The sequence below is a fragment of the Lichenostomus cassidix genome, chromosome 2, assembly GCF_008360975.1.
Source record: "Lichenostomus cassidix isolate B80296 chromosome 2, HeHo_3.0, whole genome shotgun sequence".
Taxonomy (NCBI): Eukaryota; Metazoa; Chordata; class Aves; order Passeriformes; family Meliphagidae; genus Lichenostomus; species Lichenostomus cassidix.
The window spans coordinates 41012535-41279861 of NC_139482.1; the positions used below are offsets into that span (position 1 = coordinate 41012535).

At 38.8% G+C, this 267327-nt stretch overlaps 3 protein-coding genes and 1 long non-coding RNA gene across 8 annotated transcripts; 2 read left to right on the forward strand and 2 right to left on the reverse strand.

Annotated features, from left to right (window-relative positions):
• Positions 1 to 22939: 22939 nt before the first annotated feature.
• LOC146441199 (uncharacterized) lies at positions 22940 to 39795 on the reverse strand. Of its 3 annotated transcripts, XR_014849813.1 has the most exons (4): positions 38970 to 39424; positions 29123 to 29326; positions 26223 to 26350; positions 22940 to 23768 (listed from the first exon to the last, which is right to left on the reverse strand). It is a non-coding gene; the product is annotated as an uncharacterized LOC146441199 (long non-coding RNA). The 3 variants fall into 3 exon arrangements; XR_014849811.1 differs by lacking the exons at positions 29123 to 29326; positions 38970 to 39424 and adding an exon at positions 39592 to 39795; XR_014849812.1 differs by lacking the exon at positions 29123 to 29326 and having other exon boundaries at positions 38970 to 39417.
• A 156-nt stretch (positions 39796 to 39951) lies between these two features.
• Positions 39952 to 96921, forward strand: STT3B (STT3 oligosaccharyltransferase complex catalytic subunit B). Its single transcript, XM_085051177.1, has 16 exons — positions 39952 to 40433; positions 68205 to 68313; positions 69915 to 70202; positions 71909 to 71974; positions 75515 to 75614; positions 80116 to 80214; positions 81831 to 81977; positions 83883 to 83931; positions 85526 to 85680; positions 87326 to 87537; positions 87628 to 87815; positions 88306 to 88477; positions 90832 to 91005; positions 91984 to 92097; positions 93104 to 93316; positions 95276 to 96921. The coding sequence occupies exons 1-16, from the start codon at positions 40201 to 40203 to the stop codon at positions 95354 to 95356; spliced, it is 2400 nt and encodes a 799-aa protein (XP_084907303.1). The 5' UTR covers positions 39952 to 40200; the 3' UTR covers positions 95357 to 96921.
• Positions 96922 to 98973: 2052 nt separating this feature from the next.
• OSBPL10 (oxysterol binding protein like 10) lies at positions 98974 to 213139 on the reverse strand. 2 transcript variants are annotated; one of them, XM_085051174.1, is made up of 12 exons: positions 212445 to 213139; positions 181556 to 181737; positions 179718 to 179797; positions 168141 to 168332; positions 148066 to 148276; positions 139498 to 139652; positions 121679 to 121825; positions 114749 to 115232; positions 105970 to 106156; positions 104366 to 104548; positions 102446 to 102599; positions 98974 to 101726 (listed from the first exon to the last, which is right to left on the reverse strand). In XM_085051174.1, exons 1-12 carry the CDS (start codon positions 213122 to 213124, stop codon positions 101682 to 101684), a joined length of 2700 nt encoding a protein of 899 aa, XP_084907300.1. In that variant the 5' UTR covers positions 213125 to 213139; the 3' UTR covers positions 98974 to 101681. The 2 variants fall into 2 exon arrangements, with proteins under 2 accessions (XP_084907300.1, XP_084907301.1); XM_085051175.1 differs by having other exon boundaries at positions 139498 to 139649; positions 212445 to 212849.
• A 23648-nt stretch (positions 213140 to 236787) lies between these two features.
• Positions 236788 to 262490, forward strand: GPD1L (glycerol-3-phosphate dehydrogenase 1 like). Of its 2 annotated transcripts, XM_085051178.1 has the most exons (9): positions 236788 to 236946; positions 241519 to 241696; positions 242435 to 242575; positions 246333 to 246471; positions 247640 to 247752; positions 255835 to 256068; positions 256467 to 256573; positions 259467 to 259559; positions 260318 to 262490. In XM_085051178.1, exons 1-9 carry the CDS (start codon positions 236894 to 236896, stop codon positions 260322 to 260324), a joined length of 1065 nt encoding a protein of 354 aa, XP_084907304.1. In that variant the 5' UTR covers positions 236788 to 236893; the 3' UTR covers positions 260325 to 262490. The 2 variants fall into 2 exon arrangements, with proteins under 2 accessions (XP_084907304.1, XP_084907305.1); XM_085051179.1 differs by having other exon boundaries at positions 259467 to 262490.
• The last annotated feature ends 4837 nt before the right edge of the window (positions 262491 to 267327 follow it).

Consider the following 267327-nt stretch of genomic DNA (forward strand, 5'->3'; position numbering starts at 1 on the left):
ATTATTTTTTACTATGTTTTCTTTTTCGCTCAAACCACCTGAAATAATATGTGAGCTGTTAGTACAGCACCTCCAGTTGTGGTTGTTCTCTGTCTGCATAATTCTAAATCTAAAAATAGGACTTAAATAATCCTTCCTTAATGACATGTCACAGTGAAAGAGCAGGCAAAAGAATGAGTAGGTATTACCATATACTACTGCTGTGGCTGGTAGCAGTACAGTAATTAAAAATTGTTAATGGTTCTATTATAAGTGTCTAATTCATAGATTTTATCATTTACCCTTAAAAGATAATGCCTTCATTTTACTTCATTTACTTGAGTGAGTAATCCTGACTTGTGAAAGGAGTCCTGTTAATGAGTCACATCAATAAAGAATTGGTCCCAAAACGAGAATAACTTTTATAGTGTAAACTTTAGCTGAAAGCTACATTTCTTTCTTTTTCCCCCTCTCCTTCTAAACAAAAAAGAACAGCATCATCTGAAACAAAATGAAAGCATGTAGATGCTTGCAGTTAACCCTGGATCTGTTTTCAGAATAAAACAGGAAATTTATCAAGGGAGCAGTCATTATAGAGTTATGATTTCTTTTGAAACAACCCTTTGAAATGTAGTTCAGGTGTTTATCTTTGCTCAGGATCAGTGGTCATTGCTCCTCTAAAGCAAAATCCAAAAGATCTGATTGCTAATCTTGCATTAGATGCTGAGTTTATACTCACTTTACACAAAATACAACCCCATACTCACTTCAAATCCTAATTAGTCACATCCAAAATAAATTATTGTTCCCAGATAATGCCTACATAACACAATTTCTTGTTTGCAAATATGAGGCTTTTACACTTGCTATGAATGTCAATTTGATCATCTAAGACCTAATCTTTTTCACAACTCTCAGACCCTCTGAGTACAAAAAAATAATCAGTCATTTTGGTGGAGATCTTACCTGCATTTTTATGCTATGGGATTTCCCTGATCCTTGAGGTACCCCTTGGACTTAAAACTGCACGTTCTGTAACACTGTATTTTTCCCCACAATATTATTATTTTAGTCACCATGTCACTGTGCACGCCAGTGCATCAACAGAGGCCTTGTGTCACTTAGCATGCCTCCACATGGAAGTGCTAAATCACAGTGAAGAATGATGCTTCTTTGAGGGACGTGAACTCCAGGCCACTGAGACAAATAAAACAGTTACTTCTGCTAAGGTGAACGAGAGATGTGAAAGTATACTGTATGATGCATAAGGAAAAAGTTTATGCATCAATTCTGGTGACAGAAGGGAGCAACATTCAAGGTACTGCCAGTGCCACAGGGCTAATGCAAAGGCAGCCAAGCCAATAAGGATTCTGATGATTTACCTTTCTTTGAGCTGCTTATTTTAATGGGGATATTGAACTCATAAAACTAAAACAGGGTTTGTAAAGGCAAAGTTTGAGCCTGATGAGCTAAATTCCTGCCATGATAAGCCAGTCCCCCAGCTCAGTCCTTTAAGCAATGCAGGAAGCTGCTCTTATCCACACATCAATTTCAGACCACAAAGAACTTACAGCACAGAAGTTAAACGTTAAAAAAGCACAAGAAACCACAGATAACACTTCAGTGGTAGCATACAACAGAAAACAACATGAAGGAAAGTTTGACTCAGAGCTCAGTGGAAAAGGCCAAGACGAGAATAAGCAAAAGTGCTGAGGTGTGCTAGCAGCTAAAGAGTTGCTCAAGACAGCAGACATGGATACATGGATTTTAAAAAAGTAGGTTAGGCATGTCTTTGAAAAGCTTACCTACCGTTTAAATTCCAACCAGTGACTAAAAAAAATTAAAAATCAGGAGGCCTTTGCCTGATACTCACAGGAATTGAGGAATTAATTTTATTTATATATGTGTATACATATATATATATATATATTTATATATATGCACTGAGAAACTAAGAGGCTTTGACAAAAAGTTAAAGTGTGTTGGCTTGAATTATTGGAAATTATTCCTGGTGCAAAGATTTTCCTCTAAGTCTTCAATTACAAAGGAACTGGCTGAAATGCTCCCAGAACTACCACATGATGAGAGAACGCACCAGTGCAGTAGATCCTTTGGAAAAACCTTGAAAGTCCCCAAGGTTAGCAGCTTCCCAGATTTGTGACATAGGGTGAAAAACAAGATGTATAGATCCAAAATTAAATTAGTGCTTCCTCAGGCTACAGAAGGGGCACTGATTTTGACCTGGAGGCAAAGCTGGATATTGGTAATTCAAGTGCAGGATGGTACTCACAGAGGAGGTAGAAATAAAACTCCAGGGGCTTTCTATAACATCTACCCATTTCCAGGCTGGTATTCTGAAAGACTTAGCACATGCATTCATATCAAAATATTTTTAATAAATATCTCAAATTGTCATATGAACAGGTAGCAGCAATTACTGAGGTTGTATTTATGAAGCAGTGAGACAGAAAAAGTCAGTTACTGCACTATTTGGACTTCAGTGGAACACAGTGCTTTCAAACAGATGATGCTGATAGACAGAAATAAATACAAAATGAGTTCAAGGGCAAATAAGTGCAGACTAAACTTGACAGCATTCTTTTTTTTTAAGAGAGATGGCTTTAAAAGAAAATCTTTAGATGTCCTCTGTCCAGACTACAGTAAAACAGCTAATACATGACTATGTGGAAAATTAATAAATAATGCTAGAGAAGAAAGAGGTAAAAGAGGAACTATTATATGGAAAGGAAAAATAGAAATATAGTGTTGGATAGTTGACAGTTTGAAAGGGGCACTTTGACAGTGGAGAGAGCTTAATGGTACTAACTCAAGGATCAGTTCTGGGGTGAGTTCTTTCTAAATTTTCTTTCAAGATCATGGCATATAAATAAGCGGTATGATGACTCAAATAAAGAAGCATTATCAATACAAAACAAAATCAAGTCACTGCAGATTAAAATTGAAATTATCTGAGGACAGGAGTATTGGAAAGAAGAGCTTGGACTAAAACACTATTTACTTGAGGAACTAATTGCAAGTCTTTCTGCAGTAAATTTAAGAAATTACTAGTGAAAAATAACTGAAGAAAAGAACTTATCTTGGCTATGAGGCACAGATTTACTAGGAAAGTAGAATATCCTTCCTCTCTTGCACCACCATTTATCTAAGGAAAAATGTACAAGTACAGCACACATACTCCCACTGCATGTGATAAAATTTCAGATTTTCAGCTGACTAGACCCCAGTCTGTGACAAGAATGAAGGCAAAATCAGGATGTATTTTTGAGGTATTTTCTGTGGACACAGAGAACAATGTGTGCCATTATAGAAGGCGTTGGTAACCAGTGAAATTCTGTATTGCCATTAAATAAAAGGAAGATCAAGTGAACAGAGGCTACAAGCAAAAGAGTCTACCAGGAAACATTATGGTTGGTGTAATTGCAGAGCTCAGAAGCTGAAGTTGCAGATCTTGGCCAATCAATTTTCCCTGGGCTGAAACTGGCAGCCTTTGTTAGCCTGTCTCTATTGGAAGCAAAGTGACTTCCAAATTAGAAGTAAAATCTTGTGGCATGGTTTTGCTTTTTTGTTTGTTTTGTCTGGTTGGTTGATTGGTTGGTTTTTGTTTGGGGTTTTGCTTGTTGGTTTTTTGTTTTGTTTGTCTGTTTGGTTTGGTTTGTTTATTGTCTTAGAGCACAAATATCTTAGCACAGATATCTTAACAGGCTTTTTCAGAAAAGCTTTGCATTTATATTTACAGGTTTATGCAGCTCTATTTCAGACATAGAATAGATATTAACAAAGTAACCACTCTCTTTGCATGGTTTATATTTCATGCCCCTGTCTAAGGGAGCATTGTACCATTGTACACTCAAAGCAAGAACCAGTAACTTCCAAATAGCTCACTGCTGCATTTTTACTGTTTTTACTGGTTTACTGGTTTAAACTTTTTGCATTCTATCAGACTAACAGTTTGTTGAATCTGTTACCCTGTCCTCCATAGTAGCCATGGGCAGATAATTAATGCAACAATTTAAACTTTTTCCTTGATAAGGAACTGCTTGATACCATACTGATGCATAAAGTTCCTTCCTCACCTCTGGTAGGTAGAAGTTAGATTACAACCTGAAAACTTAGATCCCAGAAATAGCCATTCTTTGAATATTTCTAATACAAGCTACATTACTATTGTCACACACTAAATGTCCCTGTAAACTGGGAATACTCAGCTAGAACTATAGGCTACATATGACTTTTCAAAACACCTGATCAATTCTGTCTACTCTCCTACCATTCCAGAGGCACAAGTGAGGAGGGAGCTGCCAGCCACCTGAACAGCTCTATACCCAGACTTCTTTTCCATCAGCCCAGCAGGCAGTAGTCACAGAAAAATGAAAAAATGTCAGCGAAAGGCTCTTGTGAAAGCAAGCAGCAGGTATTGGGGTAGGTCAATGATTCTGAAGGTGGCAATGAAAAACAGCCAAAGCTTTCTTTGATAGATTTGGACAAACATATGCTGCATAGAGAATCAGCAATAGTTCCATTGCTTCAGGGAAGCACCACCTCTCGCAAGTATACTCAACCTCATTGATTTGGGCATGTTCAGTAAGCCCAGTTCCACTAGGACTAATCAAATTTAAGTGCAAATCCTCTGGTCAGTCCATTAAGTGCTGGACACATTACAATGGAAAGCACCATGACACATGACCCAAGTGCTTTCATAAGAAGCTGTGCAGCCAGCTGTGTCAGAACAACTGCGCATCAGCAACATCAATAAATAATGGCAAAAAAAGATTGCCCACCCATTAAAGTACCAATCTAAAATTCAGTTTTGCTCTACATAGGATTCTGTCTGTGGTCCAAGGCAAATCATCTAGTATTCCTCAGTGCCAATTCTGTTCACTAGGTTAGTGGCATGATAATACTTCTCTCCATTAGAAGCCTTTTGTAAGGATTAGAACATTAAGGATTCTTAAATATTCAGATCAAATGTTATTGGATGATTAACCAAGTTAGCAAGAAATGTCAGACCCTTTTATTAATCCCATGAAGTTCATTGCCTCAGATCTTGAGAGAGTGATGCCACATTTGTGTAAAAAAGATTTTCTGCTATCAGTTTAAAACTGAAAGGCTCTGATTTTATTGTGAACCCTTTGTTCTTGAGTTCTGAGACAGTTAAATCGGTGCACCTCCTTGACCTTCTCTAAACCATTAATAATTTATACACCTCTTTCATTTCACCTCTTATTCATCTCTGTTGTTACATAAATACCCTAATCTTTTTAATCTCTGCATGTATGGAACTCTATCCATGTCTCTAATCCTTCTCATTGCTATTCTCTATCTCCAATTTAATTTATTGCCTAAGTGAAATAAAGTGACCAAAATAAATGGTTATGACCAAATGGAAGGTTACTATTGTTTCATGTAAGATGTCTGTAACACATTTTACTTATTTCAGGATATTTTCGTTTTTTTCCCCTTATGTATGTAGGTGTTTTCAATAGGAAGGTGACAGTAACAGCATAGTCTTTTCTCTGAATATAGCTGCTGATCATTTGGGATTTCTCAGGCTGAACAAGCAGGTCTAATAACTTTTTTCCACTGTCCACTAATCTTTTCTCACTTTATCAACTGCTGTTGGAGTGCAGGCTTCCAGACTGTAGCTCCCTGCATTCTGCATCCTGGTGTTCTCTCCATTTTGCTCTTACTTTATTTGTTCTCTCTCTCCTGTGTCAACACAGCTTTTTCCTAAGCTTTGCTCAAAAATCCTGGGTTTTCTTCAATTTTATTTGTTACTCAAATATTTAGTATCCCACTACATCTTGTATTGCTGCCTCATGCCATTGTTCTGCATAAATCCAAACCTGACCATCTGGGCACATTGAGAAGACTTCCTCTCATCCATTTCATTGTTCTGTGTTTAGCTTTGCATTCCCTTATCTACTCCCGTGGAACCTCTTGCTTATCTGCTGAGATCTTTTCCTGTCGGCCTTCCTTTCTGTTTTGCATTAAATCAACAGTCTCCTGCCCGTCTGTACAGCACACCAACTGTGCTGTACCATCATTTTGTGTTACCCATGAGAAGGTGCCCTTGTGCTCCAAGCCCTGTTGATGCCAATTTAGTTAAATCCAGCTGCAGCACAGTGTGGACTATTGTCTGAGTACAATAATATCAGGCCAAATACACACTTTGCAAAACATCCCTGGGGCTCCCTAGTCAGAGCTCTTGCCTTCATGTCCTTCATCAGGCACTTCCCAGAAATGTGTCTTGTCTTATGGGTGACTGTTAACAGAAGTAAAATCTGTTCTCACCTTCTGCCAGAACTCACATGGGTAAAGACTGCATTGCATATTGTCTTTGAATTCATCATCCAGTCACACACATGCCCTCAATTAGATATTTATGTCTGCCAAGCAGGCAGGCTCTCTGACCAGACTTAGTGATGTCTCTCATTTCATATATGAAGTGCTGTCCATATGCCAACTCCTAAGATTATGACTCAATTCTTCATAAACAAGATGTCCCAACCACAAAGCTCACCCATCATCTCTTGTAAGAAATAGCTTCATGCATTACATGATCCTCACAACCTAGTCAATGCCAGAGTATAAACTCTTTTACTCATTAATCCCCACTTAGAGTACAGAGTTATGTTGAGAGAGAGAAAGAGCACATACACATCTCAAGAAAAGAAGCAAATGTAATAATGAAATCCATTGCTGGAATCCCTCTCACAGAGATGTGTACATTGTGTTCAGGAAAGCCAGTTCAGTGTCAGCTACTAGCAGTGGCTCTTGCTCCATGCTATATAGTTCTGCAGTCTTCACAACACCCAATTTGGAATGCAGCTTTTCTGATGGGATGCTCACAGTGCTGGTAGGGAGGTGAGCTGGTGGAAATGTTTGTTTGCAAAAAGCTTGGTCCATGACTCTTTCTTAAGGCCATTTTTTGGTGTGTCTTGATGCTTTCTAGCAAATTCTGCAAGTTAATGCCTTTAGCAACCACAGAATCTTTGCTTTCCAGCAGGACAAGTACTTTAGGCAAATACTTTGGCTATAGTACTTTTATTCTTCAAATGTTTGTTCTTGCACCCATGACTCTTCTTACGCTGGACCACTACTTGTCAAAACCTGCATCAAAGGCTATTTGTAAGAGCATGCAGCATATAGGAAGACATTCATTCATCCTCATTGCCTCCCCTCATATACATCAATCTCACATATTCCTAAAAGCATCTCAAGGCCTGACCATAATTTCCTAGAAATCTACAGAGCTCAGTTCCTTTCACCTTCTCCTTGACCATGTTTTCATTAATATACTTTGCACAGTACTTGCTCATAAATGGTTGAACCTTCATATTAAAGACCCGTGTTGCTTGTTCCCTGATGCATCATTTACCTTCAAGAATGTCATCAGTACTGTTCTTAGGACATTTTCTAGTGCATACTTCAATTGACATTAGAACTCCTTCGAAGACAGACAGATACTTGAAGCTACTTGTGGCCAGCCCAATGCTAACAGTAAAGGTATTTGCCTCACCTTATTATACCAAAACATGTACTTAATTTCACCTAAAATGGTATTTTTATCCTAAAGCAGATCCTGCATCCACAGTCTCTGGATAAGGCTAATGACTAACTTTAGTGGGACTTCAGTCCAGGTTCTGATATTATGTGACTATTACCTCCCTTATTTCTTGTGGAGCTACATTACCACTGTAGTCTGCTGTAAATAATTACTGTACACAGTGTGGTAGTTGGTATGTTTGCCAATTCCTTTCTATGGGGAGTTTAAAAACATTTCATTGTCTCATATAGCAAACATGGGAATATACTTCTAAAACAACACTGCACTGTAGGTGTCCTTTTCTTTGAAATACATTTGCATGCTGCTAGACAATTTCTATTTCTCTTTTCCATCAAGGACTTCATCACTGTTCAACAGTGGGAGGCACAGTCCCATTTGGACTACTAGAAATTCTAACAAATAGCTTATCACTGGGTATAAGCCACAAGGATGGGTGTTTATGAACGACATGTACTCACTTCACTGACTTCAGAAAGGTTTTACTATCTTTGATCACTTCATAGACACCCTTCCTAAATCTAATCACTTATCAGTCTCACCTATCAGCTGGTATTATGTATCTTCAAACATTATTTGACATGAATACCTACATACACATATATATCAGTTTGGGGATCACTTATACGTGGCAGACATCTCTTCAATAGGCTTCTTTCATTACCCATACTGCCGCTCGCCACTACGATGTTAGTTTCCGGTTTGGAATAAGAAGCATTTCTACTCCTTATCCTAGCCACAGACTGGGCACGTTTTTTTCCTGCCTTTTATGCTGCTTTCTGATGTCTGCCCTAAACCACAGTATCAGCCTCAATGTCTCCTAATTCCTCATTTTTTTCATTGTGACACAGTAGATTGGTTTGGGTTTTTTCCTAGGAGCCACTATAACTTTGATACCTTCCCAAGAGAATGCAACAGTCGTGGTTAGTGGAAGTGATGCTGTGGCACTGGATATATGTCTCTTGACAGTCTTTCCTGCAAGAAACCTGTCTGCCACATACAAATCTGTCATTCACAAGGAATATTTAAGGCTTCCAGAGTTTCCTGGGCTACAAGAGTTCTCTGCTCTTGTTATAATTATTTCCACTTCTGCTTGGCTTTAAGTAGAAAATAACAAAATCAGCACAACAGCCTCTTGTCCATGATCTCCTTCTGTGGGGTCACATTACTCAGTAAGCACTTTTATCTGTCATCCCAGTGTTTCATACACAACAGCATCTTATTTGCTTCTTTTCCATCTTTTCCCAGAAGGATAGGAAAGAAAACCTTCACTGTCATTTTCCCATCTTTATTCCTTTGTGCATATGCTCAATTACTTTTTCAACCCCTTCCTCTTTTGTGTAGGTTATTTTGTCTGGAAATCCACCATCAAATTTTTAAAAGTTACTCCAGGCCACCTGTTTATTCCTAGCTTTATTCTACATTTAATAATATTTGAAGGGGAAGGTGTGTCTCTCTGCAATTATTACTGCTGACATGTTTCTGCACCATGTACTGGACAACAGTAACAGAAGATTCAATGTTTATAACACTAACCTGGCTTTTTAAGAAACTATTGACACAGATGCTGAGACTGCAATTAACAGCAAAGCCACATGCATGCAGATTAGCTTATGTGTGGTCTTTCAGACCTCCTGCAACCCATGTTCTTCCCCCTGGTTTCACACAGATTACTGCACTCAGTTATCTTTATTTACTTTCCCAGCCTAAGGAATTGTACGTGATTTCACAGCAGCTAGAGAAGTGAGATGCTGAGCACTTATCAGCAATGGTGGCAGCTGTTAGACCAATAAATCTTTTCCAGCTTGGCTTTATATTTAGGTGCTCACTTAAGCAAGACTGAAGCTATGTTAAACAGAATTTCTTTCAAACAAGGCAATTTTAAGTTTTAGCTCTCACAACTTCATTTGTTTCCTAGGAAAGTGAATTTTCAAAATTTTGTGCCCATGTTGCATTTAGAGTACAAACACCCACAGATCAAATCAGTGATTTTAAGAACTTATGAGCTTTACTGGAATCCATCACTGTCCTAGCAGATCTTATCTCACTTGAACTGTATCAACCACAGGGACATCCAAAAAGACTGTGCCTAATAAAGCAGTATATTATGCGGATAGAAGAACCTTTAGCATACTGAAATTTACTCTTTGATCATAGACTATGATGGTATTGCCAAGAAAAGGATAAAAGGCACATTTAAAATTACTTTAGGTTAAATATTTATACATTACTATTTCTAAATTGAAATGCATATAGAGATGTTCTAAAACATATGACCTACTAAAAATAAACTCTAAGCTCTTCCTCCAGTTTTTGATTCAAGCAGCTAAACATAGCAAAATATATCACAATATTTTGATAGAACCTTAAAACATGACCATTAAAATGTGTTTTATACTGTGCAGGGCTCTTTAGTTATTAATCTAGAAACATCCTGTAATAATTCAGGCCAATCTAAAATAATATGGCATTTTAGACCTTGTGCTCAAAGGATTGTGTTCTTTAGTGTAAGCCAGCAATTAAAGATTCATTTCACATTTACAGCTGTAAATGCATGATACAGCACCAATTACAAAATGAAAACTGTATTGTCTTTAAGAAAATCCAGCTGTTTTTCATTCACCCAAGTATGTTCAAGCTTACTTTAAAATGAATATCTACTTAAGGGCATATTGCATTTTTCCAGGAGAAGAGACATAGTATGTTTCCTTACTTCACACTGCAGAAGAAGGGGCCACATCTGCTTACCTCAGAAAGCATATGGATGTTCAAACACTGTATCAAGGTATATATTTCAAGGAGAAAATTTAACTGCCTGGGTGTCACGCTTTAATTCAATATAGCTGAAGCAAGAAGATGAGAATTTTAAAAAATTTTCTAAGTTAATTGATTGATGAATAACAGCTTCCAAGAGCAGACCTTTATTCATCTCATTTCATATACCCTGATCTGAAATTCACTCAGATTACCTCAGGTCATAAAAAAAAGATAACTAAGGACACACTGAAGTGTGCACTGCACACTGCATCCTTGCATTTTCTATTTTCTGGCATTTTTCTGGGATTTTAATTTACTGGAGATACATGACCAGACTACCTATTTCCATAAAACTGCTTCTAGAGCTGAGTCAAGAAATATTAGGAGTAAGTATTTTCCAGCAGTGTTTCTGTGAAGGGCAGTAATGACTTGGTACCATTTCCCTCTCTCAGGGGAGAGAAACTTTTTACAACTCTCTGACATAAACAAATGTAAAAGCTTCTCAGTTCCAATGGTAAACATTTTGATAAATATTGTTATTGATGCAAATATTTCCATTTTTTCTGCCAGATTAGCTTTCCTGCCCAACAGCTTATACAATTGAAGAGGTGTTTGCTAAAATGATAGCTATATGGGTAGAAACAACTTAGCAATAAGAGAGCACCAGCATGAAGTCTGAAACATAAAATCTATACATATCATAAGTTATTGTGGATCTATCCAATTTTATCACTGCTGAATGGTTTTAAAACATTGAATTCCTTTCATTTGTGCAACTCCAGCAAGCATATAAATGTCAACTCTTTCAATTATAGATATCTAATAGCAGGCAGCCAAATTGTCTAAATAGTAAAAGGGAAATTTAGGAGATTTGGGCTTTGAAATAGCAAGAGTCAATTAGAAACATAATAAAAAGCATAAAGTTTTGGAACACAGTTCAAAATATATCTTCTTAAAGAATGATCTACTATGCATCATATTCAGCAGCTCCATAGCTTGCAGTACACCTCGTTTGAACTGGGCAGAGTCCTGTACAGAACAGACATGATTTTCACAGGGACACACATGTTCTACACTGTATGGGCACGACACACACTGCCTACACTCAGCCCTTCACTGGGAAATGAATGGAAAACAAAGATAAACAGATTCCTAGTCTCCCAGACTGAGTGAATGAACAAATATTCAATCTGTGAATAACTAGAGGAAAAATTAAAATTCACAGAGAACTGAGGGTTGCTTGTTTAGCATAATCCTAAAATGTGTTCTGTTCACAAATTTTTTTATGAAAAAAGGAAAATTTGTTCTTAAAAAATAAACAAATTCTTTGCAACAGAACTCCATCATCTCTGATACTGATCACAGTGGTTTTCTTTTGTCATGAGAGTGAAGGAATATGCACAGCTTTAAGCAGGCCATATCACATAATTATTATCAACATCCACATATATTAAATTGGACAGATAATTTTTTTTCTTACTGATTTTAGCTTCCATCAGCTCTATGCATAGACCTTCTTTTTTGTCTTCTGGACTGTCCATAATACTATTGGAAAATTGATTTCTAAATTTTAAACTAGGCAGGAACTTTTCTCATAAATAGTGGGTTTTAAAACCTCAGGGTTTTGGAAGTCAGTTTCTAACATGAATGTGAACTGTCATGGCAAGGGGGTTGTTGGGCACAGCCAGAGCAAAGAGGACGAGCAAAGCACATAACAATAACACAATATAAAAGAACTTTATTGAACAACAGAGATAAAATGGAATGCCAAAAAAGTTATGCTGTGAAGAATCAGAAGGTTTAAGAAAATATGAGCTTCAAAATTATTGTTTTACTTATAGCTTGGCGCTGAGAATAAGTTGTCAGCTAACTGATATCATCTAAACAACCATGTAGAAATATCCTAAAGCTCAGACTCAAGCTGCATTAGTCACTCCTTCACAGTACTTTCCTGCTAAAGCCTACTCAAGGGTCAGCTCTACAGCAACCCAACTAGTGCATCTGGCAGAGAAACCCTGTGTACTTTTGAGAGCACATAAGCTTTCTACAGGGATGTGCTGCAGGATACTGTGACTGTTTTGCCCTCAGGATGCGTCATGTCAAGGAGGTTGGCAAAATGAGCTTGTCCTTCTGAGACCCACTGAGTCCTACTGCTGGGGGATTGTGTCAGCTCAAGCTCCAGCTCAAAGAAAATTGCTTCTAACAGAGACATACAATTTCAACGCTTCAAAGCATTCTGGGGCCATGCAGCTCACCTGAAATGTGTAGGTACAGCCAGAGGCTATCAACAATAGTAATATCTTTGTATCTATCTGCTAAGTTATATAAGTTATATAAGAAGGTTACATGGCCAAATATCACTCCACTTGCTCTGGTAACTGTTACCCACACATTTATCCTTCCTTAGCTTGTTGCTTTCCTTTATGGCCTGAAGTTGTGTCACAAGAAGTTTAGGTTGAATAGTAGGAAAAGGTTTCTCCCAGAGCATGGTTGGGCACTGTAACAGGCTTCCCAGGGAAGTGGTCACAGCACCAGCCTGACAGAGCTCAAGAAGCATTTGGATAAACTCTCAGGCACATGGTGTGATTCTTGTGATGGTGCTTTGCTGGGCCAAGAGTTGGACTTGATGATCCTTGTGGGTCTCTTCCAACTCAATTTATTCTGTGATTAAGGATGAGTTTCAAAAAATAATTCAAAGGCCTTATTATGAGGATGCTATTAAATACTGAAGACCTTACATTCAAAACTGTTTGAAAAAGTCACTGACTTGTGATACAGGTCTGGTAATGTCCAAGGTTTTGGGGAATTAAAGTTTGCTCTAATTAAAAACAAACAACATCAACAAAAAAGCAACACAAAACCAGTAGGTTACAGTATCTACAAAAGATTTCTTCCACATATCAAACTGGTGAGATTATTTAAAATTAGCTATTCTGTAGCTCTGGCCCTTATTCTTTTCCTTTTTTCTGTTTTCTTCTTTGGTGTTGGGAAGGTAGTCAGAAATGAGCTCTTGCCCATTTTAATCACATCTTCACTACAGAATCAACCAACACAGTCAGCACCATTGGCAAAGAAAAGAATATAGCATTTCAAGAGAGAGCAAGCTTACTTGCAAACCCTCATCAATTTAATTTCTATTTCATTATTTTTCTGGAAAAAATACTCTTATGTCACCACTATATCCTTGCAACCATTATCATCTTCAGGTGTCTTTGTAAACTAGTGCTTTTTATTAATACATAAACATGGGATTGAATAAAAAATGCTGGCAAAGCTAGCCAAAAAAACAAAAAAAGCCTTTGAAGCAAAAGTATTCTGGTGATCATTATCCTTAGACACCATATTAAAGGTTTTCTCCTTTATTCATTTTAACACTGTAGACAAGAGGTAACTGCTTCCTGAGAGCTGTGGAATGAAGGTGCCACAATATTAGCAGTATCACAGCAAGTAGCAGACAGGCTCTGGTGTGACAGAATAATAATAGAAAATACATCCATTTCAGGAAGGAAATATACTAATTTATAGTCAACTCCACTCGTGGAGAGATACTGAAAACAATTCCTTAAACTTGCTTCCTAAGAAAGATGGTAGGTTATTAGCTTACTGCCTCTTTCTCAAGAGACACAAACAAGTCCATTACACAGAAGACTGACAAATGCTATTTTTGAAAAAAGGTAGTTAACTACATCTTCTAATACTAATACCACTTGACTTTTCATCTCACCTTCATCTCACAACATTTTGGGAAAGCTGCATTTTATAGTCCCTTTCAGCAAGGGAATTCAAAACTAAAGCTTTTGTCAAAGTGGAGATGCCTCTGAGGAACCACCAAAGGAGGAAAAAGAATGCCCAAAGTGCTTCTCTTCCTGACAAGAAGATTGATTTCCTTGTCCTCATTCTTCCAAGCACACATCTGGAGTAGGTTGCATACCTGAGTTATAAGGAGAAGGGTAAAGGCAAGCAGATTGACTGAAAGGAAGCAGTGAGGGGGAAATAAGGATCAGTAAAACCTTGGAGGAAGTCTAGTTTGATAGAACAGCATGTGGAAAGCTTGCACAGTTGAGAGGGCCTAGACCCAGAGGTAAAGATAGGTCATGAACATTTAGCTTGCCTGTCAGCCACCTGTGGAAGGAGACCACAGATATGACAACCCAGCACTGCACTACCAAGTCACTTCTAGTGGAGAATGTGCATCTGTTGCACAATGAGTAACATTCCACCACAACCTAGGCAACAAAATAAAGAAGCACCTAACTGAAAGCAAGGAAATTTAGTAGTAAACAGCTAATTCCCAGCCATGAAAACTGGGGATTTCTTTTCCCACAACTGCTAAATGAGAAAAGGCTCTATTAGGCTCCCAGCTAGTGAAAGGCAGTTGTGGTCCACCTGTTTATATACAGAAGTGTATTTCTTTCTCTTATGTCATTACTCTTCCATAGAGGTTAAGGAATGTAAGAAAAACTCTCTGCTGTGCAATTCACTAGAGCAGAATACTGAGTTCCTCTTCCAAAAATCTTTTAAGCAATGCTTTTGCTAGTAGAGTCTATAATCTACCATATGGAGCTCACAGTAGACACTGCATTGGCTCAACTTCAGCAATTATCTGAAAAACACTTTTTCAGCCACTAAATCAACTTTGAAAACAGCCAAATAATTCTCAGTAGTAAGCCTCTGCACTCCTCAGTGTTTAGGCCTCATGGAAACAGTGATTGCATCTGTCACCCCAAAAATCCTACTCGCTCTTAGACAGCTCTTCACTGTCCCTAGAGTCAGAGTTCACACTTAAAATTCATCCCTCTGGATTTAGGCACGATTTTAAATATGGAACAGTGCCCAGTTGTTGCTTATTTGGTTCAGAACTCCTGTGAACCATAAATTACAGGGTTTGATACAGAACTGTTCATGAATCTGTATCATTCATGAATTCTAAGCTTGACCACAGACTTCCATACTGCTGCTATCATATGTTTCATGGAAACCCTTCCAATACAATTTAATTTCTTGGCTACCACTTCCTTCACACCAAGGGAAAAAAGTGAAAAAGCTGAAAAAACCGGTAGGTACCCTAGCAGTGCAATTTTCAGATAATCCCTCTGTTTAAATGAACAACAATGACAAAAACATTTCTTTCCAAGATCTTTAAGCTGAGCCACACTTGAGACTTTCAAAACAAATTTCACACTAGAAAAAAGGCAAAAGACAGTAGATCAGTTCATCTTTTGTATAGTAAATCTCTATTCTATGCAATACTCCTGCCTGTTTAGTAACATGGGAAAGACTGCAATTTGTGTTTTTCTAATCCAAATAAATGCAAGTCCCTGCTAAGAACTGCAAGTCTCCTTTAAGAATCCCTGTATCATACATGCCCTTTAGAGAAATGGTGTGCAAGAGGCTTGAAGGGTTTAGTTACTACCTAGCCACATAGAACATAGCACATAACTTTGAAAACAGTTGTCTTTTCACAAGACATTAATTCTATCACCTCATATTAATTCAATCACCATATATTTAACTCTACCTGGACGGAGTCCCCTATGTCTTATGCCTGTGCAAGTATTTGTACTTATTCTGTTTTGAAATAAAAAGCACATAAGGTGGCCATCCAACACTGAGGGACATAGAACATCTTCTTTCTAATAGCAGAAAGTCCTCTGCATCAAAGAGGACTTGTGCTATTAGAAAGGAGATGTTACATGTCTTTAATATCAGTAAATTATTCTTTAATATTAGTAAACTACCACATAGACAATTTGATTAAAATGTATAGCCAAAAACCTACCTCGAGACAAAGATTTTTGTCCTAGCACGTTGCAAATTTAATCTGGAAGAAGTATAAAGCTCATTGCTAAAAATAATCTCTCCAGAACAAACATAAATATTCAAGTAAACTTCTGTTTAATTTTACTATTGTTTGATCACTGTTGTCACCAAGAGCCATAGTCATGGGCCATGAAGTCACATCACCTTAACTATTGAAAAATTAATATTTACTACATAATTGAGCTTACTTGTACACTGTCAAAGGTAAATATTAAAGGCTTCAGGGCAGACAACTGAACATTTGATGCCATGAAAAACGAGATAAATGTCTGGTGTCTGCCCATAATACAGTAAAATCCAGTGGCATACTTCCACAGATAACAATATTATGAAAAAAACAAACCATATTTGCCATAGAATTATGCTATGTATCCCATAACATCACTTCTTGTCTTGTTTGCACCCTTCTATTGCCTGGTATAAATACACCATCTCTACGTTTTCATTTTTCTAAGGAGAATGCACTGGGGGGTTTTGCTTCCACACCAAACCTGAACTGTGTTTTATTTGGTAAAGACACATGTGTGAAAAAAAATGCAAAAAGAAAAGCCTCTACATTATTCAACAGCGTTTGACATGACTGCAGAACTGGGAAAAAAGCATTTCTTTAAATTGCATGTGCTATCATACTGTGACATTATATTACCAGGTGGTGATAAAACATGACTCCATGGGAAATGATGATACACCTTTGTCATAGAGAATGTTAGGTGCTTTGGAACAGTATCACTTGCTGTTTTGAGAAAGAAAAATTCTAAGTTATCAGGAAACTTACAGGATGGCTGCATCCAACACTGAAGAAAATTACTTGAAAATAGTTTCAACTTCACTGCCCAGAGCATACATTAAATGCATTATCTGTATTGAGCTCTGCTGCAGCTCTAAATTTAGTGAAATGTGGTTTTCACTGAGGCTAATGAAACTGGTAATCCCTATGGAGAGTGAAATTTCAGCCTTTTCCTTATTCAGTGGCTTCTCATTTTCCAGCCAGACCACCTCAGGCTATGATTTATCAGAGCTCAGAACCTCTGAAGGCCCTTTTAAATATGTGGATAGGAAACCTTTTTGGAAAACTTGGTGCTGAAGGAAGAAACTATGATACTATTATAAACTTTATAAACTCAGAACTAGTAGGTATCTAGTCTCTGAAATTGCCTTCTTCTGACCAAGATCTAAAATACAAGTGTCATTAGCAGAAGACTTCCAAAAGATTATTGGGGTGTTGGGTTTTTTGTGGCTTTTTTCCCCTCAAGAGGAAATGTCTGTACTCCTATTTCAGTGATCTCTAAAATTGGTGTGATACAGACCATCCATAGGCAATTGGCATAAAGTCATCAGAAGCAAACCTAGTCTACCAAAAATTTTCAGAGAAGTCTAACCTACCAATGTGGAGGATGTTGTTTTGTCCCATCCATGGGTGGTTTCCACCCAAGACTAAGAGCTCTAATGTGGGATTTACTGTATCATCATGTTAGTGTTTGTACACAGATCCAAAGATCAAAAAGCCCTGGTTGATGCTTAGTAAAAAGTTATGAGGACAGGACTTACCTCTAGATTAAGGCATCTAAAAATCAGGTTCTACATGTGAGCTAGATGTTCTCACTCCTCCTGTAGCTAGTGGAGAACTGGTCAATGTAGTTGACAGAATCCAAAAGCAATTCAGCTCAAAAGTCTGTTGTGAATTTGGCAGCTCATAAAGCCAGAATAGTTAAGAGCACTGTTTCTGTGGCCAATTTTATACAAATGAATGATGCATCTGTCCACCCACTTCATTACCTCAGCTACTCAACCCAAATGACCAAGGCTGCATGCTGTCGTGGTGGAATCTCAGTCAGCAACTTAGCCACTTGTTCATTCCCCCCTTGGTTGGATGGGGGAGAAAATCAGAAGCGCAAAAATGAGAAAATTCGAATTGAGATAGAGACAGATCTTTAACGGTAAAGCAAAAGGCACACATGCAAGGAGAGAAAAACAAGCAATCAATTCACTTCTTCTCATAGATAGGCAGGTGTTCCAGCATCTTCAGGGGAACAGGGCTCCATCACATCTAATGGTAACTTGGGAAGACAAACACCATCAGCCCAAATGTCTCCCCCTTCCCTCTTTCCTCAGCTTTATATGCAGAGCATGACTCCATGTGGTATGAAATATGCCTTTGGTCAGTGGGGGTCAGCTGTCCTAGCTGTGTCTCCCCAGCTCCCTGTGCACCCCACCCCACCCACTGGCAGGGCAGTACAAGAGGCAGAAAAGGCCTTGACTCTGTACAAGGCCTTCTCAGCAATAACCAAAACGTCTCTATGTTATCAACTCTGTTTTCATTGGGAATCCAAAGCAGAGCCCCACAAGAGCCCCTGTGAAGACAATTAACCCTACCTCAGCCCAAACCAGCCCACATGCATAGCAGGATCAACCATATAGTTTTGTCACAAGGCAAAAATTCACATCTCTACATCCCATAAGCATTACTCTGCTTCCACAGTGTCATCACTATCCATACCCGTACTCATCTCTGTGTCTTTACTTCAAAGCTCCACTATAAAGCAAACAAAAGACAAGCATAGCAGTTCAGATTCGGTTTTAAAACACAGCTCAAATGGTCTAATTTCCTATCAGCATTAAGTCCTTTTGGAGAAATATATAATGCCATAATTTTTGCAAAATACCTAAAATTATCTAAATGCCTCAGCTGCCTGCTGAAAATATACTGATCCTATATATCCTCAATGCAGCCCTTGCTGACTGACACCTACGAAATCCAGTATGGAATTTAAACCACCCCCTACACAGACTTCTCCAGCTCTGTCCAACAATTACACCTCAGCACTACAGCAAGGTTCAAGCATCCTCTCAAGCATGACATTTAACTGAAAGTGGTTCACCCCTCAGGGAAAGTCTGGATGAAGATGCTAAAGATATCCCCTGCAGATCAGCTTAAAAGCTTTTTAGCTTGGCTAATAGATGGAAGTCTCATTGTATTAGTATCAGCTAATTGATTTTTGGGAACAAAACCCTCTTGCCTTAGGTTTAGCCTGCCTTACAACTGCCCTATAGTTTGTTGGTAAAGCTGAACAGTCAGAGAAGAGTCTTACCAGATGCAGCAGAGATTGGAAATTGGATGTTTTCCAGTACAGCAATTGGTATAGACACTATCTGGATTATGCAGTCCCTTATTAAGTAGTGTCAAGGATTAGTCAGAACTAAAAACACTTGTGGGATTAGGGATTTATTTATATGAGGACAATCAGGAAAGTGAATTAACTAAAAATGTTACTTTAAAGAGAAGCTGTAAAACTACATTAAATCCTAATGTGGATGTTCTCCTTTAGAAACTACATTTGGATGATCTAACTTCACTGATGAAGTAAATTAAATTAAATTAGGACCACTTGAATTCTGGATAAGAAGGCCCTTAGGGGTTTTAATGACGTTTAACTGATCTATTTCTAAGTCACATCTTTAGTTGACTCACATTAATTTTCAGGAATTGCTCCGTGTAGATAAGTCTCAAGTTCTGAAATGAGGAAAGCCCATAAAAAGAAAAGTGACTGCTAAATTAATGGCAACAAAACATTCCTAAAAGCAGTTGCAACACAGCTTCTTCATCTGCAAAGGCAAAAGTAATCACAATGACTCTGGATCTGCATACTGAAGGACAAGATTTAATAACAAGCTCTCAAATAAGTCTTCTTGTGACAATGCCCAACTGAGGCTTCTTCTGTACTTCTCAGATAGAAAACTGATTGCCCTGCAATTGTGGTTTAGCCAGTCCTAAAACAAGATTTTAGATTTTAGGAAACTAAGCATTTTGGAAGCCATTTAGGCCAAAGTTAAGATTTATAATTAAAGAGCTGTAAACTATTGATGTGTCAAGATAATACCTTTTTTATTTTTTTTCATTCCAAGTTCAACTGCTGGAGGCAAAACAAACAAATAAAAAATCCCTCATAACCCTGTTCTTTTTTTTTTCTACTTCTGTAATCTATGCAATCCATGGTTGTCAACTCGTAACCAATCTATTTCTTGTATTGTATCAGAAGGCTAATGGGACAAATGGCATTACCGACTTTTCTGGTTTTTGTTCAATATCCTATTTCCAGAGAGGAAGGAACTATGTAGTTCTATAATATTACTGTTATTTGAGTCAAATTGTGCAACAATTTCTTTGTTGTAAATTCAGCTAATAAATCAGTGTTATCCTTCTATTGTGTATCTAGACATCCTTCTGAGATTTTTCTGTCTATAGAACAATTGCTATTACAGATACCCATACTCAGGCTGTACATAAAACTTCATTCCCTCATACAAGGTTTCCTTTTCCTCAAGAGGGGTAATATAAGAATATGCATTTCAATTTTATTACCAGGCATCATAAATAGCTTTTCCTTACAAAGAGATAGTTTCTCGAATCCCTCTCATGACACATGCAGTAATGAGCATCTAAAGACTGTAGGTGGGTTGTAGTTATTGCTGTTTAGAGAGTATATCTATACATAAAGGGGGAAAAAAGGCTGGAAACATGCTGAAATATGCTGAACCATTGGTTCAATTTCTTTTGTTTTCACCACTGTCAGTAAGTAAAGGTAAAAGCACCCATATTATGCCTCAAAAAAAAAACCAACTCGCAGATTTTCCTTGGGCAGAGAACAATCTGTGAAGGCCTAACCTTTGTAGCTGATAGCAAACACATGTTTAGATTAAAATGCAGGTCTTAAAATATCCTGCTCTTGAAAACATGGACTTACAAGGACGTTATGTCTAATTTTGGCCTTTTGGAAGGCTAACTATTTTCAGAACCCATTTTATTGAAGTATTAGGATACTTGCAGAAATAGAGTACTACATGTTGATTCAGTCGAAATCATGTTTGAAAAACCAAGATTCATCTGGTGTTTTCTCCTCACTTAAAAAGAATGAAAGAAAAAGATACTTTGCACCAAAAGCCAAAGACATTACATTATTTTCATTAATTATGGTCTGAAAAAACATTCAGAGATGTTATAGGAGCAAAAGACCTAAAAAGCTATGGAAGAGCTTAGTTTGACCTCTTTAATTTTTGTATTATGGAATGAGGACTTCAGCATTTTCATGAATAATTCCTGCTGTTTTGCCCATGACATCATCATTTTCAATAGAAAGGAAACATAACCTGCTTATTTCAGAGCACTGAACAAACCAATAATACTGGGGAAGGGGTTGCATTTACAAACAAGGTAAAAAAAGCAATTTGTCTCTGGACTTTCTGGAAAACGCAAGGGGCTAAAACCAGAGAAGTTAAGGGGAGGAAAGTTTGCCAGTTTTAAAACTAAAGAGGAAGCCAATTTAACCTTGACTTAGTGTTTGTGAACCCCTTGCAGCCATGCAGACCTTTAAATGAAAAAAACAACCCTGCTTCTCAATTACTCTGGGGTGATAGCGACTGCAGAAATTCTGTGGTTTTGGTATAAAAGTATCCTGATTTTATTTTCCATCAGAAAAGACAAATTGTTTCATTCTCAGGTTTTGAACTAGTAACGGCTTAAGCACACAAGTAATCCTTCTGATTTCTGAAATACCATATGTTTTTCAAGACTGTGATTGTTTGTTTGTGTTTCTACACACTTTCCCATGACAAATATAACAAGTAAAATTGCAAAATCCTGCTTAGTACAACAAAAAACCACCCTGGTTTCTGCTTATTTAATGGGACAAATCCAGTCATGAGTGGTTGAAGTAACAGTGGCTGTAAAAAAAGAAGTTGGACCTTGGGGTCCTTCCAAAAAGAAATAAGGGAGAGTGGAAGGAGGGGATAAAAGAATCTGAAATGCTCCTTTCAGAAGTATCAAACTATCAGATGAGCTCAGAGATCTCATCCCTTTGCAGGTTTAAAGACCGAAGTATGACATCTGAAAACAAGTAAGCCTCTCTGCCCTTTTCTATTCCCTTGCTTCCCTGGGGTACAGTTCTGCTAAAAAGAGCTGTTTGGTCTTATAAGAAGAAGAAACATGTCTTTTTAATTGATGTTCAAGCATTTCTAGCATCTCCAGTGCACTGAACACAAATAGGGAAAGACCCGCCTACTCAATAATAACTGAAATGCTTTGTCATGCCAGTCAAGAGTATTGAGTCTCCTGACAAGACATTTCTATATGGTTTAGCAAAAGCAAAGGGTTTTTGCTGTAAAAATTAAAATAATTTCTTTTCAATTTCCATTCTCTCAAAAACCAGCTTGTGCTGTTAAACTTGAATCCTTTCCAAGTACCATTTTTTGACTACACATCACACTTCAAAATGTAAAAGAGAAAAGTTTTCCTTTATGAAAGTCAATATTAAAAGCTTTTAATAAAAAATTGGTTTACAACTCTAACCATAAAATTGTTAGTGGAAGACTATATTGTCAAGATGGAAAACATTTTGGAGGAAAGAAACAGAAATTTATTTGGATACTACTGTAAATAATTATCAACATGTACTGGCAGACTTTGCTGGAATGCACAAAATGCAGTAAAGGAAAAATGTTGCCCTTTTCTATCTATATTTAAATTAGACCTTTGTTCAAAAGCCCATTTCAGATCTGATTTTTTTTTTTTTTTTGCTTAAACCAACACTGGAAGAGGTGAACTATTTAAAAAAAGAAATCCCCCCAAATGAAAAAGAGGATAATCCAATTTTATTTTCTGCCCAGTTTTGATGAAACCTCAGTGATAAAAACCCTCATACGGTATCCTACATAATACATTGATACATAAGCAGCATGTGCAAAAATCCTAAAAATACAAGAAACTTTTAATGCATATTAAATATAACATACCAAAGTCACCAGCCCTACACTATGAAATAATACAAGCAGAGGGACCACAAAGTCCCACAGGACAGCCTTTCATGCTTTCTTCTGCTCTTTTCCTGGACTAGAAATACTCTCATGGCAGGTACTTTTACGAAATTTACCATAAACAGATTAAATTGATGATATTTTCATTCCGAATGTTACATCTACAGACCCCCAAATATACCAGTAGTTTTGTTTAAGCAGCTAAATCTTATTATTGATTGGAGAAAGGAAAACAGATGTGTTTGTGAGTGTGTGTAGGAAATGTAAGTGTAGGAGGGAAGGAAAGCAGAACCAAATGTGAACTCCTGCATACAAAAGATAGTGGTAGCAAGTGTGGGGTGTAACATATGTTGGAACACTGTTCTTAATTTTAGTATTCTTTTGGATGGGTAAACTCATTGCAATTATGCCACTAAGATTCTTCAGCCATTTGCAAGCAAGCATAGGAATGTAAGAACAGAAGAATGGTAGGAAGGGACTACAATTAGAGGGAATACCTGGCTAAATCAGCAGATAATATACAGGAATATTTAGATGATTGGTGGACAGAAAGTGAGAAGGAAAAGTACTGTGACTAGAGACTCTCTAGAGTCTCCAGAGACTGAGGTTTGCCTGCTGAGCTCTGAAGCAGTGGGTCTGTGGCTGCAAGATGGGTGGAGCATATGCTGGGTATGATATGGAACCGCTGGAGACCGAAGGAGAGAGTGCATATAAGAGGAAATGCCATCTTACTCAAATGCAGACACATTGTCAATTATCCTCCTTGGTTCCTCTTTTTTAGTTTATTCCCTTGATGAAGGTAACAGAAGAGGCCAGGAACCTTTGGAAATTAGAGTTATATAAACAAGAATTCAGTGAGAGACAATTGTGAATACTTTCCAAAGGGTAGCTGTTAAAGATCTTCTGTTGCAGATTATTTCTGAGAGGGAGATAAAATATCTAGCTAGTTTACCCAAGATACTGAGCTGTTGGCAGCAAAGCTCTTTTAAATACATGGGGTACTATAAGTATTAAGTATTATTATCATTACTACTATTAAGAAAAAAACAGTAAAATATGGTATTGAACAAAGGGCAACACACTGCTATATTGTTACATCCTGTTATAAAATACATATATGTCTATCACTGCTAATAAAAATATACTATAAAATGGAAACTTGTAAAAATAAATCTCAGACAAGTAATCTAAGGAGGGTGGGAGTGATACAACAAATTGGCATTGGTTTGCATGACTGCTTTTATGCTAAATGACATGGGGATTGGGCTGAATACTCTAGACTGTAATATTCTCCGTTAAGGTTGATTTGTTCAAATCCATTACTCTTGTCAGAGTGTGGTCATTTATGCATCTACTGGGGAGAGAAATCAAATATTATAAACACTCAAGGCAATGATGTAACTCCTGCACTGTATTTTTTTCAGTTTGAAGCTACTGCATACCACTTAGATGTTGCAAATCCCTTTATTCCCTCCACAGGAGTCTGAACACACTGACCTTTCTTTACCCTACGCTACTTTCAGTGGAATAAAGAATATGCTGGTTTGACACTAGGCAGGGTAGCTTGGATGTACATATCCAAGCTGACTTAACTAACCTATTTAGTGACTGACAAAAGTCCATCCCAAGGCAGGATGAGTTTTAGTACAGAGTGTTAAAGCCTAAATACATCAAACAGCCTAAACGAAACTCCAGGCCCCTGTCTGGCTACACTGTGCAGGGTACCCACAGGAGCAGTTTTCAAGCCAGCTCAGGTGTATCCTGAGGAGCTATAACTGCATTGCTAGACTGGAGTGTAGATATATGATATGAGAGATGACTGCAGATATTCATCAGCTTTGAAAATTAAAAATTGCCCAGGATAAGAGCAGTAAAGAGACAAAGACAAATTTGTAAGGGAAATAAGATTTTACTTTCTGGAAATTGGATTTAGACATAAAGTCTGATTAATGAAAATTTAGTAACTTTTTAGCATCTAATCACATTTACTCAGGGTGGTTTGAGTTCTCACCAGTGCTGGTCATCCAGTAAATTCATAATCAATTAAATAAGTTATGTTTCCTCAGTTATTTGAAGCTTTAGTAGAAAGATTTCTCACAAGAAACTGATCCCAGTCCAAAAGGTTCCTCACAGGAATGCAGAAATTCTGAAGATTGTTTTTTTGACTACCTGGGCAACAAGCTTGCCCATTTGTTTACTTTGCTCATCAATTTCAACAACCAAAGGTCACAAAAGCCTTCTCAGATGGAAGCACTATTCCCTTATAGATTCATTTCTACCTCATTTTTGGCTTTATTTTGAGCAAAATATCTCTCCCTTTTTCGTAAGTATAAAGCTAAAATCCTTGGAAAAGAATGAATACAAAAGTCAAATACAACTTATTTAAAATTCATTAAGTACTTTAAACATTTTAGCATGCACGTAAGTCCCAACAACATTTTTGGGAAAGGAGGGCAGCAGATCTGCTTCTTAAGAACTTGACCATTTTTGAGGGAAAATAGCAGAAACTTGCTGTATGAAATCAAGGGATGAAGGCAATAGGAATTTCCGATCCTTTTTTTGGTTATGAACTGATCTACAGCTATGTAATCAAACATGTGATTTCATTAAGATACAATTTGTTAAGGAACTTAGGCCTGCCAAATTGTAACCATGACTATTACCAAGACTAAAAATATTAGAAGACCTTTATCTATTTGGATTCTAGCTATTCAGAAAATGAATAAAACTATTATTTAAAACCTTTAAATATTAAAGATACATATAAATTTTAAATTGGAGAATGCTATCTTTATTTTGATATAAACTGTTTTATCAAGCAATTTTTAGGCTTATTTTCTTCAACTGACCTGTTTTCTGCCCTAAAATTCCTATTAATCATCCCCTTGTTGTACAGTCTTCCACACTAAGTCATTGTTATCACATAAGTTTTCCCAAAGAGATGACAAATCATTATATTTCTGGACAAACAGATGTGCTACAAAAACACTTCTAGCACAAGCAGTTACAGTTTGATTAAAAGGGAAACAAAATGAAAGTGAACACTAGCTTTTTGTGCCTCTATAATGTTTTTCTTTACTTGATCTTTAATCTTTTAGAGAGATTAAAAGAAGAAGACCTGTGCAATTTGTTTCAACAATAACATTATTAGTTCAGAAGAAATGCCTATAAAGATCTGCAGTGTCTGACAGCAAGAATTATTAAGGACAGTAGCAAAGATGTAGTCATGAATTTAAAATATAGAGATATAATTTACAAATCTCATTTTGCTTACCTGTCATTGCAATTAGCAGCACACTAAATGGCTGTGAGAAGTAGTCATGGTAATAGGAGACCCTTTATTTGCATTTGAAACAATTTTTTTCAATAGTATATCCTGTCTCACTCTTCAGGGGTCTCTTACTGCAACAAAATAGATATGAAAACATAATTACAAAACCTCAGCTTTTGCTAAGGCATTGGGTATCTACAGCATTGGACCGGAAAAAACTTTTTTTTCTCTGTCTAGCCCAGAAAATATCAGATAACAAATTGCTGTCTTTTAAAAGATACCTATATCCATCTAACTATCTATATATGTATGCTAAATATAAAGTAAAATGTAATGAAATCATTTTGGGGGGGGGGGAAAAGATGTTCAATGATTTACCTAGAGAAGCAGTGAAAATCCTGTTATTTGCAGAGGTATTTAAAACTAAATTACCCAAAGCACTGGAAAAGTTTATAGTAGAGAACCATTTCGCTGGGGAAGGCAATAGACTACATAAAGTAATAAGTCTTTCCCATGTCTATATTTCATGATTCACATAGTAAATGAAGATGACCATTTTTTTTTAAACCAATAAAAACAAAACCAGCAACTTTTGAAAACTCTGTAGTATAGTTTTATACCACAGATAGTAAGGTTAAAAAGTCTGACAAGTCCACCAATGATTCTAAAATTGCAACAAAATAAATCAATTATTTAGAATTAAGCACCATTTCACAAGTACTGTTTCATACTTATGCTTCTAAAACGACTCTGATACATTTACATTTGATCATGGTCCAACACAACTTGCTGTCTATGCCCAGAGCAAAGTGAAAGAAGCAAAGACACACGGGTAAACAAAGGGTACACAACAGGTATTTAGGCCCAATTTGAGCTGTAAATCTACTGGTCAATTTAGAAAAAGAAACCTATTGATAAAATCAGTGAGAATTCCTGAAATGATACAGTGGCCTGGAGTCTTTCCAGCCTCTCTTGGGATATTCACCAAAATACCTGCACTTAACATTGTCACCTGGAGCTCCACCTACAGCCATTTCTGAGAGAGCTGCTCTGCCATTCCTTTCTGGCTACCTACAACCCAAAGAAAAACAGACTGAACAGGGAGCCTCAGTTACTGATCCCTGTCCCAAAAGGGAGTGCAGTCTGAAAGACTCCTGGGAACCCAGTTTCAAATTTATGGAATTGCTAGCAGACACTGCTCTGCATGACCCCAGCTACCCAGCAATTACAGCAGAGAGCTGTCATATGGAGACCCAGCTATTGCTTCCTCCTCTCTGCAGGGAATGGAAGGGTCATGTCCTGGAACCATACAGAGTTTCCTATCGGACAGAAAGACTAATAACTGGGCTTTGCACTAGCCATGCCTATCAGCCACTCTTTATTACAGTTTGGTGAGCCTTGAGTAACCTTGGGTTCCTCACAAACTCACCTCTCTCAGGATATATCCCATGCACCCTCTTGAGAGCATATATACCCCAGTCACCAAAAATAAAAATCTAAGATCCACTCCTGTGGGCTGATTCTTCCTAAACAAATTAAGAATAACTCATACTGACAATGGTGGTTTAATCCTGTTTCCAGAATGATAATAGTTTCTTGAGCATAATGATCAATATTATATTGGATTGGTGTAGGAGAGTAAGTGGTCTTGCACTCTCTCTGTGCTTATGGAACAGTGCACAAAAGTACATTATAACTGTCCAAAATTTTATAAATTCTTTATAAAATAGTAACATCAATATATAGCACAATACACTTGCCAAATGCAATTTCAGGGGAGGGAGGGAAGGAGTGAGAGAAGGGCAAGATATTTATGGCATGTTTCTTGCATCTGGATTGCTGAACAGCAGAATTATATTCAAACTGCATTCAAGGGAAACTTATAATAAGAAGTATATACAGAAAGCAGAAAAATTTCTACCAAACCTGGGAACAATGCTCATATATTTAGGTATGTTTTTCTTTGCATGTATGAAACTCTCTAGGGACTTGATTCAGCAAAACACTTCACTGTAAGATTAGCTCTGTGCACTTTAATGGGGTTATTCATGTGCTTAAAGAGAAATACTGGCTTAAGTGCTGAACTTAAGAATTACGCATTTTAACAACTTTAAAATTACAGTCTTCAAATAAAACATGTCAAAATAGATTTTATAAAAACAGATCTTACAAAAATATTCCCAACTCGCCAGCAACTTTTCCCAATCATCCGAAAGCTGCAGTTATCCTCACCTCATCCATCGCTAAAGAGAATCCTCACATCTGTCTCTTTTGTTATACCCAGATAAATAACCCAAATACAAATGTCCAAGACCTCCCGATCTCTAGAGGAAGCACAGCAATTTTTTTTCACAGCTCATCAGTTAACTACCCTAGGGGAAAAAAAAAGATATTTGAAATATATACCTAGAAAACTGCCAAGAAAGATGGTTTCTTGATCCAATAACTAAACCAAAGTGCTTCTGCAAGAGGCTATCACTCTGATCCTGACTAATAGTCAGTAGCAGCAGCATCTTCCTAGCTTGTAGGAAGCACATGACATAAAAGACACAAGTCCAATAGATACATCACCATATGTGTGCTCTGGCAACATTTCACTGCACCTAGACAGAAAGCCTTGTAGGTAAATCTACCGATTTTTCTTGTTTCACAGTCCCAGTTCTTTTCTCATGGATTCAGTCTGATCAGAATCCAAGCAACTCCATCTTCAAAAGAATTTGAAAACTCACAGCAAGAAATGCTTAACTCTGCTACTGTAGGCAAGTTCTTAGATTAACCATGTAACTAAGCACCAAGAATGCTGCTGATTATGATTGCATATGTGCTCCTTAAGGCACAGGCATTTTTCTTTTCCCTCCACCACAAGCATAGGTTAAAAGTTTTGGTTTAAAAATGTTTCTTACATTTCTCTAACACTGAAGTAAAATCTTCCACAACTACCATCATAGTTTTTTCCTTTTCAGTCTCAGACATCACAATCAATTCTCTTGCAACAAAGCTGAAGTGCAGGAAATTTAGGTCTACTTAGTATTAACAGTGTAAGAATAGAATTTCATCTTCCATCAGATCAAAACACCTGCCAATCTGCACTACTCTTCTGCAGAGCCCTAAGAAACATGGATTTTATTAGGTTTCAGGATAGACATTTAACACAGTCTAAAAAGCAGAATACACTACCACACCTTTACAGTTCTTTTACTCTATGTGTAAATTATATTCATCAGCTGACATGACTGGGGTAGCTCCTTGCTCCCAGTAGGATACCCTGCACTAGACCAAGAGCATAAACATAGCAACAGAAAACTGTCTTCAGTTCTTTTCAGTTTTTGTTTTCCAGTGAAGAGCAGATTCTCCAGTCAATCTAAGGTCACTGGCAGTGGATATTTGGCAAACTCTTTGTAGGCAGCCATTATGAGGGTCCACTGACTAAACTGAAAACTGTAAACAGCGTTGTTACCAAAAGAATTGGCCTCTGTGACCATATTCCTCCAGTGGGAAAAGGCTCCGCCACAGGTAAGTTGAGTCTCAGAAACTGTATTTTTCCTAAAATTCAGAGTTGGCTAGATATATCAAAATGTAGAAATGCAGTGTTTGTTTGTTCATGACATACATACACTGATAAGCTTGTTCTGAACACTTAGCATCCCAACTCTGCTACCAGTGTATTATTTATAACTCCAGAGCATTTCCCAATCCTTGCAGATGCCTGAAAATAAGGACAACGTAAGCATAGGAAAAGAGGCAATGCCAGTAACTATGTACTAAGAGGCTCAGAAGAGCCATAATACCATTCTGGCCAGTTTAAATATTCATCCTTTTCTTGTTAACATAAAGCCTCTCCAAGTTCAGTTTCTCACTTAAACAGGAGGTGAAGTGGTTTACACAGCAGTGCTTTAGTGAGATAGAATCTGATTACACTTCATCTCCCAATACACAAAAGTGTGGCTTCCCAAGAGTTAATAGAAAGTGATAGTTAGAAATTATGAGAGTACTATTTCCAAAATGAACTTAAGATCAAGCACAAGAATGTCTAATTACCAAATTAAAAACCTGCATTGAGAGGTATTCATTTCTCAAGCATGGATGGGTGGAACAAGCTATGATTATATCTCTCATCCTTCAGCATATGCATTTCTTACAGACCTACCTTGCACTAGTGCTAAGATGATTGCTTCTGCTTCATTATCAAAACTAGGTGCCATAATGTTGGGTGTATGAGTAAAAAGACAGTAATACCATATGGAGGCAGAGGAAGTAAAATATTGATATTTCATTTTTTCATCCTACTGGGGATCTGTTATTCTTTAGATTGTTCTAATATGTAACAGACAGAAAAAACTTTTTGTGATCATAAATTTACATGAATCAGGTTTGTCTGCCTAAAAGCACTCAGGGTTTGACCTTGCATTTCTGAATTTTCAGGAGTCTCTACAGGACTCCAAAACAAAATTGTATTATGTAAGTATATTGTATTATAATTGTACTATATATAAGCTGACAGACAGAGCTTTTAATACTCTGGAGGATCTGGCTGATCTTCAGAAACATACCTCATTCTCAAATAAAACAGAAAATTAAGTAAAAGATGGTAAGTCTTTGTACTTAGTATTCCCAGCTTTTCTAGTTTCTAGTTGTGAGAACCAGTGATCACTGTATTCATAAAAAAATTCTCCTATCACATTAGCAGAAACCACATACAACTTTTACTTGAAGGTCCAGTTTAGGACAGTGCACACTAAGCTACAGGTCACAGTAGAATGGTGGGACTATGGTGAAATGACACTGCATTTTTTCCAAGCCTGGCAGAAGTACTCTACTGCTTTTGAAAGAGCATTTGAACACTGTCTTCTCCTTGTTATGAACTACCATAATGAGTTAATGAAGAAAACAAAAAAGTCACAAACACAAGTCACGTTTCTCTCCAGAAGAGGGCTAATTGTTGTAGAAATAAGAAAATATTAGCATTATTGAATACTAATAATTCAAATGCCAGTAATTAACAGCCCAATAAAAATTGTCTAGGATTTCAACACAAATCTTACCATCTGCCTGCAATAAAAATCATGAAGCGTATCTCTGCTTCAAGTGGAAGTCACATGAAGGAGATGTAAGTAGCACCTATTCAGCAAATTAAAGTCTGGATAATGGGGGTACTTTCTCTAAAAAAAAGAGGCCCATTATCTTAGAAATTCCTGAATTTATTCTCAATATTAAGAAATAGGATCCTCTCAAAAGCTGCGTGACTCCATAAATACATACAGCCCCCAAACACAATATTTAATATGTGACATAGTATAAACAAGAACAGTATGTAACAAAAAGACCTTTGAGTAAAGTAAAAAAAACTTGGTAACCAGCAAAAAGATACCGTGATGCAGATAGCTTGGTCACATTCCGTATACAGGGAACAGACATGCTTATGTGGACTTGGAAACCTGTGGGAAGAGGTCAGGGACTGCCCTATGCTAGACACTAATGGCTCCAGGCAGCTTTACAGTGGATCCACTGCAGGTCAAGGCTGAACCCAACAGCCGAGTTGAAACACGTCCAAGAAATACAAGAAGACATCAGATAGAGAGAGGAGGAGGAAGAGTTGGGAAAGAGTTAGAAACAACAGAGGGAACACCACAGACCAAGGAGAAGGAGGAGGAAGGGGAACAAGTGCCCCAAGACAGATATCCCTGCAACCCATGGAACACTTACTTTATATTGCACACTTGAAAGACAGAAACTACACTCACAAAATACATCTCTCTCAAATTAAAGTTGATAAGCTCTTTATGACATTGTGTTAGGTATGTCTACTTGATGACAGCAGATGAGAGCAAGCACAGAAGCTGCAATACAGTTTGGATGCTGATGCTGTCCTAGTGTGTCCACCCTTTCACCTCTACTCCCCCTTAACAGTGCCTGTGTGAGACAGTGGGTTATGGGACTGGAAAGGCTCTCAGGATGAATCTTGAATACTCTACATAATGGTCCACAGTTTAGGCATCTGCTAGGAAACAGCTGGAAGATTTGTCCAATCTCTCACCCTTATAATTTTGAAGGTCAATAATTTGGCACAAAATCCATGGCACAAAGAAGCTAAAACAATACTGAAGGTAGTGCTTTGTGCAAAACCAAAGTGCATCTGTTCTAGCTCAGAAAGGAGAAATATCAAGATTAGGCTTATTATACTGGTTTTGGCAATTTTGGATAATCTCAAGATACACTGGCTCCATGTAAAAATGAAGCAGAATATCGAACAAGGTAGGAGAAGGAAGAGGCCAGGGAGGCTGTTAGCATGTGTCAGGGTAGCAGAGTTATTAAATCAGCGTTCATAAGGCAATTTTGTATCTCTGTGTTAAAGACATGCAGCCCCTCCTCTCTCAACTGTCTCTAAATGCAGAAGTACAAAGAGCACAAGAGGAGAAAATAAGATAAAAATTTAGAGGACAGAATTCACACCCAAAAATAACAAAGAGGCTTTTAGAAGTTGTGACATAGCTTGTTACGTTGTGTGTTACTTGCTGATTGCCATGTCAAAGAAGGAGAATGAAATGGTTGAATAAGCTGCCCAATATGCCCTGCCTTGAAGAGTGGCTTGGCTGCTTTGGCAGAAGAGTCCTCTGGTCCTGTTTTTCCAGCAGCACTTCTGCTATGGTCAAATAAGAAAAGGATCTTTATTTTTGCATCAGATTTATGTGGCTGCTTTCCTTTAGCAATTCGAAATTCATTTCAAAGAAATTAAGTTGAAATACTAACTCGATTGTTATGTCTGGGAGCATGTATCAATAACAAACTGGGAGGATGTGTCAGTAAATGACACAGAGTACCAATACAGATTACAGTATTCTAAGATGTATAAAGTGGAACAAATATTTAAAAGAGGAAAGCATAAGAAGAGAGTTTAGCAGTAAGGTTTAATTACTATGAGGTTGGTTTCCTCAGGATAGGATTTTAAACATCAAGATTCATTGTTTCAAAACGCATATGATAAGAAAAAGAAAAGAAAAAAACCCCAGAAATTCAACTGGATAAAAATAAATCTGGAATCCAGGCACTACAGGCATTTGCCAAAAGAGATTGCTGGGATAAGAACCGAAGACCTACAGATTAGATAACACAGAATATGGTGTCTCAGTTCATATGTGGACAGAAGGCAATAAAAGCCTCTCAGTAATTTTACCTCAATACACTGGTTTTTCACTTCTGTAGCCTCTAATCATTTGATGCCACTGCAGAAGCCAATAATATTCAAGTCATATAAAGTCAAAGTAGTCATTGCTGAATTCTCTTCTTGACAATGATGGAGTCCTCACTTCAGATCTACATGCAAGGATGGTTTGAAATTACACTATCCCAAAGCACCCATAAGCTCCTGTTTTGTATTGCAGAGTGCATTTTGGCACAGTTTATTCCACAATAATGTGACTTAAATTCTTTTGCAATTCTAATGCAGTTATTCATGCAGCAGTCGACCAGAAAAATACCTACAAGTAGTCTAGAAAACAGCAAGAAGACAATTAGTCTGAATTGCTAGCAAGAGAAAAGCACTAGAAACAAGCTTTTGTAAAATTCTCTTTCCTCAAGGCTGTACACATTTAGACTACAAACCCAATTATAGAAAAATACTGCACAATACTTAGAGTGAAATTTCCAGGCATGGGGAATTCTTTGCTGATATTTTATTACACAATCTTCTTTTTTTTTTCCTACTGAATTAGTTAATTAGAAGTATTTTTTGATACTGCAGAAGAATTTTCCAACTTAAATCACTTGCTCAAACTTATCAGCAAAACTAAAATCAGAAGAGTCAAGCTTTGATGAATTGTGGCAACAGTTTACAGACAATATGTAAACAAAATCTTTTCCCCTTCCCCTACATTTAATTGCTACCAAAAACTATGTGGAATATTCTGGTGAGGGAAGCAATGAAAAAAAATACAACTCAAGGATAATCAACATCCTACCACGAAAAAGCTCCCACCGATTTCAACAGGCTTTAAGCAACATAAAAATAATTTTCTTTCCTCTCTGCCCCTCTGTTCTCTGCTGTTTCCACACATCTTACCCTGATGCTGTAACAGCAGCTGGTGTTACAGCAAACAGCAGAGTGTTTTTCCTGTATTCTGCTCTCCCCTCTCACTTCAGAAAAATTCACCTTAGTTGCAACTAAGCAGTGAGAATTCTCATATACTTAAAATGAATATAGTTTTCACTCCACTCCCAGAGGTTGGCTTTACCCTGCAGCTGGTTCCCTGAGCAGCTTTGCTGCTCCAACAAAACATTTTAATAAGACCCACTATCTACAACAGCTAGGTATCTAGCATTTACATGTTAAACATTGTTCTTCAGATGGGCCATTTAGTGATGTCCCTGAAGAAAATGGCTTTTATTAAAACTTAATTTTTGTTTTGTTGATCATCCCCAAGGCTGTACTTCCCTTCTTACCAGAAAGAATAAAATGAAAGTTTTGCAAAAACACTTGACTGCAGCATTTGCCAAGAACAACCAAGTTCTGGCTAAGGTGCTTGCAAACACTACAGACAACAAAACATGCTTCAAGACACATATTTCAGAGGTCCACAGGTTTAAATGTTGCACAGCACTTATGTGTGTGGGTTAGAAAATACACATGTAGAACATTGAATATGGCATTTTTTTGTGTATTTAAAGAAAGGCCCAGTGTGTACCTTTCTCTCAGTTTATTTAACAAGAGATGATGATTTAGCAGGACTGGCACCAGCCCACCAGATGGAAAAGCCCCATTTCTTCACAAGAAGTGAAGGCAGGTTGATGCAAAAGGTTATGGTGGCAGCAGACTATGTCAGAGGTTGGCTAGGGAGAGGAAAAAGCAGGTCTGTGCATGCAGACTGCAGTGATTTTTACCACTGCACAGGTCATGGGAAAGGCAAATTAAGCAGGATAATTAAGACAGAAAAAGCAGAAGAGCAATATCAATGCATGTTTAAACTATTGGAAAAGAAGAGGAAGAACCACCAGCAGAATGCTGTAAGGTTTATATCAAGTTTCTCCTGTTACTAAATTAAACGCCAGAAGGCCTTGTCTAAACACACCAGTTGTGCAATTTCTACTCAAATCAATTACAAACCTCATTATAGTTACACAGGTGCAAAACTCTTTGCAGACCATCTTGTATCACTGCTTAAGTGATTTACACATATCCACAAAGGGTCACAGCTGCTGAATTAAACCCATTTTACAATTATATTAAACTCATGTCATTTTTGTCTATATGGAGACTAACAGATGGTGATTTTTTAAGTGTATCAAACTTCAGATTCCCAAAGATAATTACGGGCAATAGTGTTATGTTTTCTCTCATTTGAACATTTTTAAACAATGATCATCTGAGTACATAGAAATCAAGCATCCTCCACCACATCAAGTCATGCTTGACTGTGCTACTTTAATAATCTTCAGTTCAGGAAGTATTGTATCAATAATTTCTAAAGCCATCCTCAAAAAATCTTAACACCAAGCTTAACAACTTGTTCAGCTGCAGGAGCACAAAGTTCGAAAGACTGAGTAAGAGACTTGTTTATTCACTTCAAACCTGAACTGCTCTTCAGATGGCTTTCTAAACTAAGGTGTCTACTGCTGTTAATAAACACTGCTGGATTGTTGCTAATGAAGTTTGGTGAGAAGTATGCACCGAAAGTTTGTACTTCGGACTAATAATTTATTTCCTGGATGTGTCCATGTGCAGTTTTTTCTGTAGCAATTTTGTTTGCCATTCTTTCAGCAGCAGTGACACATGGTAGCTCTGTTGAGGAATGAGGAGCTCTCATTTGACATTTTCCTATATGCAGCTCCACAGCTTTCAAGATTTTCTAGTTTGTACAACTATAATATGAATTCTGCATTTGGCATTATCCCCTGAATAATTCTATTATTAAGGAAGCTTGGAAATGAAAGATTTTTTTTCTTTCCTTAATGCATTTGGCCATTATTTTACATGCTCAGAATAGGAAACTGATTTTCTATACACAAAATTGGTCATAATCACTATGCAAGTCAACTCCTTCAGTTACTAATGTGGACATTTTTGCCAGGTTTTGTGTTCAAAGAATGCACCACCACAAACAGTGGAACAAATCAAACCAAATTACCTTGAAACAAATCAAAGAACACAAGACGATGGGGGGGGGGACAGACTAAAATAAAATAAAATAAAATGAAAATATGTTTCCCTATCAAGCTGTTAGTATGGGTTGAATGCAGTTTCCAGTAGGTACATTTTGCATCTCCTCCACAGAAATGTGCTTTCCTTTGCTGTCATGGCAGTACAGTACCAAACCAACTGAATCCTTCCATCTACCTATATTTCCACCTGTGTGTATTTGTTTGATCGATTTTATCTTAGGACTATCAAGTCTTATTTCAATTCAAACAATGTATTTACAGAAACATTAATAAATGCTTTAACCAAAACTGTGCTTTTGCTGCCACTAAATTTCATTGGCCAAGCTCCAAGGTACCAAGAGTACAGACTTTTGAACAGTTTGAAAATGAATAGGCAACAATACAATTTGTTACCAGTGACAAAGAAACACTTTACCATTAGTCAGCATTCAAATAAATCACATTGTCTGGGCTTGTCTATGCTCAAAAAATTGTCTGATCTAACTCTGACAGTATAGTCAGAATGATATAACCTCCCTGTTGCAAGTAAAAGTTACAGCACTGAAATTTAAAGTAAACACCATATAACCTTATCCACACCATGATCTGTAATAATTTTTTCAATAAATCAGATTCCAAATCAAGGAAAGTTAACACTGGTAGTAAATTTTACATTAAAAAAAGGTCTGATATAGACTTTTTCCCCCAGCTAATATGAATCATCAGTGCTTTTTGGCTACTTAACATCTAGAAAAATGGTCAGGGAGGGAAGAAAATACAAAGGTATTCTCTCAGTATATAACACTGCCATTTAAAACAGCTCCTCAGCTGCATCATTAAGCCTGAACTGCTGTTTCCAAAAACAAGATGCCAACTGAAAGAATGGAAATTCAGAAAAGTAGACCAGGACCGAGCCTCTTGTAAAATCAGCCAGTACCTTTTACAAAATACTTGATAGTTGCAAATTTCTGCTCATATTTGCTTTGCCTTCATGAGCCAATTAAAAAAAATCCTTCACTTGAAATGCCAGTTGGTCAGCTCATTAAAAAAGCCTCACTGACAACACTAGAAAAGGGGCAAATGTCTGACTTAGTCTATCTTGAACATATTATTGACCTATTTAAACAAGAAAAAGAAAGAACATAGTATTTAAAAAAGCAACAACAAAGTCACAACCAACACAAACAAAAAATCCCCCACCAAACAAAAATGTAATCTTTTAAAAGTCAGATTCAGCAAAGCTGAACCTCAAAATCTTCCGGAAGTTTTCATAAGCCTCATTCTAAAAACATGTCTGAAATTGAGTCCTTTAGGAGCACCAGTGTATCAAAACATATACACACACCTTACCATACAGTTACTCTGCTTTCAAGTACAGTGACCAAGTCACAGCTGTTGGCTAAAGCAGGGATTGCAGAAGGATAATTACATTCTCTACAGATTGTTGAACAGAGCTTTCCACTAAAGGAACAACTTTCAATGGTGGGCTGCATCCAGCTCTGGGGTCTCCAGCATAGGAATGCCATGGACCTGCTGGAATGAGTCCAGAGGAGGGCTGCAGAAATAATCACAGGGCTGGAATACCTCTCCTATAGATACAGGCAGAAAGATTTGGGGTCATTCAGCCAGAGAAGTCTCCAGGGAGACCTCAGAGCACCTTTCTGAACCTAAAGGGACCCTAGAAGAGAGCTGGAGAAGGACTTTTTACAAGCACAGGTATTGACAGGACAAGGGAAAACTGCATTTAACTGAGAGGGAATAGGTCTAGATTGGGTATTAGGAAGAAATTCTTTACTGTGAGGGTGGTGAGGCATTGGCACAGGTCGCCCAGAGAAATTGTGGATGAGAGAAATCCCTGGAATTGTTCAAGGCCATGTTGGATGGGGCTTTGAGTGACCTGGTCTAGTGGAAGATGCCTCTGTTCATAGAAGGGGGGTTGGAACTAGATGACCCTTAAGGTCCCTTCCAACCCAAACCATTCCATGATTCTGTAACAGTCAGGTTTTCACTGTGCAGAAAAAGAAACACACTGTTTTCTTCCTCGGCCAAACAAAATAAAACTAGAGATAACTGCAAGGACTAATTAGAATTTTATTAGTCAACTAAGGCCCAGTATAGTCCCCATCCACGTTAGTGAAATTGAACTGCAAGTCTTCAGGACTTTTGAAGTGCCTTGGGTTTGCTCATCCAAAGCAATGCCCAGGGCTCAGACAACAAACGTCAAGCGATTTCATTTCAAAACTGAAGCCCTACACGAATGCCAGAAAATGTTGTCCATGTGAACAGTGCAAAGAGCCATGTACTCTTTTATTCTGCCTGTGCTTAGTGTCATACCTTTTCTAAAAGCAGGCTGTCCCCTGCCATCGCAGGGCACAATAAAAGGCCAGCACAACCACTCAACAGCATTGACTGTGCAACCTAGGAAGCCTTCAGTTTTCTTCACCTTCTCCTAATAACCACAGGTTTCACAAAATATTTGAGGACTTTACAAGGCTCCCAAATAGCATTTCAATGGGAAAACTCTTAAAAGACAATTAAAAAAAAAAACACAAAAAACCCAAAACAAAACAATCTCACTCCCCCCCAAAAAAGCCAAGATCCATTTGCAGATCTCTGCACCTGGCCGAGGTGGTGGAGTCACCATCCCTGGAGGTGTTTAAAGGAAAGCCTGGATGTGGCACTTAGCCATGGTCGAGTTGACCTGGTGTTCGGCCACAGGTTGGACTCGATGATCTCAAAGGCCTCTTCCAACCTAACTGCTGCACTGTAAAAGTGCTCCCAGCTGAAGCAAGTGGCACAGGCAGGGCTTTCCCTGACCTTGCCCCAGCTACTCCTCTCAGCTGCCCGAGGGCGAAGCTCTCCCACGCCCCTCAGCGCGGCCAACGCAGCTTGCACCGGGACAAATCAACATTCCTGGCAAACGGAGTTAGCCGCCACACGCTCAGGGGCTCACCGCGCCCCCGCCCCCAGGACTACAACTCCCGGCACGCTCCGCGCCGCGCCGCCGCAGAGCACCCCGGGAGCGGCACCTCCCCGCCGGCCCACACGCACCGCAGCGCCCTGGCGCGGCGCCGGGGGGCGCCGGAGGGCGCTCACGTGACACGCACGCCGCGCTCCGATTGGAGGAAACCGCTGCCAATCGATTGCCCCAACGTCTGGCAACGGGCGCGACGTCCCCGTGCGCGCGCTGCCGTTCCGCTCCGATTGGCTGCTCGGGGCTGGCCCCGCCCCTTTTAAATACCTGTCGCTCCGTGACAGGCCGTCACCGGAGTTCCTGTCAGGAGGGCGCTACCGGAGGGGATCGGTCCCGCCCCTCGCCTTCTCCCGGGAGCCCCGCCCTCCCCCCGTAGCTCCTCCCGCCCCGGAGGGGCGGCAATGTCAAACGGCCTGCTGGCGAGGGCGGGAGGAAGGGAGACGCGATCCGCCCCGTCCCCGCCCGCCCCGATCCCACCCGCAGCGCCCTCCCGGCAGAGCCCCCTGCCCCCGGCGCTGCCCCGCGGAGCCGCGCGCGCCCCGGGCCGCCTCGAGCCCCGCCCCTCCGGCTCCCTGCCCCGCCCCTCGCCCTGTCGCTGGCCCCGCCCCCCGGGCTCGCGCGCGCCGCGCCGGGTTCCCCCCCGCCCCGGGGGACGGTGACGGCGGCGGGAGGAGGAGGCAGCGGCAGAGCCCGGGTGCGCCAGGAGGCGGCGGGGAGTCAGCGAGAGCGCCGAGCTAGAAAGGGCGGGCTCCGCCCCGCCCCTCGCCGAGCCCCCCGCCCACTGCCCTTCCTCCCTCCTCTCTTCCCCTCCTCCGCCTCCTCCTCCCCGCACGCGCCGGGCGGAGGGAGAGGCTGCGAGGGAGCCCCGGGTACAACATGGCGGAGCACTCGGCCCCCGACCACAAGCACAGACCCGCCGCTAACTCCGCGGCGCCGCTCCACAGCCGCGCCGGGGCGGGCGGCGGCCTGTCGGGGGGCCTATCGCAGCCGGCGGGCTGGCAGTCCCTGCTCTCCTTCACCATCCTCTTCCTGGCCTGGCTGGCTGGATTCAGCTCCCGGCTCTTCGCCGTCATCCGCTTCGAGAGCATCATCCACGAGTTCGACCCCTGGTGAGTCGCCGCCGCCGGGCGGGACGGGGAGGCGGGAAAGCTGCGCGCCATGAGCCGCGGCGGAGGAGACCCGCGGGTTCCCTCTGCCGTGGCCGCGGGGTCCGAGGGAGGGCCCCGCCGCCCGCCCCCCGCTCCGCCACTCCGCCAAGTTGCGCCCCTGCCTGTTCCCCGGAGGGAGCCGGCAAACGCGGCCGCCCGGGAGCCGAGGAGGGAGGGAGGGAGGGAGGCGGTGCGGACGGGACACGCTGTGGCAGGTCGGAGGGAGCGTGAGGGGTCGCCGCCGCGGCGCGGGAGAAGGGAAGCGCGGGGAGCGAGCAGCGGTGCCGGGCGCTGGGGTGTCCCCCCTGGCGGAGACCTGGGGACCGGGGCGGCGGCGGTTCCCCTGCATCCCTTGGAGTTGTGGCAGGACTCTCCGACGGGCACGGGGAAAGTTGTGGCGCTGGCAGGGAATGGGGAGTCGGGCAAGGATCAGGGGCTGGTAGCGAAGCAGTTGTGCCAGGCGTGACCCGCGCCCCGGTCCGGGTCCCGCTGTCGCGGCGCCGGTCCCGTATGTGCGGTGCGGCTTCCCGAAGTGCTCTTTACTAGAGTCCTTGTCGGCCGGGGAGGGAGCAGCGTGAGGAATGCACTGCAGGAAGTAATCTTCATAAAAGTGACTTGAGGGATTACAGCGAAATGGGTGACATTGATTTACTGCCAGGTGTTTCGAAGCTGCGTTTCTGAGCCCAAGGACTTTTGCTGTTTCCCACACACCTTGATTTCTTCCAAAGATTGCTTTCCCTCCTGTAGAAGCCGTCTGTTCTTTTTCCCTGTTGGAGGGGACTGAAACCATTTTATGCATGAGATCCAGAAATGCTGCGCTCGGTCCTTGCAGCAAGGCGAAGTGAAAGATGACAAGACTTGTGGGGAAGGGTTTTTTTAATGCAAAAACGTGACGATGAATTTTTATACTACTGATTACTTCATCCCGGGAATCCGTGGGGTTTTTAGAACTTCAGGTAGGGTAGGCGACAGATGACTTTAGAATAATGAATTGTCAGATTTTAATTTAAAATTTTATGTCTTGGGTCTCACTGTTAATTGCACGAAGGAGGGAGATGCTGCGTTTTGAAATGCACGGTAGATATCCTGTGTTAAGCTTCATCTGAAATTGTTGCTGAAATTGTACTTCTCTGCAAAGCATGCACTCCGCTTTGATAGTTTCAAAAGCACAACTTCCTCTTTTCAAGTTGGCTTTCCCCCCTCACTTCTCTCCCCCCCACCCACAAATGTAATCCATTCACAAATCGTGTCTCAGAATAGGGGATAGAGAACAAGGAATTGCTTTGTTTTTAAATGCTGTGTGAAGTAATAAACCGTTGTGATGTGAAAGCCAAGTATCTCAAAATATCTTCAAAATGTCAAGTAATTGCCATGATTCAAGTGTTTTTCTGCAAACACAAATGAATGGAAGAAGAGCAGTCTTCCAATTAATAAAGTTAAGAATGAGGGGAAGCTTAGTTTATGCACATCTACACTGAGACTATGAACCTGAGGTTGCATCCTGTTAAGTAGTTCTCTTCTAATCTAAATTTAAGCATAAAGGCTTTCCTTTCTATTATGGAGGAAACTTTTAAGCATGCAACCTACATTTTTGTGCAAATTTTATCCTCTTTTTATAATCAAACCTCATCCTTGTGGGATAAATGAAAATTTTACAGTGCTGAGTTGCGTAACTTTTGTTATTAAGCCCTGAAGGACACTAAAATGGTGCTATGGGAGTTAAGTTCATAGTCATGATATGGCTATAAAGATAAACTCCTGTTTAAAGCAGTGTGTAAATTGGTGCAAAGTCATCTTCCTGAGTACACAAACAGAAGGCATTGCTGCCTGTGCTGCTGGATGTACCTTTGTTAATTAGGGAATAGATGAAGTTGACAAAACTCATTGATTTTAATGCAGGTCTGTGAGAAGCAGTTGAAATGTCAAGAATCATGCCAGTGTCGTGTTGCTGCATGCCAGAAATGGTAGAGGCAAATGCACTTAAGTTAATTAGTAGGAAAGAGAACCTAAAATGGTAGAAACTGAGGGAAAACAAAGGGCTTTCTCTATTGCAGCAGCAGAATTGTTGGAAAGAGTAAAAAATGATGTTGCTTTCTTAAACAGTGTTGAGTAGCTGGGTAGAAATGGTTTTTCAGGGTTGCAAGGGTCTTGCAAGTCTGAAAGTAATAGGGGAAAGGAGCTTATGAAAAGAGACTAGTAGCAGTGCTCTATTTTTAATATTTTTTAACCACTTCTTTAGCAGCTTCTCCAGGTAAAATGGATTTTTTTTTTCAGGACAGTAGCTGTGAATTTTCCTGTGGAATAGTTTGATATTTTTCTCAATTCTTTTGGCTTTTTCTGTCAAGCTTGTGTAGGATATCTTGCAGTCTGTTGATAAGTCAGTCACCTATTCTCTAGTATTTGTTTTGTGCTCCAGAGAGGAAGCTGAGGTATATCTGATAAAATGAAGAGCATTAGGCAAATCTTTTTTTGTTTTTTGAATGGATAAATATTTTTGCCTCTAAGGTGTAGTAAGCTTTCCCGTTTACTTAGGAATCCGGTTTTCTGGTATAAACATATGAAACCATCAAGGATGGGAAGAAAGGCAAATTGCTTTGGCTTTTCTACATATTAATTGAATCAAATACCACTTTATTTTTCCTAACATCCCTTCCAAACTGCCTTTCTGACAGTAAAATTAGGTTCTGATTTGGGGTAGAAGGAAGATTTTCTTGTTTTGTAAAATCAGTCACTGAGACTCACTCATGTTGGCATTTCTTCCAGAAATGACCCAAATGTAGTACGATAGGCCAAGGCAGTAGAGAGAGGACTCTGCTGAAATACAATGCCTGTGCAAGGTAAAACCAAAGTGGTATTTTGAGGTCACCATGCTGACACTTAAGAACTTGTGACCTGTTCATTATGACTAGGTTTACTGGGTTTTTGTTCCACACTGACTACCTCTTCTGTGTAGTATTTCCACTTTTTGATTTATTTCTCATGTCGTGTTGACTTTCCATACTTGAGCTGGTCCAGAGACTTTGAAAAATGTATGTACTTCTTGGCAGCTTCTAGGTCAGGTGAGCTGATACATGAAGTCAGGCAGCACTGACATTAAGATGTGCCGTTGACAGGCCTCCAGCATTTAATTTCAGGATTTGATGATAACGCCAAGAACTTGAAAAATGGATAATGATGGTACATTGGAATGGACAGGTTTCATGCCTGAAATTTGGTTCATCTGTTGGCTGGTTTGGCAGCTGGGTGGACTAAGGGCTTAATTTCAGTCCTGTGTACACACAAGTGCAGAATGAAAGCTGTTCTTGTAAGTATAACAGCAGGTTTAACTCCGTTGTCAAGCGAGAGCATTCTTACTGTCAGATGTTGCCTTAAATGCCAGCAGGGCTGCTGAACCAAGGCAACCAAAATTACGGAGCACTTGAACAGGGGCTACTTTCTATGCACTGGTTTTCTAAAGTACAGCTCCAGCATGCCATGTGCTATTTCTTTTGGCTGCTTGCGTCACGTGTGTGTGTGTGTGTGTGTGTGTGTGTATGTATATAAAATAATTTCTGTGTGTGCATATGTATACATTTAAGATAGACAGATAGATGGATCTAGCAAGACTGTTGCATTCTGATACTGCTACCAAGTGAAATGGGAACAACTTTTGGTGCATCAGTAGTTGTCAGGGAGTACTGTCAAAGTAGTACATTCATTCTGTTTGTACTGTTCTTACCATTAAGTCACACGTGTGAGAACTGTATCTGGATCATTAATCATATCCCATGACATTAGATCAAACTTCTTTCCCCTGAGAATTTTAACATCTTGCTAAAAGCCAGATTAATAGCAGTTACGTTAGTGAAAGCTTTCTCAAGCTGGAATACCAAAGCTCATGTGTGTGAGCATGAGACCCTCTCTATACTGGTTTGCACATGCAGGATGGTGCACCAGTGCAGGCTTTGTCAGCCCTGTTTGCCTGCCTTTTCCTGACAGGAATGTTGTCTCCTACATCCCTGCCAGCTCTTGGTACTGAAGAACATTACCACAATCTCATATACATCTTTGCCTCTTACAAACCAGCAGCATTGATCGCTCAAACCACCAGCTTTTTACCTGCCATTAGGGGTGACCATTGTTTATTGTACCTCACTCGGAGGTAATATAATTGTCCTAGTAGTGAAAATGGCTTATAGACATGATAGCAATGCACATTCTCATCACTGATACCATCGTTTAACGTTAGTGGGGTTTGGTGAATGGGGATGAAAAAAAAATGTAAGGTCAGTGTCTTGGCTTGCATATCAGAGGCAGACAGATTAAAGGAAGTTAAAACCTCAACTCGGACACTGTCAAAAATACAGATTTTGGTATGTTTAAATCACGTTTGCCAGATGGATTCTGTTACGATCTTCTTTCATTAATGAAAACATAATTTGCCACCTATAAATATGACATGAAAGCTTCCTGAAAATTCGAAGTGTGACTGAAGTGAACATTAAAAGTGGGGTATGGAATTGATCAATCACTGCAGATTGTGGGTTTGTGTTGTAGTTACCTGATCTGGTAAATGACTTCTGGAGTAGTTCTCTACTGTCACCCACTGTGCAGTCTTTTCTTTGGGCTTGCTATAAATCAGTCATAGTAAGGTGATTCAATGAGGTAAATTGTTAAAGTAATGTAACATTTTCATTTCCTGAGCTGTTTTACCACCAGTTTTTATATTACAGTTTAGTCTCTTATTTTTGAGGAAAAATACAAACGTAGGGAGGGAATGTAAATAGTGACTGATGTTAGAGGATAAACTGGGGTTGAGTGACCGAGGGAAGACGTATACAAATAAAACCAGAGTGTGTTAAGACACTGGAGCAACAGAGCAATGAAAGAAGAGGTGAATAAGAGCACATTAAGTTGGTGTTCTTAAGGAGAGGGGGGGAAAAAAATCGTGTAAGAGGATGACAGTGTAACAGTATCAATTAACAGTGCCCACCCAGGTAATTCTGGCCACTGCTGCCCTGCTAGTGACTCCTCTTGCTGGGAAAACACACAGCAGATTGTGTAGTAAATGTCTTCTTGACAGTTGACAGCCACTTTTGTCTCCAAACTGGATCTGTCTTTCTGGAGTCTTTCAACCCATTACACAGTCCTGTTAAAGTGGAGTGCGTGAATGTGGATCTGTTTAAGAAACATTTCTCACAGACTTTAGGATTCTTTCCCAAAACAATTCCTTTTGTTTATAATCTCAGACAACTTCCAGACCTTAGGAAAGCATTTGATTCCAATTCAGTTTGAATATAATCACTTTGAATTGATTTTGAGATGTTGCACGTTTCATGAGATTCAAATTAAAAACTTACTACGTCTTCATTCACAAGTGTTTTGAATCTGTGAAGTGAGAAGTATTCTGTTACTATTTTATTGAAATATATTTTTTAAGATATTTGCTGTTAATATTTGAATTATTTTTATACTCTAGTAATACTAATAATGTTAGCAGAATTTCAAGTAGCCCAAACTAGTTTCTGCCACTTTATTATGATAGAAAAAATATTCTAGCATAGTGTCCAGATTAGATGCACTGGGGCTTGAGTGTTCATGAAAGGAAAAGTTAGAGATTTTTATGTGAGAAGAGTCTTCAGGCTTCACCATCCCGTTACCACCTATCCTTTAATAAGGAGGATCCAAATCAGGCATCTTTTTTGATCACTTCTATTGCAGTATGAAATGGGTTGAGAAACTCTGTTAGTACAGGTTGGTCTGGCTTTGAGGGTTTCTCAATTGTAAGGTATTGTTGACCTACTTGGAAGGAGCTGTTTTGAAGCCAAGTCAATTCTTCTGTAAGGTTGATACAGTGGTAACAGTCAAGATGATGTGCACTTGACTGTACTGAACTTCTCTACTGCTTGTGAAATTGCAAAAATAGGTAAATACTAGAAATGTAATGGAAGGAGGGTAATTTGGAAAAAAAACATCGGATGGAGTTGAAGGCATAGCAGAAACTGCTTTGTGAGTGGGGAGACCTCAGGCTAGATTTGTTCAGTTAGAGTGATGCAGCTGAAAAGCAGTTCATTGTGTGGCCTCATAAAATAGCAGTCATGTAAGAATCAAATCCCTGCTCTTTATCTTCTGTTGTCTTCTACCAACTTTTCTTAACAGGTAGTGTTTCTTTCCTCACTTGCACTACTTGTGATTGGGGTGAAAACCTCATCAGATTTCATGTGGGTGCAGTAATGGGGTTATGCATGATAGGTAGAAGGGGCATTGTTCATAAAACATGTGCAGAGTAGGGTTGAGTGCAGGGACTCCCTACAGACTTCTTTTGGAAAACATACGAGGTGAGACAGAATGCTTGCAAAGTGTTGACCCTTTTATTGATTTATGGATAGCAGAATGAAACATGAAAAGGAAAACATATCCAAATGTTTTTTGTAGGCTGGGTCGACTGAACCATCAAGTTTAGTTTTTAATGGCATGATTTTTTTTTTTTAATGGTTTTCAGCAAACACTCACAAACACTTGACTAACTAGAGCAAATGCTACAATGAATATCCTTGAATGGACTTTTTTTTTGCAGATATCCTATTATTTGAACAGCTTAATATGTTCTGCTTTTAAAATAGAAATTGGATTTGATTACATGGGGTTAGAGTGCTTTATAAAGGTTATCTTTTGTTTCCTGTCATGACTATCTCTAATAGTCTCTAGTTTTGGTAGCCTGTAATCCTAATACTCATGTTTTTAAATCTGTCTTATGTTGAACTGGTGGGGGAGAGAAGAATAAAAATTCTGGCCAGTATAGTTAGCAAAAAAATTCAAAATCCTGTAGGAACTAATAGGTTTCAAATGGATTGAGAATACACTAAGTTCAGGGAAGTGTCTTTGCTGTTCCACAAGAATCTCTTCTAATTTAGTCAGGTTATTTTCTATTTAATGTCTAACTGCATGTGTTGCAGAGTTTCCTCCTGAATTTTTGGAAATTGCATTGTTGCAAGCCCTTTGAGGTACATTTGTACCGACATTTAGGGCTATTCCTGAGGGCTTCTTTCTACTTAGCAAAGCCATTAAAGCTGCTACTTTTGGGCCCTGTGGAGCCTGGACCCTGTGGCAGGATGTGTGACAATGTTTTTATTATTATTAACTCCGTTAGCAAAACTTCTTTAAGCGGTCAGTCTTGCTACTTACTTGGAGAACAAAGTGAACTTAGAACACATATTGCTATAGTCTTTTTATGGTATGTCCAGCACACAGACTTTGTTTCCGGCCCCGTGGCTGAGCAAAATTTGTGGTCTTCGTCTGAGCTGTTGCTGGGAATCAAACTGAGGTGTTTTTAATGTGGGTAGCTGCTAGGACTGGGCTGGAGAGGTACCGTGAAATTGACCCTAATGTTGCACCACACCTTACGTAAGTTGAAGCAGCCTGGGGAATGATTTTAAGGATACAGATACAAACAAAATAGATGAGCTTCTGTATTTTCCAACTTACTGCTGCTTTCCTAGGGTAAAAGCTCCTTTGACATATTAGAAAATTAAATACTTCCTATGCTTCAAAAGTTCTTGCTATTATGTGAGGCAATATTCCTGTACTTTGGAAAAAGAAATGGTCTGTTTTAAGGAAGGAATAACTGACTGTCCGTACATGAGTGCTTTAAGAGCAGGAAATGGTATTTAAAATATCTGTCTGCTACAGGGGACCCAAGTCCAGCATCAAATGTTACTTTTTCAGAGCCCATTTAACATAAATAACTAAATGAAAATTTTTTCTGGGTGTTACAATGCTTATCATATAATTTTCTGTGACAGTTAATTTATATGGGTGTGTTGGTTTGAAAACAAACCAGTGGGAGATCACAAGTCAAGATTGAAATTAAAAATAAGTGAAATAATACAAGGAAAAGCACTGACAAAGTCAGATACAACCTAACACCCTGTTAGGGTGGTAGTAGCAGTCCAACTGAAGTAGTCTAGTTGAAGCAGTGATCCTGTGAAGGTCTAGTCTCTAGCTGAAGATCCAGTAGTAGCTCTGGTCTTCTGGGAACCCAGTAGACAGGGCTAGCTCAGGCAGTTCCAAGGCCAGGTTATATCCAGGTGGGAGCACCTGGCTCCTCCCTCCTCGGCAGAGCATCTCACAATGGGATGAGATAAGTCCATGAGTCACACGGTGGGTCCTGATGGCCCATTGCCTGTCATGCGGGGTGGGTCATTAGCAAGTGATAATAGCTAACAGATGGCCCATTGCCTGTCATCCGGAGTGGGTGATAGCAGCTAATGGCCCACAGCTGGTGGTAATAGAATACTTAACTACATCAATATTGCAACTTAGGACATTATCCACCCCTTATTCTATTACCATCTACACAGTTCTCACTTAAGATAAGGTCTCCTTGTGGGACACAACGGGTTTCTCCATCTGCCTGCATCACCCACCAAGTACAACCAGGTCCTTGGGCAAAAACCACTCCACGGATGGGTTTGCCTTTCCCTGAGGTGGGACTAATCCAAACAGTCTTTCCTAAAAAACTTCTTACGTGTACCACAGGGACTTTATCTCCATCCACTGTGTGCAAAGGTTCGGACTCGGCAGGACCGGCTCGATTGATAGAACCCCTTGTGTTAACCATCCAGGTGGCCTTTGCTAAGTTCAGTTCCCAATTTTTGAAGGTTCCCCCGCCAAGTGCCTTCAAAGTTGTCTTAAGTAGTCCGTTGCACCGTTCAACTTTCCCGGCAGCTGGTGCATGATAGGGGATGTGGTATATTCATTCAATTCCGTGTTCTCTAGCCCAGGTGCTTATGAGGCCATTCTTGAAATGGGTTCCATTGTCAGACTCGATTTTGGGGTTGTTTTGGTTGTTTTGGTGGTGTTTGGGGTGTGGGGGGTGGTTTTTGTGGTTGTTTTGGTGTGGTTTTTGGGGTTTGGGGGTGTGTGTGTTTGTTTTTGTTTTGTGTTTGGGTTGTTGGTGTTTGTTGGGTTGTGTGGTGTGTGGTGTTGTTGGTGTTTGGTGGTGTTGTGTTTTTTGTGTGGGTTGGGTGGTGTTTTTTTGTGTGTGTTGTTGTGTTTTTGGGTGGTTGTGTTGTTGTGTTTTTGGTTTGGTTTGTGTTGTGTGTTTGTGTTTTTGGGGGGGTGTTGTTGGGGTGGGTTTTTTGGTGTGTTGTTTTGGTTTGTGTTGGTTGGTTGTTTGGGTGGGTTGTGTGTTGGGGTGGTGTTTTTTGGGGTTTGGGTGGGGTGTTGGTGTTGGGTGTGTTTGTTGGGTGGGTTGGACTTCTACCTTGGCAGCTCGGTCCACCTGCTCGTTGTTACGATGCTCTTCATTAGCCCGACTCTTAGGTATATGTGCATCTACGTGTCGAACTTTCACAGTCAGCTTTTCTGCCCGGGCGGCGATGTCCTGCCAAATCTCAGCGGCCCAGATGGGTTTTCCTCTGCGCTGCTAGTTAGCCTTTCTCCAGCGATCTAACCATCCCCACAGTGCATTGGCTACCATCCAAGAGTCGGTGTAGAGATAAAGCCTTGACCATTTCTCTCGTTCGGCAATATCCAAAGCCAGTTGGATGGCTTTAAGCTCTGCGACCTGACTCGATCCACCTTGTCCCTCAGTAGCCTGTACAGCTTGTCGTGTGGGGCTCTATACTGCAGCTTTCCATTTCCGATCTGCGCCTACAATTCGGCAGGAACCATCGGTGAAGAGGGCATAGCGTCTTTCACTCTTTGGCAGTTCATTATACGGGGGTGCTTCCTCGGCACGTGCTACTTGCTCCTCTGCATCTTCTGAAGATAATTTAAAAGTCTCACTTTTAGGCCAGTTTGTTATAATTTCCAGAATCCCAGGGCGATTCGGGTTTCCAATACGGGCGCGCTGTGTGATGAGGGCAATCCATTTGCTCCACGTGGCATCAGTGGCATGGTGGGTAGAGGGAACCCTTCCCTTGAACATCCACTCCAGCACTGGCAGTCGGGGTGCAAGGAGAAGTTGTGTTTCTGTGCCGATCACCTCTGAGGCAGCTTGGACTCCTTCGTAAGCTGCCAAGATTTCTTTCTCGGTGGGAGTGTAGTTGACTTCAGACTCTCTGTAACTTCGACTCTAGAATCTCAGTGGTTGACCTCGGGTCTCGCCAGGCACTTTCTGCCAAAGGCTCCAGGACAGACCATGGCTCCCGGCTGCCGAGTAAAGCACATTCTTTACCTCTGGTCCTGTCCTGACTGGTCCCAGGGCTACCGCATGAGCGATCTCCTGTTTGATTTGGGTGAAGGCTTGCTGCTGTTCAGGGCCCCAGTGGAAATCGTTCTTCTTGCGGGTTATGAGGTAGAGAGGACTCACGATCTGGCTGTACTCAGGGATGTGCATTCTCCAAAAGCCTATGGCGCCTAGGAAAGCTTGCGTCTCCTTCTTGTTGGTTGGTGGAGACATCGCGATGATCTTATTGATGACCTCAGAAGGAATCTGACGCCGTCCGTCTTGCCACTTTACTCCCAGGAACTGGATCTCTCGGGCAGGTCCCTTGACTTTGCTCTTCTTGATGGCGAAACCGGCTTCTAGGAGAATTTTGATGATTTTCTCTCCTTTCCCAAATACTTCCGTTGCTGTGTCCCCCCACACAATGATGTCATCAATATACTGCAGATGTTCTGGAGCCTCACCCTTTTCCAGTGCAGCCTGGATCAGTCCGTGGCAGATGGTGGGACTGTGCTTCCACCCCTGGGGCAGTCGGTTCCATGTGTACTGCACACCTCTCCAGGTGAAAGCAAACTGAGGCCTGCACTCTGCTGCCAGAGGAATGGAGAAAAAGGCATTGGCAATATCAATGGTTGCATACCACTTTGCTGCCTTGGATTCCAGCTCGTACTGAAGTTCCAACATGTCCGGTACAGCAGCACTCAGTGGTGGTGTGACTTCATTCAGGCCACGGTAATCCACCGTCAGTCTCCATTCTTTACTGGACTTACGCACCGGCCATATAGGGCTGTTAAAGGGTGAGTGAGCCTTGCTGACCACCCCTTGGCTCTCCAGATCCCGAATCATCTTATGGATGGGGGCTACAGAGTCTCTGTCAGTGCGGTATTGCCGGCGATGCACTGTTGCTGTAGCAATTGGTACCCGCTGTTCTTCAATTCTCAGTAGTCCTACAGCAGATGGGTTATCTGAGAGACCAGGCAGGCTATTCAGTTGTCTTATGTCTTCTGTCTCTACGGCTGCTATCCCAAAAGCCCAGCGATGTCCCTTCGGGTCCTTGAAATATCCACTCCTGAGATAATCTATGCCGAGGATGCATGGGGCGTCTGGACCAGTCACAATGGGGTGTTTCTGCCACTCATTCCCAGTTAAACTCACTTCAGCTTCCAGTACAGTCAGCTGCTGGGATCCTCCTGTCACCCCAGAAATAGAAATGGATTCGGTCCCCACATACCTCGATGGCATCAGGGTGCACTGAGCGCCGGTGTCAACCAAAGCCGTGTATCTTTGTGGGTCAGACGTGCCAGGCCATCGGATCCACACAGTCCAATAGATCCGATTATCCTTTTCCTCTACCTGGCTAGAGGCAGGGCTCCTCTAATCCTGTTTTTGGTGCACGATGTTCTTCTGTAAATGTGTTCCTGAGGTTCCTTCAAGAGGATCAGTCATATTATCATTTCCATTCTGTCGGGGGTTTTGTCCACAAGAGACTGGGGCAGTGTTGTACCTAGATGAGCTTCTTGAGGTGGATGTTTCTGTTTTCAATTCACGTACCCGGGCTGCTAAGGTGGAGGTGGGTTTCCTATCCCACTTCCTCATGTCTTCCCCATGCTCTTGAAGGAAAAACCAGAGGTCACGTCGTGGAGTTTGTTTTCTTTCCCTGACTGGAGTACGTCTGCTCCTGATGGCAGAGACTCGGGTTGGTTTTGGTGTGGCATGGAAAAATCTTTCTGTGAGCTCTTTCCTTAGTTTCTGGGGGCTCTCTTCAATCAATCTCCGGACTTGCTCGGCCAGGTTTGTTTCTACCGATGAGACCTGGGTGCGTAGTGGGGCGGTGACAGTGTCCTCATAAATTCTCAGTTTGTTTGCTAACACACCCACCTGGTCTTCGCCTTCCCTCCACTGCAATGTTGCCAGGTAACGAGAGTATATCTCTGGTCCGAGCCACGCGAATCTTAGCCACATTTGTGAAGTGCACCGGACATTATCTGGGCTCTTGGGGAATCTCTCGTTGTCTGAGAAAATGATCTCTAGCACGGCCAATTCCCTCAGGCATCGGATACCTTGTTCTATTGTGTTCCATTTTCTTTGGTGCATCTGGAGGTCTTCTTTGCAGAGGTATCTGTCCCGTACACTCGCCAGCAATCGCCGCCAGAGGCTGAGAGTTTCCTGGGTTTTCCCAATCCCCTGGTCAATGACCACATCCTGAGACAGGGATCCCAGTTGTCTGGCCTCACTTCCATCCAGAATAGTGTCATTAGCTGCGGCGTCCCAGATACGGAGCAGCCAGGTCAAGATGGACTCATTCGCCTGCCGGGTGAATTCCCTCCGTAGGTCACGCAGCTCGCCCAGGGATAGAGAGCGAGTGATGATCTCCGGCTCTGTCTCTTCTGCTGGGTGAGATGGTCCTGCCGCATCCTCATCAGTCGCTGTGCGGACTGACTTGCTCTTGGATTTCTTTTTCTGGACGGGGGCAACTGCTACCGGCTTCAACTGTTCTGATTTGGTGATGGTCTGTGTTGAGATGTCGACTGCTCCTTTGGTTCTTTTCCTCTTGCCTGCTGATTTGCTTCGTTTCTCCTCCTCAAGAAGACAAAGTATTGTTCTGTTCTTCAGCATGAGGTACACGGTGCTGGTCGCAGAGAAAAAAGAAAACAGAACTGACAGGAAGATTATGCCATCCTTAGCATCCAGGGAGAACTCAATATTGTCAAGGACGGCTGTGCCTGACCTGAAATGTTGGAAGAAACCGCTCTCTCCCCCTAGCCCCAGAGGCTGGGTGCGATTGCTGAGGAGGTCCCAGACAAAGCAGCTCAGGTTAGGCCAGGCAGACAAAGTCGAGTATATATAACGAATGGTGTTCATCGCCTCACAGGTAACCATGCCATAGGCATAATAAACCAATAGAGCAATTCTCATGCCATTCCCTGGTCGCAACAGGAGCAATATGACGGGCAGATAGTATCCCATTTGAGGAAAAATATAGAGAGCGAGATACAGTACCCATATAGATAAGCTGAGCATCATGGTGATAGGATTTCTGAGTTTCCCCTGGTCGTGCCCCACGTTGGGCGCCAAAATATGTGTTGGTTTGAAAACAAACCAGTGGGAGATCACAAGTCAAGATTGAAATTAAAAATAAGTGAAATAATACAAGGAAAAGCACTGACAAAGTCAGATACAACCTAACACCCTGTTAGGGTGGTAGTAGCAGTCCAACTGAAGTAGTCTAGTTGAAGCAGTGATCCTGTGAAGGTCTAGTCTCTAGCTGAAGATCCAGTAGTAGCTCTGGTCTTCTGGGAACCCAGTAGACAGGGCTAGCTCAGGCAGTTCCAAGGCCAGGTTATATCCAGGTGGGAGCACCTGGCTCCTCCCTCCTCGGCAGAGCATCTCACAATGGGATGAGATAAGTCCATGAGTCACACGGTGGGTCCCTGATGGCCCATTGCCTGTCATGCGGGGTGGGTCATTAGCAAGTGATAATAGCTAACAGATGGCCCATTGCCTGTCATCCGGAGTGGGTGATAGCAGCTAATGGCCCACAGCTGGTGGTAATAGAATACTTAACTACATCAATATTGCAACCTAGGACAATGGGTTATATTAGTTTGTTAGGTAAAAGGGCATGTTCCAGTTCTCTTCAGCTGATAATCCATGAAGAATTGTAAAACACCTTTTCAAAACTTCCCTCACTTAAACAAAATCCTTGGGAAACTACATTGCTATGGAGGATGTGAGTTTGGCTTCATTATTGATTTTTGGTGGTGTTCCTAATGGGATTGCTATTTCCTTCTAGACTGTTTTACGCTGTATTATTTACATTTATTTTAAATAGTGGCTCCCTGTATGAATGGGCACTCTATATCCTGTTTTAATATGGATTCTGCAGAAAGGAAAAATAACATGTTATTATGTAATTTTAACCGGTTCTAGCACATGTGGCTGGGTAGCCTACACTTTCTGAGTTTTTGGCTTTATTTTTGCAGGCCCTCTATTCTCTTTTTGTGATTATTATGCGGTAAATAATAGCCAACTTCTTTAAATCCAAGAAGTGTGATTTTATTTATTTTCATTTCTATCTTCACAATAGATTGATACATTAAGAAAGTCTAGGTATGGAAAGTACCTATTCGAGGATGCAGCTGATTGCCAGAGGATTTGAAAATAGAGCAATGCAGAAGCAAAACGTAACAAAACAAGTCTTCTTGTCCTGGGTACTTTTCTGTGTTTATCCAGCCTTTTTTAAATTTATATATAGGCTATTGCATACATTGAATGTGCTTCCTCCTTATTCCAAACTTATCCCAAGCAGCATTTGGAAGTTTGGTTAGATAACTTAGAATTTCATAAATCTTGTTTGAAACTTTTATCTCAAAAAAGGCATTTGCATCCTCATCGTTGAAATGTTTGATCATTTGGATACTAAAGGTCTTTAAAATGTCTTTAATTCTTTCTCTGGCAATAGATAAAATGCCTTAAAGTTGCAATTCTTCTAATTTAGAAAGTCAGCAAAACAAAATTGGAGCTTTGGGGTTGTATCAATGGTAACAATGACAGTAAATGGACGTCTCTGGCTCATTTTATTGTAGAATGAAAGTCATGAAAGCCAATGCAGTGTCTGAGTTTTCCAAGAAGCTGTGTAATGCTACTGTGTTTTGACTTTATCTTACTCAGGTGACTAGAATGATTCATCTGTTGTCAAATGTCTGAAGTAACATGTGAAAAGCTATTGCATATGTCTCACAATTAATTTTACTCTGTAACAGTTTTAGTCTTTCATTTGCCAAATAGAAAATGGATCTTGACACTAGAGAGACTGCCTTAAACATTAGCAACAGTATCTTAATTTGTGATGTCTCAGGTCAGCTAGTAATGACAACCGTAATTATTCTCCTATGGCTAAGCAGGAGCCAAGGAATTGTCAGTGCTTTAATTTTGTATTCCACCACTACTTCACCAGCATTCGCCCCACCCTCCCACCATAAAGCCCAGTTTTTGCTTGGCACAAGACTGGATGATGTGTTTTGTGTGAGATATGTCATGCTTGTAATTGTTCCATCACTGAATTTTATTTTCTGGCTTTTGCTTTCGTAAGTCAGCTTCAGGGTCCTTTTTTCCTTATGCTTCCATTGCACTCTACTTTCAACAAAACGTTCTTAGCTATGCACATCGTGGTTTTGCTGTGTGAGAGTGTGTTCCACACGGTGCCATCTGCTGTCTTCTTTCAGGGCTACCTTCAGGAAGAAAAAGCCGCAGAACAGTGCCTTTGTGTAGAGAGAGTTGAGAGGGCATATGGTCTGGTGGGGATTGAAGCGTGAAAGGTCCTGGAACAGACCAGCCTAATTCATGTTTGGAGAGCAAGGAGAGAGGAGATTTAGGATTATGTGGCCTAAGAACTGTCCCTTGAGAACTTCTGCCAGGTTCTTCCCAGCAATTCTCACATACCCCTGCAGTACCTGACTTTTCAACTCCACATGAATAGAAACCGAACCTCTTGCTTTAGTATCCTCCTTTCTCCATTTTCATGGGCAACCAGACCTTCATTTTATGTCACAGTGGGGCAGCAGGGAAAGGGTGCACCTGTGATTTAATAAAATGGCTTTAGAAATGAAATTCATCCTTTGACTGTTACAAGAAGACAGAGGGGCTGTAGCTACCAAACTGTAAATACCAGTGTAGCTGGCTGGTCAGAGAGGTGGTTTCCTTTTGAAAGGGCATGTTCCTGGACGTAGGATAGAGGAGGCAATGGTGGGTGTAGTCTGTGAATATTTCTGTAATAACATTTGTGACAGCTTCAAAGCATATGTGTGTAATAGTAAGCCTAGCTCATCTTAACAGTGTTTTCCCCCACCGTCACATTTTAAGGTCATTTCTAAGAATTAATTGGATTTTACTAAAATGACAGAGGAGCACAGTGATATAGCTCAATATCTGCAATACAGTAAGACTGAGCACTACTAGAAATTTTATCATGTAATGAGAAAATAAACATGTAATTTCAATTTTACATTGTACATGGCAGGAATTTAATATTAATTATAAATACTGTCTTAAATGCTGAGCACTGCAGTCATCAAAGTACTTAATCTTTAGCATTTCTGTGAAAATACCTAAAAAGCAAATAACATTTTGTTATTACACTTGTTTTTCCTGTGCATAGTCTTTAAAGAAACACTGGTAACCATTAAGTACAATTCTTACCAGGTTAAATTAAAATCAGTGAAAATTTAATGTTTCTTTTTCATTTAGACTTACTTGAAACAGTATGAAAGAAATAAAATAAAAGTAGTTGATAACTGATTTTAAATTCTGCTTGCCATGCTTATTTGAGACTAAATTAGACACTGGAAGTGTCTGAATGCAAAGTATGGATAGAAAGATAAACTCCACTCTGTGTATTGAGAGGAAAGATGAAGGCCATGTTCGGTTTTCAGCAACTTGCTATTTGTTTATTTTATTGCTGACATCGTATTCCCACATTAATTTTCTCCAGTGTGAGAATATACAGTCACTTTGCAAACAGCTGGGACTCTTTTTTGCCCTTAGTTAGGGGCACCATCCCTTCTGTTGGACTGTATTAATACATCATGTGGATACTTTTAATCTGCTTCAGAATAAAATCAGTTGAAATAGTTGAGGTCATAGAATCATTTAGGCTGAAAAAGACCTCTGAGATCATTGAGTCCAACTGTTAACCCAGCACTGCCATGTACCTAAGTGCCACATCTATACCTCTTTTAAACACTTCAAGGGTTGGTGAGTCAACCACTTCCCTGGGCAGCCTGTTCCAGTGCTTAACAAACCTTTCAGTGAAGAAATTTTTCCAAATACCGAATAATTTAAATCTCTTCTGGTACAACTTGACATTTCCTCTTGTCCTGTTACTTGTTACCTGGGAGAAGAGGCCGACCCCTACCTGGCTACACCCTTCTTTCAGGCAGCTGTAGAGAGCAGTAAGGCCCTGAGCTTTCTTTTCTCCAGAGTGAACAATCCCAGCTCTTTCAGGTGCTCCTCATGGCACTTTTTCTCCAGGCCCTTCGCCAGCTCCATTGCCCTTCACTGGACTTGCTCCAGCACCTCAATGTCCTTCTTGGAGTGAGAAGCCCAGAACTGAACACAGGGTTTGAGTTGTGACCTCACCAGTGCTGAATACAGGGGGACAATCACTGCCCTGGTCCTGCTGGCCACACTATTGCTGGTACAGGCCATGACATCATTGGCCATCTTGACCACCTGGGCACATGCTGGCTCATGTCTGCTAGGTAGCTTTCCAGCCACTCTTCCCCCAGCCTGCAGTAGTCAATGGGGTTGTTGTGACCCAAGTGCAGGACCCAGCAGTTCACCTTGTTGAACCTCATACGATTGGCCTCAGCCCATCGTTCCAGCCTGTCCAGATCCCTCTGTAGAGCCTCCCTACCCTTCAGCAGATCAGCACTCCTGCCCAACATGATGGCATCTGCAAACTGAGTGAGGGTGCTCTCGATCCCCTCATCCCAGATCGTTGATAGAGATAATAAACAGGACTGGCCCCAGCACTGATCCCTGGGGATCCAGTTGCCAACTGGATGCAACTCCATTCACCACCTTTCTCTGGGTCTGGCCATCCAGATGGGTTTAACCCAATGAAAATGCATGCATCCAAGCCATGAGCAGTTTCTCCTGGAAAATGCTGTGGGAAATGGTGTCAAAGGCTTCAGTAAAGTCTAGGTAAACAGCACCCACAGTCTTTCCCTCATCCACTGAGTGTGTCACCTTGTCATAGAAAATCAGCGTGGTCAAGAGGTACCTGCCTCTCATACACCCACCCTGACTGGGCCTGATGCCCTGGTTGTCCTGTATGTGCTGCATGAATGTGCTCAAGACGATCTGCTTTGTAACCTTCCCTGGCACTGAGGTCAGACTAACAGGCCTCTAGTTTCCTGGGTCCTCCTTCAGACCCTTCTTGTAGGTATGCATCATATTTTCTGTCTTCAGTCAGCTGGGATCTCTCTGGTTAGTCAGGACTGCTGGGAAATGATTGAAAATGGCTTGGTGAATATTTCTGCCAGCTCCCTCAGTGCCTTTGGATGGACCCCATGAAGCCTCATAGCTTTGTGTGTGTTTGAGTGGTGCAGTAGGTTGCTGACCATTTCTCTTTGGTTTATAGGAGCTTCATTATGCTTCCCATCCCAGTTTTCCAGCTCAGGAAGCTGGGTACCCAAACAACAGCTGGTCTTAAGAAGCATTAGGTACCTCATCCTTTGTCACTGTTTCCTTCCACATCCAGCAAAGGATGGAGGTTCTCCTTAGCCCTCCCTTTGTTGTGGATGTATTTATAGAAGCATTTTTTGTTGTCTTTTATGGTGTCTTTAGAGTGGTTTGCTTTTTAGCTGTGATTGAAGCTAATTTGTCCGACTTGCACACAGAAGCGGATTAGGAGCGCTTCTGCTCTCCTTTTAGCTAGCAAAGGTTAGTTGAAGGATAACTGCCACAGTTGAATTTGCATGTGTAATTCAGTAGAAGGCATCCTGGAGTTGGGAATACTTTTTTTTTCCCCCTTGCCCTTTGGCACTTTGGGCTTTATTCATGCCTTTTTCTTTTCAGCTTTATTTGTTTAGGGCATCATTAGATCTGTCTCAAGGTTCCTGTAAACCCTGTTTGTTGTCTGGTGTGTTCTGCAGGATGTTCTGTCTATAAACATACATACCCATGGGTAGAAATTGTCTGATTCCTTCTACAGTCCTTGTGAATGCAATATTTGTGTCTTTTTATGCCAGGTTACTGAGAGGTTAAGCATAGTTTGAGCAGACATATTTAAGTTAGATAAAATTAGGTCTTTAACCTGGTGTTAATCACAGGATAGAAATTTTTCAAGTTGGACTGTGCCTGTTCTTCTCTGATGATGCTTTGTATTATCTACTTGGAAACAACTTTTATTTTCTCAGCAGTCATTGTATTCAAAAGTCAGTCGATATTGCAACAGATGGAGTTCAACAGGCACACTGTGAGAGATCCAGCTTCTTGGACTAAACATGATCTACATACAGAGAGACCTATGGAAAGAAAGTATAGTTGTAGAATTCAGGCATGGGCAACTGACCTAGATGCAGGAGGAAGAATGGCAGGTGCATTAAGAAATGTACTAAAGAGCAAATATATAAGGATTTTTTGGATGAAATGCTACCTTTTTTTAACTTGATAAACTGACTTAGACATGCAACCACAACACCGTAGATGCCTTTAATTCCTGTGAGCTGAAGAACCTTATGTTGCCATGATTTGTACTGAGTGGTTTGATATCTAATGTCTGATTATGGCTGGATTTACCCTTTGTCATGTTACACAAAAGTTCAAGTAACAGACTCTTGCCTATTGGGGAGTGTACAAAATAACTTCTGCTAAAGCTCTTCTATGGTGCTATAACTGTTTAAATGTTCTGCCAGAAATGAGATTGTCACTGCCTAAATATCATCTCTGATGTGGGGAATCTGGAGCCTTTCTAAGAGTCCTGTTTACTTTTTACCAGGTCTTATATTTTACAGGGTAGAAGCCATCTGCCAGACCATCCAGACCGATTTCTTAAATTTCACTTAATGGGAAGTCAAGTGAAGTTGGTTCAACTGCATTTTGGTGTAGCTGGTACTTCCTCGGTTGCCACTGCAGTGTAACATATAGGTGACTTCATTATGTAATAGAGATGAAGGCTGTGCCACAGACTCCCAAGTAGTTAAAATATAACTAAAGTACCTGCAATTAATAATAAATTTCCTTTATTGTACTCTGTATTTCAGACTGTTACAAAAGTTAGTATTCTCTTCTGGGCACATTTTAGATCTTGCTACAAGATAGCTGGTATTTTTGGGATCAGTTTAATAGGGTTACTGGTACTTCTTGTGAAGCAGTCATGTTCACCTTACTGATTTTTAGTATCAGATTCTTCACAGAAAGAATATTTTGCTCTTAAAATATATTGTTCAGCTAATGGCCTGTTAATTCCTTCCTGCCAAGCAGATCCTTATGTAGCAGCATTTAACTTAGAAGACCTTGGAGTTAAGCTGCATCCATCGTGTTAAAAACAAGTACAGCACAAATCTGTTTCGTCTGGATGAAACACCCTCTTGAACATACTCTTGAATTCTGTACAAAGCCTTCAGAGTTGCAGCATATGTGGCTTATTGTACCACAGAGTAGCCCAAGAGCATTCAGAGGGTAACAGGCATACCACTATACGGTTTTTTGAGTTTGTGGTAGTTAATACTTTATTGAGCAGAGAATTGATGCCTCTCAAGAATTGATGCTGTCAAAAGATACAGAACCAATATTGTCATCAATCTGGATGCCAGTTGTAGTGTAGCAGCTGGGGTAAAGTGTATGTCCGTAGAAAAGAAAACAAGCAATCAGTTTTTGCCTGTGAGAATTCCAGAATAATTCTGTTTCTGTCTTATCTTTGAAACCTCTTGGGAATTTTGACTGTCCCAAGAAAAATGTCATCATCACTTTCTTCTTAGGTCTAAAATGTTGTTACATGTTATGAATGGCAGAATTCACTAGCAACATATGCCTTTTAATATTGATAAAACCAGTGCTTTTAATAATAATTTGCCTTGAGATATGGAGTAGTTCAAAAGCAAGACAGAGAAAAAGTAATGAAAAAGCCTAATAGGCATCAGGGGAAGTGTCTGAAGTTGTAGACAGATGTACGCCCACTACAGTGGTGATGGGAAGCATATCGTGGCTTCAGATGGTGGTATATTGTGTGAAAAGTATAAATTGTGATCATGGAGTGCTCTCAAAAGCTCACAGTTTTTTAGCAGAAATATTGGAGATACCCTGGGTTCTCTGAAGAAGCTGAGTGACTGTATGCTCCTTGTAGAATTTTGAATCATTAAGCTACTGGCAGCCTGAAGTTCCTGATTTTAGCACTTGCTAAGCGTAACATCTTATTGCAGGCAGTGAAAATACCATGCCAAGTAGTGGCAGTAGGAATGCTGTAATCCTCCTTAAACACACTGGGGACATTCTGATATTCTTAATGGTAATTCTTAATGGTTATTCTATAAACATTCTGGTATTCTTCAGGATTTCCATTGAGCTTAGTTGAATGTTGGAAGAAAAAATGAATGTTGCAGAAAAAATGGGTGCCCTGCTGATTGTGTCATCCACCTCTTTTTTTTTTTCTGCTTTGGCTTTGTACTGGTTTACCCTCAGGGATCAGTCTAAAGATACTACAAAAAGGAGGAGTTTTGTTTCCCAGCTGGGTTCCAAGAGCAGAAATTTCTTCCTTCTTTGACTCAATTTCCATCATTTCTCAAAGTTAGGTGGCTACATCACTGCATTTTGATACTTCATTGTTCTTACTAATTTCAGTATAACAAGGGAGCCTTAGGCACATTTTTGAGTGGGTGGGTTTGCCCAGAGGTATGAAATCTGAAATCAAAAGCAGGTCCATGACCAATTTTGAACCTGAGGAAGCTCAGAATGGCAGTAGTGCTGCCAATTCTTTTATCAAACATTAGGCTTGTGATTGACAGCCAGCTTGCAGGATGTGTATTTCTCTTTTCAAATGGCCCTACTAGCACCAAAAACCCCTATAGATCAGTCAAAGCTTTTATTTTTTCTTTCTGGTGGACTTATCTTAATAATCATCTTTCAGTCAAGTTTTGCAAGGACTGTGCAAACATGTTCTGTGTCCCTTGTGAAAGATGGGATAGAGTTAATGTGCTCTTGACTCCCTGAGTGTTTGTTGTCCAGGGAGGTGCAGAAGTTCTGCTTGAGGGGGCAAAGTGGTAACAGCTTCCTTATAAAACCATGATAGGTAACTATCCAGAAAAATTCTAGGAAAAAAAAGGGTTTGTGGCTACATAAGGACTTCAAATATATATAAATGTGCTAATTAGGGACAATTTGTTTCGTGTATGTTTGTATTAGACTTAACACCCAGTAAAACCATTCCACTGACATGAATGTAAGTTAAAAATAAAGGAATGTGGGATTTTTCCAAAATAAAAGTGCCTGGTTGTTCTTCCGTTTTGCAGAGTTATGTCAGTTTTGGTTCAGATAAATAGGACCACCTCTCATGGGTTCTGCTACAGGTAGAGCTTGTTGTATGTTTTCTCCATTCTTACTGTGAGGTCTAGCACCTTGTGTTTGGGTTGTGGGCACTAGGAAAGGCTGTTTACCATAAGTAAGTTTGTCTGTGTAGGTTGCTGCTCCAGAATTCTGATCTTATTTGAAAATGGCTTAAGTGTCCATATACACTTACCAAAATCTTTACTTGTAAGGTAAGGAAACACAAGTAAAGATTTTCCTGATGAGAAAGACTTCCATAGTGCCTTGAATTCATTATGTGATTGATGTGTGCTATACTTGCATTTTAAAAACATTATGCAGATCTCATAGTGTTAATTGCTTATTTGCAGATACGGAGCTCAGAATGAGGCTTGCAGGATGTTGTGCTTGTAGTATAGTATGTGGGCAAGCAGGTGTTTTAAAATTTAATATGTAATACTGTATATATGTTTCTTCGTTTCAGTGGAAGTTACTGAAGTTTCTCATTAGATTTTCCATAAAGTGTTACTGAATATATTCTTCCTTTGGATGCAAAGAATATGTCGGATATGGAGTCAATCTGCAACTATCTTTTTCAAGAATCTAGGCTTGCCATCTCTAATTAGATGCTGTATGGCCGAATTGATTCTGTAATCTACATTTGCATTAAAAACTGACTCGTAGAATTACTCGGATAGCTTGTAATGTTCACAGTTTGTATCTTGTCATTTTTCTGAGTTTGCAGATGTGAAAATTTTGTGCATCTGCAGCTTCTTACAGCACAGAAGCCTTTATAATTGCAGGCTTAGAAAATTTTCAACAGATTCTGCTTGTAAGGAGATTACATATTCTCAGATGGCTATAAAATGCTGGATAAAAAGTCTAGATGATGGGGCAATAATAGCATGAAGTTGATTGGGGTTTAGACAGTCACCATTCCCACAAGAAGCAACACACTGATCTTGCACTCCATTGGAATGGAGGGGTCAAATGAATTCCATCACTGTCAGTGTAATTTGCCTTAAGTGTTGTTAAGATCTGTATGAAGTAATCGCACTGCTGTATGTGTGCTCTTCTTTTCTATATGTTCATATTTTCTTAGCAGTCTGAATTTTTTTAATACTCACCTTAAGTAGTAGTTTGTCAAGGAAATACTAAACCTAGGTACGTCAAAGACATCTCTTTATAAATATAGCAGTAATTGTTGCTGTGAAGTGATGGAGAATTCTGTAGCTCCTGGATAGAGAGTGATTGCTGTGACTAGCATTAAGTAATCATCTTACAGTAGTACCATGTGTCATCAAAAAGGCAGTTCATAGCAAGGAATAAAAATCAAACCTAAGCATGAACAGATAGTTAAGATTATGTATTAACAGTGCATAATATATAAGTGAAAACTTTACAGGCTTTGGTTTGCAAGTTGCCTAGTTAAGCTTTCTAAATTAATGTTGCTACTAAAAAAAATATGCCTCTGTTTCAGTTATTTTGCTGTTGCTGCTTATACTCTATGTTAAAATACGTATTGAAAATAAGCACCATGTCTTTATTAACTTATCTTCAGTTGTCTACTGAACCAGCTGTAATGTAGGTATCTCCAATTGTGCCACAAAATTAATGGTACTGTACACAGAGCACTCAGGTGATCATTAGAACATCCCCCAAAGGTTCAAACTACAATACCAGCCTAATTTTGGTGGTTGGGACTTTGAATTCTGAAATTTGCAAAGGCTTAGGATTCTTTAAAGCAGCGCATGGAAGAGGAGACAGTTCAAACTATAGACCTGACAGAAAGAGGCAAGGAGAACAGCAGAGCATCACTTTTACTCCTAGAACGTCAGCTAAAATAAGAAGTCAGTGCTTACTGGTGTCAGGCCCTTAGCTGAATATTAGCAAGTGTGTATCTTCTTTACAGCATGGACTGAGAACCTGAGTATTTGTCTTAGTCTTTCTAGCAAAGCATTTAATTAACATGTGCTTCACATAATTTTGTTCTTTATTCTTCTCTGTTCTGTTTCAAATTGACTTGCCTCTGGGGGGTGAGGGAGGATAAGAAGGAATCTTAGGAAACCAGTAAACTGTTCCCATACCTCAAGATCAGATGGGTATGACAGTTGAGGGTGGCAGAAAAGGGATCCTTTCCTTTGCTCTGATTCTGTCACATGGTGCTGCATACTATTTAGTCAGTGTAACTAGCAGTGTACTGCAGTTCCAGTGTCTCCGTGGATAAGGTGTAGTAGGTCAGAAGGAGGGAGCTGGATAAAAACCCTAAATATTATCTCTTCTTGCTGCTGCTGCAGGTGGAAGAACTGGGGCAGGCAGTGACCCCCAAACCTGAATTGCAGCCTCTGAATCTCCCAGATGCAGGTGTAGGCAAAGATGGCAGTTTCTCTAGTATTTTCCAGGGCTGTTTTACACCCCTGTGAAACCTATAGATAGTTGCAGATACTGGGATAGCATTGCAGTAGAAATACGATACCACTGTGCTGCATTTCAAGCACAGTTTGAAAAGTACCAAGATAGTACGAAGGTGTGACTGTGGTTTGTGGTGCTTGCTGTTTGTTAGCAGCTCCCTCCATTCTGGATAAAAGGGAAACAGTTTCACAAGGTTCAGGTTTGTCCATAAAGGAGAAGAGTGCTATGAAGGGATAAGTGGTATCAGAGCATAATACTGGCATCATCATATGATTGCAAGACTGTACTTTTGTTTGGTGCACTGCCCATTGCTGCCAGTTTGTCCATGCCTGAAGCTGGCTTTGGTATGCAGCAGCATCACAACCTTTTCCTGATGTGTGCATATGTTTATGTTGGTATTGAATTTACTTTCGTTTGCAGGTTACCTAGGGGGAGATGAAGTGGGCACTTTTTTTAAGTGATGTGCTGAATTAAGCTTCTAAATTTTTTTTTTTAGTTTTTTGTTGTGATTTGGGTTTTGGGTGGGTTTTTTTTTTTCTCAGGGTTTGTTTTGTTGGCATTTTTTTGTTGTTGTTGTTGTTGTTGTTTGGTTGTTTTGATTTGGTTTTGTGTCCAGAAGGTTGTTTCTTGTTCTCACAGGTCTTCTCACAGTGAAAAATTAATGTATCTGTAGTATTGCCAGTAATTTCTGCTGTAAAGACAGGCCCAACTGTCGCTGCATGCTTTCATTTGTGGCAAAAGAATCGATCACTTTTTGAATGAAGGGTTAATAGATTTGTCTGTCTAAAAGTATATTAGGAGGGAAGATTAAATTCTTACCTCTGAAGTGGTAAAAGGAAAATGCTGTTACATTGCATTTCAATTTTGAGTGGTAATTCATTCTTATTAAAGACTTAATGGGATTCTGCCAAAGCACAAGACAGTTGTTCGCATCCTTCTGAAGTCAGTTATGAAGCTTTGCTGTTTGGAAACATGAGGAGAATGTCAATATGTAATTCTTCTTGCCTATTTAATTTGTTTAACTAATCTTTGAATGCTTTAAAAGTAAACATTAGTCATACTTTTGTAGCCTCTGTGAGTTTGAGTCATGATTAAAAAATTTGAAAGTAATCCGTTTTAGTAAACATCTTTCTTGTTCCATTTTTAAAGTTCTAGGATAACAATATTGGCTGAGTTTTCAATGGTTTCAGTCCAGTCCGTAGCTGGGTGGGTTCTGTGTGTCCTGTGCAATATGAAACTCCTGATTTCATACCATACTGCAGGCACTTGGCACTAAACAAATTAACAACAGACCTTGCTATACTAAGATAAGAGACTAATTTTACAGGTACAGCATTTCATAAATCACATTATAGTTGACAGTTCAGAACTGGAGAATTAATTAATATTTAGAAATCTAGTCAAATGGGACTAGTTGTAGGCTTATTAGAAACCAGTGTCACACTGCTGTTTGAATCAAAGATTTCTAGGTCAGAATGACGGATGTTCATGTGAATTTTCTTATATAAATATGACTAATGACTTTTGAAAGTCCACAGCTTTATCAGTTAATGTGTCCTACATAAATGCTTGTTTAAGAGATGCAAAAGAGTGTTCCTGAAAACTCTTTACTCTTTATTATTTACTTATTTTTAATATCATTTGACTGATGCTGTGATAGTTCAGTCAATTGAAACATGCAAATTTGCTGACATCTGAACCTGAATTTCAGTTCTTTTTGTTCTTCCACAGATGAAGAGATCTGCTCATGACCTCAGTGTGGTTTTACCTCAGATATTAGACTTGTACTGATTAAACAATTAGGAACTTGATGGTTTTTGCAGTCTTAAATGGCATTAGCTTTATTCCGTTGAAATGAGTTGGTTCAAAGTAAACCTGTGATATTTTGGGAATCCTAGATATGCAAAAGAATTTAAAGTAGTTGAAAATTTTGTGTTGGAAGTGATGCATATTTCTGATAAAAAGGATACTTCCATAAAATAGACAAAATAAAAAACACACACAAGCTTTTCTAGGCTTGAATTCTAGCAGTGTCTTTGGAAGCCTTTCATGGTGGTTTGCCCATCTATCTTGTTGTCTGTTGTGGTTTTCCATTTAGTCACCTGAACTTCTACTTAACCAATGAATAAAATCTTTAATGCTTCTTTAACCAATGAATTTCACATGGTTAACTAAATTTCAATTAGAAATATCTATTAGAAAGGTTGGCTTTGTGAATCTTGCTTGTTTTAGAAGTTATGTTCACCCAGGCTTTTCTCTGCCTAAAGTTCCTCTACAAAGCTTCACGTACTCAATGTGTGTAGACTTTTTAGTTTGGCCTTTGGAAGAATGGTCATGAAAGAGTTGCCATTCTGGGATAACATTCACTGTAGTTCTTCTTGCAGCCTGATACCTAATTTCAAGAACTAACGGACATTTTCACAGTTTAAAAGTTTTGTTATCAGAAGTTTGAGATATTTTGTGCCAGGGAGGTAGAAGATGAATGCCTTAATGGCAGTCTGTTGATGTGTTTTAATGGTTTGTAGAATGTCTGGAAGACTGAGCTGAAGGTGTGCATGGGAGACCTTTTGTTCTACAAGAAATTCTCTGCAGCAGAGGATGTACAAACTCTGAAGATCAAACTTAATCTGCAGAGATTCTCCATTGTATAGATTCTTACTGATTGAAGGAACATCATTAGTTTGATAGTGCGAACAAATGGACTGATTCCTGTTGCTTATTACTGCATGAGTCACCTTTCAATTTTACGTGAAGTAGAGCAGCAGAAAATGCACTGTGTGGCTAGCCTGTCTCAGAATGGAAGTCTTGCGTTGACTGGATGTGACAGACTATATTTGAAAACTAGCAGCTTTAGAAAGGAATAAAAAAAAAAAATGGAGTTTTTACCAGAGTGATAGAAAATCTTTTCATGTTTATACACAAAAGGGAGCCCACCGAAAATTGTAACCTATCATCTGTATATGCACTGGCTGTAGAAATGAAGAAAATACAGTGTTTAGTAGCTGAGAACTTAGTAATGTACTTCAAAATTCTGTAGATTTAGAGAGGACCATTGTACTTACATAGTAAATGAGATGCTGAAGTTCTTGATTTTTATCTTAACAGGTTCTTGATTTTTACCTTACCCTTCTTCTGTTTCTTTCTAGGTTTAACTATAGATCAACACATCATCTTGCATCTCATGGGTTTTATGAATTTTTAAATTGGTTTGATGAAAGAGCATGGTATCCACTAGGAAGAATAGTAGGCGGAACTGTAAGTATTGTAATAACTTAAAGATGACTTTGTAGGAAGTTTTCTGAACTTTCAGTACAAATTTGACATTCCTAGAAGGAGAATCTTAGTAAAATACACTTTTAATTGTCAAATTGCTGCAGAGGGAATACCGAGATGTTTTTAATTTTTAGCTGCAGAAATGAAGTAAGTCAGTATGCCTCAGTCTTTATCCAACAGCATCTTGTGACCAAGAAATACAGAACTTCCTTACATATGAAATTCTAATAGTAATAAATCAAGGCATTATGATTCCTGTAATTCTGGTACACAAAATCAAAAAAGGGAAAACACATTTAAAAAAAAAAATTCTCAAAATAGTTTCCTAAATCTCTTAAGGTACAAGTTTTAATCCAGTGTTGTATGTTGAGTAGACTTGATGTATGTATGGAGAAAAGTTAGGGTTTCAGTTGGAAAAAGACGTTGTGAAATTAGATCAGTGTGGCGCCTGTATGAAGCATCAGGACTAGTTAAGATTGGTATCAATGCAAGTTACAACACAGGAAAGGTGTACAAAACAATGTTATCAAATCAGAATGCAAATATTGTTCATTGGAATAGCTTTAGTAACACTCAAGTAATGCAGCCGTGTGTTTCTTAGTGTGTGAAAGTTCATTAAAGCTTTTTAATTATAGTATAATACCACTTAAAGGCATTTACAAGTTTTTTGTAGCAGTTAAATTGCCATTTGTTTTAGTATCTTAGAGATACTGGGGAATCTTTATGTAACATATAAGTGCATGTTTTCCATACCTGTCTTATACAAAATAAAACCTCTTAGAAAAAAGAATTGAAATATGCAGGGGAATGTTCAGTCATCTGCAAATTTAATTTAGTACAATGCCCTTCTTAGGTTTTGAAAGAAACTAAGGCAGCTTGAGTACGTATTAACTTTTCTAGTATGTATTGGGTTTTTTAATGTTGATAAATGTGGGAGGGTAGAATTCCTATTAAGAATATTCTAAAGTTCTCCAGTATTTTATGATGGGTTCAATAGTTTTGTGTAAGTCTATGCTACCTTTCCTGGAGCACATCTTAATTCAATTTTACAGGACTTTATTTTAATCTTTCATATCCAAAGATGTCTACAGACGTCTTGCAAATATACAACACTCAATTGACTCTCCATTGGCTTTTCAACTTTAAACAATTAAGTCTTGTCGACGCGTATTTTCTTTCCCCATTGATACCAAGAAGTGAAAGAATGGCATAGTATATTTTAAAGGAAAATGGATATGGCTGGGAAATTTTGAGTTTCTTCTTGATGTCTTAGGCTTTTGGGGCTTGATCTTTTTCCTCAAAACTGTTAGCTGGCTTGACATTCTCTTGCAAATTTTAGTTTCTGCTTGCACACTTTAATGACATTCCTTTCATTATATGATAAATGTCAAACAAGATGAGATATTATCTGTAGTATTAAAAGTAGTATTAAAATAATTCTGTGAGTTTATGCTGATACTTACTTCTTATATCAGCTTAAAGAATTACTGTTTCATTGCAAGTTTTATATAAACAAACCTACTATGATAGTTTTCTGTAATAACCTAGTGTTTCGGTTTGTTTTGGTTTTTCTCTCCATGTAGGTATACCCAGGACTCATGGTGACAGCAGGCCTTATACATTGGATTTTAAATATGCTTAATGTGACAGTCCATATAAGAGATGTATGTGTGTTTCTAGCACCAGTTTTTAGCGGCCTTACAGCTATTTCTACTTTCCTGCTCACCAGAGAACTGTGGAACCAGGGAGCAGGGCTTTTAGCTGCCTGTTTTATTGCCATAGTTCCAGGTTACATATCCCGATCAGTAGCAGGATCGTTTGACAATGAAGGCATAGCTATTTTTGCACTGCAGTTCACATACTATTTATGGGTAAGTAATTGCTGAGTCTTTTGCTTTGGAAAGGTTTTTTTGGTTCCTCCTCCAACCAAATGAATGATTTTTCTTAGAATCCATTGAATTCTTATTTTCCTTCCTCTCATCCCTCTTCCCCTTGGCTCTTGACTAGGCAAGTACTGAGAAGTCACATGATCTGAACCACTCCATAATCATGCTCTTTATTTTGCTGTGTAAAGGCACTGTTCCACTGAAGTATGTGTGTCCTATAGTAGTAATAAAAATGATGATGAGCTCATATATGTAAAGCAAACAGAGGGGTTGTTTGTTTTTCAATCTGGAGGTATTAGTTTTATGTGTGCATCAAATTTTACCCTCCTTATATAGCTGGCAAAAAGTGGTAGACTCTGAATATGAAATGCTTTAAATTGTCTTCTGGAAAGCTTTTGACTGTATGGAGGGTCTGGGCTTTGACTTAAGTATCCAAATTAAATACTCAAAGGTGTTTAGAGTCAGATATTAGTGTTACTTGTGTGCTTAGAAAAATAGTCTTATGTCTTTTAATTAGCCTGCTTGCTTAAGCAGCATGTCTGTCACTCCTTAATCTGTGTAGGATTTCATCTGTAATGGAGTTTTGCATGAAGGATTTTTGGGAAGCTGGAGTTTTTCTGGACTGTTGAACCTGCTTTGGAAATAACACAAATAGCATAACTATATTGTTAATTCAGCACTGACACTGTAGGGTACTGTCCCTTGTGTGTTCCTGGCATGCCTGTACTTTTCATTTAGAGTGACTCCACATAAGTACATGGTCACTATGGCTTTCTCCTGTAGTTTTGTCAAGAGTTGTGGTTTTCTTAAGCAGATGCATATTCACAAATGTTTTAGCTTTAGAATGTTTCAAACTTGAAATATAGTTGGTAGGAATATAATGGAAGGGAATTGAAATTTTTCATGAGTGAGCGACTGGTGTTACTTAAATGAAGTTTTTTTAAAATCTGGTTTTAGAATAAGCTGCAGCTGGAAAGGTGTACTGTGTTTGATAACAATAATAGAATCAACCGATGTTGTTACTTTACAGTAACTGAGATATGATAGCAGTTATCTGTTCTCATGGAATTCATATTTAGCTAAACTGCAGAGTGAAATGTTCGCATGAACTCTTGCAGAATTATGTGTGAATCAAATATATTTTGTAGGCAACTTTCTAGCTTTATTTAATTCTGTTCTTCATTCCTGTTTTCCCTCACCGCAGTCACCCCTATCAGTTTCATAAAAATTCACATTCCTGGGGCAGTTTCTGGATCTTGCTAAACCTTTAGTAGTATCTGGATACTCTCATTAACCTTAAGTGAGTTTTTTGAAGTTACAGAATAGCTCTTTTGTCTATAATTGCAGAGTTGGGTCAGATGTCAGAGGAGGTGAGGTATGGAGATAGTCGTCGCTTAGAATTATAAAGTGCTCTGACATGTCAGAGAAAGCAGCACAAAGGCATTGCAACTACCCTTCTACATCAGATCATAAAGCAGAGTTGGATTCTATGCTTTTGCTAGAGAAATAGATCTAACCTCCTTTTGTGTGTGAAAGAATTGCATTTGTGTTATGATTTTATGGACATCACTTCCGAAGCATAACATTTAACTTGATGTGGGCTAAATAAGTTCTCTCGACTTTGTTTTGGAATGAAACCTTTGAATATTGTCCACTATTTGTCTTTCATAAATACTTGGTTATTTTTCCAGGTGAAGTCTGTGAAAACTGGGTCAGTCTTTTGGACAATCTGCTGCTGTCTATCCTACTTTTACATGGTAAGGCTTTTATATACATATATATAATAGCTAAACTATTTAAGTAGGACTTGCATAATCCATATGTTGACAAAGAGAATATTTTAATCTTTGTTGGAGCTGTAATATAAAATTGTTGCTTTGTATTGTTATTAAAACCTTAAATATATGACTAAACAACATCATAAACTGAAATGCAAAGTATTTAAATAAGATTAAATCAATTTTTGGAAAAATTTGGAAATACAATAACTTTACTTACAAATTTTTTCCCGTGCTGTGAATAGGTGCTCTAATTCAGTTGGATTTTTATTTGGGTAGAGGTCAATTAATGTGTAATTTTGATATTTATGTGTCTGTGTGTCATTATAGTGCAATAATAATCAGAATATTTCCAGTGTAAGGACAAAGTTACATTTTTATAACTTTGAAAGCTATTTCTATGGGGTATAATTATGCCATAAATTAAGCTTACTACCAGAACTGATGGATGATTTCAGTGTGATAATAAATGACCATAAATGCCCTTTTCATTCTTGATCTATGAAGATAGAGGCTGTTGCAGAGATTTTCCTAGGGCCTAACAGAGGGGGAAAACAGTAGTAAAATTAAAGAGATATAACTAATAGAAAAACTGAGAGAATTGGTTCTCCTCCTCCTCCATCTTCTGAAACCTTAGACGTAAAGAATTTTCCTGTTTAAATCAAACTTTTTTTTCCCTAAATGATAAACCTTCTGTAGCTGTACGAAAAATAAATTATCCTCAAAATAGCCAGTGGTGTTGGGACAGCCAGGCTAATTGCTTGGTGACAGTTGAGATTGAGGTCTCAAATACTGGTTTTCTACCATCAGGTAACGAGGCTTGCAAGAAAAAGAAACTTTATGTGCCTTGAAGTACAGGGTTAATTCAAAGGTTGTCTGGATGCTGTCTAGATTTCCTCTAGCTTTAATGTCCATTTGGTTTCCTGGGAGACTTTTGTAGTTAATATAGGAAATAGTAGTGCTGTGTTTGTCACCAAAGAGGATAGGATAGCTATTTCTTGTTAAGAGTACATTTTTTTCATTCCATTGCTCCTCCTTTTTGCCACATTGCAAAATAAAGAGCCCTGTCTTTATACACAGCATTGCTGTTTATATAGCATTTTAGTGAAAAGATCCCGTAGCTTTGGTACGTGCTTAAGTTCAGAGCAAAAGCTGCAAGTAAGTTTTCGAATTTTTGTATTTTGCCAGTTTATTGGTCAGATTCTCCAAAGATGCCCTCCATAAACATACAGCTAAAAAATACAACGCTTTCACAATTTTAATGCTGAAAAATCACACAATAAGAAGTTCTTACCCTCTTGGTGTGTGGAATAGTATGAGAATATGTGATCTAGTGTGTGCATCATATCAGAACTTACAGAACCAGTGTCATCATGACATTCAATCTGTGAATGTAAATGTGGGGGGGAGTTATTTTCCTTTCAAGTGCTATCAGCTCATGAAAGGTTCAGATTTGTCTGTAGCTTAGCTTCAAATCTGTCATGAGATGGTAGAATTTTTTTGCTTGTACCACCTTCATCCCTCCTAGGTGATGGCTTTCCATGTATTGTATTTCATTTCTGGAAAGAGTTTTGTTGAATTGCCCTCCTAGATATTTTGCTTAGGTAAATTTTTAGGACAAAGCGTAATTGTACTACTTGTTACCTAGTAATAATTTGTCTTTCTTTGATGGGAGTAATCATTTTCAGTGTAAGTTGGAAGTGAAATCACAGTTTCAGGGTAGTAAGAGTCAGTCCTTGCATGGGAAGTTTGAGGAAGAGCTTCTGGAAAGGCAAATGGATATTGCATGAAGTGACAAATCTTTCTTGATAACTAAGTCTGCTTTATAAATATATACCTAACTCACTGTGGTAATTCGATTCATAGCCTTGCATTGCATTCAATATAGAGAAGGGTATTTCTTCCTTGGATTTTTATTTTTAGCCTTTATTTTACTTTAGCAGCTTCTGCTTCATACAGCTTTTTATGATGAGGAGGTAAAATAAAAGAAAGGTGTACATTGAAGCAGTCCTGTAGGAGTAATAGCATGGCTCCACTCTTTTTGCCAATTTATGGGGATGCTTCAATTTTATTTGAGAAGTTCCAATGTGCATCTTCAGTTCAGGATAATGCTCAGTGCTTAGGTTTGGTTTAACATTTTGATAATTAGAGGTGCAGGTCTCTGGTCCATACAAACTGTTTGACCTGCTTCATTCAGACCTTTCCCTAAATGTGATAGTGTTCTAACTGCATGTTTGAACTTATCTGTCATGTCTGTCTTCATACTGTGTTTTTTCCCATTAAATAAACCTGACTGTGTAAACCGTGATACTTCACGCTAGTAATCTGGAAATAGGACCTTGATAATCTGATAGATTATTTTATTCTACTTGTTTCACATTGTCTGAATTGCTTACCCCAAATTTTGAAATGCTGGGTTTTGTACTGTTAGTGTCAAAAGACAGTAATACATGGTCTCATGCTTTTTTTTTTTAGAACCTGTTCTATAGAACATAGCAATTTGCGTTTCTTTTTGCATTCTAGGGCTTTAAAAATATCTACATGACTCTAAACCCTAATGTACGATCAAAGTGAAAACCACATTAGCTACTGCATGCTAAAAATGAAGATCTAGGGTAGGCATGGTGCATATGGGAGAAGTCTAGACTGTAATTTGACAAGAGGACATGTTAAAATACAGACTGTCTAGTCAACATGAGCCCTTCTAAATATGTTAAAAATTTAGATAACACATTGTAATGATAGCTCATTAAATCCTTACCTAAACCAGCAATCAGTGATCTGTTAATAACATTGCAGTGTTTCAGTTCTAAGTACACCATAGCAGTCCTTCTCAACAGCTCTTGTTGCCACAGGTTTGCAATATCCGTAATACTGTTGTATATCATTCCACAGTGCTCAGTCCTGCTTTCCTGTGCATTCATACCCTTCCTTTTGTTTATTCCTTTGCACTGCAACCTCCACTGGCTGCTCTGCTCCAAGGTACACTCTGGAGGTGTACCTTGCTCCCTTTCTCCTCTCTGCCTGGAGATCGTGTTCCCTGTCCTGAGCAAAAAGTGCAGCACATGGTGCTAAATTTGTCAAAAGTTTTGCATCCTACATGAGATAAATGAATATCCTGAATTGGAAGGGACCCACAAAGATTATCAAAGTCCAACTCATGGCCCTGCAGATCCTACTGCTGCCTTGTGTTGCAGCCTTCACCATTGGAAAAAGCCTCCAGCATCACATTGTTGCTTGCCAGTGTGACCAAATTAGCCTGGAAGGAGATCTAGGAAGGATAGCCTTGGAAATCTATCCATTTCAAACACCTTTGATATGTGGGTTTTGCTGTGGTTTGTTTTTCTTTTATAATATATATATTGAGAAAGATTCTGATGGTATTAGTAGTAGTTCTTACTACTTGTGTAGATGGGCTTTGTGTTTTTTTGTTAGACCATCAGGTGTATAAACCAGCATTGGCTGTCCTAAGAATTTGCAGATATTTTCAGATCTAATTTCCTGTTCTATTTGTCACAGGTCTCTGCATGGGGTGGTTATGTTTTCATCATCAACCTTATTCCGCTGCATGTGTTTGTTCTGTTGCTGATGCAGAGATACAGCAGGAGGGTCTACATTGGTAAGCTTTGGTCATTGCAAAATCATTCTCTAATACTTAAAAATGACATACGAAGTTACTGTGCTGATGTGTTTTTCAAGTGGGTGTTAAGAAATTGCATATCAGATTGACCTGTCTTAATTTGATTACTGATTATAATCACTTATTTTCTACAACATGGAAATAAGGAGTTGAAACATACTCAGTCTTCCACAATTTCATATATGTAGCCCCTAATTAATTTTCTCCCTTCTAGTGCAAGGGAAAGAAAAATGGGTGGTTTGATGTAAAAGAACCCTCTTAGTATATTTTAAATATGTATTGCATGTGTGCCTTTAATAATATTTTATTTTTTTGTCTTTTCCAAGTATGTAAAACAATTGATATTTTTAAAAGTTGTAAAGCAGAAATTATGCAAACATACATATTTATGTACATATATAACTGCAACTAGGAGTGCATAGTAAGAGCTGGTCCACTCCATTGGAATCCTTAACATTTTATTGGATTAATTGGCCAGCCCTCCTTCCAGTTTCAGCAATGTGTGAATAGGGATCCTGGGAGCCTAACTTTTTTATTGATTTGCCTGACATTTAAATACTCGGTAAACTGTTTTTACAGACACTTTACCAATAAAATCAGTTGGCCATGATGAAGGTCTGTGAATGAAATAATTATTAAGCAATTCAGGTATTCAGAGCTTTATAAGTTAGGTGGAACATCTTTGATGTGAAGCCTTTATAATAGGTGGTTGGAGAACATAATGTGAGCTGAAGTGTGATCACAGGGCATTTCATATTTGTAAATATATTTTCACTACTCATTTTAATACTGTTTTATATTTGTATTTTTAATTATTTTAATGCTTATTTAATGCCTGCTAGAGAAATTACTGTATGCACATATATATGAACTGTTATATACTAAAATAGTTGCTCAATTTACTCAAGTTCAGTTTTGAATTTTTGTTAACAAAACTATAAATATTGGTTCCATACTTCTTTGTTGCCCTATTTATGTAATTGACAATTGGAAATTCATTACAGTTAAGAGAGAAAGAAAAAGCTCTAACCCATCTTTAATTTTTAATGTTAGTGTTACTTAACTTCATTAACTACTTCTTCCTAACTTAAGGGGAAAGTAATTTGTTTTGTTTTTAAAATTGCTTTATTGAATATTTTCATTTTCTGATTTCAATGAATTAGGCAAGAGAAAATTAAATCAACTAATTATAAAATCCTGAAGCAATGTGGTAGCCAGAAAGAATAAAGAATAAGTGCTCTTGCTTTTTCAGCTTTCAATGAACTAGTCTTTGAACTCATGTGGGGAAAATAGTACTGCATGTTCATAGGAATTAAAGATTTTGGCAGATGTTTGTTTTGCAAATAGCTGCAGTGTTTTGAGATGTTATTGCCCTTCAGCAGTGAGGGATATGTGCTGCCATGGAGTTGTCAGAACGAAAATGTGATCACTGCTCTGCTGTTTCATTGTAACTGCTGCCTTAATTTAAGCTTTCATGGGAAGCCCTAAAGAAGTCTGTACATCTCATATTACTGTGTCATTTCTAGGTTTGTTTAACAGGATGTTTTTGTAAAACAGGTGAGAATGTTCAAGGACTTCTGAGAAGAAATTCAAGTGTGCTTCACTTCCAAACTATTCAGATAGGGAGAAGAGTTTATAAAAGCTCCTTGAAACAGGGAGAATAAAGATAGTTGGGGAGTTTCTTTTAGATGCAATTGCTACTGTGCCTGCAGCAGTCTCATAATTCTTAAAAAACTACCCATACGCAGCTAAAACTTTTGTAAAATATTTTCAGCTGACAATAGCTAGTAAAATCTGCATTCTTTTACTACTATGGAGAATTGGGGGAGTTTTAATTTCTAGATCAGTTGCTTAAATTTATTTTAAGCTAGCGTGAGCCATTTTATAAAGGCTGTGTTAAGTTTAATCCAACATAACTTCAGTTGAACCCAACGTAAATGTAGAGAACAGTATTTGGCAGAACCAAATTTTTTTTTTTAAGTGGTGGTTTCCTGATATGTATTTTTCATATGGGTGTTCGTACACCAAAGAAAAGGTTAATGGGACATGATTGATATACCTGGGAGTGTAATTCAGAGTCATGTAATGAGCAAAAATTTCCAGAATGTGAAGTTTTTTGCCAATTTTGAAATATTTCAGGACTGGAAGGCAGGTGACTTTATCAGCCAGATAGCTTCTGACCCATTTGGCATCAATAGTGGTGATGCTGCCTCCATTTGAAAGCTCAAGCTGTGCTTTAATTTTTTCATCTTGACAATGGCCAGTGCCTTTCATTCAGATCCTACTAGTTGAATCATTATGAACAAGTGCTTACAATTCCAGTGTATTAGCAGAGAGGTGAATAACCTCTTTATTCAGATATAGCAACCATTGATACTATTTTCTATTGTTGTACTTGCAGTTTCTCTTTAGTTTTTCATATGTTTAAAAAATAAATTGTTTTACACTTGGAAGAGTATAGATTTGTCATGTTTGCACACTTCAATTTTATTTTTCCATACAGCATTTTTAGTTTCTGTATAATTGAGAATACTTAATAACAAAACACTTGAAGATTTTCCAGAATTTAAAACTTAATTTCAATAATTTCTTGTTCTGTGTCTTGGATTTTTATCATTCAAACAGTAAACAGGTATATATTTATATCAACTATTTCGGTATCCTAGAATTTTATATTGAGTGTTTATTGCTGGTGATTGCAATCCATTAATTGAAAGTATGTGGACAATATATGATTACACTCTCTGGAGAAGCTTCTCAGTAGGTCCTTCCCGTGTTTGTGTTGTGTACTGCAGCTAAAGTTCTTTGTAAAATTGCTTTATCCACAGTAGGTCAGAATGTTTTTTCTGGACTTGGTCAAAATAATACCCATAAGAACAGTATGCAGGAATCAAAATTAACTTCTTGTTTTTGCAAAGACTGTGCAAACTATGGAATATAAAGGAACATGGAAAGTTTGTGGTAATATATCATCCTGATGGTTCTAAGTTACTAGAAAAATCATGGTGCTGTGTAAATTGCCTTTTTTAATATAATCTTTTCATTACCAGGTAATATGTAGCTTTTTGAAAGGAGTGGGAGTAAGGGATTGGGGTGGGGGTGGGCAGTGCACATAGTAAGTATAGCAGTTGCAGGACTGGGCTTGAAAATGACTTGAGTGGTCTAAAAAATGTGAAATGTAGTGATTTATGCCAATCATTGAACTTCCACAGGATGGCAGTGTTGCTACAGTTGCTTGGTACAGTAAATGATTTATGTTGTAGTGAATTCTTCAAAAATTTAGCTTCCTACAGGAAGAATGTATTTCAGTGACATAAGAGGGCATAGATCAGTAGCTAGGCCAAGCTGTGCAATACAGGTGCTTGAAAGAATAAACCAAGTGCTTGGCAATACCATTGCTGTCACTTCTGACTGGTTTGAAACACAAACAATGCCCTGGGAGCACAATCCCTCAGCAAGGCCACATAGGTGTTAAGGAAACACCACCACTGGTCAAAGATGCACTCCCCAGAGCTGATCTCATGGAGGTTAGTAGAGGATTATATGGGAACAGGGGTCTCTTCATAAGGTCCAGGCCATAACCAGATAGTGGTTTAGGATTTGTAGGAGTAAAAGTCTGAAAGGTGGATTAATGCTGTTTGCCACTGAAGGAACCAAACTTCAATTGGACTTTAAGTTGGCTGCTTACTTCAAATGTAGTGAGTCTCATGGCTTTTCAGGTTTGGTGTTTTTATCCTCCCCTCCCATCTCTTCTTCAACATGTAACACTGAGCACCAAAACCCTTTCAGAATAAAGTATATGAATGTTAATGCGTATGTAATAAGAATTCATATTAATAATACAAATGTTAATATTTAATTATGTTCTTGGCCTCTATTTTCTGAGGGGTTATAAATCCCCAGGGTTGATACATATCTATCAATACATATGCTTAATATTAATTTTTAATTCTATTGCTTTTCAGTTTCTTGCATCCTCTCTGCTCTTGTGTTAAAAAAAGAACAATGGTACCTCTTTGTATTTTATAAATAAGTAGTGGACTCTTAAATGTTTTGCTTTTTGAGGTCTGGTCCCTTCCATTTCTCTTCATATAGAAAGCTTCCTTTGTTACTTTTTATTTGAGAGCTCTTTCCACATCCATGACTCTCAAAAACAAGATGGGAAGAGAAAACTTACTTCAAGCTGGGGAATCTTATGTAGATGGCTTATTTTCCTAGGAGGAGAAACACCAGTAAAATTAGAAAAAACAATACTCTGCTACATCTACTAAAATTGAATGCAATTGATGGCTTAAATCTAGTCAAAGAAGAAAAAATGTAATTAGGATGGCTGAAATATTTAGTGTAGTACAATTCTGTTTCAGTGCCACTGAAGTTAGGGTAGAAGATAGAATTCACTGTGGAGCCAGTGCTTTTTCAAACGTGTCTTAATTTTGTTCCTATCCTTCTCTTCCCCTCTCCTCACATTTTTCTTTCCTAGCATATAGCACTTTCTACATTGTGGGGTTAATATTATCGATGCAGATACCTTTCGTGGGATTTCAGCCAATTAGAACAAGTGAACACATGGCAGCTGCAGGTAAGAAAACTAAACTTCTGCATCCAATAGCCTGCTTAACACAGGAAAACCTCAAACACTTGTGGCTTTGTTTCCTTGTATTAGAAAGAACACATGTTAACAAAGTAAATTGTTAAAAAAAGAGGTACAATTTAGTATCTGTAGGAAAGTTTTCTTTCCAATTGACACATTATACTCTTTTTCATGTGAGCTAATGGAGGTAAAATGCTTCCATAAGACCAGATCAATTAGCATTCTGACAAGCACTTACTTTACACATTGATAATTTCTCTGGTTTGCAATACAGTGTTGCCTTCAAGCATTATACAATTGAAACATTCCTTCTCGGTAACACAGTTTTTACTGAGCAATTTGGTTTTGGAGTTGATAAGTCTTCTGTAATTTTTCAAAGCAGGCTGAATACAAATTACTAATCAGGAGGGTGATTTTTAAATAACTGATTTGAATCTTGTTTGGGGTTTTTTATTTCTTTAAGTTGATTTTTCAGTAGTTGTTAGCACTCAGACATCTTGATTTCTTGTCAGCAGTAACCTCTGCTAACACTGAGTTTAATTGCATGCACTGTTTATGTGATATAGTTCAGTTTGTTAGATTCCTCAGGTTTTTTTCTTCTGTGCAATCACTTATCAAAATGTATTTGGGACAGTGATCGGAATATCATTAAAATTTAACACAGAAATACTTCTAAAATTTAGACTTTTTTTTTTCAACAATCTGAATATAATGGAAAAGGAAAAAATTACCAAGGGACATTTGTATTCTGAAGAATTTTACATGTATTTAGTTGATAGAAGTTTTGTCATTCTCTAGGAGCTCAGAACTAGTGAATTTCATTGTGCACCTTGAATTCTTTGTTTATTTGAAGAAAGACCATACACTTTCATTTTATTCCTCTGCCAGACAGTAGTGAAATTTCACTTTTGAAAGGATTCTTCAGTAGATTGATCTGATTATATACCTTGAAATTGATAATAGCTGAAATATCATGTCCCAAGTTCTGGGTTTAATGTTCAACTCTGAACAGCATTTTTGAGGGTGTCAGGTGCTTCACCAGTGAATTCTGATGTTTCAACACTAACTTTATGTAATTCACTTGACTTAATACTTCTTTGGTTTGCTTTCTTCTTTCATTAAATCCTCTTGCTTTGTTCAGTAGCTTAGTTTCCATATATTTCTATATTAGCCTTTTTTTGTGTGTTGCCTGAAGTCTGTCTCTTAATTTTTTACCACATCTAGCTAGGTATGGTAACCCATATTTTTGTCATAATCAGTGCAATCTGGTATTCAGATTATTCTCTCCTTTACCCCAATTTAATTTGAGTGCAAAGAAGCAATATTGGATGTGAAAAGAGGGTATTAGAGCTCTTGATATAATTAGAAAATAAGTTTTTTTGAGAATATTTTCTCTCATTGGAAGCTTCTGTTCTTGCAAGAAAGTGTCATCCCTGTTAAATATTAAAGGTTATTTTTCAGAAAGTGATTTTATACTGGGTTCTAGATGTTAGGGTGTACCTTTTGTTTATTTTTCCAATTCAAATATAGGCAAAGTATGCTGGTTACTTTAACAACTGTTACTGCTTTTGAGCATTTAAACAAGAACTTTTATCTTTCCATAGGTGTTTTTGCACTGCTGCAGGCTTATGCATTTTTGCAGTATCTGAGAGACAGATTAACAAAGCAAGAATTTCAGACATTGTTCTTCTTGGGTGTCTCACTAGCTGCTGGCACTGTGTTCCTGAGTGTCATCTATTTGACATACACAGGTAAATAAATGTGAAACTCATTTACCTTTAGAGCATGTAATCCAGATGATCAACGTTTGGTTTAGGCTAAAGTAGTTGTTTTGACATTTTGGACTATTTAATAGCACTTTTATTTTTGTCAATTATGACACCGTTATTCCAAAACAATTCTTAGCATCACTATTTGTTTGAAAGTCTTCTAAAACATGATGGTTTGATTTGATTTTCCATGCATATGAGTAGGTCCTTAGCAAAGTTTTCAGACTGGCATATCAAAACAAAAATTGGCTTCTAATCTCAGCATGCAGCCAAATATGTATTCTGTTGCAGTTCTTAGAAGTGCTGATTTCATCTTCTGAAATTCACTGATCAGTATCACTGCTTCATCAGCTGGAACAGGCCTTGTTGCCTCAGCTTCTGATAGGCTGTGCAGTGTGGGCTCCTGACCACCTCACAGCACTGATCTCTCTCGTTTTCTTAAAAATCCTCTTGCAGAAGAGGGTGCCCACATCTGGACCCTATCCCAGGTGCAGCATCTGGAAGAATGCATTTTGGAAGTCCTGCCTGTCACAAGGCATGTCACCCACTCTTCAATTTAGCACAGTACCTTTTGGCCTCTGGGATATTTTTACTTTTTATGAGCCACTGGCTGGACCCCAATCCACTGGCTGTCCTGACAAACTCAAAGTAGTACACAGTTTTCAACCAGTCAAATGGTCCATTTGTCCTGTCTGTTCTTCTGCAGCTATAAATGAGAAATGAGGAAAATGGTTCAGAAAACATTTATCAGTGTATTTCAGGAGGCTGTGCTCCATGGTCTTTTCAGCAGCTCAGGTTACTGGCCTGTGGCTTCCTGCATATAACTTCCTGCCTTGCCTAGAGGTGCAGCAGTAGCCAAATTCCCAGGCACCCTTATCACCAGGGTAGCTCTCATGTTAGCCAACTCTTCCAGCACCTTCAGGTGAATGCTGCCTACATCCAGAGGAGATCATGACCCTGTGTGCTGACAGCTCCTTCTTCCTGTACATGCAGTGGATTGGGAGCAAGCTTTTCAACTGAGGACTGAAGAAAAAATATGTCTTGTCCTAGAATATTAACCACAATATTTAAATGTCTAAATTCGATACTAAACTAAACTTGTCAGTCAGATTTATACTAATTTTGAAAATAAGATAGAGGGAAGACTTACTGAGTCATGCACAAAGACTTCTGGTAATAATAAAAGGAATCACCTTGTCTGTATCTGTCTTCAGGAAGAGTTGAAACAATTGCAAGGAAAGTGAAAATAAATTTAAGAATCATCTAATAACTCTTCAAAATATTTTTTATCTTTTATCTAATAATTACACTGTTTCTTTTCATCTTATCATATTCAAATATCTAAAGGCATTGTTTTATAAAATATGTAAAGTTTATCAGCATGTGTAATAGCAGCTTTTATATTCCATGCCACATACAGGTTCACTAGGAGAGAAATAAAAGGAAACCAGCATTTCATTTAGTGTTTGTATTTTGGCTATAGATTGTTCCCAGTTTCCTGCTCTGACATTTCAGAAAAATTAAATACTTTCTTACCAATTAAGTTTTCTTCTTCCTGTACTCCTTCACAGAGTATAGTTTGCTATCTGTCATATTCTTTGAGAAATATTTAGTATTGCATTGCTTTGACTTTTGGGAGTGTGCATGTCTTGATACTCAGATTGCACTCAACAAGTACAGTGTGATCTTGTAAGTGTATTCTAAAACTAGCTTGCTTCATGGTTGGTAGATTTTATAGCCTGCCTAATGCAGTAGGTCTGGTTCACATATATTACAAGTTATGTGAAATTTCTTTGGTTTTGTGGTATAACTTGAGGGAGTAGAAGAATTATTGCATTAAAAAACCTAGGGAGCAAAAAGGTTTTTCTTCCATCTTCTCTATTTCAGGTTATATTGCTCCTTGGAGTGGCAGATTTTATTCATTGTGGGACACTGGGTAAGTAAGGATATGAGATTTAGATATCAGTAGCATTTTACTGAAAACTAATAATCATTTACTCTCCTCATCCCCAAATCCATTTAGTATTTTAGTCAAGAGGAATCAGTCATCTAAAGAGAGTATTGTCGTTGTTTCATGATCTTTACAACCATTTCAGTAATTTTTCTATGAAATTTCTTGCTTCTTTGCAAATCTTTGAATATGTAATGGTGTGTTTTTTCTATACGAAACTATAGTGTGTATGTCAGTATAAAATAACTGAAAGCTGTGCCAACACTTGAGTGCACATTTAAAAATTACTAAGAGCCTTAGTTTTCATTGCGCAACATTGCATGAAATCACAAAAACGTTGCACATATGATCTTGCATGTTGCCTCTATATTATGTTTATAAATCTGCTTGAGTATACAGATGTCTACTCTGAACAATTCTGTTTTATTAATGTGTGTTTTCACTGGTAAAATCTTGTTAATCTTTTGTTTTAGTTAACTTTTAAAAATCAAATGCTGGCTTCTTTAGTCAGCTCAGAAAATAGGAATAAAATGGAAACTATTTTTCTCAGTTAAATATTTTAAGGTTAAATTGAGTTGGTAGATTTATTTTTTTAAGATTAAAAGCAAGGATAGCAGAACTTCAAAACTGGTGCAGTTCAAGCTTTTTTTCAGGCTCCAAAATCCACCTCATACAGGCTTCTGTTCCAGCTCTTTCTGTTCTTTACTGACAGTAAAGAAGTCAGTAAAGAAGCCTCAGATTTACTTGAGGAATTTATAGATGTTATTCTTTGCCTATATATATATATATATATATATATATATTTACACACGCACACAAAGCATTAAACTTTTGAGGGCTTGTCTACATTAGAAAAACATTGTGTTAAAACACACAATACAGTTTTGAATGAGAATTAGATCTCAGTGAAGAAAAGGACATATGTTTGATACCTCACCATTCAATCATGGTAGCACCCTAGATTAGGTCCATATGTATAGCTGTCTGTAATACAGAGCACAGTTCTGTCCTTGTCTGCACTGAGTGTTGACATGTTCTTTAGATGATGTGTATTTCCAAGTGTAGACAAGGCCTGATTTTTTTCAGCATCTGAAAGAATGTGGGTGCATCAGTGACTGATCTGGTATTTAATACTGTAATTTGATTTACTAAGAAAATGCAGGTAATCCAGGCAGTGTTTTTGAAATACAATGTTGAAAATTTAGGAGATTTACTGGCGTTGATGATTCTCTTCAAAAATGTAATAAAGGTGCATCCACAGCTTTGTGTTTTCATTTTGGTGAATTTGGCTTCATATTTAGCCATAAACATATAAATCATCCATAATTTTCATTCTCTTAATTAGTATGGATTAGTCCTTTGTATTGTTGTTTTAAATAACTACACCAAGTGCTTCCTAGATACAGTAAGGCCTGGGGACTTTTTAGTATAACACTTTCATCAGATTTCTGCTGATTAGGGCACTTGCCATTTAAAATTGAATGTTTCCTTTGAGATGAATTTCAGAATTCCTAATGTTAACAAGTTTTAATAATTTTATCTTTTCAAAATAATTTGAACTGAATTTTTTTTAAAAAAGGTATGCGAAAATTCACATCCCGATCATTGCCTCTGTGTCTGAGCATCAGCCTACAACATGGGTTTCCTTCTTTTTTGATCTGCATATTCTCGTGTGTACTTTCCCAGCAGGGCTGTGGTTCTGTATCAAAAACATCAATGATGAAAGAGTCTTTGGTAAGAGAAAATATTTAAAAATTATTTTGAAAAATTTTGCCTTCAACTTGATTCTGCTTTGGTTTTGCTTGCTCTAAGCTGATATGTGGCTTGTTCTAAAATCCAGTTTAAAAGTGATGTGTTTAAAGATGTTTATTAAGAGTTGCCTGCACCCAGCAGTATTTAAAGCAGTTTATAAAAATGCAGAAGTTGCTGAAATGGTGATGGAGTGTAGTGCCAGGAGGGGGGATGGAATCATTTGTTGTGTTCAGTTCTGCAGCCAGAGTTGCATGTTCTGACGGGATATGGTTTCACACTACAGGTCAGCCAGGAGAACAGCTCAGTGCAAAGGCAAGGTTCCTACCCTGGGCATCTGGCACTCTTCCTATCACAGCTGATGATTCAAAATGCATTTGCTTTCTAGGTTTTCTGCTATTTTAGTGAACAGAATCGCTTGCTTTGGAACAAGTGCTAGATAAGGCACAAGCCAAAATGGAAGTGTGGGGTCTCCCTGTGTCAGTGACAACTTTTTTTTGTATGAAGCTATACGAAAGCCAACTTCTGAGTCTGAATGAGGCTTGCAAGGAGTTGTAACCCATATGGAGGAGTGAAGATCACTCAGGTCTTGGACTTCTGCAGGGACAGGAGGCTCCAGGCTAATATAGCTGCCTCATAGGCTACCTAAGAGGTTTGTGGGCAGTAGGAATGTTTTACTCAGAGGTATTCTGTGCTGTGTGGCTTACAATGAGTGTTTGTCAAGAACAGTGCTGGGCAACTTGCTTTTAGCATCCTACTGCTGCACCTTCCATTTAACACAGTGTAAAGAGAGCTGTGAGTGAGGATGGAGAGCCACACTGCCTCACCACAACATAAAAATATTTACATGATGTTATCTGATAAATCACTGTCCTTTGACGATCTCTGTGGCAAATCTTTCACAAGAGTATATTGTTAAACTGTAGCAGACAAGGAATCCACCACAAGGAAACCACTATTAGATGTCCACAGTCAGTGTATACAGGATTGTTTGGGTTTTGTTTTCTCTCCAAGAAATGTGTTCTTAATGTTCCTTAGTATTTGGAAAATCTTGATTTATGTTTTGTGGGAGACAAAGTGGAGGTACTACTGTTCATGAAAACTTCCTTCAGAATAGGGTTCACATGTTATTTGTCTGTGTAGATTTATAATGTAGACAAGCCCCCAATTTGTGCACAGATACCTCTAACTTAAATCAAAATTTAATATTTACATGAAATTGTAACACTTCCTTTTGCTTTTTCAATTACAATAACTTGTTTGGTCTTGAGCTATTTGACTTTTTTAATCAAATGACGTTACCTATTATTCCAGTAGTATTTTTGCTGTGTAATATTAAATGTCACTAATAATGTATCTTCTGACACATTATTAATAAATATTGAAAATGGGGTTGTGTTATTGTTAACAGTTGTCAAGATGAATCTCAGGAAGGGTTTGAGGCTTCAAATGGATGAACGTTAATTCAACCCTATGTCTGTACATTAAAAAGCAATGAAATGCAAGCTGCATACTCAAGTCTTAATACACACAGATGCTCAACCCACTTCCTGAAGCAGTTTTACGGAGAGCATGTACGTGTGCAGAGTATTATTTTCGAAGTGTCACCAGTAGATGTGTTTCCTTGCAGTTGCTCTGTATGCAATCAGCGCCGTTTACTTTGCTGGAGTGATGGTTCGCCTGATGCTCACTTTAACTCCAGTGGTCTGTATGCTGTCAGCAATTGCTTTCTCCAATGTCTTTGAGCGTTATTTGGGTGATGATATGAAGAGGGAAAATCCACCAATAGAGGACAGCAGTGATGAGGATGACAAAAGGAGCCCTGGCAACCTGTATGATAAGGTGAGGGGAGGAAGCAGGAGTTAGAAAATGTGGGTTCCTTTGTCAAGGGTGATAAAGGTTGTCATAACAGATACATTTGTGTTTGTTTAGGCAGGCAAAGTGAGGAAACATGTATCTGAGCAGGAAAAAACAGAAGAAGGGCTGGGTCCCAATATCAAAAACATCGTGACTATGCTGATGCTGATGTTGTTGATGATGTTTGCTGTTCACTGTACCTGGGTAACCAGCAATGCATACTCCAGCCCCAGCGTGGTTCTCGCCTCCTATAACCATGATGGGTAAGTAAGGTCTACAGGTCTGAAGTGATTAAAGGGTAAAAGCCTTTTTACTGCCATTGCATTAGCAATTTGCTTTGCCTACTCTAAATCACTCCTTATTATATAAAGGAATTGTGACCTAAGTAAAAAATTATTCATACTCTAATTTTCAAAAAGATATATTTTCTGAAATATTTAATGAAATACATAAAAATAATCCTACCCGAAGCCAATAAAGATGATGGTTAAAAAAAAGCTTTGGAGTCAACTGGGAAAACTTGTGTAAGAATATATATTTGACTGGAAATGCACACAGTCATGTCTTCAAAAGCAGTTCAGCTTCTGGACATTCAGCTGTCAGAGGGTTCAAATTTATGACTGCTGGTGACAAAGTCCTCAAAGGGAGCTGAACTCATAAGAAAGCTCTTACTCGTGGGCCCAAGCTTGTCATGGTGCAGTTCATTTCTTGGTAGTATTTGTACTGATGCAAATTAATTTAACTGTTTTCCAGCACTCGGAATATCCTGGATGACTTCAGAGAAGCCTATTACTGGCTCAGACAGAACACAGATGAGCATGCCAGAGTGATGTCATGGTGGGATTATGGTTACCAGATAGCAGGAATGGCCAACCGGACAACCCTGGTTGATAACAATACTTGGAACAACAGCCACATCGCCTTGGTAAGGGTGGCAATTTTCTGTGGAGTAGATGAACCAAAAAATTTACATTGCTGTCCAATATGAAATTGCAGATATCTTTTAGACAGGGTGATTGCTATTAAGGAGAAATTGCAAAGAGTGAAAAACACAAACATGGAAGGAACATATTCTTTTCATTTGTTAAAACTCAAGTACAGGAATCAATTTTGCTTGAGAGTTTTCATTTTGTTTACTTGGAGCTTCCAAACTTCACTTCAGTTTCTCCTCTTTGGGGGAGGATAGACAAAACCTGAGGTAACCATTTCCCTTGGGATTAGTGCTGTAACAGCTGGTACCACTGCTCTACTGGCCTGTCAAAATAAGGATCCTTGCAGTTCAGCACTGTCACTGCTGAGTGGATTTTTGAATTGCTTGTGAAAACTGACCACATGAATTGACAAATTTTCAGACATCTGGGAAATCACAGAAAGTGAAGATTTATTACTAGCTGCGGAAGTGTAGCAGATTTGATGGAATTCTGTCTTCTCAAATTTGCAACTAGACAAAACATCTGCACAGTTAATTTCTTTGCCTTCTGAAGAGAAAGTTTAAGCTTTGTATGTGTGCTTAAGGCAGGGCATTAGCATTGCCTGTGGTTACAGGGGCTCCACCTTAGGCAACTTGGGCTGTGTAATGTCTCATCATCAATCACATTTCTTCCCAGAAAGTTTTGCTACAAGAGCAGAATGGGGGAAGGGCACAAGAAATTAGGATAGTTAGGATAGTTAGAATAGTTTTTTGTGTTCTTTGTCTTGTGTCAGTAGTGAGTACAGCTGTTGGACCAGATCTGCCAAAATACAGTGCACAAAGCCAGTGAAATAACAAAGCTGTGCTTTGAGCAGAGTCCCAAAAAAAGTGTATTGGGAGAAGGGGGGATCGCACATCTGCACTTTATACCGGGGCAGGAAACTTGCATTCAGCTGAATGCAAGCTTGGGAAATTGTACTGATGGTTTTAGTATCAGTCTAATGTCAGTCAAAAAGCATTGCCATGTACTCTGAGGCACTTCTCATTTGGTTGTTGACCTGACAGCATTTTGACCTGACAGGTGTGTTTCAATTGACACTCAGCTCTGATAGCTCTGTGTGCCTCGCTCTTCTACAAGTGCTAGAAGTGCAGATGACTTAGATTCTTGCAGGACAAGGTGCATCTTGTGAATAGACGATCACCTGTGTTGCCTAAGCACAGTAACCACACTCAGTGCAGCAACTGGCAATGATGGCTTTCAGTAAAGAACTGTCTGGAGTATGACTGCTGCATCGTCAAGTTCCACATTGGAATGAAGACTCCATAAAGGGGGATGCAAGCAATAAATGTGTGTTGTTGCCAAGACCTGGACTTGTGCTGTAAATGAGGCATGGCCTGGAGATGTGTGCAGATGATTTCCTCACACAGAGATGGAAATCTGGCAAATAACTTCACATTAATTAGGATAATGGCCAATAAGCTGAGGTTGTTGTTCTTTTTGACAGCTTGCCGCCTAAACTTAGTGCTGTCTAATTGCATTCTGAGCTGAATGTTACCAATTCAGATGCAATATGATGTATATTGTAGTTACTCCTTTGACTACAGTGATACGTTTCTATGCCTGAAGTACAAGAGCTTCAATAGCAAACAAAACTGCTGAACTGAATGCCAGTTGCTGACCAAAGTGAATTTCTTAAGTGTGGGAAGTGACCAGGATGGAAGAGGTGCTGGATACAGCTCTAAAAAGTTTTATTCTGACATTTTTTCCGTGTAGATTTACCCTGAATTCAATGTTGAGGGTGCCTGTGTGCTACTTAGTGCAATGCGCTATGGCTGCTTCATTAATGAAGGACAGAGCTTAAGGGGAAAAAAAATCACATTTCAAATAATTTGTACGCTTTGGGCTGTGTCTAAAGCTTTAAAAATAATTTCTAATTAGGTATTTCATGCAACACTTAAGTTTTGGGTAATACAATTATGACTTGAAAAATATGTAGGTGCCATAAAAGGAAAACCCTTGTTGCTGTATTTCATACCCAAAATACTCCTTTCAACAGGCAGCAGTCCTCTTACAGAGGACGAAATTTTTCAGTTTAGGTTGGGCTTTTGAGTTTCTGAATATTAACAATGGGCTTTCTTTATCTGGAATGAAAATGTTGGCTTCAGTTGGCAAGTAGGTATTAAAGAATCACAGAACCACAGCTTGGAAGGGACCACAGTGGGTCACCTGCTTCAACCTCCCTGCTCAAGCAGGGCCATCCTAGAGCACATGGCACAGGGTTCTTGGACTTTCCTCTTGCTGTACTGACCTGTAGAGCTGTTCAATAGGCAGCTATGCAGATATTTAAGATATTTTTGCAATGATACAGGTGGGAAAGGCAATGTCATCAAATGAATCAGCAGCATACGAGATCATGAGAAGCCTGGATGTGGATTATGTTTTGATTATTTTTGGTGGTGTGATTGGCTACTCTGGTGATGATATTAATAAGTTCTTGTGGATGGTGAGAATAGCAGAGGGGGAGCATCCCAAAGATATACGGGTAAGTGGAACCACTACTGTTTGTTTTTTTAAAAACCCCTTTTATTTATGTTATTGCTTGTCTAGTAGTGGTCACTACAGTGGAGGGAAATCTCAACTACTTGTTGCCATTTTATTTGAAAAATGAGCTGGGGTTGTTTCTCTGGAGTGCACAGTAGGAGTGCAGTGACCTGTAGCCCAGTTTCTTTCAGTGCTTTTGGTTCTGAAAGGTCAGTAACCTCAAAAGCTTTTCACATTTTTTCGTGATACTAAAAGCACAGGATTGTTTTTTATAATTGTTGTGTTTGTCCCTCTGTGCATCATCACATGCTTGCAAAAAGCAGGAGCATTCAGACGGTTTAAACAGTCAGCATTACAAATTTCTTCAAATTCTGTAATAGTAAGAGACAAGTGAAAGTGTTAATATTGACTCATGTAGAGTTTAAGCTGTTCAAACACCTCTGAGATTGCAGAAGTCTGTAGTAATATTTTCTTAAGCCTAACAAAAACTCCTAGATATTGAGCACAGGCTTAAGGGAGTAGTCTGTGTGTGTACTTTCATCTTATACTTCAGATGAAAGTAGCAGAAATTTTTTGTTTAAACACAGAGAACATATGAAGTCCATAATGACCCTGCAGATCTTGTATATTAACAATACAGTGCTTGTCACCTTTCTGAAGAATAGATGCCCAACTAACTTTTACAGTTTGAGATAAGTTTTCCAGAACTACTTAGGACGTGACAAAACTTGGAACAGTCCAGTAGTGGGGATTTAGGAAAACTCATCCATTGGGGTCTGAGTTACAAGCAGGTAGTTTGCAACTATTTCACCTTTAATGAGCACCATCTTTTTTGTATTAAGGTTACCTTAAATCAGCTTTTAAACTGTAAAAGCCAGTTGAGATTCTTAGGAATAGTCCTGTGGAGAAGGGAATAAGAAAGTCCTTTAAGTAAGATTTTTAGTTTGCACTAACTCTTTTGTATCTTCTCTTTTTAAAGGAAAGTGATTACTTTACCCCTCAGGGAGAATTCCGGGTAGACAAGGCAGGTTCTCCAACTTTGCTGAACTGCCTCATGTACAAAATGTCCTATTACAGATTTGGAGAGATGCAGGTTAGTGCTACAACTTCTCCTGAATCTTAACTGAAATGTGAGAAAACAAATGTTATTTTGATATATTTTCTATCTTTTTAGACTAAGTATTGCTTGCAGTAACAGAATCTGCAGTAAGAGTGAGCTGTACAAATTAAAACACATCCAGTCATGGTCTGCTGTTTATAACCTTTAGCAAAAAGCATTTCTGCTGTTAACCTACACTTGTACTTTATTTTTTGGTGTCCTTCACATTGCCCTGGCTGAGTATGTAGATTGCACTGTGCTGTGTGCTCACTAAAGCATCAACTGTGACATTGTGGAGAGCTTTAGATTTGTTTGTTGTAATAGCAGCACACAAGTGGAACTACTGACTGTTTAATGTCTGTCAGAAACTACATGATTTCCATCCAGGTCACATCAGTGTATAAAACAACACTGCACTGTATAGTAAGGGCAGCAGTTGTCACTCCCCTTTGCAAGCGTCAAGCACATGGATGGAGCTAAACCTGTTTGGTTTTTTCCTTTCCTTTTCTTCCCTTGTTGCCCCCACCAGGGGCCCTTCCTTCTGATGTATTAGCACAAGAACCTTTTTTCAGTGGATCTTACTTGTAACAGAGCAGGGCCAAATTTAACTGATAATTGTGAACTACTTCTGGGTTGTACGGAAAACCATGGAAGTGCAAATTATTGCCGTATAGGCAAGAGCACAAGGGAGCAGCTCTGCTGAAAAGCCACTGCAGGCTGCTGCACCTCAGACTGTCCCTTCAGTTGCTTCATGTCTGAATCCAGACAGGGTAGTTTTGCTGAGACATTAAGTACTCTCCCCTGTTACAACTGTAGGAGTAAGAATGAATTTGTCCCTTAGGATTTCAAGTTTTTTTCTGTGTAGTAGCACCCAGTGGAAGTGTTGTCCTTTGACTCAGGCCAGCTGAAGGCATTGCCATGTAGCATGAAGTTCCACAGTTTACAATGATAGGTGTTCTGGGTTTTGTCTCAAAGTAATGTGCAACTTTAATTTTTATAGCTGGATTTTCGGACACCCCCAGGATTCGACCGTACACGCAATGCGGAGATAGGCAACAAAGACATTAAATTTAAACATCTGGAGGAAGCCTTTACCTCAGAGCACTGGCTTGTTAGAATATACAAGGTCAAACAACTAGACAACAGAGAGACATTGGATCATAAACCTAGAGTAACCAACATTGTACCGAAACAGAAGTATTTGTCAAAGAAGGTGGGTTCCCAGTGAAGTAAATGAAAGGGGTCAGGAGTTTATTTTTAACAGCAAATCACATAGCTGGTGAATTATATATTTCCACTAGCCAGAATGTTATGGATACTGTTCATGTTAGTGTCCAATATCAGACCTGCCTGCTGGTAATAATTGTTAATTTACTGTCTGCTTAACTTAAAAGCATGTGAAGACACAAGGCTAGATTTTTTTTAGGCAGAATGCTAACTGGACATAGAGTGTGTCACTGGCTGTTACAACTCTTAAATCTTCATGTAACTGGAAGTATAATCTCTAAAGTACATCAATTCATGTTTCAGTAACCATGGCTCACTAAGTAAATGTGGACGTTGCTTTCTGACTTTGTTTGAAAGTAGTGACGCCTAGAAGTTTAAAAATGGCAATTTTGTATGAAATAAATTAAATATGAAACTTCTGTTGATGGAACTTTAGTGTCTGTCTGCTTACTGCTTGAAGTCATCTTCATGGTTTTAAAGTGTTTGTTGTGCTGCCCTGCTTCAGCCTATTAAGAAAGGTCTATTCCCAGAGGAGCTGAGGAGACTCTTAGCAGCCCTCTCCTTCACAACATCTCTTTTCTATGTATTCCAATAGATGTTGCAAAAGGAGCTCCAGAATCCTGTCTAACTAAATTAGTATAGGCAGTAGACTAACACTCTGTCATGGAAATACAAGTGAAGAATATTCTCTGCAAGTAGACAATGTTCAGTGTAAAAATGCTTATTTTTGTGATTTGATGGAACTACATAAAATGAGTCATTTGGGAGTCGCCACTGAAGCTAGACATATATTGAGAGGAAATGATAAGCTTTATTGTGCCTATCTTACACTTAACACTCTAACTTTTGATCTTAAGTGACAAGCAAGGCTGTATTTATCCATGATAGATGCAGTGACCCCACTTAAGCCTTGGATGTGCAGATTCTCTGTTTAAAGATAGAAGTTGATGTCATTTCTGACCCATCACCAATTGTTGCAGTACAAACAGGCTCTACTTCTCAATAAGACATCAGAGAACCAGTGGAGAGTATGGGGCAAATGTCCAAACTAGGATTTCTTAAATACATTCTGAGGGCTCCTTAGTAGCCACGGTTTTTCAGCATCCATCTTTACTGGAAATTCAGTCCGTCTCCTGTTGTGTTAGGAATGACATAGCTCAAGCTCAGAGATAAAACATGTCTGAGTATTACATATGAGTTTGTATCTATCTCACTTTATTATAAACATGTTGTTGGTGTTACGTTGATTAAATAAATTTTTTTTAAATAATAATAGAGCCTGCTGGTAAGCACAGCAAAATGCAGCTGCCTCCTGGCAGGTGTGTTGAATGTACAGTTCTACCTGCCACAAACTCTGTACACAAAGTTGAAGTTAATTTGACCTATGACCAACATTAATGTTCCCCCCCCATTACTACCTTAAAAAAAATCTGGAACATGCCGATAAAGGAATGTGCAGGAAGTGCTAACTAAGCAGCCTACAGACCAACAGCAGAGCACTGAAGACTAAAATGGGATTTTTCAGGCTTTTTCTTTTGCAAAATGCTGCTTTGAGCAAATACTTCTACCGAACTTTCAAGAGAATAAAATACTGCAAAAGATGCAAGAAGGTATTTGCAAACAAAACTAACAGAGTTGTGCTCTTTGGGCATATTAAGAGTTTTATCATGTTGGTTAATTATTAATTCTGCCTTAGCACGTGCTTTGCAAAGAATTCTACAGATCTGGTAGACAGGGCTTGCAAAAGCACATCTTGTGCAAAAGCAACTGTTGGGCAGGAATTAACAATCCCAACAATAAAAATAACTGGATAATGCCTAGTTGAGGGTTTAGCATTTAAGCTCTTTAAAATCATTCTAAAGCTCAGGCACTGAAATGCACATCATTAAATCGCGGTCAAGACTAAATCATTAACTAATACCTGTTATTCTGTTTTTCTTTTTAGACCTCCAAAAGGAAGCGTGGCTACATTAAGAATAAACTAATTTTAAAGAAAGGCAAGAGACCCAACAGGAAGACAGTTTAAACACACTGTTCTGATTGCTAATACGAAGCAGTTGTCCTTGAGATAACCAGTCTTTGCCTTTAGCTCAAATCATGTTTCACAGCAACATGAGGGTACAGAACCATCATTGGTCCAGATTATTGTACAAATTTTTCAGGCAATGTCTGATTAAAAATATTGGCTTATTGAGAACAGCTGTTTTAGATTTGTAATGTGAAGCAAGACAGAGCTGCTATCCAAGTCTAGCAGCATTTTTTTTATTGGTACATATTATCCTTCAAATCTGTTAAGAATTTGGACTGACTTTACCAAAGAACCCTGTAATTTGGTCCTTGGCACATGCATACTTGTCAATCTTTTTTTGGAGAACACTGTTCAGCTGAATAGCAGCAGTATGAAAACTGGAATGGTGACATCTGAAAATGACTCTTTTTCAACGAGAAAGAGGTGGCAGAGCTCTCTCAAATTCAACTTTCAAAACAAGCTACTCCCATGATTATTTTTCAATGGTTTCTTTCACTGTCCTTTTACTCTTGCTGCAGGCTGGTTTTGAGCTGGAGTGTAAGAAGCAAAGCTGCAATTTTCACAAGAGGTGACAGGACAGATTAATTGGACAAGCTGCTTTTGTTCAACACGGGATTGCAGTATTGCTGCCTTACACTGTCATTTCACAAGGTAGACAAGGCAAATCTTGCACACTGTAGATACAAGGGCTAAATTTGTAACCTGAAAGACCTGAAACGACAGTAATGAATGCTATAACAACATACAACTGAGCACCATGTAGCTGCTGGTGCTTCAGAACAGAAATTAAACTATTTTAGGTGAATGTTTACATTGGTAAAACAAGTATAGCCTGGTTATTGGGGAAAAGAAGGTTGACAGGTATACAAAACCCCTTTCTGTGGCTATCAGAGGTAGAAGATTTGCAAACCTCTTAAACTCTCACTGCCTTTTTGGCGAGGGTGGAAGTTTTTCTGGAAATCTGCATTTTTATTTAGAGTGCTTAAATCAATTGAAGAAATTCCTGCTCTAGTGCTATTTGCTTTGTCTGTCTTTTCTACTGGTTTCGGTTTGGTTTTTTTTTTAAGTGGTGAAAACTGTCAGATTAAATGCACTAAAATATAAATGGAGACTGAACGTGTTCACTTTCCAGCTGTAAGGAAACTTTATACAGACTTGAACTTTTTCTTTAATTAAAATGGAAGGGTTTTTTTGCAGTTTATTTTCCTGCCACAGGTTGTAACTTTTTATAGAAACAAAACTTGCATCAATAACTTGATGTAAAATGCAGAATAGTATGTACCTTTCATGAAGAAAATGTAAATTTACAGTGTTCTGTGAGAATGTTACTGCTGACTTCTTTCCAAGGTGTAGAATATTTTTTTGATTTATGAACTCATTTTTGACTCCATTGGTTTATAGAGACCAATATTACAGCTGCAACATTTTCACAAAGATAATTAAATCTGGATTTCTGGCCCCTGTCGTTTGAAGATTTCATTTTATTTTGTTGCTTTAAAGCTCAATGCAGACCAGTTGTCAACTATAGGGGAAAATAAAAGTTAATTCAAGTTTTGTGTTAAGGCTGTTGTGTCAGTTTTGTTGTGATTAACTTGAGGTTTCTTGTAGTCCTAGTCATAAATTAAGACATTATAATTCTGAAATGCAAATCTCCTGACTTCACCAAGCTGCTGTAATGAAGCCACAGCATCTTCTTAACATCTCTCCAGCTTAAACTAAGCCAAATCGAGGCTGTGATGAAATGAAGGTGGCGGTCATATTTCCAGGGAAGAGCAGCCTTCCTTCCCAACCACACATGTCGCGGCAACTCCTTCCAGCATCTGGAGCTCCTCAAGCTGCTACAGCTGCTCACCCACCAGCAAAGGGGCTGATTGATGATGTGATGCATGACTTCTGGTGTCTTGCTGCTTCCAAACCAATCTGCATCCTGACCACTGGTAAGAAATAAGGGATCTAACATTTGGAAAAACACCTGAAAGGCAGCAGGACAGATGCTGCCAGTCTGGGGCTTGGCAGTAACTCAGCCTTGTTTTAAAAGGAAATACAAGATTGCTCTCCCCTCTTTTGGTACCTTTAGAGTTGAACAGACTGTTTTCAGCCTTAGTGATAGTGTTCTCTTTAACAGCTGAAATAAGTGAATCTGAGGCATGTGGAATAAAAATAAGCCAACTGCAGGGATCCTAGCCAGACTGGGCCTAAAGTTGCCTACTCCTTACCCAAGCTTTATTTTTTTCTTAAATCTAACATGACTTCAAGGATTCTGCCAGTGTTGTGCAGTTCAAATTAAATAAAAAGTTGGAGTCACTGAGGCAGCCACTTAGAAAAAGCAACATTACAGAGAAGAACTGTCACTGTCTCACCTTCCTTAGTTTCTCTGGAATGGGCACACCATTTATGTTTTCACCTGGATTCTAGAATACACAGCTAAACTAACTCTTACCTCTTCTTTGGGAAAACTGAACACCACTTCTACCAGCAAAGACTACCAGCATCTTCCATCTTCATCACACACACCTCCCAGAATAGCTGATTTCCTTAGCTCCATTCTTTTGTTTTTCTACTACATCAAATTTTGAAGCATAATTGCCACAAAACGAGGAGGGGGGAGGAAAAAAAACCCCAAAAAATGCGTGAGCCAGGCTCAGGGCAGCAGTTGCTAAGGAACTAAAGCTGCAAGTGTCTAAAAGTCAATATTGCATAGGTTCTGTATCTCTCTATCACTACTGTTGAGAGCAGTGAGGCAGACAGTACTGTTGGTAATCCCAGAAGAAATACTTTGATTTGTAATTTCTTAACAGGGAGGAAAGTCATTAATTAAATATCTTGATAGATTTACTCTTGAAAAAGCAGCTGAATGCTTTGACAGAGCCCTTGGTACATAATCAGTCTCACCACGAGTAAGAACTGAAAATAAATCGTATTTGGCTGTAACTAAATCTCTCTCACATCTTTAACCCAAGTGGATAACCTGCTCCAAAATGTGGCCTTGAAGCAATGCCATGGGAGGCAAGGAACAGGACTGGGCAGTATTTCCTGCCCTATTTACAGGCAGTGTTGTTTTCCATTTTGCATAAAAATAGAATGTTCCAGTAAGATTGTTTCCAACACTGGATGAATGTTTAAAGAAAACCAGAAGGGCATTATCTAACACTTGAAAAATGCTGACTATGATCTATGTGATTCCTCCAAGAATATTTTTCCTCCTCATGAAAGTGTCCAATGCTGCAATAATGTGGAGTTATTTTTAAGAACTATTTTAATCAAGAATCTCTGTTAGTGATAAAGATTAAATGAAATGGGAGTTTCAGAAGTAAGGGGACACCATTACCTATTTCCTTTTTACTTGCCAAAATGAGGCAATGTTCCCCAGCCTTTCCTAAAGCTGCGTTGCTGCCCAGCCCCATTTTCCCTGGATAATTAAACAAAAAACTTACCTACAGAGTGTGTGGCAGCATGAGCAGGGCGGAAAAGCCCCACAACAAAGCAGGATTCAGCTGGCACATCGCTTCCCTGGGAACCAGGCAGGCAGCTCAGAGGTGCCCAGGTGTCACACACAGCTCCTGGACAGTGACTGACACCACTGAACTAAGGCTTCCATGGAAAGAGAAAGGGCATCCCACTACTAAATGAAACAAATCTTTTATTCATGAGCATTCTCATTTTAAATTCACAAATTATGAAAGGAAGGCAAATCAGAAGAGACTGCCAGAGCATCTTTTAAATGATAAAGGTATAAATTTTCTTTCTGAATGTTTCTAATTTAAGAAAGAAAAAGGTTGCATAGGCTTTCTACAGGTGTGCACAAAAAAAAGAAATATTAAGTACATGGAGGTTTTTACATTACAATTCAGTGTACATCGGCTACTTGAAAAGGAAAGTATTTACTTGCAATTCCAAGACAGCTATTGGAATGACCTACAGAATAAGGCTTATGAATATTTACTTTCCAGTCCTGTAAAATATACTGAACACATACTATCAGAAAAATAAAATGACACTTGTGAATTTTGTTCTTGAATCTCTCACTGATGGGGTCTTTCCAGAAAGGACTTTCTACATTTGTGTCTCCCAAGTTACTTTGGGAAAGAAGCAGTGATAATGCATGAGGGGATCCTTCACAGCATCAGAACGAAACAAAACATTGATCAGAGCACAAGTGGAATGTCCTCGGCATGCAGAAACAACCAACCATGCAGACAGAGAAAATCCTCAATAAATTACAAGCAGAAAATTATTCAAATTTCTTCTCAAAAGAACAGCTACAGTATCTCTGTAGCCTTGACAGTCACACCATCCCAGCTGAAAGAGGTCTACTCCTTCAGGGACCCAGGCCTGCATGCCTGACACACAGAGGTTGCAATGGCTATTTAGTGAGTATGTGTCTTGTTCTTTGGTGTGTGAAAGAGTTCTGGGAGGATGTTCCATGTGCTTAATTCTGCTTTTTCGATTGTTCTTTGTGATGATGCTATAAACTGTAGAAATACTCCTAGGTACTTGTCATACTAACCTCTAGAATAAGAGTGGATCTGTTATAAAGTGAATTCTTGCAGGTGATAAAGTACACGTGTTCCTGATGATACTTGGTAGCAGTTCAGTGATTACTACAACAGCATCATTTGGTTTTGTTACAGAAAACTATTACATCAACTATTCCTAAAAAATAAGATTTTTTTTCCTCTTAAAAAAAAAAGAGTCAGTTACAAAACCAAGCTCATACAATCCACTTTTTTTAAAAAATAGGATTTAAATCATTTAGGACATGAATCTTTCTAATGTGCAAAAAAAAAAAAAAGACAAGAAGATTAAATAGGATTTAGGAGGAAAAAGTAGCCACACCTTCATTAAATCGAGATCTGAAGTTCAAATCCAAAGAAACAACTAATGGCAGGTTTCCTTGTGCACACACCTCCTCCTCTCAGCCTTCGGAGCTGCTCAAGAGATTTTAACATCTACCAAAAAAACAAAATGCAGGATGCACAGGGACAGATGTGAGCAGTGCTTTGTCCTAGATATCCTTGTGTAGTATCTATAAAGCATAAGTCAGTGTATTAACAAAGCAGACAAAAGGCACAAAATTAATCAGCTCTACAGACAGGCATCCATGCTACTGTGTGTTAGAAATACAGTGGTTTCTTTACAGGGCACTGTGGAAAGAAGCACTGAGCACATTCTACATGTGCCTTTTGCTGCCACCTCTCCCAAAAACATCTTCACATCCAACAAATACAAACTAAAAAGCAACAAAGCCTTAACACACTTTTAGAATCACTCTGTCAGTGTCTCAGTGGTTATGTTACAAAGCAAGATCGAGCTACATGATTTTTTACTTTTTTTTTCTTATTACTCTACAAAACAGATTGTATCCCATCTCATCAATAAAGTTATTGTCTCAGTGTAATAATTTACTAAATTATTACTTTTACATCAGGAAATCATATATCTGGGAAAGCTAGTTATATCATCCCTACTCGTCCAAGTGTTTTATCAGCAGCAATCCCATTTAGTGGAACATGTAAGCCAGAAGAGTTGGCATGACAGCAGCCAGAGAACATTACACAGCAAGAGCAAAGTTACCAGAGCAGCTGGCTCAGGGTGGTGACCAGAGATCGACCCAACAGCTGGAGCATGAACAGACAAAGCAGCGAGGACATAGCGGGTTACTGCAAAGAACAACGTTCTGGAGAAGGTATTGCTACTTTTTATGGGGTGACAGGAAATTCACACTCATCAGTGACAGGAAACATGCCCTGAACTCAGCAACCCAGAGCGAGCGCAGCCAGTGGATCATTCTTATGTCAAAGTGAGTTACTCGGTGACTGTTCAGACAGAACGACTGCCATTAAGAGACACGTCACGTTTTAAGTGCAAAACATTTTTGGCAAAAGTGAAAAATAGAAAAACCTTAACCAGTACTAATAAAAAAGTATTTTCTTAAATACTAGCATAGGGCCTGATCCTGCAAGCACACAACTCAGGGAACCCCGGCTGAGTCCAGCGGGAGTTCTGTGCCCTAACACTTGGAGGAAAAGGTCTTTGAGTCGCTCTAGTGTTTGTACTGTTTACATGTAGTGTAAATAACACAGCCCACACATGCACACTGTGTGTACCCAGGGATGTGTGCCTGTGTGTCTGTCTATCTGCACACACAAAATGGCTCCTGATTAACTCGAGCTCGTGGTTATTTTGAGATGCATCATTCACAGTACATAGCTTCCCTTGGGGATCTTCTGCAAACAGGACCTATCCAAGGACATCCTGAAGTTACATACTGTATCGTTTTAATGCCTTTCAGGTAAAGGTATGAGGCAACTGCTCTCTTCTGTCAATGGCTCTTCCAGAGAGGATTCACATACATCCAACCATCGCCCTGCAAGGAAATTAAGCAGAGTTTACAAACAAGATTTATAAATACTGGACCTCTGCATGTCCACACAAAAGCTAAAATAAGACCAAACAAGAAGACATCGCTGTCATCTAAAAATTCTGTGTTTAATGAATTGACAAGTAACGTGGACAGGAGGGAAAAATTACAAGGGGGAAGGGAAGCAATGGGAAGATGCAACAGATTCTGGTTTAAATAGCTGCACATACTGGCTAACCTAACGACAATTCCCTTTGTCAGTCTCATATCCCCTCCAATAAAGGGCAAAGATGAACTTGGTAAAATCTGTTTCCTTTCACACAGATGAAACCCAAGACTGTGTTTAGGATGTCAGTGCTTGCTTACATTGGATAAATATCCCTAGATTGTACTCATTTTAGTATGCTGAGATTAATACGGTATGTGTACATGCAGCATTTGAAAAGTAAGGACTGGATTTTACAGAAAAACACATCACTTTAAGTGCCTAACATTAGGTACCAAAAATCCAGATCAAAATCAATCTAACTGAAAAAAAGTGAGTAAGTTCACAACACAGACATGGAAAAATCCACTGCTCTCCTTTGAGAGCCAGACTGTCAAAAAGAGAATTTAAGCATCAGTGCTACACAACAACACCAGCCCATGACAAAATCCACAGACATTCACTTGTCCTCTGTGCAGGAACTTGCTAAAGGGTCTCTAAACCAAGAGACCCCAAGTACCTCTTTGGCAAAGTATTTGGGTTTCCAGGGAGTTGTGAGCGCCGCGCGCTGCCTCTCCTCCGCTCGCTGTCTCTCTTCCAGGCGGTGCTTGTGCTCCGTGGCTGCGTCGATGTTCCCTTCCTTCAGAGAGTTGGTGACATGCTGCCACAGGCGCCTGCCCGGGGACAAGGAGCACAAGGAGAGTGAGAACAGCTCTGCCACAGCCCAGTGCTGCTAGACACCAGCCTGGTGAGCAGCAGGCTGAGGCCACGCTATCCATGCTGGTTTTCCAAGTCACACAGCTTGGGAACCATCACTCTCCCAGGATATTCATCATGTTTGTGGACCAGATTTTCAGTTTCACTCAACTCCCAGTATTATGCCATGCAATTTTGTCAGCAGCCTCTGTTTGGGTTCCTGGTTCTTCACCATCTGAGCTTTTTTCTCAAAGCAGGTGGATTTATTTTTACCATTTCCAGTTCACATTCCTTACTGATGTTTCCCTGCCCCCACATGACAGGTGTTCAATTATGTGGTTTTTTGCAGTTAAATTTTTGAGTTTTAAATCCCAAGAGTGCATTGAACTGGGACACTGACTGGTCCCACCAGGTCACTAACACAGGAACAGATTCTAGGGAGCCCCTCTAGGTCTGTGCTCTGTATTCCCATTACAATATTCACCAGTGCAGAGCTAAACATGTTTCTCACATGGCTGACCACACTCAGATACAAGGCCTTGCATCAGCCTAGCAGAAACTTTGCCCAGAAAAGCACTGAGAAAAACCATCATAGAAGGGGGTTGGGTTGGAAGAGACCTTAAAGATCCTCTAGTCCCACCCTCCCTGCCATGGGCAGTGACATGACCCACTAGACCACGTTGCTCAGAGCCTCATCCAACCTGGCCTTGAGCACTGCTGGGGATGGAGCATCCACAGCTTCTCTGGGCAGCCTGTTCCAGTGCCTTGCCACTCTCACAGAAAAGAATTTTTTCCTAATGTCTAATCCAAACTGCTCTCTGTCTAAAACGACCACGGCTTTCAGAAACATCCAGGGGTGCTTAAAGGAGTTTCTGTTTACAATCTGATAAACTGCAGATCCTGCAGAGACACTGGATGGATACAATTTGCTTACTAGTATCTAAAAAATAAAATAAATACACTGAAGAGCTACTGGCTTCCTTATTTACTATAATCTTTGTGTTCCAAACAACAGGGGGAAAATGAGTTTGTGGATAAGCAAGCAGTCTAGAAAGTAGAAAAATCGTATCTAACTCTGCACAATGACTCAAGACACCCTTGTAAAATAAGGATATTTACATATAATAAAATGAAGTTTAATTCATATTTTTAATCCTCCAATAAAATGTTCCTAAATTCAATTAAAGTATTGATTTTTCTGAAGATAAACATCAACAGTTATTGACAGTGAATAACAGAACAGGTTTTTTTCTAATGTACCTAGTCAGAGTTAGGCACATGATGTAGGTGCCAAGAGCCTCAAAACCACCTATATGTTTGTCTTCGTATCTCACACTGTCTCATATTTTACATACTTTTATACATAAACATATATTCTGAAATACATAAAACATGAAATACCAGTTTAAATTACATGATGCAGCATTATTTGCAACAAACTGACTGATTTGCCTACCATGTTGCAATCACTCCAAGAAGCAGGTGAAAACACTGCACTACCATTTTCCAGATGCTCTTTAAAACAAATTAAACAGGCATTTTCCCCATCTACAAAATTTATGTACTCGCCACTACAGTGTAATTTATGCTCCAAGGAACCAACACACAGCTCTCTGTGCCCAGATTTCTGTGCTGTAGGAAGCCAGGCACTTTTGAACCACAGCACTCAGAACTGCAGTTGACTTCCCTGCTCTGCTCCCACCCGAGGTTCAGCAGGAGAGCACTGCAAAGCCTCTGCCCTTACCTTGATTCCAGCGGCCCTTGGTTAGCTATGGGCCTGATCTTCTTCCTGATAACAGGCAGCTTGTTGGTGTCAATCACTTTGGTGTCTCCGTTGCTGTAAGTGAATTCCAGGGTGCCATTCCATTCTCCCTGTGCCTTGCACACAATGGTGTTCGTTGGATTGTGCTTCACTTCGGCTGTAACCCTGATTTGAGGGGGAGGGAAAACAAGACCACAGGAATAACTGGTACCAGTAATTATCAGCACTTGAAGGCACTGCCTTGCTAAGTTTTCTATCTCTGCAAATCAGTTACTCAAGGAAAGCACTGATGCTGTCTCCAAAGCAGACTCGTCCCAGGAAAGATCTCCTAACGCAGCAATAGCTTTGGGATGACATTCTCCCAGAGTACAGCAGTAACCCAACTGAAAACTCTGATACTCAGCTCTCAGCCAGAGCCAAATGGTTACCTCAGCAGCCTGAAAAACAATCCCTGACATTCACGAGACATTTTCAATACATGATGTTTTCACACCTGAACAAAATGCTGTCAGAGACCCACGTCGAAGACTTTGGGTACCTTTGTTTTCTTCTTTAGATCTGCAAGTTCACTTCTCAGCTACTGAGAGGCAATGATTAAAGCCACCTCAGCAGCTAAAGAACTGGTCTGAGAGTGAGCAAAATGGGTAGGACTGGAAAACTGAAATGCACGGAAAAGTTTCGTGTGTGTGTCTATTAGCATGCACATGTGTGCTTTACAGATTACTTTACATGGCTTTCTAAACTCAATTTTTTAATTAATAAAGTAATACAGCACAATTTCCTCAAATTTTCGCTCACCCTGATGGCACCAATTATTTACCTACACCATTTAGAGAAAAACCCTGTCAAAACAGCCCATATAGATATTTGCCTGAACTCAACATTGAAATGGTTGACACACATATGGAAGAATATTTACAGCAACTGAAACAAAACAGAGGGAACCATGCAAAAGCACAGTCTCCTCATGGACACTGCAAAAGTCCACAGAAGAACAAGAAAGGAATCTATGTATGTTAATGGCTGGGACATCAACTTGAGCATGGAAGCAAAACAGGAGACTGTCTTGCACAGCACCTCTTCACATCCTTAATAAAGGGGCACCAAAGAATTTAAATAACATTTTCATCATCTGGAATTTCAGTGCAAACATGGGAGTCCCCAGTAGGGAGCTACCTCTATGGGCAGTGACAGTTTTGCTTCTCTCCTCTTTTCAGGAGCTCCACTTGGAACATCAGTTCATCTACAAAACTCACACAAAAGCAGCAGCTGGTGTAGCAGAAATACTGCCTTTTCCACATACATTTTTCTGATCCTGCACTTACAGCAAATTTTACAAGCAACAAAGCCTGGAGAAATACATTCACTTTATTTTAATGAGAGAAACAGATCCAATTCAGTTAAACAACATAATATGTATTGCTACAATAAACTGCCCTGAAGCTTTAAGTCATCTCCAGCACTAACAGAAGAACTTCAGATATCTGTATATAAAATATTCCAACAGAAGAACTGAACAGATGCCCGAGACACTTTCCCTGAAATCCAGTTGCACGTAAACAAGAGTAGAACAGTAATTCCTGTACCTGTGGACCTTCCCTCCATAGAAGGGCTTGGTGTGGAACGTGACCGTGGCAGAATAGCCTGTTCTGGCACAATTGATGTTGACTTTCCCTCCAAGCTCCACCCATGGGATGGTAAGGATCGAGCGAGCATAGGCACTGGGCAGGGTGAAAACATACTCTTCCTCGTGTTCCAGCAAGTGAAGAACACCTACACAGGAAGAGGTAAAAGTGAGGTGATAAAAGGTTCACTGATAAGACCTGATGGCCACTGACCAACTACCACCATCAAAATCCGTCCACAGAGGGCACAATGTGCAGCTCTCCTTGAAGGAGAGCACTGTCTGCTAAGAAAGAAACTCTGCTCTCTGGAACAAGTTTCTTCCAACAAACATTTTCAAAAGCACCCAATTTGACTGTGTATCCTGGGGTATTGCATTCTACCAAACAACTCCTCAGAAAATCTGACTGGATTGCTTACTTTGCATTACTGTTAAAAGCTGGAAAAATATACAATGTTCATGCAAGAAGCCATACTGAAAATTCAGATGCTCTCTCAGTGTCATATCATAATCTCCCTCCAGAAAAAGACATGGGCATGGCCAAAGGACTCTTCACATCTCCATTCAGTTAGGAACAGCCATGTCCTCCACTAATTTACTGTTCATGCATTTGTTGGTGGAAGTGAAGGCTTTAAGTCCCCGTGGGTACAGCTAGGAAACACGGCATCTAGAAATTCCCCAGTAAGTTTGCTCCCTGCTTTCCAAATGCCTGGTTTCTCACATAGGCTTTGAAAAAATCTTGCGTAAGTGAAGAGGGGCCCAGCAGGGCCACTGCTCTACTACCATGAAGACCACTGTCTCTACAAGGCAGAGGAAATAACTGGTAATTCCATCTCATTCTGTAAAGGCTTCTCCACCCTCAGCACTATGAGAGGCTGTAACTAAAAACAACACACAACAGCAGCAGTTTTTCAACATTACTTGGAACTTGCACAAAGAAAGTTCCTTTCCTGATCAGACTTTAGCAGCTTCCCCTGGGGTATCTATCCCCATAATAACTGTAGTTTGGTCTGCAGGGTAACAGGACATAAAACCAGGTAAAGAGCACCATCAACCTTGCACGCAGAATTAGATCACACCAAATGTCTGCAGTGTATTTTTTATTAGAGTGATACAGTCTTTTGTGTCCCATTTACTAACTGCCTAAAGGCAAAAATGACAGCTTTGAAAATATTTTTTCACAACAGGGACTGAAAACAACCCATCACAGGAAGCACTCAGAACCCAGAAATATTTGAAAAAAAAAAGAGCAGGAAAGTTATTTTGACATAGTAATAGTATCTGTTTAGAAACAAGATGAGTTTGAGCCCATTTGCCTTCACCCTGGGGCAGACAGGGGAAGAACACACTGTTAGTGGTATTGATTAATCTATCTGTTTAAGGGAATAATGACACTACTTTTTCAAAGTGATCTCACATTTAATGATGAAAAAGCATTAAACAGGAACACAACACTACTGCTACCAACATGAAAATATGCCTTTAATGCTGTATGAAAACACAAACCTAAAACCACACTCAAAACTTAAAAGCACAGAGCTCTAACACAACCATGATCTTGAATATTGGCTCCAGCTAAAAAAGCTAAATGCAGGCACAGGAAGCTCTGCAATTTGTCACTTCTGCCTTCTGAAACTATTTCACAGGAAAACATTTGCAAACCAGAATAGCTTCATGCAGTCGTTCTCAAAACTTCTGCAACCTCAGCCTGCCAGCAGCAGCACAGCCAGAGCCTCCACTCCAGCAAGTCTGACACAAGGAGCTGGCAGTGCAAAAGCACACAGAAAAGCCATATCTTTAAAAGGACCTCTAGTCATTTCATCTTGGCAAGTTACAAGTTCCTCGTGTCATGTGCTGAACTCCCACCAGCAGGGAAAGGCCAGGAGGACACAGCTGGAACACACACACTGTTTTGCCTCCAGCTGCCTCAGCTCCACACCTGCAGAGAAATCCAAACTGAATCTACTGCAGTCCATTCATCCTGGACACACAGCCAGGAAGAATTTTACTCAAAAAATTATTCTGGTTATCAAACTCATTAAATGGATGCTATAATAACATTAAGTTTATAAAGAACAATTGTAGAATCATAGAATGCCCTGGGATAGAAGGGACCCTAAAGATCATCTCATTCCAGCCCCCCTGCCATGAGCAGGGACACCTCCCACTAGACCAGGCTACCCAGAGCTCTGTCCAACCTAGCCTTGAAAGCTTCCAGGGATGGGGCATCCACAATTTCTCTGGGCAACCTGTTCCAGTGCCTCACCACCCCCACAGTAAAGAATTTTTTTCTTATATCTAATCTAAACCTAGTCCCTTTAATTTAAAAGCCATTCTCCCTGCCCTCCCCGTTGTCCTTGTCCTGTCACTACATGTCCTTGTAAAAAGTCTCTCTCAATCTGCCATCCTTCTCTGACCATCACTGTATGTCCCCACATGAGAGGAAACTGGTATGATAAACACAATTTCCTTTTGGGTGAGTATAGGTTTGCTTTTGTCCCCCTGATGGGATCAATAGCTTTTTTCTCCCTCCTCGAGTGGGAGGGACTCAGAGCTGCAATGCTGCCAAGCACATTTAAAGTGGAGAGCAAACAGCAGCAGTGACCTTCAATGTAAATATTTAACCACCACAGCAGGTTAGATATTAAAAACTGAACCCAGCTCTCTTGGCAGTATTTTTAGCACCCGGTTGCATATTTTCTGAATTCCTTAAACACCTGAATAAATACATTTTTTAATGAAGTGCTATCTCACTTGAAACATGACTCCAGCTCAATAATTATAGTCTAAAAGAGATTAAAGGGCAGATCTGAAATACCCACAGCTTGATAATACTTTTAGTATTAACCTGACTGGTTTGCATTCCACCGTTGGCAGAGTCCACACGCAAAACCTCGTTTAAGCAAAGCACCACAAACACTGTGGCTTCACCACCACATCTGAACAGAGACCTGTGCTCCCCTAGGAGAGAGGAAGCCAAAAATCACACTGAAATTTGACATTTGTAACTGGTACCACAATTTGAATTAATGTCCTACCCTGCTGAGTGTCAATCTTGAGAAATTAAAAGCCAATAAACTGAAAGCTAACAGTTACTTTAAACGTGTAATTTTAACATCTGCTTATTCATTACATTGCAAGTGATATTTAAAAACAACTGCTGGAAAATACACAGGCTATTTTTCTTTCCTTGCTTCCCTGCTGTAAGGGATGATTCATGTTTAGTTTGAAAATGGTAAATATACATGAAATATTGTGGAATATTCTCCCATTTTTAGTTTTTTCCTCTCACATCAAAGAATTCTTTCAAAAACTCCCAATCCCCTTTAAAAAAAATTAAGTATTTGTAGGCAACAATTATACATGGAAGAATGCACCAGACCAGTACTCTGGGAGGAACAGTGGATTTAGTAATCTAGTTTATTAGAAAAAAAAATGCTACAGAGAAGGGTGAATTTTTTATAAACCAATGCAGAATATTGAAATTCCCCCTTGAAATGTCCTCAACACCATTTACTCCTCCTTTAGACTACAGCATTGTATTCAGAGTCACACCCCTATCCATGACTCCTCAGCTTGTATTAAAGGAAGTGACGCTCCTGGCATTTCATTTTCCCAGTTTGACTCTTACATGTCTCTCTCTGATGCTGCAGCTTTGTGAATTGATTTCCCAGTAACACATTTTGACAAAAAACCCCAGAGGAGGCTCTGGATCAATAAGCTACAGGAGAGACATGTGGGATTTAATGCTTCCCACTGCCTGCATGGCGATCAATCTGAACAACAAATGGCACGTGGGACACAAGGGGCCAAGGGCAGTCTCCTTGTTTAAGAAGCTCTTCAGCCTGTCTGTGTTACTCATAACACACAAAGAGGAGTAAGTTACGAGTGGGATGAGCCCCACATAGGTGTTGTGCATCACCAACTGCCCAGATCCCCACAGGGAAACAGGAGATGCCAGAATTAGGCTCTTCTTGTCTCAAACCTTTCAGGCAGCTGTGTTGCACTGCTCGTTTTTCAAAGACTGGACTAATTTGCTAATTTGAGTAATGACTGCCATGCTATATGAAAAATGTTGTAAAAACACTGGGCTAAAAATATTAACACAAAAATGAGTACTTAGGGAAATACTTAGGGGGTTCTAATTGCATTTAGCAATCAATCCTTGGGACTGGTAAATTAAAAAGTCACTAATTTCACAGTACTAGGAATTATAAACCTGTACATCTAGTAATACATACACATACATGTATTTGAACAGAAGAAAAAAAAAAGTGAGAGAAAAAAACCATTTATTGCTTGCTTTCTTTACGCTGGAAAGAGCACCGAACTTTTTCCCCACCTATCGAATCTTTTCAAGGTTAATTTTCAATTTAGAAAATAATTTTTGGAAGTCTATACGTCACTACTTTTTAAAACATTTAAGAGAACAGAAGTGAAAACACCAGACCTAACTAGCCACTTCACAATACAGAGCAATCCACTTAAATGTACTTTATGCTCTCTGCGAAATTAACCCATAAATCGATAATGACACTTTTTGTTGGATTTTGCTGCTTTGGACCAAAATCCAAGAGCAGAAGCAAAACAGGCACAGCCAACACTGAGGTGTGCTCACCACAGCATCCTTACTCTGCATCCAGTATCTGTTTGAAGATTCTATGGACCAAGAAAAAAACATTAAATATTTACATTGACTTTCCCATCCTTTGTTAATTTAAATCTTAATGTGAACCTATTCAATACAGCCTCTTCTCCCCCCTCACTCTTTCATTAGCACATAATTAACATTAACCAGAATTAGGGACTGCACAGGCAACATGAATTCTTTTATGCAAAATACCCTCTTCTATTCAGGGTGGCTTTCTCATGAGGAAACCCAGCGCAGACTACGGCGAAGAATGGGGGTTTTGTTATATGGCAAAGAAAAAGTTGCGACATTTCATTAGCAAGCCAGATTTAGACCCCTCATAACCAGAGATGAAGAAAGGCTAGCATATAAAGCAGCTCCTCACATGGATTTCCAGCAGTGCTCTCCCATTTGCTCTGCATCTCTGCAACTGATACTTAGTTTGAATCAACAAACAAAAAAACACAGACAGAAAAAAATATCTTAGTCACTTTGAGGTGTGACATACACAAAAAATCACACCACTGAGGTACTGAGCTGTACCCTTTGCATGCCAAGACCATACCATCCTTAAATCCCCTAATTCTTTGAATTCCTTTATAAGCCTTTGTACTTCCATGACATTCTATGTCAGCTTCTAATAAAAAGCATAAAAAGCAGCATGCTCTATACATCTAAGGACATTCTACAAAAATGTGATTCAAAGCCCCCACAGACACATTACCATTACCATATTCCTTATACACTATAGGTCCAAAAATTCAGCACTAATTTATTTCTGTAAATAGCTAACTGCTTGAAAAAGCTTCATTGAACTGTCAGAAGGACACACACAAATTTGTTCAGAAGAGAGCAAAGTTTCAAAATACGCCACAGTTGCTTGTATTCAAAATTAGGCCACAATGAAGTTTCTGGTCATCATCACAGAATCATCATAGAATAGCCTGTGTTGCAAGGCACCTTAAAGATAATCTTGTTCCCAACCCTCTGCCATGGGCAGGGACACCTTCCACTAGCTCAGGTTGCTCAGAGCCCACCCAACCTGGCCTTGAACACTTCCAAGCATGGGGCATCTACAGTTTCTCTGGGCAACCTGGTCAAACAGAACTGCTCTGATATGTATCAGACTAGAACATGATGATCACTCTCTACCACTAAATCATCCAAAACATTAATTGTAGTTCTCCTATGCTCTGTTTGGAATGATTTTTTTCCCCTCTCATATATCGATTAGTACCAATTTAATCTGTACTATAATGAAACTAATATTGAACCAAAATCAGAATTATTTAACCCAAGTCTAAAAATGGTTACAGGTATAATAGAGGTATCAAAGAAACTGTCTTTCAAGTAACATAATGGTGCATCTAAAAGCCTTACTGATCTTACAAAAAAACCAAAGGTATCCCCATATACATAATTTAACTCTAGTAACAGGCAAAAAAGGGCTGAAAGGGACAGGTCCCTCTCTCTTGTCCCCTGAGAAAGGGACAAGGCAAAATCCCAAAAATAGCACATGATTAGTTTGGTCATCCAATGCACAGCAGCAAAAAAAAAAAACCAAAAAAAACCCCCAAAAAAAACCAAACCACAACAATCAAAACCCAGAGATTTTGATGATCCATGACATGTTACTTTCTTTCATCAAAAGCAGGATCAGTGACACTTCACTCCCAAGAAACTCACTTAACCTGCTTTTAACAGTTTAAAATAAGATTCTACCACCTTACTAGCCAACCTTGGTGTGAGAAAGTTTCTCCAAGGACCTAACTTTAGTTTCTACCTCCCTTAAGTAGCTTCATATGCCTTCTGACTAACAGCACCTTTCCACAGTCTCATTTGCTAACTTTGCTAGACTAAATCACCCCATATGAAATGTTGCAACCCTAAACACAAGGCAAAAATCTCCAAGTTATATTTCACATTAAAAAATTATTAGGCCCTGCATTACTAGGCATGTAAATACAGACTTAGGTTTTCCACACTTTTAGTCCAGCAGCTCCTTTTTTTTGGTTCAGCAATCTATTCCCTGGTACTCACGCTGACCTCAATCTACTACAGAATTTATACTTATGCAGCACATAAGAAAGAAGCATCTGCAGCAGATTCTAATTTTTGCACTGCTTGACTAATCTACACACCAACTTAATCAGGAAGACCTCCCTGGGACTAAAATAAATAAACAGAAAAATTAAAGAAAGTGCAGTTTCAAGTGAAGGAACTGCACTGCAAAGGCAGCATTTTAAATCAAGGTTATCAGGCTTAGGCTGGTTGTTTTCAGACAATAGAAAAGCCTCAGGGGTACAACTTCTTGCTGCCCATTGCCAGTCCTCAACATGCAACAGAAATGCTTGGGCTGCACTGGAGTGTCTCCATCACTTCCCAGAAATGCTGTCACTGTAAAGGTCCCTGCTTTTCCACTGCTTACATGAACAAAAAGATGAATGGGAACTATAAATTGGTAAACCCAGACTTCCTCCCAGAACGCCCATCATAAAGACAGCAGCAAACCTTGCAATAAAGGAGTTCACTATTGCAGATGTCCCCCACAGGTTGCCTCCACCACTGGGGTATCTCCAGGATCACGAGAAAAAGAAAGGGTATAGGGAAAAACTCATTCCCACAAGCACACATCAAACAATCCTTGGGGTGAGTAAGCAGTTAATTCTTAGACCCTTTCTCTCTCAAAACTGGGACACATCAGGACTTTGAAGTCTTAAATAATCCCCACAGTAGACACCCCCAATCCCAGGGAACTGTGTGTGCTAGCAGCAAGAGAAAGAAATTTCCCTACTCCTACATAATCATAAGTGACTTTGTGCTTAATTTTATTTCTATTAAATAGTTCCCTTCACTGAGCAAAAGAGTACTAGAAATGAACATGTACCAGAAAAATGCAGCAAGTTAAACCAATGACTCAGGCTGGCAGTAGTACAGACAGAAAGACCCACTTCCCTTCCGACACTCCCTTCCCAAGTTTCTTAACTCCATATTCAAAGCAAAATACCTAAGTCATAGGAAGAAGGAAACAGCCGTGCTAATACACACTTTATCACAAGGATGTCAAAACCAGTAGTAAGGAGGTTTCATGTCTCTTCTACTAAAAAGGGGTATCTTGCCATCAGGGAAGGAGCCACTGTAGCCCTTTCTGCTGGTCTTTAGTTCTAGCTAGTGTAAATAGCAGAATACACCTGTATTTTTTCACCACAATTGTTTTGTTGCTATTAATAAGCAAAATCAAATCACTGTATTTCCCACTCTATTTTTTACTACCTTTAATACCATAGTATTTAACATAATGGTGACAAAAAGAAGCATTTACTGCAAGTTGTCCTAATACTTCTGAGACTACAGTCTAAAAGCTAGTTAAGGCAAAACATTAAAAAACCAAACACAGGATCATACCCTTAAATGGCCAAAGGGACTAAATTGCTTAGAAACACACTTATCTCACTGCATTAACAGTCAGTGATGGCATTAGTACAGGTGTGCTTGAGTCCAGATCATCATCAAGGATTTGTTATAATTCCCTGTATTTCTGAAATCAAGTTGAGCTATGACTTATCACAATGTAGACTGCATATATATGATATAGAAAATCTTGATTTATGCCTCTACTATGTGACTTTCTAGAAAGCTTGTGAAAATACACTTAAATTTGCAAACACCACAGAAATCTTGATTCTTTGCAGAAACTATGAAAAAAGAATGTTAGGCTTATGTGAAAATGTGTTTTTCCCATTGTTCCAGTTGTGAACACCAGTCCCATATTACTTTAAAAGTGAGCAAGATAAATAAAAATATTCTTACAGAATATGCTATCATTTGTCATTTGCTACTGCAGATTAATTATATCTGAAGTCTGGCCATATATATTAACAGACTCTCATCAATATAAGTGCACACTTATATACGTAATGTGCATTGCACATTCTGTCTAGACAGCAAAAGGTTGTATGAACACTACAGTTTTAATTCAACTTCACAAAAGCAAACAGTCATAAGGTTCAAATGAAAGGTCAGAGGGAGAGCAAGCAGGAAAACATTTGGATTTCCACTGACACCCAGAAATATTAGCTCAAAAAAAGCAGAATAAAAGCACATTTCTTACCTTCACCTACCATAGAAACACCTATTGACATGCCCATGAACTTGCTTTTGGTCCATACGTGAGCGTTCACACACATTTTCTTCTCCTTGCACTCACAGTAAAAGCAAGATACTGGTGGATGATGAGACACTTGTTCAGCTACAAACCTCAGCTTGTAGCACGTGGACTGGTCCTGGCCAAGCTCCTTGTCTGAGTCCTTAGAAACCGTGGAGGCACCATTAGTTCTGAATGCTTTCACTTTATCTTTAGGCACATCCCACGAGCAATGAAACGTTTCACCAATTATAGGGTTATAGGGCTTCTTGGCAACTGCTCCCTTTCGGCCTTCATGAAAAGCTGTTAGATAATACTCCACAAAGCAGATAATTCTTTCCTCGGGAGTGGCTCCAGCTGCAATTGACAAAAACAGGTCTGGATGGGCCATGAAATTTGCATACATCTCCAGCAGGGATCTTTTCTCCAAAATAAATGTTGGAAGCACTACCTGTATGCAAAGCAGACAAAGGCAGATATGATTTCCCTGTGATCACACTAGCAGGGGGAAAGGGGGGGAGAGCAGTTAGGATAGCTGTAATTCTGGCCCTGCCAAATTTCAGGATAGAGTATTTTCCTCCCATGTCACAGTAATTTAATTCTCTTTGCAGTGTAAATAATGAGCAAAGGAAAAAGCAGCGGCCTTGATACCCACGCAGGCTGCTTCCTATTTCGTTGTGACTTTTAAGAGCAGCTCACACGACAGGGACGGGCTGTTCCACCCACATGGAAATCCGCCTTTTCCTCTCCTCTCAGTTAACAAACCACCCATTGTTTTCCTTGTTTACATGACATGAAAACGTACTTTGATACAAACTAATTTACATCAAACATCAACAAGCCAAAATAATCATAACCCTCCAAAATGGGAGGGTCACACCCTCCCAAACCACCAGAAGATGAGTATTTTACATGAATGTACACATCACCAACCTCTAAGTGGTGGAGAGTGTCAGGGGTACATCTATCCTTTCTGTGAAACATCTGTGCTCCATATTGCACTCGTAGGCTCCTAACCATCCACTATACATGGGTTAGATCCCTTCCAGCCTCTAATGAACCAGCCCAAGGAGATCCAGCCACAACCAAATCATAAACAAATCTCAAGTCTATTTTCAAGTAAAAAACCACTCCAAGGACCTTTCCCAGGAGGCTACAGACAAGAAAACACTCTTCATTTGCTCTACAGTACCATCCCCTCACTTTTAGATGGTACCACGTTACTGTGGTGGGCCCCTGCATGGCTTTGCTTTATTTCACACAAGTTGAAACAAAAACTGCACAAACCATTACATTGATATCATGGGACTTGAGAGGCCTCCATGGGCCCAGAAAAAAAACTGGGACAGAGCACTAAGCAGTCTGCCCTGGAGGGAGCCAGCCCCAAGTGATTTGGATGCAGTCTCAAGTGCCTTCTCTAGCAATGAAGATGTTGCCAAAGTCACTCACTTCACAATAACACTTTGTTAGAAGTTTCCAGTGAAACATCCGGAAGGGCACTGCAAGACAAACAAGGGCTATGGGACATAATTTATTTCTCTCCCTTCTTTCTCCTCCATGCTCCACCCCCTTGTGCAGGGCTGTCCCAAGGGATCTCAAAGGTTGCTCTCGCATGACCAAAAGGAACTTCTGGCGCACACAAATTTATCTTGGTGAATCCAAGTGGCTCAATGATGCCAGATGCAAACCAACAGCTGTCCTCTATTACAGCAATTCTTCTGCTTTCCTCTTTAATTCTTCATTGCATTTCCTTTCTCCCTTTCCCAAAAGCAAGGGTTATTTACAGGAGGCAGGGAGCCATTGTTCATCACAAACACATTTGCTTTCCCCCTGCTGCCCCAACTTGCTATTCCAACTAGGACCAAAGCACAGATCAGCCCTTTTGGGTCCCATGGATAATGAAATAGAAGCTGTCAAACTTTTATTAATCATTCAGTCCTTCTCAAAGAGAACTTGTAAATATGAACAAGAATTCCAGTCACAGCAGCTTAAACAGACAACACAGCCACACAGCAAGTCACAGTACTTCCACTGCAAAAAGAGAGAGAACTGCTGGGCTTGGTAACTTATCTGCTTCTTTGCTCTCTCCTTCTATATTTTATATTTACACACATACAGTCCTTTATGGGCTAATAATTTTTACAATTTGAGATATAAATCAAGCAAAGTTCCATCTGTAATATTCCTCTGACTCTACTCTCTAAGCCTTGAGGACTCCTCATGGTTTCTGCTACCAACCTACTGAGGCCCCGAATGATGAAGGACCTTAATTTTACACTATGTGTGACAGATTATTGAGTGCTAAAGACAGCCTGCAGTCTTCATGGTGGTGTGACAGTGACAGGCTGAGGAGATTGGTTTTCAAAAGTGAAATCCAAAATTTTGGAAGGCAAAGTGGAAAGCCAGTAGATTTTGTATTTTTAGCTCTTTAAACAACTCCATCTTACTTGCAGCATTCTCATTCTGACCAAATACTCATCATCCAATATAATCTTAAAAAAAATGCAACTCAGCAGTTGAGATCCTCAATTCAAGTTCTCATTTTAATATAAATTGTACACTAAAAGATCAGGTTATCAGAGAGTGATAGCAAAAAAGTGACAGCAGAACATATTAAAAAATGTCCAATAACTTCTGTCTAGGAATATCAGGAGTACCTATCGTGAGTTCACTGCAGAGACTTGAAAGGGCAAACTCATTTGAATAAACAGGACTCTGCATCTCATTATGTCCAAGCACCTCTCTCTAAGACAGTGAACTTTATTAGCACAAACAGAGGAGAAGAAAACTGCAGACTATACTTAAGATGATGCAAATTTTATGGTACAACATCAAGATTGCCATGGGTTCATCCCCTTGACTTGGTATCTCCTCCCTTAAGTCCTAGATGTGTGCTTTGCTTAACACAGCTACACCAACACTGCCACTAAATGAGACATGATGAATCACTGGACTTTTATTATTGAGTTTCAAGAATCAGTTTAAAATCTAAGTAAGGCCTGAACTCCAGCTCAAATGATCTTGCTTTAGAAGCCCAACTAAGCTGGAAATGACATCCTTGATTGTACAGGAAATCCACTGAACAACTGAATTGTTTCCACACAAGGAGGCAGAACTATGAAATAGAAATACTTCAGTTTTAAAGCTTACACAACTGCAGTATTACAAAATATGCCTACAAAACATTGCCTTTTACTAAATAATCTCATAGCCTCAGAGTTTCAATATGCAACACTGCCACACACTAGTACAGCAAAAAAAAAAAAAAAATCACACCAATCACTTTTTTTTAATTTGTCTTATCTTGATTTCTGCAGAAATAAGAAAAATAAAAATAAATTACTTTGGAAGTGCACAGCATTCTTCTTGCCAGCACTGGGCTGTCATGCACTTGTGCTAGCACTCTAGCTTTGAAAGGAATGAGGTTTTCAATTCTTCTGCAGCCAGACAGAATGAAATGTCCAGAAAAATACACTTAGGACCTATGTTCTTTATACTGGCTTTGGACAGGACTACGATTTTTTTTTTAATTGCGTAAGAAGTCAAAACTGACTGATTTTTCCCTCTGAGAATTTTTTCCTCTTTTGCCAGCATGACAACCAACTGGACAAAAGAAACTCTCTAGAATAAATACCAAGTTGCTAAAGTCTGAAGCAAAAGAATCTCCTGACTGCATTCCAAAATGTTAGAATAATCTATTCTTATTCTTTCTCAGGCTTCAGATGAAAATAAAGCCATTTAAGAGACAGTCTTCCATTTTCACTGAGGTTAAAAAAACAATACTATTTCAGAACTTGATTATAACCTCCTACGTTTGAATTCTTTTAATTAGAACTAATGCAACTGAGAAAAATGAGCAAGACTTCTTAAGAACAGAGATATTTATCCCCACTGCTATTTACTATGAGGCAAAACTTGGGTGTCGGCAACATTCCCTACTTTCCTCAGAAACCCAACCAAGGTACCTCAATGCTGAGATATCCTTCTCCTAGAGGTGTAAAAGCTTTCTTTTCACTGTCATGTGTGTCATTGTGGGAATACAAGCTATTTTCATGCCACTTATATTTTAAAATTACAAGGCAAAAGTATACTGGCAAGCAAAGTAAAAACTTATGACGTGAACACATCACAATGATAATTTACAACAGGCTGACATTCTGCAGAATTACTGGCAGCCCTTCTACACAGAATGGCAACCTTTTATTTTTAGCACATATTTACTGCATAGGGAAGGTGAGGGAATGCAGGGGTGTGATCACCCATCTGTACAAACTGTTAGCATTAACTGCAATCCATTTGCCAACAAAGATGCTATTTGCCAACAAAGGCTGTCCATGGGTTTTGGCACTATTTTTCACTTTTTAAAAGTCTAAAGAACAAACAATTTATAAACTTGTTTTTTTCCCCCAGCAATTCCAGTTTTAAATTAGGCTTAAAGTCCTAGCCCAGTCCAAAGCATCAGTTCTGTACCACATTCTGCTGCTGTGAACTGCTCCCCACTCTCTCCAGCAGCTGTTGAAGTCCATTTGGCCACCAAAGAGTTTAGTTTTTTCTAGCAAACCCCCACACAGATTTGATACTTCACTGCAGGTGCTCTCCTCCACAGTATTTTTGCTCTTTAACTCCGCACTAAAATACAGAGCAGCATGACACATTCCAGAAGTGAAGCATTCCTACAACATTAAATGTGGAGGTCTTCACTGTGGGAAACTGCTGCAGCACAGACAAGGCCACAGCTAACACATGTCATCAACCCATAGAAAAAGCTGCTGTTTTCTCTGATATGGAATGTGAAGATAATGATAATGCATCCAGAACTTAAAGCCACCAAGGGCTCAGAAAAAGCTGTCTGTTCATGTGAGTATCATGCAGCAATTCGTAACTCACAGAAGAAACTAAAGACACCGCCCTAGGGTGGAAGGCACAGGAAAATGGAAACATGTAAAAACATCCTCTGGTATCAGCAACTACTGTGCCACAACCACTTCCAGCAGAAGGCGATGAGCATCAAGGTGCTCTGAAACCTGAATTTCAGAGGAATAATCAAAAATGGGAAGAAGTGCAGCCAACAAACCCAGCTTTACCATCACACGTCAGCAGCCCTAAGGGCCTCATGTCAGTAAGCAAAGTTGATAAAAAAAGCAGCCAGCTGTCCTGTATTTTTTTTTAATCCTCAAAATGGGCAGAAAAGTGACGTGCACATGTGGCATGTCTCATTAATACTTATCATATGTGTATTCGTGCATCACACAGACTACAGAGAGATCTAACTCTGCCATATGCCTGTTTCTCTTTTCATTTCAACATTTATCATTATCTTTAAAAACTGTGCTCTAAGAACACTGTGTAAGAAATAGGTTACCATATATGTATATACCCTCATATTTTTCTTTTAAGCATCTATGCTTCTCTTATTTACAGGAACTTCTCTTATTTACATTAACTGTGTGTCTTTGGGTTTTGCCTACTCTGCTGTGACAAAAAGATGACAGTGGAACACAGCAAAGAAAAATCTTGTTCATTGCCAAAGACAAAATGTTTTGAAGACACAAGAACCATGGATGAGAAATCGTAGTCTAGTTTGAACATTATAGATTCAGACAGCCTTAGAAAACCAACACAGAAAAGAGAAGAGTTAAGAAAAAGGGAGAATGTAAGAAAAATAAAATGAACTGTGTATAACCCCAGACATACTAAAAAGTGACAGGTATAAATTATTCAAAATGAAATGATGAAATTTTTGTTCTATTTAGAATAAAACATTAATTTCTGTGCATCTACTCAGCAACAGAAAACAGGATTGCTCAGTCTTAAAAATGTAAGTATTTTAAAACACTGTCAATTGTTCCAGAGAAAGCACAAAAAAACTATATTGAAAAAACCTTATTTAGTAAGAAAGTTATAGTTTTTGATTAATATGTAAGACCAAAAGAGAAGCAGATGAACTTCTCAGAATATCAAAATGCTCATGAGAACAACTTCCTGCAAATCTACGTCATGTGCCAGAAAAATTCCCTGGGTCCTTATAAACTTTGTATTATTTGTTGAGAGTGTCAAAATGAGCTCTTATTTGTGAAAAGTGGATTACAGGAGTTTTATTTGGGGGATTTTTAAGTAGAAAACCCTTGTGGATGGAAAGGATATTCCATATATTTACAAAAATCTGCTTGATTATTTATTAAGCCCCATAAGAAGGTTTCACTGGAATGCAGGACTATTCAAAAAGAAGCACTCCCTGCCTCTTTAACATCTATCTCATTTCCAAAATTCTAAGGACTTAAGGGAAAATTTCTCTGTCAGTCACTATAATTTCTCTGCTCATATCAGCATGGATAAGCTCGTGACAATACTGGTTCTAGGACCAGAAGAATGTACAGAAAGTTAAACTGGTGAGCAGCTCAACACAGACAGGAACTGATACACTGAAGAATGTAATTTCTTTACTGTCATTGGTTTTTTTGAAGGTGATGTGCAATTAAATGGAATCCACAAAGTTGTAATGTAAACGTGTATATCCTTCATCCCTATAATTACCATTATTGTTCCTCAAACCCTCAGTGCACCCTGACGTACTTGTGAGGTTACATACACAACATATGGAAAGACTTGCAAAAAAATAAGCAAGAGTTTTGGAGGATTTTTTCTTCTTCTTTTTTCTTTCCCTCCCCCTCCATCTCTGAAATATCTGATATGGTCACTTCATGTAAAAAAAGCCTGCCTAGCAAGATATCTCTTGCATTCCATAGCTCTCTGGGACCACACTTTTATAAAGAGTAAAACTTCCCTGTCCGCAGGGGCAAAACACACTCACAAGAACTGGACATGCACACAAACACACAGAAGGATGAGAAGAAGAAACAATAATGAACAAATATAAAAGAGGTATGGTGTTCATACCCTGGTAAGGTCCATGCCAAGTTTGAGCTGAGAGATGAGATGGAGAATTACACTACGTTGATCATCCATGACTCCTAAATCCTCCTCTTCATTATCTTCAGTATCTGTCATTTCATCTTCAACTAGGATCAACTCAGAAGCTGAATGCTGAAATGAAAAGAAACGTCACCATCTGGACAAAAAAAACCAGAATGGGTATTTTTTTCCCCCCCATTATATATATTTTAAAATGGAGCTGTCTCGACAGAACTAAAGACAGCTCTCTGTTAAAACCAAGAAAATAAACAAATTCAAAATAAGTTAAAAAATCCAGTGATGGGTTCATAAAACATTTTGATCCTTTTCTCAGAAAGTACTAAGTATCAGATGCTAATTTACATACTCTCTTCTTACATTTATACTGCAGTGATGCCAGATAAAGCTCATAGCATATTTAAGTAACAAGTTATCTTTCACTGAAGTACACAGTTGAAAATGAGTCTCCAAGTTTGTTTCATAAATGTCTCCAGCAAATATTCATGTCATACATAGATGTCGCATGACCCAATTTCACACAATTTTTTTCCTTTCTCTATGCAATTTCCAAGTTAGATATTTAAGAAAGTCAATATATTAACTAAAGAAGATAAAAAGACAACTATAATTAAAGAACACACCTTTTCAAAAAACCCAAAGACATTAGATTTTGGGAGGCAGAGCAGTGCCGTAAGTCTTTATGACTATGGCAACACTTCACCACTTCACAGCACAATGCCAGTGCTGCTGAGTTTCCAAAAATACAAGCTGAAGATCAATAGAGAGACATCATGCCAGTCCCTTCAAGATGAACTTTACAGCAAAAGGGATAATGACTTGTGATATTTTATTTTTCCTCAGGGTTTACAATGTATTACTAACAATAATCCAAACAGGTGGTAGTTGCTTTGTTCAATCCATTGAAACCACTCTGCAAGCCTCCCAGATATAGATATTCAAGTAAAGTTTTTGTACTTCAAGGGAAAAAAAAATGGGTTATGTAGATGAAAAATTACAGCCCAGCATGTCATTACTGCCCAAAGATTCCATGCTGTAAATGAGACAACACTCCCTGCAAAAGTTAGCATTCTTTCATGCTAAATTGCATTTCTGCAGAAACAGCTAGTTCATTACATAAAACAAGAAATTTTCATCTCACTGTGGAAGCCTATGCAACTAGAAAGTTTCACTAAAACCAGCTGATACCTAGAATTAGGTTTCAAAGGAATATTTCTGAATGATCACATTAGAGACCCCTCAGGTGAACTGCAGCTTGTGTAAGGGGAGTTTCTTTGAAATTTAGTTACTACAGAGGTTTCCACAATTTGAATAAAGTACTTTCTCTTTTTTTTTTTATAATTATATAAACGGTTAGGTAGCTCTTCCTAAAAGAATAGCTATTTGGTGATACCCAAGGACATCTGCAAGACACTTTACAGTTGCTTTATTTAGAAAGTAGAATATGTAGATTACATAAAACAGAATCTGGTGAGCTGTAACCTCAACAGCTTGGAGCTTTTCAAAAGGACAAAACCACACTTTCTTCTTCCCACTCCCTCGGAAAAGAAAAGGAGAGAACGGTAAGCCTTTTTCTCCCAAAATGCACAGCATTATTATCCAACTGATGCCTCACTGACAAGTTCAATTAACATAAAACCTGACAACCTCATACAAAATTATCAGTAGGGGAGGCATAAAGCACCGAAGCCTGGCTCAGTCGTACAGGCTACAATTCATGTGGAGGGAGCATGGAAAAAGCAGTATCAGAACTTACAGTAGATGCTTCCACAGGAGGCTTCCCTTTGATCCAGCTTGACCTCATTGAGAGCACTGAGCTACTGAATAGGCTGTGCTGCTTCTGTTACTGCCATGAACCGAGCTTGCGGCAAACAAGCTCCAGCAGGAATTAACAGCGCTACAAAAAAAGCAAGGGAACCTCCCCTCCTCACTCCCACCCCCTCTTTTTTTTTTTTTTTTCTTCTTTTTTTTTTTTTTTTTTTTTTGCTATCTGAGGGGCTGGAGAGTGTGCACCGGATGGCAATCTGCTCCTTGCATTTCCAGTCACATGGCATTGAGATCAGTGAGCTTAACTGCACAGAGCTCCAACTGGGAAATGGTGCTGCTGTTCCCAGAGGATATCCTGATCGGCGCTTCTCCAGCAGGGAGGGGAAAGGGCACAAATGTGTGTGAGTGTGCACAAGTACGAGACAGAAAGAGGACAGAAAGAGAGCATGATAGCAGGTAGCATCCTTTTACGTGAGCATGTAACAGCTGCACAGCCTTAAGTTGTTAACAGCATCAGAAAACAAACAAATTACCCGTTACCAGTTTGCAGACTAAATCACATATCAAGAATTTTCTTTTTCTCCCAAAGACTGCACGTTCACCCAGGGATAGAAAATCCTTCTTTCTTTCTTGATGAAGTAGGTATTAGGTTTTCCTTGCCTTTTAACTGTTACTAACAAAATAGCAACCAACTCAGAATACTCTGTGAAATTACCTCTCTCTGCTACCCTACAAAACATCCACGGTCAGAGCAAGCCACCCTATGGACACTTCGGGTGCTCAGGAAAGTAGCACTTGTATTGTAAATGAAAGCCTTTCTGCTCATCAGGGAAGATAAATCCAGTGTAACATTAGGATCAACTGTGTTTAATGAGTACACTGTAAAGACTAAAATTTTAATTACCTTAACTATCCCTATTCTAAGGACTTGTACAAGGTCACAAAAAAACCCCACAACTCTGCTATTACAGTCATTAACACACTAGTGACCTTCAGTGAATGACAGCAGTTGTCTGCATCTTTTCTCACTTTCCAAGGAAAAGAATTTAAAGAAGCAGTTTACAATTTATGCTACATGAACTGAAGAGCAATCATCTTCAGCAAGCAATATCCTTTCTGTATTTCCCTCTCTCCTCATTAGCTGCTCTAGGTAACTATTAAATAGGTTTTTAGGAGCACATTAACTAATACATATTTCTTTAACACATTTTCTTGAACACAAGTGTAAGCACAACACAGGGTGACTGGACACACAGTCACAAAATACAAAGCTAGTGTATCTTTAGAGTGTCATAAAAGTCCAACCATTCTTTAATTCTTTTTCTTTCCATGAAAATAGCATGCAGTTTAGTAATATCTAGTGCGTAAGCATTCAACAGAATGCAAAGGATTATGTGGAGTGATTACCCTTTAACGGCAGCTTTTCTGAATTATCAGACACAGACTTTTTTTTACCTCCTCCTGTAAAACGTAACTGCAAAACTGACCTAGGAAAGCAGCGACCTGCTCCATTTTTGTGTGGTCAGAACATAATGTAAAAGCTATTGAGTTGCGCACTGCCCAGCCTGGGAACAAACAGCACAGCCCAGCTTAGGTGCTGACCCTGAGAAATCCAATACTGAACCAGTTACAAACAACCACAAAAAAGGGGCTTATACCAAAAATCAATTTAATCAAAATCAGTCTCCAATACTGGGCTGAAGCACCAGCATTTTTCAGAAAAATCTGAAGAGAAAATAAAAGATAATTTCTAAAAATCCCACGAAGGGATGCAGTTCAAAGTTTTAAATGCCAAAGACATGAAAATACACACCGGCAGAGAGCTATTTTAAACAGGTCACCTCATTAGAACTGGGATCGATTAATTTAGAGAGGTCATCTGCTGGGATACAAAACGGATGTTCTAGTCAGCAGTCTCCATCAGAAAACATGCTGATTCTTTTTTAACAGATGAAACCTGTAAGGGAAAGAAATTGTTTCTGAAGGAAACATTCTGCATTTAAAAAACATGCCTTTAGGAAGAAGACACTTTGAGCCTGGGATAGAATCACAGAGTTAAAATCTACATTTCTGTGAAAGGGCAAATGTGCCTCTGTCCTTCTAAAGCTTCTTCTCTAAGTTAATTTTTCAAGTTAACTGCTGTGCTGGAAATTAACTGTTAAGTAATTAATACAGATATACAGCTCAGAGCTTGGTTTTCCAACATATTTCACAAACCATATCATGCAACAATACTGTCAAGAATGACCTCGGTCTCTCATCTTGCTTATTTGTTGGAGGGGAAGAAAGGAACATACAGAATCACAGCTTCATTTAGGTTGGAACAGACTTCTGGAGGTCTTCTCGTCCCATACCCTGCTCAAGCAGGCACACATAGAACCAGTTGCCCAGGACTGTGTCCAGCTAAGTTTTGATTATCTCCATGGATGGAGACCTCACAATTTCTCTGTCCAGACTGCCAAGGTCTCTCTCCGCAGCAGCACAACCCTGCAGCTCATCAGCCACTTCTCCCAGGTTTTTCATCACCTACAGACTTTACAAAGGAGTGCACTCTGCATCATCATCCAGGTCATTAATGAAGATGTGGAACAGTACCAGCCCCAGTATTAACCCCTGGGGTACACCACTAGTGACTGGCCTCTAACTGGACCTCACATCACTGATCACAACCCTCTGGGCTGAGTTGTTCAGTTTTAAATCCATCTCACTGCCCACTTATCTAATACATACCCTGTCTGCTTGTCTGTGAGGATGTTAGGGAACACAGGGTCAAAAACCTTACAACACCAAGGCAAACAACATCCACTGTTCTCCCCATAAGCACCAAGCTAGTCACTTCATTGCAGAGGGTTATCATGTTGGTTAAGCATGATTTCCCCTTTGAAAATCCGTTATGATTACACCTAATTGCCTTCTTGTCCTTTATATGATTGGAGACACTTTCCAGGGTTAGTTCCTCCACCACCTTCTCAGGGACTGAGGAGAGGCTGACAAACCTGCAGCTCCTCAGATTCTACCAGAGCACCCAGACATGTTGCTTCTTGCCCTTTTTGAAAAAAAATGAATGACATTCATTTTCCTCTAGTCTTCATGACCCTCTCCCAAACTCCATAACTGTTAGAGACCCTGGAGCTGTATTTGTGCAGCTTGAGTGCTGCCTAACCTGTTCCCCCTCCACTAAGGGTCAGTCTACCTCCAGACTTTCCCTCTGATCTCAGAGATCTGTTACCAGTAAAGACCACAGTAAGGAAGGTGTAGCATAACTCAGCCTTTTCTCCACCCCGGCAGTAAGCAGAGACCATGTGTATCCTGACAGGAAGAATATGAGGACCTCATATTCTTCATATAATTACAAAAAAACAAAAAAACAAAAAACCAAGAAACAAAAAAACCCTCTAAGAATCTTCATTTAGGCATGAACATTTTTTTTATGTACTATAAAAAGGACTGTAGTCAGGAGCAAGAGGACGAATCTAAAGGAACTTACAACATCCAGATAAAAATATATCATTTTGTAATATTTCAAGGGAAGTATTCTTTTAAGTCCTTCTGTGTTAAAAAAAATGCAAATTATTAAAAAAAAAAACCCCACTGTATGAAACATATCTGCATCAAGAGAAAGACAGAATAAGTTAGAAGCAATATTAAACAGAATTAGCCTTTTCAGACTGGACAAGGGTTGTCATATTTTCTGCAGAGTCCTCTAATTGTCATTGGTTCTACTAGTGCACATGAAAGTCAAAGGCCTCGCTTTGATTTTCAGATTCCCTTCAATAATGACACAGGTTTGCAAGCATCATTTACACTTGCATTTGTGTAACTTGAGAGCTTGCAAGCAGGTTTTCTGTGGGTGTAAGATTAAATATAACTCTGTAAGGTCAGGGAGCTTTAGCACATTTACACTAATGTGAGAAATTGGCCCTGTAAGATTTTCACCAGTTTCAATACTAAAGTTAGAATTCCTTTTGTAAAGTGCATACAGTAGGAACACCCCAAAGTAGTAACATCTAATGAGCTGATAGATTCTTGAAGGGCTTGTCACTGGAGCAGAAATGACAAAACTGCACTAGCTTGCATGCGCCACTTGTCTTCTCTTCTTCCATCAGGCACCACACGTATTTAATTGCACTTACTACTAGCTCTAGAATGCACCTGACAGAAAAGCATGCAAGCTTACTGCACCCATCCCTCATTAGCAGTGATTTGAATCTTGTCCAGTAAGTTGTACTTACTGAAGTATTTTATACACAGACTAGCATATTGTCATGCTGCTGTGGTGGGCTGACCTCGGCTAGGAGCCAGGTGCCCACCAAAACCAGTCTTTCCTCCTCAGCTGTATAGGAAAGAGAAAATACAATGGAGAGCTCCTAGGTTAAGGAGAGGGAGAAATCACTGACCCATTACCTCATGGCTAACACAGACTTGACTTGGGGAAATTAGTTTCCTTTATTACCAATGAAATAGAAGTATGGTAATGAGAAAATAAAACCAAATATTGAACACCATCACCCACCACTTCTTCCTAGGCTTAACTTTACTACCTCCTACCAGCTTCTCCACAGTGGTGCAGGGGGACAGGGAATGGGACTTGCTGTCAGTACTTCACACCTTGCCTGAGAGGAACTGCAATTCAGACTCTTCCCCTGCTCCAGTACAGACTCCCTCCCAATGGGGACAGTCATCCACAAACTTGGCCAACATGAGTCCTTCCCATGGGCTGCAGTTCTTCACGAACTGCTCCTCCATGGGTCACTTCCACAGGGTACAATCCTTCAGGCACAGGCTGCTCCAGCATAGGTCCCCCATGGGGGGTCACAAGTCCTATCAGCAAACCTGCTCCAGCATGGGCTTCTCTCCACTCAGGTCCATTGATCCTACAGGAACCTATTCCAGGATAAGCTTCCACAGAATCATAGCCTTCTGCTCAAGCACAGGTTCCTCCAGGGGCTGCAGAGGGACAGACTGACTCACCATGGTCTGCACCATGGGCTGCAGAATGCCTGCTCCAGCAGCTGGGCCATCTCATGTCTTTGCCCTCCTTCTTCACTGACCTTGGTCTCTGCAGTTGCTTCTCTTACATTCTCACTCCTCTCTCTGCTGCTGTTCTGCAGGATTCCCTTTTTCCTCCCTTCTTAAGTCTGTTATCCCAGAGGCACTGCCACCATCAGTGATGGGCTCAGCCTCAGCCAGCAGCAGGTGCATCCTGGAGCCAGGCTGGCATTGGCTGTGTCCAACAAGGAGGAAGCTTCCAGCAGCTTCTCACAGGTACCAACCCTGTAGCCCCCTCACTACAGAAATGTTGCCACACAAACCCACGATAGGCTTTGAAAGGCAGAATCATTCCCATATAGAAAACTGAAATTAACAGAAACTAAAGAGAAACTTTGTTTACTTCAACCTAAATCTTGAAACAAAATGAAGTCTGAAACACATTTACTACTTACTGTGAAGACTCATTCCTGAAATCATCCTCATCTACTCACTTCTTCTCTAACTTCTAAATGCATTGTCATATACAGATTATCAAGCCTAATCTTAACTATAAGGCAGTAAAACTTTGTAATACCCAACAAGCTCCTGTATCTCTTCATATAACCTTTTCTACTCTTCAAGAACAGTTGAAATAAAATATAATAAAACAGAAAATACTCTTCTCAACGTTTATCATCACACAATGTAAGCAGAGGAAGGTGAAAAATGGGGTTGGTAAAGTGGTGGTGAAGTCAGATCATTGCTTGAGCCCTGACCTCCATCTTACTGTAGTCTTATTTATGCTTTGCTTCTGGTGCTATCTGTCACTGATCCCTACAAAGAATGAGCAGATCAAAGATAAAACCTCAAACAAACACATCGACATCCCATACACCCACTGTAATGCTGGCACCTGGATACCAAAGTTACAGTGACTTTCGAAGAGACTTAAGGCTGCCCAGTGTTCAAGGCTTGATGTTTTCAAAGCCTAATGAGCTCACAAGCGAAGCAGATCTTAAACAAAGAATTTAGAGAGCAAACCTTAATACCTGTGTACACCTCCATTTCATCCTGGAAAAGGTTTCTTAAAGGTAGCAAAATAGGCAGGCTCCGCTCAGCTGCATTTTTAAAAATTGCTCGGAATATTTCACAGGAGCTGTTCCCTATCATGCAAAAAGTCTGCCACCTCAAGGGGGAACTCACCCTCCTCAAACCCCAAAACACACACCACACAGTCACACTTCTCCTAGCATTCAGTCATTAGAGCTTAGCTCTAACAATGAAGAACCAAAATTAAAGTTAACTTTTAAAACATCAAAGCAAGTACTAGAGGATGAGAATCAGGTGAGAAGGATTCCACAATGAAAAAGTGAACACACCGTAACTCACACACACCATCACCATGACAAGCAAAAATACCACTTTCCTTTTGTCCTCTACATACAGAACCAATCAGCAAGACAGTTACTTTCTCCTTCATATAACAAAGGAAAAATGGCATAATAGGTAGGTTTTCTACTTACCCTAAACTATGTATACCAAGAAAAATAATCCAGGCATATCTATCTGAATAGGTAAATAACTGCAGCATCTGAGTTTGGGTTGTGACAGTGGGGTCAAAGTGTTTACGTAACTGTGGATACATCATTCAGCGCTAATAAGTCAAATCAGGTATTACTTGATAGAAAAAGCTTACATCAGGAAGAAATGTCTACAGAGTGCCCAGAAATTATTTTCTTGACAAATTTGTTATTTGTGTTCAGTAATTCAGGTCTCCAGAGAAAATAAAATTCTTCAAACTAGGACCATCAAAGATTAAAATATCTCTTTTTTGTGTGTATGGATAATTTGTATACATTTTGTGGTTTGTTGCTTGGGGTTTTTTTTTTTACTGAATATGCTAAACATACTTGACGTTCAGAAAATCTCTCCAGCTAGGGACAAGTGCAAGGATCAAAGTGTGGCAATGCAAGCAATCTGTCTATCACACAAGATTAATTGGATACAATGTGTAATAGCAGAGACATCTACTAAACCCAGAAATATCTATCCTTCTTCAGGAGATATCCCATCACTGCAAAGCAAGCAAGCAAAATAGAAATGCATCTTGATACTAACACTGCACAGACAGGCTGACACACAGACAATGCAAGCAAAGAAAACTATCACAAAACCTCTACTGTAGGTGGCAAACAGGTCTGCAATCTTCTTCCTTCTCAACAAAAACAATCTGCCAGGCATCTGGAGACAAGCACATTATCCAGACAGTCACCATTTAGAGAGCTTTACTAATGCCTTTTTGTTAATGTTTTGCAGGAGTATCTCTGGGAACAGAACTCTTTTCATCATTAAAGAACAAGCTCAAAAAGCTTCCTTTTCCTACTCTGCAGATGTGTTTTACTCTGACCTCTGACTATATTTAGGGCTGAACATAACAATGTAGCAGTGACGAGGACCAGATAATAAGAGACTTCAGAAGAAAAAGGACTAGATTCTTGTTTAAAGAATAGGAGCAAACGCATGTAACATGAAACAAAGAGCATTTATGTTTACACTGCCGCATAGCCTGTGCACGCATTCAGAAAAAAAATATTCAAAGCTAACTCTGAAAGTGATTATGTTTAAAAATAAAGAATCAATCAGTGACTGAACATCCTGTTAAACAGAGATTCTCATCTGGGTTACCTATAGCACTGTAATCCTGTTACACACCAAGCAATGTTCATTGGACAACTTTTTCCCCGCATGTTCATATTTTCTTCATAAGACAATTCCTCCTGCAAAAATCAATTTTCATAAACCTAAGACAGTCAGTTCTGAAAACAGGCTGAAAAGCACCTAATTCCCAAGCCCAGACTCCACAGGAAAAGATAAAGTATCAGTTACCAGTCCACCCATGCTTGTGAGCACCTTTCATGAAACGAGGGCTACTGAAGTACAGAACTGTTTAATCTGAATCCTGAAATACAAGGGGACTTTGCAGTATTGCATAAATTCAGTAAGAACTGGGAATAAATACATTTCATCACTCATATCATCAGGAAGAAATAGTAACATGAGACTATAAAACAAAATTCACAGAGAGAAAAGCCCCACGGACTTGTCCTAAATTAAAGCAAAAAAACCTTGAAGGCTAACATAAATCACAACCATATGATAAAGAGTATCACATCATAAATAGTTTTAATAAAATCTATTCCTAATGCAACACAGATACTAGAGAAGAACAATTTCCTGAAAAATATTCAGTTTTATTTTGTGAATTAAATTTTTTAGAAGCAAGATGGCTAGAAACAGAGTATCTGACACTATCCAAAATAAGTGAACAAGCTCACAAAGCTCACAAAGCACAGGACAGATTCCAGTAACTGGCCAGGAAGCACTTCACACACTACAATGGGTCTGAAAGTCACATGTTTCTAACTTTTGGGAAGCTAGAGACAAAAGACTCCACTGAGCTGCAGGTACAGTGCAGGAGAGGAGCATGGGGGAAAGCCTGGCAGAAGCAACACTGTAGATATCCCCCTATATCACAAGGCGTCGTCTCTAGAATGAGATCCTTGGGGAGAAACCTGAAAAATTTGGTTCTTCAGGCCTCATATTCCCATGAAGAAAGGGAAGACAAACACCTTCTAGAAAGGGTCCCAGAAAGGTCCCTTTTAGCTGCTCACCAGCCAGTACAGCACAAGGAGTATGATGCCTTTCCTTATCAAACAACCCTTTGCTCACACTGACAAAATCCCTGGAGAAATTACAAGGTTTTGTGCAGAGAGGCTGTGGGATCTCCACTGTGGGAGATGTTCAAGATTTGGCTGGACAAGCTGACCTGATTAGCACTGCTTTAGCAGCGTTGAGCTGCAGGACCTCCGCAGGTCCCTTTCAAGCCAGAATACTCTATGATTCCATTATGATTCTGCCTGCAATGCCCAGTAACTGAAAAGTTAGGAAGTGACAGAGCTGAAGTCATTTAGCCAGCTGTAATTCTCTTTTATGTCGCTTTGTATGCTAGCTGAGCAAATTTATGGCAGAAAAATACTGCCACATTAGTCAATAATACACCACTCACATATGCAAAGAGGGCCCAAAAAGATGGACAACTACAAATTTAACCTTTACAATCATCGGGTCTTGCAATACCAATCTATATGTAAATCCAGTTCTCACAGTGCTATTTTCTTGCATGCAGTATCACATGTCAGCATACTTGTAAGAGGACAGAAATTGTAAAGATGTGTTAATACAAGCAGTATTAACAGTCTTGCCACAAGACAACACATTTATTAAACCACCCTGACACTTCCTGCAATTTTTTTGCTCATCCACTACACACATTGTTGATAAAAACACAGAACTCAAAAAACCCACAAACAAACAAAAAACCCAAACAAAAACCCTTAAGTCTTTCAAAAGAAAACCGAATCATAAATCACCAGGAGAACATTCAACATATATTTGGAACAAATTAGGCCTAGAAGATTATCTCATTTTATATGTCTAACTTCTTGAGCCAGTGGAACTCTCTACTTGAAAAGCTTCTAATTCAGATAGAATTACTCTCAGTCTGATGAATCAATTGGTTGGTCCATCTCAGACTCTCTATAATGTAGAAGAGTTCTGCCTTTTTCACCTGCTCCTTCCAACTCCTCCTCTGAGAGGAATTTTTAGAATTAAATTCTGTTACCATAGCTGTGATTTCTTTCCACATTTTGGGCTTTTCAAATAAAGAACCACTACAGTGCATCAGCACAAACTGAAACCCCTTTTTTTTTTTTCCTATCAAGACCAGACAGAACAGCTGAAGCCAGTTTGGATGACGTTTCACTAAGCAAGATAAAGCAATGCCAACCTGAGACAAACTCTCCCTGTAGGAGAGTCCAGCCCAACTTTAGTAAAGTCTAAATAAGTAACTGACAGTCTTAATGAGATGGGTAAGATTTCTAATGTCAGTATGCCCAAATCCACATATATACACATACTAAGAAATAAAACTGACATCACAAAGCAAATTAACTGGCACATAACAAATTGGCACACAATCCTGAAATAAAATTAAGATTGACTTCAGAGTTTGTTTAGCAGAGGGCACAAGTTTTATACCGAATAGAGTATGCAATTGCTCCACTTAGAGTTAATTTTTAAGCCTTACTGCAAGGAAACCCAAGTTCTTTATATTCCAATGATTAGTTTTTACTGACTTTCACTAGTAATTACAGAATGCCACATGAATCAGAACCTCATGTTTATTCAAATTAGAAGCAGATTTGGTATTAAAGCTTTTTTTTTTTTTTTTACATGGAGTATTACTCTCAATTATATAGATAGCAGCTGGCACACATGCATTTTGGAGGTGGAAATGACTCAATAATATGTAGTGGTTTTGGCTGCTGATAAAATTTTTATTAATTATTTGCATAAACAGTTTTACTAGAGGACTGTTTGCTGACAAAGTAGCTATTGCAGAAAGCTAGCAAAAAAAGAAATCAACATTAGCTAGATTATCTTAGTCATTGTCAATGCTGCTGTAGCAGGCTTAGGGTCATTTAATTCTACTTTTAGTCTAATTGTACATTTAATCCTTAAAATATACATTCCCTTGATTATCCTTAAATATACCTTCAATTGATTACCTCAGATTTCATTTTTTAGATGGTCTGCATACTGAATGGATTAACTGGTACCATCTTTGCCTAGAGATTAATTTAGCTAAATCATTACAAGCCATTCACTGTGCTTTTCAGCCCAAAAAGTACTTAATCATGCAGAGGACAAAAAGCAGAGCACATTCAGAAATCCTGTAATGCCTGTACTAAACAGTGAAAAGGGACTCTGTAATACTGCAAACATTACTTTCCAATCCTGATCTATTGTTCTTCCATTACTGCACTTGTGGCTAGCACTGTATGTTCATGGCTAAGCTCATCTCCCAACATCAATTATACACATTTCTGTCAAGTACAAATGGGAATTAGGACAATAGGAACAAATTAAACTAGGAAACAATCCACAGACCTGGGAAAGTCTGCTGAGACACAGATAAAGAAAGGTAAATATTGAATTAGAAGTAATTTCTTGCATCCAGCTTAGTTTCTAAAATTGCGTGAGCATTTTTAAAATTCTTTCTTAGTATCTCTAATACATTCTGTAATAGCTCTAAAGTCATACTAGGATATATACTAATATGCAGATAAAAACAAATTACAGCTTTAAAGAAACTATCATCTGAAGAAACAGGGAAAAAATACATAAACTTATAAAATTAAACGATTCAGTACATCCTCTAAATAGTACAGTTGAAAACATTTGAAAACATCATGGTTCAAATCATCCAGGGGACCAAAATATCTTTAACAACCTGGACTTGACTGCCCTTGCAATCACTATCACAATTAAAACCTGGTTTAGCAGTTAGATAATCAGAGCTAAAGGCTCAATCCTACAGAGCTAAAACTTCAATCCTATTAAAAACACACTTCAATTTGGAGCATGCGTACAGCTGCTCATGCACACAAGCAAGGGAAAGTTAGGGACAGGAAAGCAGAGAGATTGCACAGATACCAGATCCACAGGATGGGAAGAATCAGCTGGCATGGCATTTTAAGGCATAAAAATCACATGAAGAGGGTTATATCGCAGATGTAGCTACAGAACAATTTAAAAAATTATTCTTAACTAAACTGCTAGATCCAAAGAAAATTATTCCTTCCCTTTCAGACCCCCCATAAGAACAGCCTGTTACCTATTTGTATTTGGCTGTCAGGAGAAGCATTTGGCCTGCAGTCACACTTTATCAGCTCAGAGGAGGAATTCTGACACCCAAAATGACAATTAGTTGAACTGGAACAGTAGCTCACCCAAGAAAGTGATTCACATCTTTACTCTACTTTGGCACCAAGTTTATTACAACTGAATTTACTATGAGATTGAAACTAATTAATTTCAGTACTTCTTGAAAGGAATTTCAACATTATTAAACCTTAAATGAAGAAAGCAGGGTCCCATTTATGGCAGACTGGACAGAGGCCAAGTTCACAACACAGTTCTGAAGAGTGTACCTCTGGCATATTCCACACCAGACTTGTAGTGTTCTGCTTTAAGGGAAAACCCTAAAAATTACCTTGAAATTATAACACAAAGTATGCTAAAAAATCCAAAGTGGTTCACTAGGGGATGCACAGGAGTATTTTACATCAGCTCACATCAGATGGAGAACAGTTCTGCACAGCTCAGCGCTCACTCCTTCCATCTGATGTTTCAGGTGGACAGATCAAAAAAAAAAAAACAAAAAAACAAAAAACCTTACTAAAATTTGGAGACTTAAAAAACATTTTAAAAAAACTCTGTAGAAAATAAGAGACGAAATTGCTTGATCTGGAAATTAACTGTCAGGGGTTGTTTCTTTTAGTAAAGATAATAGGCTTTAACTTCACGCTGTCCTACATCACAGCTCTAAAAGAATAATAGGCAAGGAACACATAAGAAAATAATCTCTGTCAAAGAATCTTTCATTCTCTGAACTAGTTTAAGTAGTATCTCAAATGATACCCCTGCATTTGGAAGAAGGAAACACCCTAAATAAAACAAAGCACACAAACACCAACATATTATCAAAAGAGGACAATCTTTAGTTTCTACCTTATTTCACCAGGGAAGAAACTCTGCATTCCTGAAACCCTAATGTGTGACAGACCAAAAAGAAAAGTTTTACTTTGGTTATCTAGCGCATCAAAGCTCAGCTCCAGAGCTTTCTACATCCCCCAATAATGCTTAAGTATTCAAATAAAATTGCACTAGATGAACCTTGTTATTCCAGAGAATTGTAAAGATCCACACTTCTCCATAAACATATAAAAACCATAGCAGAAAACAAGTCACTGGTTTGTTAATGATGCTGCTTAATGCACACTGCAAAGTGTCTGAATGTTGTGCTGAGAATTAGCACAGTGAGCACTAACCACACTCAGCCCCTTGCTCATGGTGTCAGGAAACTGCTGCCATTGGCAAGCAGCTATATGGGAAAGATTCCTCAGCAGTCACGCACAGCCCCTCTGCCCCAGCATAACATCTCTGTCTTCTTCTTAAAATCACTCCTGATCCACATACCTAAAATTATGATTTCCTTATAATGTTCTGTAATACAAGCAGCTGAGTCTGCTCGTCCTCAGGGGTAGCCATTTAATGGCATTTTCTATTTCAGACTAGAGGTCAATTCACAATTTCTTTGGTCAGTACATCTACTATACCACCCTGAGAGTTAGCCAAAAAGCTCTCTCCCGTTCCTTTGGCGTATAGCTTCTGACTAAGAGATAGCGGTTATACCATAAAGTTACAGATTTTTTTAAAAATAAAAATCTAGACCCAGTCAAGGAGATTGGAATTAATTTTGATAGCACTGATACAGGAACTAGCACTTTCTTCTCATAACTTCTGTAAAATCAAGGCTTTTACATTGGCAGGTATATTTGCAAAGTTGAGCCCCATTAATACCCCAGCAGCTTCTTCATGAAACAGAGATTATCCAGTGCCTAGTTTGGTTTTCTTTAACAGAAAATTACAAAGAGCAATAAGCTTTATTTGAATGACACTTGTAGATTCCTCTTTTCTTCTAAAAGAAGCTATCAGATACATTAAAAAAAGAAATCTGGGTATTCAGTGTTAATAAAGCGTCAACTAATAACATCTATAAGCATTTTCTCATTCTCCACTGATGTCACCACTGTTACTAACAACAAAGTATGTGGACTACAAACAAGTGATGATTTGCATTTGCTTTTATGTATTATTACACATACTATATAATTAGCACAGTCAGTGTTTCTATACCTTTGAAAATAAACTGCCTACTCAGTGCCAGATCTAGGCTCTTGCCTTGGACACAAAAGGCCACAATATATTTAAAAATATTATTATATCCTGCACACATAATTGTTGAATTGCATTAAATCAAACATCTCTGAAAACTTTGGGTGTGTAAGACATCATCTCCTGGGTGACTACCTGGCTCAGAGAGCAATCTTACCAAGGTAACTGTTAAGTTTCTCCAAAGAAAGTCATCAAAATTATCAAAACTGAAAAGCGTACCAGCTATATTTTAAAAAACGCTTCGAATTCAGAGCCAACAGTATCAATCTCAGATATTACACACATAGAGATTCATTGTAAGGGAAGATGCAAGCTCGTAAAGAGCTTCCAGGAATGAATCCTGGTTCAAGCCACCTCCTCAAGGCAAAACCAAATTTCCACTCCTTAAACTGTATTACTACCTAACAAAAATTACCTGCCTGATTCCAGCTGCTTCTTGTTGCTCCACCAATCCACAAACTTCTACTTACTGTTTCCACCAAAAACACCACCTCAAGCTGACCTTTTCATAACTGAAAAATCTTACTCTCTTTCTCCTCCCATCTCTTTTTCTTCTTTTTTAGTGGCTAATGCCCCAGGGCCTCCAGAGGCAGGCTGCTGATTTCAGGAAAACTGCCCACAAAGCACTGAGGATTCTGTACAATAAACAGTGCTACACTTCCTTGCTTATATCCATCCCTTCAAGGGTACTCCCTTCTCAAAAAATCTTGAGTTCCACAAGCAGAGCAGTACCTCAAGCAACACACACAAGCTATCACTGTCTCTGATCAGCAAATAAACAGGAGAGGATTGGACTCATTTAAAAAAAACTGTCATTTAAAACATGGCATAAATGGCTCAATTCAACCGCAAAACGATATCTTAATGTGAGTAAAATCAGCTGCTGCTTTTTATGTTCTTGCTGCAAAGTCCATGCTTCCACATGCCATTTGGCTTCAGTAGATGACCAAGAATTAAACAAAACAAACAACAACAACAACAAAAAAACCAACCTAAAAGACCCTAATGAAACAGACTTCAGTGGTTCAGTAAGTAGCAACTCCCAAAACAATACTCTTAAATACCCTCGTCTTAAAAACACACTATAAGAAGTACACTTGTCTTACCTGAAAAAAGAAATTACACAACTTCCTAATAAAAAGTAATTACAGGTAATTTAAACATTTTGGTTAAGGACAATAGGAGTAATAGAATTCAAAATTACTTTCTGAGGACAGAGGACCAAAGGAACACGTAATATTAAAAAAAATTAATCTGGTTTCCCTGTGAATTTTTTGAACTATATTCAATTCAAGATACTACAAAAGAACTGGAAAAACAGCTTTATTGATGTCTCCAGCCATTACATATTTTGTTAAAGGCAATGTAATTAAATTTAAGCCATTCCAATTGCCAAGAGCATTCACTAGTTTCTTCAGCTCTTTCTTCCCAGTTCCCCAGGTCTCACATGCTCCAGGTGCCCTATAATCTGTAGGGTCTCAGAGTGAAGTGTTTTCCTGTTGGGCAGCACTGGTAACTGAAGCAGACAGTAGAAGCTGAAGAAGTTTGTCATGATGAGAGATTTTCAGCGCGTGAGATGTCTGATATGCAGCTGTGAGTCTTCTCAAAGAGTGGATGCTTCAGAACTGCCCTTTACCAAGTAAATGCCACAAAAGCACAAATCAGCTGGTTGATGCAGGATGATGTGGACAATTTCTGCCCATAATCACTTAACAGGAAAAGGGATCAGGAAATAACATAGTTTTTCAACTCAAAGAACAGTCAGCTATACTCAAGAGATGCCCAAGAGCAAACAGGAAGAACAAGCAGCAAGCAAATGTTGCGTTCCTAGTGTCTCCTGTCTAACTCAAACCAGAACGAAAAATAAATAAATAAGGGGTTTTGGCACCAGAAGATAGAAACATGTACTGACAGCCTGTTGATTGCTTTTCAGATCAGGAAGGAGACTGTACACTTGCCAACGTTTGCTGATCTAAGTACCTCAGAGAAGCAAAAGCACAGACCAATATCATCAACATATTTTTCAAGTTTTTTGAGTGCATATTTGCATGAAACTTATCATTTTCACAAGTAACTTCAAACAAAGAGTATACTATAAAGACGAAATACAATAATTAATCAATGAAAGCATCCACCATCACACATGGTTTGCATCTAGCCAACGACCTACAGAGACCAAGCATGCTTACCTCAGTGTTTGGTTGTAGTGCCTGCGCATCCTGGGCTGCAGATGGAACTATTGCCCATGTAATGTTGGCACTAGCAGATGATAAGGAGCTGAGGGCACCATTTTTCAGTTGCTCTGTGGAGTGTGACTTGGGCCCAGACCATCCCAGGATACCTTCTGAAGCAGAAAATAGGTATCAGCTTGCAAGAGAAAGATTACAGATTTCTTCCATTCACCTCACCATTCTACCGATACAAATGAGTTGTATCTCCTGTATGCTTCCATGCACATCTTCACATTAGTAACAAATGATCTTGTACTCTCTGAAGTAGCTTACACAGTATCTCAAATGATACCCCTCCCTTTGGAAGCAGGAAAAAACCCAAATAACCAAAGTAAGCATCTTATAGGCCGATTTATCTGTGATTTTTTTAAGTCAATGAATGTTACTCCGACCACCAGACTGTAAAATCCTTATGCATAATTCTATCTGGCACACCTTGGTAATTAAGCAAGTATTCTCTACCCACTATTTTCATAGTTATGAAGTTAACCAAGTAAACCATCCATTTCCTCTGCCTGAAATCGGAGTTTTAAACCTAGCAGCTGTATTTTATTTCTGTCTGTACTACTAAAAGTTTTTTCTGGATTTAAGTACTAAAATGCTTTACTGCTCCCAAGATCACAGTTTAAAAGAAGTCTCATTAGAAAGATACAAATTAAATATGAATCAAACAGAAACAGGCATCAGAACAACCCTTATTTCTGGGGGCACTTGACTTCCTGGATGGGTCTGTATTTAAGGATGCCATGACAGAAAGAATGATCAGCTAAAGCAAGTGCACAGTTGTTCCTCCCTAACACATAGTCTCAACAGTCAAATCAGTAGCCCTGAGCACAAGACTTAAAATTTCAGCTATTAATTACACGCTGCTATAAAATGTAGAGCTATGGGTAAGAAAATCACAGCTCTTCAGTCATTACCATAATTTGTATATGAATACACAATTAGTGCCACAGGGAGGATCTCCTCTCATCACTGACAAGTTTTTAAGATGACGCAGAGCAACATGAAGTACATTAAAGAACATGCAATTTCTCCTCTCCATATCACCAGGGTTACCAGAGATTGCCTCCTAATTGAAGTAAATGGTTTGATCTGGAGAGGCTACGCTGTGTAGTGTTACATTAACACTTCCATTATTGAAAAATGGACCACAAATCCCATAGCTGAACTCTTACCAAATTCTAGAGACAAAATAGTTACTGAACATTCCTCTCATCTAAAATGGCACTAAGTTATGAAGACGTGGCAAAAGTTCAGATCTACTTGCTTAGGGTGCTTTTGTGGCGCCACCTTTTGCTGAAGAGAGCATGAGGAAAGTGTAAGCAAACGGTTAAGTATAAAATGATTTTCAAAGATCTGAGTAACCAACAGGGAAAAATCCAGCTTTTTTTCTTTTTTTAAATGTGTATTTCATTCAATTACACTAAATTCCCCTTGCCAAAGGAAGAACATTTCTGTGGCTCTCTCTGCTGTCAAATTATGCTTCTCACTCTTCATTATTTTGCAGTAACAGATCTCGATCTACTTTTCTGTTTCTCCCTGTCAAAAAAGCTGAATAATGGATTACTGCTGCTATTTTCCTACTAGAGAAACACGAAAAAAAAATTAAACTGACTTGTCTTTAAGCCAATCTTAGAAAATATGTCATCCGATCATTTCCTTGGGCTATCCACTTTCTCTCTGCACCAACAATTTATTTGGCCTTCACTGTAAACTGTTTGTTTGGGTTTTTTAATCTAGTTTATGCAAATAAGCACAATAAAAAGCTCCCACATGAAGAAATACCTCACTTCAGGGGAAATTTTTAAGTGTGAACATTTAATTCATCATCATATGGATATTTTTTAAAAACACTGTACTAGTTTTCCTCTTCAGTGGAAACACACTGCAAAAAAAAGCCTTTTCGTCTTTCTCTGCACACTTTAGAGTCTCTTAGAGAAATAGAAACTGTTAGAACTAGGCAAGCATGTTTTCGCTCCTGTCCCAGGGGCAATGCAACCCTCACAAAACAACAAATCTTGTCAGCTTAATCAAATTTTAAACAGATCTTAAAAACACATTATGACCTAGCCAACATCAATAGGACGCCAAGAGTTAAAGTCCAAGCAATAATAAAGCACATGCACCTCCTCAACACTTCTGCATTTGAGAAAAACTGTTTTGTTAAACTTTCTGTCCGGAATTTGACCACTTTGCAGAAAAGAAATATGCAGAGAGATATATTAAGTCATACAGCACAGAAATCTAAACAAATAAAAGGTTATCTCTCTGAACAAGTTAAAAAAAATTCATGCCTAGTTTCAAGGTGCCATCCAGGAATTTGTGATGATCTTCAATCTACAAATCTTACTCTGAGATGTTAGCATTCTCATACCATCCCAAGGGACTCACCATAAATCTAACATGGCAGTCCACCTTTCAGGCAAAAGCAATGTCTGATGAGAGAACTCACCAGAAATTATCTTAAAATCAACTAAGCCTAGAATGCAATCTCTATGTAGAAAGTGAAAGGTCACAACAATATGGTTCCTACTTTATTCACATTATCATTTTTCCAAAACTTTTCGGTACAGTTTTTCAGAGGTTTTTTTCAGTTTTTCAACACACCTAAAATGTTCTCATCTGCAGTAGCACAAATTACTCTTATCACAAAATAGTACAGGTATAGTTGTGTGTGCCATTTCTAACCTGATTGTTTTACTGGAACTTAATCTCCACAGACTGAGCTGCCATCTGTAAATAATCTGATCCTATGGAGTTGCCATCTCTGCCACTTTATGCGACTCAAAAATGTCTATCACTAGTTCAATACCTGTAAAGACTAAACAAAAATATAAAAACTAAACATGAGAAAATTTATGTTCCGAGTAGGATAAGAATAGGAAGAAACTGCTGTCATTGGTTTGGGATTTTTTAACCATATTTTTTTCTCTGTTCTCAGTCATAGCCAAAGACAACTGACAGAAAGGTAAATTCTAATCTATTTTGATACATTTCAGAGCTCTAAAGGAATTCTCCAGAAAGGCAGTCACAAATTGCATGAAAGCATCCACAGCTACATAGCTACTTTACTATTTGCTTTAAGACTACGCAAAGCACTACACTAATTAAAACAAAACATCTGTTTCTGCAGTAAACAATGCAAAAATTAGAATATACCAAATACACAAGTAGTGAAAGCAGCCAGATCTCTTCTACCTGCACGATGTTGGTTCTGCAGTTCCAGGAGTGAAAACCCAAGTCTGATTCCTCTGAAAGTTCAGAGCATATATATATATACACAAAACAAGAGTTCTTAGAGAAAATACCCAAAAATAATCTTCTTTCCCTCTTCCCCTCAACACTAGCTTCCACTGTGACAAACACTCAGCAGGCAAGTATACCAAAGCACATGAGAACACTTCTACCTAAGCAAAGTACAGCATCCAGACACAACCTACTTGTCCTTCCCCTAGAGCAGTGCTACAGTACACAAACATCTGTTTCAGAGGGTATCAGGCTGTATCCCACACAAGTGCCCTCAGGAGAAATGTCATTCCCTCTACAGGTGCATACAGCAGCTGGGGGGAACTCTCTCCAAAGAGAAGGTTTACAGGAGATTTTTCAGTCAAGCACTGTTGATAACCTTCTTTTGCTGGTTTTGATTTTCTGGGTACCTAATGTACCTTCAAACTCACATTTGCGTGATAATTGATGCATGAAATATGCTTAACACCTACCTCAATTCTGTAACAAAAACCCTTCTAATTTTAAGTCCTCTGGTCTAGCTTAGGCAACTACAAAAAAAAACCCCTACATGTCTTCCCTGGCACAATTGTAAAATAACATCTATTGATAACACTGTTATGACGTATTTTAAATACACTCTAACAAATATCCCCTTAACAATGCAATGGCAGGCCTTGAGGAAAAACCAGTATTAGATATGGATTCCTTCCCCTGCCAGAAACAGATGCAAGAGTTTTGTCTCTCCACCGAATCCCTACAGCACACTGAACCAGCAACAGCAAGTGGCAGCTGCCTATCTGCTTTTCACATGAGATTGTATTTGCTAATGTTGTGTGGGGACTAGAAAAGAATGTTATCTTTCAATGAAAGAAGAATATGTTTTAGCCTTTAGATATTGTTCTGGTTATTCTTGACTGAAGCAATTTTGGTGATGGTGCAACTAAGGGAGAACTGTCTGACCAAGCCAAGTTCAGTAAAATATACCAGTAGCAAAGAACATGCTCTCTCTTGTCTTTTCTCCCCACTCTTCCCTGCCCACATGCATTCAAGCACAAACAAGGACTTATCTGCTCATTTTTCTCTCCTGTCATCTCAGCTGCAAGAGAATTCCTAGGTGTCATCTGTCACCAAATTGACAGCATCTAGATTTTGTCTTTCCTGTCTATTTATTTTCTCCAAAAATGAGGCAATAGAGAATATAAAGCTCAAGTATATCCCTTCCCTAATTCCAGAATCACTTCTGATCCATTTGCTTCCATGGTAGCCCAAATCAGCATCATTTGCACATTAAAATGAACTTCAGAAAATCCATAGTAAGAATGAGTTTGGCTTTTGTTTTCAAAAATCTTCATAAAAATGAAACATTTTACAGTTTGGAAAAGTGGGCAAGGGAGAGACAGAAAAATATAAGAGGGAATTCCTATCAGGAAGATGCTTTATTCAGTAAATGAATGGCTAATGTGAAACACAGATTAAAAGAACTGATTGATCTGTGCAGGCTGCTACTACAAGAGAGGATTCTGCCTGCCAAAACAACAGAATTTAAAAAAAAAACAGACCTAAAACACAGCATACGCTGGTAGAGCCACATTAAAACAAACATTCAAGTTTACTCTGTTCACAGTCTGGGAGGGAAGAATGTTCACAATAGCAGTCAACAGGCTCTGGAGATACTCTTCTGCCAGAGGCTGCAGAGTTGGAAAAAAATAACACTAGAACTTTAAAAGTTACAAATGAAGACAGAAGTTTCTTCTCCACATTTTTATTTTCAAAGTTACCTGCCCCCTGCCTTCATGCCAAATGAACTCAAGCTTGTCAGAAGGCACTTAATGCTGATCAGCAAATACTTTATATGTACCTAAGTGGCAATACTCCTGGTCAAAAAGAAAGGCCTTGACGTTTTCCTCCATCCTACAAAAAACCCCCAGAATTCCCAAACCCAAAAAAGCTTGTAGAGATGCAATCTCTCATCCTCAACTCACACTATGTGTAACCAACACTTCCAGCTAATAATACCCTTCTCTGGCATATCTTTCAATTAAAGAAAAAAAAATTACAAAGAATTTAGCCACTGATCAATGCTCATACCTTTAATAATGACAGCTAGAAATTATTTTTGACGTGATTTGACACTATTTTGACTCAAGTAGAAACAGAGACAGACAGAGAGGATTTTGCTTCACTGGCTGTTCTTGTTGATGTACTTCCAAAAAAGAAAATCACAAAAGCCCTTCCATGAAGCTTCAGAGAAGAAATTTAAAAAATTATTGACTTGCCTTCAAGACAAGATTGAAGACTTCAGTTTAATCTCCATGTCTGTTTGTAGGCTTGAGGTCTAAGACTGACAACTTGTGAGAAATACGAAGAAATAATGTCATCCTTAAACTACTCTACTAGAATAGATGCCATAAAAATATTTGAAGTCATGACCTACACAACTGTAGATTCTGGACAAGATTCCACTCAAGTGAATGCCAAGCTGCTTTCTTTTTACTCAAATTACTGGAAAACAAAGCAATAAAAATATTTCTGTCAAAAGAAAGGAGACACTCTTTTCTCTTGTTGAAAACAATAAATGTCTGTAAATCTGTTTAAAATAGCTACTATTTAATAATAATCTTCATGAGTACATTCCCTAAGTACTAGGTCAGAAACTCTCAGCCACTTTTAAGCCCTTGCTTTAGAGGCAGTAAGACTGCAAGGCCTCCAGTGCACAGGGAAGTCAGCAAACCTTGCATTATCGGGTAAAAAGACCCCAACAACACATGGAAAGGTACAAAGAGAGCAAATTGAGTAGATATATGTCTGCTTATAAGGCAGTTGTCTCTATGGCATAATAGTGAGAGCTTGGGATGCTGAAGGAAAGCAAACTCAAGGGTAGGTTCAAATCACTCAAGCTAAGCAATTGCCTATTTGTCACACTCCACACAAGGAAGACTGTGCTGCCTGGCTGGACTGGATTCCTTCAGTGAACTGTAGGCTAGAAGCAAGAAAACAAATTATCAAATTCCCATCTTGTCTCTATCCATGCATTCTGCCCCACAGTTCCCACTAGCATCTTTACACCACACAGCAGGTAATGAGACAGCACTAGGATGGAAGCCTTTGGCAATAAACTGCACAGGGCCATGACATCTCACAAGAAAGGTGTTTGAGAATTCCTATCACAGGAGCACATGGCTTTTAAACTAACAAGAGTCACTTTCACCTGACAGTGACAGTAAAGGTCATCCTCTGTTGTACTTGCTGGGTATAAAATTAAAAGAATTCACCTGGAAGACACAACCAAAATGAAATAGATCATCTCTCAGAATTAGAGTTTGCTAGGAGATTACTTAAAGGCTTTGGTCTGAATAGGTATGAGCTTATGCAGCTTTGATGACTTTGAAACTCTACCGACTCAGCAGAAACGTTAAGTCTAACGTTAAGCCTGGAAAAGATTAAGTGTGTAGGAAAATCAGTAATCAAGATTTGTAGGCCAGGTTCTTTCAGGCAACTGTGTTGCATAATAAGGCCTAGGAAAAAAAAAAAATCATTTCACAGACTTCAGTCAGGCAGAAGAGACTAAATATTTCAGCAGCTTTTAGTTCCCTTTTTTTTTTACTTCCATATCAAGGAATAAGCCCACGCACACACTGAAGAATTAACTGCTTGCATTCAAGTTCTCACAGTTACACCAAAGATATTGCTGTGAACCAGTGCTACAGAATTTTGATTCCTGGAAGGATTCTCATGCAAGTTTACAGTCTTAGGAAGAACAAACAAAAACAGTTATTAAATTTTATTATTCATTATTTCAGTAATGACTTTCCTTCTTTTTTTTTAAATTACAGATTCCATTTAAGCAATTACTAATGTTTTGCTTTTCTCTCTTCTTCTCCATGGATCCTCAAAAACCATTATCAAGTCAAAACAAAGACACTGATTTAACACAAGATTACGTGGACATAGAGTCAAGGACATGTACAACTCAAGTTATCTATCTCTTGACAGTTCACTTAGATCAAGACGAAAAACAACCTTCAGGGACTTTGAAACTAGAAAGTTACTTTTCTTCGAAGGAAGCTTTTAATCTCTGTTTCAAACCATTCTTTTCTGAAATTAAGTTATATATATATATCAAATAATTTAATTCAACACACTTTATCTTTACTACTTAGATAAGTTCAAGAGGGTTTTGCATCTTCTACAAGAAAACAGGATTTTTTAAAAATAATGTTCCTTTATGAAATATGAGAATCTGGATGTGAGAAAGTTAGCATGTACCACAGCATAGGTGTCAAAAGGCTTGTTTTTCCCAAGAACCACTTTCACATAGTTTTCCTACTTCTCAGGTAACCCTCTCACATTTCTATTCTCCTCACAATGGGAATGCTTCAGAGGCTGTCCCACCACACCATGTCAGCAGCCTTGAGGGCATATCCTTCCCTGTAGTGAACCTACTGCAAGTAAGGTTGGAGGGGTTATTGTGGAAGCATCTGAAGAAAACACAAAAAGCCACTCCATATCCGGAGTTCTGCTGCTGCTAATTTTCTTACATCAACTCCTGCTCTTATTCTTAAGACTTGGAAGTGTAGTTTATGCATGGGAAAACACTAACTACCCTCTCAGAAAAGCTAAAGGTCCAAATTCCAGTATTATGGACAGATGTAGAACTGGGTGAACTGGAAAAACTGAGGTATGTGGGAACTGAGAGGCTCATGCCTGCAGAGCTCAGTGGAGTATCACACTGACATTTTAAGCTCATAAAAACTTGCCACAGATTTTATTTTTTTAATAAAGCATGGAGAACTTTTTCCAGACTCAAAGAAAACCACAGGCTGAAATAAATCCACCTCAGCGGCATCCTTCCATGCAGAAAACTAGAAAAATCACTTTCACTGTAGCACTGCAGAGTATTATTTTTATCAAACAAATCTGTAGAGATTGAAATCTATTAAAAAAAATAAAGGAGGGGGAGCAAACTAAAACCACCAAGCTGGTTCCATATTGTTATTAACATTAAGAATGTAGGTTTATATAACTCTTCTCCATGCCCCCTTTATGTGTTGCTGCCTTCAGGACCTGATTTCTCTGAGAAGACTTAGGACCACCTCTTTGCCTCTGATCTTCTGATTGCAACACATTTTGCATCTGTTTTTTAGGCAGAGTTATAGTGCTTGAGGTTGCAGAAGCTCACAAGCTGCTCATCCCAACTTGCCTCTCTGAGAATGGTTGATTTAATTTTGCCTGCTTCATATCATATTGAAACACCCCGAGGCACACAAAATAACATTCAAGGGAGCTTGTACTCACCTGATGACAGTGTCCTATTGTGCTGAGGGCCCACTTGGTGCATGCTTTGCTGTAATAGACTCAGGCATTCTCCAAGGCAGCTCAGGGTGGCAGCAGAGGTAGCTTTTAAAAGTAGCAAGTCCTGATCCAAAGCAGTAAGGGGTCCAGAATTTGGGAGAGCTTCAATGGCTTGTACAAGATTCTTCTGTTGTCCTTCAGCTTGGCTCATGATCTGTAAGGGTCCAAAAACATCTGCTGTCATAGGAAATATCACTATGTAGCTGTTAAATTCTTATGGATTGAAATAGTGACTAAATGTGAAGAACTACCACAAATGGATGTTAATGTTCTGATCCAAACATACCATATACTCACCTACAAAAACGAAGGGCTTGAGACTACCAAAGGCCTGTAAAAATGTCAAGACTATGTTAGAGAAAATAGTCTCTTAAAATAGCAGGTTCACAGTAGGCTTAATAGTGACTCATACTTTCTGAAAGTCTTTGTAAGGAAAAGTATGAAAATTCTATTTCCTTCTCCATTATTAATTTAGGCTTAGATTTCCTTGCCTTTGTATGTGATCTGAGACACCCAAGGAAGTTACACTGTCCCTCCTCCTTTCCTACACAAAGTATTTAATCACAGTTTAAGAACAGGCATTATCCATTTCTCAAGCGTCTCTAAGGAACTTTTTTTACAAAATGTAGTAATTTTTAAGTTTGCAGACACTAGCATAGGAAGCAACTTAAGAGTACTTATTTCATATCCAATATGAATACCAGCTGTCAGGCAGGAAGTTAACCTGTTTCTAGATTTGGACCGTCCAGATGAAGATTAAAGGGGTGCTTGTATAGCAGGTAAAAACAGTATTTGAGCAAGCTGCCCTTTAAGCAAACTGGCAAGCTTTCAAAATCCTAAAGCCAAAGGAAAAAGGAGATGTTCAAACTTTCTCTCCATTTTTACAGCCTGTAGGAAATTATATATGCACATGACAAGCCTCTTACACTTACCTTGCAAAAAATTTATTGCAAAAACTTACAGGTTTACACTTGACGTGTCCAAAGCTTTCAGAAAAACATATCTGGACATCATAACAAACAAAGATTCAAGCTCCATTTGTCCACACTACTGTACTGTAAAGTGTATTGTGAACTTCATGACTTTTTTATTATCATTATTATATTTTCAAGTACAGTGAGTTTCCTGTGGCCTTTCTACACTACTGTAGATTGACTAATCAATAAAATGTATGTTGAGTGCACTAAAAAGCTAGAAAGGAAACTGAACTCAAGAGATACAAATAACCATTTCTGTAAAAAAAAAAAAAAGGAGTAGAATTACACAAAAAGCTGTTGTTGCACTTCATAAATTTAGTCAAATGCCTTCCTGAAGTTTAACGTGACATTTTAATAATCAACATTTAAAACAGAGGCCAAAACTTCAGTAAAAGCCACAGACTATTTTATTTCTCTTTGACAGAAAACAAGACCTGTCAGAAGGTGACAGAGACCCCTCCAACACACAGCTTTAAGGAACAGTAGACTCCCAGGCAATGCTCTGCTTTCAGAAGTCACACATTGTGAACCTGAGCTCCACAGCACGGACAAAGGGGCTGCTTCAAAGATAAAACAAAAACAAAAATACCACAGACACACACTAATGCAAGTATCTCTCCTTCAGGAAAAGAGCACAGGGAAGCAAACTGAAGAAACAGCTAAGAGAAAAAAGAGGACCATCTCCCTGGAAGACTAAACAATATAATTGTACAGAAAACTGCTTCTCTCCTTTTCCCATCTTGCATAAGAGTGTGAAATTGAAAACCTGACTTTCTCATACTTCACGGTGACAGAAATTTCTATTTTCATTTCCAAGTGAACAGTTTTCCTACTTTTTTTTGTGAGAAAGAGCTTACAATTCCAAGATTTGCTTCCATAAAAAATAAAATAAAATAAAAAAACTTTGAAAACTCCAAACATTTCAATTTTCCCGTCCCCCTTAATAAAGGACAACTATATTCTTTTGCAGCTAAGACAGGAGCATAAGATAAACTGATGAGGGGGCTTAGAAAACATTTGAAAAATTAACTTAATGTTTGCAGCTATCACCCAGCCCAAAACATTACAGGCTTTTGTCAGCTGTATTCTTCCTAGATTAGGAGAAATTTTAGTAAAATCAATTATTTAGTCTACCTTTATCCAAAACAAGATGTTGCACTGTCTCACTGTTTCCTAGCTCACCTAATATAGTTTTAAAGCAGCCTTTTGATTCATCTTTTCCTTGCTACCTAGTTTATGTTGTAGTTATGATACCAGCAGCTGTTCTACAGACCTGACAGAACAGAAGACATCTGGAACTGCAACTTCACTGTAGGATTCAAAGTATGAGAACTTGCTGAGTATTTACTGCTCAAGCATTGATCAAAACCACATTGTTTAACGTGCTGGATGACAAGAACAAAGATGAAGAACCTCTTGTATTCTCAAGTGACAGATCAACTCTATGGCAAAAAGGGTAAGGAAATGACATTATTGAAATAGCTGGACTTTTGTCACATGATGCTTGAAAATTTTTTTTAAAGACCATGACAATCGACTTCAAAAGAGCTGAAGTGAAGCTGTTATAAAGAGTAAATCAAAGAGGAGCTAACACAAAAACACCAAACCATACAAGATGAAACTCATTAAACACATTAACCCTTAGCAGGACAGCCACTAACTCGTGCAGTTATAGCATCATCCTCTGTCCTCTGTACTGGTGGGTCTGCTTTTTGTTTTCTCCCAGAAGAGGAGAGGCAAAATGCTTGACTTACTAGCACTCTAAGCTAGTTTCAAAACTAGAATGAAAAGTTTTCATTTTGAGAAAGACAAATGGCAACTTTTCCTTTTCCAAAGTGAAATCACTTGCTTAATTTTGAATGATTCTGCTCTTACACTGGGTTATTTTAGCCCTTAAAATTCTCCATCCTTCCTATTTGCAAATACAGACAGCTTGAAGTAATAGTTCTCTAGCTTTAAGAATAAAGGCTATTTGCCCCTGTCTCCTCACCAAATCTCAACCCACTTCTCTTTCTACTCTTGTTTTGGATTTGACACCTCTTCACCTATATATTCTTCTCACAAAACCGCAAAGAAACTGCACATTCCCAGAAATGCATGAAAACTTCAGAAACAGAACTTTATGATAGATGTACAATAGAAAAACTGAAAGAACCACCAGGACTACATGTATTAAAAGGAAGTACATGTGTGCAAATACCTAGCATTAGTAGGCCTGCATTTACTTAATTGCAAAATGTTCAGAGGAAAGAATGTTAAGAGGAAGCCTCATCCTAGGAAGACATGAGCTCAAATGCACAGTTCGCTCCTTTCTCCATCTTCTGCTTGGTGCAGAAGAACAAACAGCTGACATACATGCCCTATTAACAGCTACTCCTGAAGCTTGAAGAAGATTCAGACCTTTTAGCCTGTCAGGTATTTCTGAGTTTTTGTGGTGGGTTGACTTTGGCTGGTCACCCAGTGCCCACCACTTCCCCTCCTTGGCTGAACAACAAAAGGTTTGTGCGTCAAGATAAGAACAGGGAGGTCACCCAGCTACTATCAGAGGTAAAACAGACTCGACTCAGGGAAATTAGTTTCATTATTACTAATTAGAGTAAGGTAATGAGAAAAAAAACCCAAATCTTATGTTGCCCCCAGCCCTCCCTTCTTCCCCAGCTTAACTTCATTCCCAATTTCACTACCTCTCTTCCCAGAGCAGCAGAAGGGGACAGTTAGTGGGAGTTGCAACCCATTCATGACTCCTTGTCTCTGCCACTCCATCCTCCTTGATCTCTTCATCTGATCCAGCATGGGACCCTCCCATGGGAAACAGGCCTGCACAAACTGCTCCAGTACAGGTCCCCTGCAGGGTCACAAGTCCTGTCAGCAAATCTGCATTAGCCTGAGCTTCCCACAGGGTCACAGCCTCCTTTGGGCATCCATCTGCTCTGGCAGCGGGTCCTCCACAGGCTGCAGGTGGATCTCTGCTCCACTGGCTGCAGAGGGACATCCTGTTTCACCATGGGCTGCACCACAGCCTGCAGAGAAATCCCTCCTCCAGCACCTGGAGCACCACCTTCCCCTCCTTCATTACTGACCTTGGTGTCTGCAGTTGCTTCTCTCTCATATTTTCAGTCCTCTCTTCTCTGGCTGCTGTTGAGCTGCAATTTTTCCCCCTTCTTAAATCTGTTATCCTAGAGGCTCTACCACCATGGCCATGGGCTTGGGCTTGACCAGCTGCAGGTCCATCTTGGAGCCAGCTGGCCTTGGCTCTGTCAGACATAGGGAAGCTTCTGGCAGCTTCTCACAGAATCCACCTCTGTGGCCCTTCTCCTGCCAAAACTTTGCCATGCAAAACCAGTACAATTCTCCTGAATAACACTATGCTCAAAGAAACCTGCCATCCAATGACCCTCTCACAAATCACAACAGGAACACAACAGGAAACATCTGTAATGTGTTCCTCTGTAGTCATCCCCTCCCTACCACTTGCTCCAAAACAGACAATCCACAGCTTCTGTTGCTGCCTGCTTCCTCGTCTTCAGGGCTGATCTTAACATCCTGTGTGACTGCTTTCCCTTCTTACCCCAGCCACAGCAACTGCTAACTACTCCTTCACAGCTAAAACCGCACCTCCTGGATCTTCCTGTTGTGAACACATAGCCAACCACCATGTAAGAGACCAAACACTTACGTGACAAGAATCCAAACAAATGGTAAGTTGGTAGAAATGGTAGAAATGGCTAATTCTCAGGGTTATCTCCACAGTATGCAGTACGTGGAAGGTTAGCAAAAGAAGGCATGAGATACCCTAGGTTTGCAAAGAAATTTATTTCAGACATAATAAGATGAAAGAACATTCTTTCATGCGGTAAATAAGCTAAAACTAGCTATTAAAAATTAATTTAGGAAATAATAATAAAAAATTAAAGTGCTATGTTCCATGCTAAAAGAAAAAAAATACAGGAATTCAGTATTTTGTTACTAGATGATACATTAATCTTTCCCATGCAGAGAAACCATCTTACCAAACCTGAGTGTCATTTTTGATTTAAGACTTCAATTTGTTTCTGAAACTAGAAAGGGAGCTATTCCAAATTACTAAGTATAATAATAAATAATCTCTATTCAAGATTTTTCCTCCCATCCAACAACAAAAATAAATAGAAACTTCAATGGAAGAAAACTGAATTGCCACACCTGAATGTAAGAACATATGATTGCTTTTGACATTGTTTTATTTTAAATGCTTTTGTTATCCAGACTCCAGGACTAACAGGCATAAATCTGTTTGTTCAGGCCAGATGTGTATTATGATAATCAGAAAATCTTTCTTTCTAGAATTATTGATCCTACAGGATTTCACCCAATTAACAAAGTGCATTGCAGCAACCTAAAGCAAACACCAGCTTTATGCCATCTATAAAACTCAATCCACAGCAGCCACAGGGGCACCTCCCAAGACAGTGACTTCAGGTTCCTCAAGGCAAAGGAAGGATGATATCAGCCATATTACCTCAGAGGGCAAGCAGACACTCTGTCACACAGGCCATGTGGAGCTGGCTGAGAAAATAAGCAGTGTCACCAATCCTGTCTTTCTATACAATGATTTAAAAACTTCAGATCATTCTATCCTTCTTTTAGAGTATAAAACATGAGAGACATTCTTCAGACTTCACCAGACATAATCCAGAACATGTATGAGCAATTTCAATTTTAGTTTAAATTTAATTTAAATTTTAGTATTGTTCACATGTATTGAATGCTTTTTATAGTCAGTATTAAGACATGCCTACCCATGCATACAGGAAAATCCAGAAAACAACAGAGGAAAAGGAAAATGTTCTTTTAGTGCTGAAAATCCATAGAAATTCCGTATCATCAAACTCTGCAGTGACATACTAGAAATCATTCATGAAGGAGACATTCTGCTCCATCAGTTAATAACTCTTTTTCTCTACTGAAGTAATCTCTGCACACCATCGCCAGCAGCGCATGGTCTGCCGACTTATCTCTAGGCAATTTGTCTGAAAGATTTAATGCAGTGATTTTTATTTTTAAATCCTTTCCATTACTGACTGCATGCAAGTTGAAAACAATTATTAAAAACATGGGAAAATAAACAACACAATAAAAATGCTTATATGAAAAACAGAGCATCTGTAAAAAACAGTTGTGTGGAAAAAATCTTTGGACATATAAATAGTAATAGAAATGCAACATGCATGACTTCCTTAAAACTCTAAGTCAAGCTGCCCTTGTGAGAAGTTTATTGCTTTTAAAGACTGGGAAATAGTCCGTTTGTTGCTTCATGCTTTTTTGGCAGGATTTGGTTGGTTGGTGCTTCATTTGGGGATGGGTTTTTTAATAAAGTGTAATATGAAAACACAGTCTCTCTCTTTCTCTCTGACATTCACACAGACACTTCCTGGAAATACTATTTTTTTGCTTTTTAGAAAATAGTACCAGAAAAAATACTTTTCAGAAAGCATTGGGAGAGGACAGGAGGTGAGACCAGCTTTTCCAACTACCCTAGAATAAGTCACAAATTATATATGAGTCAGGACATTTAACCATTATTAAACATGCATATTTCACAGGATTTTCCTCTTTTATTTCATAGAGGCCACTGTTTTTCTTAAATGCAAAAGCAGATGAAGGACAGAAAAGTCCACACACAAAAAATAAAAACCTTCTAAGTCACTGTACACATGATATATTGTGTTGCCACATGAACCTAATACAGTCATCAATTCTGACCTTGAGCAAGGACTCCTCTTGCAATCTTGACATGTATTTCATCAACACCACAAACTGTCATACCGTAAAAATCAAAAGCTAAAACAGACAGCCAGTATAAGTAGAATATATGTGTATATGTACATACACACACATCTATCAAGAATATATCAGCGTAAGATACTGATACCTGGAACTCCAATGTCACTAAACAATCACACTAGTAACTAATTGGATACACTAGCTACCAATTCAGCTGATATTCACAAATCCCACGCTATTTCCATTAAACTTGCCTGCTTTCCACTATGTATTCTGGAAAGGGAAAGAGCATAAACACACATGCAAAAAGACCACTGTAAATACTGTTAATCATCAGCTCAGAAAGTATACCTCACCAGCTGAGAATTCTGACAAATGAAGGTAATTTGTACAAATTCAGTAAAAGTATTTTTTCAAATTTAATGCACTGTTGTTTTGAGTTAAGCATAACCACTGCAGAGCAAGTGAACTTCTGCCTTGACTGAATTACTGAAAAGCATTCTCAGACTACTCTAGGTCACTTGCTGTGTCCATCTTTCTACCTGACAAAAGACATTTTCTGACAAGGATTTATAGACTTCTCACTTTTCTTCAGTAAAGTCACATAACAGATCTTTAATGGAACTCCATATATAGCATGCAAGCTAGAAAGACAAAATTACAGTTAAATATATTACTAAGGTGAAATAACCAAGAACAGAGGTTGCTGCTGGAAGCACTTCAATACCTCAACACAAATCTCTCATCCAGATGATTTTGCACTTCAGCTTTAAAAGGGTCTAGTGTAGAAACATGTACAAGACCAGATGACCACCAGTAACGTATCTGTATACTTTGCTTGCAATAACACCTGAGCTTTGGACCAAAAAGAACCTCACTGAACAGTGAACAGGAAAGAATTCTACCCACAAAGCTTGAATCTGGATTAAGACCTACAGTAGCCTCTGTGAACAAAAAAATGTTTTAAGAAAGGATCCTAGAACACCAAGTGATATACTCTGAAAGTGTCTTGGAAAGATGGAAGCAGATAATGACATCCTTTCTTGATTACTGCTTCCCTCCCATTACCGGGAATGAGCACGAAATTCTCCATTATCATCACCTCAGGGTAGCAGCCAGCTTGACCTCAATTATTTTAACGAAGCAAACAATGAACATTAAAATTGGAATGACTTGTTATGTAATAGTTATTAAGGCTTAGACACATGCTTAGACACATATCCTATCAACGAAGCTTCAAAGGAGCAAGTTAATTTCCATTTGGCATGTAATTTGCAGACAGAGACACAAAAAGGAACAGAACAAACAGAACTATACCTCTGACAATCAGGATGGAAGCTAATCACCAGGGCACATTTCTCTTCAGTCCTTGCTTCTGCTTTCAAAATTCAATTTTTTCCTTTAAAGGAGAATGAAAACAAGCTCCCTCCACCCCCATCCATTATTTTGTTGTCCTTTCCTTAACCAGAAATCCACATAATCTCAGTTATGGGAAAAACTGAAAAGTCACTTGCTACATATCATTGTCTCAGCTAACAAAACATTATTTCCTTCAGGGTTTTGTTTTGGCTTTTCGTGCTCAGCCTTCTCACCACGTGCTCCACAGGGTGGTTCCTTGTGAGGAAAACCTTACAGAACAAAGATTAAATGTCATCAGGACTGAGTCTAAAAATCAAGCCTAAGACAACCAGAAAATCAGGGAGCGGAGGAGGCAGGCTGGCTCAATTGTTTCCTGCTCTTAGCTGCCCTTACCAATCTCCTGCTGTTTCACTGGTAGCCATCAGCACCTCCTGAGCGCAGCTCTTATTTACCTACTTCTGTCATGAACATTTTCAATTGTCTAGTTAATTTCTTCATATACTAAACATGAAACTATGCTCCATTCTTTACACATTCGATTCCTACTTTATATTTTCGAATTCTCTAACTTGGACACTTGCTGTATATCCTTACAACATAATATAATTCTATTTTGTGAAGACAACATTCATTAATCATTTGATGAATTACAGACTTCTCATTGGCCTACTATCCAGCAGCTTATTAATCACACCTGCAAGCTCCCTTGCTGTTAGCTGCACAGCTACAATAGTAAGACTTTGTATTTTGTAGGTCTGCATACTATTGCTTTAGTCCATTACAGGTGCCCAATTAGGGGGAGAGAGGGAAAAGAGGAGACCCAGGTCTTTTTTGTTGAGTGGTCTGGAAGCCTTAAACATTGCTTCCAGTAGCAGAGGAAGAAAATTAATCTACCTTCCCAATAAATTCTCAGTTGGCTGCAGCTTACGTATATGAGAGGAAGCTCCTCTCTTCCTTCCTTTAAAATAGGCAGAAGCTCAGCAAGAAAAGGAGCCGACCTAACTTAACTACCTGTTTTACAAAAGCACCTCTCTGCTCAGAAGAATGAAAGACAGGATATATATTTAACAGATCTATCTCCAAATACCAAAGAGTATATAATACCTATAATTGTCAGTGTTCTCTGGGACTTCATGAAGAAACTTCATTTGGACGTAAAACACTCCCAAAGACAACCTAAGTGTTCTGAGTTTCTAAAGAAGTTCACTTCTTACACCGGGGAAACAAAGAGACACCAGAGAGAGCTTCACAGCCCTTGCAACACACGTGGTTACTCAAGAGGGTCCAGCAGGATCCCTGAGAATGCCTCGAGAATACTCAGCAAAACAGCCCACCTACTTCTGGCCAAAACAAATCAGATGCTCCCCTTTGCTACCTCCTTACCACACTTCCTTATGACAACAGCTTCAGACATAAGGTTAAATGCATGCTTTCTGCATCCAATCTGTCCTACCCACCTGAGAAATGAGGTACTGAATGACAGAAAAGCAACTGGAGGCAGGAGTGAGGAAAAGACCTTGTGCCCATGCAGACGGACTAGGACAAAAAGTTCAAATCTTGCCAGAGAATATTTAGGCAGACAGACAATCTTGGATTTTCTAAGGATGCTTTTAGTCTTAAATCAATACTCTGATATATATTCAGCTTTTCTTAAATGGCTTTATATTATATAAGTGAGGGGAGAAACCAGGAGGGGATGGAAGCTTTTCCTGTCATCCTCCCAAAATCTTTTAATTATTCTGAGAATACCTTCTTGCTGCTTAGATCAGAAGAACATTTCTCCCTCCCAGAACAACATAAAAACAAGGTTTTTCCCTGTGGAAGAAGAAGATTTACAAACAAACCAAAGTATTAAAACAATGGAGGAAAATAAAATTCCTCTGATAGTGTCAGCTGTCTAAGAGTGTTTCATGGAGCTTCTCCACAAGTCTTCAGGTGAGAAACAAAATCTTTTTAGAAAGAGCTGGTTGTCATAATAAATACACAAGTGAAAGTGTGTGATTCAGACAAATTGTATCAATGAGCACTGCATTTTCCCATAAATCTAGGAAGGCTATTTTTCTGCAAAATCATCAGTATCAACCTAGCACTGGTCATTGCCACCAGAGGGAGGTCTCTGGGAATCAGGGTCTGCTGCAGGAGACATGACAGGTTTTCTCTTTTGCCTGTTGTGTTAGTGATCCCTGTGAATACTCCACGTATCTAAGTAATATATGACATTTTGTATAAAAACAACTAGCAAGTGCTGGGTTCCTTCATCATGGTCCCTTTCCTTGAGTATTTTCTATTAACCATATCCTACTAATAGTCACCTACTGAGATTTAGCATTTACTACCAAACACAACTCAAGGGGAGCAGAGTGTTGGCATCTTGAGGAAAAATCAAAGGGAAGAGAAAAAGCAGCTTCCAAGGTTGTTTTTCCCCATCTCAAGCTGCTTTCAGTGATACAGAAACAGAAAACTAGAGAAGCAAAAGGAAGGAGTCCACAAATTCAAGTAAATCTTGGATGGCAACTGGCTGCCATCTAGCCAAGCAGGAAGCACACTGTTCTATTTTAAACCACAGAATGCAGCACTGAGAGCAGTTTATAAAAAGCACTTTGTGGGAAATTATTCTTACGCAATTTTACTATAAAAATTACCTCGCAAAGTCATTATTTTTAGTCATGGAACGTTATTCATAAGCAGATGTTATTCTGTGGGCTCTTCCGAGTAGCAGTTTTTCATACACTTCAGAAGGATCACTTTGCTGAAGTTAACAGCTATAGCCCCAAGCTGGAAAGCATATTTTGATTATCAGGAATTCAGGCTCATTTGTGAATTTCAAGCATTCCAAAGAGCTCTTAAAATGTTGCTGCTAGCCACTGAGTCAACATCAGCAATCACAGGAAAATTCTATCAGCACAGTGCAATATAGGACACAATTGATAAAAGATGAGGTTTGGACATTGAGTGAAGTTTGTCTTCAGAAGAGAAAAGACCATGATGAACATAAATTATACATTTCAACTTGACTAGCTTCAGTGATGCAGAGCTTTCTCTCAGAACATTTGGTACTGGAAAAAGTAACTGAACTTTTTGAAATTGTTATTATTATTATTATTCCATTCCACGTGGGAATATATAAGCACACATACTGCCACTCAGAGAAGTCCAATATACCATACAGTATACAAACTTCTGATGGACAGTTTCTTCCCTTCCCCAAGACTGCTTATAGATCCTCTCACTCCTCCTCATAATTAGCCACCTAACTTGTAGTGTCCAAGCATAAAATTAAATTTTGTTTCTGTCATTTAAAAACTCTCAGGTGTGGGTAAATACTATTTTCTCATCTTGCAGTCAATTCACCTCATCTTTTCTGAGAAGTCAGTGAGCTGTCGGTATCAAGGCTATCTAATCTTGCCCTTCCTGAGTCTTCCATGAAGTATACCTCTACAGCTTGTGACAAAGCATTCCAAATCCATCCTTCTGACTTCTCCCCATGTACGAAAGCTGACTGTCAACTGGTTTAAGTTGTGTGTGTGCAAGAAGTGCTAAGAAGTATGTGCAAAAACATATGACTGTGCTTCCCAGAAAGTGGCAAAGAGAAGAAACAAATACACGGACCATAATAAAAATTAAAAATCACAGGTATACGTCTAGTACCTAAAATACAATGTTGCTTTAAAGCACATGTCAGATTTGTGTAGATGGAATTCAGGTTTGCTTGTTGGATGAGATGTTGCTAGCCATCCTCATTAGCCATGTTTTAAAAGCATGCTGTCAGAAATCAGAATTGCAAGATGCAGGTAAGTAGCTGGTGAAAAGCACCTACATAGCACAGTTTCCAAAGCTTTCAACACCTGCAAGACAAGCACTATAATGAGAACATGCAGCAAAAGCTGTTAGAGATCAGGTCTTTGTTAAATGAGAGCTACAGTGCTTACAATTCACATCTGTTCTAAACTCAAAATGTTTCCTGTGTTTCTTAGAGTAGCATAAACTACCTCAGGTATTACACAAGGAGCTGAAGATTATAGTAAGCCCTCAATAAAAGTGTATAATAATGTAAACTTAATGGTATGCTTAAAATATATGAGCCATTTCTATGGTTACTTTCTCCTTGAGGGCATTTATGTAAGTACTTTCTGTACTTAATATCTGAAAGTTGGCTAGCCACCTAATATTACATTCTCATCTATTATCACTAAGAACATTCAAAAATATCTTCTACTTAATTTAATAAAAATAGCATGTAAGTGTGGGTTAACAAAATGGCCCATGTATCTTGGAAGCAGTAATTTGCATTACAAACAGAGTTGCAGAAGGTGCCCCTTGTCACCCTTATTCAGGGTTTGCTGGAAAAATCACTGCTGCAACAGCCAGACACCCAAAAACCTGCACTGAAAACAAGACCATGAGATGTGATACCCTAAACTGAGAAAAGATTTACTGAAAAAATAAAAATTTTCTTTAAAGCTTCATCTTCAAACTGAGAACTCTTGATTTTAAAATACTGCAGTATATGTGCTATAACTTTGAAAGAAAACAGCCTTGTAGTTTTAAAAAAATATAGGTATGTGTATGATATGCTATGCTGTTTTACACATAAAGCAGAATTAAGCGACAGTTTTGAAGGCACACAGAAAACTGGAGACTAAATTCCCTTCAAATGTGACTTCTCTCAAGATCCCTTGGGAACCTACCATTTACTTGAAATGTAATTAAATATTTTAGTAACTGTAAAGAATAATCTTGGCTTCTTTGCAATTGCTTAAGAAAATGAATGCTGCAGCAGTCTCTGAATGTAGTTATCGTACATACTGTATTATCCCTAATTTATAAATTGCCATTTATTAAATGATGGAAAATTATCGTCTGTGCACATGCTCAATTACTGCTAAACTACAGGCTGGAAAAAAAATCATGAAAATAAGGCATGTTTGTATTACTCATATTTTTCAGGTTTGAAGGGGGGCTGCTAGGGGGAAATCTCAGAAATAATGAGCCAGGTTCATTCGTGACATAACCCGTATGGACAAACAGTGTAATTTCAGTAGAACATTTGCTCTACGATTCCCATAGCAACCTTAATTCTCCCTGCCTGGGTATCTGGAACCCAGGATGACTCAACCTTCACATGAATACAAAATCAAATGCACAGAACAAAGTGAGGTTTAGGAAGATGCTACTTATATGCAGTCTTAGTGACCTCAAACATATTGCAAACACAAGATAAAAGTTCAGAGATCACAGAAGTATTCAGCTCATGTTTATGTAATGATAACAATTGGTTTATAGTATTAGAATAATTTCCATCTCCTCACCCCAAAGTAAGACAGTTAATGCAACTTACTGAATTTTTTTTTTAAGCACATGCACATTTACTACTCCAGGAGGTATTAGACTGACACTGTTAGAGATTTAAGCATCCCATTTCCTCCCCAAGGAGATGTTTCTATTGATCTTAGCCCTACTAACTTGAGATATAATAAGCAGATACAGGAGATGAGATATCTATAGACAAGTCAAACACCCTCCAAAGAAACTGCCACTGAAGGCACCCAATAACTGTATCTGTTCTACATGCTCTCAATTCTGTTTTTCTCTCTATGGAGATGAAGGGCAGGCAATCATACAAATATTGCTGTACAGCCAGAAAACCATTTCTGTGTGCCCCGCACTGGTATTTTCACATTGCACAAAGATCATGTTCCTACAACAGAATCCCTGTTTCTTGGACAGGGAGTTGTTGAACAATCCTAACACCAATTCAGAAGTGCAGAAGTAACACCTGCAGCTGCCTCTTTCAGACGTCATGTTAGGTTTGAAACCGGTTTATACTGTTACAGGTTTAATGCTTCCAAACAAGTCATAGTGGCTCCTGTTGAAATGCAGCTGGGAGCAACCATTTGGGTATCACAGAGCTCAGCTGCCACTGAGTTGTTAAACGTACCTGTAACACAAATTCGTATTACAACACTTCTCAATTCGAAAAGTGTGTCTAAGCACAGGTAAGTAGTAATAGCTGTGGTATAACTTACACTGCCATGTTCTGTGCCAAATAAATATCAACTACAGAATTAAGGCTAAAGGCCTCATTTCTATTGATTTCAGTGGACACAAAACTGACACAACAGTTTTCTGTTTGTGTCTTTTGCTGTCTTTTCCTCTGCCTCACTTTTCTTCAAAAGAACTATCAATTGCTTTCTGAGAAACACCTGATTTTGGTTTGAGTTTTTTCCAAGCACTTTTACATTACTCATTTTAGAGTGAAGACATTCATCCCTGTTTCTCACACCCAGATAATTAAAGTGAAAAACTTCTTTCTGAGTTTGCAGACAAATGGAAGTGTAATACATCCAATACATACAAAGTACAGATGCAGTGTTATGAAGATGTAATCTCTTAAGTAATGTATCTCATTTTCTGACTAGCATCCATCTAAAGACTACTTATCTTGTATATGATATGATGCACTTGATGAAAGATGATCTACAGGAGGAGCCTTTACTAATTTATTATGTATAGCAGGGCACTGGAGGAAGATATTTTAAATACAAGTCCAGGAAAAAATGGATAGTTACAGCTAACAAAGGCTGCTCCTCTGTGTTCTTTCCCTCCCTTTTCCAAAATTGCCACTCACTTTATCACCATATTATTTCCAAGGATACCTGGATTTCAAAACTGAAACAGTATAAATACCTTCTGCAGTATCTATGAGAGATGAAAAGCCCTGGTCAGTACAACTGAGAAATTTGTCTAGAGTTTATTTACTACACTAGTTTTGAAATGCAGGAAGACTCTAGTTAAAAGTATCAACCACAAACTGCCATGAAGAAAACATCAAAAAGCTACCTTTTATACCAAAACATGCCTGAAAGAAAAATGGACATGATTTTAGGTAACTAGTTTTATATCTGACTAGCAAAAGCACAGCAACACAGACTTCAGCTGTGCTATTGTAGCTACAGTCCATGGTTATCAGCTCTCCCCTGATAAAGCATCCACATTACTAGGTCAGAAAGACTGAAGTTAGCCCAGTTTAGCAGCCCATCCTACCTCCATACCTTAGGTGAACATGAGACCATTTTTATCTGCTAAGACCAAATATTTGATTTATTATTCATGCAGATCTAAAGGTCATCTTTGTTACAAAGCTCGCTCTCATCTTCCCGCACTCCAAAATCAAGGTGAGAACTGCCAGTGAAAGCAATGATCTAATACAACACATAGCACTTCTCCCCATTTGCACAAAGTAATTTTACACAAAATTAGACACATACTTTCAGGAACAATTATAAACAGTATTTTAAAATGGTCTTTGTGCATAATTCACACTGCATAAGCATGATGTCCTGTATGAGCTGAATCCATTTTTTTTTATATGGTCTTATTGCACAACCTGACAGAACCTCAACACTATGCCAAACATCTAGAGTTACAGCATTCCTTTTGCTGGGACTCACTTTGGACCTTATCCATCGAGCTTTCCACGTACATACTTTCAGAGAAACAAAAGAAGGACAAAAAAAACCATTGAAATAAAAATCAAAACTTGACCTTCTCAAAGCTTCAAAGTAAAATCTGGCACAGATCAAAAATCATCAGGATTGCTCCCAGTACCAGCATAAACAGACTGCAAAACTAACTTCAACATACAGCTCAGTGTATGTCTTCACATAAAGTTCACACATGTGAAAGTCCTAAAAGTCTGAATGCTTCCCCAAGTGGTTTAAGTACTGCATCTTCTTTTTCACCTACAATGCTGCCTGTGGACTGCTATAATTCTGTAACAGAATAAACACTTCTCCACAAACAGCATCCTTTTTTGCTAACAGTAGCTAGTCACAGTCCCTAACTTTGCTATCCAAATACTACAGTGATCTGAAGACACTCATTTCTCACTTGAAAAATCCTGAGAAGTGTTTTAGAATCATCTCTTTCTCCTAGTAACCACATAAAATTGGACAAATGCAGCCTCACAAAACTGCTGACAAACCTTACTCCATGAAGACCTAAGTACAAGTCCCAGATTTCCCAATACTGTAAGGGAAGAAGCAAAGAACTATCACTTAGCTCCATAATTCCTGCAGGAATCAAACAATAACTGTGTTTATATATGGAAAAGGATGTGCAAGAAGGAGTAGGACTGTCATCTTACGAAAAAGCAGTCCTTCCCAAGTTCTGGGACTGCCCTCTGGCACATAAGAGATGTCACACTGGTAGAGGCCCCATGAAATTGGGATCTCACTGTACCAAATGTTCAGAAACCCATGCTGATGACTAGTCAGGGCATCAAAAGTTGTAACAAACACCACATTTCAAAGGGATCAGAAAATCCTTCATTGGCTTTTTTAAACTATGGGAAGAAATATTTCTCTGGATTTCTAGTTTTATTTCTTGAAATGTCTGTAAATAATTAATATAAGTTACTACAAAATCTTCACGCACTTGGTTCTTTCACAACAATCGTAACACTGGCAGAGGTCGTACCAGAGTCAGACACTCTCAACCAAAATAAAAACTATTCTGAAATGAAGTGTGACACTATTTAGTTCAGTGACAGCTAGAATTTAATATAAAGTATGGTGTGGCTACTTGGCATAACGTTCGAGTTGATTTTAACAATCTACAGTAAAGAAATCTGAAAGTTTAACTCTATTCATAAATTTCTAAGCGGATAATAATATGCATAGTTTTAAAAACAGATTGAAATTTCAAGACCACAGAGACTTAGGTTACTATAAAATCACTTACTAAAAAATTAGCTCCAAGTACCCCTTTAATGCTAAGTTATGGTCCAAAGAAAGAAGTAGGATCTAATAATTCTGCATAAAGTGCAACACGCTGCAGATCATTTCTCACAAGTTAATGTACAGTTAATTTTAGTCTTGATGTAACATTCCATAAATCAATGTGGACTGGACTCTTAACACCAAATTAATACAAGCGAAAATCTGATTTAAGAGAACAATATTAAACAGCATAAAAAATTACATTATGATGAAAACTAATGCTCCTGAGCACCTTTTCAATTCAACACTATAAAAAAGTAGGTCAAGTATTAAAACATAAATTTTTTATAGCAGTCAAAAGCTCCATACTTATGCTCAATTTTAACACACCAAAATTTGGAAAAAAGGTGAAATTCTAATTTCACATCAGAAACATTTATTACATGTGCCATTCTGCGGACCTAGACAGTTGTATTTACTACATTTACGTAATTTTTCATGTCAGTTTGGTGCTAAATAGACCTCTTTGCTAAAATTAGTTTCATTCTAAAATTCTCTATGCTGTTAAAAATACAATTAAATCAGCCAGAACAAACCACAGAATGAAACAACGTGTTGTTTATTCTTACTACGAAATGAAAAAAGGGGGAAAAAGAACAATCAAGTATTACCAAACATCTTGCGTTATACAAAATATGGGAGTATATTTTGTCCTCTTTACAACATGGAGATACACCTCAATTTTTTACAAATAATATGGCCCAATCAAGAAAGTTCAGAATTGAGTAGCAATTTCAAGTTCAACACTTTCTTGGGAACATTGTCCAAGCCAGCAAAGACCACACGCCCCAAGCGAAGGATGCCCCTTTTTGCAGCATTCCTGTTTTTCAAAAATCTCATATATAATATGGTAGCACTACCATACCATGACATTATTGTGAAATTTAAAGCACACATGCTTTCTCTCATGTTCCAGAAGCAGATCAACTTTTTCCATTGACTCAACTACTGTATTTTATAAGGTGTAAAATTAGCTAATGTAGTCATACTTATAAAACAATTTTTAAAAACTTATCTGCATGTCAAAGCTTCAATGGCATCATTCAATTAGGGGAACAATTAGCATCGTTCTATAATCCTTTTGCACCCTCTTCCTTACATCCAAATCATACCAAACAACTTTCAAATACAAAGCAAAGATCTGGGCATTGAGGAAAGTCTTAACTATCTCTCTTAACTTTACTTTTAGCTCCTATTTGTCATTGTTTCAGATTAAAAAACAGGATTAGAACAGATTTAAGTGCACTTTCGTGAAGGGCTCCGGATGCACCTCTTTATTGATAAATTTAACAAAGCAGGGTGGATCTAACAGTCATCAGTTGACTCATATAGGGAACAAGAATATTCTCTAAAAACACAGGTATCATATACCCAAGTCTATTGCATTCACGCTGGAAAAAGGGGCAGAGGGAAGTGCACAGAGCATGCTGTTGAAATAGAATCTGCTTCCTTAATCTGGAAAAAACCAGACTTATCCTTTCACAAGATAGAAACAACATCAGTCAGGCAGCCACTCTTTACAAGAGACTGGAAAAGAGGGCAGAAGGTCTGATTTCTCTATTGTTATGCACTTTAAGAAGCAGCACACACACGAAAAGAGATCTAATACACAGAAAGTTAAACTTCACACACCTCCTTATAAAATTTTCTTATGCATCATTCACGTTAGTACCATTTTCCCTCCTTGAGAAGTACTAGTTTCTTTCAACCATTACCATATCTTCAATGTCTAAGGGTTTTTTGTTGGGGTTGTTTTGTTTTTTTTTATTGCAGCCCTCTAAAAGGAACTGGTGCTGCAGCTGATGTACCACTCATATGAAACAGAACAAAACAGTTACCTTCCATGATTACAGACTGAAGTCCAGTAATAGTTACCTTTTGTGGAATAACATCACATTGCAATACATTGCAAACAAGTGAGTCAACAATTCACTGGCCTCTTCTTCAGGGATGATACCTGACCTCTTACTCATTCTTTTACTATAGGTTAGCATTTATTTCTTCCAAGTGTAGTCCTTTGCAACTGATTACATTTTCCCTTCCCAACTTATTATGACCGTCACATACACTAATACTCTTTTAAATTGCTTTCAGCCTTACTCAGCTTCATTTGACAAAATTGCAGCAGCTCCCACTGTTGATTTTATTAATAGGTTTAAGGCGCACTCTGAATTCAACCTATGAGAGCAAATACATTTAGTATGCTAGAAACAATTTGTGGGAGATGACTGGTAGACAAAGACAGGATATTCTTATAAAAAACAAACAGATGTGTTTTTTCTATAATGTAAAGAAAATGTGGGTGACATTCAGACAGTGAGCTCTTCATTTTTAATGTTAACTAGAATAAAAACAAGCATTCTTCATAAGGATATGCAATTTAAGCCTTCATTGTGAGCACACACCATGAATTTATTCAAATTCTTAACATGAAAGACAAACCAAAAAATAATAAGGGATGAAAGATGAAAGTGTGTTCTGTGAAAATCTGCCATACTATTTAAGCCTAAAAGTCTACTATTTTTGTTGTCTGGAAAACAGACTTATATCAGTATGAGTTAAGTTTCTTAAACACTGGTACAAACAGGCTTTAAAAGAAACATGCCTTCTTCTTTGGTCTTCATGCCTTTGATACAGACAAACCATTTTTCCACAGCAAGCCAAGAAATATAAACTTGACACAAAGTTAAGACTACAGCACTATAGCAACAAACTGCTGAGTGTGGGGAGCTATGCCTTCCTTCACACACATTCATCAGACTTATTCAAGCATTTTCCAGCTATATTTAAATGCTTCAGGGCCCACTTTCCAATCTGAAAAGCTTTGTTGCACGCAGCTTCAAAGAGATGTTCCTCCAGTACTGCAACACCGCTGCAAAGTCTGGGAGCTGTAGCCAATCTATTTCATTTTTTAAACACATGTGCACACCAATCTTAACATCAGCATTAAAAAGTCCATATACACCTGACCTGAAGCTGAACCAGAACTAAAGCCTGTGTCTTGCACAGCAAGGGGATCAAAACAAAGCAGTCATACAAAGGAAACAAAGAGAATCATTAACTTGTCAGACTCAATTGCTTATTCTAAAGCAGAATAAGCACTTCCAAGTTACAGCAAAACAGTAGATGTTTCTCTTACCTCTCGGACTTCATGGAGTTGACCAGATCGCTGGCTCTTCGCTCTTCGAGCAGCTGCAGGTGATTTGTGATGTGTGATGGTTACAACAGTTGGCCCACTTTGATTCATGTGTTTCTGACCACTCGGAGATGCAGAATTAACTGTCCCAGGAGGCAGCAGAGATGAGCTTCTACTTCGTGAGGATGAGATGCTCTAGAACAAGCAATAGGATGGTGATATTAACAACCTTTACGTAGTAATAATTTACAATTCAGGCTATAGTTTTGTATTGTTCTACTTTCCTTACAAACCTAAATCTGGAGGTGTAACTGCTTTTTCCTTCTGAACCACATGCATTGCTCAGTAGAGACGGTCTTGGAAACATTAGAGCTATTGTCTTCACTTCTTGGCTTGACTGTAATTGGCCTTTGCAAAATCTTCACAATTATTACATAATAACATGCTGCTTAGTTCTCACAATCCTACTTTTTAGGAATGCTTGGAAGGATTTTGCAGACGAAGTCACAACAATGCCAACACAAATATTTTTTTATTAAACCATTGACCTACAAGTCATCAAACTGGCGTGAACAGCAAGGAAGAAAAAATCTTAATGCTTTCATTCAATGAACTTCTGAAACAGTGTTGTATTGTTTTCAACATGAGGGGAGGTGCAATTTTGGCGAGGCAAATCCACACACCAACTAAACATTAACATTTAAAACAAAACATGGTTTAAAGAAATCAACACATTTTGGAGTAAGCTTGGGATAAACCCAATAGACAAAAAAGGCTAGAAATAAATCTCCAACAGTATCTGCAGTATGAATACTTTTAACATTAAAGAACTTCTGTTTTTATCTAACCATCTGTCAGTATTGCTATCTCAGTTTGTTCTCTGCAGACCTCAAACACAAGTTATCCTGAAAATCTAAATGACAACAATTCTCAGTGAAGCTCAGATGGGCACCAGGGCTCCATGGAACATCATATATGAAAGTGCAATATACAAAAGGGTTTCCGTTCTGTTTGAACTTTTGATTGCATCTCTAAGGTTAAAACTGAAACAGAGTAACTTCTACCTCACTAAACACAAACCGGTTCAGAGAGTAACATTTAGTAGCACTTTAAGACAGTAAACACACAGGCCCATGGGTAAAGCACCTTCCCACCCTTCCTACAAACTCTGCATTTACCAATGGCAACCTACAACATTGCTAAGACAGTTACCATCAACAGGAGGTGCTTCTCTTGGGTACAACCTCTCTTCTTATACCTTACAAGCCACTTTTTGCAATTCTGTGGTAGTTACATTAAAATACTTCAAACCAAGATGGACAGGTTCCAACCAGCACTGGAATTGAAGTCAGGCCTCATGTTACCACCACACTAACTGTAAAGGACAAGGCTGATTATCTGGCACTGCCAAGGTGGAAGAGTAAAACAAGTTACACAAGTCCTTTTGCCACTCCCACACAAAACTAGACTTTAGACTTTTAGAAGGTTTAAAAAATGGGTTATCATATTGTCAGTGTCTAAAGAGCTGCTAATCTCATAGAAATAATTATTATTCCATTGGTCTAGACTTAACATTTACAAATGCTTCTAAGAATGATGGTCTGACTGCTTTTGAAATGAATATGTTCTTTGCTACCATGGCAAATAAGATTACAGTAATAAGCATCTGTTCAAAAATTATCCACCCTGGCTGATAAATCACAATTGCATTAAAACTGGATTTGACTCTAAGGCAAAAAAGCAGCACTAGGTATAATTCATCACAAGGGCATAGAAGGGTGCCAGGTTTATAATTCATATTCCATTTGAAAGAGCATGGCTTAGACATAACTACAATTAAAATAAGAGCCAGAAGAAAAGGTATTTGGGAGAAAGAAGGGGAGGAAGGAAACCTTTTCCTTTTTTAAAACACATGTTTCACAGAAAAAGGGTATTCGTAGTATATAAGAGCAGAATATACTTCACTGATGTTTGTTCTTCAAACTGACTAGCATCAGAATACTTCTAAACTAAACTAAATTTAGGGTGTAGAGGAAGAACAAGATAATTTTTAAAAATTTTTTTTTGATCATAAAATCAACTTATCTTTCAGGTTAATAAAAGTTATTTTTGTTTTAGAATGAAATCTTTTGAGAATAACTGATACTTTAGTATAATACTATCACAATAATAAAAATACACACCTGCTATTTTCACATAGTTAAACAGATCCTAAAATTTAGACCAACAGCAGCAATGTAAAACAGTGAGTTTGTCCATTAGTTTCACTTAAAAGAAAACAGTATTCTGTGAGAGGCAAAGTTTTATTACGTTTTGATTTTCTTGAGGGAGAGCTATAGATCTGCACATAACAAAGTAATGCAAAACATATATGGAAAAATCCATGCACTGGTGCTGTTTAAACACAGAATCAAGAAGGTATTCTAGAAACAAGTCAGCTTTCAGCAAAAATAATCTCATTTAACCTGCACATTTTGAGAAACATAAAATGAAATGCATGTTCATTCTAAAGTTAGTATCTCCATCATTTATATTATTTGGCAATACAATGCTATTTTGCCTCAACACAGAGTTTCCAACTGCAGTGAACCATCTGCAGCTGACCACAACAGACAACCTGTGACTGCAGCTCCTGCCCCACACTTTCTCCCATGTCAACTAACATGAAATGCCTTTCACCAAACTGCATCTACACTTGAGTCAAATTTGCTCGCAAACTATTACTACAAAAGCTGCTAGCCAGCTGCCTTTTTTTTTTTAACTGGTTCTGTAAGTAATGAACACATTTCCAGGAAACAGGTATGGCCATCATTTGAGTATCTTAATACAGATTAGTTTTTTTTTTTTCCACAGCAACATTTGCTCTTCATCGTATCAGAAGTCACTGGGCTACACCACCTACACTCCTAAACTGTGACTTGAGACAGAACAGTCTGTGGGACCACAGTGCACTAAAGCTGGCTTTTCCTAAGTTTTGCCAATGTGGCAGCTCACACCAACTTCTGGTAAACAGTCATTTAGAGCATGCATTTGGGGATCATTGGAGCAGGAGAGAAAAATCAGAAAAAACAGCCCATCTCTAGTTTCAGCAGTGGGTGGTGCTCGAGAAGGCTGTCCTAGTATAGGGACACTAGGTAAACTCCAATCTCTACATACACAGATACACAGCCTGGCAAGGGCTGCCCATAACCCACGGCCCGGTGCACCTGACACTCAGCTCTGTTGTAGGGCAAGGCACAGAGCTATGTGATCTCCAGGGAGAGATCACCTCTGCCAGTGAGTCTCCTAGAGTCTTCTGCTTCCCCTCGAGGCACAAAATAGTCATCAATCCTATGTAGCTCATCCAGCCAGGGAGATTGGCAATCTGGAATTCGCACATACGTAACTCTGTGCCAAGTATCAGAGCCAAATACATAGGTCCGTGATCAGCTCCTACCGGTCTATAAGCAAGTTCTCCTCACCTCTTTGTTTTCTGTCCCTTTATACCCTTCATGCATCTATAATGACCCAACATCTCCAAACAATGTGCCAGAAAATTCCACCAGCCCTTAATCCTCCAGCACTTAATTTTGGGATTATTCTTTAGAGGGCATGTGTAACATACAAGCCTTAAACAAGCTCGGCACCAGGACCTCTGGCTGTGCATGAAGCTATCTGTAGGTGAGGCCCCATGATGAACATGAAAACTTGCACCTTAAAACTTGCAAAATCAGTCACAGCCAGTCTGCGTGTGAATGTCTGCAGGAGGCAGTTTTTACAGCCACTGAATACCTTTTCAAATTGGACTGCACTCCTCCACTGCCAGAGAGAACAGCAGCAGAGCACTGTGCCTGCTGCATCCAAGGAAATGGGGGAAGCATCCAATTCCTTCTGACAGCTTCTTCCTGTCACTGCCAGAAGAGGACTCTCTAGGAACTGCAAACTCAGCCCCTCAGGCACTTTTGAATTTTACAGCACATTGTCAACACCTATGTCCCAGCCAAATACTTGACTCCTCTTTTGCAGAATTTCTTCAGATTAAACACTGGAAATGACAAGCATCCCTTCTGCATTGACACACAGCTGTTCAAAAATCAGAATTTTCCATTTTTGTTAAAATGTTAAAATCTGTGTGAAGTTTCCCACAGCTAAAAACACTCTAATTATACATCATACTACAGCAGTCATTAAAGTCACTCTCACAGGAAATCAAAGCAATGGCAGTAACTCATGGGCCTTTATGCCTAATCCCCTGCTCTTCCCCCAGCACTGCTCATATGAGTGATCTGCCCCTGTAATTATCATCATGTATTACTTTCTTTAGTGTCGCTGCTTTCTGGCTCACAAATAAATAAATAAAAAGACAGAGAAAAGTCCAATGAAAGGAAGACATAAGCTCTTCAAAAATTAGTAATGCACAGTGCCAATAATGAGTCAAGAAATCCACAGGCTGAAGCATCCCAAAAGGACTGCAGATTTTCTTTCCTGAGGCTACACGTTACCATTGCACCAACATTCTGCCTGCTAATAAAATGAAACCAATAAAAGAATAATAAAGAAGCTAATAAAAGATTAATTTGTAACTTGCATTCATATGGGTTTTATGACCTAAAGCTAGCTAAAGTATGCTTAGCTAACACAGATCTGGGTTAAGATTTTTATTTTAGTAGACTGTCCATCCCCAAGATAAAAAAGCAGTACAATGAATGCTTTTATTTGGAGATCAAAAATCCTAACAATTAAAATAATGGAACTGCAGAACAGTAAGTTCGAGCTATAGCAATGTTTTCATGACTCATTCTCCCTGGAGATTGCCCTTCCTGTTCACAAAGAAGCTGAAGTGTTTTTCACCATTTACCAGAAGCAAACAATTTTGTTTATTTTGGAAAGTAAATGCAATGTTCCAGAGATCAATAAAATCATTTCTGAAGTGAATTGTCATATCTGCTTATGGTTGATAATCATCATTTTCACAGGCACTGTGCCACAGATGTTTTTCTCAGACTAATAAATACCAAAATAACATTCCTTTACTCCTCTGCATATATACAGCACAGAACCAACGCAGCTTTAGAGCTATGGGAAGTCACATGCTAGCAGAAAGTAATTACAATTTTGAGACACCACCATTCAGTATTTTAATTCCCATCTACTTCTCTTCCAATGCATCCTAAGTAAACAAACACTGATAAAAGATAAATGTAGATAGAGCTCTGCTTCATTTACATTATAATCATTCACAAATATTAAAATGCAAATGACTGAATCTACATAACAGCCAAACTTCAGCTCTGCAAAGGGATCAGCTTATGATGTTTTCCAGATTTCTGTCAAGCACTACCTATGGTACCAAATTTTCTGATAGAATATTATAATGCTTCATTATCTTCAGTAAGGAAATATATGTCTTCCTTTTAAGCAAGAGACTATGATAATCATTCCATCATAAAATCTTTCTGTGGCTAGCACAGTTTTTCCCATGAGAGGTTTTCTTGTGTTTTGTAAATAAAGATAAAGTTTGAATGTTTTGGAACATTGTCCCAGAACTTGGGCAGTGCAGGCCTGGCCAATCAGGCCTGGGGGAAGGCTTCTGACTGACCAATCTGGGTGACTTTTGAGAACTCTATAAATGTGATGAAATCAAAACAATAAAGGTCATTCCTTCTTGCCACTGAGAACCGATGCATTCATTACTCTGCTAGCTGCTCAACAGCAACATCTTTCTTCCTCAAGAATCATTTGAGCAAATTCATATTCAATCCTAAATGGATTTTCTTCCATTTCTCTAAAAAGGTTTTAGAAGCAGAGAGCTGTGAACAACTCTTACTTTCATGCAACTTCCAAAGGTAGGAAAAGAGATGTCAAACACACACCTATCAACAGCCAAACACTGCTTCCTTCTCAGCCTCACAACTGAGGATTTCAGTGCATGTTCTAATTAGAAGTGCCATTCTTCAGTTGACTTCTACAGGTCAGGGATGAGAAGAGGAAGCAGACAGGCATATCAACAGAGGGAAGAGTAAAGCTCAAAAGGCAAAGTGGTTTGATATGCACAGCAGAACCAAAACAACACTGAGAAAGACTTGAAATTTTCACTAATCTGGCTTTACGAAAACTGTTATCATGCAGATGTTAAAAACAGCTTGTCAATGATGCACTTAGAAATTTAAAGGTATCTCTGTGGCCATTCATTAATAAGGCAAAGAGAACCCTGATAAAACCAAAGATCTATGATAGCCATTCTTCCAGCTGTGGAGAAATATTACACATCTGCCTCTTAATGATTTGATAAAAGTATTACATTTGAGGCATTATTGCATGTAGTGTTTCACATTACAGCTAAACTGCTACTGCAGTTGACACTGAAAGGAGCAGGTTTGGACTTTTTTTTCCCCCGCCATTACTCCAGAGAAGTAAGCAAGTAGAGAACTAGAGACAGAGGCACACATTTCTCAGTGAGCTGGTCAGAGAGCTAAGTCCTTCTCCGTAGGATGCCATTGTTTCTACTTCTGATGCCTAAGTTAACAAGAACTGGAAACATGACAAAACCCACACAAAAGGTGGCAGCAAAAGGAAGGGAATTGGACTGCAATTTACAGCGGCAAGGAATCAGCAAATGAGTTCAGCTTAAAGATGAATCCACACAATCCAATTTTAAGCAGCTAGTTCCCTGTACAGCTCCAAACCTAATGCTGAAACAACTGAGTGTCTGTCTCCTTATTCTAACATAGACCTAAGCTGAAAGTTACCACCAAAGCATAATTTAAGACAGAAGCTACTTCACAGGGTAAAGGTTCTGTTCCCTGTCACATTCCTGATACAGACACATTGAGATACACATGGGTTATATGCAAATCCAGCATTATTGCACACACTGGCATTAAGAGCTGGTTTAAAAATCTGTGTGTTTGTTTTCAGCAGTGCTTTTACAGCCACCATCATTAAATAGTCAAGAATAAGGGAGTATGAAACAGAAGAACTAAAAAGCTTGTGACAATTTCTGGATACAAAATTATTCTTGGAAGTTACCACAGAAATTATGCGTAAGCCTACGCCTTCTTGAAAGCATTTTGTATCATTGAATTTAAATCTGACTAATGCTTTAATTAAAGCTTGTACAAAATATTCACTTAGAATAGTCTGAAAGAACCAGCAATCCTATCCAGCCATAGAAGATTTTTTCCAATACAGTTGATTTGGCACTTGTGGAGGTTGAGCAATCTGTAATTAAGTGAAATGAGATTTGTATGGGAATACCAAGAACATTAAGATTATCTGACAGCATGGGAATTATTTGCCAAAGAACACTTTCCTTCTACCGCTTTTTTTATCATTACCGTGTAAAATTTAATTAAAACAAAGTCAGAGACTTAGCTTGTGTTATAGCCACTCATTAGCTGTATAGCTCACCTTTGGACCATTCATTAAGATGCAACTAAATTTAGCCATTTAGTCTTTAGTATACAACTTTTTCTTTTTTGCTCTTTTTTTAATCACTTCTCTATTTAATTTCCTCCACCACTTCAATCCCCAGCTGAAGCTTTAAAAACAGTCACAACAAGTCAATCAGCAGCATTTTGAAGCAGGCAGTAGCTGTGAAAAAGAAAGGAAACTAGTGCTGATCAAGATCCAGTGCAGCAAGAAGGAATGATCTCTGAATATTCCACAGAAAGAGTGAACAGTGACACAGCTTCAGCTTTGAAAAACATACTCCAAATTACCATGTTTTTCTATGAATCCCCTTCTGATAAGATCTATTCAAGATCTCAAAAATATGTTCCTTCTCCAGTATGAAAGACCTGTCGACAAGAGTTGCTTCACTGGTATTCTTGGGAAACTTCCCACTGCTTGCCTGGTTATCCCATTATTTTTTTCAAATTTAAAATGTATACTACTTGCATAACATAAAATATACCCCACACTGCATATTTTTACCTTCCCATTCCACCTCCTTCAAGTGTATGACTCCTACAAAACAACTAGAAATTTCTGCCTCTCAGTATTCCCGTGAAAAAGGTGAATTTAAGCCGTAGAAGAAGCTGGAAGCAAACACCCAGATTCCAACTTTCAGATGCTGTTCCCAGCTGAGACAGAGCTTGGATTCTGTTCAAACTCAAGAAGCTTGGAACACATGAGTAACTATCTGCCTGTTCATAACAGCCCTATGAAAGACAGATAACTTGCAGTTTTCACTTACTGCAGCCCTTAAAGTATGCAGAGAGGGAGGGATAAAGAGATCCAGCCCTGCTGCCACCAGAATAAAAAAATCACATCATGACAGTCCTATCAATGGTAGAGCTATTTTAACGAAACCGAAAAATACAGATGTTTGTTAAGTCCTCGATTATGCAAAAGTACATCAAACATATACCCTTCTCTGTATCATTACAGACCTTTCTATGTAATTCCAGTCCCTCAGCTAAACACAAAAGAAACAGTAAGGTGGCTAAAAATAGCAGAATGCTACTTTATGTAAATTTAAAATATTTTAAAGAGCATGTTTCCACTCCCATGCTAATAATAATTTAGTATGAAGTACTGTCATCTACAAGAGGGAAAAAAACTCACAAGAAGATGAAATGAAAGAAATTAAGTGGTTCTTGCTTCTCTTACTGCCTATCAGGCAGTGGTTTTGAAGCAAGAAACCTTGAGGGAAAGAAAAAAAAAAGAAAAATAATAGAAAGACACTCTTTTTCTAGTTTCTGGAATTTCTGTGAAGGATTGCTACCTTGAAACAATATCTGATCTCCAAAGTCTAATCATTGTAGCATTAAAGCTTTTGATCCCTTCCTTTTATAAAGAAAAGCAGAGAGAAGTTTTAAAACTTACTTGCAGATGAAATTCAAGTTAGCATTATATGCAATGCTAAAGTCAGGTAAAATATTCTTTTCAGTTAATACTCTAATACTGAGAAGATAGGAGGGGGCAAAAGAAAAAGGCATATTAAAAACAAAGAAGCTGAAGTGTTTTTCACCATTTACCAGAAGCAAACAATTTTGTTTATTTTGGAAAGTAAATGCAACGTTCCCGAGATCAATAAAATCATTTCTGAAGTGAATTGTCATATCTGCTTATGGTTGATAATCATCATTTTCACAGGCACTGTGCCACAGATGTTTTTCTCAGACTAATAAATACCAAAATAACATTCCTTTACTCCTCTGCACATATACAGGAGCAAACCATAGCACTGTAGGTCACTCTGCAAGAGTACAAGTAGTCCAGTGAGATGCTCCCCAGTCTAAACCCTTCCAGTTTCCAAAAGTTGTGTCTTAGATCTTCTCTTACAGACACTGTCTGTATTTACTAGCTTCCCACTCATTTAGTCAAGACTTTCTAGCAACATCTTGCCTTTCAAATACTTTTCAAATCTATAAATACTTTTGACATCCAAACCATCCCAAAATAATCTCAACTTTCTATTCATATCCTTTTGGGGGTCTTGAATTTTCTGCTTTGTTTGTTTGTTTTTGGTTTTGTTTTGCCTGTTTTCAACTCCTTTTCTTTGAGGCTCCCAATACCAATGTTATTATTAACAAATAATTATTATTATTAGCTAGCAAATACTTCCTATTCAGTCACTGCAGAGCACTTACTATACTGATTTGTCCTTTCCATTCTCATCCGCAGGAAAAAAAAAAACTACAACGAAGTCAAATTTCATCACACAGAGTTCATCCTGTACAGAGGAATAACAAATACAATGAAAAGTACTTCATTTTCCCCGCTCCAATTTTTCATTTCAGAAATGGAAGTGAACCAACAAAAGTATTCAATACAAGTATTTGACAGAGTTAGAGCAGTCTAAGTATTATCTCTTTTGTTTCCTGATAATTTCTAAGATTTTGTTTACTTTCTTTGCACCACTACTAACTGCTGTTTATTTTCACTGTTGTAACACCAAGATTTTTCTCTTGACACACTTACTAATTCAGAACAAATCAAAATTCGTAGATACTACTACCAGCTGAAGGAGCTCAACATGAAAGGTAGTCTGAAGAGAAATTATTACTAAGTGCAACAGTTTTTACCTAAGGAGGAAAAAGTATCCCAATTTCAGGTACACAAAGATCAGCTTCAACTAAATTACTGCCACTCTAGAATGAGATTTTGCTATTAAAATAGAATAACTTATCAGAAGGAGGCAAAAGGATAAGAACAAATCCAGTATTAAGAAATATTATGGAAATTAACAGAGTCTGGAAGTGTAAGAATCAGTATGCCATCGCACAGGTCTCCAATATCATATATACTGAACAGCAGTTTTACCACCTCATCACAGCTACATTAGAGATGCTAAACACTTAAATGCATTTAAGAAGTGACCTGAAAACATGTTGAGGAATAATTCATTGATGGCAATTGAATATAAAAAGTTACCATCACCATCTGGCACAGGAGCTGCAAATCAACAACTGTAAGAGTATCCAGATCAAGCAGAGTTGCACCTGAGTAGTACTGGGCCTTACCTAAATAAAAACTATACTGAACTGCCACGCATAAGAATTTTTAAAGTACTGCAATACTCAAGCTACTTAATTCTCCTTCAAAAAGGGTTTTACTTGTAATACAATCGCTTCCTGATAAGTCCATGTCACTCAAAAAGAACAAAAGGTTGGTTTTACCTCACCTAACTTCAATGAACGGCAATCTCCTAGAAACACCACTCATCTTTTTGAAGTGCAACTTTCAAAGACACTCAGGATCACAGCTTTGACTGAAGTTAACAGAACACTGTTATTATCAACATCTTGAAACAGTGAGGAATCCTTTCAGCTTGCAGCTGTATGCATTGTTTTAATACAGAAAACAATTAGTCATGAGAAAAGCAATCTTTTTTATTCTTGAAGGATATCAACAGAAATGCTTCAAGGACTGAAGAGCAGGAATTTTGTGTGTGAGATTTAGCATTAACACCAAAACCATACATGAAGACAGTAATAATTAATTTCTAATGGAGGGTTTTGTTTATTTTTAATATCTTCCACTCTCAAAGTGTATTGGAATTTTAACAGATTCATGCCATTTTTACTTGCAGGTAGAAGACAGCCTCAACCAGTCATTTTGCTGTTTTTCAAGTCTACACTATGGGTTTTTTTACTCTGTCCAAAATATTTTGCTGTTTGAGGAAAAAATTGTGGACAATTACTTCCAAAGAGAAGTAAATAACATAAATCTTCATATGATGAGCTCTTTCAGATTTAGTAAAGAAGATAAAGACTGACTGCTGTTAACATCTATCTGAAGCTTCCTATAATAAAAGTCACTAGATCCTATAAAATTAAGTAAAAGTAATGTTAGTTAATACTTTTAAGTACTAATCAGGACATCACACAGTGTTTAAAAATAAATGGTTGATCCAGCCACTCAATTAACCATACACTTCATTAATTTCTCATTAATAGGACAATGTTTATTAAGATCGCCCAAACTGAGCTAAGCCTGCTCCAGTTAGTGACAAATGACAACTTGCTGCTTTTACTCAAAACCCTCTAAACATCAACCCACTAATTACAGCAACCAATCTATTTTCCAGATCATGCTGTTCTTCACCTACAGCACTTAAAACATAATTGTTACTTCTCACTATTAATTATTTACCTTAGAATCACCTTCCTTGTGATGTTTGGCACAGGATCGAAGCTGAGTTATCCAGTATTGTTTCTCTTTTGCATCAGCAGCTACAACAGAAATAGTAAAATGCAGGGGATCACACATAAATCAATACTCTTTTTTCCACAAGAAGTGAAAGAGCAGGGCAGAGAGGGAAAGAATAATTATTGATTAGGATGCAGTATAAATCCTAATTTATGCTACTTAAGTACACTTGAGTTTTTCAGTTCAAAACATCTAAACCTGTACTTAAGAGGCTATGGCCAATTGAAAGATATAAGCTTATGAGTCCTCTTCATAGTTATCTCCTCCATGTGTTAGTAAAAGCAGAACTACCAACCTCAAGATGATGTTTTTGTTCAAAATTTTTCATCCACTTTTGTTTCACGTCTCTTTTTGAGAAGGACAAGGGCCACACCCTAGTATTTAAATCAGTAAAAGCTCTACACTCAGGCTGTCAGCTACCAGACAAGCTACCAGTTCCCCAGATACTTTAGTGCTTGTCTTTTAATGGAGTTCAAAAAAATCTCTCTCTAAACCCATGTCATTCACATGCAATTTAAAGACACAAGAATAAAAATCACAATTTTCCCCATACATCTTTTAAAATCAGCTTTAAAAATTATTGAAGAGTTTGTCTGCTCTCAGGTGGCTCCTGTGTAATATAGTAAGTCTGTTTAGGAGAGAAGCTTTTTTTTTCTTAAACAAACAACTACTACAGTAATCCTCATTAAGAATGGCAATACAGAGTTGATAATTTCAGTAAATATTTTCTCTTACTTCCTCTGTAATTGAGTATCTTAACGGTTATTGACTCAGCATAAAAATTGTTTACTGGTGTTAATCAAATTCATAGTTCTCTTTAAATTAAAAGCAGCATATTGTAAGCATTTGATAATTTCAAGTGATTGGAAAAGCATAATGAAACAACAAGCATTCATGATTTCTAGCTGTGCAAATTTTAAAACATTTTAACAAATTCTCCCTGGTTGTTCCTGTGTTTCAGTTCTATGTGTGAAAGAACAACACACTGTACCACAGAGGACTCCTGCATACTTAGTCCTGCTGGACAACTGATAAACTGTGGTCAGAATAAAACTAAGAATACTTTTGTTACACTACATTACATGTCTTTTTTTTTTAATAACAGTTTATTTTTTATAAATTCATTTGATATGAAAGCATAATGATAAATCAACTGTACTGAAAATACCTTATAATCAGAACATTTTTCTTCTTTTTTTTTTGCCTTGTTTTTTTTTCCTTTTTTGTAAATATTCCAAAGTAACTCCTATATACCCTATATAATCTGTCTCATACTTGGGAACAAGGGAAGGGAATATTTTATGTTACAGGTGCATTCAATTACTCCAATACTGATAAGAACATCATATCTCAGCAGCCTCCACTGGCATTTTCCCCTTCTCTGACCCATCATCAGATTCATTACTGCACATTATCTGCAGGATGGTGGCAGGGGAGAACAATACTAGAAAATAAATGTTATGCTGTGGACAGCAATGAAAGCAGCTTTTTTTCCCTTTGGAAGTAAATAAGATATAGCATTCAATCAAAATGCCACAGTAACAGATTACAGAAACCAGCTTGAGGCACCTGCCAGCTCTGAAAGTCTACACGTTGTAAAGTCACACACACTTAACCCCAGATTACTCTTCCACTGTGTTTTAAAATACAGTATGTAATAATACAGCTGTATAGCCACTACTGCTGACAGCACAGGGAAGTAAAAGAGAAATGAGACATAAGAGATGTGGAAGTTGGAATGGGAGAGAACAATTTAGCTGGCACTGTGAGCAGCACTGTACCTCTTAATTTGTACATCTCTCCATTAGCAGAGTAGACCACCAACATGTGTGGCACTTCATCACTGGGCGATATGATAGCTCCAGCTAAAGACAAGGCTCCTCGTGGCTTCGGGCTCTGGTTTTTAGTTTGTTCATTCATGAAATACTGCAGAATGCCTGTCTCGAAGTCCAGCACAAAGTACCTGTGGAAAGAAATTACAAGCATATTGTACTTCTAAACAAGTTTTTCACACATTTATCCAAAAAAGGGCAGAGATTGATCTTAAATCAAGATCATAAATATACAAATGAGGTTAAAGTAATATTTGTAATTACAATTTTATACGGTACTGTTATTCTGATCATGAGGCTTGGTTTTTCAGGGGTAGGTGATCTATTCTTTTATTCATAACACAAGCCATTTCACAAAAAACCAACAGCTAGGACTGAAAGATCATACAAAAAAAACCAAAAACAAACTAACTGGGCTGCCCACGTGCACCTAAATGAAAGTGAAGGTATTTCAAAGTTGGTGTGTCAGCCTCAAGAGTATAAAACATTTCTTTTTTTCCACAAATAAACCTATCTTGCACAACAGCACAGATCTTAAATTCCATTTCCTCTGGAAATCTTCTACACTATTACACAGAATAATTATTTAACACTAACCCTTGACCAAAAGAGGGAATAGACAGCAACCTCCTGGCTCACATGAAGGTCAGTCTGCTACGACCCTCAACAGAGCAGAGTGAAAACCACACAAATGCAGATTAGCCCCTTAGCTTCTTCTAAAACACCACCCCTAACAATCTGGTTAATCGCACCCACATGGGCATTTGTAATACATACTATTTGTGACTGTTCCTCTAAGATAAGATTATCATAGATCATATGAATTTGTGTACAATATTTCAGAAACTGTGATTATTCAGACTTCTGCAGCTTTGTATATCCCAAATTTGCTCAGGTTATCACTTTGTTTTGAAAGCAGCATTTTGTCTCAGCTCTCTCATCATACCCCCATACGCAGAGCATCTCTAACTCTTCCCATGACAGAGTATTTCCAAGATTGTCTTCACAGCCTGAAGTTATTGGTGGTGATCTGCTCCTCTCTTTATTCAAGCTAAATAAGCCTGGACATGATGCAAGCAGTTATTGCCTAAGATTTACAGAGTTTCAGACGTTTTGCTTTGGACCCCTTCCTTTGCTGCAGCTACCCTTAACTCTCTACTGCCACTGCCTTAGCATCAGAGCAGAGATCAAATTCTCTTTAAATTGTTACACATTAACAACCCTGCTCCAAAGAATTTTAAACTAGTGCATCACTACACCCCTCACTTCCGCCCTGACTCCATCACCCTCAAGCACTCCTGCATCCTTTCCCACAAGAAACAAATGGAGAGCCTCCCTATTGTAATCATGTAGCACATGTCTTCACCTTCCCTCTATAGGTTATCTTCACCACAAAAAAGGACTACAGGAACGGTAATCTGAATGCCAACCGTATTTTCAACAGCAGAGTTAAAAATAAAGATGCCCTAAAAGGAAATTGCCAAAATTTCAGATTACATTACTGACTTGTCTTGTACCTGTTGATAACCTTCCTGTTGCATTTGACTTTTAAAATATTTTACGATACTACTCTCCCACTTAAAAAGCATTTTTTCACTTCAGGTTGCTTAGTAGGAGAAAACAATGCACTTAACTGCAGGGGAAAACAGAATCGGAAAATATTTTTAAAGAAGTCAGACTTGCACATTTACAGTAAATTTTAATTTTGCTCAGTCTTACTTTTTCTTGCCCATTTTGGAAATATCTATTACACACTCAGGAGAAAAAGCAGAGCACCAAACAGAAGCGACTGAAAAAAAAAGAAAATTATACAGTAGCTTGACCCTAGAACTAATGCTTCTCCTCATCATGTCTCAGGCAAACAAGTCTAGACTTTACATGCAGTGATGTCCATTCTGAGCCTGGACCATCCTCATTATAATTTCATTGTCCTTTTATTGTTCAGGTACAAATAATTTATTTCAGTCTTTGTTATTAGGCCATTTCTTAACCGATTACTACCTTGGAAATTATCATTGTAGTTACTAAAGTACAGCTCTGCAAGTAACAAAAGAATAACAGAGGGGGAAAAAAGGAAAGAAAAAGAGAGGCAAGAAAGAGTCTCTCCTTCTCCTATAAAGACCAAAGGATTTGAGGAAAAAATTTCCTCTGAGTCTATTAGAACAGAATCTATTAAGTTACATAAACACTACGAGCACTTCAGCTCAGAAACTTTTACATGCTAGACTAGCAAAGCACTCCCAGAATGACTGTAAGCGCCACAAAAATGGGCTTTGCACTGGCTTAAAGCTACCCCAGGGAAGGAAACCAGCCATTCGAGTAGAGAGTATACCTTTACCAGCATAATGACATCAGACAGCAGCAACTTCTGCAAATTCCCAAACGCAGAGACAGCATCCTTCCACATCCTTGTTATCACAGCTACAGCAGTACTGTTAACTGGACCTTCTAGCCAACCACAACCTATCTTGTGTTGTTTCAGAAAAACAGAACATAATCACTAGCCTTGTATCTTGGGTTTTGTGTGATGATGTCTTAGAAGCCTGCAAAAAGCAGTAGAAATCAAGCAGTAATCTTAAGAAAGGAAAAGGTACGCAGTTCTCACAAGCCCTCACATCACCCTTGTCAAGCAAGTATCCTGCCTTCTTTCTTGTCCCAAAAGAATCAGGAACTTTTCACAAGTGTCCTGGTCATGACACTGTTCACATCACATGGAATCAAGCATTTCATTTTCAAGGGTTATGGCTTGATGTGCAACTCCCCTCTTCACCTTTTACACAGCAGTATCACAGAAAAAGAGAGACAAGAATAAACTGCACAGACAACTACAGCCTCACAAAAGGAGCAGGGAGATAACACACTTTGAAAACCGCTAAAAGGATAGAAAAAGCCAGGAGAAGGAATAAGGAATTAAATGTCAAATCAAGCAGCACAGGGCTTCATACAAAGGAGGTGGAGGAGGGAGGAACACAAAGAGATAGGAAAAACAGAAACAGCTTTCAAAAACATTTTCTTGCATCACAGACCAAATGATGACCCAGTTCAGACCATGACAAAAACATAGAAGAAATGGAGACCAGAGTCTTTCATTAACTGAGGATGGAAAAGCATTACACAGACAAAGCAGAACAGAAGGATATGTGTCCCATTTTAGAAGCGCTGTGCAACTGAATCAAAAGGACAGGGATCTCTTTTAACTTCTAAAAGCCATTTGTTCTGCCTACCAGGGAAACAACAGCACTGACCTCTCTACAACTGATTCATCTTGCTGCCTTATCCTGTATTTCTCTACTGGCGTTGCTCTCATCATTTATCCATGATGCCATATTTCTGTAATTAAATTACAGGCAACAGTGATGAAAACTACCATACTCTTTAGAGAACAGGCAGGCAGGAGGTAGCAGAACCAAGTTATGTTGTACTTATACAAAAAAATAGTGCTATAGAGAAATTGTGAAATAACTGTTACTGAAAGACACTTCCCAAAGATAGCTAAATTCTTCCGTTATTCCAAAACTGGAGAAAGATTTTTTTTTTAAATAAAAGTCTTTAAAAGATTTCATCTAGAGGTAAGCTAGTAAATCACCACTTTAGCATATTTTAAGCAGTTTTAACTGCTTAAGCACCCTTCAAAGTAGACATGTAAAATTACAGGCAACGAAAAGAAGGCTACTTCACAAAAGAAAAGCCAATGGCTTTCTCAATTTAAAGTGAGAACTCGTTCAGAGACTAGAGGCTTCTTGATCTTCTAGTCCAGCTTCCCCCAGGCTCCTGAGATCCACCAGGATACTCCCCCTCTGCCATTCCAACCAAGTGCAGAGCCATTACCAACTGACATGAAATACAAGAAAAACAATCACCACACCTGGCAAACTTGAAGTCTGATGCTACAAGAATTGTTACTTTTTAAGTCACTCAGGAGTTTTGTCAATATGGCCTGATGACACTTTATTTCGCTTTAACTTCCCATATTTCAAAACCAGTGTCACCTCTGCACAAATCCTAAATCTTATAAATTCTACAACTGTCTTAACAAAACACTCGTGTTTCACTACACCTTTCACCCATTCATTCATTCATTCACTCATTGTCATTTAAACTTTTTTAAAATGTCAAGCAGAACAAGAATGACATGCTAGGAAGTATAACTATGTTGCCTTCTGGATTCTTAGAAGGGAAGGGTCAAACACTGTACTAATAAACTATTTCAACTGGATTTGCTTTCAGTAATATGAGCATTTATTATAGTAATAAATATAACATGCTCATATAATTATATAGTATTATAATAATTTATTATTAGTTCCCTATTCAAGAAGACTTTAAGAAAAAGCAATGACTATGCTTTAAAGAGTAATAAAATGCTAGTAGTACAGCAGGAGATGAAAGTGGTCTGCAATTACAGCCTGTCAACAAAGAACAGCAGCTAAACAGGTCTTCCATGAGTATAATTGACATTTCAACAGTATACCGGATTGGAGGCAATAAAGAATTTTTTTTAATTTTAAAAAACACACGTAAGTATCAGAAGCACATGATACAAACATTTCCCACGTAATTTACTCACCTCACTGGATTTAAGAACACTAATTTTCCCATTTCTAGTCAAATTATTCATTTCCATATTCTCCAGTGGAAATGAATCCTTTGGTAAGTAAATAATAATAAATAAATCACATTTCTAGGAATTTCATCATTCAATTACACATCATAACATGATGCACTGCTCTTTGAAGCTGTCACTCGGATGCAAACCTGTAACGCACCCAGAAGTATGCTCGCAGCAGAAAAAACACCTCTCAACACATTCCTCCTTTTCTTCCCTTACTCTTAACACATTCCAGAAACCAACCATCTGAACCCATGTTTTCACTACTCTGTAATCCCAAGAAGTTTTCAATGTAGGATTGCTAAATCATTCCATTGTGTAATGCATTCCTAGCAATTTGAATCTTCCTCACACCCTTCTTTCCCAGTTAAGTCAGTTTTCTGGACCAGATTTTGTACAACTTCCAGTTTGAATCCATAATGTGATAGGAGATTTTTTTTATACAGACATTTGCAGTCAGTTGGACAACTACAGTCTCGGTCAAATCTTCAATTTCTGAGTCAATCTTCTAAAACAACCTCACCTCTTTTGGAAAGCAGCATTGTATTAATTATGTCCTTGGGTTCAAAAAGTAGCCAACACTCGAGTTCATGCTTCATAGCTGGACTCTGTCTAGTCCCAGACTTCATGTTTGAAAACAGTATGGATGCACAAATACTGAAAACTAGCACAGACAAATCTCTTTGACTAAAGGCAAAAATCTTGCACTTTTCCATAATTTCCAAACAATAAAATTGTTTTCATTGTATGATGACCTAACACAGCAAGTACTTTTGGATGGAGAGGGATGCTGGGTTGTTTCTACAGCAGGCTAGCCTTGTTTCACATATTTGAAGATTTTTTTTCCTGATGAATAGAGGAACTTTTCTTTCTAAAACACCACTTTAGCTCTTCCACAGACATCTTTTCTCCTAAGCCAATCTCACAATACACACTTTATTATATACTTTTTATTTTGCTTTAGCCATAAAAATGCAAATCGTTTAAATAAAATACATTTATTTGAAACAGAACGGTATTCAACCAGATTTAAAACCCTGATAGGAAGCATCACTTTCCCTACCACATTGGAAAAGTAACAATTCATGTATTCTCCCTTCTCAGACTGCTGAATTCTTCATTCCAGACAATGTGACAAATACTGTGCTCTATTCCATGCTTCAGCATCAAATTAACTCAAGAACAGAAGCAGCTCACAACAAAAGCATTTCACTACCTTCTTCTTCAACCATTGTTCTCATCATTTCTGAGTTTCCAGACACGTGTTCCTTCTGCTCCATTCCAATTTCCTCCAGTCACTGCCAGCACCTATTTTTCACCTTCTAAAGGAAGGCTTTCAAAAATAAGGAATCAAACTATTCTATACTTTTCGTTCTTTCTTTTAAAACTAGTTTTAAAAAAGGGCAAGAATTGTAGGATAGAAAGTAAATTATTCTGTCAAAGAAAAGCAAAATTTATGGCTCCAGTAACTGAATGAGTTGTCACATAGAAATATTTCATTTTTAGAGAACTGTATCTTATTAGGACATCCTGGGTACCACATTTATACAACTGCTTCTTTTTTTTTCCCCTTTTACCTTGATCCATAAAATTAATGGAATTATTCAAGCCAATTAAGATAAAGCATGGCACGCACACATTCAACAGTCAAGGACTTTATTATTAAAAATTATCTCTAAAGTTGTCATTTAAAGACTGATGATCAGGAGAACATGCTCACATTTCAGTAACTCTACCATCTTTTCTGCATGGATGTTCCTCAATTTATCATTTTTTAACATAAGAAAGCGTAAGGACCAGAGTATTCATTAAAAGCTTTACTGACTTTGAGCATCTCTGTATGAAAATTGGATTTTTAGAACAGTAATTTTTCTGCATTATTGGAATCCAGTCAAGATGAAGTATAATTTGCTGGATGCTTTTAGAGGTGTTCCGCATCCAAAATGCAGTTAAGAAACAGAGGAAGTATTATCCACATCTAAGAGATTAACAGCTTATTTTTGCTGATCATGCCCTTCATGACATTAACATCCACAGAATTCTCATACAATTAAATATTAAGAGAAATCTCCTTTCCTGTTTTGTCAAGTCCCAAAAAGCCTTATTTATGAACCAAAACGTCACTTCTTTCTCAGTACCTGGAAACAACTGGTACTGACCAGCTCATCAGGTCATCAGCTTCTGCTTACAATGCCAATTACTTTCAACTGTCTGAACTGCTCTGTAGTCAGGAGCAGATATGTTGCCCAGATTTTAAGGAAAAAGAATACAGTAAGAATAAACATTAAAAATTGCTTAGGGGTTGCTTTTTAGGAAGCAGGGAGGAAGAACAGGCCTAAAAATAATGCATCCATTTCTACCCACCACGCTTTGAGCTTATAGAGAATTGCAGAAAAGTAATTCATCATACTAATCTATGCTTCAGTACAACATGGCCATGCTGAGGGGTAGCAACTGCAATTTAGGGACAAACATAAACAAAAGGCACACGGTTGAGTTTGATACCATTAACAGTACCTACTGCTCACAGTCCATCACACTGGCTGGCTACCCAATGCTAATTCCTGTCATTTAACAGTCCCTCCTTTTCCTTGCTCTAATTTCACTACTAGTTAACAATTAAGCAGACCCAAAGTTTTGTACTGTGGGTCAAGAGAAAAGGGACATAACTGGAGGGATAAAAGGGCTGCTGAATTTTAATTCTGGAAATACCAGCTCGATTCAGGTCAAAGATTAAAAACAGCTTCCAGGCAGGAAAATATTCTTGCCTTTGAAAGAAAAACCATGAAGACTGAAAAGAAAACAAGAACCAAGTACTTACATGTCACTTCTAATGATCTGCATGTAATGAAAGGATGTTAACCTTTAGAAAGACACAATTCTATGCAATTCCAAAACAAGATCAAGGAAACACACACAAGACAACAAGTTAGACATACACACCAACTTCATTCCCTATCTGAGCGGAAGGCAGTGCTCTGCATGACGCAAGGCTTAGTAACTAAATTGGTTCTTACTGAAGCCAAGTCCACAGGAGTCATTTGCAATCATCTGGACACCAAAAGGAAGGAAGCTGTCTGGTTCATCTTCTCCCAGTCTCACCTTTCCAGTTTATCCAGGAGCAAGGTTCCTTTCTCCTTTCAGAAAGTAAAATTACAGAAACCTACTTTGCAGCCTGTGTGGCCAACTGCTTCTCTGCTCCAAGTCTTTGTGCAGTATTGCTCTGTCCCAGTCAGCAATAAAAATTCCACCAATAAACAAGGCAGCTATCAGAAATCAAGCACTTCACTTTCTTTTATTATCCCAAAATCTAGCTAAATTGGGCTTTACATTCAGATGTTTCGATTTCACCTAGTCAACCTTTAAGAGGGTGAAAAGAAGTAGAATGCATATAGTTAGTCATGGAATACTATAGTTGCAAAGTACCTTAAGAATATCCAGAGAAAAAACTGTTAGAACTTATTACTAAACTTGGTGAGAATCAGTAAGTAGAATCAGTAAGTAAATGAGAAAAAACAATTTGCTTTCATTATCATTACAAATCATCTACCAAAAAAATTCAAAAGCAAAAATACACAAAAAACCCCCACCAAACCTTAAAAGGGGTGGGGAGGAGACACACACACACTAAAAATTGGAAAAAATCTGAGTTTTTTCTCCAAAATAAAGAAATATATATATATATGTAATGAGACAATCAATTATTCTTAGCTTGTGAAAGAAGCTTTTACACGCTAATATTTGTGAATCCCTCTACTCCCATTAGCAAAACTGCTGCTGAGCAAATAGCTGCATCACCACACAGCTTTAAATGTCTCCCAAAATTACACCAGCCTTGCCAGGGATCTTACTGCCTGATCTTTTCTGTAATGCAAAACCCCACCAAAATTGCAAGCAATACAGAAATATTCAACCTTCCAAAAAAACACGTCACTTTTTGCTTGACACTTTTCTGTAATACGTTTCAAAAGATCTGATGGGTTTGGCAGGCACACTTCACATCAAAAATTGCCTGGTGCCTAGCATCAACTCACTTTTCACAAAGTACTTATAAAAAATAGAGAATTAAATAAACAGCTTAGAAACTGGCCTAACATACCAAAAAATACAGCTCTCCAACAAACTAAATATCAAATTCAGACAGCCTGAAAAGCTGAACCAAAGTCTCTATCATGTACATTAAATACACTTAAAAAATATAAGCATCCCACAGACCTATTTGAAGGAAAGTAATCAAAAAGAAGGCAGCACTGAAGGCAGCCACTGTGAAGGCAGCTGCTCAGAGCACTAATGAGTCCAACAGTGACTGACACTATTATGTTTTATTCTTTCAACAGTCTCTCCTTTAAGAAGGGACATGCACACACACACACACACACACACACAGAGCACACTTCCAAGATGGTAATATATGAAGACAAATCAATAATGAAGTGAGATTTGACCAAGGGCAGTATTTTATGGAGATTTCTGTCTGCTACTTGTCACATCCTGCAGGAAACTTCAAGGATTGAATGGAGAAGATGTGACCTTTTCTTGGTCTTTCTGCTACTTGCTATTACAACATCCACAAATGAATCAAATACATCCATTTGACAGCCTGTTTTTTATGAAACATAATGAGAGACTCGCAGCAAATTCAGTCACCTAATATAACGCCCCACAACACACAGTCACAGAGAGCCTGGAATTGCTGGTTTTGTATCAGCATTACCATGCAACAGAGCTTAAAGAAAACCACATCCCACTGAATTTGTGAGTCAGCCAGGTCTAAATCACAGTTTTATCTCAAAATACTATCATCTATAATCCAAATTCTCTACAGTTTGCAGCTACTAAATTTTACCAATCCCAAACATAAACACACCCCAAAAAGGCTGCTGAACAAAAAACTTACATTCACTTCAAATATCCCCAGAACCCTCTCCTTCACCATCAGCAAACAGAGCTTGCCCTCTGAACTACATTACTAGAATGTCATAAAATGTATGAAGGAAGCAGTAAATCCTCATGTAGTCACACAACCTGTATCTAATACACACTATCTTCCACTGGCCACGTCCTAAGCTTTATTATCTCTTCCCTCTTATGGTGTATCAGCGATGAACTGAGCCCTTATTTGTAGAGTTGGTTTACGTTTCCCTGACTTGTATCACCCAACTCATCCCCCTTCTTCTCCAACAACTTGCATTCCTCACTGGTAAGAATTAACCCAGCACTACTGTTATTGAATATTATGTCCCATCTAGGAGAAGCACCTACAGATATTTCTAGATTTGTGGAGCCCTCTTTTGCTGCCAGGAATTACAGACTGTATACAGAAAAGCATTCAGCTATGAGAAAACCAATATGACCGTGAGTTTTTATGCCAGACCTGGTGTTAGTTAGGATTTTACCTGGAGATAAAATACTTTCAGGGACTGAAATATTAATGAAACAAACAACAAAGGCACAGGGAATGATCCTGGTCAACAGCACAAACACTGAAGCTGAGGAAACCAGCACTGGATGACAAACCAAGAGATGGCCTAACACCTCCAGGCATGAATATCAGGCAAACTATTCAGGTAATCAAACCACAAAACAGACAGCAAAGAGAATGCAAATACAAGCAGCTCAAATTACAAGACTACTATAGCTTCAATTAGAGTAGCTGTAGACAAGTTCAACTACTTTCAAGTACTGCTTTTTGCTCAATTTAACAATGAAAGTGCAGAAATCAGGAGTATCACGCAAGTCATATCTTAAGCCAATTACAGAGACAAAAGGAGTCTTATGTCAGCCCAAACTATTTGGCCTGTACTTCTCCATGTTAAAAGCCAACGAAATTATCCATGTAGGTAAACCCTAATGGTTCCTCACAGGTGAATAGGGTCCCATATTCAACAGTAACCACCTGTAGTGGTAAGTCAGGAATCTTCAGGGAGTTAAATGCACATAAATACAAAGGAGTAAATGTCAATGCAAGCAAAATGGCCATTGGAGTTCTTTCAGATTAATTTATACTGCTTACTGGAAATCAAAGTTGCTTTAAGACACACTGTAAAAACCTCGAAGTCACAGGAAAGACATGCAACTCTATCATAAACTCTATTCTAACAACTGCACTGTTTTGTATACAGTAATTATTGAGCTAAATAGCTAAATCACTGAACTATCTTCATTATTACTTCTCTCTTCCCTCATTTTTTATTTTTGAATGTGAACCATAAAAGGTTTGATAGGATTCATAAACCCTCTTAATAAAATAATGTCACCAACCTGAAAGTTTTCAACAGAAAGATGCTGCTGAAAATTAATTAGAACTTTCACATGTCATGGTTTATTGAGACAGAACATCAGTTTTACTACAACCACTCTGCTGCCAACAAGCAAGAGACAATTTACAGAGGAAATGGAATGGAGGGATGAAGGAGCAGACAAGCGGAGCAGTTTGGCAACATGACGTGCCAAAAGGTTTTTATTAAATCTACCTAAAACTAAATAAACAGAAATCTGAAGAATCATTTGACACTGCAGTCTAAAAAAGCACTTTCACAGCTAGACTTCCTACCACCATCCAGAACAAAAGACTCTCCTGCACTGGATTATATGTACATTAGGCTAATTATTAGAGTAGTGAAAAATGAGGGGTTTTGCTACTTCTCACCAATTTCAGAGATATTTAATTCTGTTCAAGTTACTGATATGATGTTCTAAAGAACATGACACTCCCCTGGGAACTAAAACCCCTTCAAAAATTATATTTAATCTCATTTACATTTCATGTAATCTCCGTGAAGACTTAGGAAATCAGCACAGACATCCTCTTATCATTGCTTGCATTCTGCGTGAATAAATCCATTCCAAAACTACTTTACTGAAGAAAATACATGAAGTAGCTTTGGTATTTTCAATACATATAATTCCTTTATGAGCAGTTAATTAAAATGAAGGGGGGAAGGTTTAAACATTAAGGTATGAGTCCAACTTTTATCTCCAAACTCCAATCACTTGAGTTAGGCAGAAACATGTTTATACCACAGTCCACAGCTACGGTGCAAAAAGAAACAGCAACTGTTTCCCCAAAATCTCAATACAGTGTTACATCACATAATTGGCCACAGTGGAAAAAGCTTAGAAAGCACAAGTGAAATCAGTTGTAGTTTCTCTCTCCTTCCTCAAGGAATAATTTGCTGACTTGCTCTTTAAAAACCTAACTCAGCTGAACTAGCCTTCCCCTATTTGATGTCATGCAGAGCTACTGCTCTGCCACCTTCCCTTCTCTGTCGTCATCACTACTCCATAGCAGCACAGGGCAACACATGCCAGTACAGCCAATACTGTAATGAGAGCTAGAGACAGCTAAAGAATAACTCACCAGGTCAGTCTTTGGGTAGAAGGGGAACTTTGCAGAGTCATCCACACAGCAGGAAAAAATCCAATTCCTCTGCAAATACAAGCATCATATGGAAAGCACTGGATTTTCAGTACTTTCAGCTGTAGGTCTGTGTGGATAACCCTGACCTCAGGCTATAATTTGGTACAGGCTGACTAAGAAGCAACAGGTCTCATGCCCTGTGGTGAACCTGTGAGCTGGAAAGCTCCTGGCTCAGGTACAAGGGAGGGAAGGTGCCTCAGGAAAAATATTGCAAGAGGTGGCTTCAAAACCCAAAAATGCAAGATAACCAAAGTATATAACAAGGTAACAGCTAAAATGAAGACACCCATCTGATTTACACTATTGTGAAGCAGCCAACTACTTCACTGCATAAATATTACCATCAGAATGGATCCAACTGGAGCTCTCCCTGAACTGCATGCCAGATGACTCTCCTCTCAAGTAGGGATGCCTCTCAAGATTTGAAATTCCTTACCTGACACCAAGAGATCCTTCCTTACACAAAGCAGAGAGATCCCTTACCTGTGACAGATTCTTGGAAACAGACTGATAGCATGCTGAATTAACTCTATTGAAACATTGTTAATCCACAAAGCTGCTTTATATTGTTATAAACACTGTATGGATAATTCCATTATAGATAAACTTTTGTCCAAATCTGAGACTAAGACTGGATCCAGCTCCACATATTCTCCATATGGAGTTAAGAAAGCAAGAGGGTCCCCTCTAAACCTCATGACTTAACATGAAAGTCCTCCTTTGCATCTCTGGTCTACATGTGAATCATTCTAACTCGATTCTAATTCAACCTTCCTGTGTATCTGTCTTCCATTCGGTAATTAACAAGGTGAACTATGCCATCAAGCTTATTGAACCTTGTCAGAACAACGCTAAACCTTTTTTAATTCCATCAAATTGATTTAACTCTGTAAATTTATTATTTTGCCTCAGTAAAACATATTGCTGCTTCTTTCTTTTGAATGAGATGCATATTCTACCCATCCACAAGGCCACATGCATTTGTGATACATAGCAGTCCTGACTTGACAGCTTATCCAACAGAGAAACTTACTTACTGCCCCATTACCAACTTTCAACTACCCCCAAATCCTGCAAGTAAGCTTCTATGCAATTATGTGGAACTACTTTCTCCCAGGATGAAAACACAGCCTGTCCTACAATAACAACTACTTTACTAATAAGAATCTTAGACAGATAGTCAAAAACCCGATAGTAAGAACAATTTGCACCACTCAGCACCAACAGTCTTGCGAAGTTAGTTTCTACTGTGCTTACATTCTAAGATTACAAAACTCCTTTCTTCAGGAACCTCCTACATTACATTACATTACATTACTTTCAGTCAAATCTCCTGTTCTATCTTACTGAATTACTGAGAAGAGTCACACTGGCTGATTTACTGGCAGGTAGCTACTTTCAAATAAGAACTGACACCATTCTTAATACAAAAGTGATTGGTCTGCTCTACAGAAGACAAACTCACTCATAACTTTTTTAAAGCTTAACAGTTTCTGCTGTCATTCCTACAGTTACAATCACACTAGTATTAAAAACAATTTGGGAATTGCTAATCTAATCCACCCTTCCACACAAATAAAAATAACTCCTTTGCCATAACTGAAACTATGAACTTTTGAGCTATGAATGGCTTTTGAGCTATGACCTTTTGAGCTATGAGCCAACAGCTTCAAAAGGAAAAGTTTAAATTCCTCCCTTTTGCAATTACTAGTATATGGGTATTAAAGAAATTAGGCCAATTATGACAACATTATAGCAAAATCAATTTCTTTTAAACATGCTGATAATGTCTCTGCTTGTCAACAGCATAAAGAAGAATGACCTGCCTGGAAAAGATAAAGCTATGGAACTATGAACTATCTTAATGAGACAAATAAAACATCTTTTATAGTCTGCTTCTAGTTCAACTTCAGATTTTTATAGATTCTCTCAGGTCAGGTTTGTGCTCTCCTCTTTCAGGCAAAGGTAAAATACAACATTAAATATAGCAAAACAGCAGGCTTTTTTCCACATGATAGGAAGTAAACATCAAGTTGTGCGATATCTACTAAACTTGAAATTTAATGGTTCTAGCAACAGCTGGAACCCCAAATCTTAATTTTAGTGCCTGAACATTTAGGCTATATTACAAACTCCATGAACCTCCACAGTCATAAAAATAAATACTACAGGGAGATTTGGAAGAAGGAAAGTTGTTACAGCTTAACCATTTCCTCGACTAGCAGATATAAACAGTATGTTTTCCTTCAGTTACCAAAAGTCTACAGCTTTAAAAAACAGAAGTAAGCAAAATTACTCAACCACGCTAAGTTCTCCTCAGTAATGACTTAGAATTTATTTCAATGTCTTTCCTGCAAGTGTAGTTTAAAGAGGTCTTATATCCAGCTTTTTCCCTAGTCCCTAATTATGATTTTAAAAATCAGTGGTGTGTTAAGTACTTCTCTACTTCTTCACTCATTGGTAGTCTTTTTTTAGTTTATTCTCAAATGTTATCAACTGTTTGCAGAAGTCTTAAAAGATGCTGCTCCTTAGCTGATAGTGTCTCTTACCTGACACCACAAATAGACAACATATAATTCCATTATTTCCCTTCCTCCCTTCCCCAACAAAATAACTCCTCCTGCTTATTGTATCTGAGACACCCAAATTATTATCAGAAATGCTCAAGCAAAAAAACAGGGGGCAGGGAAAAGTCCAAAAAGAAATGTTCCAACTGAAAATGTGAACTACATTTTTTTTAGAAAATGTGAACTACTACTTTTTTTTAACAGCCATTTCAAAAAATTTACTATTTCTCAAAACAAAGCACTGTAAAGAAGTGTTACTCATTCACTTTATGGAGCACAAACTGTTAGGCTTGTTTCCTAACAGAGATTTGAAATTTGAAGGTCACTCCTACTCCGCAGTGCTCTTTGGTATGCTACTTCCTGCCTTTACCACACTCCCCAATACTCACACCGGTCCTGCACTGCAACATTTGACAAGGTACCCTTCTCTGCTTTTCATTCCATTTTGAGCACTGACAAGCAGGCAGCATGGTAAAAGAACAGCAAAAAAAAAAAAAAAAACCAACCAAAAAACAAACCAAAATTAGTAGGAAAAAACTTCTTAATAACAGACTAAAACACCAGCAATAATTTTAGGCACACTTGTAGGCTCCTCTAAGAGTAAAGCCCATGCTTGCTGTTAGAACTGCAGAGTAGCCAGCTTGCCTACTATGCAGTCTCTGAAAGAAAGAGCAGGTAACAATGCACGAAAAGGATTTCAGGAAGAATTTCAATAGCAGGGATTTCAAGAAACAGAATTTTTTTCCTGTGAAGGGAAGGACAAAACATGGTTTCATTTTTTCCTTCCACAGTATAAACATGACACCATTTAAGTGAAGCTTTGAACCCTCTGTTGGCAAATGTGTACAGGAAGAAGGTGGGAGGGGAGTGGAATAAACCAACTCACAAGTGTAAAATATTTTTTTAAACAGAAGAGACCCATTCAAGAGTCCAAGTACCTAACAGAAGACAATACCACCAACAAACCAAAAATGTAAGCACAGAACAAATGGAGGTAATAAATAAATTAATTACCAGAGCAGAAATAATTTTCACATTTCCAGAACCAAGTTAATTTCATAATTCTATTATTATTCTGTTAAAAGGCAGGCCATTCAGCATTCTAATAATTAAATACAGTTCAGGGAATTATTTATTGAAAGTTAAAAGTCAACATAAGTACTCAGAGTAAGTATTTTCAGTCTGTCAGACATCTGTTCCTGAGGTCTTGATACCATCTCAAGTAAAAAATATCTGTGAGAAACTGCACTATATTTTTGCCTATACCAACTGCTTTCTCTATTACTAGTGACAGTTTCACTAAGCTTTCCAGCTCCCTCAGTTGAGACACCTATTCCCACCTCTTGTGCTCAATCTGTTCAAGTGCCACTTTTGAAAAATCAATTTTTAAGCTCAAGGGGAATAAAACCTGCAAAAAGCATCATGTCATTAGCCTCCTCTCTGGATCCTGAGGTCACAGCTCATCTACCTCTAAATTTTAGCACTCATAATATTTTCATATCTGATCTCCTTACTTTCAAATGTTTTCTTCTCTTTAGTCCATCTCTTATAGCACTACCCCCTCCTACACTTGCTGTCACGGTATCAAAAGCAAGATCAAATAAGCAGGAAAGAGAGAGATCTTTAGAACATGGAAATGAGGACAGGCAGACTGGTATTATTTATCCGATCCTAAAGAAAAGCTTAATATTCCACTGCCAACCTGTTTGTTCAGCTCAAGGAGCAAGACTACAGCTGGCAGCTGCTCAGCTCTTCTCAAGGCTTTAATTCTTCCATTTAAAAACTAGCATGAAGAAAATATAAGAACCTAAGGGATGATCAGTTGTAAGCTCCTCCAGTCTGCTTAGAAGGTCCAGCTATTTTCTGCAGCTCATCCCCCAACTAGGGGATTCCCATTAGAAACCCCGTGCCCAAGGAGCAGCCACTTAAGCCTCCCACCAGTTTTCAAAGTCATATGACCCCTCTGAAAAGGTCAAAGCACAGGGAGACACTTCCAATACTTTTTCCCACACTGACAGTAGTACAGTGTGCTACAGGAAGCCCTAAGCTAGATTTGAATAATCTGCCAGCCTTCTGGTTCACAGCACAGTGAAACTACAGTATCTGTCACAGGATTTCTTTGGGCCAACAGCATTTAAACCACTGAATGAAGTAAGCTGTGTCATGCCTGCAACCTATCCTTTGGGCCCAGGGGCTGAATCAGCTCAGTACAGCTCAAAAACTCTCACCAGTGAGCTCACAGGCACAGATGAACCCCAGGCCATGGAGTGCTGAGCACACCAAAGCAAAGCCAGCACAACCCACCACAGCAAAATGCTCCAGAGTGTCACACAACACAGGCATCACCTGCCTACACTCCGTAAGTAGCACAGGGCATGCAAGGACATAAAGGCTAGAAAAGCACTGGATTACCAGAAAGCTGCAGAATCAAACTAGCAGTTTGAACCCCTGACCCCCTGGCAAGGACAGAGCAGCTGAACATGACTGTCACAACCCACAGGTTATCAATCACTCACTGCAACCCATTCTCACATCTGAGAGCTCTGCTTTAAGACACTGCCTGTTCTCACAGCTTCTTATGACTTATCAAGTCTAAATTACTATCTTAATTAGAAAAGAAAGATAAGAGTACCAGTGCTTTTCCCATCATAATTACATCTTCACTAGGGTTTTTACTATCAAAATATAACAACTGTGGGGAAAACTAGCAGTCCTGTTAGCAAGTTATTTAATGACAGAAGAAAACCAAGGAATTAGAAGCTTCTGGTATTCCAGTCTCTGGCTGTGTTTTTCTCATCCAGAAGCAAAGAGACCCAGCTAGACAGAACTATTCCCAGATTAGGTGCCCCATCTTTTATTTCTGGGGAAAATTATCAACTTTCCCCTAACCAGTGCAATTTGGGATTTGGCAGGAAAAGAGGTAATTCTGAAAAAAGCCTCAAAAGCACATTTAGATTAAAGTGCCCTCCCAGAGAGAAATAGAGAAAGAAAAGAAGGAATAGAAAAGAAAAATAAGAACCACATATTTTACCAGCAGTCTCCAGATCCCTTGCACTATCTCCCTGATGATGACTTTACTTGGCACACTAAACAGCATTCCTTACTGGGTGTGGAACAATTGCAGACCTACTGTATGATGCCTGGTAAGCATTAAATGCATACCTAAACTTAACTGGACAGGACTTGCATCAGCATCAATTATAACTGTAGTTTTTACAAACAGAATATGGAATTACAGAAATGCCTTAGGTTGTTAAAAAAAGCTTGAGAAAACAAAAGAGAACAGAGGTACTGGCAACAGAAACAAGGGTGGACAGGGAAGTACAACATGATTACAGAGCTAATTTAAAATAAATTAATTGAATTTTACATAGTGCTCTTCTACAAAAGGAAGTAACTGTATTAATAAAGATTGCCATACTAGGTAAGATTTTTTTTTCTCAGTACATGTTATGTTAAGAACTGGTATGCATTTCATTTATGTTTTTAAAATGGCAGAAAAAGTTTCAAATATATTGAAGACTACTCCTCTTTTATTTTTAGATCCACTACATTTCAAGTTGACATCTTTTCAATATTCAGAAGCTACTTTGTTGAAGCCAACTTTTTAAGAACAAGAACCTGTCAAAGAAAGATACTGACCGTACTGTATTACAATAATCCAATGCAATGAGGTTCAAAGCATAACCACATCCCATCGATGGATATTATTGCATAAATATTCAATTAGATGCCTTGAGTCAGCAGAGTTTTACTGAGGTTGTATCACAGTTCACCAACTTCTTTGCCAGACCTTCAGAGTTCATCCTTGTTTCGCAATGCCCTGTCCTCAGCAAGAATCACTGCCAGGAGATAGAAATTCTTCAGTGTTACTTTCTGGTCTGCAGCTAAAAACATCAATGAATAAAAGACCTCAAGAAATAATAACCTTCCTGTAAACTAAAAAATTATTGTTTCGATTTGAAAACCATCTTGTAATCAATGAGAGTCATTTGCAGACCTCACTGTTACACCTAGAAAAGAAAAACAATATATATATTTAATCTAGCAATCATTTAATGAAGAAAAATGTGGTCAGTTAGAGATCCGGCACCTCTTACTCTAACCTCAGGAATGTTAAGCATCACATCTGATGCTTCAAATTTTGTGAAGCATCTGTGGTGCTTTCAGATGAAAAATAAAACTTTTTTTTTTAAAAAAAAAAAACTTTGGGCTTTAAGAAGACACTACCACCATGAAATACGGTGTTAGAAGTTTAAACCATAGAACAGTTGTGCTACAACCCAGTTTTAATAAATATTTTGTTTTTACTGAGTAAGGTGTTGCAATACTGACAAGGATGCAAGCTCATGAGTGCAAGCTTTTTTTTCCCATCTACCATTTCAAACAACACAGAAAGTGAAATAGTTTGAAACACATTTTATCTAAAGTGTGTTATCTTCGTCAGTCTAGGTCATCAGTGTTATTATGCCTATAGAAAGCTTCTATATTCAAGAATCTGGCTTTCTGATACCTGCCTCACATTCATTTAGCTGTTTTTGGCTTGTGGACATAGCTACATTACTCATGTAATTTATGTGGAAGAAACTCATAATAATAATCTGATTACTACCTGTGAAAGAAAAACAAAAACTTTAAAGGTCATTTTCATGAGAAAAAGATGTATACATGATGCCAGGAGACACCAGTCTTCAAACCAATTCTTCAAACCAATTCTTCACTCCTCCATTCCACTCTGTACTTCTTATATAATTAATTGAAGGTATGTTCTCTATACCTGTTCCAGATACAAAGTATTATGATATATTCTAAGTGAGTACACGAACTGCCTGATACTTTCTAGCAGGCAAATGCTTTCTAAACAAATCTACTTCAACAGTAATTTTTGTGCAAGTTTATGGAATAAAACATCTGGTTTTAAATTTGTTCTGTGCTTTTACAGTAGTGTTTATAGCAGCTGTTATTTTCACTTTCAAAATGCAGGTAATTTATCATCTAGGTTCTAAAACTTGAACCACATTAATGCTGGCATTTCTCCCAACTGTAAGTTTAATTTGAAATATTATTTTACTGGCAAAACCAGTTGATCAAGAAATATTAATTTCACTGTCACATACAAGGAGCTGAGAACTCACCTATGTTATACCAATGCCATTCTTGTGAACTGCATATAGTTTTTATATATAGGGAGAGACACATACAGAAGAGAAAAAATAGAAGCAAAAGGCAAGTTAAGGTCTTCAGGAATTTCTGAAGTTCTCAGTTTTATGTCTTCCCTTCTGCTTGTTCTTCCTAGCATTTGAAATTTTTCTTTTTATCCACAATCTAAAAAGTTTCTGGTTGGGAAGAACAAACATACCCAATGCAGTATTTTTTCTTACACATAACATGGAAGAAAATATGATACACAAAGTAAGAATCTTGCTAACAAAATCAGCTTGCTGGTTTCTTTCCAGCTCTTCTGCACCCAGAAGAGGCAGAAAACTTTGCAGAAGGTTTCTACCTTCTGCAGAAGAACGTAGAAACCAGATCTTTGCAGAAACCAGACATTTCTTACATCATCTCAGGACAGCTGGAACTTTTCAGCTTTCTGTGCCAATACTTTACAATCCAATAGTGTTTCCCCTGCCTCTACTCTACATAGAAGTTTCTATGTTTGGTTCTTATCCTGACAGCTGATAAACAGCCATCTTCACCAAGTATCTTGTCGACACTGTCTCTTAGAAACATATGCATAGAATCCACAGAATCCATGAGAGGGTGGTTTCATCAATATGTTGTGAGATATGCAGAGCATTAGCCTTGATCTTTCTGAAGAAAGAGTATTTATATTTGTGAGCAACCATTACTTATGAAGACCTTTACACATTCAGTTGCTGCTTTGTGTGTATATACATATTTCTAGAAATACTGTTCTACAAAAATCCAGATCTTCACTGTTCTAATCAAATACCAAGAACCAATACTTATAATCTTTAACAAGAAAACAAGTTTCAATTTCATCATCACAGATGCTTGAGGTTTGGCAGGTTAATATATATCCAGGTGGACACTGTCAGTAACTTCCTCTAGTTCCTATTCACATCAGTCCTCTACTTGCCTGAAGTAAGCTCTGCTACAGAAAGTAGCAAAGGGAAGAAAGCAAAACCAGAAAAATCCTCACTATGCCTTCTGCAACTTAAAAAAATACGACTTTCCTCACTACTTCTTCTGTGCCATACTCAATGGCAGTATTAAAATTTATAAATAAGAGCAAATTCCCTCACTTGGGTTTCCAAGACATCATTCTGAATTCCTGCTATACAACTTCCAGACTTTCTTTAAAGGAAGTAAAGGTCTAGCCTTGTGCTGTCTTCAGTTGAGCATCTACTTCTGTCTCTCCATTTTCTTCCCTTTCACAGAATCATAGAATGGTTTGGGTTGGAAGGGACCTTAAAGATCATCCAGTTCCAACCCCCCTGCCATGGCAGCGGGACACCTTTCCCTACACCAGGCTGTTCAAAGCCCCACCCAACCTGGCCTTTAACACTTCCTGGGATGAGGCATCCACAGCTTCTCTGGGCAACCTATGCCAGTGCCTCATCACTCTCATAGTAAAGCATTTCTTCCCAACATCTAAGCTAAACCTATTCTCTTTCAGTGTGAAACTATCTCCTCTTTTCCTGTCACTGCATGTGCTTTACCTCTATCAGTCCATCCTCCAGAGGCTTTCACTCCTTTTCTAAAACTCTTCAGCCATTCTAATCTTTTCTTTCCTCCCTTGTTCTATTGCCAAAATACCCTTTCCTTGTACTTGCATGATAAAAATAGGATGAAGTTTGATACATGAACACAATGATCACAAAACAAAGCAGGTAAGATAAAACAGGGAAAAAGCAGAGAGCCGAAGAAAGGAGAGACAAAACCCACACTACACCTTATTGTGTGGAAGGCAAACCTTTCAGCTAAAAAACAACCAAAATAAAAACCCCAAAAATCAAAACAAACAAACAAACAAACAGAAACACCAAATGCTTGATCCTTGCAGTAGCAATAACCCACACTCCTCCACTGTTCTGGTTTGGGCTGAGATAGGAGTTAATTTGTCTACACTTTGTTATCTTCTTCATTATTAAGTTCATTATTTTTCTCCTATCAGCGTGATAAAAGCACTACAGTGAAACTTGACACAATTCCAAATAATGGCAGCAGACAAGAAATTGGCCATTTCCTTCCTTTTTCCCTCCTCATTTTTTTTCATTTCATAAATTCAAGCAGAATGCCTGGTCTTGCCTGCATTTGCTTTAACAAGTCTCCTCTTACTGGGAAGTTTTTCTCCCCAGCCCAAAGCTGAAAAAACACACACACCCCTCTCCTGCTGAGGTTAAATACACTATTCTGCAGTGCGCTGATTTTCTCACTCTGTGTGTGTCCTACCTCAAATGAAAGATGTACCAACCAACATAGCTGTAAAGCCAAGGGTGGGTCACAATTCTGTATATAAGGTAAACACTGAAGCTTTATCAACACACAGCCCCAACTTACATTTATGTACTCCTAAATTTAAAATATAGGGTTGAATGACCTTGACAAGTTGTCTGATCAGTATTCTTAACTGTGCTCCAAGTCCTTTCTCAAGAGCAAATCAAATAAACATCAACTTATTTTGTAAAAAATCCTGTGAACCTGATCAAAGGCACACTACACAAGGCACACCTCAACAATGGAACAGATAACCCCTGAAAGGCTGTGCAGTTGAAAAAAGCCATTTCCTAGGTCACTGAGAAATAATGTACTTGATACATGCATTTGTAGTAGTAACTTACTCAAAACCAAAATAAAAATAGTAATTTAGGGATTTCAACTTAGAACCATCCAAATGATAGCCTAAGATCTTTTCAGTCATGTACCTCTTAAGGCACCTGCAAACACTGATATCCAACAGCAACCACATTTAGCCTGCAGAAGGGTCCTGAACAAGCAGCAAGTGTACAGCAATTAGTACTACACATCAGCATATCCATGTCTTTTATTTTGAAGACTCATACTCCAAATTTCAAACTGTCATTTTAACAAAAAGATACCATCAACAAAATTGTTAGGTTAAAACAAGCATATAATGAATGACAAAAAAAAGAGAATAAGGTTCATCAATACTTGGTGCTCCTTTTCATCAAAAACAACAGGCAAACACCCAGAAAACTACACATTTTTAAATGCACTGAAAAACAGTTAAAAGCTGGAGGTAGCCTCAAAATATAACTAAATGAGGTTATTTGAGTGAATGTATTTTGAATAGGGTTTTTTGGCAATCAGTACTTGACTTTGGAGTGCTTAGCAATGACCTACATGGGAGGAAAAATTTCCATAAGGATTGCTGATGATATGAAAATAGGCTATCATCAGCCAACATCATGCTTTCCAATACTGTCAAAATAAAATTATATTCTAGTGACAAAAAATTCATAATTACAAGATAGAGGATTCACCTGGAAAAGAACTGACTCATAACAATTCAGGGTAAGGAAAGCCTACTGATTATTTTGGTCAAATAGTTCTTCCTACTAATAATAACTTTCTTCAACCATATTTTCAAATTACTGTCTTTCTAAACAAATAATTAACTGCTATTTCTATCCTCTCAAAAAACAGGGCCTGCACGCACCATGAGAAAGCCCATGAAAGATCACTGGGGATATGCAAAAACATGCTAACTGTGGAGAGAGCAGCCTGCAGGCTGACAGCTACCACAGCAATCCTTTCAAACACCTTCCCAGACAAAAAAGGGTAGTGAAGTGCTACCCTTCATTTTGACACTTCTGGCACTCCCTTGGGTAGTACTATACCATATGTTCTGGATCAAGAAGTATACTGGATACCAGCAGAAAATGGCATAACAAGCACCAAGAAGTTGCAGCTTAAGTAAATAGGAAATAACAAGAGTGTGGGTATGGAGATATCTGTCTGGAGAACCCAAGCAGCACCAGGTACATGAGCTCTCACTGTTGTCTGTAATCAGACTAACAAACTTACGAGGCAAAACAACCAAATTTTTTAAAAATAACCAACGGAGTCCTGAAAAGCTAATGGTCTTCAAAGATTTTAAGCAGGAAACAAATATTGACTTAGAGCAAACAGAATGCATTATCCTTGTATTTGATCCCAAGTGAATCTACAACTGAAAGTGTACACAGTTCTGTTGTCCCATCGTAAACAAAAACTCTGAAACACCAAATAACCATGAAGACTATAAAAAATTATTAAAGTTACTGGGAGAGCTGACTTGCAACAAGAAAACTCCATTGGCCTAGATACTCCTAATACAGACAAAAGATAACCACTTAGCCTTCCCAAAAAGAATGAACACAGAGCTCAAATGTGATAAGAGGTATCTTTAGCCCAGCATAATGAGATTCAGTAGAGTCAATGGCTGATACCCACTAAGCACAACAGGCAGTTTTTTAAGTAGTGATTAACTCTGGGCAAATTGTTCCCATGGCTATGGTGAAGAATCCTCTATCACCAGAAGATAAATTCTCAGATCAATATCCAAAGAGAAACACAAGTCTAGACAGAACAGAAACCATGGCAAATATCACGGCTTGTGCTATAGAACTGAGTAGTTAAAAATCGCTGTCCTTCAGCTTTAAATTACCTACTAATTAAATGCCATCCAGGAAAGTGAAGTGCAGTAGCATTTAGACAGCATTTACTGCAACATTTTTATATGCAACAGTTAAATACTAAGCAAACTTTGTCTCTCTGGATTTCGTTCCTACAAGTAATCAAACATCACAGGAAGATATTCACAAGAGCCTCCAAGATCTAAAGCACAATGCCAAGATACTTGAAAATAAAGTTGCATTAGTTTATTATATGGAAACAAACTCTACATTTTTCAATGAACCAAATTCACTACTTTTTGTTACATCATTCATTATACTACATATTTCACAAATATAATTTTACCTTAAAAAACCATAGTTATGGCAAATTTTAGCAACCTTTTCACTTAGAAGGTTCAGCCTTTCAAATATATCAGAGAGAACAAAGTAAGAGTATTAGGAGAAGCTAAAGCTCAAATAGATCTTTATTGAACAATTGCTTTTAAGTATAAAATGACTGGGGGAAACTTCTGAATACTTATATATTCATAAAATTACTCCAGGCACATTACTTAGTTTAACAACCTACTGTCACTTCTCCTACATGAATAAAAATCCATATTCATAAACTGGCGGGGCTTTTTAAATGAGCCAGCAAGTGCATGTGTGCTCCCTCTAACCACATTTATCATTGCCTTGCTAAGCACAGAAATCACCATCCAAAAAGCTGAAAGCAAAATGAGCCAGTAATAACAAAACCCAGATAAGGGCAAGTTTCAGTGCTAGTGCCAACTGCCACTTCTTCACACTGCCTGAGAGCTAAGTGTGACATCTGGGTGAAAAGAAGACCACACTCTATTTCGACTGTCACTTCATTCCCTCTGGTACAAGACTGCTGCTCAGCTCTGAAGAGCACTTGCAAATCCCAGATATACTGCCTGAATGAAAATGCCTGAGTCTCATCTGTTTCAAACAGATTTTTCCTGCATTATCATCAAGCATCTTCTGCATTAGGTTATTATCCATTATATGAATTTATCTTCTGCATAGGCACAAGCAGCCCTGACACCATGTGACACAAGCAGCTGAGGAACGAAGAGCTTGGGTTACCTGCCTGGGGACAAGAGAGATGTCCATGGCAGCTCTCCAACCAGAATCCACACACCCACAGTGCAAACCAACTCCTTAACCGCAAGACCATCCTTTTCAATGTTAGCCTGAGGCTCGAAGTTGTCTTCTTCCAAATACTCCCAGCAAGTATTACTGAAGGGCAGAGAATGATAGATTTCTCAGCCTCTCTCTAACCTTGTTAAAATTCTTACTCTGACTTGGCTGTTTGAAACACCTTCTCCATTATCCCAACAAAGCTCATTTAGAGGCAATAGCTAAAGTTATTCAAACTAATAAACCACTAACTAAACAAAGAGAAAATACACCTTAATTTAAATTTTCCTACAGAGAAACTAGGGACATACATTTTAAAATATTGATTTCTTTCTTTTTATTTCCATTTGTTTTTTAAGTGGGCATTAATGATACTTAAGGGAGAAAAGTTTCAACAGCAAAAAGTGAAGGAAGGAAAGGAAGAAAAAAAGAAAGCTTACATTTCAATGTGGTTATTTTTGCTACACAGACTTTAGGATTAAGAAAACAGATTAGTGCCTTAATCCAAAACAGAATTTACTAATAAACTGACTTTTTGGCATTTTAAATTCCAATTTTATTTAAGACTAATGACAGACATGTTGATTTTAATAATGTAAAATATGCAGCTACTGAGTATTTAGCACAGGAAACACCATTTGCTCCACAGAATTAAAATAAGTTGGGTTTAAGTAGATTTCTTCCTTTTCACATTTGCCTCCTACTACAAAGAGAGCCTACAAGTGAAGGGACAACACAGTTTCCAGTAAAATCTATTTTGCATGTAAAATCAACACAATGTTAGCACAGTATTATGAAAACACCGTGAAAATTTAAGGCTTCCACAATTCCTAACAAATTATAAGCAAGGTTCCAAAATTCAAGAAGGAGATTTCCAACAACAGAAGAAACAGAATATATTGTATCTCCAGTTTCTAAAAAGGGAGTCTCCCCATTCACAGACTCTGCAAATAAATCCTGCAGGTTATTACAATACTACACAAAACCCGGGATAGATATGCCACGGAATCCCACTAAGATGAAAAGATATGCAGTGGAGGGGCTGGTGTTAATCTAATTCCAGTGAGAACACAAAAAATTCCCATTTCAGCGAACTTTGCAAACATCAAGTGCATGGCTATTTTCTCCTCATATACTGTCTACTGCTAGAATCCTGACAGTGGAGTTTATCCTTATATTAAACAAACACAGCTAATTTCTCTAGAACAGACTTCCCTCTCAGCAGCTATATAGGCATAACTATGCAACCATAGTCATATAGTTTGTTCAGTAAATACCTACTAAATTTTTATACTGGAAGATGCCCCAATTCATTGCTCGAGCAACTTGGCTAGCATCATTGAAGAACTGGCAAACATTAGAGGTGTTAACTCCCCCAAAATTCCACAAGCAGATGTGTCAAACACAAAATTCTGTATCAGCTAATCCATCTTCCACAGAAAGAGGGAGAGGGAGGTTATTACTGTGTTTGAAGATACCTTTGTCAATTCTTCTAAGAGGTCACAATCTCTTTCTCCAGAATATATACATAAATTTTTAAAAATAGTAATAAAGTTACACAGAGATTTTTGTACTACAGCACAATACAGTTTTGACATATCTTCTCAACATACTTAGAAAACCCTCCCATACCAGCTAGAGTCAGAGCAGCAAAAGCTGTGGGAGCCACTGAAATCAGCCACTAAAGTAGCACTAAAATCTGATGCCTCTTCTGGCAGTATCCTTTCTGCTGCTTGGGACACTGGGAACAAGCAAGGGTCTTTCTGTTGTGGCTGCAGATTGCAACTGTTCTGTGCAACTACACAAGAAAAGAGATTACACCACAGCATTGGAGAGCCCAGTAAGGATCCTGAGTACAAAAAATCCGCAGACTGCCCCGAAGTACACTTTTTAATGACCTACAGGGAATGTGGCTAATCCCCAAAAGAAGTCTGGTGGTGCCCAAGCACAAGAAGGCAGGCATGATTCATGCAGGCTGGTAACACAATACATTTCCCAACTGAGAGAGGAAACAGGAATAGGCCACAATAATACCTTAGAAAACACCTGGGTTACAGAACAACTAACATAGAGCAGTTCAGCTCAGAAAAGCAACAACATCCATCAGCTAGGGCTCCATTTATTGTTGTTACAAATCTAAATTTAAGACCTGGCTCAAATGCAGATGATCCAGGACTTTATACCTGCTTGCAGAACAAAATCCTACATATGTATGTACTTAGGGGAAAAGTGGAGAGGGGACACAGACACTGTGCAGTGAATTTCCCACTACCTTGGGCAAATGGGGGTTTTAAGATTTTTTACAACATTTTGCCAATCTACTCTAAGGACAGGACAGTAACATTACAGGCAATAAGCATTTCAATAATTTCAAATTAATTAACAAGAAATAATTCTTGCATGACAAGAGATGACACTACAGAGACATATTTTTCCATCAAATCCACATAACTCTTGCTTAAAATACAAGCTCTACCCTCCCATACACATGTAACAAGTAAATCCCAATAGAAATTATTTGTAACAGTACTTCACTTGAGAACACAATTACTTGTAATTTCATATGAAAGACAACCAGATGCCCTGATGTCTCAGACTGGACAAAAGAGCTCTTATGTCAGTCTGTTTCAGATTAAACTCTGCTCTCCATATCCATACCTGAATAAATCCACAGAAAGTTACAGATTTAAGTGGAGATGCTCCAAATGCCCAGGCCCCTTGACACTTTTATCACACAACAAACTGCCTCAAAACAACCAAACAAAAACCAGCAGTTTCCTTCTGGCTGTCACAAAGATGAGGAATCACCTCACCCATTTCCAGATCAGGTTGTTCCTAATCTGCTAGAGCAGAACAAATAGATTTATTTAGTAACAAACAACAAACCCTCAGAAATTCTCAAAGTAAGAAGTAATGCAGCTATACAGATTGACTGATTTTGAGGCCTTCAATTACTTCAGTTAATGCTTATAAATGAAGTGTTATGTTTCAGTAATCATATTCAGTTGCCTCATCCTAAATCAGACTATCTTGCATATATATGCCTTTTAAAGGAACATTTATTCAGAAGTGACATTACTTTATTATCATTCAAATTACAGTAATTGCTTCAGACTTGTAAAGGCTACTCTGCACACTAAGTGTTGGATAACCTAAGAAAGCCTTTCAACTTCAATACCACACGACACGAGCTAACATTAAATACATTTAAATTATTTAGGCTAATGGATAAGGAGCTTTAAAGAAGAACATTCCAAATCCATGATAAGTGAACTCTGTCAGTTTTTGCTTTATTTTTCCATTTTATTTATATTCATGCCATCTGGTTGTATTGATCATGCAGTTAAACAATCTTGTGTTTTTTCAAATGAAGTAAATTCAAAACTAATTTGTCTGTTAACACACACACTGCAGGTGCCAGCTATGAAGTCACTTACCGACTGCTACAGAATGAGCTCCAATTCACAGTAAACACATTCTGTAACAAATATCCATAGGGCCAAATGAACAACAATGCTCAAGCCCATGGATCACTACTCATTTATTGAACATTATATAATAAGACCAACTTCCACGAGCCTCAAGTTTCAACCGATCTGTTCAGAACTTGTATCAGATTTCACATCCCAAACCACAGCTACACACATCAAGAGAATGGAGTAAGTGAGCAAACTAAAAAAGTTACTTATCCTAAAAGCTGTGTCATCATAAACCACTTGCCCAAGCAGCCACACGTACAGAAAAATAAAACTGGCAAGTGACAAAGCACAATAAAGCCGCATTAAATAAGACTACTAAAAGTAATGCAACATTAATTTCCAAGTGCTGTGGTAGAACAGTTTAAGTGATATCTGTCACTTTAACGTGATGTTTCCAGGTAAAATTTCTTTGACATGCACAGACTACACACACTATTTCCAGCTGTTAGCCTTATCAAAGATTTAATCTGTTTCCAACTGCAAAAAACGGGCAGCTTTAGACCCAAAGATTTATAAACAATTACCTCTATGTTGTAATTTCAGATTAAAATCACACACAGTAAAAGGAGCCACTGTCTCTACAAAAACAGACTGAGGTTTTTAGTCATGGATTTCAGTCCTATGTTTAAGGTATCGAAATGTATCTGTTTTTTAAACAAAATCACGGGAAGACTAAATAGACCAACAAATAGAAACAAGTCTAATGTGTATCTAGACCAGAATTGCAGTAACCAAATAACAGTAAGGGCCTTCTCTATTGTTTATGCTGAAGCAGTCAAGTTAAATGAGGATGAGAGTGTCTCCAGTGCCCACCAAACTTGTCCATTGTAATTCATAGCTGGTACACCTACACATGGCCTCCAGTGTATGGAATTAGACCAGCTCCTGAAATTCTTCAGGAAGTACTGCTACAGCAGTCCCAGCACTAATTTAGGCACACACACGAGTCAGCACCAGAGCATCACTGGCATTTATGCAACTCTGTCACATATAAACTCTTTCAATTTTCTGTCAGAACATCATAATCCTAGCCATTCCCTTGCTTTTATTGCTTGGAATCACCTAATATAAGCAACAGCAGGTTTTGGGGTTTTTTGTTTCTTTAAATGTCTGTGCAGAGCCTTATAACTAGTCCTGTACTTGCTTTCTCTACAGCATTTTCTTCTCTTTAAAACCACCACATATGCCTTATATTGAAGAGTTGAGTTTTGGACACACATCGTCATCCATCCGCTAAGAGGACGAAATTGTGTAACAAAAAGCCAAACACTAATATGAAATCTTCTCTCTTGCTTTCAACAGATCCCAATACAGCACTACTAACTCCAGAGCCTGACTCCAACTAGACCAAAACCAGACCTTCCTCGGGACTTCCACAGATGCACGTCAGCCTGTCCACACCCAACAAATTGCAGGACCTAGGCCTGTCACCATATCAGCATAAATTAGGACTTGTCAAACAGGTAGGACATAGCAACACAAGATATTTTACTGAACACACAGGTAACTGTTTCCGCTGTCCCACCCCATAGCGAAAAAAATAATAGTAATAATCACAAGCATGGCACTTCCCCCATTTATTTTGGGAGGCTCTCACTCAGTTTTTCATTCTTTAGTTATCCAAGCTAACTTCCCAGGAGATGGAGACTAACGTGACAGAAAAAGGAGCTTACAAACGGAACCCTGCCGGGCAGGGACAGCAGCATGTGCCACCTCAGCCCTGCCCTGCCCCCGCCACACCTGCGGGGCCGCGCTGGGGGACACCGCCGCGACCCGGCGCCGCGCCACCTCCCCGCCCGCCCTTATGCCAAACTCGGCTGGGGAAATAAACAAGTCAAACAAAAGGAAGGAGAGCGGGCGCGCAGGGGAACGGAGCACGGCCTCGGGAGGCGGCGGCCGGGGAGGGTTCGGGTCGGGTCGGGCGGCAGCGCCGGCTGCCCGGGCACCATCTTGGGGGCGGCCGGGGGCGAGGACGCGGCCCCGCAGCGCCGCCGGGGGCCGGCCCGGCGTTTTACCTGCTCTGCCAGCCCTGCAGGAGGTTGGTGTATTTGCTGAGAGTCCCTTCCAGCACCGGCTCCCGCCGCCTGCCGCCGCCGCCGGGCGCCTGCGCGCCCCCCGGGCTGGCCGCCGCCGAGCTGGGGCTGCTGCCACCGCCCCCGCCTCCATCCAGCCTGCCCGCGGCCGCCGCCCGGCCCGGGACCCCGCGGCTGGCGGAGGAGGACGAGGGGGACGAGCCCGCCGACGTGGGGCGGCTGCTGCTGCGGCTGCTGCTGTTGCTGCCGCCGCCTTCGCTCGCCGCCGCTTTCTCCATGGAGCCTCGCGGCGGAGGCTGCCCGCCCGCTCCGGCCGCGGCTGCCGCCCGTGCCCGGCAAAGCCCTGACTCACAGGCGGCGCGGAGAGGGGCGGCGCCCGGGGGAGAAGGGGCCGGGCCGCGCCGGGCGAGGGAACCGCCGCGCCGCCTCCTCCTCGCCAGGCGTTGCGGGGAGTTGGGCGGCGGTCGGTGCCCCGCGGCTCCGCGGGGTCCCGCCCGCCGCCCCCCCGGGCGCCCCGCCCGCCCGAGCCAGGGGCAGGGCGCTGCTGCTGCGGCGGCGGCGGTGGCGGCGGTGGCGGGGGCCGCGCAGGGGCGGGGGCCGCACACGCACACGCGGAGGCACAGGGCGAACGGGGAGAGGCACAGCACGCACACGGACTGCATGGTGCCCGCGGCCGGCACGCACACGCCGTGCGACACGGGGAGCGACCCCACGGGACACGGCGCCCGGGTGTGGGGCGGGCGTGCGGACCCACGCGTGTGGCGGGGCAGAGCGCGCACCGAGACCGCCTCCGGCCCCGGCGGCCGCACCGCGCCCCCCGTGACGCGCCCGCCACATGACACGCGCTCACCCGGGCGCGGCGGGATGGGCGCTGGGACACCGGCCGAGAGCGGGCTGCCGCGCCATAGAGCGTGTGGCCGGCGGTCGCACAAGCTGTGCCCCGTCACCGCCGAGCGTGACACCCAGGAGGTGACTGTCCGTGGTACAGTACGGCAGCAGCACAGCTGTGCCCGCACACATGGGGTGGGTGGTGTACCCAGCGCTCAGGAACACAATATTTGCTCAACCCACAGCAGGTAGTGTGTATCAACATACCACATCAGTCATGTAATTCATCCAGGCTTTGCAAAAAAATACCATTATAAGACCACATCTCGTGAAAGGAAAAGATGTAACGTCAAGATCGCCATGACAAGTTAAGCAGACCCTGTACAGCCAGCCCAGATCCACGAATCACTTCTATGGCCATCCTTGCTGCCTTAGACAAGTGCGTCTGTTGCGCTACAATGTGTATCTTCCCAGCATACCAGAGATGTAACTACTCTTCTTGTCATTTTATAATTGTAGACCTGAAGTGTGGAGACTTGGAGAGTCTTTGGAAAGTATAAACTGAGCTTAGCTCTTGTGCTTTAACCCTGTGGAAAGTTTTAACTAGAGATTTTTGAGTGTGCTGACTCTGTCCTGTGTTCTGCCTCTCAGAAGATACTCAAATTATCCAAATCCACACACAGTTAGATCTGTACATTCCCAGTATAAATCAGCACGGAGAGGAGGGATCCTAACTTAGATTCTCCCAGTTTTCTCTCTGGGAAATCCCACCATATGTGTTGTGGTTGGGTAGCTGAAATGTTGGGCAACCTGATCCTGAATTTTGGGTGGTTAAACTTCTCATGTTGTAGTTAAATACTAAGGCACTGCAGTCTGGTAACTTGAATTTTAATATATCATTGGTGGGACATATAATGCACAACTCTTGTGGTACAGACAAAGATTAAGAACTCAGTTATTTTTAAAAACAAAGTATTTTACAGTGACTATTTTTCCAAATCTGTTACTTGAGATGTTCGTGTAAAATTTCCCAATTATTGTTTACTATGGAAAGAAACTCCATTACCACAGCCTGAAAATCCTCATTCTTAGGCTCATCTCTACTTCTGATGACCACAGTTTTCTGAAAAAATTGGAATGAACAAAGGAATGCTCCTTCAGGAAGCTGAGATCCTGCTTGCTGGAGATAAGAATGAGACCTCTTAATTTGTCTTCATAATGTTACAGTGACAGGCCAAAACTGTGGAACAATATGCTTAAATGAAATGTGTCACCACATCAGCCACTGCAACATGTTTTCTGTATATCTTCTACATTATTGGTAACGAATGTAATATTTTCTGCCTTCCACAGAATTCAGTGGAAGATAATACTGACAGGAAAAGAAGCCACCTTACCTGAGAATAGAGAAGCCTGTCCATAACTTTCTGTACAATAAAACTCAAGTAACAATGGTGCACTCATCAGGAAGTTTCTGAAATAAAAGGCGTAACAGGCTGTAAGTATATTATGCCCCAGGAGAATTTTGCCAAATCATTAAACATGCTTCAGTGTTTCTAGAAGGACTTGCTGTGATGTGGTAACATAAGGAGTCCTCTTGTAGGTTATAAACTAGTCAATAGCTGGGAAATGAAACACAGGAATAAATCTCTTCTCAAATAGAGAGAAACCACTCTGAGTGGGGTTCTGTGTTGTTCAGTACCATCTTAAATCGGAATCCCTTCATTTGCTTGTAGTTAAACCTAAAATCAAACGCAAAAAAAATAGCAGAAGGATCTCACGGTAGTGACTAAATCACTGATAAAATGGCAACTGAGATTTGATCTTGCTAAAAACCAAAGTAAAGCACATGGGGAGAAACGAGCTTTTACTATGCCTGCATGATGATCTATAAATTAGCCTCTCAGGCAAGAGATCTTGGAGACATCTTACACAGGCCTCTGAAAACTCCATCTCAGTCTGCCTTCAAGAGTAATCAAACAAACAGCTGTGATAAGCTCATTAGGAAAAAGAGATGTAACAGCTTGCTGCTATATAAATCCATAGTACAGCCAGTATCTATACAACCCTGCATTTATAATATTCCTTCAAAAAGGACAGAGTAGAAAGAGAAAAGTGTAAATCCCAGCTTTTATATGAAGAGAGCTCACTGAGCAGGGTTTTCAGTTGAAAAAGAAACAACCAGTGCATAAAATGATATTCAGGTTAATAGGAGTCATTCTTCACTGTTTCTCATTAAAAAAGAACTATGGGCAACTGGTTTAAAACAAGCACAAGAAACTACTTTCTCACATGATTTACACTCATAAAACTCATTCTTAACTGAGGTAGTTTTAAATGCCAAACATCTAGAAGGATTAAAAAAGAAATTGTTCTTGAAGAATCTTTAAACATTCTTAAAGAATCTTTAAATCTTTTAGTATTTTGGGTGTATTTGAAGTTCAGAAAGGTGCTAAACATCTGACTCAAAGACTGTTTTTACTTTATTGATAAACTAATCCCTGCCCTGTTCTTAGTCTTTCTCTAAACACCTACTTGTGGAAGGAATAAAGTGCTGGACTAAAAAGATCTTTGGTTTAACCTCTGGTATAGCTTTTCATATACTAAGGATTTCTTCTTCTTGGTTAACCAACGGTGGTTTTGAGTCAAACATTGTTACAGTATGCAACTTTTATATTGTATTGAGGCAAAAGAATGTTGTTCTTCTCATCCCTTTTCCCTTCCTAATTTGCACATATTGCAGCCTAGCAGAGCTGGACAACCTTTTATAGCAATCTTGATATGACTGAGCTTCTAACCTCATTTATTTTAAGTTATTAATGTTCTTCAAAATGACTGAACCTGTATTTATTTTACTAGCTAATGGTCTTTCCCAGTAGAGCTCAAGTCCAAGGCAGTACACACTAAGTCTGATACAATACCACATGATGTATGCTTTGTTACAAGTATTCTTAATTAGCTATTTCTTAATGGAACCTGCCTTTTGAAGTTTCATACTCTTTCCAAGGTACTACAGCTATGTTACAGTCCTCCTTTAGAATGTTCCTTTCACTCTCTGACCAAATCAAAATTTTGCTTCTTTTATTAAGAATTCAAAATAATCAAAATAACTCACTATTTATCTCTCCTTTCAGAAAGTAAAACATCAGGTAAGACAACAAATTCAGCACTCTTTGCCCTTATCAGGAAACAGAGACCTTTCTTTGTCCTTTGCTAAACTACACAGTTTTAGCTTCTAGAACAAGGTCAGCTCATAATCCATTTCCTAATTTATGTTTCCTGGACATGATGGTTTGGGTTTCTCTACCTTATTAACACTCTCCTAGCAAACAGTTTTCTCGAATTAATTTCCAACTTCTTTTTATCATGCAGATTTCCACACAATTTCTCACCATCATAATTGTATGGAGGAATTTAGCCATATGGTCTATATAAACTACTTCTGCCTAGCCTACATACAAGTATTGAACATATTCCATGGAAATTTTAATATTTCCCAAAGCAAACCAAGTCTTGCTCAGTTTTACCATCTTTTCCTTCTTGCCCTACTGAGTTCTTCTAAGATACAGCTCCATTTCACATGAGCTGTGGAAACCAAGTCCATCTGTCACTAAGCTGTAGGCAATACTTATGGCAAAAACACACCATTGTGCACTTCTTTCCCTGCTGTCTATAGGTGTCAGCACTGGAATGACTCGGACATTATCCCTAAAGTTCATCTCATGCCATGGTAACACCTGCACCGAGCCTACTGTCACTAAGGCTTCCTAATTTTCCACAGCAACTGGAAGAGAGTGAATACATCAGGTGGAACAGTGCTCAGCTGCATGTCCTCCAGTCCTTCCTTAGATTCAGTGTCACAGGTTCCTGAACTTGAAGGTTTGAAAGAAGCAGTGACTCCTCTAAATTGCACTTTTAAATAACACAGGACAAGAATTGTAATATTCTGTCTTATATGATTGTTTTACTTAGAATCAACTAGCACATCATCCATGAGAGGCAGACTTCTGACTTGAGCGTTTCGAGAACACAGAGAAACAGCCACTAACTCTGCAGTCTGCCAACTTTAGCATTAGCATTGCTGAGCCAGTAAACATCTTATCCTCCCTCCACGGTGCCTGTAAGCCTGCAATGTATGCCAAACCTGCTGCTTTGCCACACTTCATCCTGTTGTCAGCAGCTTCTCATCCACCAGCATAACCACCCGTCTAAACCTCACTTAACCCAAAGCTGGTGACAGGGAAACAGCCAAGAGAGACATGGCATATGGCAAAGAGTACCCAAGCTACCTTTACTGCCAGAAACAATTGAGCCCAGGAGACAGACACTTGCCTGCAGGTTAATGTACTCTACCAAAAGGCATTGCATGTGGGCTGAGGCTTCTGCTGTCACAGCTAGACTCTCATAGATTGTTACTCAGCTACAGTGCATTGCTTTGTAATTTGCAGGTGAGACCAGCTGAAACAGAACTTGATCAAAATGGCTGATCCTCTAGAATACAAACTTTGGGATGGTTAGCTGGAGAAAATACTCGTTTATATTACGCATGTTATACATATATTTGCATTGGATGTCATTAAATGTGCATAAGGAAGTGATGTGTATGACAACCATGACAAAAGGTATTTTCTGCATGGCTAGAATCAAGCGTTTGAACAGCAACGGGAAACAAATAGGAAGCCAGTACATAAAGAAACTAAGTGAGTATAAAAAGCTAAATGAGCACAAATATCACTTACACTATTTATTGTGTATTTTAGCTAGTGAGAATAGCTTTATTCTGCGCCAGCTCATCTTTGAACAGTTTTTATAGGCAGTCACAAGTACAGTTCTTTAAAATAAATTCATTCATATGCTGGTGCCAGAAGAAAACACTGCGATTATCCAGCATAACCAGCTGGGTAACAAAAACCCTTTTTGGTTTGATGTGGAATTACAGATAAATGTCAATATAACAAATCTTAACAGTCTGCAGGCACTTTTACTGCCCATTTTTCTAGCTCTGTGGTTAAACATTTAGGGATTTGGAAAGTATACTGGCTCACTAAAGGTCAAATTCAGATTCAAGACCAAACTGAGTTTACGCAGTGTTGCTTTCATGTCTCAAACCAGCACTCAAGCTCTCTTCCCCCCTTTTTTGGAGAGCTGAGTGGTTCCAGTGGGATCTGTCATATTTCAAAATTTATTATTCATAAGGCATGAGGTCGTACATCAGTGTAATAACACCCAGCTTGGTGTCCATCCACCTTCTAAATGAGACATCTATTCACCTGTAATCTTATGCCTAAACTTGCAAAACCATTTGCACATCCACATTGCTATAGAGCATTTATGCTGCAGAGTGTGTATTTATTGATAAAATAATGTAATTTTATGCTGCTTGGGCTCTGGCCTCATACTGCTCCAACAGCCATTTGTGTAGTTGTTTGATATTAGCAAGCAGTATCTTGCAGATTAAAAACAAGTCTCATTGAAATTGGACCAATCTATAAGCCAATTACTTACCTACAGCAGAGCTCTATTTTACTCACATCTTCTTTTAAAAGTACTGTTTAGGTAATGTTAGAATCCAGCACACAATGGGATGACAATTTAAAAAAAAGAAAAGAACTGTGCACTAGAAATCAAAACCCAAACACAAACATTTAAGATTTTTTGGCACTGAGAAAAGGAGAAAAAGTTCATTCAACAAAATTTTTTAACAACTACTTTGCAGAAACTACTGTTGATTACTAATTTCAGTCTCTATCCTGCATGCAGATTCATCTACAGAAACCTAATTTTAAAAAATACAAGTTTCTAATGCAACATGACTGCCTCCTTTTTTACCTACAAATCTGCATTAAGAACACTTGTATGTATTTCAATATGTGTGATTAAAATATATAGACATGAGAAATGACAGAGTATGTTTGAAACACTTTCTGAAGCTGCAGAACCTCGTATTAAAACACTCATAATGTTCAATCCATTTTTCATGACCATGTTTTGGGAGCTGTGCCAACCATACAGATTTCCTAGTTCTTTATGCGTACTGTAAACACACAAAAAACCAAGAACTTTACAGCAAGTCATGACACCTATATCTTAACTGCTTTTTACTATCAAAATAAATCTCTTGTAAATTCAATAAACTACTGAAATATATTTTAACACTCGGTTCTAAATTTTAGCTCCTACCAATAAAAACCAGTCAATAAGCACATAAAAGGGAGCAAAAGGCAGTAAAGCTTGGAGTTTTTCTGCAGTTTGGGGGTTTATAGTTTTGGGGGTCATACTTTAATTAACTCTAGAATATGTGACGTGTGTAATTATCCCAAGTTGCAGATGACATCTTTTTTTGCCAGGGTTCAAAACTGAGTGATTTTAAATTTGGCTGATAACAGACAAATTATAATAGCTTGTTAAAAACTCATGAACCAAAATTTTCTTACATATTACAATAACTAAGATTAGCTTAATACTAAACAAAACATAAAAGGAATGTCCTGCATACTGCCCACCTCATGCAAATGTCATTTGCAGGTTTAAAGCTGATATAACAGATAGGCAACGTTCAACAGGACTGCACAGCACGGACTGTTATCTTCCCTGATTCTGAAGAACAGTATAAACTGGGGTTTATAAAAGCCTGACAAGATCATTTATCTAATCCTCTCCTGGTTGCTGGACAGAAGAAGACAGGCATATTTTTTTCTCCCTCTTCTCTGGTGAATTTGCTTTTAATACTTGCTCTCTCATATCACAGTCAGCTTTGACAGGAGTATCCAGTGGAGATAACCTCAAATATGCAAAGAGCTGAATTATGATTCTGTCCCTCTGGTTTCTAAAACTCAGCTGTCAGCTTTGATCTTTGACTTTTGATAGCCTGTTCTGCAAAACAGAATGTGCATTCATACATGGCTTGATATACAAGTACTTGCCATGGTTTCAAAGGTGGAAAATAAATGCTAATTTTTTAGAATAAGCACAGTATAAGTTCAGGAAGCAGCCATTTTCAGTTTAACTTTTCCTGACCTTGGTCTTTTCCATAGAGGATGCCTCTATGGAACAGGCACTCCTTAGCTGGAGTTCCACAAATCCAGGCATTCTAAACTCTGAGCTCTGCCAGCTTCAATCAATCACAAACTTCTCCCTCCTGTACTGTGTTACAGCCTAAAAATAGGGCTATACTTTCAGAAAATGAGGTAGCATTAAAGCTATGAAAGTTGATAAACCAGATTCCAAATGCTAGCAACTTGAAAAGACAATGAGAGGAAGAATATAAGGGTTTGCACACACAGACAATTTTCTTCCTACTTTAGAAGATGCACAGGAGGCTGAAGGAATTTGATTTCTTTTGCTGACATCCCATTTGTATGAAATGAAGGATGAATGTTTAATCTTACTGTCCTATTGGGGATAAATTGGAAACAATTCCGGAGGACCTTGAAATCCTGATCAGGAGAGGTCAACCCCTGACTGCCAAGACAGGCATTGAATCTCTAAAATAATCTCACAAATATTTGAAACTGTCGTCAGAAATAAAAATTTAAACAAACAATATAATAAAGCTTTGAATGGTCTCAATAAAAACTTTCTCTGTCCAAATATGTTCACAGACATTTCAAAATGCCTAATGAAAAACAAGTAGAAAGGATCTGAGGATTAAGTATAAATATCAAATGGAACAGGAAAGGTCTTCAAAAGATCATGCACTGCTTTTTTTTTTTTTCTTTTTAGAAGACTCCTTAAACAAAATAATAATCTAAAAGCTATAAATGAGCTCATACACAGCATGTGCTTCATAAACTAGAATAGGGTCTTATTATGGGAAAACACAGCCCATACTAATTTAATCTGTTCCCAGATTCCTTCAGGTAACAAATAAAATTCGTACTGCTTTTAGTAGACAAGGGCATAGAATTGTATTGCTGACCAGGAAAAATTGGGTTTATAGGCAGAAACAAGGACAAGAATCAGTCAGTTTAAAGAGGTTTAGATATATATTTTTGCTAACAGCACTGAGGTCTGCCACACCACATTCAGAACACCAGCAAGGTCTTTGGCAGTTTCTATCACCTTATTTTTGCCAGCAAGTTCTGTTCTAACCAAGTTTAGACAACACTTCTGATAGCAACAAAAGCGGCTGGTCTACTTTAGAAATCCCAGTGGAGATGGAGCTGCTCCAGTATCAGCCTAAGAGTGTAATGGGGAGTTTGCCAAAAAAGGCTAGGTTAGATGATGTCTTCAGAGGCTACACATAAACCACCCATGTCAAAATCCTGGCAGTCCACTGCCAGGAAGTTTATAAACCAGGGAGAAAGAGAAGACAAGTCTCCTTAAATAACCACAGGATTTTCTCACCCTCACAGAGGTTTAGAAGGAAAACTGATGCTGTTTGATGATGCAGTGCCCCAGAAACAAGGCAGAGGCCATCACCCACAGGCAAGCATTTCAGAGTAATTTGAATCTTAGGAAAATATTACAAAGGGAAACTTATGTAAGCAAGCCAACCCAAGCCATCGCACAAGAAAGAGAAGGGTTTGAGGGAAAAGAGAGTATTCTCTGCGTGAAAGTAAACTGATGCCCTGATGCAACAGGTTTTAAGATTATTTTTCTTTAGTTTACTAGTTTTGAGGGAAAATACCACTCCTATCAACACAAATTTCATGCATAACAATTCTGACACATTCCTTGTGCTCAAGTGAATTTTCCTCACAGAGGATAGGAACCGTTTTTGTCCATTCAGAGGTATTAATGGCCTTATTAATTAATAAATATAGGCCAAAATCTATGAAATTATTTCTTTCCACTTTGTTTCTTCCTATCATTTCCTAGCATAAAACAAGCATAACTCTATGAAGTTGATTAAATGCAGTATGTGTCCTTCAGGCTTGAGTCTTGATAAAAGAAAAAAAATAAAAGTGAAAGAAAGGTAGAAAAATACTCTTGCATCAGACTCTTTCTCTAGAAAATTCTCCATTTTAGTTCAAGTCAAAGGTTATCAACTTCTTTTCTGGCCAAGAGCAGTTTGCTTCAACCAAGACTGAGGCAATAGAAATAAACAGTATAAGTTTTCAGAAAAGAGATGAATCTTCATTTGTAACATAGATCTAAGGCAGTAGATTTTTCATTTACAATCAGTAACCCAATGCAAATAATGCTTGTCCCTTGGAGAATAAAGTTCAGTTTTTCTCATGAATGCTGCTCTTAGCTATCCAGGAATACACTTATGGAAGGACTGACCAGGAAGCACACAGCTTCCTCTTTCACTGGTACTGAATTTTCTGTGCATTCCCTGCACTGTTAGTGGCACTCTTTGGGAAGAGTTGTGCCTCTGAAAAATTTGTGCTACATAATGTAGAAGATAAAGAAATTCAAACCCAGCTAGAATTAAAGTACTTAATATAGTTGATCTCTGCTTTGCATCCTGTTTCCTAGAGTCTACTTTAAGTCACGTAACATCAGAAATAAAATTAAGATACATATTTTAAAGGTTTAATCACAACTCTTATTCTCTCTAGAAATTCAGTGGACAATGGAAGGAAGTTCAAACACTGTTATACAGTTTACACAAAAGCAATAGGTATCACTAAAAGTAAAAATTATGTTGAGAAGGTCACCTTTTTGCAGTGGCTGGTGCTGAAATAAATGGTATGTTCAGGAATCTCTTGTTAATACAGATCAAAGGAGGCAGTGAAACTGCAGCATAGAAATGTAAGAAGTGGTTTTATCTATAGTGCAAGGTACATCAGAGTATCTGTGGCTGAATGAAAACTGGAGAATCAAATTTGTTTTCTCATGAAGGAAAATAATATTGAAATGCAGGGCACAGCTAAAAAGCTTCAGAAAGGGCTTAAAAGACTGGCAGGTTTAGAATTAAATCTGGGGATATTATTTGGACCTAGCTCAAGGTCTACTCAGTCCAGAGAAAGGCTTCTAGCAGATGGATGGCAATCTAATTCAGCAAACATGATTGAAAATTCAAAATGTCAGTAAAAAGGATGAGTCGGATATGAAACTCAACTCCTCAGGGTACTAAGGAATATGCTTACAAAGCTCAAAATCAAAGTCAAGCACAATACCACATGAAGCCTCACATTCTGTGATAGCCAGCACAATCTAGGAAAACATGTCAAAATATGCATGTAGGAAGAAGCTAAACATCTGTTATGTCATTTTGCAAGGGTGCACCGCCAGAGTGCGTAACATCAAAAAGCAGACAATGAGGGCCTCATTAAATCTGATTAATTCCTCACAGGAGCTCTACCAGGAGATGAATGGACTGCCAGCTAGAAAGCAAATGGGAAATGTATGGCTTTGTGCACCAGTGTCCAGCTTAAAACTAATGTATTGCCAGAACTGCAGAGTTTCTAATAAAAAGCCACTAATCATAGAATGTAAGCAATTGGACCTAGACTTCACAATGGTTAGCTTTCTCCACAGACATAATAAATTAATTAGGTTATATTTCTATAAATTATAAACATGTCAAAGGAAAGAAAAGCCCCAACTTTTGGATTTAAAGTAATTAATATCCTTGGTCTTACCAAAGAGGCCACGCTCAAATGCAAAGGGAAAGCACAATAATTCAGGTTATTATAAAGACATCTTCCTAGATAAGTATAAAAGTCCGCACAAAGTATTGAAAAGAGCTGGAAAAGTTCAAGAACTTCAGATTTCATGCCTCCAGGAAAGTTCTCTTTGACCTACCATAGCATGAGAAGAGAACCTGAATGTATTACTTTGGGAGTCACAGAGCAAACAGAAGAACCAACAGAGCAAACATATTTCAACATCATAGAAAAAATATTTCACTTAGGGATGGATTCCAAAGAATTCAGCAAATATTTAAAAAAGAAACATGTTCCATTTCCTCAAAAGGGAAGAACACTCAGGGAATGTGGCTGATGCCAAGGATTTTTCTTCACCGAATGCAGTCTCAAAATTGCCTGGATACATCTGCAATAGCCTATCCTACAAAACTTGTATATTTCACTCTTGTCTGTGAGTAACAGCAAAATCGTATTTTTCTTTAATCCAATATTCTAATTAAATTTCCAAGGTTTAAAGTGCAAGAAAGTGCCCAGTTAATGTGGTAATTAATGACTACAAAGCCAACTTTCCGTTACATTATAATTTGGAGAGCTCACACACTTCAGAAGACTTCTAATTGTGTTACTGATGATGAAGGTTGAATGGTTAAATCTTCTGTGTGTTGTGCACATTTTACTGCCCTCAAGGCCAACACACTAAACAGTTTGAAACTTTCAAATAAATATTCTTGCTAACTTGAAAGCTAAGCCATAAACTACTAAGTTCACTGTTATTACAGCAGATTAATTAGGCATGCCATGGAGTTTATGGGTGCACAGACAAAAAAATGATAATGCATCATCTCTACTAGCAGCAAATATGAGGATCTCAATGTCCAAGAGAACTGATAACAGTTCTTCTGAAAGATGCAGCAAGTTATATAGCAGTTAAGAAAATAAATACAAATAACAAGAGTTACTATATTCTACAATCCAAATGTTTTCTACACCATCTTGGTATCTGTCGCTGTTGAGCAGCTAGCAGAGTAAAGAGGTCAGTTCTCAGTGGCAAGAAGGAAAGACCTTTATTGTTTTGATTTCATCATATATATAGAGTTTTCAAAAGTCACCCATATTGGTCGACCAGAAGCCTCCCCCTAGGCCTGATTGGCCAGGCCTGCACCGTCCAGATCTTGGGACACTGTTTTTAATAACATCTAAACTTTATCTTTATTTATAAAACACAAAAAGAATTCTCATGGGAAAAGCCTGTGCTAGCCACAGGTATCCATTCTTATGTATTAGGTATAAACTAGAATATCAAAGCAGAGGAGACAAGTTTGCAAAGATGAGGATAACTATAGAGAGGATAATTCCTTTGTGTTAATAATTGAAAAGAATTTTCCTTTTTAAACAAATTGATACAATTTAGGCTATCAAACAGTGCTAAAGTCTCTCCTCTACAAAAAATCCTATCTATTTTCTTCTGAGACAGTACTTTGTGGCATGCTGTTGATTTGCAAAGTGGATTTATGTAAATAAAAGTGGATTTATTGCTTATCTTCTGCTGAAAACATCCACTGATATTTACTGATATCTAGTATTATCTATTGATATCTATCTACTCATATTTACTGGGTTTATTTCTATCAGTAGTGACCAAAACCCAGCCCTTCCTCACCCTATTTATCAGTCATTAATTAATTAATGATTGCATCTTATAAGCCCATTAATTAATTAACTAATTAATTATTGTATTTTAGAAGCCCATCTTTTATGCCTGCACAACTACAACAAAGAAATTGCATGAGCTTTGGGGGTGAATACTTCAAGTTCTAGAACATTATTTTAGGTCTGAAAATCACATCAGTACACACAAACATTACAAACAATGATTTTTCTCTCCAAAATTTAAGAGCAGGCTGCCCACCCCTGGAGTTACATAAAAGGCACATAGACATGGTGCTTAGGGACATGGTTTAGTGATGGTCTTGGCAGTACTGGGTTAATGGTTGGACTTGGTGGTCTTAGAGGCCTTTTCCAACCTAAATGATTCTACAATTCTATAAAAATAAAAACTAGTGATGAAATTGTTAACATCACCATAGTTCATTGTTATTTTTCTAAACACTTGCAGGTATAATTTTTCTGTTGCTCCTGCTGCACCCAAGTAATCAACAGAGGCATCACCAGGAATTTGGAATTCAGAGCTCTTTTGGAAACATCTCTGTTGAGCAGGGACCTAAGTTAGCTGCTATGAACCTATGAAGCTACCCATAAACTACAAATTTTTAGATTTTAGATTTTGCTAATGAAGGACATCCCAGTCTATTTTAAACATAAAGGTTGGAGACTCAATTCGAAAGGGGGATATTAATTTGACTCATTCATTAACTTCAAGAATCGCAATAAAAAGTGACATATTTACTGGCAGTAAACTTTACTTTGTGCCACATCTTGTTCAGAAACATTTGGCCTAATGCTTCTTTTGTCTCTGTCTTGTCTTTAGCTCTGTCAGTTTGCATACAAACTCTGTAAACCAATAAAGTTCCCATATGTTTGAACTTCAGCTGCATGGGACAGGTTTATTGCCAGGAAACAGCAACTCCCTCTAGTGCCAAAGGAGCTTCCTCCTTTACAGCATAATAAATTAATCTCCTGTGAAAGTCATTCATTGCTAATTAATGTTGTATTTTTGTTATAAAGTAGTATTCAAAAGTCTTTTCTCTTGTTAGTGTGTTTTGTTGTATCTGCTGACACAAGCGTTAACAGGAACTAAAATATAATAGAAACAAAAATAACTTCTGTGTTTGCAAATTACAACACTGTTGAACATTGATTTTAAAAAAAACCCAAAAAAAACATGATGTTAAGCACACCGAAAAGCTTTGGTTTACATGCTCAAACCCTACCAGACTGGCACTAAAGCTGGCTCACTGTCATCTTAGAAAACTGCTTCAGAACCCTGTGGGTTTTACAGTTTATGGCAAGTGTATGATTTCCAAGCAAACAACACTGAAATCAGTCACAGTTACTCTGGATGCTAAATTTGTCCTAGGTGTTGATACTCAGCAGGCTAATATGCATAGAATCCAACACAGAATAACAGAGCAGAAAGAGGCAACCCTTGTGGGAGTTTTTATCCTCTGAAGATAAGATAAATTAAAGTCCTATGCCCTTGAGTTAGAGACTAGCTGCTGCAGATCAGCTCCACTCGGGGAATTCCATGCTGGCTTGGTGTGCCGATAAGCAGGTTTGGATGCTGCTGGTACTGCTAGACTGCACATACTGCATTCAAAGGTTACTGGGGTTGTCACACTCAGTGCAGAGAGGCTTTTGTACATTAGGATTGCACAGCTTGCTTTGTTTTCTGATGCACAGCAATGGAACAGCACGAAGCTAACAGGTAAAGGCAAAAAAGCACAGGGCTGGGAAGAAACAAGGTTATATCTCATTAAAGGTGACCAGAGGCAGCAGGGAAGCTGTCCTGCCTCCATCACAGAGGGGGGACTAGACTGCAATGCTAGATCTACCCTCCATCCTTCACTAAGTTGTATGGGTGGAAAAGAATAGGAGATGGGGTTTATAGAAAAGATCTCACTAGAAATTCCCATTACAATACTCTAAAATTAGATAAGGACCTGATGTCCAAAAATACGCAGTTTTAAACCTTTACAGCATCACTTATTACGACCTACTATCCAGAGACAAATGAACTGAGGAAACAAGCAGCTGCCCAGCTGTCTTTAGGTCAGAAGCTGAGGTACAAGCTGTCCCTCCTGTAGTGTATGTGGTGGCCACTTACAAAGCAGACAAGCACGGGGCAATATCCATGCCCTGTACAGATCAAGAGCAGCAAGGTCAGTATCTGTATGCTGCTGTGTGGCAGAGTTCTGTACAGCGAACCAGCTAAAATAGCACAAAGTCAGCATTCAGAGCATTAGGGTCTCTACAGAGCGAATAGAAGGGATACAGACAGTGGGGCCAAGAAATTACATGTCTATCCCAATGCAACTGCCAAGTGCAATTTGGCTTTCGTACTCCTGCAGCCTAAATTTTTTTTTCCCTGGGATCACTGACACCCTGTGAGTTCCACATAGTAGAATTACTGCAGACTGTCTGGCATTACACAACTGATAGTCCACAACTGGTGTTCATCAAGCATCTTGGCTTGGTGCTCATCTCAAAGGCTCAGAAACTTCTTTCCTGCCATACAAACCCCTTATGAGAATGTTACGTGAGATTTAACTAAGTAACCAGCCTGACTGCCCAGGTAGAGCTATGGGATAAGGTGATTCTCTTAAGTCTCCTGAGAACCTCTTAAGGCAGTGTTTCATTATCTGTTAGATATTTTGTGGCTAACAAAGCATTGGCTGGTGTAGTTGTTGGAGTTTTTACATTTTACACGAAGAGTTAGTAAGCTGCTTTTTACTAAATATTATATACACCACTATAGATACAGATTTTGTTTATCCTACCTGATTTATTTTTAACTTAATCTCACATAATCATAGTACAAGGGAATAAGAAGATGTTTTCACTTCCAGTCTTAAATAGTTTTGTAATCTGGAATAATTTCCCCTTTGTACATACCTTCCTTGCATGAATGAGTCATGTATTCATTATTACTTCATATGGCCCATGGCCCTAGTCCCTAGTCCTGCATAATTTTACTCAAATAACCAGCCTCTGTGGTTGCTTAAACAAGTAAAGTCAGTTAGGAATACAAATAAACTGTCTTTCTGTGCAGCCAATCTTTGTGCCATTGTTAGTCTCATTCCTCCTCTCAGTGATGCAGGATCAGCACAGGGGCATCCACATAACAGCAATGTCTGAGCTGAAATGCAGCTCCTGAGACAACGGGTGGAGTGTGCATGGATGGAAATGTGCATCCTAGTCCCATCTGAGGCTTCTCACAGCTTTCTCCTGACCTAGCTGTTTACAGAGCAGCCTGATCCAACACTATACAGCTGTGCCACACCATAGTTACCTGCAAACAGAGGAAGCCAAAGCCCGGGAAATGGGGAAGAAGTTCCAGAGAAGGCTTATGGAAAATCATGGTTACAGATTGCTCAAGGTAACTGGAGTCTGTGGGTCCACTGAGGGCCCTGACAGCAATTGAGTTAAAATGCTCTGTAAAGACCTTTCTAGCTATTAATTTCCATTTAAAAATGGAGTACCTTTGTTATCTTTTTTCTCCTTGGTACATCAACTATTCACCAGTCCATGCACACCGAGGCTGTCATTTTGCCCAAAATTAACCAAGTTACTTTCTGATTTTAGTACTTTACATTGACTCTTTCATTGTGAATTCCTATTATTTGTTGTTTCACAATGTTTACATGACAAAAAACATGTTCCATGGTTCTCAGTTTGGTTTCTCTTGACAGACATGACAGCTCACTAATTTGGTCCAAAAAATGACAATGGCATATAACCAAATTTGAATGCAACAAAAAAAAAATCAATTTTGGAACTGCATACAATTTCACATAGTCTATGTCAATAAAAGCTATTAAGCAGTAACAAACCAACTTTCAGACACAGCTATTGAGAGCATCAGCTAAGCATATTATTGATCTAGCAGGGATTGCTGGGCACAAGTATTTTTTAAAAAAATCATTCAATACATCTTCCTACAATAACTTTATCTGAATGTTGTCTTCAGGTTGCATAAGGCTGAATATCTGATATATGGACAGAAATGAAGACACACATATATAAGTCATCATTCCCTGTGGTAATGGAAGTGCATTTATTGTATCAATCCTTGTTCTGGAAGTTCTAAACTTCATGTCTTGTGTTACTAAAAACTTGTAGTGAAAGAACTGGGACTGTCTTTCCAGAAACCTGAAGTCTAGTTGCATGCCAGTTAAAATTCATTCTAGACGTACTAATAGTCACTGGAACACAGTAGAGAGAGATTCTAAGTGATCTATCCTGATTCCAGATCACTGGACAGCACATCAGGTTCTATTGTGGCTGAGAGAACTGTGCCATCACTTAGCTGTGCTCTCCATCTTGCAAATGTTGCCTACATCCATGAACTTACAATTCCATACTTCAACTGACCGGTCAGACATTTTACATCTTGACCAGCCAGAAGTAGTTTTCACTTCAAGTCCAGATACTTCTTTACTCTCAGATACTTCACTGCAACAACGTGTTGGTGCCAAGTGCCCCTCCAGAGCTGCCCAGGAGTCAGCATGATGCTAGTGCACAGCACTGTACCTAGCAATCCAAGAAACCAGTAGCAGCTAACCTCAGTGCTAAGACAATCCCGACTACTGCCTGGTTAAAAGCTTGCAAGCCCACTTAGAACTCCCTTACATTAAAATGTGGACGCAATGATGCCAATGAATGTGCAGCAGATCTGCAGCCATCTGTGGCATCACAGTCATAAACAAAGAAGTACAAAACTTCCACTCAAGTTGAAGCAGATTTTGCCTATTTGTAGCATTCTATGGATAATGATACACAAAGACAGATGAGAACAGTTATGCTACATGGACATTAGCCAGAGCAGTTTACCTAAAGAACCAGATTTAATTAATTTGGCTTTTTTTTCCTCCCTCAATAATCCCTTTGCCATCAGCAGACCACAGAGAAAAAAATGCCACATGATTAAAACCTTTTTTGACTAATAAAAGTGACAAACAGTAAATAATTTCAATTCACTTCTCTTAAACTCCATTTATACTCTGTATGTGCTTGATAATAGCTCTGTGCAGCTACAGGAATGCAGTTCCATGGATTGAGGCTGCACAGTAGTGGGAGGCTCCTTTTAGAGTTTTGTAAGAGATCCTGTCACTGCACTATCTGGAAGGCAGAGAAACTACAGAGCAAGAGCTATCCACGAAGAAGAACCCAGTGATGAGAGTAGGACATAGCTGGAATAAGCACCAGAGTAGAGGCACAACTTAATTTCTAGCAGCTGTAGGGATCACATCAGAGATGCTGACCTTACATTGTAAATTTAAGGCTTTCTTAAAGCTGACTTAAACAGCAGGGAACTAGTCCTACATTCCTACACCATCACCATTTTCCTAGCTTCCAAAGACAAAGATTGTTATTGTGTGCTTTGTTGAGGAAAGGTTAGGAAGAAAGCATTCCCTGCATGCCATCAGAATTGTTCAGTGAGAAAGGTGAGATGAAGGCTAGATAAATTTCAAGAAGAGTGGAAGACAGAAAAGCAAAGAATGACTTGAGGTTGTCTGCACTTCAAAAAAAAAGGAAAAATCCACATCCCTAGAGCAAAACTTGCCTTTATTTTTTGTTTTGTAAGGAATAGATTTTAATGCTGTTTATATATAGTACAGACCAATGACAAGTAAATCTTCTAAAAATAGTTCTCCACTGCCTAATGATTGTAGGCAAGAAACACTTTCCTGGCAGACACCCGTATTTGCAAAGATCATTTTTGTGTATTGCCCTCAGCCCACATAATTCTGTCTCTGTTTTATATTTAGACTCTGTATTCCAGAATACAAATCTAATAGCACTAAATTACTTAGTCAGACATTTGACTTCTTACTATGGGCTGAGACAGTCATTCAAGAGTTTAAGTTAGAAAAGGCAGATAAACACAGCTAATTCTACTTTTTGATTTCCTGCATGGACAGCACAAATTAAAACTTTTCTATCAGCACAGGGTGGGGAAAGAAAATGCAGAAAGGGGAATGGTCAACTGAGGGACGATGGCATTTTTACTGACACAAAATATTTATCATGCTATGACCTTAATTAACAAAGATGTTACACGGAAGTTTAATGGAATAGCTTGCAACAAATTACCTGAAAGAAGTTGTGTAGGCAGAGGAAAAAACAATACCGGTATAGTATGTAAGATACAGACAGAAGGTCTTTATGAAGCTAAAATCAGATATTTCTTTTCCAGATCTCTCCTTATTTATTAAGCTTTTTATCTGTGCTTGACCTAGGTTCACAGCTAGATTAAAATTGTATTTATCTTGGAAGGCCTGCCAAAATGCAATATGATAAAGCTGAAAATATTCTTTCTCCTTTGACAATAGAGGTGTTATCTGTTTGAAAGTCTGACTTATTTTGAAGGTGCTTGTCAAGCTTGCATGAGGTGGGTAGCTCTCTAAACATAAACTAAACACATTTCCCTCAATGTAAGGAAAAGCAAAATGATTTTTAACCCACAAATCACCTTCCTTTCCTCATTAACTTTTTATCCTCAAAAATGCAGATTAGTCAGTTAAAATAGAACAGGACTGGAAAGAGAAATATTTGAATAAAGTTGAGGAGAGTTGGCAAAATAAGCACAAATAGGTGGGAAAACAGGTTATGTGAAGAAATGATGAATAGGGAATGGAGGTGAAGGGGAGGGAAGGTAAAGTGTTTATGCTTCTTAGCATTTCCTGCCCTTCATGTACACTTCTTTATGCAGGTCTTCAAAGTTACCCCGCAGTCACTGGCAGTAAAATCCCAAAAACTAAATGTCAAACCTACCTCCTTCTCATCCTGCACACTTTCAAAAGAGGCAAAGACTGGGACTTCTTAATTCTATTATTCACTTTCATTTATGTTTGTTTAATTTAGGCAGGACCTCATCCTCAAGTCTGTATTTGAGATCCTTTAGAAACTGAGGTGTCTTAAGAAAGTATTAATTATTTTATCTTAATCAGCTTACCCTGGAGGTCACCTACTCAGAGAGGCTGAGCTATACTGCCTAATCCATATCATAGACGGGAGTTTATAGTACTAAAGAAGCCACAGAATTTTGGAAGTCCCACATTCCCACAACACCACACATGTAAAAGAAGGTCCTAGAAAATCACCAGAACTTAGAATTATTCAAAATGTGTTTCAAGATGTTAATATGTTCTGGCAAAATAATTATCTAACTACATATAACTCCGATTATTATCTTTTGTGCAGAACACTAAGAATAAACTAAAAGAAAACTGCTATTTAATGCATTTAACTATCCTAAGAAAACTTTTTTTAGACTATATTCAATGATAAAATTAGCCTAATAAAGGGAGGAATTCCAAGTAGGTAATCAAGACTTTTTTTCAGAAACTAGCAATTGAAACTAAATATTCTATATTACTCTAGCTCTTCTGTATTTTCTAGTTGCCAGATGTTTCTGCTTTGTACAGGACTCTTTGCAGTTGTAGATAGGCACTGAATTATCTTATTATCTCTGGGTACTGAGTTTTGAAAGGAGTTTGTCAGGTTTCAGTAAATGCTCGGAACACCAGACAAATAGAGAACTCCCTAGAAAAAGAAGAACAAGCATCCCAGCAATATCTAGAATAGTTAAAACAGATCAATACATTAAGCTGTAAGCACAGAGCCTCTGCCCATAAGTAGTCTAGAAAATGCAATTAGAGCTTTATACTGCCCTTTCATTAGTTGTCTTTTTTCTTCTTAATGGTTGCTCAATCCATGCTGTCTTTTTCATCACCATATGTAAAGTCAAATGAAGGACTGAAGAAAAGAAATAGATCTATTTCTATTGACATTGGACCAACAAGCCCCTTAGACACAGAGCAAAACTGAAAAACAAGAACAATGATACCATTGTGTATTACTTTCTCCCCCATCCAAAATGTATTTTTATGTTAACAAACTTCCTTCCTTTTATTTTTTTCTGTAATGGAATTATGGGTACCAAGCTAGATGCTTGCTGATATGCACTAAATAAAATAACTATTGACTTAGTATTTTGGGGTGTTGACAGATCAAATCTGTCAAGTCTTAGTGGTGGTTTAATAAACCCAGTTGCCTGCTTCACCTGTCAGAGGAGCTCATAACTGTTGCCATAGCAAAGCTGGCATAAGGGAACATATGCTCCTGCCGCAGCTGCTTCCGTGCAAAGCCCAGAATTTGAAGGCCTTAAAACCCATAATTCAGACAAACAGTTGTTTGACTTAATCTATTAGAACCCAGCTGTCTCTCACTTCTCTTTGGTTGCTTTTATAAGGAGAATGGAATATGAACATGAGTATCTGTGACTTCAATTTGTTGATTATACCTGGACTGTCACAGCTATACCATCGGGATGAGGTTTTTCATGAAAGATGCTGCAGGTTTGATTTCCCTGAGATTACCTTTCAGATTGTCTTTGCTCCTGACCCTTCTCATTAGCAATTTAAGGTAAGATGTCAGACTCCAAACTCAAGCCACTGACATGTAATTTCTTCTGCCAACCTTGAGAAAAAGATTAAAATCTCTAGTTTTAATCTGGGGTCGGTTTGACCCGCTAGGATAGGAGGACAATACCTTCAGTGAGTACAGCTAGATTGCCTGAACACATCTGTCTGAGTCTGCAGATGAGGCATAAAAGAAAATCTTGTGTTCCTGCTAACATTAATGATCTGGTAGCACTTGTTTTAACAGTAGAAGAATTCTTTCTTGCCTTTTCTTCTCCATTTTCTGCAACGTTTTCATTTAAGGATTGGCCACTTCTTACATCAGAAGCGGTTTAAATTAATCAGCCCTAAATTCATCAGGTAGTTGGACTAGATGCTTGTTGTAGTTCCCTTCCAACTGAAATGGTCTGTTTTATTTTATTCTATTCTGTAAAATTTCAAGTGGCATGGTAGGCTTCCATGATGTACTTCTGTAATGCATCTGAGGATTCTTTAAGATGAGTATGTTTTTATTTTGGCTGTTTTTCAAGTTTGTGTAAACTTGGTCTGTTTAAGTAGAGTGCAGGAGTGCAGTTTAGTTCATGGTGTAAATGTATGTTAAATTTCAGGTTGCAGGCTGTTAGTGAGGCAATGGCAATGCTGTGTAAAACACAGAAATACACACACCCTCATAATATGCTGCATACTGATGGACCATAGCCTTCTAGACTGTTGAAGAACTGCCAGCTTTATGCGAAAATCTATAGAAATTATAATTTATCTGTATTTGTTATATTTCCCATTTAGCCTAATAAAGACTTTAACCTTTCTGTCCAGACTGTCAAAATGATCATGAAGTGCTTATATTCAGAATGTATATTTTGCATAATATTCAGTTCCCTATTTCATTAAGTATGTAGATTACAGCCACTTACTACTCAATTTTATGGGACTACCCCCTCCCCAATCCCTCAAAATAGACTAGATATTATCAACGCTGCTTCTGTTTAAAGCAAGCATAAGCAAAACACTCTCCCACTGGACTCAAACAATTAGATGAGGGCTTTCTCCACATTAGGAAGTGCTAGCAGTAGAAATAAAGATACTAGTGCAAGCAGATTTGATTTAGGGATGTTTTGTTGGTTTTGGTTGTTGTTTAGGGTTTTTTTTTCCCTTCTGGTATATTTTAATTTGACTTCAAACTGGTGGTGGAGTAAATGAAAACCATGCTTTTAAACTGAAAACACCACGTAGCAATTCACAGTGCTTCAGCTATGATGACCCAAAAGGCAACAGAGCTGATCCAACTTTTCTTCTCATATAGCCCCTAATTGAAAGAGCATTTTATTGACAGCTAACACCTAGCAAGCCATTTGGAATAGGTACAGGAGAAGTAATGTGCTGTAATGAAAAGCTCAAAAGGGTATTGTCTTGATACATGGTTGATTTTAATAAAGATAGGGGGGCACTGTCTTGGTACAGGGACAAGAGCATTGTCATAGAATCATAAAAAGGACCCACTATGATCATCAAAGTCCAGCTCCTGGCCCTGCACAGGAGAGCCCCAAGAATCACACCATGTGCACTGTCCAAATGCTTCTTGAACTCTGGTGGGATTGATGCTGTGACTACTTCCCTGGGAAGCCTGTTCCAGTGCCCAACTACCCTCTGGGTGAAGAAACTCTTCCTGATATCCAACCTAACTCCCCACAACAGCTTCCTGCTGTTCCCTTGGGTCATCAGAGAAAACAGATCAATGCTTTTCCTTCCACTTCCCCTCCTGAGGAAACTGCAGACCATGAGGAGATCTCTCCTCAGTCTCTCCTTAAAAATTTGTCATTAAATACAGCTAAAAGCGTCAGTAGAAATACACATTTGATGGAAAAGTTTATCACAGGTGACTCAAACACATCTATCAGACCAACAACTCATCCATTTTTTCTTTCCACTGGAGAAGCATGTGGGTTGGAGAACAACATGATTTTGGCTGAAGGCTATGGGGACGGAGTATTTGAAAACACTCATATTTTTGTTGTTAAGATCCCTCCAGGCCTAACTTGCCTTATTACCTGATGCATCGTTCCCTCCACACCTGGGAGCCTGTACAGCCTTACTCCAAAGCTATCGAGCACTAGAGAGAGCAGAAGTTTTGTTGGTACATATGTGACTGAAATGTATGGTATTAGTTTGGCAGAAAACGGTGAAAATAAGAATTCGTCCCCTGCACTCAGCATGGTGAGGCCACACCTTGAGTGCTGTGTCCAGTTCTGGACCCCTCAGCTCAGGAAGGACATTGAGTGCTGGAGTGAGTCCAGAGAAGGGCAGTGGGGCTGGTGAAGGGCCTGGAGCACAAGTCCTGTGAGAAGCGGCTGAGGGAGCTGGGGTTGTTTAGCCTGGAGAAAAGGAGCCCCAGAGGAGACCTTACTGCTCTCTAGAAATACCTGAAAGGAGGTCACAGCCAGGTGCTGGCTGACCTCTTCTCCCAAGTAACAAGAGATGGAACAGTTGGACAGTCTTAAGCTGTGCCAGGTGAGGTTCAGGTGGGACATTAGGAAGAATTTCTTCTCAAAAAGGGTGACTAGATATTGGAACGGGCTGCCCAGGGAGGTGGTGGAGTCACCATCCCTGCAGGTGTTTGAGGAAAGATTAGACGCGGCACCCAGTGCCATGGTCTTCCAGTCGCTGTGTTCAGTCATAGGCTGGATTCGATGATCTCAAAAGTCTTTTCGAACCTAACTAATTCTGTGCTAAGGCGCAGTGTCTGCGGGATTGCCTGTTTTGCCCGAGGGCTCCATTTAGCCTAGCCGGGCACAGCAATCCTGCCGCGGCCGCAGATCGGCGCGCGGGGCTGAACTACAGTTCCCGTCACGCCGCAGGGCGGAGGAGCGGCGGGCGATGCCCTGACGGCGGAGGCGGGAGCGAGGGGCGGTCGCCTCACGGAGCTCTTCGCCGCGGCCGCTGGCGGGGCGCGGGTGGCGCTGCCATGGCGCTCTCCGCTGCCCCCCTCAAGGTCTGCATCGTGGGCTCGGGCAACTGGTGAGTGCGGCGGCCCCTGGCAGGGCGAGCAGCTCGGCGGCCGCCGCGGCCCGGCCTTCCCGGCGGCTGTGCCCGCCCGGGCCTTGCTGTCCGTTCCCGCCCGGCGCCGTGGCCGCGCTCGCTGGGGTGGCTGCCGTGAGGCCACCCGGTGCCGGCGGTGGAACGCGGTGTGGCCGGGCTGTGGCGGGCTCTGGGGCGCGGTTGTTGCGAGCGGGAGGGCTCGTCCTGCCCCTGGCAACCTCGGAGCGGAGGTGCTGCCCGGACGTGCTCGGAGGAAGAAGCGGCAGAATCGAGCACCCAGCATTAGACCTTGTAAACAACCGCGTGTTCTGCGAAGAAGTTGTTTTGGGATATTTTTAACCTGGTATTTGTTGTGTGCTTTGTCCGATGTCACATGACGTAGACATTAAAGATGCTGTACATTTTTGACATTTTTTTTCCAGCTACGCACTGCCTATAGAGCTTCACTAACAACCTCTCTTGTCTCCAAAAGTAATGCTCGGGGTTTTCTGTGTTCCTCTATACCTATTTTCCAAGACAGTTCAAAGAAAAGTTGCAACACGCTAGTTTATTTGAAATACCTTCTTTTTTTCCCCCAAATTGGTTATGCTGAGGCACACTGAGAACTTAAGACAAGGTTTTGTTGCTGCCTCTGTCTCTAGTTTATAATTAGACTTAAATTAACTTGCTTCTGCATCCACTGAAAGCAATATATTTGCTCCAGGTCATTCTTCTAGAGGAGTATTATGTTAGTAATTCTTTGTTTGTTTTCTTTGCCTTTTTCTTTGGCTTTACCCATTTCCCTACCTTTCCTGATCACTTCTTACACCGGGTCCCCCTTTACAGTGTGTAAATTAAGTACATTGTGCTATAGAAATGTATCTTCACAGTTTGTAATTTCCAATTACTAATGCTAAGTGCACATTATTCTGATAACTGGGTTTTAATATATTAAACTCAGAGGAGTTCAGTGTAGAGCAAGGTACTGTATTTTATTAAACCAAACTTGCCAGTCTTTTGTCAGGCTGATCTTAGACTTGTTGCTCACTCCCTGCCCACTCCAAGCAGTCGGCTTTTGCTGCTGTTAAAAATATCAGCAGCTGCCAAGTTTTATTTTATTTTGTGATGTCTTGTTGAGGGAATGGCTGACGTTTCAGTGCAGCATCTCTTGCTTTCCTTGCACTAGCTTGTAAGATGAACAGGGAGATACTGTACTTTGCACTGTATGTCAGAAGAAAATTACGCTGTTAGACCTCATCTTTTAGGAGTGTTGTGGCTGTTGTACTGTACTTGAAATCTAGAAGAAGTTTTAGGAAGTTTGACTGCATATATATTTGATTCACTAATGAAACATGCTTGCAGAAGCAAAAGGATTTGTAGCTACTGTCTACTAGCAATAACCACATGCACATGTATTTTTTTTTCACCTCACTGAATCTGTTTAATAAATAAAAAAAGCTTCTGCCTAATGGGATGAGGTGGTGGCAAAATGCCCATGTCTCCTATGCTGAGAGAAAGAAAAAAGCTGGTGTGTGGTAGTAGCATTTCTCTTTCTTTTGGGGATAAATGTATTTAAATAACTCATGGCTTCTTTAATATGTAATGGCAGGGTTTTTCATGTCTGGAAAGCATAAACCAAAGTAATCAGAAATTGAAAACAGTAATTCTTGGAGAGGTAGATGGTTTCTTCCTCAAAGTCCAGGGGATGACAGACACCAAACCCTGACTGCAAAAAGCACCGTGATTCAGTAATATGTGTAACCATTGAAATAAATTGGACTAAATTAATGTACCTTGTAAGTGCCTTTTTGAACTGGGGCCTGTGGTCCTAAAATATTTAATTAAAGTATTAGTATTTAATGCATTAAAGCAGGTAACTTGAAAGAAATTGAAGCATTTATAAACATCTGATAATTAATACTTGGGGATTATGTATTTTTGAAGGCTCAGTTATAGGAATGTATGATTGGTAGTGCCTAAATTGTAAGCATGTAAGTAGTTGATCTCAGTGGGGTTTGGCATCTTGAGCAGTTTGAAGACAGTGGATTTTGGGGTTCTGTGTGAGATGATTCTATTAGACAAGTCTTTGCCTTCTCTTAGCCCTTTAACCTATATCTGGGATAAAAAAACCCCAAAAGGAGCTTGACAGGACAGTAACTTTAGAAGGGTTAAGCCAGTCACCTTGGTTGATTAACTACTTCCAGTCAGACTTGTTTGGTTGGTTTGCTACGGGAAGGTCACCTTAACAATGACGTTGGCTTGGCAGGGGTCACTTGACACCTGATGGAAGATCATGGGACAGGACAGATGGCTCAGCACAGAGGAGCAGGAACGGTGGTGTTTGCTGGCATTGCCCCCTTAGGGTTGCTCAGCTGGTGGTGAAGTGATTGTGTTAGGATCTTTTAAGACAGGGGATAAATTAAGCTGTCTTGGTATGGAAAAGGTGCACCTTGTGAATATGCCTTGGAGCCCTGGGATTCCACAACAGTGCCCAGAGTCATTTAAAGCACTGCAAGCACTGCCTTGGTCATGTTCTTTGTCCTGTTCTTCTGATAAACACTTACAGGCCAAGTTAATGAGGTGTGCACAACCAGAATTTATCCCTCTCTATTTTCTTGGAACCAGTCGTAATTAACCTGATTACTAAACTTGAACAGAAGCTGTAAAATTTGGGAAAAGATGGGAAGTTACTGGACAGAGGGGTTCATGCAGTTAGGAACTTGCTGTAGGAAACTGGGAGGAACTGTGGCTTAACTGAGGTGATTTTACAGGGACAGTGGTGGAGTTACATAATGATATCATTTGCACTTGCATATTGTGACCTCACTGCTGCTGTTATCAGGGCACGTTAAGGAGTTTTTTGGCTTTGCGTTTTAGTTAAAAAGTGATATGGGGAAAGCAGACCAACTGTGAAATGGTCCTTAAAGTGTGGTTGCAGCATCATGGGAAATGGAGAGCCAGGTAAGCCAGTCAGGAGGATCTTCTTGAACTCAGAAACTAAGACTAGGCAAATCTTCACTTTTTTTTAATACTGCATTCAAAGGGTGGAAAAAAAATAAAGACAGTTCAGGCATTTAAGTGTTAAATAGTAATGGAATTAATCCCTCACTTAAGTAGTACACACTGCCAGACTTTCTGCTGGCAGACTGAAAATCCCAGTCAGAGAGTTGCTGAATCAGTTATTTCTGTCTTGCTCTGTCACCAGCAAGCACAGAGAATGTGTAGTGAAGTTCAAAACAGAAGGCAGGGGATTTGCCAGGATCCTGACTTTGTATACAAATCTGTAGTAATAAATTTGCTTTTGTTCAAGGAACTCAAAGCACTGTCTGAGGAGCACATACCTGTGTTGTGTTGAACTTGGGGTCTGCTGTTTATATGGATCTGACATTTGGAGGCTGTGCTGATGAGCTGTATCAGTGCAGCAGAAGCCATGCTGTATGAGCTTGATAAGAGATGGCTTACAATTGTCTTCTGTATCACCTCCTGAACCCAGGGGCATTTAAAGTGACCTTAGCCCTGTGCTAGCACAAATCTCTAATACAGCACAACAAGTTGTGCTATATCAAACGCTCTTGAAGCAGAATGAATCCATTTTGTTTAGTTGCCAGCTCTAGATTTATTACAAGCAATGTCCAATATTAATTTAGGGGATTGTGTGAGTATAACTAGATTGGAAAAGTTTGTGTTCTTACCTCCTAGTAAAGTGTGCAGTTTACACACACACACACAGACACCTCAGATCAAAGACTCTATTTTTATTTCATGTCTTAAAATTTTTTTTGTCTGCTTAGTAGTTTATCAGTAATCATGAAGCTACCTCAGCCACCTCGTATCCCAGGAAAGGAACTTAGGTTAAGAGGTTTAGTAGAATGATGAAAGGGAAGATTGTGTTTGTTCTTCCTCTTGTAATTGTGATTAATTTCATTATTGCTTAGAAATTTGAGACGTAAAATTATCACTGTAATATAGATCTCACTGTATGCTGGTCTTGGGGAGAATATGAGGGCAACAGTAATGGACTTGTCTGCCTGCAAATTCAGAGGATGCTGTTGCAATTGCAAAGTTCTGTGAGGTTGGCTGTGCAGGCATAAAGCTTATAACTCCTGCAACATATAAATGAAGTGGCTTCTACTCTTGACTTTCAATACCTATCAGTATTGAACAACAATTGATGAGTCAGTCATTTTAGCAGAGAAGCTTCCCATCTGTTAAAAGTAAAAATGATCCATTTAACAAAATTTAGTATGTCCTTTTTACCTCTGCTTTGAAGATACAATTAATTGGATTCGGGGAAATACAGTAACCTTAACTCTCAGTGGATAGCCAATAAGAAGACAAAATAAATAAGGATGTTTGCAGTAAATGCTTCAGTCCAACCTACTCTAGCTATAGTTGAGAGAAAGCAGCAGGTGTGAATGACTAGTGTGTTTTTCCACTTATTTTACTAGATCAAAAACACTATATGGTAACTGGTCAATTAGTCTGTGAATTTGTGATTCTTTAAAAGACAATTTCTCTTTTTCTACAGCAAAATCATAATTTTTAAGACTATTTTTGTGTTCTTTCATGCAGGGGTTCTGCAGTTGCCAAAATAATAGGTAATAATGTAAAAAAATTGCAGAAGTTTGCTTCCACAGTGAAGATGTGGGTCTTCGAGGAGAATATTAATGGGAGAAAACTGACAGATATAATAAATAATGAGCATGAAAATGTAAAGTATCTCCCTGGATACAAGCTGCCAGATAATGTGGTAAGACTCAGAAGCTAAATTATAGTTTTGGAGCAGAGGGAATATTGCTTGTGCTGTGAATGGAGTTAGAAATTTATTTTGTAAACGTCTTTAGGGTTTATAATATTTCAGACTGTATGCTATTTTACTGATAACATCAGAGATTTGAACAAGTAAAATTATGTAATTATGCAGTTAAGTAAATACAATGCACTGGTTTTTTTTGATCTCACTGTTTATGTTACTTCAATTTCTGTGTAAGAAAGCAAATATGAAAACAAGAGCAAGATTAACAGCTTTGACTATACCCATTAAAAAAAAATTGGCTTCGACTTTGAAATGGAGTGGTTGGTCTGGGAACTTTATGCTGCTGTTTATTTTCAGTCATGAAACGCAGTAGTTTGTAGCATTCGGCGTAAGACCAAACTCCTGGAGTTCACGTTCAAGATCAAACTGGGGAGGTTCATATTGGACATTAGGAGGAATTTTTTAGGAAGAGTGACTAAACATTAGAATGGGGTGCCCAGGGAAGTGGTGGAGTCACCATCCATGCAGGTGTTTAAGGAAAGACTGGATGTGGCGCTCAGTGCCATGGTCTAGTGGACAGGGTGGTTTTATTCCAAAGTTGGACTCAATGATCTCAGAGGTCTTTTCCAACCTAATTGATTCTGTGATTCTGCTTTTACTTTATCAGATAACACTTGCATGTAGTGTTAATTTTGAAAAGTTATGCAGCCTTTCTCTCCCATAACTACACAGGTTGCTGTCCCAAACCTTAACGAAGCAGTACAGGATGCAGACATGCTGGTTTTTGTCATTCCTCATCAGTACATTCATAAAGTCTGCGATGAAATCACAGGACGAGTACCCAAGAAAGCAGTTGGCATAACTCTCATAAAGGTATAATAAATACTGTGTATTAATAACTGAGAATGTGTCATGGAATCTTCTAAGACAAGGTGACTTGATACTTTGATATGAAGAGTCTCCATGCATTTTTCACTTGATTGGGGCATTAAACCTTTCTAGGTGTAAGATCAGAATTTGTCTAGGTCAGTAGTGGATTGTTACACAGCTCTTGCAGGAAGAGGAAAATGAGGCTTCTTCACAAGACATTTAGAAAGAAAGAGGGAATCAATACATTTTGCACCACTAAGCTTTCCAGTCTTTCATTTGTTGTTTCCAAAAGCATCATTAGATGAAGAACAGAGCACTAGCATAATGCTTTGATTGTTAATGCACATCCCACATGCTGAGTTGATCATTTCAAGAACTGCTGAGAGAATTTCATGTGACTGAGAGGATAGTGCTCTTGTTCATGTCAAATATTATGTTGCAACAAGAGTCTGTTCAGTATCACCCAAAGACAGTTTGAGCATAGGAAATAGGAGAGGGCAGAGGTGCAGGAGGCATTTCACTGGAGTGTTTGTAGTTTTGCTGGCAGGAAAATTTTAAAATGTGGATTAGTTTATTTTGGGGATTGTTTTTGTGTGGGTGGGCTTTTTTCCTCTGTATGTTTAGCTGGAAATAATAAACTATGCCCACAAGGTTTGGAAGATTCTGGTTTGTTGTTGCTTTGTTGAGAGTAGGCCATTTTTTCAGCACACATTCCCTTGTTTCCTGTCATTTTTAGGAAATTATATATTTATGGATCTGTGCTCCAAAACCCCCTATCACTGCTTACTGTAAGCTTATCTCTTTAGTTTGGCTAACAAAGCTCATCAAATCTATTGTTTTGTCAGTGCTGACCTGATGTGTTGCTGAGCTGTATGAAAAAGTAATGCTTCCGAAATGTTCTTGCTTCAATTTGTAGAAAAACTCTTCATGTCCTAGAAGGGTAAAATAAGGCACTGTTAAAACTGCTCAAGATAAACTTTATTCTCCTTTAATCTGCTAAATCTGATTTATATTCTCTTAGTGATAGGAATAACTAATGAAATCAGTGGACTAAGTAAGGATTTATGTCGGCATATATGAAGTCAGGGTGCTGGGCCTATATTCACTTGGAATTACTGTTCTGGGTACTAATTACCAGTGCTCCAATGGAGTGTTGATTAATGGCTGTCTGAAAAAAAAAAGCGGGGGGGGGGAAGGAAGGGGGAAGTACTATTTATCTTTTAATTAAAAAAGAAATCCAAACTCCAAACAAAAAACCTTAACAAAACAAAGTCCATGCTTAGTGTACTGGAAGTGAAATTGTGGCTCTTGCCATGCAGTGCAGAGTTGGTGACTGGGCAGCTTCCCAATGTCACATTGCAACACTGCATCCCTAGGCAGACTTTCCAAAGAAATGTTGTGAGGCCCTTTAATATTTTGTGGGAGAATGCAAAGTACATGTCAGTTTTTATGAAAAGACATAACTGTGCATCATTAAAAGTATCATTTAAGAAGAAAGGGTAGAGATTTTACACAATGAAACTAAGTAGAGGCAGGAATGCATGTTTTCCTCTACTTTTGCATATCCTTTGGGCATGCTGTTTTCATCAATATCATAGTTTTTGGGTCTCATGCTCACTGCTAATGCTGTTAAAGTGGTCTGTGTTAACTTTGGTAGTTAAAGTGCAGTTCTGTTCTGAAAAATACCATTCGTGAGACGTCTTGTTTCTGTGCTTTCTAAATTGCTTGTCAAGTTAGCAGTGTGTCATCTTCTAGTCTTTTTTACATGTTGTTTTCTTTCTGGCAGTCTAATCTTCAAGCAGAGCCTAACACCTGGTAACAAAGCTGAGTCTCTGGGAAATAAAGACTTTGTCTGCTGGTTAATACACATTTCCATTGAAACATTCACATCTGTTGCTTTACATTAGCTCTGTGTCTATGAAAACCTGACAAGTGACTGTGTAGGTGAGGGAGTTGGAACCACATAAAACTTAAAGTACAGCAGTGAGCACAGGAAGCAGGGTAGCTGAAAATCATTCAAAATACTCTTCAGGCAACCTCAACATCAGTGTCATTTTCATTTCCCTATTAGAGGCCCCAGGGATTGCTCTGACAGGCACGTTAGGATGCAAGCGATAAAGTCACAGAATTGGACTTGCATTGCCTGCAGACCATTGCTGCCCAGCGAAAATGCCCATGCTGCAGCCTTGGTTTTGCAGGGAGGAAAGGGTGTTTGTTTTTTATTCTGTCATCTGTCATTCAGTATTGGATTTAACTCTACAAGGTACAGCTCTCCTTCACTTTGTCGGGAGTTGCATCTGTTTCACAACAGAGCAAAATTTGGCACCTAAGCCTTTCTGGTCTCCTTTCACTTGCACTAATAATTGTTGTGTAGGTATTCACATTTTTGGAGTTGTTCCCAATGTGTGCATGCTTTTCTGTTTATTATTTGCCTGCTTAGGAAGAGGGGCGTTACAGTTACTTTGTGGGGATATTTTTGGCACTATGAGGGAAAAATACCACGTTGTGTGCTTGCTTTCAGGTTGTTTGTGTATGGCTCATTAAAGATGAGAAAGCAGAGCTGTGCATTAAGCAATACAGATTGAAAAATAGTGCAGAAATGCAAGCACTAGTTTAATTGGCAGGTTTAATACAGGCATTCCTGCGTGTCACTTGATTGCACCATGTTATTTACGGAGCACCACCTTTAATCTGTGGATGTGCAAATTACTGCCTGCCTGAAATGTCACTGCTGGCAGCACACAAGCATGTGTATGTATATCTGGAAGTAATAGAGTATCACACTTTTTACCTACAAGTCATAATTCAAAATTACCAATCCCCAAAAGTATCAAATCCTCAGTATTAAAAAGGAGTATAGTGTAAAAGGTGCTATGGGAAAGAATGATTTCAGTAGCCATCTGCCGTAGAAAGAATGGTTTCAGTAGCTGGTATACTATTTCAGTAGCTGGTCTACCATACCCCTGTAATAAAAGCTCAAAAGGATTCTGCATTTAGTAGGCTAGGAGAAAAGGGTTTTAGGGGCAGCAGGTGCTCTCATTTGGAGTTACTGGTTCAGGCAGTTCAGGGTACCAGACTCTCTTCTTCTCTGCAACATTAATATATGGGGTGATCTTTTCTAAGGCCATATTTCTGCCCTTTTCCCACATTTTGTAGAGTGTATTATAAATGGAGATTAAAAATATCTCTAGAAGTTAAATTATTCTCAGTTGTTCAGCTTTCTTCATGTCTGTGGATGGCTGTTCTATTTGTGTTTCTACTAGTAAACTGTTGTTGGTGTTAAAAACACTGCCTCTGATACTTCATTTCAGATACCTCTTCACAAAACAAGTTATTCATATGCCATGTTGTGAGTTTTAGTGCAATTTCAGATCCAAGATCAGGCCGGGTTCATAACTGATGGATTGGTTATGCTTCACTAATTAAGGATGCACTTAAAATAAGCAGCTGATTTCTGAACTAACAAAGCAGAATGGTCAGCACTTTTTAGAATCAGGTCTTTGAGAATGAAATAAAACTTGTTTTCATCATCTAGAGTTTAGTCCTAAATCTTAAGGTGCTATCTCCTATGATTCTAAGACATCTTGTAGAGGTCAAAATAGCAGAAGTGTCCATGGTAATACATCTGTCATCTTTAGTCTCTGTCTGAATAGGCTTTTTTTCACTTCTCACCCATGGACAAGACTAATTGTGCTCTGCTTGCATCTCTGCTGTGCATAATGAATGACTTTTTAGTAATTCCATTTAATGTTGGCTGCAGGGAATAGATGAAGGCCCGGAGGGACTCAGACTGATCTCTGACATTATTCGAGAGAAGATGGGAATAGACATCAGTGTGCTGATGGGAGCTAACATTGCCAATGAGGTGGCAGCAGAGAATTTCTGTGAAAGCACAATAGGTACTGTTCCAAGTTGTAAGAATATTTAAAACATGCTCCTGTCCTCACAGGTGCACAATAAATAGCTCAAATGTCACTGTTTTCAACATTAGCTGACTGTTTTTAGAAGCTGTTGGTTGAATTTCCTGGAATGTTTACACTTCCAAAAGAACTAGGGCAATACTGGGAATAGAAGGAAAGAGCACAATTTTACCTATTTTTACTAGGATTATAACCTTAGCATGTGAAATACAAGCATGTTTTTTTATCACCCTTCACACAACTGCTTCATTTTATTGCTGTGTTCAAGATTTTTCTTGGGTGTGAATGGCTTCATATGGATAAATGATTATAAATTCTGGACTTCAGCTCAGATGCCATGGTCACAGATGGTACCTTCATGCATGTTTGTTTTGGTTTGACTTTTTAATTTGCTTTTTTAAGGTATCTGTATCTTGTTTTAATTTCTCAAAATACTTTGTTCCCCCAAAGCTAGAAATAGTTTTAGTTCTGTGTTGATGTCTGCACATCTTTGCAGCATGAAGATGTGCCTAGTCTTGGATTTTATAGTTTCTAGAAAGGCGTGTGTGTGTGTGTATATGCATACAGGTACTCATACATTATAGCAGAGAGTTCACATTATGGTTTTTTTCAGTGTTAATTTTTACAGTTTTATGCATTGCTAGCTTTGTAACATCTCATTCACAGCTTTTGCACTGAACTTAGTTTTGAATGATTGAACTACATCTTAGTATTTAGAAGCAATTGTCAGGGGCAGCATGCTCAATTAATAAATCTGCTTTGACATGCCTTTATCAGTAGGTATTTTTCTGGAATGCAGACTTTGAAATAATCAGTAGAATTGCTCCTGCTATATTCTTAATTAATCTCTGTTTTAATATTAGCTGTTCTTTTTAAAGAGAATGATGAAAAAATAGAGAATGTATAGAGAATTCATGGCATTGTTATTTAGAACCTGTTGCTGAGCAGACAATAAATTATGAAAAAGTCCTGAGTAACTCAGTGCAGAGCTTTTAAGTGCATTGTCATGTGATTGCTGCCTTAGAACAGGGATGTTTATGACTGAGATAGAACAACCTTATCTCTGTTTTGGCTTGCACCGGAAAGGCTGAATAACATACAAATAAATTATTCGGGTTTTTTAGCTTTCCTTTCTCTTTCTCAACAGGCTCCAAAGTCTTGGAAAATGGCCTTCTCTTCAAAGAACTCCTGCAGACTCCAAACTTCCGAATAACTGTAGTAGACGATGCAGATACGGTTGAGCTGTGTGGTGCTCTGAAGGTGAGATTAACAGGCTGCAGATGGTACACAGCTGAAATAGTGATCCTTGTAGGAGAAAAATAGGGTATTTCCATTTAAAAAAATAAGTTTATTGTGCTTTATATAATACATAAAACTGCCACATAACATTTCCAGAAGAACCAGATGGGAAATGAGGGATCAGCATTTTCTGAGAGCTGACTTTTAGATCTGCGTCTCACCATCTCCCAGGTTTTCTTTCTATATCTTCCACTTATACACAGTCATAAAGCAAGCATTGATTTCATCTAACTGACCGATATATTTCTAAATCTATTTTAGTTCCCTTTTTATTTTTGCAACAGTGTGTTGACCAAAAGAAAGGGAGAAAGAAGTTGGCATTAATGCTTTGTACCTGTTGACAAAACTATCCCACTCTTCATTGACTTAAGCAGTGTGAGCATTCATGTTTTATATTTTGTGGACACATAGTACATAAGGTTTATGGGGATAACTACATACAAAAATTACCTGAATAGGAAAAAAGTTATTTTGGACAGTTGCTCACCCAGATTTTTTTTCATAAGTAAATTGATGCTGACAGGAAGCAAAGGCTAGCTTAAACATTGTTCAGTGGCTGTTTTTTCAGGTTAATTTACAGGCCATTTGTGAAGGGGAGGCATTAGTTGTTTGGCACTCTAGCAAACAGTACCATAGTTCACACTATCTGATATCTATCCTAAATCATTTTTGATGGGTGTTGTGCTTTAGTTGTTATTTTGGCATACTTTTTCATTGTTTTTGTGTCTTGGATTATTATTTTGTTTTCCTTTGGTTTTGTGGTTGAAATTTTGTGTAAACTGAATTAACTGACTTGCGAAGCTACCACACCAAGCAATAATGTCTTAATCTAAGGAATTGTGATTCCTGCTTAGTGGAAGGAGATTGATAGCTGTAATACATTTTTTGGCATATTCATTTTCCTAATTTTGTCTTGACAGCTGTCATACTGGAAGGCCTGAGAAGGAGGAGGTTATGGGTCTGTGCACTGATGGGATTAGGTGTTTTGATGCAACATACTTTGGAGTTACTGTATATGTAGCAATTTCTTGGGATTGTGGAGCTTTTAATTGGGCTCCACAGCCATTGCTTTAAAATGCTCTGGTAATGTGGGATCTTACCAGAAAAGAAATCCCTGTGTATAGACCATGAAGTTAGTCAAAAAGTTGTATAGATTTTTTTTTTTGTGGTTTTGTTGTTGTTGGGTTTTTTGGGGGTTTGTTTGGTTGATTTGGTTTGTGGGTTTTTTTAGTTTGGTTTGGTTTGGTTTTTTAATGTGCTCAGAAGGTTTTTTTCAGATTAGTTTAAATTCTTGTTTGATAGAGGAGTTCTGTCCCAGGATATTTTGATTCAGGCATATCTCCTGAAAGGGCATTAGAGATGAGCATGCCCATAAACTGGGCAGGTTGTCAGCAGACACTCATACACCACTCTAACGGTCTAAATCAGGCAAGATACCAGTATTTCTTTGGAAGTGCAGTAGAATTTAAATATATTGTTGTTCTTGACCTGGAAAGATACTAAGGTGCAACTTCTGTATGTTTTTTTGTAGCCTTGCTTTATTGTTCTGCTTCATTATTCATCATGCATCCTGCAGACTGAACTGTCTAGTTGCATTTCTAAAAAGCTGTTTATATTTTATGTGCTATAGTCTGTTGGTTTTGATTGCAGTTTGAGTTGAGATTTCTAAAAAAATGAATGGTATAAGGTCTAAACAAAAATGAATTAAGAATAGATTACGTGGTTTAAAAATACTGTGGATTTCTTGCATAATTTAAAGGCAAAACTGGTATAAAGTGGCATAGCTCCATTATTCTAGTATAGATGATGTCTTTAAACATACAACTCTTCTTAAATCTAAAAGAAAATATTAATAAAATTGTACTTTTTAAAGTAATTTTTCGTTTAAAATCCTTTCCAGTTAATCCTAAATCTTGTGCTGGCAGCATATAAATAATGTCCTGAGCTATTTTAAACTCAAAGATTGCAAAATTTTATTAATGCATTGGGAACATGTCTGGCTCTGAAAGAAGATAAAGAAGCTAAAATTAAACATGGATAAGGTTTTATTGCCATAGTGCAAAGCAGAATGCAAAACTCAGAGGTGAATAATATTTTTTCATAGAAACTCTACATACTTTCTGTTAGAATTGTTTGCTAAGGGTAACAACAAGAGCTTTGCTTTTTTTATCATTCATATGATAGTCCTTATAATAAAAATGTGAAAAGTAAACATCTTTATATATGATGGTTTTTAGGCTAAAATCTAATGTGTAGTTTCAGTCTGCTGACAGTTAGTTAAACTTGGAAATTTACTTCATAAAAAATAGTAAAAATTAGCATAGTTTAACTTCCTGGAAGGAGGAAATTCCAGTTTCAAAAGATAACAGTGTCATGTTGCATGGAGACAGTCATGGAGAGAGGCTCTGCTCTCTTTCTATAGCAGTGCCAATTCAAAATGTCAGTAGTGGCACTGCAAATTACAGCAAGGAGGACAGGGGTAAACAAGGAAACATGTCACTCCAGACTGTCTTTTTTTGCATGTGGAAATAGTAAAAGCCATTCTTGTATTGGCATTTAAATGACAAGTAGTATGCTGTGGAAAACAGTACATTCTCCTAGCATCTCTATTTTTCTGCAAATACCAGCTTGGGAGAAGAAGACTTTCCTGGTATTACTGGCATAATGGACTAGATGTTAAAAGTCTGTACTCCACCTTGCTTTATATTTCTGCAAGCCTTTCTAAACGGGGAAGATTTTCAATGTGGGTGGTTGCCTAAAGGTTGGGAAAAAATACAGAAGGGTAACAAAGAATGCTCTGAGCACAGCTTTCCCTTAAAATTATAATTATAGGTTTGAAATTTGTTTTTTGAAGCCTATTTGAATTCAGACTGCAATAATAGGTAGTGCAGCTGGGCGATCATAAGAGAGCATGTACTTGATTGCTATTTATATATGGATATGTATAGAATATCCACTTCATTTACTGTATTTAGATTTGTGACAATGGGCTGGTGGAAATATAGTCAAGTACAGAAATCAGTGCAGTGAAAGTGCAGTCTTGTGTCAGCTTGGAGACTGACTGAATACACAGTGACAGTGGCTTTACAAAATCTGATGATACTGAGGAGGAACAGCTGTCTACCCTAGGTTGTTGACTGTTGAGACAAAAAATTCTTTGCATGTTCTTCTTTGTGAGGACTTTTTTTTCTTTTGAGGACTGATGCACATTTCACATGTGCCTGTTGACCTTTTCTAAGGGTTGAGGGCAAAAATTAATAAAGTTCAAATTTGGATAGTTGTTTCAAGGTGCCCAGTTGGCTTTACAGGCAACATTACTCAAGGCCCCTACAAGTACACCTGCCACTTGCCAGAAAATGAATGAGCCTTCCTAGGAAATGTTTAAAGGTTATGACAGCACTGTAAAAACATTATGCAGCTATGGAAACGTATAGATGTGCTTTTCGATGCTGATGGATGTGATACTGCAGAAGAGCACAGACCCAATGTTAGCACCTCAGAGGTGTCCTTAAGAGTCCTTACCACCTGTTCCAGTGTGTGGTGTTGCAGGCAGCACAGATGTGAGGCAAGACTGAGCTGGAGTACAAACCTGGCCATGTCCTTGAGAGGCCATGTAAACTTTGGTAGCTGAATTCTTGGGGGTAAACTGTACCCCAGTCACCCAGTGCAACAGTGCCAGAGGTGGCTGAGAGGAGGAGGAGGATTGAGAATCTAACCTCTGGATAGAGCAAAACAGCCATGCTCCAGCTGCCTGATGTTCAGGGATCTGGAGAGTTAAAAGCCCTCAAGTGGCAGCAGCCAAGGAGCAAGATAGATGTGACAGTTACTCTAGGAAGGAGAAGGGGCAGCAGCTGTGGTTGCCTTTCAGGTTGCTTCAGGCCCGTCATGTCTAAACCTTACAGCTCCAGCATAGCCCTAAGTAAATAAGAAGTACAGTGATGATTTATTGTTTACCAGGTTGTGTCACCCAGCACTGTTTTACTTGCAAAGGTGGTCTTGCAAAGCGTGTTTAAGGCAGTCACTGTTGGATAGTCAGTCTAGGTACTGTAGAAGTTGATTGTGAGAATTTTTTCTTTTTTCGTGAGGTTAGGTGGAAATGAAATTCAAGTTTGCCAGAAGCAAGCAGTTAATACTTAACCTCTCTGACAGTCCTGCTGATACTATCTTTGATTTTTTAGTTTTTTTCATATGACGTCGGCCATCATGGGAAGCAAGGAGCTTCTCCAAGTTCATGTATAAACAAAGGGAAAGCAGTCTGTGCTGAGCTATGACACTGCCTCAAGGAAGGTGAAATAACAGTTCTTCTTAGTTCTCTTATTGATCCATTTAATTATGGAGAGGAAATGGTTGCCTCAGAAATGGCTGCTGAAGCTGTTTTCATGAACATTCCACAAACATGCTGTACATTGGATATTGGATACTTCTGAGCATTGCCTGTGTAAGAGAGCAGTCTGTTGGCAAAGTCTGCAGACTTGTTGTCCTTGTTGTTTTGGTCATCTGTTGATCTTGCATTTTTGACCTCTTGCAAGGTTTGCAGCAGGTCGTGTGCAAATAAAGGACACTTTCATTTGTTCTGATACACACTGTGAGCACTGCCTGGCATCAGCACTTCTTTTTCTGCTGCATAGCTTCACTATCCTAGTGATAAAATAACTGAATCCATTCCTTGCTCATGTTCTAGAATAACTAGGACTAGGATTAATGCCAGCTTCAGAATACCAGACCAGCTTGCCTGTGGGGGCAAAGTATTTTAGTAGCTTAAAACCATATGAAATATTAAAAACACACTGTGCATCATGGTTACAGGATGTGTGCTTTCATGTAAAAAGCTGTAAATGCCAAGATAGGGGAAGTGTATTTGCTTAAGCTTGTAGTGATTTTGAGCACTCTGAATTCCTCAAGGCTAAGAGGAACATTGCATTGCAGTCATTTTGGGGTTATTGTGACAGTATATTTGAACCTTTGGAAGAGGTTTGTCAGTAGGCCCTTGCTTATTGGGCTCTCAGACTCCCATGTGTGCATGCACATACAGTCAGTTTTTAATCTCACAGAAATGTGGACTCTCTCCTCTTGCACAAATACATACCCACTGCATTTGCAGCAATGCCTGTAACTTCATGTCGTGGTTTAATCCCAGCTGGCAACTATGTACCATGCAGCTGCTCGCGCACCCCTCACCCATCAGGGTTGGGAAGGAGAATCAGTGAAAAAAAAAGAAAAACTCATGGGTTGAAATATAAACTGTTCCATAATTGAAATAAAGGAAAATACAGTAACAACAGTAGTAATAGTATTTGTAATGAAGGAAAGAGTGAAAACCCAAGAAGAAAAAGTGATGCACACTACAGTTGCTCACCACCCACTGACCAATGCCCAGCCTATCCCCAAGCAGCAACTGATGCTTCCTGGCCAACTGCCCCCAGTTTATATACTGGGCATGGTGTTCCATGGTATGGAATATCCCTTTGGCAAGTTGAGATCAGCTGTCCTGGCTACGTTGCCTCCTTCCCAGGCTCTTGTTCACCTTCTCACTGGCAGAGCATGCGACACTAAAACGTCCTTGACTTAAAGTAAGCACTACTTAGCAAACAACCAAAACATCAATGTGTTATCAACATTGATTTCATGCTGAATTCAAACCACAGCACTGACAAGCAACTAAGAAGGAAATTAACTCTGAGACCAGGACAGTTCAGGTGTAGTCTTCGGCAGTGGGCAGCATTCAGAATCAACCATATGAGATACAGAAAGATGTTTTTGCCAGATCAATCACCCTTCCTGCCTCGTGTCTTCTCAGAGGATCACTGTTGTGATAGTGCCATTAGGCACTTGTCAATTTGTGTTTTGCTTATGCATCTTCCTGAAACAAGCTTGGCTACAGCCAAAGATTTCAAGTACCAAACTGTCTGGTTTGGTCTTGTTTTGGACTGGAGTATGACTCAGTTTTGTAAGATTTTTTTTGGTTTTTTTTTTTTTAAAGGGGTGGCTCGTCTTTGAGTAAGGTGTAACTTTCAATTAGTTCCCTGCAGTATATTAGGCACAAGACAGTTGTCAGAGATTCTTCAAGAATTTAAATAAAACCAGGTGGTAGACCTTGTAAATTATTAGTTGTGGCCTGAGGCATACATAGATCAGGATATAACAGTCTCCTAGGCATGGGGGGCTGTGTTCTAGAGCATAATCAGTTGTCTTGTTTCCTCATTATTTGCAAACTGTTTAAGAGCATACAATGGGATCATTGTACAAACAAGGAGCTCAGTGTTTTAGAGTTGGACTCAAAACTTCCCTTGTTCCCTATGCCATTTCCTCAGAAGTAATTAGTCTTGGTACAACTTGCTTAAAAGAGTATTTCCGTTGCTGCAAAGATAAACACTGCAAAAGGTAGAAGTAGACAACAAAATACTGTAGGCCAAATTATATTGTAAATTATGATCAAGTAGACTGCTTCAAAGTGGAAAGGAAGGTCAAGCAGGCAACGTTGGAGGGAAGGGGAATCTTTAGTATTGGAGTGTTCAAGAAGTATATAGAAAACACCCAGAGTTTGCTCAGTTCATGTTCTTGTTTTTACCTGAGTGCTGAATACTTCCAGACTTCGCATATGTGTAAAATCCTTTTAAATAGATCATCCTATCTCAAAACTTCTTCAATATCTGTTTGATTTCCTTTTGCTTTGCCACCAAATGAACAAATATTAGCAGTTGCTTTGCAAGAGGTGTCTGATGAAAATGTACCTTGACTGAATCACCACAGCCAAGAGCTAAGCCAAGATGATTTAAACTACCAGATTTAAAAGTTGACTGTCTTGAGCTGCTTCAGGTCTGATGTTGGGATATCTGTCTGCAATTTTTAGGGTCACCTTTAGACCTCAGCTAGCTGCTCAAAAAGCAATGACTGATCCTCTGGCCTCATTTGATTCAGAGTCACCTAGCCATGACTGGCCACACAGCTCTGCAGCTGTCTGGTATTTGTGGTTCTTACAGTCCAAAACCTGAAACCAAACTAGGTGTTAATCAGCTGGTTGCTTTCATTAACAATTTATGATTGTTGTTCTTTCTTCGTCAACAGTTAAATTTGATTTGGTTGATTTTTTTATTTTATTTTTTTCCCTACAGTTGCTACATTAGGTGCCATAATGTTGGTTCTCCTGTGGTTTCTGTTGAGGTCACTGCTGCTGCTGTTGCATGCAGAAAGATATTAACATTTATTACTTCCTGGTTTGCTTTATCCATATGTCAGAATTCCATCTTTTTTTGGAAGGTTTTTGGGTTTTGGCTGGGTTTGTTGTGATAATTGGGTTTTTTTGGCTAGTCTGTGCTCTGACTCCCAAGCCAGAAAATAGTTTTTATAGTCACTTCATTCAAACGTGTCTCATGTCTGTGTTTTTAACCTCAGAAGAGACCATATAGTTGAATGTTCATGAAGAAAGAGCAAGTTCTTTCTAGAACACTGTCACTGGGTCTAAGGAAAAACTTTTTTTTTTTTGCTAAGGGAGGTCTTCTGGTGTCATGAACTTTCAGGGAATCCTTGATTATTACTGTTATAGAAACTTTGCATACTTAAAAGGGCTGGATACTATTGGCATGGCTGAATTTGGTCCTTTAGCATCTCATCGTAGAAGTCAATAAATGTTTCTTAGATGTAGCATTACTTTAATCATAACAAAAATCTGGATAAAAGGACTTTAGGATATCAGTCTAACTTCACCCTTACCTCAGGGCAGGAATAGCTCAATCTAGCTAAAACCTTGTTTGAGTGTAGTGCAACCTGTTTGTTCTTAAAGATGGTCAAAAATAATAGCTCCACAGCCTTGGGGGCAACTTGTCAGAGCTGTAACTATGCTTTTATCCTTGGAAATACTTACTAATGTAAGACTTGACTTTTTTTTTCTTTTCTTTTTTTTTTAAGGTTATTCCATAGACTTCAAAATCCCTAAACCAAAATAATCCAAACCAACAACGTAATCTTTCACAAGTAAATTGTTTGCAGTTCTTAAGGACATCTGTAAGCAGTAACTGAGTCATTTTCTGGTTCTCTTCCTATTAGAATATAGTAGCAGTAGCAGCTGGTTTCTGTGATGGCCTTCACTACGGTGACAATACCAAAGCTGCTGTTATTCGCCTTGGCCTGATGGAGATGATCGCCTTTGCCAAAATTTTTTGCAAAGGACAGGTGTCTACTGCCACTTTCCTGGAGAGCTGTGGTGTTGCTGATCTCATCACAACATGTTATGGTGGCCGGAATCGACGTGTAGCAGAAGCACTTGTTAAAACTGGAAAGGTACCTTATTCACTGGGTGAAATCTGTTCTTACAAGTACTGTCACTCCTTGTTTGCTGGAATAGTAGTAGAGTTATCTGAGTCATGGTAGCTCAAGTGAGTGAGTACCCTTCTCTTTCCTCTTGTCTTTTGAGTCTGTTACAAGGCTAGAATGAGCATAAAGTTGGGGGTGGTGATTTAAAAAAAGCCTCAAGAGGCAAGATCTTGAGAGATGCAGATTTAAGGAGAATACTTACAAACAAGAATATAGGAGAGTATTATATATGCTCACTCAAGGTTACTTTTCAAAAAGAAAATACTATCACTAACTTCTTTTATTAATCCAGATGATGTTGCCAGACTTCTGAAAACTTTATCATAGCTTTCCTTTGCTTTCTTTCTTTTATCTCTGTGGCTTAGTCTATTGAAGAATTAGAAAATGAAATGTTGAATGGTCAGAAACTGCAAGGACCACCAACTTCTGTAGAAGTGCATCGCATCTTGAAGCAGAAAGGAATGGTGGACAAGTGAGTAAAAGCAGATAAAACAATTTCCACATACCTCTTTTTTATCTCCATAATTCTTTCTGCATATTTGGTTTTGATATCTTCATAAAGGGAATAGCCTAAAAGAAAATCACTGTAATAACAATAGATTAAAAGTTAAAATCAGAGAGAGAAGTGAATAGAACCTCAAAATAATGTTGATGTAGATAGAGCTATTAGTGTGATTTTAGGTTTGTGAACACCTTCTGCATGCAGAAGGTATTATTGCCTTCTGCTGCTACAGAAAAGCACAGGAAGTGTGTTTTAATATGTGAAAAGAAAAAAAAAATAGAAGTAGAGCTTCCTAAAGAGACTGTGAAAAGTCTCTACATCTCATTTCTTAGTAGGAAATTCATTAGTTACCTCCAAGGAGAGGAACTTGGTGATCATCTGAATAGAGTGACTGCTTCTACCACATGGTTTCTAGCTTAGATACTGCAGTTCTCTTTCCTAATGTGACTTCCAGTTTGCTGTAAGTTAAAACCTGCCATCAGCTTCTGTAGGTCAGGGGGTGTTCTTTTGTGGTATAAAATTAAGCAGATTGTCTTGGCTTTGTTCACTTGTATTCAAGTCAGAACATGACTGACTCCTATAGCCACACACACAGTTGGCTCTGTATGAGATTAAGGGATGCATTTATCTGTTCCTCTTTGTAAAAGAGGAAACATCAGAAATTGAAAATCTGCCAGTCAAAAGACCAAGCCTTGTTACTTTTTTTTTCAAAAGCAATTCTAAAATCTCATTTTAATGGATCAGATGCATTAAATGATTAATGTTTTAATGTTATCTTTGGATGTAAGGTACCTGAGTCTGTCTCCTCAGTGTATAATAATTTAGCTAACTGCAGAAAAAATTAATTAAAATGTTGGCTTTCTGTTTGCTGTTTATGATTCCCTAAATGAAACAGGATGCTGTGTTTGAGCAGCAAACATCTATCCTGTTCTACCTTACAACAAATGGAGTGTATTATAGAAGATTTCGGGTTGTGTTTTTTATGAGAGACATGAAAAGAGAGTGTTGCTAATTTCTTTTTGGTATGCCAACATAAATGTTGTAAGGTCTTCGCGAAAGGTCTCATGCAACTTGACTTTTGAAAGCAACTTTCAAAAGTGTTTTCAGAAACTACTGAAAAACCTACATAAAATACAGTACAGCGGCCATGGTTTCAAAGTGAAGAGGTAAGAGTATAGTAAGGGTAAAATTTCATACTCCGATCCTACAAGAAGAGTCTCAAGGCTACGGAGAAGTGTGCAAAAGTCAAAGTTCAGCAGAAGAACCTTGGTAGCAGGGTTGATGACCATTGATACTCGTGGTGCAATTTTTTTTTCAACAGTTGTAGACCTTGCCCACTTGATGTGCTCAGTCCTAAGATGCATTTGGAATTTGCTGGCCCTGAGCCTGCAGTCAGCCATGGTACAGGTATCTCCATGTGAAGTGTGGCAGACCTGTGCACAGTAATGTTCTCTGTGATAAGCAGGAGGACTTAGGTATCAGGTTGTGGTTTGTAGTAGTGGTGCTTCTTCACTGAGAAGTAGCTGCCAGTACTGCATCTAAAGCTGTGGGAAACTTGCTTTTGCTTCAGAAGCTTCACCTGTTTTGTGGCTAACACTCATGTAGGCATAGCAAGTTTTATTAGTGCCTACATGTAAGCTTTTATGGTAACAGCGAATTCAACCGCTCTTCAGCCCAGTACATCATACAAAGTGAGTGATAATTGAGGTTTGTTAAGGAATGCAAAAGTCATTGTGTATTTTTTTTCCTGCAGATTTCCTAATAAGGGTTTTGCAGTCTAAGCAATGTAGCATTGGATTTGAGAGAGCAGCTGTGTGCCTAGATAATTCTTTTTCCACCAATGAAACAGGAACAAAACTTGATTCAGCCTAGTTGGAGGCAATGTGCTGATAGCAGTTATTGCACTGTAATAGGTGACAGCAGAATATATAAGCCATCATATATGGTGCTCAGTACTGCTCAACACTGAAATGTGCATTACAGATAGAACTTTAGGGTGACTGGTGGGATAGCTTTCCTGAGGGGAAAGTCCAAGTCCAGATATATTCTGAATCACTCAGAAATTAACTATTTCACCATCTCCAATGACCCTTATTTTTTATTTCCTTTGGTCAAAAATGATCAATATTAAAGCCAATGTTGAAATGGCATATACAGTTGGTGAACAGATAGTCAATTAGTGAAATTCTCTGGGCTTTGTGTGAAAATGGAACTTGTCTGTCTGTTACTGTCTAGGACAGACAGAAAGCAAATAAAAATTTCTCTAAAGCATCTTGTCTGTAACAAACCTTCACATTATTGGAGAAGCCTGAAAAATTTGGAGCTTGTTGGAGATCTGGCCAATTAAAAAACAAAAAAAAGAAGAAGTAGACACAGAGTTTTGTGTTTCAAAATCCAGGTTTAATTTTGGATTCTTATTAAAAACTTGACCTTCAATGTCTTCTTGGGTCTCTTTGTGTCATATTCTGTATTATCAAATTATTGCTCAGAAGTACTGAATAATGGATGTGCCAGTCATCCTTTTTAACCACAGATGGGTCCTGCTGTAAGAACAGCCAGGAAAAATGTTTTTAATTTATTTTTTAGATCACTTTGTGGTTGTGCCATACATAAGGAATGTCTCAGGCTCCATTATAGCTAGTTAGGCTTCTGAGAGTGACTGTTTCAGAGATGCCTGCAGGTTCTGTAGTTATCCCCTGCTTTTCAGCCCAGCATTTGTGCCTGACAAATAGAAAAAAGAAATAATTTTCTCCACCTCTCCCTTTTACCCCTCCCTCTTCTCACCCCTTTATATTTCTTTCATCTAAGAAAATGTTACAGAATAAACTTAGTTGTGTTCGTTTTCCCCACCCTCTTTCCTTAGGTTTCCACTCTTCACGGCTGTGTATCAAATCTGCTATGAAGGGAGGCCTGTCAAAGAGATAATATCCTGCCTTCAAAGTCATCCAGAGCACAAGTAAAATCCATCAGGCTGTTGTACTAATGCAGCTTTCTGCCTTTCAAATTCATGTCTGGGTTCAAGTGGATGTAGCTATCATTAAGCTTTGTTCAAAGCTGCTCATTAGGCAACAGGAACAACATGAATGTCTCTGAGTTTGATATCCAGCCTGGTTTGACACAGCATGTGGTGTTGACTTGGTGATTGTCCTTTTACTGGCTAAAATGCAACTCTTTTAAGATACGCAATACAAAAGTTGCACTACATACCCGGTACATATGCACAAGTGTACTTTGAGTTTGCTCATACACCATAAAACATAACGCTTTGTTGTCTCTTATTAAAGCCTAATCTAAAATCTGCTGGACACTGTGGGAAGAATCCCACTGGTTTTGATCAGAGATTGAAGCAAGCCTGTAACCTTGAAATAGTAGGAATCTTTCTGTTAGAAGTTTGTTTTACTCTGTGTAGGCAATTAAATGTTAACATTTTGCATGCTTATGATTATATTAATTTAAGCAATGTTAATGCAAAACAAGTGGTAGCAGTAATTCAGGGGCCTACAGGGATATTTTAAGGAACTCTAGTGAAGAATATTTTGATTTTTGAAAGTCGTTAAAATTGTCAGGCTACTTTGAAACCAATTTCTAAGTGAATTTAAAGTTTTTAATTACACTGTCTTAAAGGGAATATTCTGGAGGGGGATCATTACCTCCCCTTCTGTTTTTTAATCCTTGCATTTTTGTATTTCTCTGTTTCTCCCTTACTGTTTCTAGATGTTAGGCTCTTCTAGAATCCCATTCCGCAAAGCAAGCCGGAGATATTGACCTTGGGATACTGAACCCTGGAGCCTACAGTTAATTTTATTGTTGTACCTGTGGTTGTTCTGCACTGGTATTGTTGGTTGGGTGGGGAAGAATACCCTTGGGTATCCACTGCTCGAAGTTGTTCTGCTCTGTTTCTAGCTTAGCTACAAAGAGTGCACTCCACACAACACTCCAAGGAATGTCAGGGGAATTCCCTGGTGCAGCACACACTTGTGTGGTCAGAAGGATTGTGTGCCAGTATGATGACTGCATTCATTTCAGTGCCTGCCAGTGACTGACATGTCCACTGGGCTGGAGTCCTGATCCAGCCTCCCCTGTTCTGGAGTTAACTCTTTCACTGGACAAAATTTTCATGGGTGCTGAATCAAATCCTTTATCACCAATCTCCCAGAAGGCTTCTCAAAGGCATCTGTCTCTTTTATTCCCCAGGTATCTCAACTAGGTTTTTTTTCAGGAACCTTTGCTTTATTGGGGAGGTTAATTTTATTTGTTATTGGAAAATTTATGATTTAATGGAGTTTAAAGGGGGGGGTGGTTTGGTTGGTCTTTTTAGATTTTTTTAAAGATTTATGCAAGAGAAGATAGATAAAATCTGTTTTTCTTGTATACTAAAGTGTGGGGGTTTTTTATGTGAAATACATGCTAGATACATAAAGAGTGGACTCATTCTTCCAACTGGGAGACAAGGGTTGGCCTCTGAATTTATAAAACAAGACTGCCCATCTGCTCTGAATATCCATACCTAACATCTGAGCAGTATCAGAGCTGTTGTTCACTGTTCTCAGTGGTGGTTTTAGACCACAAATCGTAAGCACAAACCCATCCTGAAACTTTAAGTTGTCATTCAAAATTTGCTAAAACAAAGAGGATGCCTGGGAATAATTGTCATACTTACATAGCCTGGATTACTCTGAAATAGGCAATCATTGGGGCAGCTTTGTGTAGACAGGAAGTCCCTTCAGCTCAGGGGTACCATTTTCTTGTGCTCCTATATTGTTTTGCATTAATATTTGAAGATCTCGTGAATGTCCTCAGATATTCAGGGATGTGAAAAGTTATTTTGCCTTACTTCTGATTTAGTGCTAAATGTAACAGATGTCCTGAAGTTCAGTGACATCAGATGTTTATGGCAGTTGGGAACATCACTGGTAGAGCTGACTCAGAGCAAGCACTCTGCTTAGACATTTAAGAGGATGTTTTAAGGTTGGAAGCACTGTTATGCTAACGCACACATGGAGCATACACTCCTCATTACTGCATAACTTTCAGTGTGTTTGCTTATGCTTTGTTTTGTTCTGGTTTTTTAATACCAAATTGATGGCTTTTCCTTTGTATGTGTACATATACATTATATGTATAAACTTTTTTTTTTACATGCAGTATGTAGGACAGTAGCATTTTGTAAGATACATAAAGGGCTATATAAGCTAAATGTGGTAAATTAATATATATTTTAAAATTATTTCATATATAATGAAAATTATATATGAAATAAATTTCAAAATTATATATATTTTTAAATTATAATTATATAAATTATTATTCCAATACTTCTTCTACCACTGAAACTCCCAAATCTTAATTGTTCTTTCTTTTTAAAGAAACCTGTATTATAAGGCCAATCCAGAGAAAAGGTTTTTATGAAATTCTTTCCTCCAGTCTGTTACAATAGTCTTATTTTTTCAGACAGAAAGTGAGTTTTCAGTAACTAAAGTAACTAAAATAGTTTATTTAAATTTCTATTGATAGTTCCCAGATTGCATTTGCTTTTCAATGCTGGAGAACACTCATCTTGGCACTAGATATTTCTCCCCCACTAATACTTACTACTCGTTAAAAGACTGTGACATGGTATTGGAAGTGAATGATTAGAGTCCTGTTCTGCAAACATTCTGTTTTGCCTAGTACTGGGATAGTCTTATTGAAAATGTTAGCCCCTCTGAAAGAGGGTCATAAATCTGTAATTAATTCTTGGTTTATGAATTTTAACTACTAAGGAAGGCATTACATTCTAATGATACTTACTCAACTTGCCCTCATCATATGTACTGATTTTGTTTAGAGATGTTGAATGTATACCTGTTTGAAGAGTTAGTACAAATAAACGTTTTTGTCTTGGGAATCACTTTGGTTTCTGTTGTCTCATTTTACAAGGCTTGCAGTTAATATTTTATTCACTTGATGGAATGTAGGTTTTTCTGGATGTGGTATGTAATGATAGCAGATATGGGGTTGCCATGCAAGAACATTAATTATAAAAAGAGCTATTTGGCATCCAGATGTCAGCATTTTTGTTTCTGTCCATTAGTGATACAATTGTGGTGTCTTTGACCTCTGAAAAGAGATTCTTGTGTTCAGTTCCTTCAGTTGCTGTGGGAGCCACTGGAGGGCACTGGTCGGTAAGTGACCAATTCCACCCGCTCTGCAGTTATTTTTCTTCCCATTCATTTCTCAATTCCCTGTATGACTGCACCTGTCTTACAGTGTGCTCCTTGTATTTAGATGGTTATAGTTCAGCACCAGATGTATGTGGTGTAGATCCTCTGGCACTGGGGGAAGGAGCTTGATAGAAAATGCTCAACATCTTATTATTACCTCCACCAAGACAGCATTGCCTTGCCTGTCATCTAAGACCCTTTCAGTACAGGGCAACAGCCACTACCTCAGCTCTTGGACATTATGGTCAGTGAGATTTTTCAGTATCACTGTGGTTCATTTATTGTGTACCCAGCAATGTTTGTTTCTTTCAGGTGTTGAAGCTGAAAGACCTTGGGAAATAACAATAGCACATGGTGCTCAGTTCTGTCAGACTGTAAGTTAGCCAAAGGGGTGGGAGGTGTTACAAGTGTTTAACCAGGGAAAGAAAGGAAGGTCTGCTCCTTAGTGTGGGACACCATACTGTGAAAAAATGATTTCGTGGTGAACAGAATAAAGGACTGTCTACTGAAAGCCTCAGAGCATTTAATAAAATGAAAACAATGTCCTTTTCCATCATTTACACATGGGGATACTGAGAGAAATAAAGGTGGTTGCACTGCAAATCAATGCCTGGATGCATTTTATTCCTAATTTTTAGATGGAATTTCAGCCATTAGGTCATTTCCTGTGGTGCTTTAACCTAGAAATTATATTTATTTTCACGGTGCATGAAATCAACTAGCAGAATAAATATGTAGGTATCTCAAACATACCATCCAAAAGGGCTTAAATTCTAATTAGCCTAAGTCAACAGGAAAGTAAAAACCATCACAAGAGAAACAGGATGGACACCTTTTGTGTGTATCTTCCAAAGGGGTGGTGCTTTCTCACTAAATTAGTGCAAACAGGCTGAATGTCTCTCATTGTCTGACTGCAAATAACAGCCAGGCTGTACAAGAAATGTGGCAAACAAGAAGTAAGTGTCCAATGGCCTGTGCTGAAGGGTCTTTATAATGCTCCAGCCTGGACTTCTTTGTAAGCCTGGAGTCATATGAATTGAATTACATGGATTTCATAGTGGAGAAATTGGATAATGCTGGAATAAAATGTTGTCCTGGAACACATGGCACATCATATTATTAAAAAGTGTAAAACTATTTATGTTCTTCGTGTCTTCTGGCTGCATGGATTTTTCTCCTGTGATTTGCCATGAGCTAATAGAAATGTGAGAGTTAAAAGGTAACACTTCCATTTTGAATAATGGATGAGAAGAGTATCTGCCTCAATCCCAACATGTGCAAAGGAGAGGTGTTTGGCATTCAGGTTAAATGAAACATGGTTCTCTTCTCAGTCTGTTCTAACTTGATTTTAGATCCCTGCTTTGGGTAAGGACTTTGAGATACTCTTGATCTGTCAGTCTAATCCTGCTCTTATTGAAAACAATTGCAGAACTAGATTTTAGGAGAAGAACAATAGGGTGACACATAGCATAATAGTATCTCTGTCAAGAGTTCCCTATGTCTAAATGGAATTTACCTATTTGTTATATTTACGTGTTACCTACAGTATCTGTTTTAGAAAGATTTAGGGAAGGGTAGTTGTAGGAACATTGGGAACCATTTGTTGATTATTTCTGTAAGTCACTAGAAGCAGTGTGAATTACTGATTTTAAAAGTATGTTCTTCCTGTAACTTGTGCTGAAGGAATCAGTGAGTGATAAAGTACCACTCTGACCTACATGAGCAGTCCTGATTTTTGAGGTGGATGTAGCTGCCAGAGTCTGCTCAGTATAATCCACATTGCTAACATCCACTGATGTTAGTATTGCTGCTTGTTGCAACACTGCATGCTTCTTTTTCTCACCTGGATGAGAGTCATTTAGTGTCTTTCACATTACAGCTTTTCATTGTGCCTGTTCCAGCTTCCTTCTTGTCTTTGTGTAGCTGCACCTACCTGTGCTGTTTTGTAGTGAACCTTAGAAGAGCTCTTCTTATCAGAAGGTGGATGTGTGTATGTGCTCACTCATACACACAGGTATGCCCCTACTTACCTTGTTTTTGAATGTTTGTGTGCCCAAATAAGCCTTGTAAGGTGCTGGGAATTTTGCACAGGATTTTAGCAAGGCCACCAAGAGGATTAATGTTCAGCTGCCTTTGCACTAGCTAATGTCCATCTATCCATTTAAAGCTGTGTGGCTGTGAAGCTAGTGCATAGATTTTTTCCAGCCTATCCTTGGTGCCTGGGATGGCAACAAGTCAGGTTGGATAATTGAAAATATTGCTTCTGTTTTAGGGGAGCAGTATCACATCCATGCTACCAGTCCCTGAAGCTCTGAAATGCCACATCTGTAAAGAATAGTGCATATTTCATGTTGAGGTGAAAATAATGGTGACATTAATTGAACAAGTTTGCTCTTTCTTTCTCCAAATCTAGGTTTATTATAAACCCAATTCTTGTCCTAGGAACATACTTAAGCTCTCAGTGCGATAGAATTTTTTTCTGTATGGTTTGTGTTTTTGAGGACTTGGTGAATATCTTTTCAGTTTGATGATTACTGAGCACAGGCATGTGGTAGGTTCAGAAAGTACAGCCTTGGGGATTTTTAGTTTGCTGTTTTGCTTTTTGAAGGCTGGAGAGAACTGGAAAGCAAGCCAAATCTGTTAGCACGTACTGGCTGGGTTCCTGATCTACATCATTTTAAATACTAGTATTTAAAATGCAAAATCAGACACAAGCACTTACATCACAGCTGCTCAGAACTGTGAGGCTTTTTTTTTTTTTTAACATGCTATTCTTTTTCTGTGGTACCTACTCCCTATATTATTGCATCAAGAGATAAACCTACATGTATTGTGATACATGCTTTTGGAGGCTCTAAATACTTGAAAGCAAAGTGAGCACAAAGCAAGCTGCTCTGTATTGTGATAGTAGAGCCAGTCTTGACTGTGCTTGTGATTTGGATTAAAGCCCAGGTTTTATATATGTATTTTTAGTGGTATATTTAAACCCTTTTTTTTTTTTTATTCCCACTTACTGTACAGATTTGCAATGGAATGTGACAGAGATGCTCTGGTTATTTTGTTATTTCTGGGCTTTTTTTAAAATTTAATGTAGATTTCGTCAACATAATTTTCTTCAAGCTTCAAGCTAGGTGGAAATTGCAGTAGCATTGTCTTGCCAGTCTTCCCTTGCCTGTGTTTAGTGTTACCCTCCTGTTTTCCTTATCTGCATTTTTTTTTTTTCAGGCTTTAGGCTACTATAGATAAGGAATACCTTTCATTACTCCCAGAGCTTTTGTCAGCATGGAAAAAAAGGATCAGCATAGTGCCATGTGCATTTATCCTTGTCTTGTGTTTGATGCCGAGCAGAGAGGTTAAGTGGAGTAAGATCTTCCAAGCTTTCATACTCTTCGGTTTAATCCTTATGCCACTTTATTCATATATTGTATGTTTTAAAATAGAAGCTCGAGTTTTTTCCTAGTGGTGTTCCCTGGTGCAGTTGCTCAGGCTGCTTTAAGTCTCTAGAGTGATCACACCAAGATCTTGGTAGCTAGCAATGATCTTTAACCCACCAGTGCTTAAGCTTTGTAACAAAAGCTGCTTATGTTGATTCCAATGTATTCCTGCTCTAGAGCTGTAGGATGCTACACTTAGCTGTATTGTACCATTACCATACTCAGTTAGTAATCTTTCCCCCTCAGAAATCTTGTCAGAAATCTTATGAATGACTATACATTATTCACAGATGCATTCTAAAACTCATAATTCAGCTCCTTGAAACCATTTGACAGAGGAATGTGCAGTTTCCAGGAATGACAGTTTCCAGGTGTGGCTTTTCTTCCAAAATACAATGTGGTTGCCTTGACAATACTGGGCACCATAGAGCAGCAGAGGTGTTTGCTAGCAGGCACAATTACCTTCCTGAGAGCAATCAGATTAGAGTGGAATGGAGTTGCACTGCAAAGCCTACAGATAAATTGTTTTAAGTCTAACTTGTATATACTATGTGTGGAGAAGAAAGGGAACAGAATGTGAAGTATTGCATTTGTTGGAACATGAGGAATGAGCCCAAGTCAGTTTTAACCAGTGCAAGAGACAGTAATGCAAGAACATGTCCTGAAATACAGGAAGAGTGAAGAAAAAGCTGTTGAGAGTCGATTGGAGCCCCTTTTAGGCTCCAGGCATGGCTTCATGGTAACAGCTTAGTACAACAGTCTTCCTTTCAAAACTAAAACCTAGAAAATGTTTCCTCAGAGAACAGCATTTGCTGAAGGGAGATTTCACAAGTGCACTTGATGTTATCAAAATGCATAGAGATAAAACAATTGCTATTGAAGTTCCCTTTCCATTCCATATATTGCTTCTCCAAGCAAGAGATGGAAGACTCCTGAGATGAGGAATATATGTTGTTCATGCGTTCTAGACAGCTTACACAGAGGAAATATGCACTTCACTCACTTTGTTGTGGGATCATGGGAGTTCATGAAAATGTGATGATAGTCATGAGAAAGGCCGGCAAAAGAAATAGCTGCAACCTCCTCG

Bases quoted from the DNA above. Each gene is read 5' to 3' on its own strand.
- STT3B (XM_085051177.1), top strand. From the start codon at position 40,201: ATGGCGGAGCACTCGGCCCCCGACCACAAGCACAGACCCGCCGCTAAC. The intron at 81,978-83,882 runs GTAAATAAATGT...TCTCTATTTCAG, and splicing joins CATCTATTTGACATACACAG to GTTATATTGCTCCTTGGAGT. The intron at 93,317-95,275 runs GTGGGTTCCCAG...TTTTCTTTTTAG, and splicing joins AGAAGTATTTGTCAAAGAAG to ACCTCCAAAAGGAAGCGTGG.
- OSBPL10 (XM_085051174.1), bottom strand. From the start codon at position 213,124: ATGCAGTCCGTGTGCGTGCTGTGCCTCTCCCCGTTCGCCCTGTGCCTC. The intron at 179,798-181,555 runs GTACAGTGCTGC...TTTCTGTTGTAG, and splicing joins AGAGATGTACAAATTAAGAG to CTGCTGATGCAAAAGAGAAA. The intron at 115,233-121,678 runs GTATGAACACCA...CTTTGCATACAG, and splicing joins TTGGCATGGACCTTACCAGG to GTAGTGCTTCCAACATTTAT.
- GPD1L (XM_085051178.1), top strand. From the start codon at position 236,894: ATGGCGCTCTCCGCTGCCCCCCTCAAGGTCTGCATCGTGGGCTCGGGC. The intron at 242,576-246,332 runs GTATAATAAATA...TGTTGGCTGCAG, and splicing joins TTGGCATAACTCTCATAAAG to GGAATAGATGAAGGCCCGGA. The intron at 247,753-255,834 runs GTGAGATTAACA...TCTTCCTATTAG, and splicing joins AGCTGTGTGGTGCTCTGAAG to AATATAGTAGCAGTAGCAGC.